Consider the following 243,793-nt stretch of genomic DNA (forward strand, 5'->3'; position numbering starts at 1 on the left):
GGAGAGCAGCTGAGGCATGCCACAGCACATACCCTTGGTGGAAACCTGCCTGTCAGCCATGGAGGGACCCAGCAGGGACCTCCTCAGGAGCCCTGCGGACACAGGCCTCCATCATCCCTCCTCAATTTACCTCAGAAAAGCACTGGCAACGTTCCTACCTGCACAGCCAGGGCTTTGACTCGTAGCCTCCCAGGGTGGGCTGGGCTGCTCATTCCTTACACCTGTGAGCCCTCACCTTTACCCCTCATTAATTATCCCATTTTCATTACAGTAACATCTAAGAACCTCACCTGTAGCAGGGTCTGCGGAAAGAGGCACCTCAGGCAGCACACACAAGACATCTGCCTCAGACAGCACCCACTGTACTACTGGGCCAGGGTGCAGCCACCATTTTAAGGCGAATTACCTCAGCACCAGCCGGTGGTGAGCAGCGCAGCAGCGACCCAGCAACCTGGAGGACAGGTGGCACGGCAGGCAATGTTTCTGCCTGGCACCACGCCGCCCTGATTTCAGACAGCCCTCCATGCTAGTTAACAACAGGCACAAAGGTTTTTTTACATCTTCCTCTATTCCAGATTGCCTTGCAAAACACAAGCAGGTTTCACCTCACAGCTCTTATCTCAGTACCAGATGACTGAAAAAACTGAAGGGAAATCTGAGTGGGGGAAGCATTTCTTCATGTTTTTGTGTGCCGCTTGTTGCTAGGAAAAATATTTCCTTAGTATCTCTCTGGCCTCTGCAAGTCAGCATCAGTGAAGCTCTGCTGGTTGCCAGAGAGTATAAAACAGCAAATGTCAGGAAAAAAATAGGAAGAAGTAGTAAAGCTTTAAAAATGTGTCCCATAATGAACGCCTGTCCCCTCAGTACTGTCCCTCACACAGTCAGTGGAAACATACGCACATGTACCTTCTTTCTTTGCTGGAACAAATCTCGGGAGCTTCTTCCCAAAGGTACTTTGTCCAAGCTGTATTATTTTTCTACCTGGGGTTTGGGGTTTTTTTCTTCTTTGGAAGCTTGAAAGCAGTTATTTCTGTCAGGGTGGCACACAGCAGAGAAGAACCCTCATTTACCTGCTGCCGAGCAAAGGAGCCTGCACTTGCAATCAGCAGAAGAAAAAAGGCGGGAACACACTGAAAATGGCAGAGGGGCAGAGCAGCCTGTCCTCCACGCAGCAGGGCCCAAGTCTCCACCTCACTGCCCTGGTGTTACCAGTGGCGCTTCTAGTCATAAATGGTCCCAGAGGCCCAGGAGAGGAAAAATGAAAGACCTCTGGTCTGGATACCCCATGTAGCTCTGAAGCCTGCCTGCCATTTCAACTGGATATGGAGGCCTTTTGCACAGCCACACATCTGAGGCTGGTGACAGCATCACTGTGTTTCAACCTTTTTAGCAGCCAAGGGACAAGTCATTTCCTAGGCCAGTTATTCAGCTGTCTTTTTGCTAACAGCTGGGGCCAATGACGGTGATGAGGGGCTGGGGGGTAGAGAGTTTGAAGCCAGTTATCACTAAATTTTCTTCATACCAGACACAGAGCAACAATTCAGTGTATCTGCTTGAGCTGGATATTTAACCCCCATTAAACAATTTCCAGTCCCTACTGATCATCCTCCAAATTGTCCTGTGGCTGCTGCCATTGCTGACTGCTGTTTAACTTCACATGGTGCTTTTTGAATTTTCAGTTTTTCACAATGAAGGGGTCTTCCTCAGTCTCCTTGCATTGTTTTATAGGCCATTTGTTTTTAAGCAAGGCTCTTTCCCACAAGAAGAGCAAGATTTTGTCTGAATACAAATCCCATGCCCAACAGTGTGCTGACATTTGTGCACGGAGTTGTGCTTTCCAGTTTATTCTATTGTGCTTTACTTTTTTTTTCTCTTTTTTTTCTTTTTTTTTTAATAGTTCAGTGGAAACTTTGGATGATTCCAGGCTTCATTTTTTTTTTTTTAACGTAAATGTCTTTATGTTTTTATGGCTGATAAGCAGAGATTAAATTCAGGTGCAGCACCAGCAGCTGTACTTTTATCCACCTGGGTATATTAATGCAAGTACAGGATTTCTGCTGGCTGTCACCTGCCTTTTTAGAGCCCACCGTTGCGGTGAGCCAGTGGCTCCTGTTGCAGCAGGTACTGGTGTCCACTGAGGACTGTAGCCCCATTTGTGGTGGTACGATTCCAGCTATGGGTCCTTGCTGATACCCAGGAGAGGCTAGGCGCTCAGGAGGATTTAAGAATCTGAACAATTCCGTTGACTTAGACTTCAGTTCCTACAGATGAATTTATTACCAAGTCATTACCTGACCAAACTGGGTTTGCCCCAGTGCATCCCCAGATAAAAGGCTGAGGCATTAATCTACGGCGCCATCTAGCTCCCACGAAAGAAATAGTTTCAATAGCTCTTTTCCCACGTTATTATGACTCAAACCTTATCTAGTATTTCGCACAGAACATGGTAACAACGAGGAAAAATCAATGCTACTGGTCTCGCTTCTTGTCCTCCTGGGGGACAAGAGAACTGGAGCATGGCAACTCACCTCACAGTCCCTCCTGTACCTCTTGATGGATCTTCTTTTCTCACTCCTGGAACAGCAAGTGGCTTGATCAAATGTGGGTAGAAAACCATTTTAGGTACAAAAGCTCCCCCCGCACTGTCTTCCCCAAGTACCTTTCACCTCTCTGTGTCCACAGCCTATGTTCCAGCTCCAGGACACTGTTGTGTGAAGGACAGCAGCTGGCACCAGCTGTTTCAGAGGAATGCACAAGAAGGTTGACACTATGAAAACAAAGACAAAAATCATTGCAACAGAGCTTTGATTTCCACTAATTACATGTAACATATGCAGCATATATAATCGGATTTTTTTTTTAGTGATATCCACCATGGTTAAGCTAAGCATTTCTCATCTAAAATACTAAAAATGATTGACAGCTTTCAGACACATGAGAATTCAGAATCATTTCATATAAGGAAACAAAATCTGAAGGCTGCCTATTTCTTCTGTCTGAATATCCTTCACTCACCAGGCTCTCACCCTTTGAGCCTGTTTCCTGACCTCCGTGCCTTTCACTAAAAAGACATGGGGATCTGCTTGTAGCCCCAAAGCAGAGAGAAGCAGGATGAAATCACACAAGCCAGGAAATGTTTGCAAGCAGTGAGACGATAACTATATAATCACAGGTAACATGCAGGGAAAAGACCAAATTTAAAACTCCAGCTCAAGCCTGCAGGACATTTGCCAACCTGCAAGCTAGGCTCCAGTGATGTATGGAATATATTTGCTCTGAGTCTATGCTCTGGCGTATGCCAGAAGCTTTTAAACCATCTTTACAAATATGTTCCCATCTTTTGCCAAGTGAATATACAGTCTTTTCCCCTCACGTTGGTATCTACAGTTGTTCGTACTAACTTCATGATTTCTGAGGCTGTAATTACTCTTGAATAATGTCAAATGTTTTTCTGATGTCCACCAAAATTAATTGCTTTCTTATTCTAACTAAACAAGTAGTATTTGCATATGCTTTACAAAAAGACCAACAGAATTGCTAAAAAATGCTTCAGCGTTCAGGGGTATATTAGCTCTGCAAATTGGCAGACTATTCTGCTTTACTGCATTTCTCTGCAATTAGTTGTTTCTCTGCTCTTCTTTGCCTCTACTTCAGGTCCAGTGTGATCCCCTTCTCCTCCCACACAGCTGCCGCGCTTTGTCTGTGTCTGCAACAGCAGTGACTTTCATAAGCCTGGTCTGTTCTTTCTGCTGTAACCCTCTTAATGTTATACATCACTCCTTTACGTTTTCCTAGGTCTGGCAAGATGTATCTTTTTCTGCAACCCTCTCTTGCAGACACAGACTTCCCTAGCTGTGGCTGTTCCTCCGGGTTTCAGTTCTATACCCAAAATGCAAATGTTCGTGCACTCAAGCCAGACCTCCTCAATCCCTGCCACTCCAGGCAACGCCTAGACCACAAGGCAAGTGCGTGCTGCACGGCAGCTCCTACCGTCCAGGAGGAAAGGTGGCATTAGGCCACAATAACCTGATGACATGGGCCAGGGCATGCGATCAACTTGAATCGGCAATGTCTGGATAAAGAGAGCAACTCTGTCAGCAGTATATAACCCTAATGTTCTTTTTGGTCTTCTTCCATGCCCATACCTCGTTACTCCTCACCCTTTACATTACAAACAATGGGGCAGGGTGAAATGCAAGCCCTCCTCTCAGGATTTAAGTAACAATATTGGATAGCACAGTTGAGTCCTTCTCTCTAAAGGAGATGAAGCAAGACCACGTGTTGCTCAACTGCAGGATGTTGATCCCATGTAAAATCCCACATCCAAGAAGAATGGATAGGAAGGTCCCTGCAACTACTTGTGTTTATCGTATTTAGGGCAGTGAAGTACTGCCCTGGTGTTTGTTAACATTTAGACTCAAGTGCTTGTCAAATATGAATACAGAGGATTCCTCCTTTTCCAGGGGTTGCAGCTGTGCACAAAGTAAAAAATAAAATTAAAACCAATGACTTTTGCTAAGGAATGCAGGAAATGTTGTATTTTCATTGCAACCATTTGAAAGCAGAATTGCTGTGGAAATAAAATAACTCCAAATACACTGAACTTGCTGACTCAGTTGATCCAGAAGAAAACCTACAAGTCAGCAATTCCAAGCAACAGCAGTACCAAATGTATTCTATCTGCAATACTGACGTAATGTGCATTGCGACATCATACTTCCCCGAATACTGCACCGATGAGTTTGATGAGCCACAGCTTTTAGATGAAACTTAGGACTTGCTGCAAGTCACATAAAGGAGTTTGCCTTTATAGCTTAGACTGTTAGATGTTGGACACACCCAGCTCCTTAAAGAACAGGACATTTAAAGGGAGAAATTTCCTCCAACTTCCTTGTTACCCTAATCCGAGGCACCTATCAAATTTAAAATGAGTGCAGATCTAGCCAATTCTCCTAATGTAACCAGAATTAGCAGCATTACAGCAATTTCTATTCAAAACAGCTTATGCAATTAATTTTCTGTTGCCATATGCAAATGATTAAAGCACTTTTTCTATCTGGTAATTTTTCAAACAACTTCCTAATTTTTATGAGCACCTAATAAGTAAATAAGTAAGATAAAAGTGGGCACATCTTCACTTTAAATTTTCCATTTAATGTTCTACTTTAAAAGTCTCCATAAGAAATTATTAGCAGCTGTTAAAAGCCTCTTAACAACAAAAGGATATATTCTAATAGGGAAAACCACTTAAGTTTTTTTTACAAATTTTTACAATTACAGTTTTAAAGTAATTCATTGGAGTCTATATACCTATGTTAGGTGAGAGAGTGCAGAATGACACGTAGGGGGAACAGGTTATGAATCAAACAGAGATGAGTTAGGGATTCTTTGTCCCAGCTGCTCTCACTTCAGAAAAACACAGGAAATAGCAAAGATTGTCATTTTTAAATGGTGGAAGTTGAGAGCAGAGAGTGGATTCAGGAATCTTAGTTAATGTAAAAAGTATCCAGCATGTAGAACTGTCTCCATAAGGAGTATCAGAAAACCAAGGTGGCAGATAAAAATGAATTACCTTCTAAAAGACGAGAAAAAGACCTAAACAGTAAGTGGACAAATTCAAACTGAATATAAACAGAAAACATAAATAAGCAAAAGCTTCTCCTATCTCTTGTTTATATGCCTCTTCTTTTCTTTTTAGCTGTTTCTACTCATTTTATCTATTTATTTCACAGAAAGATCATGTGATATGATAAACTTCTCTGGTCTATGGAAGAACCATACAAGAAAAAGCTACAAGAGAATTGTGGAATAATAGGGCCTACTTTAGTATTATAGTACGTTTCTGCATTTCCTGAAGCTGCACACACTACTATTTGGAAATTTAATGATCAGGAAGCATGGCAGTATATAATAAATTTATGCCAAATATTAGTATGAGCTATTTTAAAGGAAGGTAGTTTTGTTTAAAATGTGAGTTGTAAGGCTCATTTTCTCTTTTGCAGACTACTATTTGGCAACTGTGAAATATAAAGTATCCAGAAATGAAATACAGAAACCCATTTGGATGGTTTCTTTCCCCTTTGTTTCATCCTTCTGAAGTTCATACCTTGCTGCTTCTGCTGATGAAAATCATGGAAAAGGACTTTATTCACCACTGTCAAAATCCCAAGCTTCAAGATTTTTTGTGGTCTGGTGAAGTTGGCCACTCTTGAAAAGTCTGGCTTTACTTTCTACTGTTCTTTTCTCTAACTTATCTGCATATATCCCATTGTTTGTTTGGAGGACTCTGATTTTCTCTATGATAGCAATTGATTGTGTTAATTTATCCCCCAGCATGGTCATCACATGTTATACACCCTTTCCTCCTTCCCAGTTTCCCCACTCTTTTGGTCACTGGGATACACACAAGTGGAACTGAGAGCTAGATTATGCACAGACAAATATTTCTCCATAATGTCAGAAAACCTTAATGTTGATCTGCTACAAGAATAAGGCAAGAAGTAGCAATGTACTTTGAAAAAAGAAAAGAGCACCTAGAATACTACCAGGATTAAAAGAATGCTACAAAATATTAGAGGCCACTTCTTAGAAAAGCTCTACTTATGCTAGAATAGTGCCTCTAGCTTTTGTTTTCCAGGAAAATTGCCATGACCATATAACCAGTAGAATGCAATAGCTTGCTTATTCTCATAGAAAGTGAGCTTTAATAATGGTGCTTATTCTCCCTGAAGAATATTTCTGGATACTAGACACTAATATTTTGCTTTTCTACTTATATTTCAAAACCGTGCCAGGAGAGCCATGATTCTAACCAACAAAACTGCACACTGAGTTGTTGCAATATATCACTCATGAGCAGTTGACAGACCAAGTATTATGCGTGGAGGCTATGTGGCTATGCAATTGGACTCAGGACGGCTGTGGTCTCTACAAAGGGAAAGGAATGTTCATCAGAAAAATAAGATGAAAATCAGCAGCAGCATTACAGCTGAGGAGTTCTCCAGCTCCAGCTATGATTTACATGCAGTTCTTTATATGGCTTGGCTAGTTGCTCTCCTCCACTTTTGGTGAAGAATACATCACTGAGCAAGTGGTTTTATGTAATAATAATGGCTATTAGTACTAATATAGTTATTTTATTTCATAAGGTCAAGAGTAATTGTGTTCAAACTTGTTTCTCTTAAAATACTGAAAGCAAACTCGAAACGCCCCATACTTCTAATTCTTTGCATGATTGTGACCTTGTCTTCAAGCCCTGAAATACAAGGTAATTTAAGCTAGAAGCAGCTCCAACAGAAAAATAAAGACTTAAACAAGAATACATTAATTCAAGTGACATATAGGTCAGTACAATCTTTGGTTCACTCTGAAGAAACCAATTCAAAGTCCAAGAAAGCAATAAACCTGAGTGGCAAAAGGCAGCTCCAAGCTAGCACTGTGAAAGGAAAGAGACAAATCATTGTGCTAGAATCTTTTGTTTCTTCTTATTTCAAGTAACAGATGGAGAACAGAGAAGCTTGCAAAAGTATTATTATTTATTTTCCACACAATACATACCTTAATCTGGTGTTGCAGCATGGACCCTTAGCATGTTTTTTAACACTTGTTTTTGTCCTTATGTGGCCCAAGTGGAGCTGTCTTCTGATAGTGAGGTGTTACATTTAATTTACATAAATCAGAACCTCGGGTCTGAAGCTCATTTTCATAGGCAAAAATCAGAAACCTGTCAACTTGCATTTTGTTTTATTTCTCCACAGGTTATTTGCTTAGTGGAGACTGCTTCCCCATCCTGATACAGTACCTGGATGAATGGAAAGTAACGAAAGAATTCCTGTGGTCTAGGTCAGTAAATAAAACAGAAAGTCTTTCTGATGATTGTGGTTTCTGCACTTAACAATGTGCTGTCCCATCCTTGCTATTGCAACTCTTGGTTATGTCTTATATAAACTAAACCCTATTTCTCAAAGGTATACATAAACACTTTCACATAGATGGCTGTGAAGTCAGTAGAATTCGCAAAACATTTTGGCATGCAACCAATACATGTGGCAATATGGCTACAGCAGATCTAGCCAGGCACTGTAACTAGATCATGGATTTGGAGCTGCCACACAGAATTATTTCTGGCCATGCTTTTGTACAGTATGTACAGCTGTAACTTTCTGACTCTTACATGGGTGGAAACATGCAGGAGCTCCTTCAAGCATGAGTTGTTCCTGAGAGTTCTTCCACTTAGAGGACAGCAGAAGAATATGGGCATCAGTGTGAAACAGCGTTACAAATATTTGCATGTTGAATTCCTGGAACTGAACCTGTATCACTGTGCAAAGTCTACTTGTATTATTTTTACTGGTTGTTTCTTAAGAATGACTGGGCAATTTGATTTTCACTCCAGCTAATCATTCCCAGATCCTTAAGATTTTACTCAAAATGGTAGCTAAACATACTAGCCTGTACTCCTGATTTTTGTTGCACTATCAGCCAACATTCAAAGAAGATGCTGCAAATCTAATCAAAAAGGGCATGTGAAATTCAAGCTTTGCAAAAATCCTCTTACTATAATGAAGAAAACTGTCTTCTCAGTTTTCTTTGTGTACAAACTATAAATCAAGGAAGACACCACCTTATTGAAAAAAATGTCTATGCAAGCTAATTTTTCAAAAATAGGCATGAACTATTTGAAGAAAGTGAGAACAAGAAAACAAAGGGATTCTCAGGCAAATTTTAAATGCAACAGCAGAGGTTATATACATTGCTTTGGGAATGGATATTTGTACCTCTATGGTCCTTCATGCAAGCAGGCTCAAGTGGAAAATACAGCTGCTTGAAGGCGTTCTGTGTCTAGAGGTACCATTGGAAAGAGAAACATGAATAATGGAATTCTTATGCACTTTTAGAATCCAGGAGATCTTCAGCAAGCTATCAAACATTACAAAACTTCAGTGTTCGCAGAAGAGACTGACTCTAATATCCATATGCTTAAGGCATAATAGCAGCCGTAATGCCCACAGCTTCATTTTATCAAGGACAATGACATTAAAGTTGGTTCAAAGGAATAAAACACCACCATTTTCAATCTTGAAGTTTAGATTTAGCCTCTTTAATCCATCTTTAAGCACCTAAAAAGCAATAACCTACTTTTTAAACTTCTGAGACCCTGCATCTCCCACTGACTCAGGCAGGATTTGGAGGAGCTAGACACTTTGAAAGTGGATTTGATGAGGGTGCTCAGATGTTGATCTAATTCTGGAAATGTTTACAAAATTCCTACTCGTTGATCTTTAGGTAACTGAACCAATGTAAAGAGAGGAAATCCAGATTCCACTGAGACAAGGCTTGTATTTCACTATTGCAGTCACCAAGTATCCTTTGAATGAATTAATAGTTAATATGCTCCAGATTATCATTCACTGAAAACTTTGTACAGACAAACATTTTATTCTTTGGAAAAGAAGTGATGAAAAATGAAACTACCTTTCTTAGCACAGAAAAGAAAAAAATCACCTACATCAAAAATGTTGAAAGCAAATCAAACAAAGGATGCACTATGCTAAGGGACATGAATCCATGTACATTCTGCAAAAATGCTTAGATAATAGACAAATCCAACAATTGAGCCTTTGTTTTCAAAGCAAGAAAAATCAACCTGGATTTACATTTTTGAATGGGTTGGTTTGATGAGAGTGCAGGGGTAATGACAGTCACTCAGAATACGAGACCTTTAATATTAGCCAACAGGTTTTAGTCATAGGTAAGATTTCTAAGCAAGAGTAGAGCATAAATAATAAAATTATAATACAAAATAATCTGCAAAATGCAAATGTATATCCTCAAATAAAAGGATATGTGTAGCTTTGCTTAAACACTTTGCTAGGTTAAATCTTATTTCAAATGTAGAAGAGAAAGACTAAAAAACAGAAAATACAAAGTGTTTCTCAAAGACAATATTTCATAATTCATCTTCTCAATAAAGCCGTAATGATAGTATTCAAGAGACTTAATTTATTGCAGTGGTTTCCAGGTGCTGCCATCTGTACTAGCTCTAGCTACTCAGTTTTACTACTGCACTTCCATGCTTTCCTTACCTTTTGGAAAGATGAATCCTTAAGCATCACACCCACCTCTTTGCTTCAAATCGAGCAGAAACACCATAAGGAGTGGCTGCCTGTTTCAATTCTCATTAAAATATACACAACAGAACTGGAGGCAATCAGACAGTGCAAAATCTAAGGCCCAAAATCAGGAAGACATTTAAACTAATGGTGTCTTTAAGCATGCTAAGATTAAGAGCATGCAGAATTACAATACACAAACACATTTCATGAACAGCAATACAATTAGACAAGCACTCTTCTAACTGAGATTAGAGTCTGTTAAATGCTGACTATATCTCTTGCTCATTTACTATACAACCCTTATTCAGCTACCGTTGTCAGAAAAAGCCCAAAAAGCTGGGAGAAAAAAAATAGAAAAGAAAGTTATTCTTCACACAGTAGTTATACAGAAAGTCCTATAACTCCTGAATCATCTTCTGGTTTTAGCTGTCTATGACCTAAATAATACCTAACTTCACTGACTTCAGTGTGACCTTAAAAGATCTGTCTTATGAATTCATGCTTATTATGTTAGGGATCAGCAAATCTCAGAAGTTTCAGAATTCAGAATTCAAAATTCAGTATTTCTGATCAGATCAGATTTGGGTAGAAATTCAAACTATGTGACAATGAATCATGGCAAGCCTCTAAATAATAAACATGGAATTTCACCCTGTTAACTGTTCACAGGACCTGAAGAGATAAGTCTCCAGCTTGTACGAATCTAAGGTGGTAGGTACAAAATCAAAGAGCAGATTCCCATCTATTCTAGTGAGAGACTGTATTGTTAACAAGCAAAGGTTTGTACCATATGTGGCTTTTGGGCTTTGCTCTTTTAGTTCCTTGAGTAATAAGCAGCTGTGAGCAGAAATCTGTGGCACACTAATACAAATCTGGCTGCACGCAGAACACAGAAACGAGCACTCCATGCTGGCTGGAACTTTGCATCTGCTCCATTGCTCATGTGAGCGAAAACATGGGTAACTTTAAAACACGGTGATGTGGTGCTTAGGGACATGGTTTAGTGGTGGACTTGGCAGTCCTGGCTTAACAGTTGGGCTTGATGATCTTAAAGGTCTTTTCCGACCTAAATGGATCTATGATTCTATTCATTGTGTTTGACCTTATGCTTACAGACACCTGCATCAGCCCTCCAGAGAACTCAGGCCCGCAACACAGTAAGGCAGCAGCCCTAGCCCTGCCCTGTTCACTTGTATGTCCAAGAAGTGACCACACCTCCATTAACACTGTGTGGCTTTGCGAGGAGTTCCACCACAGAAGGCCTAGAGCAAAAATGCAGAGAGAGTCAGCTGTGTCATTCACAGGCGGTGTCCTTGTGACAAAGGGGGAACACTGGGCAGGCTGGGAAACCTTGCAGGCTAGTGCAGCTGAAGTGGGCTGGACAGTTTGGTTCCATAGGGCTGATCCGATCACTTTTAGGAATTTTATCTTTGCAGAAAAAACACCACCAAAACACACCATACAGCTATAAGTTGTAGTCAGCATTTAAAGGTTTGGCCAGCATAGCAGCTTTGGTGAGGGGATGTGACTTTGGCAGCTGTAACTGCAACAATAAAACTCTTATGTGCCTCAGGCACTGAAACCTTGTTGCTGTTATACAGTGTTATCTGGTCCAAGTGCTTTTCCTTAAGACACAATTTTGCTTCCCAGTCTTGCTGGTTTACAGAAACTCTGGTAAACTTCAAAGACTCAATCTATTCTGAGGCAAAACACTTTCTGCTTAGAAAAAAAGATTATATAAAAACATACTTGAGGTGTTCTTGCACAGACCTATACACTTTGGTCTTTCCTGGAACTGAAGAAAGGAAAATTATCTACTTGTTCTTAAGCTAAATTTTTCCCCTCCTCTTTGTCCCAACCTTTTTCTGGAACTTCTGCAGCTCACTGAAAAGAAGCTGCAGAGGCAACAGGCGAACAACATTTGTTTACTGTGGCTCTCCCTTTGAAGAGTGATTACAACATCATCATTCTGCATATCTGGAGGGTGGATTTCTTATCTCGCTGAAGGAGAAGGAGAACAATCACATATTTGATAAGTTCAAACAAAAGCGCACACAATTATAGGAAGTGAAATGTTTGCTAGGAGAGGGCGGTTTATACAAACCCCATTTTAATAACCTCATGTATATACTTATTTCTCGACAGCTCTCAGGAGCAATGCTTTGTAACTGTGCAGTATCTCTGTTTCGTGGTGGCACGTGAAATATTTTCCATTTGAAAATTGACACTGAAGGGGAAATACTATGCAGAAAACTGTCATTGCAATAACGTTGCTCAGTGGCTACTTTCACCTCCACCAGCCTCACTCTCCAAGGCAACGAGGTGTAGGTAAATCCATACAGGCTGCCTTTCCACTGCAGGAACAGTGGAGAGAAGTGTGTGGGCAGGAGAGGCACTCGCTTCCACATTAGCTCTGGCAGAGACCTGCTGTTCCAGGCCCTCTGCTCCACCCCAAAGCAGCAAGGGTGCCCAGGAATAGAAGTTACAGGCTGGTGTAGAGGCTGCACACTCCTGACAAGACGGGCCAGGGTTGCTTGGCTGCAGGTACAGAAGCAGCACTGCTGACAAATGTGATCACATACACAAAGCATCATATTCCAAAGGCAGAGTCCTTTATCAAAGTCATCCACCTCTAAAAAGGTATTCACAGACGTAGATCAGTTGGATTATGAGAGAGAGAGGAATTTCTTCCTGATGCAAGAAATAAGAAGAGAGGAAGATTTTGATTCTGTCCTTGGCGGTTTCTAAAAAACCTCATAAGAACTCTGTATTTTAGAAAGACTTTTTGTCTGTGTCTGTTTCATTTCAGCAAAAATGTATTACCTTATAGTAAGAATTAAGACAACCTGTAGTCTAACAAAAAATATTTTCCATTTTATTGTGCTGGGGGTCTTTTAAACCAATTTTGGAACATCTTACTAGAAACATCCCTCTCTTTTTCTACAGAAACCTCAAAACCCGTTACTAATCTGATCAAAATCTATCAGAATTTTCTCCAGATCATAATCTGTAAAATTAGACCAATACCTCTCACATGAGATAGTGACACTCAGCATATGCTTTATTATAAACTGTAAAGCTTTTCGATACCCTTAGAAATAAGGCAGCACAGCAGTGAAAGATGCGATCAGTCATTCATATACATACATGTTGCATATCAGGAAGATGTGAAGCAAGCAGTTACAGTGGGTGCAGAGCACTATCAGTGAAGAATAAGAGCTTGTATTTTCCTTGAAAACCAGACATAAAGTGCAGGTCAACAGCAAAGCAGACTGTGAGCAGATGCTTCATCAGTTTGCATCATCACCCAAACTGTCAAACATCAGAAAAAAGACCAAAATGGAAGTCTCAGGATACTATGTTTTCAGATGAGATTGTTGTTTCCTACCATCTCTGAACAGGTCAGAGAAGAAAGAGAGTCTCTATGAAAACATCTGAAAATGCTAAATTGAGTTTGCTTTGGATATAGGGTAAAAACAAGCAGGCAAACACGCAAAAGTTTCTTCTTATGTATTCAGAGTTTTCCTCTTATGCTTCTACTACCTTTCCCATAATGAACTATTGTCACTTCTGTATTTTTCTTGTCACATTAGATGCAGTCTGAGAGAGGCTGCAAACTGTCCTCTTGCTGGATTTGGTGAGAGCTTGATGTGCAAGGACTAAGAGTCATTAACGAATAACTAGGTAAGGTTACGTCCTCTTATTTTTTAAGGGTGATTAATTTAGACCAGAGCAGAAGCACTTTGGTAGGGTTGAATAATGAAGCTCCACGTTGTTCCTGCTCTGTATAGGAGACATCCTCACAATTCACAGATCAGTCCCCAAAGACAGCATTCGGCTATCACAATAAAAGAATCAGTGTAAGAGGTACAATATAAGATTACAAATTTGACATGAGTGAACTCAATAGATATTTGTGTAAGTACAGTAGCTTAAAACTAAATCAATGAAAGGCATATCCCTGTATACTGTTCTATAGGCAGCACTAAGAGGCGACAATTGTTATCAGGTTCACTGGGAAATACAGAATAAAGCTGTGACACACTTTGTCTACACCATTCAAGAAACCAATAAAGATATTATATAGTTTCCATATAATTTTTCTGTTGGAAAACTTCATAAAACATATGATATACTAATTGAAATATGATGAAAGAGGCTTTAAAGCCTTTTGAATCCATTACACCTCTTGCAAGGGTCAGCCTTTTTGCTGGCACATATGAACTAAAAACTAAATGAGACTGTTAATTCTGTTATCTAAGTGCAAGGAAAAAAAATAATCTGTAAGTATTCCAAATGTGAAAAAAAAAACACCAAAACACAAAAACCAACCCCCTAAAAAACCCACACCAGAAAGAAAGAAAAAACCCACAAACATTTAAACATTTCCTACAGGGATTGACTCAGAAAGACTTCCTCTGTATTACCTGTAGCTTTTTTTTAAGGCAATCCTCTAGCCTGAAAATCCAGATTCCAGTGGGAGTGAGAAAGGTTTTCAGGATCAGGCTGTAGCGTTTAAATACAAAAGAAAGCTCATAAAGTTAGAGAGACAGGCATAACACAGTGCATCTCACTACAGTGTATTTATACCACTGTTGTTGTAGTATAAAGATTCTTTAGGCATGTATAGATAAGTCTAGGCAAAAGGTAACATACGTTAGACAGGGCTTATTTGGATCTGTAGAAATTCAGATCTGCATTAATGCCATACCTGTGTTTAGGACTTTGAAAAGAAAAAAGGTTGATGGCAGCAGTTGTTCAGTGACCACAAAAAGACTGTACGCCACAGACTCTGTTCAACCTTCACTGCCGCTACTCCTTTATTACTTACAAGGACTGCAGCCCTTTCAGACTGAACAACAATCCTGTGTCCTGCCTGCACATAATCATTAAGACCTGATGCGCATAGTTTGCACAGGAGATGGGGAAGTTAACCTAAGGATCCTGGCCAGATGCTCTATTGGGAAATAGCTATGTAATGCTGCCCGGAGAAGTGCTCCCCACATCTGACATCTTATTGTGTAAAGGTAGTCTTCCACATACAAGTCTTTCAGATCATTTAGTGTGAAAGACTTACGCAATTGTATAAAACCATGTATGTGCACTATTATCAATATTATACTGCTTGAAATGAAAAGTTAGAGAAAAGTTCTGTACATAAAAAACTCTTATAAAGACAATGGCAAAATCAGTATACATTTAGATTAAGGCTTTCAATCCTGTAAACATTACTATCTTAAAACACACCTACACGTAGGTTTACAGTAGTAAATATGTGCTTATTTTTCTGCATGCACAAGAGGGTTTAAAAGTTTGCCAATGAATGTTTCTGCAAATAGGAATTACCACCTCCATTCATCACAATTAGCGTGTACCATTCACAGCATATGAAAAAAGATTTCAAGTGCTCTTTTCCTGGACCCTAAAGATTTGTGTGCACATGAAAAATGGCGATACATCTTCACAGAATGAAGACCAAAAAAGAGATTAGTTTAGGCACAAATATTTCTTCTGCTGGAAAACCCATTTTTCTTTTTGATGTAATGCACAAGTAACCACTATGGAAATGTAATGCTGGAGTTCAATCCTGACCCTACTGAAATAAAAGGCAAAACAGTCTTTGACTTCTAGACATGGAAGTTATTTTTCTGAACTCATTGGAAGATACAAAAAGTCAAGACATTTTAAGGCAAGTATATCCATTTTCTTCAGTCATGTGCAACTACCTGAAACAGAGACACCTTTCTTTACTAATTTATTCAGGGTAACTGGGAAAATAGTGCACAGAAAAATACCTTCCTGCCTACATACTTATACTGATTCTTGTCCCTCAGCCTATATAGACCCAAAGAGTATTTTCACTTCCAAGTTTTTTAAGTTAATGATTTACTTTTGGTTTCCTGTAAATATGAAGGATATTACTGTATTTCCCAGAAAGAATAAGGAATTATCTTCAGTTGCCTTTTGCTATGCAACATTCTGCAATCCTAACATTGACTTCTGTAAGGTATAATTGCACAGAATGTGGAAGAGAACACAATCCAGTAAACTCACCCAGAGATTTGCTCATTTTTTCCTTCCTTAGACAAGGCTTCTCAACGGGAGCTTTGGCATTCGAGAAGCTGTTAGAATAAATTAAGGGACAGAAGTGTCATCTGGTTAACACTCTAAATAAAAGCAAAAGCAGAGTCACAGACATGAAAAAGATCACAGATATCCTAGTATTTATGATGTGATTGTAAAGTGTAAAGTGTGCTACAGTTTAAGGCAATACATAATTACCCTCAGCAGATCTCTGCCGCTATAAAAGCGATTGCTAAGATTTTTTCTGTATTGCTGATAACTATATCTATCACAGCTTGATTTTTTGTTTTAAATTGCATTCTTATAAGCAACAGGAACTCTCAACAATATAACTCTACAGAAATAATTTCTTTTTGGAACACATCCAATAGGCCCTTAGCACTGTTCATCAAAAGACCACAGCAATCTTGCTGGGGCAAAAGTCCATAAATGCACGCATTTGGTTTGACTCCGTGCTACCAGCATGGAAATTTTTTTCCTCTAAGCCTCCAGGAGAGCGAGAAAAAGCCTATAGTCCATCATTAAGAGCACTCTAAGCCTATAAAATATATAGAGACAAAAATTCACAGGTATGGCTTTGCTATGTATAAGCAAGCTCCCAGCTGCAGTGGCGAGGTGCATATAGATGGCTACATACCTACAAGAGTGGGGATAATCGCTTAAAGAGAGCCTATATTCCTGACAGGCAGAGATTGATGCTGGACCCCAGATGTGCTTACTTACACAGTCTCCAGAATTAGTAAATTACCCCAAAGCATATCCTATTCTACATGTCCTTAAGAGTAGGTCAAAACTCCTCCCATCCCTGCAGGAGATCTAGTTTGGGAAAGGTTAGAGTCAGTTTGGCTCAGGTACAAAAGAATAAAGATTTGTTTCCTAATATAACAAACATCCAAATATTTGCAAAAAAAACAACCAACCCCCCCCCCCAAAAAAAAACCAAAAAAAGAAAAAACAAACCCAACCAAAACCAAAAAAACCCAAACTACAAAACCCCAAATAAAATATTCTTATCATATTTTTCATAAAGCACTAGAAAAACTGAGTTGATAGGTATCACTTATGCAAATAAAGAATGGGTCAGGAAGAATGAAAAGTGAGGCTGTGAAAACAAGAGTTGTTTAGAAAGTAAAATGAACTATTAGTTTTAAAGAAAAAACTTACTTTTAATTGTTACCTATTAGTTAGCAAGTCTGCCAGTGACTCACACCCACCACCTACCAAGTAATCCTACAGCTAAAATGAATTGCCTTTCTGTGATTGCTGGGCTTGGGCAAAGTATTCTGTGAATATTCTGGATAATCTGTGAGAGAGACCCTTTTTCCAAGAACTGATCGGCGCGACCTCATCGTATTCTACTTGCACGCATTTCAGAAGGACAGAAGTAATAACAGAAACGGGATTCTGAAATATCTCGCCCCACTCTCACCCCCAAAAAGCAGGTGTTGACATTGAGCTCATTGATACATCCTAGACCTAGCCAAAATGTGGCACAGAAGAAGTTATAATATATTTAATACTTCTCCTAAGAGAAAGCACATGAACTTTAATTATATTACAGGCAGGAATGCCACTGAATTATTCTGAGTTTAAGACTGCACAGCAAGATCCAGTAAAGTACAGAACTATTTGATGGAAAAGGAGCAGATACTAAAATATTTTTGTCAGACAGAGCCACGTAAATTTAAAAGTAATACAGAACAAATCTCTGCAATATCTGCTGAAGTAAGATGAGTTCGTGACGGCTCAGATGGTTCTGAGAATATTTAGGTGACCCAGTTTCAAAGAAAACAGTTTATGAGAATAAAGCAAATACTACCTATTTCCAGCACTGTCAGACAGAGACCCACATCCGAGAGGCAGGACTCCCCAAACCTTTCCCTCCAGTTCTGCCACACAAGCAGTTCAGCTGACCAGAAAAGGACATTGCATTCTTCTTTGCACATGCAGTTAAATTGTATGAAGCTAAGGAAAGCATGTTGCATTTAAACAATGAAGTCAGCCAATAAATCTTACAGTTGTCTAGTTCTAGGACTGCAGCCTCAGCCCATGCGTCTAAATACGTGAGGATGTTCAATGTGAACTCCTGAGATCAGAGCCAACAGTAGTCCTTCTACAGAGCGACTCTGCTGATTTTAGTCATGTTACTTCTAGCTTACTCTGCCGTGAATGCAATACCCATCCCCTAGGCTACATCTAACCATCGATGTGAACGGCAATCTGCTTATGGACTTTCGAACATGTGCTGGCCCCTGGCCACAACCACAAGAAACAAGAATTTCAGAAGTAATCACAGCTCCTCCTTGTCTGTCAGTGCACATTGGAAGCAAATCGCTTTTAACACATGTACTTAGTTTCATTAATTAGTTCTCCTATGACATTCGCTTTAGTTCTTGTTACTCCCTTTTAGAAGCGGATTGGCTGTAACTAAATGGCCCTGTACTTTTCCTGTGCGTTAGTAGCTGAGCCACTCAATATGGGGCTGCAGCACCTCCAGAATTCCTCAGAAAACTATGAGTCATCACATCATAACTCATCAGAGGGAGGACTGTACGGCTGGGTATTACTGCCACCTAGTTTTCAATTTTTAATATTATTACCTAAAGTTGCACTCTCCATTGTTAAAAAGTATATGCATAAAACCTGAAAATTTTCATTCTAGTCAACTATTAAATACATCACAGGATATGTATAAATAGTGCAAAACTGTGCAATGATAAACTCTTACTGAACAAACCTACATGCATCTAGATGCGATCTTGAAAAGCATATTAGGATCAATAATTGCCAACCCCAAATATAAACATGCTGCGAAAATCCAAGTCAAGTTCACTATGCAGGGTCAGCACAAGAGCAGAGTTTGCAGCATCATAGAAGTTTGTAGATCTACAGCTCATCATTGCCAGCTGACACTGAATCTAATAACTTTTATTATGGACCTTTTTCCATTGCAAATGACAAATAAAACTTACCCACTTAATATAGGTGCTGTACCAAAATCTTGCAGAAAGGCCTTACAAAATAAGACTCCTCAATGAGATACCATTTATTTTTCATTTTGAGATGTACGAAGAGAACATTTATAGTGGGAGAGTCTTTTTTAGACCAAGACATGAACTAAAAACTTAGCAATAAAACACAGAGAAACATGGAGAACAATTAAAACAACTTCTGAAACCTCATAAAAATTCCATTTTGAGGTCTGAGAAAGGAACTGTCAAGATTCTCCATTCTGGCGACCTTTCTGCTTTTATGCTGGTTCTGTGGTTTCTGACTCTGACTAGGAGCGCCTGTGGGAACCCATGAAAGTTGGAGGTTAAATTCAGAACCCAGCTGAGCAACCTTTCACAAGACGTGAAATAATAAATACATTGCCACAGGCAGGTTCCAGTTTAAAAAGAAATTTTTAAAAACACCCATAACTGAAATATCTTACAACTGTTAGAGCTGGGGCTTGGTTATGCTGAGACAGTGTTAACACATTTTATAATTTATCCAGAGCAATTCTGCTAAACTAGATGAGGAAAAAGTCTGTTCTTTGCTGCAACTGAGTTTTGTCCATTCTTTTAACAAATAGTATGGCAGAAATTTGGCCATTGTGTTGTGTTTGTGTGCAGTAATCACACCCAAAAGCTGGTCAATAAATCTCATAAAGGAGCCTTGAATTCTCCTTCATGGAAACGAAAGATCTGTGTGACTATTTTTTTGTGGCAGCAAGAGCAAGTACTGATGTTGTTAGTCTTTATTTTTACCAAAGGAGCAGTAATGTCTGAAAGTAAAACAAGATGTTTGTGAATTGCAGGCATGATGCAACCCCAGGAATTTTGCATGCTGGATGGGTTGACAAGGCACGATTCTGAAGCAGGCTTTTAAAGACAAAACTAAGACATCTATATTAGCACAGGTTGAGAGGCCACAGATGTCCCCAAACACTCTCCCCCCCCCCCCCCCCCCCTTTTTTTTTTTTTTTTTAAATTGTTATTGAAAGACGAAATTCTATTTGAACTCCGATCCTAGGCCCCTGGGCTTGAAAACTATATTGTGCACCCCCCACCGTGCTCAGGTTAAGTTCATTCAAACCATTTTATGCAGCTACAGTATGGATCACACTCAGTTTTTCTTTTTTCCCCTAACAGGTTTGTTTCTGGTCATAAATTCTCAATCAGTGGGCAAGCCACATTGTACAATTTAGTAAATAGTGTAGTTAAAACATGTTTAAAGTCAAAAGAAAAAGGTTCTGACAATGGAGCATTGTCCCCTTTTGCAGAACTGAAGTGTACCTTCTTTGATTCAGTAACCTTGCTGCACTTTGGTATGAAATTGCCCCTTTTTCCATCAAAGTCGCATTGAAAGTGCCTCATTAGCATGTCTCACCGGATCAGTAATGATTCTGCTAACCCAACACTCATTTCAGTCAAGCCACCATGGTTTTTCTATCTGTTTAACATCTAAAACTCCTTGACAAAGTTCCTTTTAAAATTTACTCCTTTTGTTTCTCCTTGGGTTTTCTGCAAAGATCTTTAAACTTCGATGTACTCCGAGATGACTCCTGAACAAAAATCATGTCTAGCCCAGCTAGTAAATCTAGCCTCCATTCAATGGGATTAAATAAGTGCTTCACGGCTATTGTAGAAGCCTCTAAAAAGGATCTTGCATCTTTAAGAGTTTCCTACAATAAATTAAACACATCTCACCCGTTGTGAAAGGAGGAAAAAAAGAAAAAAAAAAAAAAAAAGAGACTTGATCCAGCACAGGGGAGCCACTGTAGACCCAGAGTGTTGCCACACTTCTAGTACCCCAACACCTACAAATAACCGCCTAAATTAATGGCAACAGGCAACGGAAGCAGAATTTTATTTCTTTCAGAATTCAGCCTTGGACTTCAGTAAAACATGGCCAGTAAAATAAAATAAATACATAACGGATTAAAAATCTGTAATTGTATGTGTTATTAAAAAGGAATGTGGTAGGATTTTAGCTTCAATTTACAGTACCTCAGCCAGGAAATTCCCATTTCTTTTCTAATACGCAAGATCTCTGGCCCAACGTTCAGATTCATTGTAGCATCTGAGCCCTGTTTAAATCCAGGCACGTGAGTAACCCTACTGCTATCACTGAGGCTGCTGCCCTGCTTGAAGTTAAGCTTGTGTTTAAACTCAGAACCAATACACTCATCCAAACCTCTAGATCTTTCTGCTCATTTCTGAACTGAAATGGAGAAATCTTAAGCTCTTTTAACCGTAAGGGTGATTGAAAAAAATTTATGCAAAAAACTCCACCCAAGAAATATGGGCAGAGAATTATCTTTAAAAGTGTATCTACATTTATCATAAGGTCCTGTAAGCTTATAAGAGGCTACAAACCACTGCATCTTCCGCGTGCCTGACCTAAATTAACAGTTGCTCCCTTCAGCGGCCACTGAATCAACTATCTGAAAATCATTTCCACTTCATGAGTGTTGAATGGCCTACCTGAAGTGAACCAGCATTTCAAAGATGTGTTCAGAACACAGGGAAAAAAAACCTGCCAGCTTAAATAGTCACTAGTTTAGCAAATTTTTCTATAGCAAAGATATGTATTCAATAAACCTTGGAATATCTTTTAATTCTTATATGAAGACCAAGGCCTTAGCTGTATTCATTTTAATAATTTGTACTGCCATTGTCCGCATTGCTGAAGTTCTACAAGCTTTATGGCAATTGTGTTTAACCTCCCGGGTACCTATAAGGATAGAAGAAAAAGGAAAAATTAAACCTGCTTGCTTGTTTCTTTGCTTCCTTTAAAAACTTGGTCATTTGGTCTGTGCTATCAAAGTGGACACCCACAATAAGAATCTTGCTTTCCCTGTTTATGTCACACAAATCAAGCTGTAACAACCAGCATCCAAATGGGACCTTCACGAATACTTACTGACTGGCAGCTGCACATCAAGAGAAAGGCAGCCTAGGGGGCAACTCCATTATTTCTAAAGCTTGTAGAAAAACTTTGTCAAGCCTATTATTCAAGCACTGATTTTCTTTAAACGCCCAGTACAAGCCTCAAAATATTTGAAAATTTCAAACTATCAACTCACAGAAAGCAGCACAATATTTTATTAAAAGTACTTAGGTTTTTTGGATTGAAATTATTTTAATTATTTTGTTCTCCTTATCATTATTATGGACAGATGAATACTAATACTGCTGGTACTATTGTTGCTATTACTAGATGTAATACAGGGTAGGAAATACCAGAAAGGCCATGCCTCTGTGATAGCACAGCCCCAGCAAGCCAAACCAGCTGTTAGTGCCACTGGGGGGATGAATGTGTGAGCCAGCAGCAGCTGGTGGAAGGCTGCTTCATCCCAACAGCATCCATCACTGTCCCTCTCTTTCCCTTACCCTGCTAACAAGGGAGGCACGGCTGACACTTCAGTTTTATCCACACTGCCGGGAAGCCATGAGACAACCATATACAAAAGCCTGGCAAGCATAGCTTTCTTGTAGGGATGGCTGGTGTATAAAAATAACATTATCTTTCCAAAGCAGACAGCACAAAGTTCACCATTCATTGTAGGCATCTCAGTCTGTATTTTCAGGCGCCCAGAGAAGGGCCGAGGGGTCTGGAGTTTTCTGCTGCTCAGTTTCTAGGATGAAAAAGAGCAGCCATAAGACTACACTTCTTTAGGCAGTCAGTCACTCCCCAGGTCAGATCTCCTGCCTCCAGAGGGAAGAGATGTAACCCAACAAGTTCAAGTGTTTCCTTAACAGCACCGAGCTAATCAACCGTGGAATATTAGCTGGATGCTCTGTATCCTGAGCGTAAATGCAGTGTAAGCACTGGAAGAATAGAGAGCAATTTCCTCATTAGCAGCGATTAAATAAGACTGAAACACAGTGCCTTGAGTTCACGTGCCAAGAAAATGGGGAAGCACAAAAGGAAGTGCTTCTTGTATAAACCAGGCAGGAGAGAAGATTGCTATCTCCTCTCCCCACTCCCTCTTGCTTTAATGCCCCACAATTTACCGGTATCATTATCCAAGCATTAAGGTAAACTTATTTTGCTTCGTGCTTTCCTGGTGTATGTGCTGTGATCGTGTTGTCCCTGTTGTCCCTGAAGTCTGTCAACATTCCAGCTAAGCTGAAAGCAGAATCAGTCACATTCAGTCACTTTGCCTGTCCCTCAAGCAGGGCAGTTTGCAGAGATGGCAATGATGGCACAAGTTTGTCACCCTTTCCCAGACAGTCACTCTTGTAAGCCTAGTCAGCCGAGTGTCCCCCTCCCAAGGATCCTGCTTCTGCAGAAGTCATTCAGAACTGTAACTGGTATCAATTTTCACAGCTTTATTGGACATTATTGGTATTTTCTGATAGTTCTGATAGCAGTCTTTTGTCGTAAAATAACTACCCCTCACAAGTTTCAAAGCTCGATAAAAGTTCAAACCCAGACAACTAACTGATTCACAACATACGCTTGCTATTTCTAAGCCAGTCACATCCCTTCTGAAGGTCTAACTCCCAGGTTTTGAACCGCTTGCGTTTACAACATTCAACAAGTAAAATAGACCCAGTTCACAGATGGTAAGCCATTTCCTTAAACCAAAAGCACCTACACAAGTCAATATTTTTATAGTATTAGATGATAAATATTAAATCTTGATATATAATGTGCAATATTTGGTATCAATATTAGTTATTCCTAACTTCCAGTAGTAACAGTCATACATTACAAATCTGCAGTTCAGAAAAATTCACTGAGTGTGGGAATTTCTGGTGAAATAGGGTTCCCAGCTAATTCCCAAGGTTCAAGTACAATTTAAGGAAAGCAGTGGCCATGAGATGCCTCACATAATTCTATTTTAACAATCCTATTAAAAAAAAACCCTCCATAAATATAATATTAATTTAATGATAGATGGGTAAACAGTTTTTTCCTAGCACCTGAAAGCATTACTTATTCTAAGATTAAAAAGCTACCTTGCACTCCAGGATGAACAAGCCAATACCTTCTAGAAGCAGGACAGGACTTTCAAATTAAAAGTCAGCCAGCAGAAACCCCTCATGAACACCCTGACAGACATCTGAGGGGTTGTCATCAGCCCTGCAACAGGGTTAGACAGATAGTCAAATAATCCCTGGATTCATAAAGCCTTCAAATGTCCAAATACAAGACCAACGCGGCTAGCTATGAGATCCCCAGAAGAGAGAAAATAGGTGGGAATTTCATCAATTCATCTTACAAGAAATTATCCTCTGTTCTGCATCAGCTTGTAGTCATCCACTGGCCAGGCTGCATCCACTAACAATCTCATACTCTGCTGGAAGTTCTTTAAAGCAGGAACCATGGTTTTGCTCTGTGTTTTAGGGCAGTTAACACAAAGCAATCCCCTCCATGCCTATGATCCAAATTCCTGCAATGCTATATCAAAATTCCTAAGAATAGAGCAAGCATTACTGTGTGTAGTAACCAAGCATTTTACTCGCAGCTAAATGTCAGTACTCGACATTGCACAGAGTGGGGAAAAGGGGGAGAATGAAATGTGTCTGACCAAGTTTTAAATACTCTATACCTTAGCCAAAAAGCTCAGACCCACCAGGTAGGTATTCTGTACAGACAATGAAGGGAAGAAGTGTTTCTAAAGGATGATCCCTTTATCCAACAATAAACATCTGAGGTATTTGCAAGTTGCTGCATTATTACTGACCCTTTAACAGTGATTCTGTCACTTCTTCCCCACTCAGAGCGACACACGGTATTAGACAACTAGTCCAGACCAAAAGCTTTAAATTGCAAATCTCTAAATTGTGAAACAGTACTACAAGCTACAGAGAGCCTCTTTTGAACCCATTGGGCTACTCTTCACCCTGCTGTTCTCTCTTGGTTGCTGTACTCATCCACTTTCGACACAGACCTTGCATCCCCTCCTGCAGTTAACCCTGCTCACAAGGTTAGCCGTCAGAGTTGCATCCGTTCCATCTCACCCTGCAGGAAACAAGAACTGTATTTTCTTTAGTGTGGCAGGACACCGCAGTTTACCATCCTGACCTGAAGACAGACACTGTTCCTTTTGGCAACCTCCTACAGCAATTACCAACAGAACAAAGTAATAGGAAATTGTTTGCCTTTTTTTTTTTTTTTTTTTTTTTTTAATTCCACTGGGTATGTCAAGGACAAGTTTTCCTGCTCTTGCCTTTTTATAGTTGATAACTTATATGGCCACAAATTCTAAAAAAGAGAAGGAAATGCAAAGCTGTTTGCCAAAAGACAGCGAGCATGAATTAAAAAAAAAAAAAGAAGAGAAAATAATAAAATGGAAAGATGGAAAGGAACTTGATGCCTTGTAATAACAGAAGGCTGAAGACACTGCAAAATTAAGAAACCTTTCATTGCCTATCTTATGCTGGCATTACGGGTCAAATAATGTGCACCATAGTAAATCAGTGACTTCAGAGACAAATTACCACAAGTTACAGTTGGAACAAGGGAGAAAAGTATTAAAGCATGGGCAGTTGCTTTTGGTTCCAAAACCAAACAAGTTGAATCAAATCTCAGTTACATTTCTTCTGAATTTTTAAGTTTGATTTCTTCCAATCTCAGCCAGAAAAGATTTCAAAGCACCTGTCACAAAATTATGGTAGCCACTTTGAGAAGCTGATCATTCAAAAAAGCATCACTTTCATATTTTAACATGACAGAGTGGCAGTCTATCATGAGGGACCTTGAAAAAAAATCAGACCAACTGCAAGTTGAAAGAAATGAGTCAGTCTCCAATTGTAACTTTTCTTTCTCTTTTCTGTGTTCAGGTTGTGATAATAACAAACGATAGTACCTTATTCCTGTCACAGCCTTTGTACCACAGGGGAACACATTTTCACCAAGGAAGGGTCTTTAACACAGGTAACACAGGTGTAACTTTCTGAAACTCACAGAAAATACTCATTAGTTCAGTCAAACATCTAAAAGACAGGCACGTACAAAGCCAATTTGATAAATTAGGGCTCTATTGTTTTTCTACTTTTTCATTTTTGTTGCCTAAAAAACCCACAACCTTCTTCTTACTTCAATCATTATTTCCACAACGCCCACAAGAGTTGTTGAGCAATAATAATTATTGCTGCAAAAAACTTTCTGTTGGGGTCAAATTTCCAAATGGGTCAAAGGAAATAATTGCTACAGAGTATTTCATCTCTGTGCTTTCCATACTAGTTTTTGATTCATTCCACTTGCTACATTACTTTTAAAAAATGATGAAAAGTCCTTTGGGCAGAGAAAAAGGCTTTGTATTGTTTCCATAGAGCACTTGTAATCATGTATATACTGTAGAACAACAACAAAAAAAGGCAATTGTATTTCTCTTATTTCAAGCCCACTGTGGAAATCATACATGAGAAAGAACAGGAAATCCTGTTCCTGAAATGCAGATGTCACAGCGGTAGAATACAGCTCTTATAAACACAGGACACTGAGCAACATTTTAGGACAAAAGTAAAGATAAGAACAATCAAGTAAAATATACAGGAGGATTAATCTGTTATAAGAATCATTAATGCAGCTGAAATTCTGTGACACACCAACTCCTGAGGAAAGATTGATCAGCAATACAGGTACCAAACACAAAATGTGTGTCTGACCATAAACAGAAAAACAAATGACTTTTTAATAGGAAATGCAAAGCGCACAAAAAATGAAGTTCTCTTCCACTTTTAAATTTGCCAGTTAATTACAACTTCAATTAATAAAGCTAGAGGTAGAATCTCTTTGTAATGAAATAGTAATTTTGGTCCATATTATGCTTGATGACACCCTAATTCCACACCAGGTATGTGCTCAATAAAAAAAGTTCAGTTACGTGTAGGTGAGAATTCTGTAGAAAGCTCATTAAAACTATAGCCAAACATACCTGAAGTTACACAAGTGTGATTTCATGACCTACCAAAAAAAAATATGTTGTAGCCTGAACTGTCTGCCCTGAAGAAGCAGGTTCATCAGGCAACACCATCTTCCAGTTTGGAGTCATGGATTTGAAGCAGCCTGCAGCAGATTGCTAGTGACCAAATGTTCCCAACTGACAGTCCTTCACTGATCTACTTGAAAAAAGTGGAAAGCCTCAGTTTTCTTCCTAATGGACAGGTGTTGCCCTGACACAAAAACCCAACCCATCGTTACACTTGGTTGCTAACTGGAATCCTTATGGGTAGCCTAAAAGGAAGACAATGGAAGTGACCATGGAAAGTTAATGACTTTCAGCCCCACAGATGGTCACTCTAACTCATAAGTCTGGGAAATTGTCTAAAACTCTGTTATTCAATTAGAACCAAAAACCTAGAAAATCTCCCTATGAACAGCAATTTAGACATGAGTTTGCCATGCGATAAAATGTAGAAAAAAGGACAAAGACTTTTTGATACTTACCCAGGCAGGAAGAAGGCATTTTATCACCCTACAGAGCAGGGATTTTACAGCCACCACAGGGCTGTCATATAGTAACATCTGAATTTTGTATTCACCTTTCATACATTTCACCACCAAGAAAATCTTGTCTCACTGGAAATTGTTCACAGCCGTGCAACAAAAATCATAACTAAGCCAGTTTGATATGAGAGGTCTCAATTACTAAATTTACATACTTAGATTCAATAAATTCCTTATTATTTAGATATTTATATTATTTTCATATCTTTTAAAACAATCAGCAATGTAACCACATCTCCTTATATTCAAAGGGTAAAAGCACCAAGGATAAATAATGCAATATACTGAACACAGATAGATGAATAGCATTCATGCATCAAACACTGACATGACAATGAAATCTTTGAAACAGTGCTGATACCTCCCTCGGGAAGAGGACACAGAAAATTTTAAGAATTTAAGTTGATTTAAATGATTAAACAGCTCAATCTCATATTCAAGGGAGACTAAAGAGCCCAGAATCATATTTTAAAAAGATTTTGCAACACTCAGTACTTAGCTGCCATTGATTTTAGTGTGTTAAAACCTACCAGTTCAATTTCTATAGGTATTTGGATATCTGAAGTTATCAAGAGAGTCCTAAATCCTATTATTTTGAGTGGGATCTAAGCACCTAACTTGTTTAGATACTTCTGAAAATGCTGGTAAATGCCCAACAAGCATTTCTGAAGTATTTCCTAATATCGGTACAGGCTTGTATAGACCAGAAGACCAACCATTTTGTGACCATTTCTAACACCTTTTATTCTGTATGACCAAGAGACATATAAAGAGGCAATTAATTTTTACTGCTGCCAAGTTATCTCTTAAAAATAGAACAGAGAGACTTGGTGAACTTGAAAGAAAAAAGTAGTGAATCAGACACAGAATTATTTCTATATGAAGGATGTGAGCTGAAGAAAAATCAGGTTTCGTTCATCCATTTTTCAGAAAAAAGGATTTAACTCACTTTTCCCGGTGGATTTAAAAGATAACCCTGTTCATTACACTTCAGCCATTCCTCTGAGGCGTGTTTCCATCTTTGTTGCTGAAGCCCGCTTCCTGAGAGAGACAGACTTAAATTTAAACTCAATACGCTGGACACCCTTTTTATTTTCCATGGTGTCATTGTTTTTGTTCTGCACTTTAAGCTGCCTGACCTGAAATTAGCAATTTATCATACTGCCCAGTTAAGAAAAAAGAGTGACTGTACAATGGAAAATGTTGCTGAGGGTCTGCTGCTGCTGCCAAGCTGTATCTAAAATCATTCCTTGATCAAGGTCCAGCCCATTTTATTTTTATCTCTTTCATAACAAAAGAGAAACAACTTGGCAGAAGTCTGAAAACTATTGGTGGAAAGACAGAATAGCTACTGGGTAGCAGAGTATCTGGCAAGCCCTACAAGTGTTCCCAGACATAACTATCATAAGCACGTAAATAAAAACATAACTTACCTATAGCGCTGCCACAGCCCGAGTGCTTTTTAAAACCATCTCTGAAACTGCGTCCATTTCTGCTCAGCTCAGCTGCGGACAAACAAGAAGCAAAGAACATTGTTCATCACCAGCAGAACACAGAATGGCAAATCCCTCTATTCGCAAGTTGCAGCAAGCATCACAACCAGAAAGTGCAGAAGGAAGTTCTGAGTCATGGGAACTCGGTAAACGACAAAATGCATCATCTTCTCTAAAGAAGTAATATCCCAAAAGCAAAATTAAGAACATTTCTCTCACTACTCATGAGGCCCAGATTTTTCCAGAGACTGAATAAGCACACAAAATGGCAACCAGTGTTCTACATCCAGGACCAGCCTGTTAGTTGTGACTTTACATCATCATAGATTGAAGGTTTCCAGACATTGGTCAAAAACGCACCAGAATTTTTCCTTCCCAAATCCAGTTTTGATTGAATTCCTACACTATGGTGAGATACTCCTCATAACTATCAGAACTGTGTTCTAGATCCCTGTCAACATCCTTCTGTGCCCATTTGTTCATTATGAACACAAATTAGTAAAACCGGAATAGTTTCCCAATAGAGCTCTGCTTGTGTGTGTGTTTAAAAATAAACAACAAAAAAACAGCCCCAACTGGCAAGAAAGCACCTGGCAGTATTATTCAACTAAGATCTCGGAAGTTAAAGTGTTCTGAACAGTGAAGTTGAGTCAGTACTCCATAAATAGTGCCATCTTGCAAATTTGCTCACGCCCAGTGTCCCACTAGTGCAAGAGCTACCTTGGTAAGTGCTGTCTGCAGGGTATTTCCACCACATTCCAGAAGAAAAACTGACAGGTGTCTCTTTGGACTGTCTTGAAGTGAAAGCAAGGAGGTTCAATACAATGTGAGAGGTGCGAGGAAGAGCTCAAAATCACATTTAATCCCAAACGTTCAGCACATTTGATGAAATATGTGAGTTTCGCTAAAAGATAATTTGTCATATTGAACAAATACTGTGATGAACAGACTGTACCTCTTCCTACTTTTCTATAACAGGCAAATCAAGTTTGTATTTAACTCCATCAGTTGCCATTATTTCACGGGAACGAATATCTGACCTCTATGTCAGTATGCCTAAAACCCAGCATGAAAACTAGTCTTAAATGAACCCTTTCAATGAAACCCAAACAAGCAGTTACCTGCATTAAACAGATAATTCCCAAATATAGAAAACTCATTCCAGGTTACAAGTATTCCGCATAGGTAGACATACTGGCTTTTTCACCCAACACAAAGAGATCACAGTCAGACAAGGAAGTATTTAATTCCTGTTGATTCAATCTATTAATTAAACAAATATTTTAAGTCCCAGTCAATTCACCTATTTTTGGCCTAGAAATGAGTAATTATCTTGTTTGTGCCTAATCTCAGGAGGAAATTTATGAGGGGCAAGGGCCACTTCGGAAACACGGGGTCTAATGTGAGTACCCAAGACTGTAGTAGAGGCATTTTTCTGCTTGCAAAGAGTAATTTATGATTATTACCATTTTCCAACTAAAAAGGAATGAAACGAGCGCAGGCCTCTCAAATTATATCTGACTTTGCTTCTAAACCTAAACAGCCTCCAGATGATTTCATGTCTTCCCCTATTCTCTGTCACAATTTAATAATCATTTCACACACACAGATTCACAATTCATGTGTGCACTGCGTCAGCTTCAACATCGGGAGAAACCAAGAGGCATTTTTTCCTCTCTGTTCTCATCAAGGTCCTGGCACTATTGTGATTCAAGAAAACGCTGTATTTTAAGCCTGCCATCACATACACCGTTAGGTGCTTTGTGTACTCGGCGGAGACAAAGGCTCAAGACCAATTCAATCTACAGGAACAAAAGGAGGGAGGTTCAGTTACCTACACTAAGTGAGATCAGTCTTTCCACGACACAAGTTCAGGCTGGTAACTTTACAGTGCATATTAACCAAATAGTTTCCAAAGACATGAATTTCATGAAGCTTTCCAAGGATTCTGGGGCTGGAAAAATAAGTTCCGTTTTGGAGTATATTCTGTCTGTGCCACAGTGCCTGCAGTACAGATACTTTTTGTACATCTAGTTCAAAGCATTCATCTCCAAGGAGTGTGACCATTGACATCAACAAAGGTGTTCCACGTTGCTCCAAAAGAGGTGTCTGAACATTTTCCATAGGTATTTGAACAGAGTAAACTATGATCTCATACAAAAATAGTATTAAGAAAAAGGTAAGCCACGACCATACAGCAAAGCAGAACATTTAACTCAGAAAAAAAACCTCCCTTCAACCAAGGCAACTCCTCTTTCGGTATTACCTACAGGGTTGGCCTCAGGAAGTTGCAAAAGTACGGAGACATACAATAGCCAGAATTTTGCAAGCTTTTTCTGGAAAGTAGAGTAGCGCACCTGGCAGGTTCACGTGTCAGACGTTCCCTGTTTGCACTGTCTGTGATCTTGATAGCTTTGATTCATGTATCACCAGACTTGTACAAAATCCAGCTGTTGGAACCGTAATGAAATTTAAACGTTAAACCTATTCTGCATGTTAAAACTGTTCTCCAAAAAGGTTATGGCAGCCCAGAAAAACGGACTGGCAGGAATCTGCCAACTGTGTGTTCTACTGAATTTTAGGTCTTTGTATAAACGTGTGATGTGTCATAAAGCCCACCAAAGTCAACACACCTGCAGTCAGGATAATATTCCCCTGTGCACTCTGTCCTTGTTAGATACAGTTATAATAGCTAACAATAAGCATACTCTGGATTTATCAAATGTATTAAGTCTTTACCCACAATGCTTGGCAGGGATCAGAGCACGATACCCGTTTATTATTATTATCATGAATTATCCAAGGGTGTTAGGCAAATAAAAACATTTGAGATGAAATCCCAATTCTCTTAAAAGACCAGGATTGTTTCCACTGGTTTTGACAGAGCTTTCAGTCCTTATCCTTGTCTTAAAAAAAATCATTAAAAAAACCCCAAAATAAACAATAGACAGCACAATACTGGGAGGTTGAGAGGAGTTGATAGCAAATCCAGAGACAGAACACTACATGGTTATGCAAACTTGTTATGAAACATCACCATGCTTTTTCAAAGCAAATAAAATAATAACCCAAAATAGAAGTGGAATAAAGTGTTAGCAACTGTATTATCCCATTTCACAAAAGGGAACCAAAGATTCACAGAGGTTTGCATCAATGCCTTGGTTTTATGAAAACCAGATTACTTTGCAGCTGAAGGAATTTAAGAAGGAAATTTAGAAGTTGATTTCCTGAGAAGGAATTTAAGAAGGGTTAGGTAAGGATTTTGAAAATACAAGCTTTACTAACTTTTGCCCAAGGTCAGTTAGCAGAACCATTTAGCACAAGACGGTTTGGATTTTGAACTCTGCAGTTCTGACTCCCAGCCCCATGTTCAAAAGAGCAGATTTCAAACTACTACAGACTCTCTAGATGTTTTAAAGATAGTCTACCTGGCCCAGTGGTGTCCTCGCGTAGAATGGAGGAAACTGACTTCTGCAGATTACTAATATATTTTTTTCCAAAGCAGAAAAGGAGAGGGAAGAACACAAAGGGGCTTGGTGAGCATCACCAAACTCCAACACAGAATTGTTCATCAAGGTCTGAGTTTCCCTATTGTGGTTGTGCCAAGATTTATTAAAGCACAGCATGTGTTCACTTATTTCTATCCAAAATGAACTGAAAAGGCACTTTGCATCTGCTCTCGGGGAAAAAAGTTTGCTTATTTGGCAAACTTTGTTTAAAAATCTGTTTCTTCCAAGATTTGTCTCTTTAGTTCTTTTTGTTTGTTTGACTGGGGTTTGGGGGGCTTTTTTGGTTCCGTACATGGGTGTGTAGCTTTCTTCCCCTCCTGTACCTCTCTTCCTCCATCTGTTGACCTCACTTCAGCACATAGTTTCCCACTTAGTTTGCCAAAAATGTATAAAACTTGGGGCGTCTGCTCCGATGTCATTGTGACTTGTAACTGTATAATTAAACTAACATTTGCTCTGTTATAAAGAAGTCCCTGTAACTTTAATTAGGCTCTTCTGCTCCATTTGCTCTTGTGCAGTTGCAAGTGTGAAGTAATGCTTCCACATGGAAATGATAGGGAATGGTCTTTATTACAAACACGCCATGTGAAAAGCCAGAAACCTCTGTACTGAGTTTCTCACAGTACCTAGTACTATACTTTCTACATAAAGGATGCTTCCCTGCGCTAAAATGTCTTTTCCTTACCTTGTATTTCCACCAAGGCCCACTTCTCTCCCTCTACCACCCCTAAATTCAGCTCTTCTGTGGATAAGCCTGTTCCAAATCCTCTCAGAGGCCCAGGAAAAAAGGCCATTCCTCGAGAATTCAGTTTTCCAACCATGCATATGGGTCACACAGCAGCTCACTAGTCCCCTCATTTTCACAGTTAAGTCTGTGGTCTCTAATGTGTTTCTGCATATCAAAAGTCAAATTAATACCTTGAAAAAGAAAGATTTAATCAGCTAGAATTCTCCTGCATCAGCAGCACTAATACAGATAGGCAATCAAAACACTTACATATGAAGCAATGCTACACAACTAGTTTGGGAACAAGTTTCCCTAAAGTGGGAAAAAAAAAAGTTACTGAAATAAAGAAATGTCACTAGTATCAGAATTTGCAGTCATTTTTCCTTTTTACAATGATTCTTCACTAAATATAGTATGTACAGGTAGACCCAGAAGATATATTTTCTACCACTGCAAGTAACCTCATGTTAATCCAGCAGTTGCACACCAGAGATCACGCAGCATTGCAGGGAACATGCTTTGAAATCAGGTCTAGTTATTTTTGTTGATTTATATATATCCCAGTTAATGTACCTCCTTTGAGAAAGGACGTTTACACGCTAGACAGTTTGGCATAAGAATATGATGTTGGTTTATCTTTTACATGGAATGAGGACAGTGGTGTTTCCACTCCTGCCCTGTGCTCCCTTCTCATCACAACATCACTTCTTATTCACATATGTGCAATTCAGCAGGTGCTATTGCTGTCCTGTACTAAAGCTATAATTATTCCAAGGTGCTCCCTTCCATTGCCATATACTTAATGAATATTTTCATGACACACATAATTCAAAAAATAGGAGCCAAATCTCCCAATTCCTACTATCCCACTCAATTTCTTAAATGCAGTATCAATCCAGAGGCACGTTCTCTGAAGAGGTCATACACTGAAAGAACAAAAGACAGCAGAAGCGAGAGATCCATACGAAAATATGTTGGACAGGCAATGACTGACCACCCAGCAATCCTGGGAAAGCACATTTCATCAGAAAATTCCCAGGAGGCTTGAACAAAGGAGAAAACATACCTGTGGCAAAACCAGAAAAACTGCAAAATCATGACTCTAAATACATCGCTGCTTGAACAGAGAATCTCAAATCTTTGTTTCTTAGAGTAAAACATACCTCAGCAGCGAGGTACCTAGAGACCACTCTGAAGTAGCCATTGCTCTAAAAGTATAGCCCCATTGATACAGAGATCAAGATGCATCAAAAGCAGACGAAAACCAAGCACATGACATTTCCCCCGCAAGGCTAGCACTGATCTATCTGTGCTAGATCTCACAGAGAGCTACGTTCTGCAGATTTCCTCCTCCGCTGTGTTCAGAAGCATTTAATCATCATACAAACTGTAAACTCAGATATAGTTTCACGGTCCTGGACAGAGTGAGGCTTCTACAACCAGGTGGCCTTGGAGGTCATCCCCAACCAGGCTCCCTCCCGACTCCAGGCACTCCAAAGGCAACCCTGGGAGTGTCCAGCTCTGCGAGCGGGGAGAAAAACAGCAAGCACTGAGGGCAAAGAGACACACTATCATGCCAGAAGATTTCTTATGGACCCTGCAAAGGTTCTAGTAGACATCTTTGCCACTGCAAAATTCACAGAATGTAAGACAACCACGACACCTCAAAATGACTGAGCAAACAGGAATGAAATTAATTTACTTTGCTCATTATTCAGTTGTGAGTGTGGGTGAAAAGGTATCTCCAGTTATCTCTTGCTTCCTCCATAGAAACAGACGTTACTTCGGAGAAATGAATAGGTGTTGCTTTTGCACAGACAATCACATGTGGCTGTTTTTTCAATAAAAATATAATGTCTTTAAATGAGCATGAAAAGTATATTTTATCAATATATATATAAAGTTCATGTATATGAACTTCCCTCTAAAGTCCTCACACACAAAAAAGAGAAAGACACAATAGGCTAATTTCTAAACAAAGAGTTGTGCGTTTTCCCATATTAAACTGTTTATAAAACCTAAAATCCAGTCAAACTATACTGAGAGTGAGAAACAAGGGCTTTCATTTCATCCATGCTTCTTCCTTCAAGCGTGCCTTTCACCATCTAAGAAAATCCCAAACAATAACAACAAACTAAAAAGCCTAAACTTTTGGCTAAGTTTCCAGTTGCTAATTTTGTCTGTCATGAGCTGCTATTGTCAGTCTGAGGGAGGGATTGTTCCCAACTTTAACAAAAAAAAAAGAAAAAAAGAAAAAGTAGAAGATGCAAAATATACTCAAAGTAACATCTGTGTTTTCTGATTTTATTAAAGCATTTTGTCTTTGTTATACAGAAATAACAAAACACTGAACCCTTCCCATCAGTATTCATGACGTCTGCCTTTTCATACAAAACCCTCTGAAAGAAAATTCCCCCTGGAAAAAAAAAAATACTTTCCTTATAAAAAAACAGATTGTGGGACAGATGATTGCATTGTTTAATCAAATTTCCATCTGAAAACTCTTTTCCTAGTTTCAGATTTAGCTCACCCAGTAAGGCACAGGCACTAGGAAGCACGTGGAAGTATAAAGTAGCAGCTCCTCCATTTTATTATCTCCCTTGAGCTTTGCAATTGGCAAATGAAAAAGAAAATGAGGAACAAAAGTAGTGGACATAAATTAAGCCCTGCTTTCTAAAGTTCAAACTGAATTTTCTTTATTTTTCTACAGCTGTCAGATAAGCAGGGTAAAACCACTAATGCATGTTTAATATATAAAAACTCATAATGTTCAGTAGTACGACCTCCATTGGAGACATTAGTTCAGGCCAGTGAACTTGGAGCAAGCCAAGTGTGGAAATGTGGAACTGGGCCAGTGACCCCCACCAGTGCCTGTCATATCTGCTGAAAGCAAACTTGTCAAATATAGAAGGGGCAGCAGGAGGACAAGAGTATCCTTAAACCAGGGAGCAGCAACAAAGCAAAGATGCCCATCATCTATTCACAGTTGTCTGTTGTTCAGTAATGGCTCTGGCCGTCTCAGGAACAAAAAGTCTGGTTATAGCCTCAACCTTTCAACCTTGGCCAGTCTGGGGGCCTTTCAATTCACAGGCTCCCCAAAGCTGATGAGTGATCATAAAGCTATGATACGCTCCTCGCTGTTATCTCTTCAAACGTACTCCGTACCAAGCAGAAGAGGAATAGAATATTCCCAGGACTGCTAGCCTGCCATAATAGAAGGGCCACTGTTCTTCCCCTTCGGCTACAAAAACAGTCTTTAAAAATAATTGATCAGTTGTATTAACAGCAGTTCCTGAGGATCTTTTTTTGTTTTAATAAAAAAAATAATTTTAATTTTCTGCCTTACACCCCAGCACTGGTTTTAACTTACTCATTGTATTCCTTTACCAGAGCTTTGGCTGCGGCCTGCTTTCTTTCTCTCCCCTCCGTTCCATTCACTCACTTCTATTCCAGAGCAAAACAAGATGCAAATGCCAGGGAAAATCCACCATGAGCATTTGATTTCACAGACAAGGAACCAGCTAAACCCCCCTCATTGCCAACAAAGGACAGAGAACCTGCACTGACATTGTAAAAAACCCACGAAACATGGAGGCCACGTTCAGGTCTCCTATCAGCTAGCCTTGATGACCTCGCTAGTGATTTACACCGATGTTACTACTTAGCAGTGCCTGAAGGTGTTTGGTGAGCAGTGGTAGGGGAAGCACATTTTGGTGCCTCAGAGCTGACAACACGCTCTGTGGGTGCTTAATGTTCCCACGACAAGTCCTGAACTACCAGAGTCCCGGGCTCATCTCCCAGGTCTTGGCCTTCTACTTCCCCTGCAGAAAGCAGCAGCCTCAGCGCGGGTGGCAGTACCTGCCTCTGCTAGGTATAGAGGGCTCCAGCTTTCCACAAGCTCAAAGCTCCTGCGCTTTTTCCTGGGATCAGGTGCTGCCATCACTGAACGACATTGCACTGTAGCACCTTGTCCCGTCACTAGAAAAGTCTCGGGAAGCACAACAGGACTCCAGCTTGCCCATATCCTTCTCACCTTTCCCTAACTGTCTGAGCATCCCATCCATACATTCCTGCAAGATTATTCTACCGTGTTTATTTCCCATTTTCAGTGTAGTGCTTTCACCACTATTCTGTATTTCCAATTCTCCTTTTGAAAGAATGCATTGCAAGCAGAACGTTGCAAGTTAGTTACCAGATTCTCTCTTCAAAAGGGATCAGCGGTGCCTATTCTGTGAAAGCAAATCTCTGGGGGCTGTTTTCACCTACGACTCCTGATGGTTACCCATCCTACCGATTGAGCCACACATCACTATTTTCAGACATGAATGAGCCTTACTTACTGGGGAATACCTTAGTTTGCCCTTTTAACACAAGAAATCTACTGAAGCTTACCATTGCCAGCTCACAAACGTCAAAAAACGTCTTCTATTTTGGAGGGTGTATGCAAGAGAAAGTAAGTTTTATTGTAAAAGAGAAAACCTGATTTTATCCTTTTCAGTATTAATTCCTGCAGATCAGATGAGAAGCCTGATGTTTCTTGCTATACAAACCCCTCCTTGAATCTGTCCCCAGTATCTTACACCATACCGTGCAGGCTGCTTACATGTTTGGTTTTGATCATGTTTGCTTATCTTAAAGGTAAGGTTATACTGTGACGATTTTCAGACTTCTTGTGTCACGTTGCCAAAAGAGAACCATCACTTCCAGGCTAGGTATTTTTAAGATGAAGATTAGAGATTTTAATTTCATAATTTTTTTTATTATTCTATTGCCTGAGAACTTGAGATAAGCAAACCTTGACCAAAACACATACCTACTGCTGCAAACACAGCGTGAACAAAATACATACTATCATACATATAACTTCTGGCTTCAGTGCCAGAGAGGTAGGTGAGGCAAAAATTATCAGGGTAATGTACCTAAGAATAGATTATCAATGCAGACGTAAGTAAAGTATTTTTATGCGGTGCCTGGGGACACGGTTCAGTGATGGACTTGGCACAGTTAGGTTTATGGTTGGGCACGATGATCTCAAAGGTCTTTTCCAATGTAAATGATTCTAAACTACAAAAATGGAGAGAATTGATTTCATACGTGCACAAGTGATTTATTCCTTATATGCTATGGTATTTCCCCACAGTAACCAAGTCTACTAAATGACAAAGAGGGAGTCACAGGTGAGCTCATCCAATGAACATAATCTATATTTTTAGGAAAATTCTGGGAATGTAATTAAAAAAAAATCACCTTTAAATGGAATCACTTAAAGTAAATAGTGTCATCCTTCTACCTCATCACTGCTTCCTACTTTAAAATAAGAAGTTGTAATTATTACTATCAAAATAGTCATAGTTTCACAAGTCCTGGGGATGATTAAAGTGCACCCAAACTGGTGAGACTGACCTTAATCTGCCACTAAACATATGCTTTCAAGTGGGTCTGGTAACATGATTATGAAGCTGATTTATTTTTTATTATTATGTATATTATTTATTATGCTTATTATGTAGGTTACAGACAGTACAGAGAACATCGAGAGGATCCTGAAATGGAAGGAACCGGTTGGAGAAGGGGACTATGACTGGCAATTGCAGCTGGAGAGCAGACTGAGCCAGACATGGCCCTCAGCCCGAACACAGTACCTGCAGCTACCTGTGCACATGGATTTCTTGGATGTTAACACACCAGAGACACAAACTGGGAGCATAAGCAGACACGCTGAGACTGAGCTATCATATGGGTATAGGACTCAGGCTAAGGAGACTCCCCTAAAACACATATCTAGGGTCATAAGCAAGAGTTGAGATCTGACAGAACTGGAACAGCTTTGAGAACATGAGTCAGAAGAGAAGCTGCAAGATGGACAAGTGGCAAAGTGGCCGAAGATGGCAATAGTGCAGCAGCAACCAGAGCCAAGCTTGGATCCTGCCTACTGTTAAAATACCTGCAAATATGTTCCCTGTGCGCACACTTTTCAAAGCACACTAGAATTTGCTGTTTTGACCAAAATATATATAGATATAGATACATAGTTTGGTTTTTTAAGGGTAGGAAGTTACGAACTTATGGAAACTTCTAAACACAGAGACGTAAAAAGGATGGCAAGATCAAATTCCCAACATTCAGATAGCCCGAGAAGTCAGAATTAAGGTTGGCTACACAACCTTAATCGAACTCTCTGTACAAAAAAAAAAAAATATCACCTATCCCATTGGTAAGCCTCCAGCCCCCTCATTTCTTACTCATCTTCCAGCTGCTCAGGCTGCAGCCCCGAGCCCTCAGGGCTCAGCTCCAGCTCATTCCCGAGCAGGTCTGTCGCATCATCTGACCGGATCTGGGGCCCTGTAGGAAACCCGTGCACGGTCACACCATTAAAGACCACATCCTATTACATCCACACAAGTGGAGCCAGTCCAACAGGCAGCCCAGCTCAAGCCTGGCATTTCTTAAAGCTTGCATTTGGCATTTTATACTAACACAGTTTTGTGTGCGTAGCAGCATCAATGCATATTCCACAGCTCTGCCAAGCTGCAAGAGGCCCCCATTTGGAGGGAGGGGATTCTCTGACCACACAAGCTCCTGTCACACAGCTGGGGTAGTGGGGAGAACTTGGCTCAATTTCACTGACCATACATGCGTGTGCCCTTGTTTCCCTTGGTACTTTCGGCTTTGCCATCCAAAGGGTCAGAGTGCATTACTGAACCTGATGAAAACCTCCCCACATCTGGGCAGAAATCTCTTCCCTTTTACTGCTTGTAAAGACAATAAGAAATAATAAGATAGATAAGAAAAAGAGTTTTACCTCGTTTAAAGGTCACAATGCAAGTGAGCGGCACACCCAGAGATGAGACTCCCTTTGCCTCACCTAAGAATTATAGGTAGTGCTATCTGGAAGGTTTAGTGACATTCTTTTAGCAGATCGTACTCGCATACACCCTTCTCTAGTCCCCCTTAGCTTAGTTTTCAGTTTGCTTTTCTGCTCGTTATTTTTGGGGAATGAGGTGGAAAGTGCTTGTTTGTTTATGCAGTGTTTGGCTAGGCTGGTTGCATCCTCGAGTCACTTCCCATTACACTGATATTAAACATTCCTATAAACCCTAACACCTTTTCCTATTCTGTTCCTAGCTCATCGACTCCAGGTTTTACTCTAGAAACTACTTCCTCTCTGTGCTACCTGTTTGTCCTGACTGAAGACCCTGTAGATAAGCATTTAGGATACAGGACTAAATATGGTAAATTCCCAGGGTTTCAACAGAAGAGTTAAAATTCAAAAGGCTTCTCACAGAGGTATTTTATGAGGGCTCGTATCTCAAAAGGGCTGCAATACCTGATTTAGCTTTGTCCCTAGCAAAAGCTACATCTTGTTTCCTGCAAAGTTGTCTTTTTTGATTACTTTTAGGGTTTGGTTCTATTTTTGACGCAATTGCAGTAATCCATATGTACTGCTATTTTTTTTTTAAAAAAGACACATTCACAGGCCCACTTCAGTACCAAATTTTCAAGACCTTTGCTTGCAAATGGGTTTATCTTTTATTTTATGGTATATACTGACAAGCAAAAGGTAATCAGACTTGTCAAATAAAGAACAATAACATTTATCTGCAGCACAAATGATTGTATATGGTCTGAACTCCTCTACGTGTTATGGCCACGTCTTTATTCTATCTCTTAACTTATCAGCACCACCTTACAGTGTTTGTTAAGGAAAAAAAACACCTTTCAGTGGAATCTTACAAATTGTCTGCCAACTTGAGATGAACAAGTATTGTTTGGATGAGACCTGCCTACCCCAGGCCTATCAAACAGCTCTGAAAACACTTCAGATCTCTGGTATGTCAGCAGTTTAAACCCTAAAGATGTAATTTTTTCTTTCGGAGTGCCATCTCCTCATTTTGTGTCTCTCTGGTCCTTCCCTGTACCACAAACATGTATCTCATTAGACTACATAACATCCATGTTTAATTATCCTCAGCAGACTAAAATTTGCCAGTTTCCATATGGCTGATCTGTTCAATCTGCCAGGTTTTTCATGATTTATTCAGAAAAAAAATGGCAATTTACAAAAACAAATTCTTTGTTTCCCCACAGAAAGACCAGTTTCTATTCTCTGAGCCAAAAAACTAGAACTAAACAATATGTACAACAGAAGCAGATGTAGCTATTATAGTGTGGCCTGGTGCTTTGAGAAAGGGGACAGCATGAGTAAAATTAATGCATTAATACATTCACTTCAAAGCATTTAACCTTTTCTACTTAACATCACTCACATTATTCTTTCAAGTGTAAGAAAATTTAAACATCTTCACCCCGGTTTGCTGGTCTGCAATGCCACCACCAGAACCTGCCACCGTGATGCGTAAAACAAGGAAAACGCCGAGCGCGCACATTTCTAAATATAGCGACTGGGAGCTTTCAGCTTGTAAGCAACAATCGCTGCTATTGTCAAATTCAGCATTAAACCAATGGATCCATTTTGTATCAATACACTTTAATTGGTTTTCTGGATGACATCTCCACAGAATAATGCCAGGATCAGTAGTGAGTACCAGGGCTGTATTAGCAGAGTAAACATTAAGTTATTATGTCCCTTTCAGAGAACACAAAAGTTACTCTAGCTTGAAGCCATATGGCCTAGAAGCATGTTGACATATCTCAGCAATAAAGGGTTATGTTACAGAAGGGACCAAGTCGAGGAGATCAGAAAAGCTGGATTGGCTACTTGACCAGTGTCACATCACTGAACCCGGCGTAAAGAGCCCGAACAAAATGACATGAACTCATCTGCGACCACTGTCTAGGAGCAGAGACCTTTAACAATGGCAGCACCTGCCAGATCGCCGTTCTCCTCCCCAATAAAGTCACCAACAGCCCCCTCACTGTTCTGTCATGTGCCTGGCACAAGGCCCCTATTGTTACCAGCCACTCTCACTCCAATAATTTCTCCTCTAAATGACACTGCACCACCACAGGTCATTTCAAGGGGACTGAAAAGAAAGATTTTGCATCTGTTTTGAGTTGTAGGCACCAAGGGGGAGGGGGCTCGAAACCCCTTGATAGCTGGCAAATGGTAATAGCAAAATGTCTCTATTGTTTGTGTCTGAACAAACAACCATACTACATGAGAGTTTTTATTGTCCTCAAGGCAATCTGCCACGAATGCTCCCCTTTGCCCATACTCTACAGAGAGAGAGGGGAGGGGAGGGGGGGAATCACCACAATAGTCACAGTTAGGAAACCTTAGTGAGAGTTTAATGACCAGCTACCAACTAATGGATGGTGAGTAACATATGGCAGAGCTTGGCCTCTTCACATATTGATTAAAAATAATTTAAAATTTAAAGCCAAGTTCGTTTGACAAGGTTCCAGCTTCTCAGCAGACACTTAATCTGAATAAATCTGAAGGGGAAAAGCTTAAATTCTAACCTAAGGCAAAGCAGAACAAATTCATTCTCACATTACATAATTGAATCTATTACATTCGCCCAAGACTAACAGCCAACACTTCACAATTTTCTCCCTCTACCTAAAATATTTGCTGATGTAAACAGCAAAGCAACTCTTTGTAATATTTGGTAACCTTTTTAGAGTGCCTTTATTAGACCCTCCTTATTAAACACAAACATTAATGGCCATAATCAAGACCTGTTAGTCACATTTTAACCACATATTATTTAATGCAGCAGAATAATTCTATTCTTATGTTCTCCAAGCACCACTTGAGTTAAAGGGTCATACTTTTATAAATATCTTTGTGTTCTTTTCTAGCGCGATGAATGTCAGGAGCTGAAGCACTTGAGATAATTGTTCCTACTGAATGAATTTAAATAAAGTCTAACTGGATTACTTTTTTATTTGCTTTCAAAACCAGCTAGACACACTAGAAAATAGATCAGATAACAGCATCGAAATTACAGTACCTGCCTCTATCAAGAATCAGATGCGGAGCTAAGAAGACTCCAAGTAAATGAAAGGAACAAAAAAAATGCTGGTACTGATTTTTAAACTGTGATTATTTGGGAAAGGAAAAAGGAAAATATCCCCACAGCCCAGCTATACACACAGTAAGGATCTGGATAAAGACTTTGGATATTTGGCAACTGACACAAACCGGTGGCTAAAGCACTTTGTTACTGTCAGGAAGGCCTGTAACCTGCTCCCGGCTCGGGCGCTGAACTGCTCCATAACCCTCGCCACGTCACCTTGTCTCTGGCTTCTCACTTAGTCTTTTTGCAGTGGCTGCTTCAAAACATTCTGGTCTTTGTCGAGGCTCTACCTGCTAATTCAACACAAGAGTCACCAGAAAGAGCTGACACTTGCACTCCTCTTCACTCCCACTACAAATTTTTCCCTTAGATGACTTGGCCTTTTGGAGAACGTTACACCCCAAGTACTACAGGGAATGCCACGGCCAACTTAAAGTACCGAGTATCCACAGGATTTCCACAGATCAGCTGAACTGGCATAAACTGCAGGATGTAGGGAGCACAAATACTGGCAGTAGCAAGGATCACCTGGTTCCTGCAAACCCTTGCCAGAAGGCACAGTGATACCCAGAAGCTGAACTGGATTTTTCTGGTGTGAAGAAACAGCAGGTAACGGAGGGAAGGTGTTAGAAAGCACAGTATTGACAACATGTATGTAAAAGGATAACAGCAGAAACGGTGGGAAAAGAAACTGTGTGTCCTTTTTCTGAGCAGTACTAGCAGTGCCATGGAAGTAGGAGGTGCGAGGTTGGAGATGCAGTTTGGCTCTTCACCAAGACATCAGCTGATTACATATTTTAGAAAAATGACTTGAAAATATTTTTATAAAGTTTAATTTGATTACACCTCTATTTCTCTTAATGGAATTACTAAGCCGCTCATTAAGAAATAAATTTATTTCTAGCGCTTTTCTATCACAGCAGCACATTACTCCAAGACAGAACTTTGAAAGATATTAAGCTACACACTGATGGAGACAGAAACAGAGCTCCTAAACTGCCACAGGACTTAAGACCTAACTTGTTTAAATCCTTTTAAAGGAACACCACCAAAACCACACTGGATACCAAAACACCAACTTCAAGTATCTATGCATGTGTCAAAACCTGATTAGCAACCATGCATTATTTATTAACTGCAGGGTGCTCCTCAGAGATAACAAACACCGATTGCAGCATTTCACTGATTGGAATTGGGAATGCAGCAAGAGAATTTTCCAAGGGCACAGGAAAATCTGTGTCAACACCAGGAATAGAAGCGAGATCATCTGGCTTCCAGCTCCATAAAATCACCCTTCCTCTCCAAAATAAAATTACTTTTCTTTTCTAATAATAAAAGCCACTACAGGAAGGAGTGGTCTTCTGTTTTTATCTTTTAATTTCAGAAATATGAGGAATGACCAGCTCTGGTCCGCCCTGCACTTGGACTTCCTAGATGGTTCCTGAACACAGCCAATGCACCCTGAATGCAGGAAAGAAGTTAACAGCTTCATTCTCATGTCATTGCTTCCCCTGTGATCTCCCAAACAGCAAGCAACATAAATTAGTATTTGAGTTAAAATAATCCACGGCGCACCCGCTGTTCTTTTAGATATCTTTGTGGAACCTGACCACATCCTGGTCTTTAGTGTATTTTTCAAATCTACAAGGCAGCAAGTACTGCTCTCCATCATGAGATGGGGAACAAAGGTATAGACTAGTAATCCTGCTAGAAATCAGACACAAAGGTAGGGTTCTGAAAGCAGTTTCCTAAATCAAGGCTAGCGCTTTGCCTGTTGGATCCACTTCCATCTCAAAAGACTGAAAGAGGTAACTGGGACTTGATGGAGATGCCAGGATCATCTTGTATTAACTCCTATCAGCCAAGCGTAAAACACCAAATGTATGCAAATCTGGGGCATTATCAATTGATTGTTGTATTTGTGGTTTATTCAATATAGAAAATGTTCTATATGTATGGTTGATTTTCATATTTATGATGTGTGCCACATTGGCATGAACACGCAAACAACTTCTGCAGGACTGCAGCTGCCATGTGAGCTTTCTAGCAGACCATGGGTATTGACTAAATGTCCACTGAAACTATTCTCTTCACACTGTCACACCAAAGATTTTATAAATCTGGGGTTTTTAAAACAGAATAAAACTGAAAAGCCTGCAGAACATACATAAACGTCTTCCACGGAAAATATGCTTGGAACATCAAGTGTACCATCATTTCCTCCCAGGCAATTGCATATTGCCCATAAACATCATTAGTGTTTATGTGCGCACAAATGATCTCTGAACTATTTGTCATTAAAGTTAATTAAAATCTCCTGCCTGAAGAGAAAAATAATAGGACCTGGGAGTGCATTTGGAAGCCATTAGGGACAGTCCTTGTGCTCTATGGTAGGGCACATGGCAGCTGAAACAGCCACGTGTTAGTGCAAGCGTGGAGGAGCAGAGAAACACATGGCACTGAAGGAGGACAAGGGAAAGCAGAGGAGGAGGGCTGCAGCCCTCGCATTTCCCAAGGACCTTGGGTCTTTCTGCCCAACATCGGGACACTAGAATTTTTGTCATGGCAAATATTCTCCAAGAGGCAAGAAAAGACTGCTTAAGGAATACTCAGTGAATAGGTGCAATCCTGCACCTTACTGAGCGCTGTGAAGATCATCTGCCTAGGAAGGAAAGGCAAGCACTCAGCACTTCCCAGGGAAAGTCCGGGAAGCACAGGCATTTGCATAACATTTGTAAAAACTGCTTCTGCCACAGATATTTTAGGCCCGTGGAGGACTTCCTCCTCCCTTCCTTACCCCCCTTCTCCCAGCAGGTCAAGAAAAAGTCTGCTGCCCTGAGCTATCTTTCTTAGCAATCTGATTAACATATGGACACACTCTGGCTTACTAAAAACAGGAAATCAATTTGAAAGGCAAGACAAATATTATTCGCTTTCTTCCCATCTGCTGTGATATGTGAACACGCCTGCTTTCAGCAGTGATACAGGGTTATTGATTTAGGATATTTATAGCGTATATGCCGTTATCAGGCCAGCTATCAAAGAGCTGTAGGAAAGGCTGTTTGACCCTACAGGCTATTTAAATATGTAGTCACTTAAAAAAAAGTAAGATTTTCTTATTCAAGTTGACAGCAATACTATTTCATGTCATGCCTAAAGATACCATTTCCTGCTTCGCCATCTACTTCTGTTTGATTGCAAGTCAAATTAAATGTAATTGTTAAAGGACTCTCCTGTCTGCATGGTGACCCCAATGCATTTCCAGGCTACTGCTTTGACCCTCTGGGTCTGCAGAAAGCTGGTTTTCACAGCACCGTTGCCTTTTTACCCATAATCAGGCCGAGTCACTTTGCTAGAGGGAGCACAGAAAGCCAAAGGACCCTTTACCATAAGCACAGGCTGTCTTTTAAACAGGCATTTTTAAAAAGTCTATATATAAATAACCAAACCAAATAATTCTGAAGTGGCCACAGATAACTATTTAAAAAGAGACAGCACTGTGTGCTCCCAGCAGTAGCCTGGGCCGAAACGTGAAATATTGGACTGGATCATTGCTGAGAATATATGTGCAGTATCTTTCATCGTACTATTGGGTTCCATCCATAAACACTTCTTCACACTGCTTAAGCCTTACTAAAAAACCCACAATCTGTCAGGAGGGCTTATTTAGCAATGTTAAGTGAATTAATGAGAGCCTGTGCTCATACAGAGCTCCATATAGCAACGTGAGGCTCTGCCAAGGGGCATGGTCTGCACACACATATCACAGTGTCTCCCACAACTGAAAGCCAAGATGTGCACTAACTTACACGAGGCTTATGCCCATCTGGTCAAGAAGCAAAAATATAATATTAAATAGTGGTCCCATAAAGACAGATCAGCTTTCAGAGACTCCATACTTAAAGGAAAAACCTCAAGACTGACCCATATTTTCCCAAACTTTTGCAAGCATGAATTCATGTCCAGGAAAATGAGATTTTCCTAATTTGCTGATCCTTTACGCCTCTCACATGGTTAATGGTTCATACCACACATTTACTGAGGTGCAGGTGGAACCCTCTATATTTCGCCTTTCTTAACTCTTTCCATGAGCTGTAAAGTGTTGGCATTTAACTTGCCTTCACCAACTCAGAATTCTTGTTCCAGACTCTTTGCAAACTCAGGCAGACTTCCACACCTTGGTTTTCTTCAGGTGGAAAACATCGTGCCTTTGACAATGCCACTGGAAAATTGTTCACTTGAAGGAAGTCTGGTGTCTGGAAAACTACTGAAGTACTACCATCACTTTTCCTGCGTAGTGGCATCTCCCAGGAGGTGTGGTACATGGTCCAAGTGCCCTTTAAAATCGGTGCCATTCTTGCCATTAGCCAGAATGGAGAGTAACTGGATTTGGAAGATTCCCTTACATTTGAGCCAGGCTTCACTCCCTGCTCTGCTGTTTTGCTGGGCACCCAGCCCATCACCTCATGGAAGACCCTCTAGCCCAGCAAGTATCCTTAGCAGAACAAACTCCTTTTAGGAACAGATTAGCATGACTGATGCTCCTGGAAGCACTGGGCTTCCAGTGGTCATCTTTCTAAGCAGAAAATACCTGGAGAAAGCTACAAGGTACTGGAATATAAACTACAAATGAATATACATTAGTTATTAAGTAAAGCATTCAATAACAATAATTTGTGAATCCGTAATTAGGGATGGAAATTAGATATAGAGCAAGTATTTCATGTGCCATGCAGATAAAGCACTGAGCTGAGGCACGGGAGACCTGTATGTAGTTCTTGCTTCTACCAAGGACTTCCTACAGCAGTTCAGTTTGTCTATTAGGGTTGATATCAGGTATAGGAGACTTTCTAAAAAAGCTCTTGGGCAAAAGAATAAACTCTGCCTTTTTTCTCTAACTAGTACAGCGTTTCTGCTATTGGCAGTCAGAGACCGATATTAAACACTTCTGTACAACTTTAAGGAACATTTAGGCTTCACTTCTTCCTTCTCTCATCTCCCTTCTTTCTTTCATTGTGGTTTAGATCCATGCTTTGCAAAACAAGAGAGCGTGATGCAAAAAAAGGAACGAAGTTAGAGAAATTGCTCTGTGAAAACTAGGCTGGTAGCTTTTGCCAAAGGGAAAAAGTCTGCAACACAAACACAAGGATCTCTAGCTGGCAAAAATGACCGGCAAGAAAACACGGTATTTGCCCCCTGATGGTTGAAACACAGGCCACTCTTCAGCCTTAGACCTATGCACTCCATGTACGTTGCCACTGGGTCCCAGATAACAGAGCTGGCACTGGAACAGTGACTGGACTCAGCCTGATGGAAGCCTGGATCCCTCAAAGGATCCAGAAAGGTCAAACTAAGGCAAAGCCCCTCTAGGAAATCCCCAAATCTGGAACAGGGGGGCAGGACCTGTCTGATCTCCCCTGCCATGAAGGATCTGCGGATCTGCGGCCTTCACACAACAATGAGCGGGAGCTGCTAAGAGAATGATGTCTCCAGGGATTCAGGAGGGACCAAGGCAGACTCATGGCAGCCACGTGCAGCAACGGAGAGAAGCACTGACTTTCAAAGCCACGTGGCTTAAGGTAACTTGAACAGAAACTGAAGTTCAGGGAGCAATTCCATGTCTAGAATCTGAAGAAGCTACAAGGTCATGACAACCTGACACCAGTCAACTCCCATCTGCAGCAGATAACTGGTTAGTAAACATCTGGCTCCAGTTTTAGGGAAGTCCAAGAAGAGGGAATGGAACTAGCAGCAGGGTATGAAATCAGCTGGGGTTATTCCATGTTATAATGCTACTCGGATGCAGCAGGGCCTGCTGGAAGTCACTGGCTGAGCAGCACCCTGGCAGGACAATTGCAATTCTGCGCACAGTGCATTTCTAAACGGCCAAGGGTTGTGCTGGGAGTTAACCACTGCACAGACCCTGCACTGGCCTCCCGCCTAGGAATTAATTCTGACTTCTTCCATATTTCGCTATTATTTTTTTTCTCAATCTTTCACCTACGTATCAAAGCATCTTGCTATCCCTTCATGCACAAGAGGGTGTGAAGGATTGAAGTCTTTTCTAATAATAAGCGTAATTTTCAACAAAAGTCACAGAATTGATTTTCAGGGTCGTGTAACCCTCATGTCTCAAAGGCTCTAACACATTATCACGGGAACCACTTCTCCTGACCGGAAGCAGCACATAATAGGAAATCCTGACATCTGGAATAGCACATCTGGCAACCATAATGTTTCCAAACTTGCTAAGAGTCCTTGTCAGCCTTTTACACCGAATTATTATTACTGTGTCATGTTCTTTCTTTACAAGGTGTGTCCATATCACTCATGTATACACTGTTGAGCAGCATCAATTATATAGCAATCACTTGTTTATCTGTGGCACGGTGAAACTTTTAAGATATTCCTGGTGCTGGTGAGAAGTCAAGAGGTTTACAGTGAGTTGCTTCTCAGTTGTTTAGAATTATATGGCTGTTGAAAATATCCAGTCCAAGCTAATAAAAAGAGCATAGGAAGGAATATAAAATCTTCTGATTCAGGCCTTAAGCCAATCTCTGCCTACAGTGGATAGGAAGAAGCCCTCATGTATATTCAGGTCTGCTTAACATGAGGTTTCTTGCAGTTTTCTCTGGAGCATTCTGGGATTGCTGCTGTCAAACACAACACAACATGTTGATAAAGGGATCTCTATGATACTTTTAAGCATGACAAGACCATCTTTCACACATGGTAGAATGAATTCACAGGAAAAAAAGGATGTTTCTAAACAATTACAGAGCCTATCAAAACAATGTGGCATTAAAAAAAGTTTCCGCAGCCCTTTTACCAATGCAAATTGCTTTCATCTTGAAAGGCACCTCATTTGCTAAGTTATTGTTCTTTTTGTCTGTTCAAGTCCTTTTCTGTGATCATTTCCACTTACCAAACCAAGCTTCTCCCCACCTGGCTCTACTTTTACCAATGGAACTCAGAGATTACCACCACATAATGGCATGGAGCTCTCTTTCATCCTGCCCTTCACTGCCTTCCAAACCCACCCTTTCATTCATCGCTGCTATACTTTGCCAGCATTTTGCAACTGCATCTGTACCTCTGGACTTGCTGAGAAACATCTGGCACAATGTTTGTTGGCAAATAGCTGATATACAAAATAACATGCAGTAATCATGTCTCCACTGTCTCCTGCACAGCCACAAAATACGCTGTTACTGCTCCAAATGTATATTAAAATGGACCAAACGGTAATGCTCTTTGCCATTTCTTTTTTTAAACTGTTACTTAATCAAGCTTTCTGTTAAGGCAAGAACAAGGCAGAACCTGAGCTTGGATGTCCTCATGCCTGGTCCAACAAAACCTACTTTTTCTAGATGGACTTAGTTGAAAGGAAAGGAGTCATATTTACAATATTCTGTGCATGTGTGGGAAGCTCACCTAAAATTACAATAACTATGTGATGCTGACTGTTGATTCACAGAGCCCCGAACAGACTAAGTGTTTGGTTTTCACTCTGCAACCCCGGATAATTATACTCACACATTACCTTCAAGTATCTGTGCCTTGACATCTCAAGAAATACCAGAGATACTTTCTCTAACTCAATGTGTGTTCCCTGTACAGACAGAGGGCATTTCACAGGAGTCAGTGGAACAGAAACATAAACAAACCCCTGTGCCCTGGTTAGGCCTCCGAACAGGAATGCCAAAACACCTCCCCCTGCTCTCTGTCACTGATACCTCCATCCCCATGGGTCACTGCTGGTGGCCACAGCTTTTAATCACATGCTGGGCCTCCAATGATTTATCACCCCTTAATAGTTTTTGTGTTGAAGATTCCCAGTTGGGAACTCGGCTCCCCTTCCCCCCGCCATGTAGCTTTACCCAAGAGCATCCAAACCAAAGCAGGAAAATATACTGTCCATGTGCAAGCAGAATTAATGCTGTTTAAGAAAACTATCTGTTACTGACAGGCACTTTTAGAAAATAATTAGTGACACATATAAGATTTTAGAATTAGGCAAAGTTTATAAAACTAAAGACTTCAAATCTAGCATAGTGTTTCCAACAGACTGCGTGGCGCTCTGTTGTTCTCTGCACAGTGCATTTAAAAACACAGCCTTGCTTTTGGTAAAATCTTGCTACAAGATTCACTTCAGTTTTCAGCTCCAAGCTGCTTCAGTGGAACTTCCTACCAACGTACCGTCAGCAGAAACACTATGCACAAGAAGAACACCAACATGTCATGTGGCATTTATGATCTCAGTACATAACCAAGATTTGCCTCATAGGAAACACTGACGCAGCAATTTTCATCCACAGGTCTCACAAGTTTCCTGCGCTTACCTCCATTTTAAAGCTGAGCTCACTTTCCAACTCAGTGTGGGATGCTGCCCGGACCAGGGTTAAAGCCAGACTTCCTTTGTCCCCAGCAAAGTCTATGTGACAGACCCAGACATCTCTCAGGAGCAGATAAAATTCTTCCACTTGTTCAGACTCATCAGGAAGTAACAGTTGTGATTCCACTTTGAACAAAGAATAAATCACTTGAGTCCATACGAAGTCCTCACGCCTATGTCTCCAATCCTGGCAGGAAGGGATTCTTCCCTCTCAGGTGGAAACAATCCCTGCAGGTGGTGGTGCTGGTAGTGATGAGGACAACATTGGTCCGTCTCCTCTGTTGGCATTTACCCGATGGATTCAAACAATCCATCTAGTTCATTTTTCTCTATAACAAAGAAGCAGACACCGTAGTTGTAGGGCTCTCAACACAGTTGGCCTCACAATTGTGTGCAAGAGCCACGTTATTTCAGCCACTGACTGGAAGAGTTTAACCACTTATTTTAGGATTTGTTCCTGTGGAACAGAAGTAGACCCTTTACACAAATGGGTCATATTTCACTCCTGCGTCTCCCTCCTGTCTCTCTAATACTACTCAGTAGTCTAATCAAAGCTACATGATGCTAGCAACAGAAAAATCAGGTTGAAAAACTAAGGAAAGTAATAAATTTCAGTGGCAAACTTACACTCAGAAAACCTGAAAATGAAGTCCAAAAGGCAAAGAAATCCATCTCATCAGTCAAGTACCTTAGAGGGAAATCATCTGGCATGCACGGGAGGTCTTCCATTGCCCAGGTAGGGGACACAGCTTCAGCACATCACTCCTTCCTTCCCATCCAGCTCTCATGCTCACAGAAAGCGGGGTGACAACAGGGAAAAGAGGGATGGAGAATTGTTCTGGTATCATCCCGGCATGGAGCTGTAATGCAGCCAGGGGATATACACTGGCATAAGAACTCAGAAATACATGCAGATGCCTCATTTTATGGGTAGCTTCAGCAACTGCCAACATTTTGGAGGTCCTTTACTTGTATAACATGCAAGAAGCAGCAGTTGTGTGTATGAGGTATGTTCCTGATACATTTAAACATAATCCCTAGGTTTCAATGATACTAAGCACTCGTAGCCATAACCAAAGCTATGTCATCCTTTGATGATAATCATAATCTTTAAAAATAAGACATTTTGTGTTATACTTAAAGTTATTACTTGTAAAACAATAACTCCGCATCTATCTAAAAATGTCTAACACCATGATGATTTAATTCATAAACCACAACCTGCAATGCTACCTTACAAATGAGGGTGCCCATATGCAACACAACTTACCCAGGAAAACAGGCAATTAATTCACTTCTAACACAGGATTACAACACAGGCTGCCCTCTCACACCCCAGCAGTGTAGATCACAGCATTTCTCATCACTGGTGGATCAATCTACAAAGGCAGGGAAGGTTAAAAACAAAACGTAAGACTGTTCAACTTATTTAGTCGCTTATACATGGTATATAAATAGTGTTTTTGCATTATGTCATAGAGCTACCATTGCCCTAAATGGCAACAGGACCTTAACAAACAGGTGTCTAAGAGAATGAGGGCAGACTAGAACCCTTACACATAAAGAAAAATGCTTATTATAGTTTTACCACTTGCCACAGACTGTGACAGAAGCGCTAAAATCTAAAGCTAATACACAGGAGGTTTGTTTATTGCGTTGGATGGACCAAAGAAAAATTTCCTGCATATGACACTGAAGGCAGAGTGCACAAAAATTCCTCTGAAGTCTGCAGAGAGCATTGAACAGACCCTCCTCTGTTTTAGCCTCTCTCTCACATATCTGTGTTTTGAATTTTAACACAGCTGTGAAAGAAAAAAAAAGCAACACCAATAAGCTTGCCAATTAGGCATTCAAATGTCAGAGACAAAGGAAAGTTTGGTAAGGAGATGAGTTTGCTGTGGGCAATGACTGTGTCAGACAGCCAATGACATCACTCCCTGTGCTGTCTCCATCACAATTTTCCAGAACAGGATTACAGTGATGACAGATTCCATTCCAAAACTCCCAGGCAGCTCTTTACATAGATGTTAGCAGAACAAAAGCATTACATGAGATTTCCTCTCTCCGTCAGGCAGCATTTGATGTTCTCTAATCCTCACCTTGGGAAAAGCATTCAAGAACCATATGGACTTGCTGAAATCACACAGGATGTCCTGTCTCGTAGCTAAAATACACGACTTAAGGAACCTCTGTGGGGCTGAGAGGGCAAAGAAAGTAGGTTCTGGTTTTTATTTCCAAGAGAACGGCAGTGATAGAACCCAAATCTGTGCACATCACTGTCAGGTGCAATTGCTACATATCCCATGAAGACTATTCTGGTAACTTAATGGGGCATAAATGGGGAGTAGAAAAAACAGAAAAAGCATCAACACTATCTGCTGTATTAGAGAATTCTTCGGTAACCAGAAATAAGTGACAAAAATTTAAAAATGTCTTCTGCTTTCATCTTTAAAGATTCAGTCCTCCACTTGTACTGAATTTTGACCATAGCTGGTTAACTACAGAGAAGTGAGAAGTCAGAGCACTTGACATTTGGATAAAAGCTTTCATTTAAAATAAGTAACCAGCATTTTCATGCATTTTAACCAAAACTGACCCAGTAAAGAATTTATGTGTTCAATTAATCTAGTTCCCTTTTCTCATTCAATTACCTATGACTTTTAGCACTGGCAGGAAGTTATTCAATTAATATTTTTATTTTGTATGGAAACTCAATCCTATTCATATCTATTGCCAATCAAATCATCTTAATTAACATAAATCGGCACCAATTGTCTGCAGTCTGCTGTGTCACCCGTGACCTGAGTAGAAATCTTTTCATCTCCTTCACAGAAAGATATTCAGTGAGTGAGCAAAGGAACAGTTTAAGTCACATTTTCAAAGTCTGATGCATGCCACGGTGCAGATAATGTATATCCCATTTTCGTGCTCTGGATATTAAAGGAATGATCAGAAGCTAAAAGCAAATAAAGATAATAGCACACATTCTTTTATAGTTACCTTTTCTTTTTTTTTTAAACTATGCTTAAAATGTTATAGCTCTCTTTCTCAGCCTCCCAGACTCATATACCTCTCCTCTGGAATTTAGTTAATGGAAAATCAAAGGAAGTTTAACAGGTGTTATTATAAAGAACCCTTTACACTTGAGACAACTGCTACATGGTCATTATCTAAGTATGTCTTACGGTTTGGAGCCACACTTGAAAGTTCAGGTTTCTTACATTATCCAGCGCTCCATTCCCTGCACCAGTTTCCATTTTATTAATGCCAGCAAAGACAAGCTGTATGTTTCCGAGATGAACTCGTGTGAAAGCGCCTCCTAATTCAGAGCTACCAACTGATTCAGGCCCATCCCTGCTTGGTGTGTAATTCTTTTGTCCCCTGTCATTCTGAGTGTATTCTGTTATATCTGCAGTGCGATGAATTTAGGTTAAGAGCACAGCTACTGGCATGCTGCCCGCCCCAAGTGACTCAGGCATCTTCTTGTTTCATTGCAGTGGCCTCCCAAGCCCACAGGATTTATCTGTGTAGACAACACAATCACAACTCATCAAAAAGTGCAAGGAATAAGCAGTGCATGAGAAAAGGGTTTTTTACTTTTAACTGCAAGGAAAGGGTTGTAATAAGCAAGTATTACATTGCCTGGCATTAACAGGCATGTCACTGCAAGCAAAAACAGTTTCACATTTTGGGTAGTTTGAGAAGCAGACAAATACCGTGACTGTCTTTTTCTTCTTGATGTCCTTGTATAATTGATCTTGAGCTAGGAACTTTGCATTCCAGCAGAAGCCTGGATTAAAAACCTAGACCAACAACAGTCAGCCATCAATCTTGATGCCATCTATCCTATCTGCAACCATTTGTATCGGCCATTAGCTATTTAGTGACTCTAAGTCTCAGGCAGAGAGATCATCTTTCAAAGAGAATAAACTCTCAGTGCATATCCCCATTCATTCCTCCTATTCTTTTGCTAATTCCCATCTATTACTCCCTCAGCACTTGCAGCGAAATCTCATGCTCATTGCTTCAGTCATATTTATATACCACATTACTAAGCATCAGAAAAATTGCTTTCTTTTTCCAGATACAATTTCCAACAAAAATTTAAGTGTGAACTTTCCAAAAATATGGCAGATCAGACTGCAATAACTCCTTCAGCATGTATCCATAAGTACTTGCTTCTCAGTTACATTGATTTCTCTTTACACCGTTCCTGAAGGGCAATGTAGCACCAGGGGCAGCGGCAGTAAATACATCTTCACTGTAAGGGTTCTTTCCCGCTGCCGAAGCAGTGTAAAGTGAGAGGTTTGTTGATATAAAGGAGACAAAAGGCCTTGTAATCAAAAAGGTACCTCTGCGTAAGATTCTCCTCTTCAAAAACTTTGAAGTTGTTTTTTCTGTGTCTGAAAACATCATCATTTTAAATACATACATTTTACTAAGAAAACACTCTGAATTTGCACTGAAATCCTCTCTGCCATACTCTAGGTTCTCAAAATATTCCATTCTGTGACCCCTTTGTCACCACAGACTACCTCACCCAACAAGACACTGTCCCTGTACACACACGTAAAATAAAAAAAATGGCAAAAAGCTCTTGGGCACCCAGCACTTCCAGCAAGACAGCCATACCTGTTCCATCTTCATCTGAGTAACAGTAGTCTCAAGTTCAGAAGGTCGCAGGATTTATTTACATACATATGACCATGCAAGTAGGTTTGCACCTGGCATAAATAGGTGCACCTGCTTCTGTGTTATTGCAGACATGCTTACTTACAGCAGAGGATAGGACAAATCAACGCTGCTTCGCAGCACAGGCAACGTTGCCTTTTGTGCCAAAGTACAGCAGGAGTTAGACACATAATCAAGCATTTTGCCCTCATCTTCCTGCCAACAAAGCTCGATTTCTCAAGCAAACGGCAGTGGGAGCACACCCTGCAGCCGTGGGACTGCTCTTGCTCCTTGGCAGCAGCAGCAATCCCTCACTCAGAACTGCATCACCGGCTGCAGGTTTCTGTCTCCAGCCCGGCATGGAAAGGTGTTGGGACATGCAAGAGAAATGCTGCAGGGAGCTCCAAACACTGCCAGCAGTAGTAGCAGGGAAGCACAGGACAGGTAAGCTTGGGGAAGCCTGTACCCTGCAGGCTCTGTGAGTGCAGAGAGTCCCAGGCTGCCCCAACCGGGCTGCTCACCTCTGCGGAGCTGCAGGGCAGGCAGGGCAAGTGCTGGAGCAAGGCACTGCCGAGAAAGGGCTCAGCCCCGGCAGGATGCTGTGCTCCTCTCGTACCCTTTCCTTTCTGCCAGTTATGCAGCCTTCATGCACAGATCAAGGACCAGGGAGAAGAGATGCCCATTGCTGGGGCTTTTCGCTGCCCCCCAGCCTCTGCCCAGGCAACTCCCTCCTTCAACCAACACCCCAAAGCAGCCCCGTCAGAGTTTCTGGCTGCGATCGAGCCAGAATTGCAAAGGCCAGCCTGGATTTCTGTTCCTCTGTACTAATGAAAGAAAGATACTATTACACTTGCCCTGCTGACACAGACTCCTTCGAATTAACTGGACAAGCGCATTAACCAATGCATGTGTCCAGGGCGTCAACATACAGCACACATGGCCCGCGGTACTTCCTAAATAGTTATATTACTCAAGCTAATTTTCTTAATTGTTTAGGTAACATTTTCCAATTGTTGGCACTCCTCTAGGGCTTTCCCATTGGGATTCTTGTTCCTAAAGAGCAACAATAGACTAAAGGAACTTTTATTACTTTGGGATTGGTCATTAGTGTTGTCATGCTGGTTTTTTTTCTTCTTTTGAGATAACAATTACAGGCTCTAGAATGTTATTTCTTTTTTAAAGTACATTACACTGAAGACCTGCACAACCACAACTGTCAGGGAACACACAACTTTTGACTAGCTTGTGATCTTTCCCTTAGTGCACCTTGTTGAACAGTACCAGGCTATCCCACACGCTACCTTGCCGCTCTGAATGCTCACAAGAGGAGAGATACCAAACTGCCCACCTCCTGGCAGGCACAGCATCCCTATCCTCATCCTGCAATTCAGTGAACTGAGACACAGACCAATAATAAATCAAAAAGTCTGAAGTTAATCACATCACATTCAGACCTCTAACTACATTTCTAAGGCATCAGGTTCACGATACTTTTTTCTGTTCTAGCTAACAAATTACTTCAAGAGGTGCTCTTTAACTTTTTATAAACTGAAATCAATTTCATCAAGCCCATGAGAGATGCAGTTTTCAAAGTCAAGGAAAATAATCAAGTGTCTAATCATGTCAAAAAAGTCAAAGTTCACAGATGCCTCTTAAAATTCCTAGTCTACACAGTCATATTCTTCACCAGAAACAGCAACACTGCAGTAAAAAGGCATGTTATCCGAAGTTTTTTCTAATATAATAAAGCAAATTAATTTATTGTTTTTAATTTAAGAAGCATTCATTTTCTGGCTAGTTTTACTTTAAAAGTATTTCATATGCACAATTAAGATATTAAGCATGGGCCTGACCATGTTTTTAGGAATTTAAGTGTGCCAGTACTGACAAATCATTGGCACTTAGCAGTTCTGCCTTTAAAATCATCATAATTTGACTTCAGAGCACTGCGAAAAGCTAAAAAAAGATTTTTAAGAGCTGGAAAATTACTTTTCTTTCCAGACTGTTCAGAGTACTGTACATTCATTGTACTTTTGAAAGCAATGTGACTTGTGAAACTGGCAACTTTCCCATCCATAGCGTCTTAGAGATGTTTATAGCACATGATATTTTAATTGCCTGATGACAAAATTATTTGGAAGTATATCAATTTCACAATGCATTTGCTTCATATTTTAAACAAAAACTATGAGGTTTGAATGACACTAAGGCCTGGATATAAGCCCAACAAAACAACACAAATGTTAAGGAAAGGTGTCCATAATCCATCAGCCTTAATGCATCCATGAACATGTATGCATAAATTTAGGTGTTGCTAGGGATTCAATCTGCCCAATAACTATCCAGGTGTTATAGACACGCGTCATAGGTGAAGTCCACAGTCACTCATTAGAGTCTGAAGTTAAGTCCAGGCCAGGTCTTCTTAAGGGTGGGCTTCTCAAGGGAGCAGCAGCTGTCCAAAACCAGCATTTCTTTTTTTTTCCCCTGAACAAAACCCTAGTAACTTCTAAACGATTACTGTTTGTTTTAAAAATAGGGAGCTACTGAAATAAGACAACAGTAACTCAAGAGATGTATTGAGTCATTTTACAGTCAAATGACAGTAATATGGCCACAGAACTTCGTCCAACAGGTAAGCTCATCTTTTGCATATATACGGAGGAACACTTGTTAAATAGAGCCTCTCTCTAAAGCTACAGGACACTGATTATATGTGAAAGGCGTGTCCACTGCCTTCTGAGCACAGTTTGCCATTTTTGTTTCAATGTGCAAAACCCTAACATGGCTTTGGATCCGCCTACTTGGAGGACTGACTTTCTATGTTGCATTCATAAACTTGGAGTCGTCTTCTTTACAGAAAAACTAACAGACATGACCGTGCAGACAAACTCGTGCTGTTGTGGAACTTATGCCTCACATATATGCACATACTTATAGATAATCCAACTTGCAACCCCCCCACCAACAGAACTGCTGTTAATAACCCCCCCCTTTTTAGCAGGTAGTCAGGGCAGTCGACTAACTTGGTGAGTACATGCAATGGGGGGGGGGGGGGGGGGGGGGGGAAGAGGAAATAATTTTAGTGATTACATTTTGTTGCAGCTGTCCTCAAGACATCCAAGCAAAGTCCTATAAACCACACTTGGCAACTTGTTTAGGTCCTGCTGAAATATGTGAAAGCAAATCCTCTTATTGGTACAAATGTGATTTACAGCAGCTGAAGATCTAACTTGTAGATGAGCCTCATAATTATTTGTATATAAGAAAAACACGGGCCCCACTCCTAAACTGGGATTTTACTGGAACGCTGTTGCAGAAAAGGAGCTACTTCAGTGCTCCTTATCATATTAGAGATCATTTTGTAAATGGGGAACTGACCCTTAACTGTACCAACACTAGTAGGTGTCACTAGAATTTATTGCCTCATGGGATTTCCTCTCTGTGACTTCCTTAGGTCTCTGCCCTTGTTTATCAGTTTAGTAGCATTTGTAACAAAACATGCACATATATTCTACAAAGTACGTCACATCCTTGCAAGGAGGGAGGGTAGCCAGACACCCTGAAATATGGAATGTGCATTAGCAAGCGTGGTCCATAAAATTTCAAAGGCTGAGATCTTTTCACAGCCTGACAGATTTTCCCATATAGCTTTCCACATTCCTAGTGTAACCCAATACAGGCGCTGCAGGCTGAATGATAAACAGAGACTCCTTCAGGAAACCTTGGGAAAGTGGAGCCTCAGAATATTACACTTTGCTCTAACTATTCCACAGGTGACTGTTAAGGCTGCATAGCCCATTTTTTTCAACTGCAGAAGACAGGCAGAAAAAGTGAGAATGGGACAAAACAAGTAACTAAAAAATGTCTGACAATGAACTATCACTACCCTTGAACACTATCTTTTACGGAAAATAAAAATAATTCAGTACTTTCCAATCCTGGAAAAAACAGAAGCAGTGTTTCAGCAGATACACGATTTTTTACATTTACACAGCTTTTGCATTAGGTGCACCGGTAAATGTTGCTGTAAAATATGGTTAGTAATACCTGCAAACCATGAGAAGTGTGAAAGCACATTTCTACTACTTGACTCACTTCTATTTACCAGCTGTGTGCTTGCCAGCTATAGCTTATGCATATATTCATTGCAGCCCCAGCTACAAGCAATGTGCATGCAACACGTACAAGCACTCAGAAAATGAGAGCCTTGCCACAGCCAGCATACACTCACCGAGCCAGGCTCTCAGCAGCATTCAAACTGCACAAAGAGAGCCCAGAGCAGAGCCAAGGCAGGTACACGCTACCAGGGCTCCCCAGCCCATGAGACCGGCTGTCCTTCTGGTCAAACTCTAGTGTAAAGCGGAGCATCTTCAGAGCCGTTCTGCTTTGCATCAGCTGTCAGTGACTTAGAGCTAGTGCAGTTTTCAGGCACTGTTGGGATGTTTTGACCACACTCCCTTCGTTATATCTTTGCGCCCTAGGTAGCATAGGGACTGTTACGGCAACAGAGTGACAGCAAAGGATTACCCTGCTCATAGACTGTCTTTCATGGTACAGTTCCAGTAGACCGGTGCAAATTAACTACAGCATGGCCAGGAACCAGGGCCAGGATGACTAATAACGACCTTCCAAGCAGCCACAGCACGTAGTAAGAGCACAATGTACTAAAGATTTTCAAACAACATAATATATAATATACCACAGTCCCTATATTACGCCCATATGAGCAGTGGGGTAATGTTTTCAATAGCTGTTGTGATCAAAAGAGAGAGTACATTGTTCCCCATCTTGCAAAACCTATCGTGCTCGTTACTCAAAATTATTTGTTAAAAAATACGTGCAACCATATTTCTGACCATGGATTTGGGCAAAACACTGAACCAGATCACCCTTTCGTCAGCTGTTATTCTGATTTATGACTGGACAGCAAACTCAGATAGTATTGCCTGTGCTCCCTCGTCACACGATTATGTGACACAAACAGGAAAGACTTCAAGATGGCTGAACAGTATTTCCAGGCTGGATCTTTAGGCAGCCACAATCTCCAGATTATTTTTAAGATTTCTGCTGCTTGTGGTGGTCAAAAAAATATTGGCAGGAAAGAGACTGAAATGCTGAGTGTCATTAAAAAAAACCCACCTGTCATGTCCTTTAGTATTCTCATATTAACTTGCATGCAGATGGGAAAACAGGTTCATTAATTATTAGATACGAAATACATTTCTTCACATACCCGTACCATTAAGGTCAAGATGTTAAATGGCTAACCCAAAATTCTGATATTTAGTACTAACCATAGGTATGTCAACATTCAATTTATCTGGGAAATTACACCCCCTATAAAAAAAATGAAAAAGAATAATAAAAAGAACTCTGAAGGAGGGCATTAACCACTCCAGCACCGTGAGGCACATCTGGCCTCTCTTATTTTGAGCTTAAGTTTTAGGTCAGAACCAAAAGAAATCTTCCCAAACAAAATTCTTTTATCAAAACCTATGCACCTTTTGAACCTGATACATTAGTATCTTCCTTTATGAAAGCCTTTGGCATCCAGAGACACAGTAACTCACATTTTCATGCATCCTTTCAAAAGGCAACGCAGCTCTCGCAGTCATTTACCTGTGGGTTCGATTTGTATAGACACAACTTGTACCCTGCCTGCACAGCTGCTGATCGTGGGCTGGGCTGCCACAGAACAACAAAGTTTCAAGGAAGGAAAGGCAAGCATTTCTTTATTCTCTCCCTCTCCTCTCTTGGTAACTACTCAGATGAGTTCTGTTATAGGCCACTGGAGAAGATAAAATTCATTAGCATAGAGCAGAGAAACACTGACTCCACTGTAGTACTCTTTGGAGGCCACAAACTTCAGTATCACAGTAGTTCATACGGCAGCATCTAAAATTTACAGAGTGTGAGGTACTACAACTAAAGAGTATTAAATGCATATTTTTTTCTTTCATATACCTATGCATGGCTCAGCGTAGAGGATCACTAGTCTGAATCATGTAGGCATTACGGGCACATAAATTGTCTTTGTATTTAGGACAGATCTCAGAGCTCCAGACACTATTCTTTGAAAAAATTTTAAATTAATGGAAAGAAATAGTATCACAGGCTGGCTAACTGATGCTACAGCCTGTAAATGGTAAATATGTTTGTACGTATAATTATATCAAAAGTTTGTACATTAGAGTCATTACAGAGTGCTGAACTTCTCTTCTTGTTGATAATATTACTAGGACTTACATGACAGAAACTGAATTAGTCACCAATACTCATGCACTATTTTGCACTGTAAGTAAATTTAGCAGGTTTTATGGTGAGCTACACTTTGAATAACTCTACATCTTTGGAATCCAGCCAGCCTGAAACCTCAAAACTTTTCCCAAATGAAACTATGTTAATAAAAATCTCAAACTGATCAGCACAGAAGTTACATGTACTCTTTAGCTAGAGAAAAACATTATGAGTAGAATTTGGGGAAGATTAATTCCCCCAAACACACCAGAAATGTGCTAAGCATCTTCATCTTCACGTTCAGTAAATCTTTTCCTGTCTTATCGAAAACAACAAACATTCTTATGCGATTGTAATAAACTTGAAATAGCATTTTTTGAAGTAATCCACTACTTGAACTTCCCTGAATTAATTCAGGAGCCACAAAAGTGCCTCACATAACATTAGAATTTTTAAATCTGTGGTCACAGAAGCTAACCAAACTAACATGTGTGCACACTATCTCCACCAGCAGTTGAACATCAAGCTGCAGAACAGGTGATGCCAGCATGTGTAGCCTTCCCTGCTAAACGAGGTCAACTGACAGGCATTATTCTCAACTAGGAGGACCAAATGGAAAGAAGAACTAAGGTTGGAGAGGAAGCTTTAGGAGGGTGAACAGCAGCATCATGGGCAAGCTCCTTTTGTGCTTGAAAACATAAAGAATTTGACATCTGGCCTCTCCTGGGAGAAACCCAAGCAACATCTCCAAAGTAGGCAGTGAAGCATGGAGCTGTGCTATACACACAACAAAGAACAGATAGACTAACACACTGGAAACACAGATAAACAGGTGCATCCCGGACGTCTTTGAGAAACCCTAAAAGATTCATGCTATGAAAAATGGTACCATATATACACATACCATGAAAAGTTCCAAAATGTCATGGACATTGCTCCTAAACCCTGAAATTTCACAGCTCTGTCTTGCATGATTTTATGATTTCTTGACTCAGTTCTTTGTAAGACTTAGCTACAAGACTGATTCTTATATCAAGCAACATTAATGCTCCCCTTCTCCTGTTTATCCAGGTGGGTACCATGTTCTGTTGTGCCCACTTGTGGCCAAACAGGCCATTTATATTTCAAAGAGCAGTTAAAGAACACTTTTCCCCCATTATTATGGCTGATAAAGGCCCCAGTTCAGAAGCAGAGGTGGAAGCATTCATTACAGCCACAGCCAGTGCAAGGAATGAATCTCAATAACATCAAGGTCAATCCAGAATGACTGTTCACTCTAAGTCCATTGCAAGGAACAGGTTTGTTTACTAACAGACAATTCCCTAACTAGCTATTATTCATTCAACAGATGTGTGCAGTAGGGAGCGCTTTGCTTGTGCTGAAATGGTTGCAGCCACATAGCTATAAGCTGCCTTCAAAGCAATTCATGTCCCATTTTAACCTTCATCCATTGAGTGCAACCTGAGCATCTTTAGCACCTCTGAAAACCAGCTTGGGTACCTGAATTCTAAAACAAACAATATTTAAACATCTGGATGCCTGCTCAAGTGAACTTACGAAGGCAATAAAATAATCCGAGCAGAATTGAGTTGCATCTAAGGTCCTCTCTTGATTTTGGACCAGAATCTCAGCCAACAGCTAACAATCAAACTGCATTGTCTAGGGCTCTGATGAATCACGCTTCCAAATGGAATGCTTTCGAAAGTGACTGGATTTCCTGCACCATTATTTTCACTAGTAGCTTCTTCTGTCAACTATACATGACTCAGGGGAAGGTGAAGGGAGAAGACCTAACAGACCTGAGCCTACTAACAGTGAATCTTGTTACACAGATTTTATTTTAAAGTTTCTCTTCATTGTGTTGTAAATGCTCACATGCCGCCGAGGAGAGGAAAGTAGGTTTTTTTGCTTTTTTCAAGTACAGTTGGCAGCAGATCTCACTCATGGTCAGTTGCTTGGCAACAAAACAAGTTTCTCTGGCTACAAAATAAATATTCCACATCTGAAATATTTGAGAAAACACTGTTTTTCCTAACTACATTCCATAGTACTTGGGCCACAGGGTTTCCCAGAATAGTCTAAAATGTTAACAGGGTTATACAAAGGACGACGTCCAATTAGATTATCACTCTAAGACAGATACAATACATCCCCCTACACAACACTGTTAACATATTTGAAAATAGTATGTTAAATCTACTCCGTGGTCTGGCGCTCATGTGAAGTAGTTTAACTGCCTAGGAACAAGTTAGCTAACTGGATCCTGCACCCTTTTAAATGTAGGCGTGGTGGGAGACATTTTGCAGGGACTGAAAATCTGGAAATCTCTATATTCGGTCTGAGATGCATGCCAAAGAAAGCATGTCTAAAGAAAGAGGCAGTGAGCGCAGACATAAAATCAGATATCTCATCAACTACCAGAGCCACAGAGTTACGCTACGGGAAATACCTGCTCTGGGATTGGTATAGAAAGTGTTTAATTAAAAAGTCACATGCTTTCAGGTAGTTCATAATTCTCACTGCCATCTTTCTCTTCATCCTTTTAGCATGACACTGCTTTGTTGAGGACACAGGCAGTAGAAGCCAGTTCTTCCAACCCTCTGCGAGCATTTGTCCCATTGACGAATTCTAATAAAACAGACAGATTCTTATTTTCTAGATGCAAACAGCGTGCGTCCTGGACCAGCAAAGAAAAACCCTTCAGAATCAGCTAACTTTGCATCGTTTCCCATCATGATCGACAGCGGATATCTAAGAGGCGGCTAAGAACAGGACAAGTATATAGTGATGCTTTTTTAATATTCTCTTCAGCTTTTGACACTGTAGCACAAGGATTTCCTGCATTTAATAGCCCTTGATGAATCTTTTTTCTATTAATTCGTCTTAATACAAAGACTAGGGAGGAGAAATATCTATTTCTAGATTTTATTATTCGTTAATAATTCCCAAAATATAGTAGTAATTATTTGGAGTTTTTTATTACCTGGTGACAAATTAAAAATTATTCTAAAACAACAAAAAGAGAGACTATCCACCTCAAGTATCAATTAGAAACTGATGAAAAGTTTTAAAGCTGCCAGTTCTCAAAGGGGAAGCAGTCAGGAAAACGGTCTCTTAAGTTATATAGGCCAGTCCTAAGTTCAAGCATTCCTTTAAATATAGGACTTGGGCTTCAAACTCACCTGAGCTTATACAAAAATAAAGTAATTCAGACATGCACGACTGATACGCAGTCTAGAGATCTAAGATCAGCCGGCAAACCTCCTATGCATACCTAAATACTACGGCTGTGTCTAATCTACATAAATTCCCCTTACATTTTTTTCTTTGGCATACACCCAGAGCACTTGCATCTCAGCGCTGGAAGCTCTGCTTATATTGCACAGTCAAGTGTGAACAGGATTTAGAAAATAAGACACACCTGGCCACTCCTCATTTGAGTAGCCTAATCTAGCGGACACGTTAAAAGCCCACTAGCAGTTTAGAGACAGGCAGCTATTGACTACTTCATGATACGTGAGGAGAAAAACTTATTATCTCTTCATTTTGTTATACTCATTTGCCCAGTAGATTACTTTCCCAAAGTATTCTGGTGCCATTTAGTGGACAGGATGGACAGCACCTGCTTGATGAGTTCTCATGTTTTCTTCATTATCAGTGCTTGGTCCTCTGTGCAAGAATAATTAATTTCCTCCTGAATGTCCTTTAATGTTTATGTGTTTTGCAGATGTGGATTAAAATTTTTGTTATATCCCCATTATACCGTTTTGCAATAAGAAACCAAGCTACATAAGAATTACTCTTTTTGCATCTACTTATTTTACATGTCTCACTCCAGATTCTCAGAATTTGCATTCTCTGTGTACCAGTTTATTTGTTAAACTAGTACTAGTTTATTCAATAAACTGATAATCTGCAGCTGCTAGTGCTTGACACATAAGCATATTAAACCCAGGATCTCCAGGTAAACAGCCAAAAAGCAAAGAAAACCTACCTGTAAGTGTTTTCACTTAGAACTCAATGAGAGGCAAAGACAGAATTTCTTCATCACTGCACTCAAAACTTTAGTCTTCCTAAAGCTCTGTCTTTCACACTCCATCTTTCCATTTCTGGAATATTCAAAGCACTGTTCCTGCAAGCTTCAGTCCCAGCCCATTTCATCCTGTGCAATAAGTAAGCAAAAGAACCTGTGGAAAAGTGCACTTCAGGACTGTATCATAATACTCAGGGAACAGAAAAAAATATTGCACATAAAGCCTTAAATCTATCACTATATTAATCTCGATGCTCAACTTTGTTACATCCTATGAATGCAGCCCTGTGGATGCTCAGCATACAATGCTACGCTGACACTTCTGTGCTTCATCAAGAGAACCAGAGCATGTACAGATCCAGAACACTTTATGCTGGAGGATAAGTGGTAAACTGGGACAAAGCAATTTTTGACAGTAGGTTTCACAGAAATTTGCTGATAGCCAAAACACTATGAAGTTTCAGTCCCAGGATTTATATCAATATTTTACAGGGAGAATGATCCAGCAAACATTTTATCCAGCGCTTATTCTTTTAACAGCTCCCTGGACTTCTTGTTCCAGGTCAAATCACTTGGTTCAATAAGTCTTAGCCTCCCAACTGCAGCCTTACCATAGATTTCAGACTCCACTTCTATCCTGTCTGCTAGCCCAAACTATTCTAATTTCATCCAGTCTGTCTCCTACCTCAGCCTGGTGCTCAGTCAACCACGCACACACTTGTATGTACGTTTTGCTTTCAGCCCCTATATCCAGCCACAGTGTCCATATACTCACTGGCTGTTCTTATTTCACTGTCATTCCCTGCTTCTTCCCAGCTCTCCCCGCTACACTGTTACTCCTTATCAGATCCGTACAAACAGCCTCCCTCATTCCTTCCTAGCATACTACCATTCCTCTGCCCCAGTCCCTCTGCCTGAACAGTCCTTGGTTCTCACCACTACTATGGCAGCTCTTGGCCACCCTCTTTACCTCTACTGCCCGTTCATAGTGCCAGTCCTCCTACACAGTGCGGTCCAGCTTGCCTTTCATCAATTACGCATTGTGCACTTTCCCTTTCTACCCAAAACATCATTACGTTTTTTCCCTGCCAATTTTCTTATCCTTGTTTCCCTATCACATTTGGTCTTATCCCCCTTGAATTAGAAGCGGGTAGTTCCGTAGTTTCTTTCATGTGAACAAGTTACATATCCCTGACGAGGCCGGGGCGGGAGGAAATCATCTCCCAGAATGGGACAATTAGGTCTTTTCACAGAAAAACATTGCCAATATTTTTTTAGCATGGGTAAAACAATGTATTTTTCTCTAGTCTTGTTCTTGGAAGACGTTAAACTGTTCTGGCTGAAACTTTCTGAAGAGAATTCAGCCCGAGGCAGACACCCAATGCAACATGGAAAAATTTAGTTTGAAAAGCTACTTTGACAAAGCTGTGAACAGCTGAAAATAGGCCTTCAGGACTGGAAGTGCCTAGCTGCCTTAGTAATAGACGCTGTTACTAGCCCTGCCTGTAGCGAGAGTCAAAGGGCCACCCTATAAGGTCACCCCCTTTGGTGACAAGCAAGCATAAACCAACTGCATTTTATTAAGTTACTCTGGCTTCCTGCTAGCACAGCCAAGACAAGACTTCTGCCATTTAATTGTCCAACAATTTGATGCCTACATGAATCCTGACAGAGACACCCTAACAATACTTTTCCGTTTCCTCGGGCTGTGCCACAGACTAGGAACACGGGTAGCAGCGCTGCTTACAAGATTTCCCCCGAGCCTCAGTTTATGATGTGGCAGTTCATTGTAAACAGTTGGCAGACAAGCCACTGGGCCTCCAGCTGTTCAGATTCCTTCTGCGAGAGCCAACGTAACTGTAGCCCTACTTGTGTCTTCAGCTCCTCCACTCTGGAGTTTGCTGAAATGGACCTACCTAAAGTAGTTAGACCACCTGTTGCATCGCCAGATCCATTTAAAGGAGTCCTTCTGCAGTTTGGTTTATGTGGTTTGACAGTAATTGTTTAAGTGGATGCCATTGTAATGGCACTGCAAAATAAAATTGCAGAGTTATTGCAATCAATAAATATAATTACATGCTCATCAGACCACGAGCTTATCTGCACTTAGTTCTCCATACCATAATGCAGTCCATAATGCTAACTTATGGCATGTTACAGAATGTTGGACAAATGACATTTGCAGATGACAAAATATTCACAATCAATTGAACTTTTACAGCTCAGAAAGATTTTGAGCCCTGGCAAAAAAAAATAATTAAAAAAAATTATCAGTTTTGGAACTTCAAAATTGCTATTTGGTTTGGGAACAAGTTTGATTATACCAGTATCATTGGTACCAGGAAAAGTCACAATAAATTAACACAGTCCTAACATATAGCAACGCAAATGGCATTTTGCAACTTCAGTTACATAAGCAGGTAAATCTGTAATTTTTCTTTCAGAGCTACACAAGATTGAGCAGCTTGAAGTGGGACATGCTGTTATCATGCAATATTCCAGTATTAACTTCCCTATATGAAAATATACATGCACATACGTGCTTATAGACCACATCTACACACATACCTGTATGTACTTACTGCCAAGTTCGTAAACTCGCTACAACTTCTATAAACTGACCCTAATATCACCTGCAAGGCAGACCTTTGTCGTAACACCGATCTTAAGTAGGAGGAAATTCAGACACGGAAGTTAGGATAACCTTTCTAAGGTACTCACCAAATGGGAAGCAGTACTTACAGACTGACTTCTATACTTGTGTTCAAATCACTGGCTACAACCAAAGCAAAGCATAACCCTATAAACATAAGAAACATGCAGTTACAATATCACAGTAACAGTTCTGCATCCATACATCGTACATTTCTATTTTTGTTTTACATGTATAAATGTAAACGTGTTTTTATATATATACTGGTAGATGAGCAAAAACATATACAGAAATAAGTTCACACAAAGAACTTCTTTTACAACTAACAGTGGAATATAAAACAGGTTTTTCTAAACTTCATTACAAGAGGCTTATAAGCTGCAATAATTACACTTGCTTCTAGTAGTGCCTCAACAGGTCAACATTAGTTGCTGGTTCCAATGGTACTGCAGTATCAAACACGGTATGAGACTAATCCGTAGTTATGCCCATCAGCAGAGTCACAAAAACTTGATTTTTCCACAAGTAAATCAGAACAGAATCTAACCCGATCTTAGAGGTTCTTTGTGAAAATGTCTTAAAGCAAAAAGTGGGGTTTGTTTCCAATAGATTACACAGTAATTTCAGTCACTGTACACAGCATGTTAATGATACAAATACATACACAATGTATTTATATGTAGTAGATTTTAATTTATGCATATAAAATAATTTTACATTAGTAAAGATTATATCATCATCACACTAGGTAACTATTATTTTTCTAATTCTTTATGTTTACCTTTGTTTCATGTCTTGAAAGGGTGCTCCACACTGCAATCTGCATTCACACTGTCCACAGCTCAAAACTGCCATTAAACACATGTTCATTTTTAAATACATCCTTAACCACAAACAAAATCAGTGGGCTGTAAGTATTTTCTTGATACCTAAATGAAACGGAATTAACTTTAAAAGACTCCAAAGTGATTTCCAGTCAAGCCCATTTGAATCCCATTGGAAATACAGGGATCGGCTTCAAGGCAGATCTTAAATAAACTACAACTACTTGACATGAAGTGGTTATCCTCCAAAATTTTTTCTTCTGTTGCACTCCATCCACTAAACAGAACTTAACTGGTAAGCACAGACACAATCTAACTTTTATGTTTTGGGGGAAAAAATAATTGCAATTTAAAATACTGTCTGTATAATATATTTTGCTGAAGAAAAAAAATACAGTTAAATCAGGATATAACAAGATAAACCCAATTCATCTGTGAGAAAATTTCTAATCAGCATAACAATACCATGAGCTTTCAGACACCAGGAGAGTTCTTTGAGGATACTTTAAAAAGCACAAAGCAGGGCCAACTGCACCATTTGTGGTGACAAATCACTTAGACCTTCATTGTGGCTATGCTTGGGACAGAAGGTAGGGCAGAAGATGTCTCCAGGTGAGCTCCCGCCAAAGCAACAGAACAACTCTGGTTTGAATTCTGACTCCTCACACCAACTGTTGGGAATAACAGGATGCTGCCTATCAGTGCCAGAGGCTCCCCACGCTCCAGATGAGATGGCCTCACCTTTCGGGGGGGGGGGGGGGCAGAAAGAAGCCCCCTCCAGCAGTTACAAAGGCTCAAGGAACACTCCCCAAGCCACCTCTGTTCTTTGCTATGTGAGAGTGTGGCCCAGGCACACAGCACGGACGTGGCTACTCAGTGTAGTGGCTCACGAGTACAACCTGTAGTGACTAGAGGACAATGCCAAGCAAAGCATGGCCGGCCCAGCTAGTTTATCACACAGCACAGTCCAGCAGAGACATGACTTTGGGGCCAAGCTTAGTCAAGACACATTAACACAGACCAGAGAAAATGGAGCCACATGTCTTTCAGCTCTAGAGCTAGCGTTCTCTCTCATCATAACGTACCGACTCTCAGAGGGCACAGATTTTTATTATCTCCATGAATAGAAAAAGGGCAAATGCCTATGGGAATAGAGGAAGATCCTCCTTTCCTTTAAACTTTGCACTCTTGAAAACGTGATTGCTCTAATTTTGTAATGACAGAATAAACAGGACTGCCTCCCATGTTCAAAAGGTCCTGCAACACTGGATAAAAGTGATATTAATCTACAGAACCAAGATGTTAATAAAATTACTTTGAATGCATAAGGAGTTGAGTAGGTAACAAGATCCCAATGAATTCTGCAGTCAAAATATGTATTTTTTTTTATTAAATGGGCCTCAAAAGTTTAATGTTCTAATAAAGTCAGAGTTCCAGCCAGTTTTACCTGTGTAAAACGTTGGCCAGACCATTCGTATAATTAGAGTGAAACTCACGTAACTCATGTAAGGTCCAAATTAAATTATTTAAATATACAAATACCAACAGAACCAGCCTACCAACAGACTGATCCCCACGTCTAGCCAGTGAGGAGTTTTGAGATAGGGGTTGTATCTAAGATAGATACCTACTATTCACTAAGCCTACCAATCAGTAAGTTCACCAAGTACCAGTTCTCTTTCCCCACAGTCAATGCGGGGAATGGTTACGACATCTCAGGCATGACAACGTTCCGATGATTCTTTCCTGACGGTGCCATGGAGGGCAACGAAAATTTGGCCTGCGTAGAAGGCCATAACAAGACCATGCTCTCTGATTTGGAAGACTTCAGATACTGCTCCGCAGACACAAAGGAATCAGAGCTGTGAATTCCATAGCAGTGTCAGTTCCCTGTATCACCAAGTGTTTAAGGCACTAACCCACAACTTCACCTGCATCATTTTTCATTACATCAACGTTTTTAAACTGTATGAATGTAACACCACCCGACACAATTTCAATATAATTGAAATAAAGGATTAGAAGGCTTGTTTCTTAAAGGCACTATCAATTCATCTACAAGCTTTGTTTAGCATATAACAGCTAAGAATAGCGATGATTAACTGAAGGAAGAAAAATGGATCACTGTGCCTATTTTCCCAGTTACTTATCAAAGTCAGGTCTGCACATCAAGTACATAACACTTCACTTACCCTTTGAGGTGTTGGTAAAAAAAAAAAAAAAAAAAAAAAAAAAAAAAAAAGACACACTCATCATTAACATTAAAAACCACAGAAATGGATAAGGCAGTTAGTTACATCTACATTTAATTTATTGTTTTCTGGCTACATTTCAAGTCAATAGCATGCATCTTCAGAGATTGCTGGCTGTTTAGTAAACTGGTCATCCATCATAAATAAAATCTGAAACTGAAATCAAATGACTTGACATTTACCCTTTTCCACACCATAAACACACCCCATCTCTCATGTCCCCATTTCAGGAGCCTTTAGAAGACAAAGTGATAAGGGCTGTTTAACTAAAGAGACAAGCCTGTAGGAGTGTGTGGGTTGTGAATGGGCCAGAAACTCTTTATTGGAATTGCCTAGGCTGAACTCTGATATTGTCGTGCAAGCTACCAAGAGATATAGAAGACAGTTTACTAAGTGGCAACCTTCGCTTTTATATGACTAAAATTATCAAAAGGACTATTTTTTTTTTTTAAAAAAGGGCCTAGGACACTGTCTTTCTCAGGCAATGCAATTTTCCTAGTTTTACTGTAGAAAAACTCATCTCTTAAAAGCATATGTTAAGTTGTATATGCAGTAAGATTTTTGGGTGTTTGACTTAGTATAACATCCATTTGAAAGCAGAGAGTTCACGCGGAACAGCTTGTTTCGTTTTTGCAAGACAAGTTAACCAAGAAATCCTAAGTTGCTATGGCCTTGAGGAAGTAGTCACATCCTTCAGTGTCCTACTAAGCTCCTTATTAAAGGCTAAATATGAAGATATTTTGCATGGCTTTGGAGTCAAAACTCACTGCATGCCATGCTGTTATGTGCCTCCCACCCCTTGTTGCATCTGAAACACAGCTAGAGTTCCATCTCTATAGCACAGATCTGTTTTTCATGGAACAGATTATTTCAGCAGTATCCAGCTCCTTCTGGTACTCAGATCTATCAGTTGTTAAGAAATGTGAAGATTTGGCCAGTTATAGTCAGTTTCAGCCAGTTTCAGATCCAACTGATCAGGAAAAATCACAAGGAATTTGGTAACAAATCAGACCATCCGGGAAAAATCCACTCCTGCGAGCCGACAGCACGGCACGTGGATACTGAGCGCAGCCAGCAATCTTCAGCTTCATTGGGGCGCTGTCAGTTGTGGCAGCTGACATCTTAACGTCCAGGCCAGCAGGCAGCAGGCCATCACATGTCATCTATCGAGGCTGGGCCACTGGCAGGCTTGGACTGCCCAGCAATAGGATTCCTTCCAGCTTGTCCTGATCATTTAACTGGCAAAAGTCTGCAAGTCTGCTCCCAAAAACACGAATTCATGCCCGAGCTCGATAGGAAGTCATTTGACTCAATCAGTTGGGGTTTTTTTTCCCCCTGTCAGCATGGGGCTTTCTGAAGAATCTTCACTTGGTTGCATTCTCAACAAGTCGTTTCTCTCTAATCGGATCCCAAGGTAAAATCTGCTCGAGCTCCATTTAACCTGATCCACTTCTCACCACTGTCGATTCAAATCTGCACAACTTTTTGAAGTCTTAGTGCTCCTTTCTTGTGTCAGGAAACCTTTGAGCCAGTTTATAATCTATATAAGCACTAAGACAGGACCACAAAATGAATCGTATTAATATAATTACCACCAGTAAAAACATCAAAAGGACTGATTCCATATTTAAACTAGAATAATGAGGTAATGCAAAAAAACAAAAAAATACTCTGGGAGATCTAATTATATAATGCAGTATTCAGTTCTGCACAGCCAGCCCAGCAATTTCTGTAACATTCCAATCAAAGTGATCTCACTAGCATGTGAGAGAAGAGTCCAGCTGACAGATTTGGGACATGTAACGTACTATTTAGTCAAGAGGCCCCATGTGCTATTCATAAAGAATTAACAACTCTTATATTGACAATGACAGTATTGTCAGAAGACCTTTGGAAGGGGGAAAAAACCTCCATAAACTCCGTCTCTGTGAAGTTGGACTTTTTTTTTTTTTTGCCCCTTTTTTCCAATGCTGATGTAATCTCCAAACATCTCCAGCAGCAGCTGCTCAGCGAAACCAGGCACCTTCTCCCTAGTCCCTTTCAGCAGCACACGCAGCACTTTCCAGCTCCCTCAAGACAATCAGGGCCTTTCTTTCACCAATTAGCTATCACTTCAAGAGCCCTGTGCTGTCCAACGAGCTCTTAAGAATGGTCTTTGCAGGAAACAACACTGGAGGAGCACTTTTTTTTTTTTCCCCTAGACAAATTAAAAGGGGAAGAAGGGAGGGAGGGGGGAAAAAAAAGCACAACAAAACAAATCAGAACACAGAAGCTGTCCAAAATGCATCACTCATTTAGTACATCGACAACTGCAGAAATGTCCTCAAGAGCCAATGCTAGCACAAGGCACACACAAGAAGTGCTCCCGCTTTCTTTAGGAGATAGTTTGTTTCATTAAATATGTTAAACAGGTTTCATAGAAACAAGAGCTCTTGTTACAGCAAGCCTCTGAGCTATATGAACTAAAAGGGAAAGAAACTCCTGTAAGATTATGTTCTATTTCCTTATTTGGCTCTCCAAATGTAAAGCAGCATTATTTGAAGTAGACATTATAGGAAAGAACTCTGTTTAGCTCACTTTAAATATAGATGGATTGATGAAATGAGTAATTACTGGAACTGCTAAGAATTTTTTGAACTTGCTCAACTAGCAAGCTCCTTTCCCCAGAAACCGCACTTTCCATCTAAAAAGAAATTAAAGCCTGATTCAGAGACATAAAGCTCTGTGAATTTGACATTCTTTTTCCTTTAAAATCAGGGCATAGGTACAGCAATACGCTGAGGTTCTTGTTGAGGCCAAGTCCCCATTAGAACAAGCACAAACTCCAGGAACCAGTTCAAGAAGAAAATAGGAACTATGATAGAAATAATACCTTGCATGGGCCTGGACTTCAGAATTGGACCTGGACAAACGAAGTTCCAAAGGCACAAATATGAAGGACCACTTAAATGACTTGGACAAGGTCCAAGCAATAGCACAGTGTCAGGACCGCTTCCCTGATTTTCAAAACTGCATTAAACCAAATGTCATACCCAAATACTGAACATCAGTATTCTCTTACAGGACCATTTTCTCATCAAATTTGTCCTGACTGGGGTAACCTCACAAGAGCAAGCACATCGCCTTCTACAAGGACAACACAAGCACATTTACATGTACTTATCATACACGTCCGATCCCTTTTATTGACTGTGTATCAGAAGCCAAGCTCCAGGTTTTGCAAACAGTTAAATGGTATGGCAAAGCAAATACTTTAAGGTATTTCAGGAGCTTGTTTGCACTAATGGGTGCTCTTAACTACTACAAGGATTTTTAAATGGAGTTGGAAAGTGTCAGAACTGATCAGACTGCTTAGAAAGAAAGAAAGTCTGATGTATTACCCTATGTGCATTTATGAAGGAATGCCAATCAACTCAAATTCCTCTGCACGGGAAGGCTCAACCAAAGGATGAGTACATACAATCAGGATTAAGGAGGAATCTTTGTGGAGGTACGTTGAACAATAAGTGTCTTTTTATACCTACAAACTTAAAAGATGCTCAGTTTTAAGGAGCTACTCCTTTCAACTAGCAAAGTTCTTGCTGAAAAAATGCAGCAGGGTGGAAAGGACAAATATACGTGCATATATATGTTACCAGGGCTGCCTCCAGTTATAGGAGAAAAGTATGAAAGGGACCCAAAAGGTCTATCCAGCTTGCCCTCAAGCAAATCAGCTACAACCTATTTTTTTAAGGGACCTACATCCACACAGATGAAAAGACAGGACATCTTCATCTTTCCGAAAGGGATTTTAAGGAGGAAAAACAGTTTGACAAAATGTTCAACAGCTTTATCTGCTACAATACAACCACTGTAAGCCCACAGCCAGGGGCTCTACATTACATATTCACTTGAGCAACTGGTTCATTTGGTAGCTGTAAAGTAATCTATTGGTTGAGGCAATGATACACAAGGTTTTCTGAAAAAGGGCACACCTGTATATCTGTCTCCTCCGGATGGATGTGACCGCTATACCTGAAAGCATCTCTTCTGTCACAACCATCTTCCTTCACCCTGCTGCAATCCTGCTGTCCATGCGCTAGCAGGATCACGGACAAGCACCAGCAGGATTTTACCAATTTGAGTGTTAGCTAACAGGGCTGTCATGTCATACAGCACATCCTATGCCTTGGCCACCAGCTCCAGTTCAGTCTGTTAGTGGTGAGAAGCCCAGTGGTTATTTAAGGGCACATGAGGAATGAATTGGTGGTTCATTCCAGTGCCAAGTGAACAGGTGCCTCCTCCCCGGGCTCACAACTGGTTCTCAGCTATGCCATCTCCAGCGTTGCCCAAGAGGTGTCAAAGCCAGAACAGACACCGCACGACCCTCGTGCCTGGCGCTGGGCTCTGCTTGGGACAGGCTGACAAAGCCGGGTAAGCTTCCATGACGGCTGCCTGGTCAATAGGAGTTCTATGGCTCCACATGCCACGGCTGTCAACTTGGCACTCCTCATGGGTACTGCATTTATTCACACAAATGAATACTGCGTTTCAGTTGCTGAAGATGGAAGGATAGTGCTTTCCTGCTTAGATTTCATTTCTTAGGACAGATTTGCTCCCACAGAAAATTAAAGACACAGCATAAACAAGGCGAATCTATGTGCCAGATGAAAACATTGTGTGGGTAGGCTTTAGAAAATGCAGTTTAATATGGATAGCTGTTCTTCCTTTGTTAAGTATTTTGAGACTGAGCAAGGAAAAGCACTATGTAAAACCTCTATATTGATAATTATTATTTGGATTTTCCCAAATACACTTTTTCACACAACAGATGTTCCTAATGCCTGGCACCATTTATAATACTTTGCCTTTTCAAAGAATGTATGCTGTATCACACACAAAAGCATCCTCTCTGTTCAGAGTTCATTTTGTTAAAATCATTTTTCAACTAATCATCTCTCTGGAGAACAATGGTATGATAGAACAGTATTTCTGATGGGTGATATTTTATTACTAACATATGTTTTCATCACATAACCAACCTAACTACCCTCTTCTGTTACAAATATTTATTTAAACCCTCTAATTTGAAACTTTCCAAGCCAAATTCCATATTTTGCTTTTAAATTGGCACATAGTTAATCGTCCTGGTAATCACTGCCCATTGACGGATAGTTTAGTAAAAGCAAAAAAAAGTATGTATTATACATCCTCGTTGACCTTTAAAATGTAAGGCAACAGATTTCACTTCTAATTCTCCAGTTCCAATTATAAAGCAGTCTATCTCCCAAAAGATCACTACATTCCTAAAAGTTTAAAATATCAAGTAAATTTACAAGCAACAAAGCAGACAATGCAACAATAATAAAGCATCCACTGTTATCATCAGTTTGAAATACATCACAAACATAAATAAATTAGAATTAAAAAATAGGATATTTGACTTACTGTGTTTACCACATTCAAAAGTCAGGACATCTACACAAGAAAACAGCAGTATTGCAGGTGTTGGCATGGCTAACAAGAAGTTCCCAGTTCATTGTTAAGAATATAAAAAAAATACAAGACTGACGCTTATCTCTCAGAATCACGTGCCTTCTATAGTTATCAAGAAGCAAAAAGGCACCTTGTTCCAATTTACATACGTGAAATCTCCTGAACAAGCATTCTACATCGCACTAAAAACCAAAATACCACTTCAAAAGAGCCAGATCAAGGTATTCATACCTTTAGAGGGCAAAATCTAACGTTCAAAGTCAATTCCTGCTTCAAATAACTTGTGATAATATGCACATATCAAGATCATTCAACATTGCATTGAGTCAAAGGAAATCAAACACCTGCCCCACTGGTTTTCTACTGGAAAATCCCCAGCAAACACACTCCTCCCACCAGCTAGTTTGATATGCCCATTTCCATGATCAAGAAACAAAAGGACAGAAACAAGATACTTCACTTCTTACATTTTTTTTCTCTTAAGAATAACTTCAGTGTCCATAAAATCAGAACCACTAGCTCATCCTCAAAGGCCTCACAGTCAAAAGTGAGATTTAAAAACAAAAACAAAAAAAAACCAGAGCACAGATCATAGGAAAACCAGTAATAAAAATGAGGAAAAAGGAGAAAATGAAAACAACTTATAAAGCAGTCTTAAAATTAATTACCTGAAGACTTCAGCATTTTAAAAAAAGACTGGGTGAGATCTTCACAGTTACGGAGCTATGACTCCATTATCACCTCCACATGCTGCTGTATGCTGCGATGCTCAGCAGTAGGTATCTTGGTTCCCTTTCATTTATAGGAATTTTGTACCAGGAGCATTATCAGAACATGTCCTAGAAGTAGCAGAATAGACCACATGTATGCCATGATATTTAATCACACCAACTAATTAAGAGTAGTAACATCCAAAATACTAACCTAATGGTAAACATATGTAAAAAACAAAAAATATTTAGTCACTTAAATGAAAAAAGCCTAGCATAAATATTTAGAATATACGTTACAAACTTCAGAATAATTTGTTACCAAAGCAATTCCCTACTTAGTGGTCAGAGACCCTACATAAGTTGCTAAGCCTCCACACATACATTTTTTTTGCTTGGAAAGAAACACTGAGGAAATTAAGGAATTATCACTGAATTCTGTTAAACATTATGGATCTAGCTCTAAACTATCCTTTCTCAGAGCTCTCCTTTCATCAGTGGATTTTTATTTTTTCTACTGAAGTCATAGAATTCACATCAATCTGGTAGAGAATTTTATTACAATTATTTTTGACAAAACAGTGTTTAACTGAAATACTGGTTTTTCAAAACCAGAAATCTGCTAAAGTATGCTCCAGCTTTGAGGAAGTGTTTGTCAAGAGCTGCTTTTCAGATCCATAAAAATTTAACATCAGAACAAGACAGAAGGACAGATTAAGCTCTTCAAAACATTATACAGCCAAGGCACTCGCACATGAAGCCACAGTTTGAGACTTCTGACAAGAGCTGTGTATCTCTTGGGCTATTCCTAAGTCTCTTGTGACTTAAAAGCCTTGCTTCTCACTGTGTACAAAACCAGACTGGGACCTTAGGAAGTGTCACAGGATGGAAAACCCAGTTTGCTCTTGTCTGTAACGACATGTCTTTGGCAGATTAAGTGCTTACAGAAGGGCTCTGCTACATGCTGCATTTCTTCCTCTAGTTTCCCTCACATGATGCTCCTCCTGCACTCTACCAAAAAGAGATCTGAGATCAAAATCTGCCTGGGGTTTACATTTAAATGTGGGTTTCCTAGTCCTCATTAGCTTTGACAGCATAAGCCAGTATTGATAAGTGACAATGACAACTGCAATTTACATACAAGGTCCAGCACATGACAAACTTACGTACTAAATAAGGGTTACAGTAAAGGATAAAGTTTCTAAAACCTACCATAGGCAAAACAGCTTTGGCAAACTACAGACCATGGAAATAACTCTGAGAATATCACACCATCCCTAAAACGCAATTGTTGGGAAAAAAAAAAAACTTTTATCCTTTATAAACAATGGAAAGTAAACATTTCACATGCTGCAGTAACACAGCTCTGAACCTTTTTGCCTATTTGAAAATGAAATAACATTATCCAAAAGGTATATTTGAAGTATTTCTTATAACTGTTCACTTGGAAATTAACAGGGTTTGGGAAACTTTGAAGATAGAGGACCAAGAATATGATTGCATTCAACAAGGTCCTTATTAAATACATGTGTAGCTAGAAAAAACTTCTTACATTTATTTCAAACCATGTGAGTAATAAAGAATTATCAGACCTATTATTCTCATGCTAAATTAAAAAAAAATACAATGGTGTGGGAGTGCATGACAGGCTTTATGCTTCAGCTCCATCTCCTTAAAGATTTGCTTTCTTAAGTCTCTTTTTCAACAGCCACACAACACTAGATTTACAATAAACACAGGATGATCTGACTGTATGATTTTGGAAGTTTCCATATTCTAGTTTGAACTTTTCATCAGAAGCTTTGTGGCCAGACCAGAGTCAGGCATTCAACAAACTATATTGTGCTTTGAACAAGATTTTCATTCTACTAACAGGTTATCCTGCTTATTTTTAAAGTCTCTTTGCACACAAAAAGAAGGGGAGCTGGGGCAAACTAGGAAAGAAAAGAGTCCATTTGAAAAAATTACACTGCTAGATTACAAGAGTTGAAAGCCGGTATGTAACTTTGCTCCGGGTGATCAAACTGCTAATCAGGAATGCTGTCGAGAACAGAATGGAATTCCAAATAAATTAGCCATGTCCAAGAAGCCAATACAACACAGGATTAAGGCTCACAAAGAAAACAAATTTATTCAGCCTACTTTATCGGAATTCCTAATAACGTGTACTAGTTTTTCTCATCACAGTCTAAGCTCTTCCACTGGAACAGCGTGGAGAAGGAAAAATGAGTCACACTTCATAAATCTCCTACTTGTACAGACACCTAAAAATGTTATATAGGGCAAGACACACAATACCATTATATATAAATACATATGCACATCACTGCTACAGTATAAATGTGTATAGTTATTTCTCAAAATTTATTTCCAAGGCACCTGACCAAAGAAAAGACACTACACACTCCTCTGAAAATCTACAAAGCTGAAGAAAAAGGTTAGAACCGCATTGATGTCCACACCAAAATAAGCTTCAATACCATAGTATATAAACCACTAAATTAAACAACCAACTATGGAAGGAAAATGTCTGTCCTGTATGACCATGCCATGCATCACTTTTTTTATCTAGTATATTAAAAAAAAAATTACGTCCACACACTGCAGTGAGGAATACTGTGGCTGAGGTACCGTCTGCAACTCAATTGCATAGTTTATTTTTGCCTCTGACAGTGTCACAGAGAAACTTTTCAGAAAAGTTTAAGCCAAAATCACAGGAGCATTAAAATAAGTGCTTAAGTTTTTGTGTTTTATTGAATTGGGATTTTAGTTTTTATCGGACTGTTTCTCTTCATCTATGAATCTGAGATGACAATAGGCTCTTATCCATACAGTCAACTGAAGACAGAATGAGGTTTTTGGAAGCATTTTTGAAAAAATAAAAAATAAAAAATAAAAAAGGAGATGAAGTACTCAAAAAAAGTACTTAATGCAGAATCTAGGCATGTATAGCAGAATTGTCCTGCGAGGGACGCGTACACATATCATCTTGGCTTCTGCAAAAAATAGATAAATCCAACATATTCTAACTTGAAGACATACACTATCTAATACATTTTTTTCATTTGAAAGTAAGAGATTGAATACGGCACCATTTGCATTTACATGACTCTGCCACATTACCTTGAGAACCCGTGCATGTGCATGCACTGATTTCCTGTAATAAAATACATCAAGCAAACCACAGGTTAAATGTGTATTAGGGATTTGTCCGGTGGCTCCCAGACATGGCACTGCCCTGCTTTCCAGATGACCAAACTGCACCAGCAGTTTGATACACACGGTTAGTGTGTTAGGTATTTTCTAAAGACGTTTTGTTCCGGATCAGGAGAACACCCTATAAGACACCATTTATGTAACCTCCCCTTCCCATAAGAAATAACATTTCATTTGTTTCATTATCATCACTGTATCTAGTATCTTATTCAAGCACACATTTCTACCAACTGTGACTTAGGGTCAGGGGTTTTTTTTTGTCAATTGTTTTTTCCTCCCTGTAAGAAGATATTTGCACGAACATGAAAAGAAAATCATGTATCTCCACACCACCTTCTCTGGAAATGCATCTCTGGAGGCCGAGGGTCAAACAACACAAGCCATTGCTGCACCATTGAGACACGTGACTGGAAAGGTTTGGTCTACACCCCAATATCTCCTCTAAAGGCCCATAAATAACCATTTGATTTAAATTAAATATTTCAATGGAAATATAAACTATATTGTTTTCTCAGGAAAACAGACCAAGAAAGCAACAAGCACAAACAAAACTTTTCACGAAGCCCAAGGAAATGTGTTGACTTGAATTTTTGAAAAGGTCTCTTTAAATAGAAAACAGATTTGTATTTATAACTACTGAAAGAAATGTTTTGATTCAGGGCACAGCGAAAGAGACATTTTTCCAGCTAAAACAATTTGCCAGAGCTCCGGTACACACTGATAAACAGCTTCAAATTGTTGGAGACATCTGTGGCAAATGAACTACTGGTCTAAAAAAAAAAAATAAAATGTTACCTTGTTCTACCTCCACCTGCCAAACAGAGCTGTATATACTCTATGTTAATGGATGTGCTCAAGCTAAGCACACGTGCAAGTGCTTGCAGAATCGGGGTGGATTTCTACATTTCCAGAATACAGAATACAGCGGATTTCTGAGTGAAGAAAGGAGAATGATAGCTGGCAATGAGCAGTGCCTCTCAACTGACTTGCTCTTGGCTGATCATAGACCAATGAGACATATTCTGGGTTGCCACATTAAATATTTGGCTTTTCAAAATACTGTCATAAATTATAGTTTGATCAGCAAGCGTGCTCCTCTTGTACCCAAATATGAGAATGCTTGAATTACATTTGAGATATTTTTTTCCCCTTCAAAAACACAGAAAATAAAGCAAGTAGGTGAAAGGTAACTGTATCACTTCACAGACACAAGCTACCCTCTGATTACAACTAATTAAGATATTCAGCAGCCTTAAAACAATACCTTTTTTTAATCAATGAACCCAGACGGCATTCACAGCTTTTTGCGATGACAAATGCCCTTTGAAAGAGTTAATAGGCAAAGGTTTGTACTGGCAATGAATAGGGCTACCTTTAATTGATCCAAGAGCCTTAGAGAGCCGTCTTATAGCACGATGATGTATTTGGGTTGCACATAGGCCAAAATAAGCATAAAGAAAATCTGTAAGACCATGAAACCTTTCATTTTTTCATTGCAGGGAGGGAAGGGGGGGGAACTGCTGGGGAAAGTGAGAGAACTATGATGGGGTTATCTTTGTACTCTGACACTTAAAATAGACAGAACGACAGAAAATTTGAAGAAAAGAGAGGAAGTGATCAGGCCATAATTCTGTGAATAAACGTCAGGATGCATGAAAATGTACAAAACAAGGCTTCTTCAGAAAAAAAAAATAAAAAAAGGAGGAGATGACCTAATAGTATAAAGAAAGATTGATTAAAGAAATACCCTGAGGGAGAAAGATATTCCATCAGCTTTAACAAACACTGCATGGCCCTGCATTCCCTTTCAACTTCCTAAGTGGGGCGGGGAGGAAGAGTCTGGAGAAGAGGCAGGTCACATGGGTCCACTTAAAAAAAAGCATGAGGGGAAAAATTGTGTCTTTTACATGGTTTTGTTCAAGATGTATGGGAAATCTGCACGCAAGAAGTGGCTCACAAAATTAAACACATTGGTTAGTAGTAAATATTCTTCCTTGAGCAGCAAAGAAGAAACACAAATTCATTTTTATAAGCAATAAAAAAAAAATACATCTATTTAGTCATATTTTTATAAGACTTATTATACACTAATATTACCTAGTAATTATGAAAAAAATAGTCTATCCACACTCAAACTAGCCTTTCATCATAAACTCAAATTTGGCAGAATCCCTTCCTCATTTAGCAAGGGCTAAACCGATTTCCTTGAACTTTCACAGGTGCAAAATTTATGCCAAGGTAGAATTTTTCTGGAAAGTCTGAGACAAATCAGACATCGAAATTCCTTGACTAAAAAACTATTTTATAATGGAATTACTGTGTAAGTATAGTATCAATAACTCAGGGGAAAAAAATCAAATAGAAAAGATGTTGAGATCTAAGATTTTCTTAAAAGACAGATATGGGAGGAACTAGGAAAAAAGTTGACATTGCTTCTTAAAAATAAAACAGCAGACAAATAAAATACCCTGCTCCAATATATGCCATCCAGATGCATTAGGAAAGTAAGTCAATTCCACTCAATTCAGAACAGAGAACAGATAAACTGTTCTCAAATTCTGCACATCCTGTTTATCTTACAGCCATGAACGTGTCCTCTTCTAGCATTAACTAACCCAAAACACCACGACACTAAGGCTTCATCACAGGTTTGGGTAAAAAAGAAGAAAGACTGAACTTACCTCTCTAAGCCAAGAGAGCCGAGATAGGATGCTTCGAACAGTACATTCCCATTAGGAATATTTGCCTCCTGTGAGCAGTTTTCCCCTGCAGTACAAAGTTCTGAGGAAAAGAACAAATAAAAAATGCCTGTCATAAATTCAAGACATTTTTCTAATAATTGATTATTATTTGACATTATCATTACGTAGACCCACATTACCAAGCCCCACCGAATTACAAACATACCAAGGTAAGCCCCAGCTGCATCCTTCAGAAAAACCTCCCTTCAAGGCACAATCATCAGTAGACAAGGAGGAGAACCAGGACATGTGGACAGTGCTAACGTAGTAAGTAAAGTACAGCTGGGCTGCGCACAGCCTTGCTTACTTCTGCGTAAAGAGAGTAAAAAGACTGCACTATGTTTTGAAGGTTTTTTCATTAAAAAAAAAAAATCATAATTTTGAGAAAGTCTTCTTGTTCTATTAATTCATACTGTTAGAATCTTCCTTTGTAATTCAAAGCTAAAGTGTTTCCTTCCACAGTGTCAGGTTATATGTAAATTCTAGCTACCATGAGTTTTCTAGAAGAATAAATAAAAAAATATTTAAAAAAAATATTAGGATGTTCAAGGATGCCTTTAAAAGGGCATCAAGTTCTTGAGACACACTTCAAAATCAACTGCTTTTTGTGCAGAGGATAGATTACCCTTCCCACTCCCCACAACCATGGAAACGCACCACTATTTGATAAAAGACAACCATATTACAAACTGTGTCCAGTAGCTTACTAGTTGTCAGAAAGAAAACTGGCCAGACTCTGCTATTACACTTCTAGCTGGTAGTGGTCAAGGAACACAGCCAGGATCTCCTCCAGAGGATACAGCCACCAGAGCTGCAGGCAAAGTAACCTCATCAAGGCTCACGTGACAGATAAGATTTGCAAGTACAGAGGAAGCATAGGTGGCTGACTGCCTAGGAGGTCTCCTTTCATTGCTTGTGCCAAGAGCGCCAAGATACAAAACACAGCCACCACACCTGTCCCACAGTAGCCATTGAGACAGCTAGGGGAAAAACGTCACTGAAGAACAACTAGTAAAACCCTGGAACATAAAGGAAGGAAGCATGAACAGTAACAGAAGAGAAAGTCAGACCAGGGACTAGAAAGGGTTAAGATGACAGGCCCTAGGCAAACAAGATATTGTAGTATCCTCTTGGTCTTACATTCCACCAAACCGACTCGGATCACAACAGCACCTCCAACAGCAAAGCTTCCTCCAACAAATGGAACAATCGGCCTGCTTGTGGGACACTCCATACTATTTCCATACTATTCCAGATCATATTTCTAACTGCAGCCCTTGGAGACAGCCTACAGAAAAAGGGCCAGAATTCAAATCCTGTTCATGCATGCTCGGTTTCACTGAAGAACACACTACAACAGAAGGGCACTTCTGTGGCAAACAGCAGCCAGATGTGAGCCTTTTTCCCAAATCAAGCCCACAGAGTGTTTATAGGTCTGTTCACACAGCAACAAAACCCATCCCACCTAGAAGCGTGTGTGGGAGCTGTTTACAAAGAGCACACCAGCAGAGCACTACCAGGATGGCCAGAAAGCCGGTCTGACTGCAGACTGCTGCAGATATGTGGGATGCTGATCTGTTCCCAAAGCTGCCAGACTCAAATCGTGAGCTCAGTAATTAAGCAGCACCACAGGTTACTGGACATACATGTGTAGATCAATCTAATGGCAATGTCCTTTTGTACATCAAGTTGACAGTCATCATTAAATTTACTGGGCACATCTCTTTACAGGCTCAACCTGATCACCGATGCCAAAATTGTAAGCATTTGATATACATGACCTTATCTTTCACCAAGCAAATAACGTACTGATAAGGAACTAAGGCACAGAAAGTCTGTATAGAAATTAACCCAGACTTTCCAAGCAGCATCTCTTTTTCAGCTGTCTCATAAAACCAACAGCAACATTTTTAAAGCCAGTTCATGTTTTACACTTAAAGGAATATTTCTATATTTGGTTATCTTCACCCCTGCATGCACATGTGCACACACACACCTGGAACGGCTGAAACAAAGACAAAGATGGGGGAAGCTGATGCAAAAAGAGAAATGGGGTTTCCAGTCCCAGAGGTGAACTCCGCTTTCAGAGATAAGATCAAAAATCATTACTTTTTGGTCCTCAGACCAATGCTCAGACAGAAGCTTCTCATGTTCCTTATAAACAGAGTAAACCCTCACTACCCTGAACAATGTATTTTTTTAAAGTAATCGCCAGCAACCTTTCCTTAAAAGCTAGCTGAGTCTCTCTGCAAAATGTGCTGTTTAACTGATCTTCAGTTGCACCGTCATCTACAACCCCAGGCCCAAACACAGCACGCAGGGAAATAAAACCCAGGACGTTTTGCCAAAGGAGGCAGGGGGAGTTTTCACACTGCAACATAAGTGGCAACAGGCACAGATAAAAGTTGTGCTTTCAGTTCCACAAGCATAAATCCTCTGCAACTCCCCACTGATGGAAACCTCACCCTAAAAGCTCCATGGGCTCTTCTCAACTCAGCTGGGATACTAAGAAAGCAAACTTTGATCCTTTCTTCTAAAAATCTGCTTCACAATTCAACATCTTTGATGTAAATCTTTTAAAAGACTGAGATGGCATCAAGTCAGGGACAGGACGGAGGGAAATGTGTTTCCGTCCATGGGAGGACCATTAGGAGGAAGGTTAATAGCCCTGGGCATGCGATCAAATTAAGGTTTGTGCCAGTTTCCCCAGGGTTTCCCTTGCCATCACCAGCTTCCCCAGGCTGGGCAGCTCACCCTCATCTTCCTACCAAAGCCAGCTCTTAAAGAGAAGCACAACAGCCTGCTGGCGAAAAACAGTAAAACAATCATGTAATTAACTTGTATGGATAAAGTATGAAATCGGCAGAGGGAGGGAGCCTTTGAGTATCTTCACCTTTGAGGCGATACAAAGTTGATGCACCTTCAGCTTAAAAGGTGGGGAAGGAGCTGGAATTTGGACCTTCCCAACATGTGGATTGCAGCACCGAGGCAGCACCCAGTCTAAACAAGGCTGGAGTTAGCATTCAGAGCACACAGCTCAGCAGAGTATGGGAAAGGGATAGAGCAGCCCAAAGAGCTGGCGCCACTAACTGACGAGCAGAGCGCAAGTGATAAAGATTTACTGCGAGAGAGGAGGAAACAGTCCACTGGCCCGATTAGAGCTGTGAATACCGAGTTGTTCAGGGAGGATTTTGCAGCTGACTGATCACAGGCTGTTGGAGCAGGCCTCGGACAACAGCTGCAAGGCTTGCTGGGCTGCAGAGACAAAGGGCGCCTAGCACAGTGCAAAGAAAGAGTTGACAGGTTGTTGTTAGCAGTGGCAAATGTGTGAGGTATGTCACTGTGTGTGAGACGGGGTGGGTTGGGTTGGTGGGGAAGAAGGAGGGCAAGAAGCACAGGCAGCACTCAGAAAAAGGAGGGGGGGGTGTGCTCAGCTCACGGGGGAGGGAGCAGAGACAGAGGCTTGGTCAAAGCATTTTCCTAAAATCAGGCCGGTGTTTGTAAGGAGGACAATCACAAGGTCTGTTTACTGCTGCCAAGATGAATTAGCCCATCGTCTCATTTATAGGACGAATCCGGTGGCACAGACTATAAGGTGCATGGCATTAAAGGGACTAATTAGACGATTCCGGCAAATCTGAATTAAGACCCTTTCTTTCTTTGAAAGCTGGAAAGCATTTCTCAGGACTCTAGTCAGATGGCTTAGGTTTTGTTGGGCTTTTTCTTTCTGTTCTGAGAAGGGATATCTTGTGCAATTCCCTAACTTACAAGGGTCTGCTCTAAATTCTGCTCTGAGCTTCAAGAACAGTTGTTAGGAAGCTGCTGGCATTTACATCATATCTAAAAAGGTCCAAACCAAAATCCCGGATTCTGCAGGAATTCAGCTCCCGGTCCAGGGACAAACTTTGCAGCTGGTCCCTCCTGTTATAGGAGGCTAAACCAGAAGCCCACATGTGAACATACCTGAGCTAAGAGCTCAGCTGAATTCTCACTCACACACACAAAACAATCTAGGTTTTTCAAAAGCTGGCTTCCAATCTGACACCCACCCTCCTCCTCCAAGCACAGCATCTGTAGCCAAATGCTTTTCCCAAGCAACTCCGTGCTTTCTGGAGCCATGGTTCACTAAGCTTGTGAGTGCTGGGTAGGAATGTATCAATGAAACTCCCGAGATGATCAAAGGCAGGAGCTGCAGAACAGGAGAACTTACTTTCAGCTCCCTGTTTGGCAAATTCAGGATTCAGTTCTTGAAATCTGGCAACATTTTACTTCGATTGTGACAAAACCAAAAGTGTTACAAACACCTCCGAAGCAATGGTGCATGCTGTTTGCACACAACCACTATATTACAGTGGTCACTATTAAAATGTTTTACAAGCGGTTAAGGTTACCATGGTATTCACAGTATACTAAGAGAAGGGAATACCATGAAAAATCACAGAAACATTCAGCACTGCAAGCTGCAAATATCACATGTTTCATAGTAATTAGTGACACTTTGTAAAGGATAGGCTTCTTGCTTTTTTACATATATGTCTATCACTAACCAACAAATAGAGACAGTAAGAAATTGCAGTGGCCTTTATAGTATCGGATCAATTATACAAACAAGCCCTATTTTGATTTTTCTCTTCTAAATGGTCTCCGGGACCCAGTTAGTCTAGTCCCCATGGACAGCACTTGATACACTGTAAAGGGAATTCAGAACAAGAGGCATTTCAAGGCTTCTAACACAGCTCCATTCTCCCAAAATATATTAAAAAAAAAAAATACCGGCGTGTAGAATACTCCATCTAGGGGCAGAAATGTAACCCAAAATTTCCTTAGCCTCTGGCTTTAACATGTGTTAACCTCATTCTACCGGGACTGAGCGCATGAGAAATAATCAGACATTTCACAGAGATTCCAAATAGTTCTTCCTCAGTATGAGTCCATAGATTTTTACTTTTCATTATTTTAAATACAGAGCTTCCAGCTTGAGTTTCCGCTTAAAAGTGATGAAGAACACAGGCACTACTTTAATACGTCTACTCGCAACTAGACTCTCTTTAAACTACAAATATTATCTAAGAAACAATTTATAAACCATCGTTTCCATATGCTCAAAGTTTTCAGCTGAATAAGGGTGGCCAATGAGCTCAACAGCAAAGAAAAATGGACTGCCTCAAGGACAATTTGGGTAACTATATTTCTGGATATAATCAGGCTTCCCCTGAAGTCAAAGCAAGGTCTGAATTCGACTTCAAGAGGAGCAGAAATGGTTTGTGGCAGAGGCATACTTCTGAATAAGAAATGCTCTCTCCAGCTGAAAAATTCAATATCACTTATGTTTAGTATTAGCACATAGGATTTGCTCACCAAATGTATTTGAGAGCAATATATACAGTAGACAGAAACAGTAAATTCACCAGCTCAGAAAAAAACTGAAAAGATATAATAATGCCCATTAACAGGTTTTTTTCCCTTTGGGGGGGGGGGGGGGGGGGGGGGGGGGGGGGGGGGGGCGGCGGGGAGAACAACAACCCAACAAGTATTATCAGGCCTTCCCCTGTAATTATGTTTTCTTTATACAAATCACTTTCAGCTGACAAGTCCGCACTAATTTTCCTTAGTAAGCAATGGGTTACAGCTTATCCATAACATTAGAGCTTTCCACTGCACTGTGCCTTGCTCTTTGTCTCCCCGGTACAGAGAGGCTACTTCTGAGGCTGGTATAACACTTTCATGAGTAATCAAATTACTTCCTACATTTGCTCTCCTTAAACACCTACATCTGATCACCTCCACTCTTCCTGTTCAGCCTCTCAGCTGCAAACTTCATAGTTCATAAATGAAAAGGTTAGAATTTTCTAGACACCACTTTAATTTTTCAAATAGCAATCCAATTACTGAGCAAATTGGCACATGTGCCTAGTTACATAGTGACTTGGCACTGCCTCCACTCGCTGCTGGCAGTGATGAATGTGTTCCCCCTTAGCCCTCCTCGTCTATCTGCTCCAGCCTCCGAGCCAACACCAGTGACCACATAAGGAGAGTGCCTGGCAGCTGCAAGCCTAAGGTGCCAAGAGGCAGATTGTGTTCTGTAGCAGCAGGATCTGGGTCTGTGACTGGCTTCCTGGCTAGTCTTTTGTAAGACCTTTTCCATGGCCTCTAGGTTGGCTCTAATGAAGCCTGTAGAAATGCCTGCAGGGAGCTGGTATAGAAGTGAGTTAAGTCAAAGGTTTTATTTAGTTTCGAAAGTGAAGTGAATGTATATTGGCCTTCTTTTTCCACCCTGCAATTATACTCCTGCCACATTTATGAGAAAATACAGTATTCAGTCAACAATAGGAGTGCATTCCTGGATATGTCTGCACTGCACATTGGGGCAAAGATCCCCAAGCCAGCCTCAATTAACTTAGCTGCAGAACCAGAAGCAATATAGCTGTGTTTGCTTGGTGTGACACCCGAGCTAATTAACTATGTATGGCAGTAACAGAGCTTTACTGTTTCTGGCACTGGAGCTAGCATCCCTGTGTGGTAATCCACTACAGACATGCCAGCTCACTTGGAGGTAACCTGAGGGCTCCCTAATCTGATGTTGCCTTGCACTGCAGAAATACGTTTAGGAATGCTCCAGGAACTGGCAGAAATTTGTTGACCTCTTTACATCATGTGGGAGTGCTGAGGCTACAGATGTGGCTACAGTCAATCTGAACTGTTCCTTTTCCATCCCGTTCACATTCTTTTATTACTCACAACATGATGGTTACAGAGCATCTTTAAGTAATGTGTTAAGCATCTTGAACAGCATCTGTCACATGTGCTGCTTTCTAAATTTCTCACTTCCTCTTCCAGGGGCAAAAAGCTGGACAAAGATATTTTAAAGTATTTCTCAAAATTGCATTTTTACTACTTTTTTTTTAAAAAAAGGAAATTTGGTTCTTGACCTGTAATTGGATTTCTTTGGACTATTTAGAAACCCATTTTCAATTATTTCAATGCAGTAGAGAACTTTCCCACAACAGGCTATTTTCTCCCCATCTGGATTTTTCATGATTTCCAAAAATTAACTTTAAGATAAATGAGTACAGGTACCAAAGACTAGAGATGCACTATGACCCCTGTAATACAAACAGGCTTTCATGAAGATAAAAACAAAACACAACAACCTGTCAGCTATTCCTCTTTTGGAATCCCACCTCAGGCATACCAAGAAGCTACTGGAGAGAATCAGGGTTATTTGTCCAGCAACCTTCTGATGCAGATGGTGGTGTGGAAAATATCTGGCTGGACTCTGAACTGCACACACTAGAATATTTTGCCCAGTTTGCCTGCTTGGACTTTACTTATGAGTACAGTTGTTTGCTACTAATGGAATTTTTCCTTTACCTTTTTATTTTTATTTTTTTCTAAACCAGGTGGGTTTGGTTGACAGAAGTACTTAATGAGATCTGAGCTGTGACAATTATATTTTATTTAATTAAATTCTCATTATTCATCATTTAAGAGTTTTACCAGCTGAGCTGCCTCTACCAATGTCCATTTTACTTGAAATCTGTAGGTAGACAGGAAGCCTAAGATCTTCTCTTGACTTTCTAAATAACAAAGCTGAGTTGAAATTCCAAGAGGCATTACCACCATAAGCACCTGAGAAGTTTCTTATCAAATCTAATCACCCCAGCTCTTGAGACTTACTTCTCACAAGGCAGTAAATACAACGATAAATTTTAACACATAATTCTCAAGCTATCCATCAGCACAAACACACACAACTGTGATGCAGCAATATGGATTTTAAGTGTGATACCCGAGCATGCCATTTTTCCACTATGCTCTCCTCCTTTGCCACAGTTTTGAATGGATTTCTTCAGAGTCAGACTGTACTGCTAAAATATTTTAAATAGTGATCTAAAATAATGGGGGCCTTTATGAACAGTCTCATATCTAGTAAACTTACTAATCAATCTGTAAGAATGGGTCTATCCATCAGACCCCATGAACTGCTCTGGTGACTGTAGTGGCTTACAGACGGACCTCTCCAGAAAACCACGCAATGTATTTTGATCTTTAGACTATGTTCAAGAGATCCCCAGGAATCCTTAGACTGATTCTAAGGCACCGGGAAAGGTAAAGTACACGCTGTATTGATAAACTTCATGACATTATTCACGGGTTTGTACCTCTGTTTAAGTGATGCTCAAATGAAGGGTAAAAACCTCAGATCTATAGATGATGTGCGGCCCTATTGTCATCTTCAATACCTTCTACAGGAGTGGGAAACTGAGGTGAAAACCGGACTCGTACTACTGGCTACAGGCCTGTTGGACACAAGAAAGAGTGAGTTATCCAGAAGTGCACATAAGCATGTGCTTCACACTAGGCATGTGAATGCCCCAAACGCATAAAAGCTCACACGCCAAAGTTAGCAACATTGCTGTAGCCAAGCTGTGCTGAGAGTTAAGCATGCACTTAAGAGCTTTGCTGGACTGCAGCCATTTACAGATGTGCAATCAGTACAGAGACATGTAGGCAGAGGCTTCCTTTAATGGGTCCGCTGATATCTCTTCTTGAAGATACATGCTTGGTTATTTCAATTAACACATTTATAAACCCAAACGCTCCTGATTAGATCTCAGACATAGCACATGAATCACTTTGCCTGGAGTCCTCCGTTTACCACACGTCTTAAAGATTCAGGGCCCGAAAAACAATTCAAAATCAAATGCAAAAAGCAGCTGGAATTTGGTAATACAGAACTCTCCCAGTTCCTGTTCACCTTTTGCTTTATCCTTGATTTGTTCACTTTGAAGACACTGATGGGTGCTTGCCTGCATGTAACGATGCCTACTAACAGCAGCTTGATGAACAAGAAAAGAGAAAGTAGAAAAAAAACCAATAGGAAAGGCATTAAGGGCACTAGGCTGTTCTCTCTAGGATGGGCATTAGACATATGCTCGCTGCTCCAGTCACAGTGCAATCAAAGCTGTCCTGTGCCACTGCCAAAAACTGTAACAGGTGCCAAAAGATTGTAAGCATTGGTAAAATCCACTCCTAAGGCACCAGCTCAGGGACTGATCCAAATCCTAGAAGCCAATGAACGTCTTTCCCCAGACATCAATTGTTTTCAAACACTTCCCCCCTTATTTCCAGCATGATGCTGGAGGGGGCATAAATAAATTCAGCTGCCAGGAGGCAATCCTCTGGTTTTGCCACTGCAAATCTGGACAGATGCCAAAGCCTCACACAGCCTCTCAAACACATTTGTAAGGTAATTAATATTTTATATTCACAACAATAAGAGATCTTCATTCACAAGGAACTATTAAGACAGTTTCTGGTTCCGTTCTCCCCAGCACATTACAATGACAACTCCATGCCAGCAGCAGCCACATGGCCTAAAGGTGCCAAGCTGGCAAGGATACTCTCTCTCAGCATTTGGCATCTAACCCCTTGGCAAACCCCTCAGCAGTTGTGCTTGGCTGCTTCTGGATCCGTCATGTGGTTAGGCTGCTGATAGCATAGGAGGGTGCTGCGTCCTCTGGGCACCATTTCACTTTAACACCTGTCTGATTCAGAGGAATGCGCGCACATGGAGAGCAAGATCCCTGCACAAATCCTCCCAGAGACCCAGAGCACATGCTCCATTTGTTACTGAAAGGGGTCGTTTCCTTAGACCCACAAATGCTTCCCCCTCCCCCTTCCCCTTCACATATCTGTGCACAGCCCTCAGAGGGTCCTACATCCTGCCATACATTCCACATGTGTTGGAGGTTTGCTCTGTGAACCAGGAATACAAAACATAGCCTTTTTGTATATAATGAAATCTCATATTTTACTGTGCTCATATAAAGCCATTTCTTTGTGAACGAGACTTTTTTATTTGTGACATTTAAATCATCTACAAATGCTTGGTATAGATGAAAGGAAATGATTATTTCCAGGTCACCTTGCAGTAATACTTTTTGATAGGCACCATAATTCCAATTAAATTGAGTAATAAGGGAGAGGGGAAACCCTTCCAACATTTAAAGTGCCACTGAAGCAGAAATATTTTAAAAGGAAAACATAAAAACAAACATACATCATTTACCACAAGCAACATCATGTCAGAGAGGAGCATAGATAAGAAAATTCAAAGCCCTTTTTCCACTGGGGACTGCCCAAAATAACATGGCTCTTACAACGTGCAAACTGTAGGAATATAACTCTGCCCCGCAAACACCATGCATTATTGATGCAACAAGTTTTTGTGTCACAGAGTTAGGTCTGACTTGAGCCACAAACTTAGTGAAATAATCCCAAGTGTGGTCCCTCAGAGGTATTTGACAATATCTCAAGCTTGGCAGAGGCAGCTCTCCAGGAGCGCTACGGCAGAGGTGCAGGAGGTGTGCAGAGAAGCGTGCTGAGACCTCGCGTAGCACCTCTCCAAATCTGTGCCTGTCGGAAAGCACTGTAAACCACCTCACGTTTGCATGAGCAATGGCCTGCACTGATTCAGCCAGTACATTCTGACACTTTTGAGCACGGTTATCTTTGGATCAGACACCCTCTAAAGCCTGTGAAATAAATGCAAGTCTTCGGTTGCTAAGCTCACGATCACAAAATAACTGCTATCGCTTGCTCTAGCGGGAAGGCTCAGTGTACCCATTTCACCCCAAGTGGAGTGTGCAAATAAAAGCCAGGACTCCTGTATGCTACTTCAAGCTATACTGTTTGCCCGTCACGTTGTTACCACAATTTTAGTTTCTATCAAGCTTCAGGCCCACAGACACCAGCCAAGGCCTCCCTGTGCCAGACTAGAACAGCACAGAACACAAACAGTGCTCACTGCACGTAACTTTGCATCTATCAGCATACCTATGTTTAGCCATCTAAATTATCTTTCTTTTTTTTTAAAAAAAAAAAACAACAAAAATAAAAAGCAAACAAAAAGAAGCTACTGTTTTGAGATCCTGATAATGAAAGTACAAGCCTAAACATGGCATCCCTATCAGAAGGTCATTGGGGCTGCTCACGTATAAAATAAAGTTATTTGAACAAAAGACAGGATAAAGCATTTATGAAGTGACTCTTCTCATGCCCTACTCTAGCAAAGCATCAGGTAAGCAATTTATTTTGAGAAAGCTGGCTTTGGTTTTGTTATCACCACACACACAGACAGCTCGTTCAGTTCTTTACAATAAGGAAAAAAAAAAAAGTTTTCTCCCCCACTCCTCAGAAACATATGCTTTCTTTCTCCAGAACACTGGGGTGCTGTATAGGATAGACACTGGGACCAGGACAAATTCAAGATCCAGCATCTTGGAGGCTTTCCTGGTCACAAGCCAAACATTGCTGGAATGAAGAAAAAATTTTAATGGGGTATTTTCAGTAAAAATTTCAGTATTTAACCCCTGGGAGGTAAGGAAACATCCCAACTTAAAATTTTTATTCAGTTACATATTAAAGTGTTAGTTTAGATATTTTTTAGGAGTTTCTGTAATTGTTTTACATTTCTTTTTCCCTGTGACCTGGGCAATTGATTTCATTGTGATTAAAGCACCTGGCTTTTGGAGCAAGGGAGATGAAAAATAAGTACCAAATAAACATATAAAGCTCTCTAGTAACATTCCTGAAATAGTTTTTCTGTGAAGTGCATGGCATGTTCAGAACACATGATTCTGTAGTACAAAGATTTTATTGGCTTAACTGCTCAGTGTGGTCATCTCAGATTCATGCCAAATAAACCTACCACACCATACAGTGATTCATTTTCCATCTCTGTGTACGCATCTAAAAGGCGAGTTCCCAATTCCTGTACAAATTCACAAGCAGAATGCGTGTTATGTTACCTACCTCTGAAAATCACAACCTAGGAACAGGATGCTGTACGTAACTCTCTGTAGCTAAAGTGGGAAGAAGTACGTACAGCATTTCGGAAGAGCCAACAAAAGAACAAGAGCCAGGGAGGTGGATTTGCCTCTAACAGGTTCCTTACACCTTTCCGCAGCAACCTGGTGTCCAGCACAAGGAGCAAGATTTGCTTTTGTATGAGTCTCGGGTGGACTGAGCTGTGGAATGAATGCACCACACAGCGTGGCTTGCATACATGTTATGTGGAAGACCAAGGAAAAAAAAAGAAAAAATTAAGTCCAAGTCAGAAAAGCCTCCAGTTTCAGTTAGACAGCCTAACACTTTCTACATTAATAGACCTTGCCAGATGTTTCCTTATCATAATACGCTTCCCCTTATTAACATGACTAAATAAATACAACTTACCCAAATCAAATCCTGACAATTTCCCCATTTTAAACTTAATGAATTTTCTCAGGTTTACACATTATTTCAGCACGCAACCTGAAGCCGAGAGCTTCTTCATGAGAACATGCCTGATTGGGAAATTTATGTTTTTTTCAACAGTTATTGTGCCATGACACAAGGCTAGAACACTGTTTTAAAGGGCTGCTGACTCTGGACAATTTATATGCTAATTTCAGAAATGATTCCTCCTACATTAAATAAGGAGCTAAGGAATGTTCCAAAGGTCTAGACAGACCACACCATTAACAGATTGGGTAAATCAACGCTAATACTGCCCACAGCATATTACACCGTGTGAACTTTCTTTACTGCACACACTTTACTAATTTTAGTTCCACGTGGTTCCTCAGCTGACTGGCCAAAATATAAACTGCACCAGCTCTCTAAAGCCTCCCTGTGCCCATCTTGACCTTGGACTCGCCTTTAATATTAAACTTGAGGAAAAAACTGGATGGTCACACTTTTTTATTCAAGGTACATTTATAAATGGTTTATAAAGGGTTAACAAATGATTAATAGATATGAAATTGTTAAAAAAGCCAAACATGAACAACTACAAAAAAATAAGGACAGCTGTTATACACCTAATACTGAACGATCAGCTATTTAAGGAAAGCACAACGCAGACCCATACCTTCTAACCCAAACTCCATCAGCGTAAAGGGTAAGTCTGGCAAACAATTCAAGTATCTTCAAACTTGTTTGAGCACTAACAAATCCTCCAGCATTTATTAGCAATGTTCTGAGACTATTTTTGTTTTAAAGGACAAGTCAAACCTGGCTCCAAATTTAGACTTTGTACAAACAAGCTGTTATAAACCCTTAGAATAACAGAAAGATTTCCAGTTTTTATTTTACTTCCAATAAAAATGATCTTTAAACAAATTCTCATATAACATATGTAATCCTAACATGGAACCGAACAACTCAAAATGAAACAAGCATCACTAAATCAAAATACAATGATCATAAAATACTAAGATCAATTGAATTTTTAAAATTCCTTCTGGTTTTATAACTTAACTTAGTAACTACACTGCTGAAACAAGGCATTGATGCAAAGCAAAGCACAATGTTAAGTCTAAGTGTTTAGCTGTCACAGAAAAGCAAAAGCCTCACTAGCGATGAAATTCCAGGTTTAGAAACTGACTTAATTCAGCATCCAAAGCATTTACAGTGCCTTGTGCATTAGCATGATGTGCCAGGTTCCTGCAACCTCACTTACTGGTGAACTCTAAGGTACTAAATACTATGAGGTACTTTCACATGACAAAAATCTGATTTCTTTTCAACTGAAGTAAGAGCTTCCGATAGACTTTGTTTTATTTCTCTCCTCTCCTCCTCCTCGCCCCATTAACTGTCTGAGGATTTTACCAAATGCAAGTAACTCACACAATCTCATAACACCTTTCTTACCAGATAGCATAGCATTTTGCGGACACAGAATTGCTCAAAAAAGCACTAGGCATGAGCCTCCTCTCATTGAATTGAATAGCTACACTTCCACTGAGTGCCAAGGAATTGGATTAGGTACTCTGTTTATAACGTGGGTGTCAGCAAACTCTTCCCCTCCAGTCACACACACTCCCCCAACTAATCAGTGCACTACAACTTAATTATATCACAGGAGCAATCTCTCAGCAAACTACAACCAGTTATAAAGGACAGCCTTCCAGAAACCAGCACGAGCAGGACCCCAAGACCTGAAACAGCTAATACATCACACACAGCCAAGAACATGCTTTGCTGTACATCAGACACTTCAGTTGAATGACTCCTGATAATGATCAATGATGGCAAACTGGCAGCTGGGGTAAGTGGAAAAATTCCAAACTTTACCTTCCAGCTACAGGAATGAGGAGGATATAAGTCAATGTGGTCTTTGGCAGGGAAAGGTACATTGTTTCACTGCTGTGGGAAAAACGCTTAATGCTCGAACATTTCATTAAAATAAGACTACAATGAAACATTAGAGGTAGCATTATTAATGAAAATCAACTTTCTGGGCTAAATGAAGAAATAACTCCAAATCCATCTCCAATGCGCAGGGGGGAAAAATAATAAATAATCTAGTGTTTCAAGCCCTCACTTTTTTCTGAGCACTTCAGCAGAGATGTTTACTGCAAAAAGAATGGGCCCCTGTGTGCTTTGTTTTTTGAAACTCAAGCAAGTTCCCAACTTACCTATTCTTCTTCCCCCTGTCAATGAACGAGGAGGACATAAATCAAAATTTTGGGGTTAGACTTTAACACTTCTGAGATACTGAAAACAAGAACCCTCACACCGCAAATTTATTTTGGAACGGTGAACCTTGTGCAGAAAGAAACAAGTCTTTGAGAAGACACACAAAATGCATACAGCTTTCAAAAGGATTTGGGGATCTCAGACACCAAAATTGTTGCTGAACTCCATGACATACAGAAGGACTGAGTCAGCTATATAACCTTTGTGTCAAAACCATCGCCACAAAATATTCTGCTGCCTTACACCAAGTCAGGACTTCCCCTCAGACCTCGAGATGTCCCAGCACTGACCATGCTGGAGTTGTACCGCTGCTGCCACTGGGACAGTATCTCACCGTGTGGCCACAACACAGAAAGCACTAAGGAGGCACTGTATGATAGAGGAAATCAGGTTCAAAGAAGTTTGTTTCTCAAATATTCTGTCTTTCATGCTTTTCCCAAGAGAAAAATAAAAACCTGGCACAATAACCATGTTGCAAAATATATATATACAGATATACTTAGTGAGAAACGACTAATAAAGCACATGCAGACAGATGGCTGCAATTGAGCACACACGCACACATACAAACAAATATGTATACATAACATAAAAACACACTGTGCTTCTCAACAGAAAGAAAATGGTCTTTAGTCAGAGATCACTCAGAGGCTCTGACTCAGCATTGTCCACCCAGTTTGGAGCTACCTTTCTCCCTTCCTTTCTGTTTTTTCACCTCAACTTCATTTCATTATCCTTTACCTCCTGCACAGGTTCAGCCCGGTTCTTCCCTTCACCAATCCACTTGGTTTCCCCCCAGAAGATACCTTATCTCAGAAAGAAAGACACCACTGAAATGAATCTTATTTTATCATTACTTCCCTGTATGTCCCTTTCCTCGTGCTACCTTTTTAGGTTACAGTTTCTTTAGGACAGGAATTATTACTGTCCTGTGTACTAATACAGCACAGCCCCAATCTCAACCAGCCTCTAGTCACTACCATAAGAATCAGAGAATGAAAACAAACTGCCTTTACTCTAGATAAACGCTCTCCAGAGTGATATCAATCCTTTATCCATCTTTGCAAAAGGAACCCCAGAAAGCACATAACAAACATGCCAAATATTACAGAACCTAAATCACTAAAATTCTTTGGAAAAAAAACATTTATTTCAAACAAATTATGCACCACAAAAATGTAACCACACTTTTTATTCTAGGCATCTCTGAACTATTAAATCACGGTGACAAATTTGTTTTTATTCAAGTCTTGCTCATTTATCTTTTCGGGGTACTTAGGAGCAAGTCATACCTGCTCACAATCACTCCTTTCTCTTCATTGAGCTGCCTGAATACAATAGGAAAACATTCAATTTGAAAAATTGTCCTATGAGACACTGTATTTGGATATAGAAGAATTTCAAAAGACTTTTAAAAACCATTTTAAAAACTGTTTCTGAACACATTGAGCATCTAAATAATTTTTACTGATAATTTTATAGTAACTATTTACTTCATTTTCTTAGTGGAAAAGCACTTGGAAAATATGAAAAGCTAGGCTATAGGTATGTTGCCCATCTGCTTTTAGGGTCCAAAAAAACCCCACAGTGACATTCCGTGCTATTTCCATAATCATGAATCAGGCATCACATGTCTGACCAAAGCCCACTGAAAGCAGTGGAAATCTTTCGGACTCTTCAGTGGACTTGGAGTCAAGAAATAATGCCGCCTTCTGCAGAACAGCTCAAAAAATTTGCTCAAAATTCTGCTGAACAGTAGACTAATTTCCACTACTCTCTTAAGAAATCAAGACCTCAGAATCCCGGCCTCCTAGTCAGAAAAAATGTGTTGGGATATTGCAAGGACTAACCCGTTTTGAGATACCAAAAGGATCTGTTTTCTCTTCCAGGAAATTCAAGTTTCCACCTTTGGCTACGTTTTCAGAATACAAAGTGCTGTTTGTAACCCAGCTCAGTAGGGCATGCAACAAAGAGTGGAAGAACTTCCCCGAGTGTGCACTGAACAGTCAAGCCTGCTGTAGAAAGCAACATCAGTTTCAGATCAAGACGGATCCTTGCAGCCACCTTACTTAATCATCTCCCTCGTGCAGACCAGAAACTATCAGGCAGATCTAAAAAAAGCCTAAAACTGCACATTCCAGACAGACATCCACTTGGCAGCTCTGAAAGAAAACAATAATGCTTCAAAAAGCTTGAAAAGGGTACATCGGAAGTTTTTGCTGTGAACACTACTCAGACATGGAGAGGACATACCTCCTAGCTTCGCATGGCACACAGCATACGTTATGCATTCAGAAAGCACAGAGTGTTTCAGATCGCAGGAACAGTTCTTTCAGAAGGGAGAGTCCGAGTAATTTATCCCTGAATTTAAACTAAATTCAGTAGGCAATAAATCCTTCACCCTCTGCTGGTGTATTGAAGGAGAACAAATGGACAAAATGATGGAAACATTGTTTTACGAATAATACATAATTACTAATTTCCTTATATATAAGGCCACATGACAAAGTTCTGTGGTACACTGGCAAGAATCGGCACAACCCCCTAATTTGTAATTGGGCCACCAATTCAGCACTGAACGAGGGTAATGGAGTCGGGACTTGAACAACATCATCCTAAACGCTGAAGAAAAAGTAGAGATGCTTCTTTGCACATCCATGACCAGAATTTATGAAATATCCTAGACCATATTACAGAAGAATTCAGAGCATTAACACAACTACATGGATTATTGACAGCTATTTACAACGTGCAGAGGTAACGGTACCACTACCTGTCAACACAAAAGCTCATACTCAGCGTAGATTCAAGCAAGTGTCTCTACAATTTTTACATCACTGTTTTTCTGGGAAGTCACCTCCACCACAAGAACAGTAAACATATTAGGACACCAAGGCACCTCATTAGTGCTCATATAGTCGCACGTATATTGCTTTCCTGCCTACAGAGCTTTCGAGTAACTGCATTTCAGCTCAATGTGTCCCAAAAATACATCAATGCTTTGATGACTTAGGTTGCCCTTCTTCAAGATGACAGTACTTACTTTCCTCTTTTCTCAAAAATTCCTGTAGAATCTTTTTCCTAATTACACAGCCTGAACCTTTCTAGCTAAAACTTCCATTAAAACAGGCATCAGCCTAAAAATCACTCTTTGAAACATGTGAGATTTGGATGCATTTGCTGAATACAAGACGGATCCAAGGGAACCCTCAAGAAATCCTGCTAGAGTTACTAGCAAAACTGACCATTGGTTGTGGTTACTCAGGCTATAAGGACTCTACGCACCAGTCAACGCTTATCTTACAGATCCTCATGCTGTTCTGTTAACACGCTGGTTTTGTGTCTCCTAGAGATTTGCCCTAAGATAGCATCCTTTGCAACAGCCTGCAGAGGTACGTAACCAATTATCAGCCTGCAAACTGCCCTTTTCCACCCATGGAAACGATCAAATCTCTTTGACACAGGGAAGTTAACTGGGAGGAAACGGTGGTTATCCTCTTGAAGTAACCCGTAGAAAAGACGAGAATGTCATTGCAAACTTGTGGGAAAAAGAAAGTTTTTCCATTGTCAGCACGTAAAATAGGCACAGGACAATAGGCACTGTGGGTTTTTTTCTGCAGTCATGACGACAAACCCCTGAATGTGAAGAAAATGAAAGCCAGAGGCAATTTATTTCAAAAAACTATTAATTAAGGGTTACAAAGTTGAGATTTAGAAAGCCGACTCCTCCAAGAGACAGAACCAGCACACATAGTCTCAAAAAGGATATAAAGCATCAGTACCAGAACAGTTAGAATGGATTTCTAATTAATAGCCTTTTCAGTTTTTCCAGTATCAGCCTCTTTCCTCAACCAGTGTCTTCATCAAAAAGTAAGAAAATTCTGCAATGTGTACTACAAACAAAAATTTGACAGCGCTCCCATCAGTCACCTTCATTTTCTACCACCAATTCTCTTAATCACCACAGGCAGACATAATCCCTAAGTGGCTTCAAATAAATTCTCTACAGATAAATAAGCACAGTGTTGTTTCTACCATCACATTCTCACCAATGACTGCATTCCTAGTATGCACATTAATGCCAAAGAGAGGTATCATTAAGAGCCTGTACCCTTGACCTTCAGTACTGTAACTCCTGTCCTTTCCAGTCTACACCTTAACGTTCTGCAAAAGTGAACACAAAGCATGGAAGCAAATAATGAAACACTGCATGAGGGGACATCTTCCCCCCTGTATAGGCAAATACAAATAAGCACAGAGCTATGCGGATGCAACAATTAATGAGGGAATTACTTAAACTAGTAAGAGAAAACGGCAGGGATGAACTGCATTCACTGTAGTTTAATCACTGCAGATAGAAAGAAGAAGATCATGCAGTGTTAATAACCTCATGGCATCTGGTCCAAATACAAGGAATGAGGTCTCACTGCCACCTTACCCATCACTGTCCTCTTTCCCCATTCTCTGTTTTGTGCCTTCCACGAGGCAGCTCCCTTAGCCGTACCACCTACCTCCTACTTGCTCCCTAAGTGACGTGGTAGCTTACATTTCTCACAGAAAGCATGTTACATCACTACTGAGAGATGTGCTCATATTCTGACCTACCAAATCAGTGCTGATGCCTCCAAGACTGCCCCCCCGCCCCCTGTGTTCAGCTGAGATCACCTAAAACATCTGTGCTTGAGCACACCCTGCCCTCTCAGCTTCCCAAACACAGGCACACAAACACACAGAGGTAGGGTTACATCGCAAAGGAGCAAGTCCAGGCACACTTGGCAAATACTGAGTTTGTGGAATTTCTTTCCTGCTTTGGGTTCTCTACAGTTCACCTCCATGCCATTTCTTCTTGCTTGGAATGAGTGAGTAAAATTAAAAAACACTATAACCAGACCTTCCTATAACTGAACAGGTTTCCTTTCACACATTGCTTCTTACCTAATTTTATAAGTTTTTCAGGGCAGGGGACATCTGATACTTTTGTCAACTGATGTGCTAACTTCTATTCTAATACCCATTTTCAGCAGTAATATGCTCAGCCAAAGTGGTAATATAGTTTTAGAGACTTCTTTCTTCAGAGTCCCCAACAGTACTAAAAACAGGGTGTAAAAATAGGCTTTATTAAGCTCTGCAGGAGCCAAAAGCCCTTATTCCTTGAAGAGGTCACATGACACCAGTAAACATGGGTTTAAGACTCCTAGGTAGCTGGGATCCAGGAACTGCTGCCCCTTACTGGAAAAAGATAATAGCTTTTGGAGGTGTAGGAGCAAGCACTGAATTCTGAGCTCAGTGAGAGCTTGAAAACAGGGCAGCTCTTCATCAGAGGCAATACCTTGTTTCTACAAGTTTTGGGTTTTAGCTTGAGCAGGGACTTCCAAATCCAGCAGAGTCCTGAAACTACACAGAAATGAGTGTTGTTCAGAAAAACTTGGCATTACCAAGGCAAGATCTTGAGTCCAGAAAGTACAGATTTGGTAGCTCACATTCAGCTCAGCTGTCAGCAGAAGCTATGAACCACAAGTCCCTTCCTATTGCAGAGGCAAATCTCAAGCCAGACTGTCCCTAATGCCTGTAGGAAGTCAGTGTGAGCAGCCTCTTCCTTCAAGTACCCTAAGTGTGGGCTTTTGTCCCCAAACTGCTTATCTTCAAGATAAAACATGGCTCTGTAGCATAGCATTACACACACTTCAGTTCAACCTATACTTGGAAGACTGCATCCAGCATGAATTGTTAGTGGCACCTTCCAAACAGCAGAAATTAAAACTTGATGGTGGAATAATTCCTTACAGTTGCCCATTTTTAACTTTCTTATTCCCAAGCAAAGTAGCAAAAGGAACATGTTACATTCCTTTCAATCACTGAGTTTCCATATTTGCGGGGACACTGTCCATAAAGTATTAGATGGATAGCATTCCCACGGTGGTGACAGCAGAACAGGCTATCACAGAACAGTTCAAAGGTAAGATCCTTACAGTAGCAGCAACTCAAACAACTCAGCACAAGCTAGCAAACAGAGTTGCAACGCCATAATGTGTAGGATGAAAAGGAAACACGTACATTTATGTATGCATGCTACAGTTTGCATTCTTCTTAAGGCCATACCACATTCCTTTAAGGTACATAGCATCACCCCTCTCCAGGTCTGATGTTAAAAGGAAAACGCAAAACAAATAAAAACAAATCCTCTGTCTCTTCACTGAGATGAACACACCCAAAATACACTGAGCTTCTAGTTCCAAAACCAGGACATTTTCAAAGTCCTTCGAGCACCATTCTCATAATCCAAAAAGACTCAATATTTACACTGTAGAAAAAATATGGAGAGGTTAACTCCTTCCAAAAAGGAAGACAAATACTAACTGACCTGCTTCTCATACTTCTGTTACAAAAAGCCAAACACAACCAATAAAAATTATCAGTTTTGCTGAAAGTGGGTATTGCTGGCCACATTCAGAGACCCACTCAATTCCTTCCAGCAGGAAAGTAATTTAGAACTATTACATGGCTTTATTCACACCGGCACTAAGCTATATATCTTTGGAACAAGCTTGATCTGTCAGGGATATGGGATCTAATTTGGGAGCTGGTAGTTGTAATAATCACGTTAAAGCTCCTCGCTACTCTACCAGAGCCAAAACCTGCAGATGCCACACAAAGACATAGGTTTAATGTGTATGTGTACACATGTATTTATACACAAATATTTAATTTTTATATATATACAGAGAGAGAGATGCAAACACACTTTTGGAGAGAAATCTCTTGTCTCAGACACACAGCACTCTCTCACCACAAATACCATTCTGAAATCTCATTTTCAGTTACCTATACCAAAATTATGCAGAACTACAGTTCCTTCTGCTTTTATTTTGTTGGGCTGCCATGGTAAGTGCTAAATGCTCTGCTGCCACCCAATGACTTCTCCTGGTATTGCCCATTCCCCAAGACCATTTCTGCCTACTCCATAATTAACCAGGTTTAAAAAAAAAAAAAAAAATCAAGTTAAATTAAAGGCAGCACTTAGAGCTGAAGCACTTCACATACCTGTGGTGCCTTGGCCTCTGCGGAACACGGGACATCACCGCCTCTCTTCACCTGTATGCAAATGGCCCCAGTTCTTTTTATCATTCTGCCAACAGAAGCAAAACTTTATCTGAATTCCTAGTCACAAAAACATCATTGTGCTCTGGCAGTTAATTTTTACTAGTTTACAATGTACTTTCCTTTACACAAGAGATAATGCCAGCTAACCACAGCAAACCTTTCACACAGCTGTTATGCTTTATAGTTGATCAAAGCATTGATTTCGCAGTATTATGTCAATGCCAGACACGCCGATTCCCCTCACTGTTTTCACTCAAGGACTGTTCAGTTCCTTTCTTTGGTCTCTTTACAAAGCACAACTTGTTTTAGTCGTTACTACTACATCTACATTAAGTTTCCAATGGTATATAAACACAAGTGGTAGCCCATCAGATTTAAGTGAAAAAGGGAAACGCTATTACTTGTATCTGGAGATTCACCTCACCTATAATTAAGTCTTCAAATGTTTCAACACTTCATCTTTCCTTGCAGTAAAAATATACATCTGTAGAATGCCCATCTAAAGAAATTCAAGAAACTAGCAAAGAAGCTTTTGTCAATATGTATTTGCACACAAGAACAAGCTGCTCAGTTGTGAAAAATCTGTCCAGATTGCTAGGGTAACAACATCTGCTCAAATTAGTATAATTTAACATTTTCAAGACCACTTTATACAATGAATTACTTGAAAATGTGGTTTACATTTTAAGCTATCAGCTTGAGATGGTATAAACCTCCCAACTGCTCAGTTGAGTGGATGAATGCTCAGTTGAGAGCTTATTGTCACAGAGGGACCACAATTATAGGTTTAAAGGAAACCTAGCAGTGCTTGATTTATTTTCACATATTTCACTATTACCCTTGTTTTGGCACAAAAGATGTAGCAGGATGCCCCTGCCACTAGAATATACAGGTCCTAGAATATACACTAAAAACTTGAAGAAATGTAGAATTAACTTCTTTCCCAAGAACCATCTACAAGAAAATTTGATCATTGTGTTAAAATTTAGAGGTTACTCTCAAAACATTATGCCCACTGCTGCTGTCTGGTGTTCTCAAAGATCAGAAATTGTTTTGAGACTCATTAGAAGTTAGTGGTATTTAACTATATTTCATTCAGACGGGACAATGAAAATTGATTTGGCAGCTTCTAAGAAGTTTCACTTTCTTACTCTTACATTTTCTTACTCCAATCACAATGCAAGGGTGCTCCAGGTACAGATTTGCATTACTGATAATTCGCTGCTTCAAAAGATACCTTCTTACATTTCGTCATAAAAAAACCCACCTGATTGTATCCTAACCCCTTGATTCAGGCCCCAACACTTAACTATGCTGAGAATGTTCCATTAAGTGCATCCAGAAGTGCTGCTCATACAGCCCAACCTGCACAGCCTAAAACGGGGTCTTGACCTCCCTCTGCTGGCTAACATCACAACTACAGAGTTAAAAAAAAATAATCCTGTCATGCCCCCCCCGCCCCAATTAAAAAAAAAAAAAAAAAAAAAAAAAAAAATTAGTATGCACAAAACTTTTTAAAATAAAGACAATCTTTACGTCTTCTTCAGGATTCAATTTTTTTTTTTCAGTTGTCCTGGTTTTAAACATCTTGTTTCTCCCTGCTTCCCCATTTTCTGTAATAGCATTGTAATTCATCTTACAAATACACACCAAGTACAAACTCACACAAGTAAACTTTAATTCCTCTAGACATCTCTGCTCTCCAACTCCTAACACCTCACACCTCCTTTCACACCCTCCCAAAAAGCACTCGCGCACCCCCACATTCATCCTATCATCTCCACCTCACAAGGAGATGCTGGACCCCTTCAGATGCTGCTTCCAGGGGAAAAGACTGTCCCAGGCTCCTGCCTCCTCTCCCTGGTCAGGGAAAAGAGGCAAGGCTGTCCCTCTGTGCAGCTCCACTTGGCCCTGGGATTTCCAGTATTCAGATGCACACGCACGAGCATCCTCCTGCCCAAAGCCTACCTACCTCAGCAAGCTGGCGTCTCAAAATGAGATTGCAGCATGTGAAAAGAAAACTCCTAATCTCCCTGTTCACTGCTCCCCTGAAGCACTGGTCTGTGACTGGGAAGCTGTGCAGATGAGCCCTGCACAATTTCCTTCTTAAACAGTGCCAACAGATCACAAACAGCATGGTATCTGTGATGAGACAACCAACCAATATAATGAGGACCTTTGCAGGAAAATGTGGGAGAATTGCTTACAAGAAATCCACCATCACAGCAGCAAATTAAGACATGCAAGCCAAAGGACCGAAGTTCCAACTTCATGTCAAATTTACCAAGAACAGTCTAGCAGAAGTGGCAAATGCAGGATTTGGGTTCAGTCCCCACTCCCGAGAGAAGTTCTTGTGCCCAAAGTCATTTTGCCTCAGTTCCATCATCTATTTTCACCACAAGAGATGGGATTTCTGCCCCAAGGAGCTTGCAGAGCAGACTTTGTGTGCCCCCCGTCCCCTTCCATGAGAGGTCACATCAATCAGCTTTTCAAAACTTATTCCAAAAGCACTTACAAGCACTGCGTCTGACCCACCACAATCTTCCACATGGGTAATCCATTTCTAAGTCACAATTAACCAGCTAAGATGATATAGTACAGTTAGAAAGATTGTGCAGTGCTGTGACCGTAATTCTGTAAAATGACTTGAAGCACATATGGCAAAGGAGAATTCAGTTAATTGTAGGGCTCCAGTCCCATTAACCCCACTGGTAAGCCCACCTCTGCAGTAAAGTACTTCCAAATTCAAATGGCAACATTTCACACATTATGATTTTTTTTTAATGTACTATTTTACTTACTTGACCCTGAACACCAACACAGGGTACAAGACAGACAATCAGATCTAATGATACAATAGTCACATCAAAGGTATTTACCTCAAACATAATGTAACTGTGGAGCTGTCACCCAAGGCCATAGAAAAGCAGTGTCAGGGAAGGTCATTGGGCACAGTAACATCTCCCGATAGTCACACGTAAAGGCACAGCCAGTGTACATTTGCTGGGGGAGAAAGCAACCGTAGCAATGAAATAGCAGATCTACAAATCCTGACAAATACTCCATCAAGAGTTTGTTCTGTAAAAGGACACAACACAAGTTTCTGTAAAACATGAGTTCTGTCTTCTGTTAGTCTGTTAGCACAGTAACACATTGGTTGCCACAGAAAAAGGAGCTGCAATGTAACATAGTTAACACAAATCTTGTGAAATTCCTTCTTATACAATGCAATTGCCTTCCTCTCAGTGGGATTCTTACATACATTGATGGGTCACAACCCTTTTTATCTGAAACACCATTTTTATCTATATGGGATTTAATTCAACCCTTTCTCATTTGGTAAATTAAATGTGGTCCTCCCCAAACACCTGTTCATGAGTGTCTGGTGAAAAGCCAGGTAACACTTCTCTGTGCAAATCAGAAGCCACATACATGAAACTTTGGGGCATAACTGAATATAAAGTGCTCCAGATTTAAACACACAGTGGCCACCTATACACTATAGGTGAGTTCTAGAAAATTTAAGCCTGAACCCGAACCTTCAGCCTCCACTTCACTTTCCAATATCTGCACAATTAGGAAGTACAGGAGCCTGCCTTACAGATCTGCAGAGGACTACAGCAGGGTCACTCAGGAGACAAGAAGAGAACCAAGGACTTTGGAAAATGTCAGAGGCAAAGGCTTAATAGTCACTGTGGAGGGTCTCAGTCAAGCAGATGTTTCAAACGTGTGCCTAATTGTCAAGTGCTGAGTTTGATGGCAGTAGATATTTGAGTGGGCACCAACCCAAGACAGAGTTAAGGAGGAAAGGCTAGTGGACATAACAGGAGGCAAAGCACAGCATGAAAAACATTTTTTCAAGTGCTCCATTAGCCTACGTAATCTACCCCTGAGAGGCCCCAGCAAGCATGTTAACTTCAGACCTCAATTACAACATGTGGGCAACTTTATTGCCCAACAAAAAGTACATTAGACATTTATGATCTCATTTCATTAAATTCTCCTACTAACAATGATCACTGGGTGCATTGGGTGCATGTTCATGCAAGGTTAATACAAAAATATATACCATATTTGTGTATTAACAAGACTAAAAGCTCACCTGCATGGCAGGTGTTGCTGTGGCCACATGCTTCAGTTATGGATTAACCAACTCCTATCAAAAACTGGGGTTTATCAACCAAATCTAAAGCAAGAAAGGCAGGTGCTTTTTTTGCTGATCTACCCGAGGGCTCTGATTGAATTACTTCAAGAAAGAATAACTTTGCTTTCTTCATGAAATCTGATTACAGAAAGAAAGAGGTAACACCTTACACAACGTGGTGAAGCTTAAAGGACAATCCTCCTACGGCCCCTTCTGCTGGCTACTTTGATCTAAGTTATATCGTCTTGATTTAACACCTTCACCTTTGATTTTACAGAAAAGGTATAGAAAAACCGTGTTTAAAGAACAAGTAATTGTTCAGGTCTTTTCAGAGTAACCACCAATTATCCGGGACACTGGAAACCAAACACTTGCAGTTTTGGAGAAATACAAGATTATTCTCACTGGTATCAAACAGGTAAGGAAAGACACATTAAAGACTCGAGTTTTACTTTCTAAGATCATTACTTACTAAAAAATAGCACTGGCAACAGCTCAGCACATTACGTGTGGAACCAATTCATTCCTAAACGCAAGGAGACCTAACATAATAAAATAATACAAACTAGACTGGCTTTCCAGCTCACCTCAGTAGGATGCTTGTTGTACAAGGTCATTGTTATGCTACCACTACCCAGTTCAATGCTATAGTGTTACAGTTTCATATCACACACAAAACGGTAATTCTTTTCTTTAAGCTAACAGAAACCAGTCTGATTTTACCCAGAATCCTATACAATAACTCTAAATAAAAATCACAATCCCTTCTGGTCTTACCTGGTGTGTCAGGCTGTGTAACATAATCCTTACAATTTGACTCAGTAATTTCTGCATCCAGCCCAGCAACCTGTAGCACTACTGGAGATTATATTTCACGTTACACAGACATACACCCGCTATACAATAGAACTTGGTCTTAAAGATGCACTCTATTTTGATATGAATTTCCATTCTCTCAAATGCTGATGATCCTTTGTCAGCAAAATCATGTAAGGCAATTAGCCTCTTGGACGCTTCCCCAAATTCAGTATGATGCTGGAAGCCCTCACCAGCTCTGACAAGTCAGACTCGTCGCTCACCGAAAAGAATAAAACACAAGCAGCACAAAGGAAGACGTGGCTAAAGGAAAACTCAAGCATACTTGAAGCCAGTTTCAGGTCTGACAAGTCAAAGTTGGAGCAGTCAAATAACTGCTGTATTTTTTCCCTGTATTTTTGTACAGTTACAGTAGTACCTTAATTACTGGAATCTAGCAGTTTACTTACATGTACTAAACTTCCGGCACATGTGCCAGCCTCAGATCATCCCTAAGAAGTATAAATCAGATGGCAAATCAGTAATAGACTTCCCTCCTTTTTTGATAAGGTGGGAAACCAGTAGAGTTAGAAGTTCAGAGGTTCCAGGATTTTTTCTCCTATTTTAAAACAAAGTAAACATAAAATTTACATGCAAGAATAGGCAGTAGCAAAACTATAAACCAATCGCTGTGGAAGTGTCAACAGCGTCTTATAAACATACAATTGAAGTTCACAGCTGTTGCGAAAAAAGAAAGCAGTATTGTCTGTGAGCAAAGGCAATGAGCAGGGACTGTGGGTTTTAATTCTTAACTCTCCCACGGATTTCAAGCTCGGCTGTGGGCAGATCACCAAATATCTCAGCTGATCATCTACACAATAAGGATAGTAATATTTTCCTATCCCAGCAGAAGGTTTTCAGGAAAGTACTTGGGAGGCACTCAAATAATGCAATGATGGGGGCCGTGAAAGTATCTGTACAGAACAAAGACAACACCTGCTCAGCTAGCTTAATGGAAAAAAGATGACAGACTGTTACAAGGAATTTCTAGCATTAAAGAAAAGGACAAGCTGCAATTGTCTTCAACTTACAGTTCAAAGATAAAGATAAAAAAAGAATCAGTAAACTATTTTTTATACAAATACTGTGGAAAAATTCCAAGTACAGGACTAGATAGGAAAACCAATGCAAATGAACTACATAAAAGGCTGGAACTCTAATCAGAGAAGGTAATTAAGTTTTCCCTTACAGTAGGTAACATGGGTAATTCATGACAAACCATGCTTTTGCTACCTTTGGCAAATGAGCGCATATATGATGGAGGTAACTGTATATCAGACTGTTTCTTCCAGAAAGCATCAGTTTTAGTTAACTAGGACACTTTCAAAAAACACACATACTTATTATGTGTTGTGACTATGTTATATACAGCCTTGAAGTTCTTTTCATATTCTTTATGGGAGATAATGATAGGTGCCTCCTCCAGTAGTTTGCTGTACACAACGCTATATACTTCATATTTGAATTAAGTCATCTAAGCCTTGAGGATTTATGCTGAACATTTTTTCTCACTTCATTGTGGGAAGACAGTAGGTCTACAAATATACAAAAAGATTTAAGTACAGAATGAAATATGAAGCTTATGATTAAAGAAGTCCGAGGATCTAGTGTTTATTCCTGAATAAGCAACAGATTTCCCATGACCCTAACTTTCTCATTTAGGTACTACATGACCTATTTAATCTTTAAAAAGAGTGATGGTATCAGGAATAAGGTATTGGAGATATTGAGAAGGCAGGAAAGCCCAGTTCACAGTTCTGCAACACATTAGCTCATACTTCTACAAATTCTCTAATGATACTGAGCATGCTTAAGTCTCCAGACCATTTCCTCTTCTCCCCATCAGAGTTTAGGTGCTCAGTTCTCATTGAAAGGCTTCAGATCCTAAGCCGCCTTAGATCCAGTGAAACATCAGACCAATTTCAGTTAACAACTCCCTTTTTTAAGATTTTTTTAGCTGCTTCTAGACATTACAAAGCATCAGTGACCTGGTAGTAACTTTAACATTCATTCACTAAACCAAGTTTGATATAAGAGCTAAAGTGTCAAAGATGTCACAAAACGTGTGACACACAACTGGTAGCAAGTAGAGCAGAGTGCCCAAATTAAGCATTCTCACCAAGGGAAAGATCAAGTTATCTGATCTGCTCGGCTTGCTTGCCAATGAGCAAACACTGATTCAGAGAAGGGCAGCACATTCCTCCTCTTGCCCCAAAAGGGATGTAGAAATGAGATTAAAGGGAACCCAGCAGAGAGAACTGCATGCAGAACTATGGGGAGATGGTTCAGGAACCACGGGATGTTCTTCACATATTAGCAATGAGCACATATAAACAGGAAGATGAGATTTAGTTGTAAAGGCAAGCTGAAGGAGCATTTTTGTTTTGCTATCCTTCCTTGTAATACTCACATGCTGTAAACATTTGTAAGCCATTAGCTAGAACCAACAGCACACGCTCTAACAACAAAAGCTAGGTTTGTTACAGCCATGGGAATTCTTTCCAGTGAAACCACAGAGAGGTAGGCGGGACAGGATCTTGGGGACCAGCTGAGGCATCATCAAGCAGGGGCAGGTTCACAACCATCCAGACAAAGCTATAGCAGGTGACTATCAAACTCGCACTCAAGCCAAGGAGCACCTGTGACCTCCCACATTACACTGCTCCATTAGGAAGCATCCCTCATATCTAGCAACTATTTTCACTGAAATCCAAACTACTTGTCCTACAATCAGCACACAGCAATTACACCACATCAAGAGTTTGCTCCTCACAACCACTGAAGATACTTTAGTAGCTTAAAAAACAAAACAGTTTCCTGTCTCTTGCTTGCCTGAACCAATTATTTCCTTCAAAGTTCTTCCCAACTCATACCTTCAAATTTTCTTAAGACCTCTGTTACTGCTCTATAATAAATGCCTCCTTCCACCAGTTTATTTTAAAATGCAGGGCTGAAAATGGGAACAGTGGGGCCTAAAAGGAAGTACTATTACAAATGACAGCAAAGCAATTTTCTGTTGATCCTTTTCAGATGCTGTTAGCTCATTCAATTTCTAGTACACTAAGCCCTATAATATTTGACTTCTAATACCTCTTACCCCCTGCTATGTACTTATACATTTTGTGCTTCAAAACTTTAACAGACCACATTCATCGCTTAAATTATATTTTTATTATTTTGGCCATTTCCTCTATTTTATTAAGGTCCTTTTGAAACAGTGTCCTATATAACAAAGTGCTTACAGTTTGAATAGAAACCAAGCCTTATCTCTCTACACCACCCCCTAAATTATTTCTGCCCAGATCTGACATAAGAAATGGCTGTTTATAAAGACTGCAGATGAAGCCAAAAGCATTTGATCCTGTCAGTTGAATGGGCTTTTAAATTAGACAAAAGTCTAGTGAAAGAAAAAAATAGGACACATAAAAAGCAGGCAGATAGCTATGTTTATTTTGTTTTCAATAAAAACCCACGAAACAGTACTGCAATGACTTAGGTGACTAAAGCACAATGTTCAACAACAGCAGAAGCCATAATAACACTATGTACTGCTTGTAATAAGCTAGCAGATAAGATAAACCATCTAACAAGATAAGGATATCTCTAAAATGCGAGGTTAAGTTAACTAATTTATACCCTACATCGGTTTCCTATAGGCCTCATTTTTTCTTACAGCTTCACATGTCCCTATATTTTTGTGCACATTAAAAGCATGGGAGGGATGAAAAAGCAACGTTCCCTAAAACATGTCAAGATGTACAAAACCACTGCAACAGAGGCCAAGAAAGCACGTCTCATGCACTTCATTCACATTAACCCTTGACACCCAAGACCGTATTTCTTCCTCCGTAATTTCTACAGTTACTAGGTTAATGTAGCTGCACTACTTGCAGCTCTGACCACTACAAGCTTTTTAAGTGTCATCATAGTTAAGTGTGCTTGTGAGGTTTATCAGTGCAGTTCTACTGAAAGAATCAAGAACACTTCAATTGCATCCATCCTCTCCCTCCACTCCTAAATCTTTAAGTGATACAAATTCATAGCAAAGCAGGAAGGAAAAAAATATATCTCTGAGGAATCTCAAATTAGCCAATAGTCTGGCAATTAAGGCCCTCCTTCAGGAGCAACAAAAACCTAAGCCTGATTTTAATAACACAAAATGATCTTCCATTTGCTTTGGCTTTCACATGCTACACAAGCATCCACAACACCCACTGTCAGAGACATCAGCAAACTCAAGCCTTTAGCTTGAACCAGAATTGATTTTGTCCTGTTCTTAAAGAAACAACATATTCTAAACCAGAACCTGTTTAAAAGAAAAGAATGCCATGGACTTGACCAAGTTATGCGCAAAGCCTGTCTGTGTTGAAATGCTAAGAGAATGCTTATTGCATGGATATTTTCAGGATAGGGCAGGGGGCAAAGAGATGAAGGACCACCTAGTTTGCAGATGCAAAGACTGAAAAGCAAATGGAAGTCAAGCTGCTTAATACAGTTGATGAAGTTCAATTCCAGTGATGTTTCACCTTAAGAACTAAGTATATCAACTACCTACAGATGGTGTTATGCACCTCTAGAACGAAGGAAAAACAGAGCAGCATTCTTTAGGTCTTGCACTTTGAAACTAGGTATGTCCCACTTGCACGTAACTTCTTCCATGGGCCCAGCCTTCAACTAGTAAAGATAATGGGAGCATAGATGCTGAGCACAACAGAAGTCACTAGCAAGGGGAAGGGCAAAACCACACAACAAGAATCATTTCAACACCTCAATTATTTTCATATTTTGAGAAGAAAGATCTTTTTTGAATAATGAAAACCTCCAATTTTAACCAGTTGCATACATTTATTTTCAAGATTTGTACAATTATTGCATAAGACTTATGGTCGTTTACATCTTCTAGTACAAGTGACATTAGGTACCACGATTTTGTATTAAGTTCCAGTTACGCTTCCAGTCAATTACACAAATGTGAAACAAGACTAAGACTACTGCCTTCAGAAAGCCTTCTCCACATTTATCCAGATCCCAAGATTGCATAACAGAGACATTTGTGATGCTTACAATGATCCCACACCAGTTTCTGTTGCTTTGGTAGATTGTAGTGGAACAAAATGGCAAAAAAGACCCAAAAACTCCAAGCAAACCACCTCACAAGAAAAAAAACCCAAATAATTAAACTTGCAGGCTGATAAGAACCGGCCACTTCCTTTTTGGCAAAACAAAAGTTACTTCTTCAAGTATTCAGAAAAGTGGAAAACAAAAATAAGTTGAGGGTTTTTTCTCCAGTAAAAAGCTAAAATAGATTTAACCTCTGTTAGTAAGTGCCAATAAACTGGTGGCAGTGATTACGTCATGCTAGAAGGAGCAGAAACTGTCCTGACATAGCCACACCGAAAAAACCAAATTCAAATCTAGTAGAACTGTGTGCTGATGCCTTTATATACTTGTCATGATGTGTGTTCTTAAGTGCATAACTGAAAAACAGCATAGTAATAGCACTGAAAACTGCGCAAGTTACTGGGTGGATTATTCTGAAACAGAGAACGCAGACAAGAGCATGGCATAAGAGGCAAGCAAAGAACGATTGCAGGAGCAGCTCAGATTCAGTTCAGATTTGTCCTACACATATAAGCTACAACACATGCTTTGTTCCACAGCACAAAGAAAACACAAGAGCAGAACGTAAAAAAAAACAGTCAAGAAACACTATGCAACTTCTGAACAGCAAGACAACCAGGCAGAAATATGCTTTTGAGCTCAAATGCACCATCATGCTAGACATTTTCCTCTCCCTGATGCAGGAAAGATGAATGACACAATAAAAAAATAAATTAAAAAAAAAAAAAAAGAGAGAAAAGGAAAAGCATCCAGAATGACTGCTGCTTGGCACTTTTGAAAAATGTTCAAATAACTTATAAATAGTAGCAGTACTATGGCCAATTAACTTCTGCAAGCCTTTGTCAATGCAGAGGTGATCACAATAATGTCTATTTTGGTGACAAGTGTGTCAACAATAAGGCAACACTCCAAAGGGTAGCTTCATATTTTCATATAAAAATATCAGTTGGGATTGATTGTATTCTTCATAGTGATTTAGTGATTTAGTATCACAGAGAAGTGATTCTTCATATGTGACAAAGACTCAAACAAAACCACTTTTTTAAAGGAATATCAAGTGATAATGAAAAGCACGTGGACATGGCTGACTTAATTATCCACTTCAGATAGGTCGGCAAAGTTATTTACCCAAAAAGTATTCCCCAGATGAAAGTTAGTGGTATACAGCATGTGGTCATTAGGCTATAAAAGGATGCAATCTTGCAATACTGGTGAGCACTTTCAATTCCCACAGACTCAAATGAAAACGTAAACTGCTACGCACTTCATTTATCCCATTCAACCTTTTTTTCTCCCCCACCTTCAAGTAGGACACTCATAGTGATCACAGTGCTACGTTTCGGCCAAAGTTCACTCCCCTCAGCTTTTTCATGGAATGTGATACAGTGTAGAACAAGACTTGGAAGAAAGTAAAAGGAAGAGGTTCACTAAAAAGCAACATGAGAATGTTTACTCTAAAGGAGAGCTCAATTTTACCACATTGAAAGCTGCAAGTGCAATTACTCCATTCAAAGTTTTAACTTTTCTCAAAGTTACCAGCATTAAGCAACCAGCACAAACCCTAGATCAAAAAGAAGATATGATGTGTGAAGTAGGCAGCCCCTGTTTCTAAGTTGAAATCGATTGTGTTCTGACATGATTAACTTCTGGAAATTTGTTAAGATATGCTGGTGTCACTTTTCAATAAAAATAGTGTTTCAACTCTCACTACAAAAAGATTAATGATTTTGTTGTGGTCCTACCTGATCTGTTCATGAATTGCAGGGCACAGCCCTTGCCCCACTCACCTACCAGAAAAAGCAGTTCCATTTTCTTGTGCTGAAAAAAGTAGCAGGCTTAGTGGTTACAAAGTTCATGTTTTAAAGTGCATTGTCATTTTAAACACATTTTCCCTTCGTAAAAAAGAAAATAAAACATTCTAATATTAACAGTTTATAAAAATAACAGCTGCAATATTCCTCTAAAATTGCAACTTAAAATCAAGTCAAATTAGCAAGATTCAAATCTTTTTCAAAACAAAGATATGAACCAAAATTTTAAAACCTATTTCTGCAAAGAATTGCCAAGCAGAACCTGACATACTGTCCCTACAAGCCTCTCTCCTAACAGCACGTCACACAAAATCCTTTCAGATTCTTCCAGCTGACAGCCTCAAGAAAACAGAGGTCTAAATACACCACAGTCCTTCCCACTAGTCACCTACATAAGTGCAGGTGTGGATGCTGGTGCAGTTTTTCCATCAGCTCTTCCTCTGTAGGCTCTTCCAAAACATCTCTACAAAGAAAAAGCATGACTTGTTAGGGACAGGAAAGGGAACTTCTCCGCATTTGTTTCTGCAATACACATCCTGAGATTTAACATGTACTTGTTTCAAGAATGAAACAAGGAATTAAAGTTACAATAAGTTGATGCTCCCTAAAGATGCATCTACTTCCAAGTGATCCATCCTTTACAGATGCGTCATGGAAACCAGCAGCTGTTTTCCCATAAGAAGCAGGGAAGCAATTTCCTGCACACAGTACAACACAACTGAAGGTCAGTAGATTTGTTTTCCTGAAAAAACTCCCAAATGAGAACATGTTCCCAATGCTACTATTGAATATCCAATGTGCACCAGAAGTTCCACTTGTGCGTGATCATCAAGTAACAACTCACCACCCACAATTTTGTTATAAGCCAAGAACGTGCATCACTTCTCTCATCTTCCCTTTTCTTCTCCCCCTCAGCACAGCCCCACCACCACCCCCAGCACCTCTTCTCCCATCATGCTATGGGCAGAACGCATACAGTTAGGCTACCAAGTCAGCTTAAAGCAAGCCCCACTAAAGCACATACTGAATTTTTCCAAATTAACAGATGAAACAGTTTGTTTCAGAGGGAGGAAACAGAAAACAACTCTTTTACCCTCTTGCAGCCAGCACACTTTCTTCAAAAGCCAACTAGATTGATTATCAAGCCCAGATCCAACTCACCTGAACATTAGTTCAACTGTCCTCTGGTATTCAATATCTGAAAGAGGTTCTCTATGACAGCGACGGTCCCACTTGTGAATAAAGTTCTGAAATGTAAGAGGAACAGGGGAAAAAAAAAGGCTACTTGTGATGACACCAGAAGAGAGGTTATATCACATCAATATGTTTGCAGGCAAGGTTTGGGAGAGGAGGTGAGGTTTGTTTTTAAAACAGAGTGTCAAAGCAGCGATTTATTTAGGCATCAGCATATTGATTGGCTGCAGGTCACTACTTTATCCAAGCCTGTTGTTCAGGAATGAAGTAACTTTCTCATCACACAGTGAGAGAACAGTAGAGCAGACGACAGCCCTGCTGCATTTTACTCCCAGCAAGGACTGTCTCTCTCCCCAAGATAACTGTGCTAATTATCCACAAGGGTTCACCTGCTTTGTACTTTTTCTTCTTTAAGAACCTGACAATATATAAACATAGTCCTAGTCCAGGCACCCCTACCTAAACTCAGCTTCTGTTTTTTTCCATGTTCCCATATCCCTTTTCATTCACTCTGACAAAACAATAGCTAGGGAGTAGGCAAAAATCTCGGGCCAGGGAGCAGAAGAGAGAAAAGTGATGACATTCTGTTCTCCTGCTACAGAATCCTGTATCTTGGCTCTTACAGCAAACTTTGAACACAGCCCTGCTGAAGCAAGCAGGTAGAAGACAATGCCATTGGCATCCAGCTGGAATAGAAAGGCTTTTCTGAAACTCTCACGCACAACACTGAAGCTCAACATAAGACTCACATCTAAGTTTCTGTCTCAAAGTTGACCATTCTGCCTACAGTAGTAAATTTTAGTTCTCAATGCAGTCAACAACAACAACAAGAGCATCTCCAAGAGAAATGTTCCTAAGTTTTAAGATGGGGTGAAGTGCCCTCTACAGGTACTCAGTTATTTCATTACTTGTAAGAGAGTCTACAATCATTAATCTGGAGGAGATGCCCGTGATTAACATTCCCTTCACCATAAAAAAAAAACCAAAAGGTGTTTGGATTTGCAGAGAACTATGCATACATGAAAAACAAGCAGAACTAAATGTTCTTCATTGGCATTGTTTAGGCACCTATATTTCCACAGCTTCTTTAAACTCCAGAAGTTGATCTCTTCAAAGTAAGTAAAGTTCCACTCCTCTAGTGTGGAACTGAAGGAGGGTAATAATTCAAATTGGGGTGGGAAGAAACACAGGACAACCAAAATAAAAAAACCATGTAAATTTTAAAGCGCTAACTTTGCTGACAAACCAAAATGCAAAAAGCCTGCGGCTTGAATAACTAATGCTGAAGTTAAATGCTAACAGACAAGAGAAACAATTTTATAATACTTAAAACATTTTTTGCTTTATAGGGAGTAAGCTATAACGATAAAAAGTGCACAATCAATGAAAAGCAGCCAGATTTGTAACCAAGTTGCAAAAAAAATATATCATCTAGGAAAAAGAAAGTGCTTCCTCAACATCTCTGGGGAAGGGTGACAAGGAGAAAAGATTAAAGCAAGCACAAAAACAACACATTTTCCGAAAAAGTTGCTTGGGTTGTTTTCATTTCCCACACGTATTAGAACCTGTCTTCAGAACCTAATACCAAATACTAAACACATTTCCTTACCTCTAGGAGTAAAGCTACGAAGAGGTTAACCCAGATGACAGAGGAGATCAACCACCAAGCTACAAAATAGATCTTTGCCCACCTGCAGATCAGATTAACAGACAAAAAGTAAAGTAGGCAGTAAATAACCTCAGCCTGAAAGTGACCAAAGAGTGCCATGAAATCACATTTTACCTTGAAATACCATACTACTACTTTCTTAATGTAAAAGGAGGTCTGGAACAAAAAATAAAATCATCTTCAGTCTTCCATTAAGTTAGCCAAACAGACTCACTCCCCCCATTTATCATACCTGATTGAACTATGAAGCGACAGAAAAACAGCCTAGTAGAAGTTGTACTGGATCACAGCAAAAGATCCATCCAGGCTAGTATCCCCTGAACTAAAGCAATTCACTAGTATCTCACTTCTGGGAGTTTGGCTCTACAGACACAGCCACCCACACAATATGTGTTGCAAGCCTGTTAATAATCCACTTAATCACTCTTTTTTGGAACAAGATTACTACCAAGCCAGTTTCCAACCCCTTCTAAATGTGACAAAAGATTTCATGGCATCCGCCAAGCACTAGACCAACCATCAAGTTACACAAGTTAAAGAAGAGCCATGACATACTAAGTTTATTTCCTCCATACCAGAATTGACCCAGAAGAAAGCTAAGCAGCATCCTTCTTAGCAGATAGTAGGAACTATCTATAATTATATAATTATATGTGTATAATTCTTGTTCGGTTATAAGCCAGATTTGTATGGGACTTCAGTTATATTACTGCTACTTACGGACTTGAATATCTTGAAAATGCTTCCAAAAAGACTTGCCAGTTGTTCACCACCATCACATCCCAGAGGGTCACCACCGCTGCCTAAACAACATGAGTAAAACAGAAGTTGAGTGGCTGTATCAACACACTGAAGCTGTATCACACACATGAAGAAAATCAGGGGAAGAGACAAGCAGAGAGGGAAAGAGGACAGATTCCATCAATGATCAGACTCACAGCAAAGTCATCAAAATTGTTTGGCCAATATTCCAGCTGTTCGTAGGTCCCACACTGCAGAGTGCCATTATTATACGTTGTATTGACAGCACTGTAAAGATAATTACAGGTTGATGTAAGCATTGCTTTCTATGTACTATACCTCAAAACCAAGATACTTCTGAGCACCTTGTAGAAAGTTAAGTCTCTCATATGGGCAGAAAACAAGGGAAATAGTTTAAAAAGTATGCAAGCTACAGCAGAGTAAAGTTTCAAGCCACCGGTAAGTGTTCCTGCAATATCAATATAGCAAGTAGAAACAGAAGGAGCAAGAAATGAAAAAAAGTCTGTGTGATTTAACAATAAAAGAAGGGTGGCTCCAAGAATAAGGCAAAAAACCCTAACCCAAACCCAACCACAAACAATTCAGAGGTAGCGTGTTGCAGACGCTTTTGAAAAAACATATTCTGTCTGAATACTGATATTTAGAATGTTACCTCATATTTCCCAAGGGAACAACAGCACCTTTAAATAGCATTATGCCAGTTATAGCAAATGCATAGAAAACCACCTGGAAAGAATATAAGCAAGTATTAGTTTTGGTTATTTTAGTCACTAAATAAGAAAACAATGCAATTAACATGGAATTCATATTAGTACCACAATAAAAAAATTTAATCAACAACAATGCCTGAAGCTTTTGAAATTAAAATACTTCTCCAAGTCTGTATTACTTAACTGTCTGCTCTTACTTTTTAATTTTGTATTTAATTTTCAGTTGTTAAAAATGCATTAAGTCATTTTACTTTATTACTATTTTACTTCTTTGTACCTCAGAATGCTGATATTTAACTATTAGCACTACAGAAAAGCCACTTACAAAACAAAACCCCAAAACATTACCTGTATTTACAAAGAATATTCTAAATACCTGGGAAGCTTTCTGCTAGATTCAGTGAAAATAAGATTTTACTAAACTTAACCAAAGGACAAAACCAAGTCAGCATTATATATTACACCAGCAACTTCTTTGAAGTATTACATTAGTCTGAAGATACAGTTTTCAATAACACAAAGGATTTTGGAACTTCTGTCTTTTACTTGTTAGAAATACACGCTTCCTTTTAAAGAAATACCTTTCACAGTCTTCAGCTGTCACCTAGGTGAGTTTGCCATTTTTATCCTAAACCAATTATTCCAGAAATAATCTACAATCTCACTCCTCTGGGGGAAGTACCATTCGTCCTAGGACAGCTTGAAACAAGCTGAATCTTCAAATGAAAAGTTGTTAGTAATATTTCTGTGTTTTTCTACAAAACAGATTGAAGAGGGAAGTCTGGGAAGAATAGAAGAGAAACTCCTGGTCAATGAACCACAGCACTTTGCACGCTACTGAAGTAAGTTGAAGCTGACATTCCACAGCCTGCCAGAAGATGGGGTATCTCACTTGGCGGTAATAAAGTTTATTTTATTCTTTGAAAAAAATATGTTTGAAATGCACACTACCTGAGAAATTAGCTAATGAGTTACACAACTTTACCAGCATCTGTTCCCAGCTAACATTAGGAAAGAGGCTTTATATCAGCTGGTAATGGAGTCAGACTTCACTACAGTAGAAGTTCAGTGAGTTTCCTTGTAGTCTCCAGTAAGAGCAAATTAAATTAATAGCAGCAGCAAACACTACAGCACCCTTGCCTCACAATCGTTGCAAAACTACATTTCACACTGCCAGCATTAAAGACAATCAGCAGCAGACCCTTAAACCATTTCACAGGCATTAAGTCTTACATATATGAGTAAGGACACTGTATTTGTAACGGTAATTTATAAAGCCTAAAAATAAAATCAAGTATATTACTCAGGCTCCTGGCATCTTAGCCATGTCTTTCAGGCATGAAAAGAGCTTCCAGCAGAATGCTACAGCCCAGGTACAGCCATGCCAGTAGGAGCACGGCTTTGGGGTCCTAGTGCAAAGCACAGAACAGCTCACCCCATAATGGCTCTCTCCCAGGGCTGTGACATATGGGTTCTGTCAGATCCAGCAGCGATGCCAGTCACTGCCTTCCCTGCCTGTCCACAATCTAACTGTACCAGTCTCTGACAGAAGTGACAAGCAAATGCGTGCTCCTTCAGCACAGTGTACATACTTAACCAAGAACTGGCAAAACTACCAAAACCGTAGTCAGCCTTTAGATGGCTTACTACATCAAGTAATCAAAAGTTTTTCATTAAACTAAATGTTCCTATCATATGCAAGATTTGCATTTAAGGTCTTAAGATGTGCTTTCACATGTAAAGGCAAACTTCTAAGTTTGTGCACCCCACAGTATTTCTGTTTTGAGAGTAGCTCCCAGTTGCAAGTGTGACTTGTACAGCACAACAAAGCTGTTATCAACTCAGCTTTGTCCGAACCAGTATCATTATTTCTAATTGCAACATAAACCTTTCCAGACTGCAGCTTAAAGCCCCTCCGTGCAAAAGCGGAGATTACTGATGACTAAAACAGATATTCTGAGTAAACTCATGCTAAGTATATAGACTAAAATAACTTTTTAAACAATGCCTAATACACAGCAAATCCTTGGTCTCTAACCATTATGTCAAAGTATCCTAAGAAGAAGGGGAAAAAAAACACCAGATAAAAAGACACCAAAAAAAATGCTAAACTACCCAGGTATTACTTTGCTTTACCAGAAAGACATCATTGCAAAGCCAGAAACTCAGAGTTGGAAAACGGAGAATTTATGTAGTGGATGCCACCCACTGTGATCCATCCTTTAATCACACGTTTACAGAGTATAAATTCTACACAGACACACCTATAAGAGGAAGTCAGAGGCTTTTAAAAGTCATGTCCAAACATGTCATCTCAAGACCTTCTCAACTGAAAGCAGTTATAACCTTGTTTTGCTATTTAACTTAAGCAAGATAGAGTAGGGAAAACTAGGCTACTTTTCCCATCTGATGAATTATTTGAAACTAGAGTATCCAGCCTGAGGCAAGCACTCTGAGGAAGTTTCAAACAGTCTTTTAAAGGCATTCCTGAAGGAAACTTGTGAACAGTGCACTGTCACTGTGCACAGCCCATAACAAGAGTAATTTGTTGCAGCTTTCCACGACATGCCCTGGAGAAGAACTGGCTGATTAAGGTGTAATGTTACTGCTCATGGTGGTTGTCAAAGAACGCTGTTTATTTTGTTGATGACATACCCTTATTATACTGCTAACTATGGGAAAGGAAATTACAGTCTTGCATCTCCACTTACCACAAGGATTCCTGCAAAGGCTCTTAAGTTTTTTACCAGGTCCAGCAATGTAGTAACGACCAAAGCCATGAACTAAAACAAAACAGAATTTTGTATGCATGACATTCATCCCACCTTCCAATCCATATAAAATTATTTTTACTAAAAGGACAAAAGAAATACCAACCAGGAAAGTGAACTATACTAAGTACAGGGCATTTTTTTTTATACAGAAATGTTTTCCATGAGGTACTTAAAATGAACAAACAATGCTGTAGTCCTTTTCATACACAGACAGTATGATAAGTTTCAGATATACACAGGAACTGACTCAAAGGGCTATTTGTCTACTGAGACTAGAACAGGAAAACAAAAAAGGAAAGTCACAATTGCCCCAAAACTCCAGAGTATCTGCTTCATATTTGATCTGTATAATTTCCTGTTTAAACTTTCTACTGACATTATGACCCCTGATTACATCTGGTAGATACTCATGGCTTATTGAACTAAGATACAAGTCCTGCACCTGACACTAATTCAGGCTTAGCTTTCAAGTAAGTCTCAATACAGAACTGTAACAAGCAATCAAACAACTCAAAGTGATTTCAGATTCAAGTACATGTATTCTGGTGAAAATACCCATACTGGGAAACTGTAAAGAGGGATCCATCCCAAATAACCCTCTAGGTGACCAAAAGGTCTGGTATTATCTAGAGAGAGCAAGTCTACCACCTCCTGAGTACAAAATTCTTCAAGGTTATCATACCCACTCAACCAATTAAGATGAAGCACTACACAAGTTGCACAAGTGTTTCTGGATGCGCTTGCCCACTTTAGAATGCCAGTATCAATTGCACTGACATCAACAGAACTTCGCTGCCAACTCAGAGTCAACCAGCTAGAGAGACACTGAGTTTGTGAGGTGCTGTGCCATAGTCCGGTCAGACCTGAGTTCTCCCACTCGGGTGAAACAGAAATGCAAACTACATGTTATTCAGAAAGGCTTTAACAAAATTTGTAATTTGACCAACACTGAAATCTTAAGTGTGGGGGGATAAAGAGATACCTTCATATTAGGAATAATCCGCAGGAACCTGAACACAATTAACATGTTCACCAATCGCACCATATCCCACAGGGATAATAAACCCATGAACTCTGGTCTCCTAGAAAAGATGGAAGAAAGTAACCAGTGAGAGAAACAGCCCATGACAGGAGGACACCATTAAATCTACTGGGCTGCAGGTAACTAAATTCCCCACAACTTTTGGTTAACATCCATGGCGCATTAAAATATTTGAGAAGGGAAAAAAAAAAAAGGGGGGGAAGAGAGAAAAAGAAAAAAAAAAAAGATTTCCTCACATAAACGGTATTTATAACCTATGACTGACTAAACACTGCATCCAGTAGTTTTGAAATTCCCAATAAAGGGACAAACTCCAGCAGGATCAGCAGAGGGCCAGTAAGATGATCAGGGGCTGATGCACCTACTCTACAAATAAAAGCTACAGGAATTGTGCTTGTTCGGCCTGGAGAACACTGCTTCAGGAGAATGTGGCAACAGCCAGAAGTGGTCCTCAAGAAGACAAAAGCAAGGCTGTTCAGTGGTGCATAGTAGGAGAGCCAGGGACAGTAGGTGTCAACTGAAACAATGGAGGCTCACACTAGACATAAGGAAGAACTTAAGAACTTGTCAACCATGAGGACAGCAAGACAGGCACAGGTTACCCAGAGAGGTCATGAAAGTCTCCATCACTGGAAGTTTTCAAGACCCAACTGGATAGAGCTTTGAGTAACTTGGTCGACACTTGCTTTGAGCGGGTCCCTTCCAGCCTGAACTATCCTATATAGAAATCTATGATCTGAAAAAGGAAGTACAATTGTTGGCTCAGCAGGAATTTCAGCTACAGTAAATTCTACTAACTGATGAAGGAAGCAATTAATTTACCCTGGGCTCTTCAATATGCATACAGAGCTCTTGAAAATCCCTGTTTGTACTGAAGTACCTGGGTAAGCACCCTTCCTTCTGCTGGAGGGGAAGGCACCAAAGAGGGTCCTTTCAGAAAACAAAGCAAAACAAAAATACTGCTATAGCTAGATACTTCAGGAACTTACACAAAGATGTGCATGAATCCTTCAGGGTATGCTCAACTGAAGTTAGGCTTCAAAACAAGCACTAAGCTAACAGACTGTCTTGCCAACCTTCTTCCTTACACGTGTATTCCACGGGTGATACGATACACTTCAGATCTCAGTCTGAGCTTTACATGACTTACATCAGCATGCTGGATGCTGCTTTGCTGGAAAGGTGGGCAGGTGGTGGGGTTAAGAGTAGTTAATGAAAAATGCCCTTGGTAACACAGATGCTAAATCATGACCTGCATCACCAATACATTCAACTCTAATAATAAAAGAAATAATTTAAGACACCACTGCATAGAACATATATCCCAGAGTAACAGTCAGGTCTTTGTCCTGTCCTGAAGATGTTACATCTACAGACCAGGCAGTTACCAGCTGCACACACTGTAAGCAGCACGAGGACTCCGAATGATTCATCTGGTTTGCAATCTGCTTGCAGTGACTGATAAAGAGATCTAATAAGGATTACTAGTGCTTCAAGATACTATTGTAGAGCAATCTGTCATCTACATTGAAGAATCAAAGGGCAAAACCAAACCCACATATAATCAATTACAAGTAAGATCAATAGTTAATGCCATTAGACTGTTAGCAATTACTACCCTTATGACAACCATCACTTCTGAGCAACAGGAATGCAAGTAGTGTTCAAAAATAAATCCATTTAAAGCCATAAGGTCTACCAGGTCTTTTCATAGACACTATTGTAAATTAAGACAGAACTTCTCGATGGCAACATAACAAATCATCCTGAAAGAATTAAGGAGAGCCAATGTCTTAAGAGTAAGTTTGTATAAAGAAACGAAGTATCTGAACCTGAAACTAGAATTTGTGAAATCTTCCAGGAGTCCTTTATTTTCGTCTTTTGTTGCTGTGGCAGATTTCAAGAGGCAGAACAATGATTTTTATGTTTTTGATAAGAAAAAAAGAATCTCAGGATAGTTACCCAAGAACTGTTTGAACTTAACAAAATCAAACTACAAGTTCTTGCTATTCTGGTATAGATCAATAGTTTAAGTCCATGGGAATTTCTTTTTACTAAGTTCTACATTACGAAACAAAACTTAGTCTTCACTCTACATACAAGGTTGCATGCCAGCTGTTTAGGAATTCATATCATTAGGCTTATGGACAATCAGATGCTGAAACATATTAGGTTAGTAGCTGGTTATGTATGTTGTACTAAATTCCTATTCCTGCACCTTGAGTAAGTGTAGGTCTGCTAAGATATTATTTTTCATTAGATAGCAAGTAATACAAATGCACCCTTCTCAGAACAGCTAAAGAGAACTCTAAATTTATGAAAAACGTTAGTAATTTTCCTTCACTTACACATATTGTATGGCCTCTAGTTACTACAAGGGTGAGAAATTATACTAGGTTTGGTCAATTACAGACTGGGCTGACAATCATAGTGTAATGACATAAGTGTGTATATATTCCCCTGACCTACCCCAGACACGGCGCAAAGTGCAACAGTTCAGACAGATTACATACCAACCAGGATGAGGAAATCCATACACAGCAAAAGTTGCAATCTCCAAAACCTTCAGTCAGGGGAGAAAAGAAAAAAAAAAATTAAAAAAAAATCTTACTTTGTGATTCTGAGTTTCAAAAATTAGGTACATTTCTTGATAGGAAATATTTTTTTAAGAGCTTTAAACCACTAATCTGACTCACATTCAAGCTCTGAAATTGTCCTATTTGACTAGGTACTCCCTGTATTAATCCAATATACACACATCATCCAACAGTGACGTAAAAGGATATACAGTCAATTACACTGACCATGAATTTGGCCTCATCTGCCGTAAGTGTTTCAGGCTTTTACCAAATAATGGTAACAATCCTCTGGCACCTTTTCTTTTTTTTTCTTCAAAAAGCTAAGTGATTTTTAGCGACGTAACAGAATTCCTTACAGAATTACTCCAAGAGCTGGATGTTTCCAAATAACATTAAAGAGGCTGCTTATAAGAAAGCTCACCTTTTCAACAAATTTAAGAAAGCCTACCTCCAAAAAAGAGACCCTAAGAGGTCCATGTGCCACCAAAATGTTGAAGCCACTGAAAACCACAACACTGGTTCATGCTCTTTAACTCTGCATAACAGTGTTAAATGAAAAGTAATTCCACTAGCTCTTGCAGTTCCTGATCATCCTAGTCAGCGAATCCAGGGATACAGAAGTTAACAGAAAGCGTACCAGCAGAATTACAGTCAGAAGTCCATCAAATCTATTGCTTGGGTATGACAAGTATCTTTTCAAGCCCATCGCTAAGATTTTCAGCATCATTTCCAGCAGATAGTACAGGATGAAGAAGCAGTTGATAGCCTTCAGCCCCAAAACAAAAATAATTATTAGAATAACCAACATCTCAGGCAAGAGCAGTAACTGTAGGAATACTGTTGCATCTCACCCCCAGGAAGAAGTCGTCTCTTTCAGATGGCTGCTTATCTGCATCCATCACCAAAACCACCTTAAACAAGAAGAAATATTCTATGAGTCCACTGCTGCATAAAACAGATGTTTAAGCACAAGAACAGGCTTTTATGCTTTGCACAGGCCTTTCCAAGCAGCTCAGAATATACTTTTTAAGTGCAGGTATTCTCACCTAAGGCTGCATGACTAAAGCATGCCACATATGGACGTCTGCTACAAAAAGTGGTTATCAGAACAGAGACTAAAGAGCAAAAACAGAAGTGAAGTTTGTAATGGGGTGGGGTGAACCACACAAAACCCCCTTTTACTTACACAGATAGAAACAATGTTTGCAAGGGCGACAACATTCCCCAAGTAGCCAAAGTAGGGATGGCCAAAGGCAAACTGCATTTTCTGCATAAAATGGGATTGGTACTCTGGACTGGGAGGATGCTGAAATGAACACATATGATTTGTTTAGACACAAAGCATAAGCATTTTAATAATAATGCAAAAAAAACCCACAGCTAATCTCAGATTTAAGAAACAGACACTTTCAAAACAAAACTTCACGGCCACAGGCTAATTTTGACATTTCAGTAGGAAGGTGTTTTCAAGCTCTGGCTATTAGCAACAAAAAATCATTTCCAATTAGCAAATGGGTTGATAATTATGGCACAGCACAAGATAATGGCAAAGAAGGGAGGTAATTCAACCTTCCTCTAATGCCTCAAAGCAGATAAACTAAACAGCAAGCTATTAATAGTATACACTCCTTCCCCATTTCCAAATATTTGATCTCCCTTAAAAGATTCAAAAGTCTAAGTTATATGCAAACATAGAAAAGAACATTTCCTAACCCTTTGAAAGTGTTACTTTTAACTTTTTTTAAATTGTCTTTCTCCACATGGAGAAGACTGCTTTCTGCCCATCTTCATCTGAACGCTTAGAGAATCTACATTTCATTCTTCATTCAGGGACTGGAGGAAAGACTTTGCTTGAGTATATTTATGTGTTACCCTGCAAAGACTAATACATAGCAAAGAAACGCATTACTTCAATATAGGACTGCCACGATAAGACAAATCCCTCGCCTTACATCAAAAACAATTTACTACAGAGGTACTTATTTCTCCCCATCACTTGTCAGAAAATCTATGTTATAAGTCTAACTCATATTTCTTGTAATGAATCTTCTTATTAAACAAAATACACACACAGAGCTCTCATCTCTTTTGTCTGGCCCAGTCACTTCAAAAAGCTGACAGAATTAACAAACATGCCTTTGGTATACTTAACGCTACCAGGCAATCCCAAAGTAACGCTGTAAAAGCTCCCAAAGAAACGTTCTTTATAAGAGCAATCCACGAACAACTTAAAAATCAAATGACATCTGATCATACCTAGCGTTCAACAAGTTGTGAAGTTTCTTTATCTGCTTTATAGCAGAATACTATCACTTATTTCTGCACAAGACCACACTCAACTTATGACGTTCTATAAATGACTGTCACATACATACTTGCTTAATAGCATCTTTGTCTAGTTCTTCAAAGAGCTTCTGAAACTGGGCAGCTGACAGCTGATCACAGGAGCATGTTTTGAGTGACTTCACATGAAAGAGAAACATTCAGATCAACACTTGCAGTAGGTGCATCTTCAAAGACTGCCAACACCTTCAGACTTTCTCTGAACTCCAAAAATCATGGCATGAACTGCAACATTAAGTCTTTAGCTAAGCAAAAACTAGTCTTCCTGTAGACTGACATAAGTATGAGTAGGAAGCAGCACAGCTAAAAACCAACAAAAAACCCCAGACATTTTCATACCATAGAAAAAAGCTGCTATAAGATAGCAGCTCTAGACCACAGTGAGAAATGCTTTGCTTTCAGAGTGAAAGTAAACAAATGAAAAGGTTAGCTCTGCAAAACAAGAGTTTTCGTTCCTCTGCACCTCTGTGCAGCTGAATGCATTCCTCATAGCACCAACAAAAGCAGCAGCAACCTTAAGGTGAAATGGCTGAGCTGAAAGCTACTATTCCTAGATCAATGGTGTGATTAAAGAAATATCAGTTTCCACAGCTGTCCCACAAGTCAAGTACATAAAGACTAAGAAAATCCAGGTCTTACTCTCATGATGGCTTGCTGGCAGCGAGAATCCATTTCAACTTTCTGCAGCACTTGTAGTAAGGCTCCAACACTGACACACGACCTATTCAAAAGAAAACAGGATGGACCCTGAAACTGATCACTGTCTGGACTGCAAAAATAGAGGAAGAATACCCTTGGAACATCCATTTTTTGAAAAGCAGACAGAATTAAAAGTAAAAAGGAAACAGACCCTGTAAGAGTCCCAGTGTATTATAAACATCCACTTAAAGAAAAAAAAAAAAAAATATTTAGAAGAGAGGAGCAAACAACTGCCATTTTTCAGGAAGGGACCTCAGTAAACATACTAAACAAAACAAGATGACAAAAAATCTGCTCTTTTCTCCTAGATAATTTACTGTTTCAACTTTCTCCACTTACTGTTGTGCATTACCAGGAGTCTCTTTCAGGGAAGACAGCACTTCAAACGCAGCCCGAATTCCCAGTCGCCTCCTGAAGAGGGAAGACTGAACCGATTTCTGGACAGTAAAGATACCACAGAGGAGACAATTTACTTACACTTGTTTAAAGGAAGTTCAACTAGATGATACAAATAAGATCTGCAAATTATTTGCCCCGCCCTTAGAGAGCACCTACTACTACTACTAAAATAATTTTTCAGGAAGGGAAGATATTGTTTTCCTTCTCCCACTGCCGAAGTCCCCATCATTAGCCACTAGTTCTAGTTGTCCATATACTGGGCCCAGACAGACAGACACTCCAGTTTACAAGGAATACCATGAGTCATACACTGAAATCAGTGAAGCCCATTTCTACCACAAGGACTTGGGAAGATCAGGGCTACTGAGCTGCTCATGCAGTACTACGCCCTATGGCCAGATAATACACCGATTCTCTGGCACACAGCCCTGATTTGTGTTTATAGATCGTAACAGGAGACTTCCCTAGGCCTCGCTTCATTCAAGAACTCCACATCGGAGGAAGGAAGCGAACAAACAAGTCTCTGGAGTTCAAGTAAACATCCACGTTATGGTTTATTTTTAATCCTGGATTGCACAGCCACATGCCTGTTCCAGAGACAACGACAACAGTAAAGCTCAAATATTCACATACTACTGTGGAAAGAGCAGAGTTAAACAGCTTGTCCAACTCTAGCTTCTTACCAAAAAGAAGAAAACCAGTGCCATAGTTTTTCGTGCTTCATTTTTTTTTTTCATAGTAATCACTTTCAAACTCGGCTCCATTATTGGGAGTCAGAGTATGACATGCTCTCAAAGGGAAAGAGGAAAACTGAGAAAGAAGGGAAGAACACAGCAGGAGGGAAGGATTACGAGAATTCCTCTTTGCACATACTAGGTTTAAACACTCCTCTCCTACAAGAGAGTGGGGGCCATTCCTTCTGTGTGACATTGCCTCGGGCTTCCTAGTCAACAAAATTTACCTTCTCTGTGGAGTTCTACTAGAGCAGCTATTATTTCACTTTTCCCCCAAAGCCCTCAACCCCACTCCTCTGAAGGACCAAATGAACTATATGAGTACATAAATAAGGGGAAGGAACTATACGACTAGATGTAAGTGAAGGAGGAAATAATAACTAAGGAACTACAAGATCATATGCAAATAAGGAGAAAAAAAAAAATCATATGCCCAAAGTCACTGGGTTTCCCCTACCACTAAACCTGAAGCAAACTATAGACACATAAGACCAATCAGCTGGAATGTACGTGGTTGGGAACACTGTTCCTTCCAAGCTACAGAGGCCATCGCTGTACTGGCACAAAGGGGAAAAAAATTTAACCTACAACCCAGAGGTTTAGCCATCGTACTCAAATGCTTTTGCATAGCACTATCCTGACTGAGCTTTATCAAAAACATTGCTGTTGAGCTGTGAAGATTTATAGAATATGCAAGAAAGTAAGTAACACTGGTGGAACTGAAATTGTTGAAGAACTAACTCGAGAGAAAAATTTCACCACGGAAGTTATAGAGCACTCAAAAGAAAAATCTCAAACAGCTCAAAGACGGCACCTCAGCAAGATCAAGACTCAGCCTGCTCTGAGGAACAACAGACTGACCCTTCCCCTTTTGACTGATGACTGCCTGATCAAAGATTCACTTGTGTGGCATCAGTGTGATAACCATTAATGCTTAGCCTAACACTGTAATTTTCTACTAACCTACTACATGTGTTAACTGCTGAGTAGCTGTGGTGCACCTTGGATGTTCTGTATTCATTGCTGGATATAAACCCAGTCCCAGCCATCTCCAGCTGCACCCACACAGCCTCTTCCTTCCATCACCTACCCAGTCAGTTACTTCTTTTTGGAATAGAAATAGGAAAGTCACAAGGTTAAGCTCTTAGATGAAGTACATTTTATTGGAAGTAACTGAGACCATCTTTCATTTGACTGACTTAGTCTCTGCTTTCTAAAATACTCTTACCTCAGGTGATTAAAATTCCTCCCAGATTGTGTAGTTGAACAATTTCATACAGAAAACAAAAGCACTTACACTGTTTCCTGCTATGGAAATTCAGACTACACTCACAGTACACAACTAGCATACATAATGCAACAAAGCACATCACACATCTTGTTAATAAAAGACAAAGAACTTGTAGTGATGAGTTTAATTGTCATCATAGATTGCACACTCCTTGAACAACATGCAAAAGTACACTTACTTTGTCAGCTTTTACTTCTCTAATATAGACACCTGAGTCAAAAAGAGGTCATTATACTGTACATCAGATTCGTATTCCACAAAATTAAGAGAATCACATATGATCAGGCATCTTCCAGAAGCACGTTAAAGTATTACATGGATGACTGACATTGCATGGAGAGTAAGCACACTTTCCTTTTAGTTGAGACTCAATACTACCAAGATTAACCACTATACCTGCTGGTATTTGCCTCTTCTTCTGGTACAAGACAATCACAAGGCTCAAGCCCATCTTCCAGAGGCAGCAGACTGCCCTAATCATTCTATCATCACACCCGCCCACCATGGTAAGGACAAAGCAAAAAATACCAAATGTGAAGGTGTTTTAGTCAGCAATTTTTCTTTTTTTAATCGAAGGTTTCTAATCCTGTACTACTCAGAGAAATTAAGTGCTACGATTTGTAACAATTTAAATAGTACAGCAAGTTTTCTTCACAGAGACCAAGTTTAAGTTACTTGTTCAGTTTTATAATAGTCAAATTTGCAGATCCACAGCACACATGGAAGTATACAACCACGTAATTTTTTCATTTAAGGGGATCAAGCTACAACAGCATAAGGGGAAAAGTAGCTACATCAAAGAGCCGTTATATCTTAAAACTACGTCTACAACCAGGATGGGCATACTCCTTTAATATACAGTTGAAACATCTAATACTCAGGGCTTCACAGATTCATAGTTACGGCAGAACACAGAAATTGGGAATGCTTTACTCACCAGAAGATATCCTCGAAACTGGTTGTATATTATTGCTGTAAGCAAGTTCATCAGAAACAAGTTGCCTGTTGGAGAAAAAGGGGTAGTAATAATTATTGAAATACTTAATCTATTTCTCAGAGAAGTTCCAATGCATATAATAAGTCAGATGCAGAATTTTGAAAGGATTTTTCTTCTTGTGTTTGATTTCAAAAAATGTTTGTAAAGTTTGAAAATACTGCAGTGTATTTATTCCCCTATAATATGTCACTGAAAAAAAATCCAAACCGTAAGTACCATCCATGAATATTATCTTACAAGATATACAGTAATTGGAAGAAACACAAAAAAAGGAGAAATTTATGACTAAAATTTCCTAGGAGAAAAAAAAAACCAAAACCCGAACCACTCTGTTGCTGTTACGCAAATGTCAAAGTTAAAGTGCATTTACAGTACTGAAGACAAGAGGTAACTTACCTAATACAGTGAAGAGTATGAAGAAGATTGAATACGCTCGATTCTTAGAATATGCCGGAATCATTACTGTGTCAGATTTAACAAAAAAAAAAAGGAAAGAACTTAATGCTTACAATGAAAACTGGAGACCTCTATCAACTTTTTGGCAATTGGTAAAAGCTCTTACATAGCTCCCCTTTAGAGTTGTATACATAATTACACCAAAGAAAAGGCAAGAATCAAGTTACTAAAGGCTTGAAAATTTTTTATATAACCTCCCTCTGGCTGTACTAAGAGCTACTAGCTTAAAGAATGGTTCTAGTAGTCTGAAGTTAATCTTACTCTATTATTCTTTGAAAAGAGAGACAAGAATTATTTGTGAAAGATTGCTCACCATCAGGATTATTTGCAGTAGTTAGTAGGACCAGCAATGTCGTCAGTGAATCTGGCAGATTCCGGAAATACACCACCCACTCCTTATCCTGCTGGCCATCCTAGTCAAAGGTATGTTCATGGTTAGAGAAACACCACAAAAATCACTAAGACCATCTTAGGAGGGGACACACAAGGGGAGACCAAAAAAAAAAAAAAAAGGGGGGGGGGGGACGGGGACAATAATCAACTCCTTCCAGACACAACCAAATCTACCCACCAAGAAAAGCACGAGACAAGCACAAAAATTAGGACGTGTAGGAATACAGTGCAGTCACTCCACTTACTAACAGCCGTTAAAAAACATAAGGAGGAAGAGCAAGCTAAGAGACACACGAAGCTCAATATAGAAATTACGTCAGGCTAGCACCTCAGATCCAGGAAGAACAATAAAGTCACAGACAATATAGGAATGTGAAGTCACCCTTGACTGATATAAAAAGCATCACCTCTTAGCCTGCAAGAGATACTAGTGTATTGGAGATAAAGACTCCCAAAATATGAATTTTGTTAAAAAAATAAAATAAAATCACAGACTAATAATACATCTTCAGTCTCAACTCGCATTATAAAAATTAGTGTAGACTAGAAGCTGCTTGCTTTGATATTCCAACTACAGCGTACCTCAGCATAGATGGAAACCTAGTCACCCTGAGCTGTATACACTAGGACTACACTCCAGGACTTGTCCAAAAGTGTAACACAAATTGGGGATGATATTAAAATACATTTTGGCTATACTGAAGAACAGAAAGGAAACATATCTATAACTAGCATTAGTGCACATTATAGGAGTTGCTGAGCAGGTAAAAAGCAGGCAACTGTTCTGTTTTGAAAAGTATGAAGATTCATAATGCTAGGTACAGTATCAAGGAAAACATCACATAGAGCTTAAACATCTTGTAGGAAAAAAAAAAGTATTCAAAAAGTCAGTGCTACAGCACCCAAAAAATACTTGGAAATACTCTGGCAACTAAGGTCATCACAATTGTTTTGTGGCTCAGTGGAAGCATCAGATGCCCTGCTAAAGCTCAGATGGCGTAAGAATTTTCATTAAAACCACGCTGAGAGGTTAATCTTGGATCATCTGCATGCTTTTTTTTTTTTCCCCAAGTTGAAGTAGAGACAGCTAAAAAAGATACAGAGTGCAAACAATACAAACATGATTCATGCAGCACAGAACAAACAGCCTTTGAATCTGCTGCAAAGTCTGGAAGAACACATACTTCTAGAGGACATTAGACAAGACAAAGCAAAAAAATCTAGAGGCATAAATTTCATTACTAAAGGTAGCTTTAGAACTTGCTTTCAGTATTTTGCCATGTTAGATACAATTAGTTTGTATGAGTATTAGTCTAGCAAATCAAAAAAGAAAAGGAAGTCTGCCCTCTGATTTGTTATTTTTCACCTAAACGTATACAAAATTGACTGGTTAGGTATACAAGTTACATTCCCATCTGCTGGGAAAGCTTGTAACTGAAATGAGATGCAACATACAGAGATAATACAAAGATCCAGCATGCAGCTAAACAAAGGGGGGGAAAGGTAGAGCTCTGCTTCTAATCTTAGAAATTCTATAACATAGGAATTCAAGGAATTTGCCGACCATAAAGACGACTAAAGGCAGGCTCAAGTGCAAATTGCACTGGGAACGAAGGTGCAAAACCGAGATTAAAGAGAAGTAAAATTATGGGATAAGTGCACAAGAAATATTTGTGCTAATAGGAACACATTTATGGAAGACCATAAAAAGTAAGGACAAAAAAAATAATATAAAATCTGAGTAAGATACATGAAGATACAAGAAGTTTAGGAGAAAGGGAACATACCCAGAGCACTGGAACACAAAAGTGCTTTTAACTACAAAATTTCAAATGTGTTTTTTGGAAGCAGGAAAAGAAAAAACTGAGGAAAAACCCAAAGAGATCAGAAACCAAAACATCAGAGTAATGCAGGCAAAAACAGGCAAAAACCTACCAAGGCATAGCCAGGGAAACCAGTATTGGAAGATAAGAAAACAGAGAGGAAATTAAGCTTAGCAAAAAGCTAGATAAGAGAAAAGAAATGCGTGATAATATAAACAAAAAGAGACAAAATGAAGAGCCTTGAAACAGAACAGCATAAAAGGTTTCAACAAAAGCAGATAAAGTAACTCAATTTGGAGAGCTGTATAAGGAAATCTCTTGTATAAACACACTGTCAATTTCTCACCTGTGGTAATAGCATCAATACCAGCAATATGCAGCATCATAAACAAATAAAGACATCAAACACATTTTGGAATGGAACCATCAGACTTCGCTCTGCGCAGCAGAACTAAAAATAATGTGTCACACCTTACAGCAAGACTGAAGGATTTCAGTTGTGGAGTAGGAAGGATTGTTATCACATAAGCAGCAAAGCAGCGTCTAGAAAAAATTCTTCACTGAAGGATGAATATATTCTAACGGGCCTTCTAATGCACACTTACAGAAATAGCACTATACATGGATACTATGCACATGGTAAATCTCTCTGAACAGACTTTACACTGATGCCAGGAAGTTTGACAAAGTAACATGACTTTTTTGGGGGAAACAAGTTTCACTAGTTTGATTATAAAACTAGATAGGCAGCAGCTACGCGAGTAAAGAAAAAAAACAAAAAAAGCACACAGAGATCTACCAAAGCATAAATATAATCAGTTACCTTTGTTCGAGCAAACAGCAGCATGGCAAACATGGTAAAGAGAGAGAGATGAACAGCTAGTAGTAGAACAACACTGTTGGAAAGAAAACATATCACATGCATTAATACCAACTTTATATTATTTTAATATCTTTTTTTAAAAATGCAAAAGGATGCCATATAAAGAAAACTAGCGATATTGTCAAGAAGCTGTATGGAGATAACAGAAGATGATCTAAGTTTTGACTCTAAGTAAGAATTACACTTGTTCAGATCATTCCAGCATGAGCTTAGACAATTGTGTGGTCAATGAGATTCAAACACTTGTTTTGCTGAAGTTAGGGTCACATTTATACCTTCCTACCAAAATACAACATGTTGGATTACGTACAGCTTTGATTCTCCTGGGACTTGTTGGTTAAAAACAAGTTAAAACAGGCAAGGACAATAAGTTCTTTAAGACACATGCTTACGGTGGTATGGGTTGTGTATCTGAACTCCTTCAAAAAATCATCATGCTGTCTGGCTACAATTTCTCCAGTGGGATATCCAATTCAACATGACTGTAACATTTAACACTTATACTGCTAAAACAATTTAGAAATGAAAAAGCTGAAGCACTCTGAAGATGTCAAGAAAGGTTTATCTTCTTGTGTGGCACTCAGGAGTGAAAGACAAATGCATGTATGTCTACCCACACTTCTGAGAAGCTGCCTTGGAGAAACACAGCAGAGACCTTTGCCTACATGATGCCCCAGTTCTTCCCTTACAACAGGGCTCTATGTGACACGTACAGAATTAAAAAACCCCACTCGACTAGCATCAAAAACCTTATCTGCCACATACAGAGTCACATTATAAGCATTCTAGAGAAATTTTACAGACTAAAGGAATCAAAAAGTTAACACAACCTCCATCCACTGCTACCTGATCTCACCCACCACTCAGCTGGAGACCATCAAGAAGAAAGTTACTCAGATCTCACACACGAGAATACTAATGGTAACTATACACTTTCTGTGAAAGTGTGTTTTCTATGCTATTGCCTACCTTGCCATTTCAGGCAATGTGCTGTTGATGCTTTTTAATGTTTTTTTCATCATAGAAGAATTCTGAAGGAGAAAGAAAGGACGAAGAATTCTTCTTATCCTCACATCCTGCAAAAACAAACAGATCAGATATCAAGTTCCCGTAAGACTAGCGCCACAAGTATTTTCAATACAAGTTTGTCAAAAAAAAGCTGATACACATCAACAAAGTCAACAGTTTAACGTAAAAAAGCTGTGCTCAGAAGCTAAATCTGTCCCCCCTGCAGTCACAAAATATGCAAAAGATCTCATAGTTATGGGTGCCTTGTTAAAAGAATGATAAATTGCTTTAAAAATGTGCTATGACATTTCAATAGCCTGATCAGGCCACTAATTATAAAAAAAAAATCTAACTTCACTGCTCAGTAGACATAAGAAGCAGGCCAAGAGATGGCGTTTCCATATTTTCTGCCAAGTTCCATTTCAAAAAGGGAATTAATAGTGAGCTTCTTTAAGTAAAAACACATGCACATTTTGAAAACAAGTGCTCGATTTCAATTTGTGGCGGTTTTCTTTATAATTAAAGGGCCCACTTATTACTCAGCAATTTCTGCCTCTGACAGGACTCAAACAGCTGACAGCCTTTATTTTCCTTAACATACACTAAAGCAGGGGGCCTCAAACTACGGCCCACGGGCCGGATACGGCCCCCCAGGCTCCTCAATCCAGCCCCCGGTATTTAGAGAAACCCCCCGCGCACCAGGGGTTGGGGGGGGGAAACCAAGCAGCTGCAGATGACTGCCTGCCACTTAATCCGCGCGCCGGCCCCCTGTTTAAAAAGTTTGAGGACCCCTGCACTAAAGCATTTAAGCTGTTTGATTCTTGCATTCAAGATGTTTGCCAGCCTTCAAATTATTTCTGTGACTTATCAGCTACTTAAAGTATTTCAGCATCCTGTGTTTTAGGATCGGTCTTCTCAAGGCCACACGGAACAGGAAAAATGTCAAAAATAATTCTTTTCCTCAATATTCCCTTGTTCATACATCCCAGCAGTCAAACTGCTCCTTCTACCACTGCTTTGCATGGGAGGCACCTGTTCAAACTCCTTGTCCGCTACCACACCTAAAGATTTTACAACTAATTCTTTTCAAGCATATTCCCATACTGTAAGCACAATCTTCATCCTAGATAATTAACTTCTTTCAGCCACATTATATTTATTCAGCTTGAATATGAAAAGGACATACATATTTTGGTTATAGTTGTATGCTTATAAGCTGAAGTGACATGTTCTTCCAACATTTTGAGATCACCTCTTTGATACTACCATCACATCCTAGTCAGCAGTGACCAGTGGTCACGATGTAGACTCTGCCATTGAATTAAGACAAGAACATAATTCTCCAACTGTATGACAAAATTGGCGCTATGCAACCAGAGTTTTCTCTATGCTTTTTGATTGTTGACAGACTATAGCATTAAAGCTCTAATTCTATCAATGAACTCACATCTTGTATTAATCAAACAGAATGTCCTGAGAAGCTACATTACACCAAACATTTTCTGTGTTTCATTGTATTATCCAGCTACCCAAGACCAAAAGATCAAAATTGAACCATCGCATCCTCCTCCCTTAATTTTCCAATATACCGCATCCGCCCTGCTAACTATCCCTTTGCAGGTTCTTCTCCTTGCCACTCTCCACAACTAAGCTGCTGTTGGTTTCTGCAGAAATCAGTTCTTACCTCTGTGCAGAAAAAGCTTAGCGATACAATCCAATCAGCAAGAGAAACAATTAATGTCAGTATGTAAGCCATTAGCCATTTATTTTTCCAAAATTCTTCCCATCCAATTAAGTAACTCTGGGGAAGAAAAAACAACAACCAAAGGATTTTAAAAATAAATTCCAATACACTAATAAGTCAGCATCAATTGTTTTCCAAGTATTTGTCATTTTAAATAAGTGCTCATAAAGAGCTCCCTTAAATCCAAACAAAAATACACCAATTGGAGAATTTTTCTACAAAAACTAAATAAAGGGCAGTAAAACTGAGGGGTGCACAGAGGCCATGTGAGGCGAATCCTTGGAATGCAAGAAAAATGGCTACTTAATATGGATAAAAAGAGGTTTTCCAGAAACAAGTATCCAAAGAAAAGTTCAGATTCTGATTATTATTAATTTTGTTTAAATGAACTGGCATATATTTGACTATTACGTACCCTGAATTTTATAGCCTAATAAAAGCAGCTAATCCAATATCATTGTATTCTTAGCAAAATTTATTTCACTTTTTCTACAGAAACAGGAGTTTATATTTCTTAGGTTAAAAAAAAAAATCATTCAGAAAATATGCATTTACTAATTTCTCCTTAAAGTAAGGCTTTATTAAAAACAAAGCAATCTCATCACGCAAATCCAAGATTTGAGTAACAGTTCCAAGACATTTTCCAAAACATGAAAACAGAGACAAGCCACACTGACTATATCTACTGAGCTGCCCAACACACCAAGTATTTCATTCGATACCAGATGAATGCAATGCTTACCTTCACGGATACATCAACCACGAACACCAGAAAGCAAATCAGCTCAATGCTTTCTGTTAGGCCACACGGAGGATTCCACGCAGGAAGGCGGTATCGTACATCTGACGTGATAGTAAGCGAAGAAGGCTTTTCAATAAAAGCCAATGCCAGGATTACAGTAATGGTTAAACTCAAAATCCTGTTAGGATAGAGAAGAAATTAAAAAAAAAAAAACAAAACAAAAAAACAACTAACAACCCACAAAACAACCCCAAAACACACCAAACCCAAAAATGAGTGAATAACAACAAAACACTTACTGCAAATCAATTTTCTTAGAAGTAAACCAAGTTTATAGTATCATATTTATCACAAACGGGTTAGACCACAACACAGCACTTGATTAGCATGCTGTTGCCTGCATTAGCATAATATAACTGCTGACCACTAAATAATCTTCAGTAGTATTCTTCTGAAACTAACGGCAGCAGACAACCTTGCTACTATTTAACACATTTAGAAACAGCCACTTGAGAAAAGTCCTAACACACAGTGCTATAAAACAGGTCCGCAATGGTCCTATGGCTGTTCTAAAGAGCCAATCTACATGACCATACTTTCATATAACTTGTTGCTTTCCATTTCTATCCTGTTCATGTGTAGTCAAATGACTTGCTACCTACAGTAAGTTCTAAAAAGGATAAAAGCACAATTATCTATTTAGCAAAAAGAAAAATGAAGAATAAATTTTTATAAAGACTTACTCCTAAATGAAAAAGCAAAAAAGAAAACCAAGTTCTTACCACTGGCAAGTTCTTGAATAGTACCATCGATAAAGCCACAGGGATTTGGAGTCCACACGGTGATTTATAGATCGATACTGAAGGCAGAAAGCAAAAAGGATAAATCAAGCGTTGCATTCAGTCTGTCTCAAAGGCAAAGATTAAGTTAGCAAAATAAACCAAGTTCAAATCAACAAAGCTCAGGTCTTGAGACAATTCCAGTTTCACAATAAAGAAATTAGTGTACACATTATTAATCAGCCACCAATGATCATAGCTGTAGTCCCATGCGTGTAATGGGAAAGGTTTTACCGAAGTCTCCCTAATCTGAAAATCACACATTGCTCAGATGACCAAACTGGGTGGCAGTTATCAAAAGCAAACATTATCATCATTACAGTTCCTGTTCCATGTACTCATCAAAATGGTCCACCCATTTAGTTCACCCTTCTAGCATAAATACTATTCATGCATCTTCTTTCGCTTTTCTATTCCAAAAAGCAATAAGATGCAAACATATTAGTTCTGAATATAGGAGACCTCAACATACTTCTTTAAACAAAAGATGTTTAACAGTCACAGAAGGACCTGTGATTCATCAGAACAAGCTTGCTTTTGCTGAAATCTGCTCAGACCCTCCTCTGCTGCTGTTACTCTGCCTCTGCTGAGAAGTATCTGTTCCAGAAAGGTGTTTGCACCTAAAATATGTCTGATTCTGTGTGCACACATACACACAGACACCCCGCCCTGAAACCTCCCAACCAAAAGCTATCCGAATGCAGCAAGAGAGCTCAAGAATTGCCCTCCAGCATTCCCACTGCCTGCAAGTAATAACTGGGAGATAACAGGATCTAGGAATCTGCAGAAAAGGAGAGACAAAGAAAGAATGAAGACTGGCAAAAGCAAGATGTTCAGCTGAAGCAAGAGTCCCAGCTCCTCACTTGAAGCTAACCTTAAACTCCACCAGCTCTTAAGCTATGCAAGCAGTCAGATTTAAAGGCAAATTACAGGGTATACTCAGTTTCTTTCAGCAGTAAGGCCAGTCACTCTTACAAAAAAACCACCACCACAAAAAAAACCAACAACCCTAAACCAAACACCACCCCATAAACCAACTCTTTTGACAAGCTTGAAGAGAAGACACCATCTATTTCATTGTGTAGAAAACATGTTTCTCCTAGGCAGAAGCTCATTGAAACTTTCATACCACAGGAATCTGGAAGTCTGATTTTGCTTTGTGAATCAAGACAATGTTACAAGGAGATTGCCTGAACGCACAGAAACTTAAAAACTACCAGAATATACAACAAATATCCAGCACGAGAAGCATAACAGCTAACAAATGACTTTTATTTACCTGTATTGCATCTTCAATAAATACTACAGCTTGGTTTATATAAAGGTCATTATCAGCTCCAGTACCTATGAAGTTAAAAAGAAATAAGAATCACTCACTGTATTTTAGTTAAGGGTACAGCTTGCATATTAGTTAAGAGAAGCACCACAACCATGGTTCTCATGACAAAGGGCACTACACACATGCAAAAAGTAAGGAGACAGCTCCTGCCATGTTTGCTCTGTCAGCAGCACCATGCATTAAATTAAATTAATAATAGCAGTAGTCTCAAACATATCATGCACTTTTCTGTATTTTGTGAAAAGGTTCTCTCTTACATTCACCTTAAGAAGCTAGATTACACTATTAGTTAACGAGCTATCACAAGACTGGAATATTTCTATACAAAGCTAAGTCTTCAGTAACACATCTTAACAGAGCTTCCATCAAATCATTCTTTCAAAAACTGTACAGTCAACTAAAGCTGGAAAAATCAGACACTAGAGTTGTAGGCGTTTTTACTGTTGTTTCATGAAGGTACTGAGACTTAGACTGATCTCATTCTCTCCAAAACCAGTAGAAATCTCCAGCCAGGTAAGAACAACATTAAGTCCTTTTTTAATTTGCCCTGGGAGTCATTATTACCATATCAAATAGATCAGAGTTTAAGACACAGAAAGGGGTGAAGTACAAAGGGGGGGGAGGGGGGAAATCACCAAATCAGTTACTATGCAACATTTCAAAACCCATTACTAAGCCTATATGAATATACATACATAGTAAAAGGCAATCACCTGCGTTCACTTGAGTTAGGACCTTCGAGTAGCTAAACTGGCAATTAAGCCAACAAGAGAGACTAAGGCAGTTAAGGCCAAAATGAGAAATAAAGAGGAAGAAAGCAAGCTGAGGGGGCTAGAGATACACAAAATAAGTGCTAGTGTAACCTTGCCTCAGAGGGGAAGTGTCCCAAGCAGCACTGCATACTGCCTCCTCACAGGAGACAGCGATCTCAGCACCAGATACAGCGAGAAAGAGTCAGTCCCAGTGCTAGCACATTCTCCAGATGCCAAGCAGTGCCAGAAACGCCACTGATCCAAGTCCCGGATGATTTTACATCCGACATGATTCAGCGGCATTTATTTTCTACAAAGACCACAAACAGCTTTTACATGTCACCATTTATCTGAGCATAAGCAACAACACAGTTTTATACTTACTAAGTCTTACATGAACCACTGCGCAAAAGAGGCTGAGCGTAAACAGGAGATAAGCTATGTCCAAGCCACAAAGATCTTATCTTTTTCAAGACAGGACACAACAGCGATATAAAAATAAAGTTGTTTAAAGGTACAGTATTAGTTAAAAGGATAAACAGGGACAAGCGAAAGCCTTAGGTTCTTGGAGCACAAGCCAGCCTAGTGCTGATCCCAAAGATTTTGAAAGGGCGATATCTAAGCAACTGTTGCTAATACAAAACTAAAACAGGGAAGTTACCAAGAAATATTTAACAATTCCAGTTTTTTTTAAAAAAAGAACCAAACCAACTACACATTCTCCATACACGCTACCACAGACACACAATGTATTCTGCAACTCTTAGTCACAGCAAGTGACACTTAGTCACAAGTGAGGATGGAAGCGCTGCTCGGTTTGGGGGTGCAGGACCCCTCACGGCCCCCTGTGCTTCGGGCACCGAGTAAACAGGCAACAAAAAGAGAAGGTTCACTTCAGTGATGATACCCTGGAAACAGAGAACTTGAGATCTCCAAAGGAGTTTTTCCTGGGGAAATTGAGAAGCCAGACCTCTGACGTTCGCCAAGTTACAGAAAAAAAACTTGCCAGCACGTTAAAAAAATAAATAAATAATTGGGGGACATGATCAAGTCTCACGCTGCAGCAGGGCAAGGCTTGTACCGAAGGTCTGCGATAGCGGCTCAGCCAGCCCGGGCGGCCGCGGCGGATCCCTCAGCGCCGGCCCAGGCGGAGCTGCCGCCGAAAACCGACGGGGCGGCGACCCCCGCCGAGACTCGGCCCCGCCGCAGGCCGGGGGCTTCGCTCCTCCATGGCCCGGCCCGGCCGCTGCCCGGAGAGCGGCAGCGCGGGGAAAAAGACAAGAGGCGCGCCGGCCTCCTCACCGCCTCAGGCACCGGCCACCTCAGCGCCGCCCGCCCGGCCCGCGGTGCCGGGCCCCGGGCACGCCGCCCCCGCCCGCCCCACCGCACTCACCGCCCTCCGCGGCGGAGCGGGCACCGCCACCGGCCCGCCGCAGCCCCCGGCCGGCTCGCCAGCTGCGCGGGGGCAACAGCGGCTCCGCCTCAGCGCCGGCACCCACTTCCATCGGCAGCAAGCAGCGAGCTCCCGCCGTGCCGCCGCCGCCGGGGTGCGAGGGGATGGGACGGGAGCGGGGGCGGGACGGGAGGGCTGCGCCCGCCCGGCGGCCCCGCCCGCTGCACGTGACCGCTGCCGGGGCAGGGCGGGAGCGCGGCTCCTCCCGCCGCCCCGGGCTGCCGCCGCAGGTCGGGCCCGCCCTCCGCCTCAGGGGTCTCCCTCGAAAGAAGTAGGGGTTCTTCACCGGAATTAACGAGAGCAGATCCCAGGAGTCGTTAAAGATTAAAAAAAAAAAAAAAATTGCACAAAAGTTGCAGCTTTTTTACCTCACGGCAGCTGTAAACTCAGTACCTCTAGTCAGTGGCTGCCTCGGGGAGCCGCGGAACACTGAAACCGCACGGGCCTGGGGGCAGGATTCACGGAGAGAATAACTGTGAGGAGAACATTACATTCACATGCTTCGGTAATCATCTACATCCCTAGTCGCAGAAAGTATTTAATTTTTATTTTGTCACCTAGGCATCGCAGAAGCAAGTATGAATGTAGCTTAGGCTACTTCGGCTGCTAGGACACGCTTCTTCCCTTCTGCTACTCTCCCCCTTTCCCCACGGTCCTCTCATACACACTTGCACTGTTGCATTTCATAAAGCTGCTCTAAAGAGTAGATGTCGGCATATTTTGGAGCTACACACACTTTCCTCCCAGGTACTGGGAGCTATGGCAGCATAAGGATAAACACGAAAGCGCATCAATTCAATACTCTAACCAGAGCCGTAAAATAAGTCCATCCTATACTTTTTAGTGAGCAGTGGGGTAGTTTTTGCTTTCAGTTGCACAACCGATGGGTAAAAATTAAAAATTAGAGCTTTATGCTGATTTCTAAATAAGTTAGGGTAAGAACGAGCCTTTTTGGGGAGATAAAGATAAAAAGGAAAACTCTGTGACATTAGAGTAACAGTCATCACTAGTAAAAAGTGAATGTCAGCAACTACAGGTTACAGTTCTTTCCCATTCTCAGTAGACAACAAAGCACGGATAAACTTGGAGTTTCTGTTGATAGAAGTTTAACTAGAGGTATCAGACAGAACACGTACAGGGAAAATTTCAGGATAGTAAAAGGAAAGTAGGGTGGGCTGATGCAATCTGTATTCAGCACTAGCTGATGAGAAACAAAATGCAATTTGCACACACGCTGCAAGTGCTGCTGCTGAGGAACACAAGTGTCCTTTCACTAAGTATCTGAAATATTCAGGGTAACCACAGTAACAGAATGCACATATAAACATTGTATAATTTTTGGTATTATTTTTTATTTAAATGAAAGCAAATGTTTCCTTCTTTCCTCTTCTGTGATTGTCAGGAAGGAGAATCAGTAACTTCTGGAAGAAAAACACAAATAAGCAGCTTTCAAGTATACAACAGATTTCTGAACTTCTGTTCAAAATTCATCTGCTCTCACTGGCTGGAAGGGGAAGTGGAAGGGCCCAACTGATTGTGCAGGAAGGCAAATCTCACCTGGGGTTGTCTGTCAGACAAACATATACATTCTTAGTACCAGCAACATCCACTAAGGTAAGTTAGCTATGTATTTAAATGAATAACATATAATAAACCCACCAAGAACAATGCAGCATCTTTAACACCAAGTAAATCAACTTTGCCTTTCTGGTTTGCGGAAAAATGTGGAGAACATGCCCTTGAGCATTTTCCATTAGCACAATGTACAACCATTTTAACAAAAGTCTTGCTTGGTCTAAGCTCCCCTGCTGTCACAGTTCCAGCATTGTTTGCCCCCCAGAACCTCAGAAATGCATTTCTAGTTTCCCCTATTAAAAGCCCACCTTTCAAATCAAATTAAAAAAACCAAACCAAACCAAACAAATAAAACCAACAGAAATAGCCAAACATTAAATGAACAAGCAGAAAAGGGACTCAAGTGAAGGAACAAGCCTATCTTTATACCTTCTCTTACTGCTCCAAGCACTGGACAAATTTAAGATCAGCAAAGTCATGAAGTTAAAATAACTTTCTGAAAACAGTAGGTGAAAGGTGGGTAACACAAACTCAAAGGCTTTATACTTCATTCTGCAATATTCACACCATTTCCAGATGTTTTACACCCAGCAAGACTGATTCCAACAGTAAAGGGATCATGTGGGCAAGTCCAGCTGCTCATGGTCAGTAGTAACAGATCACAGCTCATGGACAGGTAGCAGAAGAGCACAGAGTAATGACAACAATGGCATGGATACCAAACGTGTGTCCTCTCTATTCAAGACACCATGCACCAGAAGACATTTCTTATTTCAGGTACACCAAGTTCCCTTTATACATCAAAAATGCCAGGAGGGAAAAGACACCATGCCAACTTTATTCAGAACCCTTAAAATACAGATGAGGATCTTGGAGAGCAATAACTATTAAATATCCTGATGAAGTAGGTATTACTCCTCTCTGAGAAAACTAAGAAAGAGATTTTAAACTTAATTGTCACAAGTTACACAGCAAGCAGACATAAAACAAGAAGCTGAACTCTAATTTGAATCCCGCTAACAAGGAGATTACCTATCTGCTTCAAGTTAGACATGCTTCCAATATCTTGCTGAATTAGACCCTATGTGGCCATTCAAAACACTGGACCAGTCTACATAGCCAATGCTAGAAAAATAAAAAAACATGTAAAATAAGGACTGAGTCAATTAGTATTATAGAATCACAAGTTTATTGCAAAATAAAACGAGTTTTTCCCTCAACAGCACATGCCAGAACTGTTAAAATCTTATACTTTCAGCTGAGTGTTACTCAAAATTCATATCCCAATTATTAGAACCAAACTTAATATGTGTATTCACTTTCACAAAAGACTACCTGCATTTATTTATGATTTATGGGCTTATCCAAATATTTTCAACTAAAGGCAATTAACTCAAGTAGTTGAAGAAAAGACTTAAGAAATTATTCCTTAGCCAAACTATGGTTTAAGTATATTTGGAACAAAACAGGGAGCCAATTAAAAAAATAGGCAAATAAGAAACATCAAGCAAAACAAAAAAACCCAGGACTTGATGACAACTACCGTTTACAATGGTCATCTCAACAATTGTTTCGGTCACCTCTGCTCTTCATCACAGTATACTCCAGTTTCGAACATTTGGTTGAGCAAATTAATTACCACAGTTAAACAAGATAGCAAATCAGTCCACGTCTTCGACTAGAGAAATTCCTTCCTTTTTTTCTAGCTTAGACACCTGGAAGTTAAAAGGAAACTGATTCAGTAGTAAAAATTAATTTGTATTTAAAGTCTCCCACCTTCTCAGACTTCCATCGCAAAACAGTATAGAGCCCAGATTTACCAGCAGCTGGCTGCACGATATGCTCTAGGGGACAACTGAGCCAAACAAGGTGTTAGTTGCAGTCAAAAGAGAAGGTCAAACTTTCTTCCCACCTGCCCCCTTTAACCTCCCCCCAGCTCCATGCTCCCATCACTTCCTAGTTTTTTGTCAGTTTGGTGACTTCAGTTGGCTGACCAAGGAGTGAGAGAAGCACCAAAGCCATCTCAGAAGCCAGGAGAGACAGGAAGGCAAGACTGCCCCTTTCAGTGCCAGCTGTCAGATCAGATCAGATCAGGCTGTAACTTGGAACCCTGCCCGTAACTGAGAACCTAGAATAATTAAAATGAACACAGGAAAGAAATGCTTTTCATGCACATATACACAATTTCATGAAACCGACCTTCACTGTTCTTAAAATGTAAGAAAAGCAATTACCTTATATTAAGCTAAGCTGTTATTAAGATTCTACAAACTCTTGGGAGGGTAGACCCAAAAGCACAAACTAAACACAATGTTCTGCACGTTATCTCTAACTCTAGAAAATTCAGTTCTACATGCCTCAAATCTATGGGGATATATAGGGAAGGTCTTATTATAAATTCCCTGTTCTTGTGTTCTTTCTTCAGCATCTGCTACTGTTCACAAGAGACACACAATGATACTCAGGTTGATAAATCTTTTGGTTTGACCAAATGCAGCTGATCTTGTGGTATGACCAGTAAGCACTGGACAAAGCAGAGGACAGACTGCAGATACCTAATCCTTGCGGATAGGTGTGCCAGCTTTCTTCTGAGCTGTGTCACAGTTCCTTCAAATTATGCCAGCTATTAAAATCCCAATGAACATTTTGGCACCTAGAAACGGTTGAAGCACATGCTCTGACCACACGCCCTTTACCTTAACACACATACTTTGACCACACATCCTTAACTCAAAGGCAGAAGCTAGACAGTGCTACTGGAGTTCCTAGGTTGCTCTAAACCACTAGAAATTTTATCACCCAGGTGGAACCTTCAGCTAGAGCCAAATGACATTAAGACTCCAAGGGCAAATCCAGCAATTCCCAGCAAGCACTATGATCTCAACTTCCTCTTACTCCTGTTCCTTCTGCAGCACATACAGAAGGAGTTTTGCACTTAAAACAGCGAATAACTACATTGGCTTGACTACACTACAAACATCTGAAGTAGAAAAGTCCTTTCCACAAATCCAACAGATTTCTCCACCATTAGCACTTCAAACCATTCCCCTTCAGAAACGAGCTCAGGCTGTAACATGACTCTCCTACAGGAAAACCTGGCATTACCTAACTAAAGGTGGGGTTTATGTCATTTAGAGTTTATGCCTTATTTTCACAGTCCTGTTCCTATGCCAGAAAAACCTTAAGTGCCATTCAAGTCCCAGGAGCATAATTATCAGTGAGACGTTGTCCTAGAGAGTGATTGTCTTCAGAATTACAATTGTGCTGAACACGCACAGTACACGGAAACCCTTACAGTACTCCCTTTCTTGAATAGGGCAGTCTCTACTTGCAAGTCATTATTTTCCAGTCCTGCAAAAAGCTATCCATAACAATAGGTTATCAGTTCAGGTTACTGCTGAACTTAATCAGTTCAGGTTATTGTTGCCTACATAAAAGATTCTTCCCCAAAGTCGACTCCCAGCTTTCCAAAGTAAATTGCAATGGCTAGTACCCCTGCATAGCACAACTGCCATTACAAACAAATCTACTTAAAGAGTACAACAATATCCTGGATCATTAGAAGATCTTAATCGCATTTACTGTAAGCATAAAATAATTACATTTTGGTCCAGACCCTACAAAAATATTTTAACCAACACTGAAGCCAAAAGAACTTTTGTCCTGGACTTCAGAGGGAAAAAGTCCAAAATGATGGAAAAAAACCCACCATGCAGACCTACAAAAAAGCACTGCACGTGGTAGCTTTTATCCTAAGTTTCAAGGTAGTAAAACACTATTACAGCATGTCTGGCATTTCTGAGACGAGGGAATTAATATTTTATTACATATATAAACATATTCTTAAAAGCAACTGAGGTGTAAAGTCTCTGGCACAGAAAACTTCAAGGTGCTAAAATTCTTAAGCCCAGCACTTAATATCATAAAAAAAATGCATTAAAATAACGTCAAAAGGTGTGACTAAAAACTACAAAATGTTAAGCATGGTTCCAATAGTTGCTTGAGCCCCTCCACACCTCACAGTGCTCAAACTAAGCACTGTACCATTAATGTTGCTGTATTTGAGCAAACACATATTTGTGAGTCAACTGACTTGAGGTTCAAAAAAGGAACTGTTGCAGATGTAGGTGGGAGAAGCATTCACAATGAACTGCTGCCGCTTACTGGCTTTTCCCACGCAGATGTAGGTCAAGCCTTAATCCTGCAATTAAACAGATCCCTTCAGACAAGTCCTGAAATGAAACCGAAACACGTAAGCTTGTTCTCCGCATTAGCACAAGACTTCATGAATATGGGTATACTTACTAGTTTCTGGCTTCAGTACATATATTTTCTTTTTTGTTTTTTTTCTTACTTTCACAACAATATGACAAGTTGTATTTAACAATGAAAAAAAAACCAAGCCAGCCTACACTGAAACCTGAGAACTCTTAGCCTCACAGTTATGTGAAAAAAATGATCACAAGTTATTTCTGTAATAATTATCATCCTATATGGTAATTTGTCTTCTGCTGGAGACTCACTGGAACTAGAGTCCCATTGCAAGGACTCTAAATGTAAAACCAATCATGAAGTAGAGGACAATTACCTGTTCATCTATGCACCTGAATTGCCAGGACCATGTAGTATTATAAAGGAAAGGCCTGAGGTCAAATCGGTTGTCATCTGGACTGTAGTTTTCAGCGTGGTAGGAAGGAGTCAGAGTGGTCATTTTATGTCTGTTAACAGAATACATCCTGAAGAAATGCTTAACCTTTGATGCCACCTGGTGTACAAAGAATATAGCTTTTAATAAGATGAAGTTCCTTAGTATTTAAAAATTTAGAGGAGAACAGTATTTTGGAGACTGTGTTCTAGCTTTACACATCCACATTAACATTTATAGAAAGTATCGACCACTACTAGTATGAATCACCATGGATGACCCCACTTGTGGGAGGCATTTAAGACCATTTTCAGACACTACCTCAGTCTCTATTATTTACCAGTGAAGAAGTGCCTTGTAAGAAATCTAACAGTAAGCACTGGCCTCTGCAATTCAGGTAACAATCTGAACTTTTTCCTTTACGCACTTCTTATGCAAGAAGGCAAGAACTGCGTAACAGCAAAGCTGATACCTCTTCAGCATACATATTCTTTCAAAGCAAGAGCCATTTTCTGTCTCAGAATACATAACCAAAGGCTTCAAGAGTAGTTAGCCATGTATATTTCAGAGAATAATTTTCCCCTGAAGGTATAGTTCTGAAGTAATTGTTTTCAAATTACCCAATTACTGTTCTAACAGTTTGCAACACAGACAACAAGCTCCTTTAATTTTAGAGATGCATACCAGTTTTTCCAGCATATTCTGCTACAGTTGTAGAATAATCTCTAAACACAGAATAATTCACTGTCCCCTTCAGTTAAAGGGAACTCTACTCAACTTTTCTTCAGACATACTCTATTTTGGTGAAGACATTACATGATTTGATTTTTTTTTTGTATAATACCTCTCTTGGAGAACAGATTTCCTTCCACATATTAATCAGCTTACAGAACATACTGTATGGTCCAGCCTTTGCAACTTTTCTTAATTTGCCATAGACTGAGAGCTCTGCGTATGTCATCCCCATATCTGCCTGAAATCAAACACACGGAAAGTCACTGAAAATATTAACTACACAAATTTTAATTACTGGTTTCATGGAGCAATTACAATAACCCAGTCTAATCAAAGAAACACCAAAATTAAATTGCCAATGATAAAAAAGACAAAGAGAGAGTAATTATGAGTAGGGGGCGGGGGGGAATTTAATCTCTCTGAAATGAGATTTGAAATTCTTCTGCGTATGTATTTGATTTGGCCAGTGAAAACATTTCTTTCCTGAGAAATACTTGTTCACTTTCCCTTAAATGTAGTGTGTATCAGTAAGGTAAGGCCAAATGAAAAAAACCCCAACAAACATTAATTCTAGTTCAGCAACCCTTTGCTTTATCATAAAGAGTTTTACAACACCCTACAGTTAAACATCCAACAGCCCTTAGAGGTTTAGGCTTACCAGTCCTCTCTTATCCAGGTGGCTAGCAAAGAGACAGGCACAGGGACAAGAGGAAGGGCTTTGCCACCAGTCATTTCAATAGCAGTAAGGCCCTGACTGACCCCCTTTTGATATTAAGAAATAAGAAACTTTAAAAAACAAAGGGAATTTCAGAACACCCATCCTTCTAAGTGCTCAAAACATAAAATAATTCAAAAGAAGTTAATCTGGTGTTTTGGAAACTGTTTTCAACATGGATAAGGCTGGTGTGGGATACTAGTGCCTTGTTAGCAGCTTTAAGATCATGTATAACATGCTTGTCAGCAAGCATGGATATATACAAGAGCAAACAGTAGTTACTGGACAGAAACCAAACTTTGGGATAAAGCTTACCAGAGCATTTTAAAGTCACTGCCCATTACCTCATCAGTTTGAGTCACTTGTCCATCCACCAGAGGCTCTAACTCCGCAGTGGGTGGAGCTGACATGATACTGTAAAAAAAAAAAAACCAAAACATTAATTCTATCCAGCCTCATGAGTACTAGTCAACAGTCTGGTATGATAAAAATTAAGTGCTTTATTCAAAACTCTAAAGGGCTAAAAAACTCTAAAGAAATCATACTTTCAACTTGTTCCAGGTTTAAAAAGCGACACTTTATAACAAAAAAAATAAAGCATCCAGTTCAAACAGTTCCTTCAGTGGAATTAACACCACAAACGCTTGTATGCAGTAACTTCTGAGACTGGCGGCATTTTCAGCACCCAGCAATTTACATTGCGTAAGCCTACACAATCTTTTAAAAACAGAGGGATGTGCAGAATACTTTTCTTTATTAACATTTGCAATATTACTGCAGCTCAGCTCTGTTAGCTGAGAAACCCAAACTATGAAGTCTACAATATGCTGCATACAAATACAGTCACCAAATACTACTGCTTCACTACTCACCTTCTGAGGGCAGTGAGCTGAAAATTTTCAATACAATATTGTATGAAGTTCCTCAAATCAGTCTTGCTGATTCCGCCAATGGGATTGATATCAGCACTTGAGCAATCATATTTTGTCAAGTAACCTCGGAGACTAAGCAAGAGAGAATTTTATATAGTAACAGTAAAGAATAATGTAACGTTAGTATAATATATAATCCTTTATACTATAGACAATATATCTGTGGTATAAAGACATGAAGAAACAGACTGCATATTGTTAATATATTTATACACAAGGGACAAACATATTCAGCTGCAATGGGGCTACCCTAAAGCCATGAATTTGCCAGGAGAAGGAAGACTGTTTTTTAAGAAATTATGAAGCACTGCAGAACTGCCCATGTTAAGGTAACACATCTGATGCAAAACAATTAAAGTATTGTCCTGACCGATTAAAAAAACAAATGCCCAAACACTCCACAGAATCAGCACACGCTACTTTCACAGCTTGAGAGATTAATCCCATAATCTTATGGGGATTGCTTTAATCTTCAAATAGTTGGCTCTAATAACAGTACTCTGGATTTTTAAAACCTGTTTTTCAACTCAAATTTCACAACTTCATTCCTAATACAGTAATTGAAAACACAGCAAACAACAGACTGGAAGGTTAAGCTCATAATTGTACAGGCGAGCTCTACTGTAAACATTTATGGGACAGCATTTTATTGGAGAACCAAAGACAATACTTTTGTTAAACTTCTGAAAAATACACAATTTTCCATTCAGGCAGATTCAACTGTTTTCATTAATTCTACGGCTATTGGTATATTCTTAGCTTGTTACCTCTTCTGAGTAATGATCTACACTGGGATTTGGTAGAGTTGCAAGGAAATTCAGTGACCTGTTCCCAGTTCACCTGGTTTTACATTCCTAACTTTCACCAACCTTTCATCCACATTGGCTGACCCTAGCACTAGGAGTCCCCCTGGCATCCCACGAGTCCAAAGTGTCAGCTGAGCAAACAGGTAGGCAAGGACCATTCTTATTCTAGCCTGCAAAGCGAAATAATAAAAAAAAGCAAATTTACAGAGCACAGTTAATTTCTCCCCAGTTGCTTTTATTAATCAGTTCTGTAAATAAACCCATAAAGAACATAATGCGAGAGGGAAAGTGTTACTGTGAGAAGTATGGTCTTGTGGAGAAGATGCCAAACGCACATAGGAAAGCTAGGTTTACTACCTGCCACTCCCACAGACTTACATGACTGAGCAAGTTTATTCTACTCTGAATTGCAGGATGGGGAGTAGTTGCCATTTTCTACCTTCTACAAGCACTAATATGGATCCACGAAGTATGCAGATAAACCATCTGTCTACCACACACTTTTATGGAATATTAGACTAAAGGCATTTATTTACATAAAATTTGTAAAAAGTTCTCTATGCTTTTGTCCCCACTCCAAAACTCAACTTTTTCTAAGGATGGTAACAATACCAAACAGACCTGAGATTTAGCCTCCAGCTCTACCCACAACTGCATGTGGCGTTAAGCAAATCGCCACACTTCTCTGTGACTAATGCCTATCCCATCGCCAAAAAGCTGACCAAGGATTCAGTGTTTGCTTCCAGAGGAGACAGCTGGATTTCTCCAATAACAGCAGGGGAAAAAAGATCAAGTCCTCAGCTAACAAAAACTATCAAACACAACAATCAACATTTAGCCAGAATTAAAATAGAGTTTCTTATTGGGTTGGAAGCTTTTAAGAACAGGCCAAGAAGAAAGCTACCAAGATAACGAAAGGTACAACTGGAGCCAGGGACTAGAAGTCACTAGGGACCTAAGTTTTCTGTGACTCTATAGGATATGTACACCAGCACTACTCAGGCACAGCACCAATCTGTTCTGACACAATGAAAATGCATAACCAGAAATGTCTATTTAAGCTGCATTTTATAAGCCTATTGAAGGTTAAATACCTCCTCATGTAAGAAAAAAAAAAATCCACATTCTAAAACTGAGAAAATCAAGGAGTTCGAATGGGTAAGCTTGACATCTCACACAGAGCCTTTTAAAGGCTGTGAACATTCACCAGAGGAAAGTCTAGTACACTATCAGCAATATTTTTGAGTCCTGACATGCCACAATCTTACTGGAATCACACTTGTCTATTAGAATACTTTGCAACTCATTTTCCTGACCTGGCACCTTGCTGCTGGGATGCTTTTCTAAACAGCATCTAGACCAATGCTATTGATGGAATACAGGTGTGTACTATTTCTTTATGACCATCCTATAAAAGTCACAAACAATAATTATCTCGGTATTCTGAGTAAATGGGATTGTAGACTCCTGATGCAGACAACTATTTACTGGAAGCCCATGTTGTGGACATACCACAAGTTCAGGTTTTCACAGCAATACAAATGAAAGGCCCCCTTGCTACTTTATCATTTTCTATTCTTTCAAAATAATCCAAGAAACAAATGGGTCTGACCTCATTCAGCCTACATGAAACATACCTGCACATTCTGGAGTGCCGTGTTTTCCCTGCTGCTCCCTCCATAGACAGAAAAACAGGGAGTTCGACCTGTCACCATGCTGAAAATTCCCAAAAGAGCTTTCACAGCTGCATCTATGTTCAGATTGATGTGATAACTGAGAAGAATTCAAACAGAAGTGACTCAGCTAGCACAATCTGGCTATATAAAATTGCATTAAAAAAAGCAACACCAACACCAAATGACATTTTAAGGCTGCTAGCAGCTCAGATCTGGTATGAACAAATGTAGGAAAGAATACACTTTCCAGAGCCTGTTTCCAAATTTCCATGTCCTTCACCAAATGCTTCTAAGCTTGCCTCACATTTATACACTTCAATAATAATGTCTGTAATACTCCTATTAACACACCTACTATTCCTCTCCTATTTTTTCCCATTTAAAAGTCCAAAAGTTTTCTATGAAAGTCTTTGCCAGAACATGATGTTTTTTCCCAGCACTTCTCGACTTGTACCTGCCTATTTGCTCAGCCAGAAGTTTAGCCCTGTTGCAAGTATCCTGGCAGGAGTTCTCACTAGCCATATAGCAAGTGGTAAAGACCCGCTTGCAAAATTCTCGAGGATCCTCAGGGACATAGGTCTCATCATTCACAATCCTGCGCGCATCAGCCAGCACATCTGCATCTGAGGACAAAGCAAAAGAAACAAACAAGAGCAGAAATTGTTGCATGCCTGCTACCCAGGATATGCAAATATATTGTACATTTCTTGTAGTTCAATTTAGCTTTACCCTGCCCCTCACAAATGACTCCATCATCTAACTCCCCAAAGATATTTTCATGTATCAAATAAAAGAATTACTGATCTTGCTCCTAATATTGAGCAGAAATATTAAACTCTTTTGTTCTAAAACTTAAAGAAACCTCATAGAAAATATGATCCAGTATGTACAAAGGCTTACCTAAATGAATATAGTCTACTTAAAGCCAGTTTAAGAGCTTGAACCATGCCTAACCATGCTTTGTAGTGCTGAATTTAACGGGAGAAAATTCTCATGATAAACTCAAACCTCAAAACTACACCAGCCAAGATTATGAATAATATTCTAGGCAGAAAGTAGTTTTGTGTTCCACACCCGATTCTTAAACCCAAAATGAAAACTATCAAGCCAATTCAAATAACCTGAAACCTGGACACACATTTTTCTTGAAATTTCTGAAGAGATACAAAGGATTCCATGAGAACAACTAGGCAAGAGTCTACCATTAACAACCTCTTGCATCTATTGCATCCAGCTAATACTAACCTGTCCATAACCATTAGTGAGCATGGCTCGCTAGACATGTGTATCTACTTACTTCCATTCTTGACTGCCAGGCAAACCTGGCGACACATAGAGTACACTATGCAAGCTGTAGCAGAGCTGTCAATTCCACCACTAAGAGGTAGGAGAAATCCTGCCTTGAAAATAGAGCAAGGAAGATGTTCCAAATAGCAAAATTAGAAAAAAACCATATTGTACCATTCAGAAACATACTCTCATAAAAGAATTACATATGCATTGTTCAAGCCTGCTTATGTTCTGCTCGGCAAAACCAAACAAAAAAACCAAGCCTAACAAACCCTCTTAAACTCTCATCGACTGGATAATGAAATAAGTAGTCAGTATAAACCCCTTGGCTAAAAAAACCTTCGGTATGTCTACACTCTACAGTAAGACAGAAGAGCTCATAAAAAGGATAAAATTTTTCATACCTATTTCACTATTAAATTAGTAGTTCATGTCACTCTGCTTCATTTTAATGGCATACTGGAGATGTTTAAATTTTCTCCTTACTGAAAAAAAAGCGTTTCAAGGAAAAAGAAATTCCCTTTATGAAGTAACCTTGAATGTTGCTTTCAAAGAAAGCATGATTCCCAGGGTAAAGGTCTGAAGAGCATACTGAAGTCACATTCTGCATACAGGTTTTAAGCCTGAATGAGCTACCAAGTGAAAAACTCAAAACTTTACACCTTGGACTAACATCTCTTCACATTAACAGCAGCACATCACAATGTGTACTGTCCCTATGGCACAGAAGATGATGTGTATGCCAAGGCAAAGAACAAAACCAGTTTTTCTTACCTGTTTGCTGCGCCTTAAATAGTCCCAAAGCCAACATGCAGGACCAAGGCTGAAATTACAGAATACGCTTATTCCAGGAGGGTTATGGAATAAGACCTAAGCATGTCAATGTATTTACTGTGGCCTTCTGACAAGATACTTTCTTTACTTAAATATAAATAGAATCTTATCTCTTTTTTTTTTTTTTTTTTGAGGTTTTGCAGTCTAATTCAAAATAACTTTCAAGCAACAGATTCAGTATGTGCTTACCTGATCTCCTCCTCAGGACTATGATGTCTCCACTGGATTGGCATACAAGTAGGTACAGCTACATCATCAGAACCCGACAGAGCAAAGTTCACTTTTACTCTGGGATAAGGATTCACTTTACTTGCCTAAGCAACAGTACAGAAGAATTGGGAAGACATTAATTTTAATGTAACATATATCTATACAACATCAGATCTGTAGAATACTGTGAAAATCAAAAAATGCAAATAGTTTTTAAATTCAATAACTAGTCAAATTTGGCAAGGGTTTACAAACATAACCTCTGTAAAGAATTCTTACCGCTAAGTTACGAGATGAAATCTCTGCTCTGTAACTTCGAACATCCTCCAAGTCCAGAGTAGCAACCAGCACCTCCTATGGAAAGGCTTTCAATATTAGATTTGATTCTACACAAACAGATAAACAATGTTTGACAGACCTGGACTAGGACAAACGTTGAGGAGGAAGAATGCACGTCACTTTTCAATACAGACTTTTATACTCACTTTCCAAGTTATTTCTGACTCAGTAAAATCATTTACAATACAAAGCGAGAACAACTGATTCACTTTGCTGAATGCACAGGGACACTCATAAACCACAGCAAATCTACAGCACTTGTCAGACGGCTGAACAAAAGGTTCAACATCAGTTGTGGCAAAGGACAAGAGGACAAGGCAAGAGGCATACTGGGGAAAGATGAATGTGCATAATGTGAGGAAACCTACAGCTCTGATGACAAATCTACTGAGAAAGGGCTTTTTGAAGTAAAGCTTAAGCTATCAAATCTTTTGTCTGCCAAACCAGGTCATAATTAGAACACTGCAATCTTTGCCCTTTTGTTCTTAGATAAGGGAATATAAGTTAACAGGGTCTCTTCTAAACGTAGTGATCGCATACACAAACTTTTTCATTAAATTCCTCCACTGTGACAGCTCTTCCTTGCTTGCAAAAGCAGGAGAGGGTACTGTAGCTCAGGTCTGGACAATCTGATTAGGAAAAACCTTGAATATAGTTTAATAGTGTAGTAAAAATACATCTTTTTTAGTCTAGAGACACGGACCTAGGATCTGGAATGTCTGATAAATGTTGAGCTTAAGTGTAGCCATACTAATTTCAGGAGTAACTAAGCAGCTATAGTTGAATATATTACCACATCATTGAGTGAAAACTGAGATCCTTGTGCAACTGTTTCCCCATTCATTGCAATCATGGCACAGCCATCGTAATACAGACGATCACCATCACAGCCTTTCTGGTTAGCTAAAATGTATATTCCACCATTCTATGAGGAAAACAAACATGCAGTCAAAAAAAATGCTTTTCAGAATATAGCACCTGACAAAATATTAAGATAAAATGTTATTTTTCTGTTCCTGTCCTTCTCATAATCTTCTTCTGTCTTTACATCGTGAATGATTTATGGCTGGGACTCTCTCTTGTCATATGAAAAAGTATTTTGCATGTGATACACAGGACAGAAACATGTAATTACTTAAGTAAATGCAGTAAGTGAGCTCTATCCCTTTCACACTATCGGAAGGCAGGAGTCATGTGTTACTAGCAAGAGTCATGCCCTTAGCCCAAATAGGGAGGGCTACACTTCTCAACTGAAATGCTAAATTTAAATTAAGATTGACAAAAGCAGGAAGATGATGACAGAAGTTGTGTTTTGATATCTGAGGACAGAGCAGATAATGTTAAATACAACCAAAGCATGTTAAAATACAATGACAAAGAAGCTGTACAAATCAAACATTTTTCATAGTACATTCCTTACTTCATTTTTGTTCCATCACTATTAGACGGGATTATAGTCTAAATAAATGTCTTCACTTCTTTAAAATAAACAGAGCTTTCAAAGTAGAAAGATAGAATATATTTTAAGCAAGAAGCTAACAGGGGAAAAAATAATGAAACTTGAGTTTAAACACGGATTTCTATTTCCCCTTCCCAGTATAGTTACCAGCATTTCCCCAAAGATTGGGAAAGAAATTGTTATTTTAAGTAAACAGAAGAGTTTTGGATGGTTCTGTCTGTGCCAGGAAAATACCCCCCTCTGCTGACGGAACTACCAAGTGGCAACGAGCTGCCAATTCCGTACATAACTGCATAAGGGGGCGACTTCAAGCACAAATAACTACAGGGAGAAACCACAGCCCTTGGTTGTTTGCCCTTTATGCAGAATGCGTATTCAACAACACCCTTTCAGCTGATTATCCTCCGCATGCAATGGATTCAACACTTCATGCCTCCAATTACTGAATGCCCGTTACTCTGATTAACTATTTTCTATCCATTATACAAGCACAGTATTTTTTTCTTCAACTTTTAATGGAATTAACATGGAGGACATCAGATAAATCCTTCAGAGCTGGGAGTTACCAAACTGTTTTAAGGTATTCTGACTCGTTTATAGATGTGCATGAAAGACAGATGATGTAGTTGGCATGCCAGTGCAGAACTACCTGCTCCCATGTGAAGTTTCTTCTGGCAGCTCGCCCCACACACACAGGTAGGTTTGTATCTCCCCTATTCCCGTACAAATACCAAATGGCCTCTCTTTAGTTCACTGTTCCACAGACCAGACAGAGCTGACCAGCAAACAGCATTTAGGCTCAGAGGTGGAAACAGTGCGAAGCACTGCATGGCATATAGCAGGGTGCCCCAGAGAGGTACAGTCCCACAGCCAGAGAGGTCTTCCCCTATAGTTGATTCAATCAGGGAAAGCATTTATAGGTAAGAAAGCAAGAAACTAACAAGGACTGTCAAGGCCCCACACTCACTATCTGTCCTGTCAGAGGAGAGGAGATAGTTTTGAAAAAAAATTTAAAAAAAAATGACGTGCATAACAAAATAAATACATATTTTTAAAATCGTATACCTTTGCTGTGGCAGAATTCACCAAATCCACCCGGGTGTGAGCCTTCCGCAACACATGGTGACTCCCTGAAGAGTTAGTGAAAATTTCCACACCATCAAGTCCCATTTCAATATGAGGGCTGTCAAAGCAAAAGGCAGAAAAAAATTCAGCTGGCACTACTATGCTGTGAATACTGCAGGTATCATTTAAAACCAAGGACAAATAAAACCATCTACGTCATTGTCAGCTTTCTGCATGTCTTAGCTCAAATAAGGCCAGCACTCTACATCTGTTTCCTCTCATTGCCTGACTCTTCTGTCAAAGACCAGTAATGGCCACAGCAGGCAGAAGGGCTTTTGCTCATTGTGTTCTAAATGAAGTGCCTTCTGCTTTATAGAAGCCTGGGTCTCAAAGAAAGAGAGAGCAAGACAAATTTGGTCTGAAAAGGCAACGTGGAGATACTCTTGTGAGATCAGTCATCCCACCTTCCTTCTCTATTAGTAAATCCAAAAGCATAAGCAAACAGAACCACAACAAAGAGAAGGCTTCTGTTGTTTTTTTCTTTTCCAATGTCAAAAGAATTACTAAAAAAAAAAGAAAATCACATCTTTGTCTGTAACATACCCCACCTTCCACAGTTACAAAGAGATGAAATTCTGTAACAGAGATTTGTAAAAACATCGGGAACATTTTGTTTATTTTCTGTTAACTGCAACAGCTTTCATGCAACTATACCTCCACCCCCACACCACACTAGACCTTTGTGAATGGGATCTTACTTGTCTTTGGGAAGAACTTTAAATTGTAAGAGGAACTGGAATAGTAACAAGAAATATTACTTAAGGGCACTAGGCTTTGCTTTCCTTTTGTGACCTTTTGTAGTTTCCTTCCACATTGTCTTTATGCATTGTCTGATGCTTGTTAAAAAATCAAGCAAAAGGATTAAGGTAACAGCTAAACAAAAAAAAAGTTAAGTATGCATCTCAAAGAGGCTGCCTAGAAACCTACACTCTAGCCTGTCAAATATAAGGGAGCTCAATTTGCCTGTGAAGTGGAATGCTTTGGAGAAGTTGGTCAAAGCCAAAGATAAAAAGAATAAAATAAAACAAAAAGGCCTACTAGTAGTCTCAAATTTTTGAGACTAGGTACAGTAACTGGCAATAATAGGGGAATATTATTACCAGACTGAATCAATACTACAAACTGATACAAAATAACTTTGTTGCTTTGATCCTAGATCAAATTATAGAGGTGGATCCAGAGAGGAAAATTCAACCTCGGGTTGAACTAAAGCTGAACAGTACCTGGAATACAAGCACCCGTTATCTGTCATTTGTTTCCTCAGGCCAACTTCTGCATTCTGCTTCTTTTCTGTATTTTTCTGCTACCTTCTGTTTCAAATGAATTTAGCTTAACCACTTAAAACGTCTTTTGCCACGCTGCACCTAGCCTACTGAAATCTTTCCGGTGATGTACTTACTGCTCCTAATGATATTTTAGCTTACTGGCACTTCCTGGAAGATATACTACATAGAAGAATAAGCAGATTTTCCCAAACATTTATTTCATAGGTCCAGGGTATGTTTTAGTTTACTTTTCATTTCTTCTTCTCCTTTACCTGTTTGGTGCCCAGAGTTCTTCACATATTTCTGCTCCTACGCAGGTATCTTTGGTTGCTAGCACTGCATCCCCAAAAGGAACAGTTTCCTGAGAAAAAACAAGAACATCCTTACACATACATAATAGAAGAGTCTATTCAATTCAAAAAGTTAACTAAAAATAAAAAAAAATACAAAAATTGGATACTCACTAATGTGAAATCAATGAGTCAGTATCAATCACATTACGCCTTCCTTCATTTTATACAATGTTTAAGTTTAAAAAAAAAACAACAAAAACACTCCGTAAATGCAAATTTCTGGATCATACTAAAATTTTGTGTTGAAATTTCAGTAGTACGCAGATCCAATGCTCTGCTTCAGGACAGGGCAGGACAACTGCTTTTGAATTAAACAATCTACAAAACAGAGATTCTCTTTTGCTAGCACACTCATGCTTTAGCAGGAAATAACCTACATTTTAGACCCTTCTGAATCAAGGAGATTAAATTTTGTATTTTATTTTTTTACCTCAAAACACATATTCATTTCTAGTCTCAAGCACACATAAACTCAGTACCAGAATTGTGCAAAATAAGACAATCAAGGTCCTGTATATACAAATAACTGGGGCAATTTTAAAATATACTTGCTTTGCTGCCAAATAATAACATAAACAATATTAAATTATGCTCCCATTTAATGTAACAGAAAACTATCACTGAAACCTATGAATCTGCAACATGAAAAACAGCAGAATTTGGTGTACTACAGTTTTATGCCACAGATTCTATTAATTTGCTAAATCTGGAAGATGCTGAAGTTAAAAAGGAAAGAAAAAAATGCTTTCAAAACGTACCTGTCCAGTCACTTCCTGAATTATCCTGGGTAGAAAATATTCCTCCACATGCCTAAAGCAGGTTTATAGGTTGTGAATACATAGTTATGTAAATCACAGCATAAAAACTGATTCTTATCTCCACATTCTCTCACCTTCTAACAATGACTAAAGAAATTGTACTGCATTTGTACAGGGCTGTGTATGTTCAAAAAAATTTTTAAAAATTTGAAATGAATTAGAAATGTTAAGATTATAAGCTAGCAACATCCCACTTAGCTTTGGAAGCGCATGGTAAACCTAGTAAACTCCATCCTAGTGATAAACTAGACTTAACAAAGAACACAACATGCAAGTCAAATACCAAACAAAAGTTTCTCCTTTTGCAGTATTACTACGTGAGTAACTCAGAACTCATCCAGAACTGAGTGGGGTTAAGACGACAAATGTGCAGGGGCGCTCTCAGAAGTACTTTACCGAGACCATCAAATTACAACCATTCCCTGACTACAGGATGAGCACATGGCCTCAGAGATGAGCATCAAGTGTATTTTGCAGGATCATTAAAATTCTGACAGAGTTCATCCATTTCACATTTTTTTACAGTTCAATATTGAGCAGGATGCAGCAAATGAGCACATAAACACAGGCTCTTCCAGCCCTGAGCTGCATACAGTTAGAAAGCAGACACAAAGAAAATAACACTACTACACTGGTGGCAGGATCGTTCAGCCAGTTTTCCTTCCAGCTCCGCGATTCAGAGTTTGACTGTACCTAATAAGCTTTCTAACAGAGCTTCAATCACCTAGCTGAGCTGACTCTGTCTTGCTGCTAACCCTCTAGCAGCACTGTAGCATCGCTGTAGAGATTTCAGTCCTCCTGCTGTAGCTGCAAACAGCAAGTTGTGGTTTTAAAAACAGTTTTAATGGTAGTCAGCCTACCTTGCTTTGTTCCACGGGGTAAACCATCTAAGTTCCCTGTAGTTTCCTGTATTTGCCAATGATATTTTCGGTCTGATCAGAAGAATTTTTCTTAAAACACAGAAAACAAGGGGCAAGTCAAGGCCTGATGTACAGCCAAACGAGACTAAATAAGAACACTGATTAATACCACATCTTTTTCTCTATCATGATGTACATTAAAAAACTACTAAATACTATAATTTTAAAGTTGCTATTTGCAAACTTAAGGGTTTTTTTCTGGGGTCTTTCAGAAAGAGGTGGAAATTTATTTTCTACAAATTCAGAAAGAAAAAAGACATTCATTGTCTCTCCAAAATCTAGCAGATAGGAAGACAACTCCATTGCACTACACAGCCCTGAAGAATCTTTCTTGAAGGCCCAACAGGTCTCACAAAGGATATGCCAATGTATTATCTCATAAAACGCCATGAAGAACTACTCACTTATTTAAAAAGATCACTCGACAGTTGTAGCGAGCGTTTCTGTGCAGAACAGGCCTGTGAAAATAAGAAGCAAAGGTAGTAGTGGCTAAGCTCATTAAATGAAATAGAAGAGCGCTACAGAATCGACTTTACTGCACAAAAGCTATTTCAAGACAACATTTTTACATCGTATCACTAAAGAGAATTAAAACAATACATCATTCTAATTTTTTATTTCAAATAGTTGTTTGCAAAAATCAGAGTTACTGACCATTCCATCAGTCTCAGATATATCAACTACTACCAGATTGCTGACGTGCCTTAGAAACAGAAGAATCCCCCTGGCTGGGCTAACTCCATCAAACCTAACATCCTACGATGCTACCAGGCTAATTCAAAATAAAGCTAGCTTTACACATTTATATCAATACTAACAAGTAGGTGTACATGGTAATTCTGCAGTTATAATTTATCACTCTTCCCTGTCAGCACATGACTTACAATGGCTACAGTGATTTTGGCATGCACGTATATTGCTTAAAGATGTCTGCTAATCAAAGCAAGTTACATCACCCCTGATATCCTGAGAGAGAGTCGATTTATAAAGCCCTTTGCTTTATACAAAAACCTATATGAAACTTTATACAAATTTTGCTTTGCATATAATACAATGTCCTACCCATGGCAATAGGGCCCAGCCATCAAGGCTCCCAATAAATAACTGCAATTTTCCTATTTCTCTCTTCAAGGACTCAACCACCAGAACTCTGTGAAAAGATTACCCTTCCAGAAAGTGTTTTGCATGCCGCAGTCCTAGTCATGGTAATCCAAAGGCAAAGCAGCGCAGCTCCCAACATGTGTTTAAAAGTTTGGTGCAGAGCCATCACTCCCCAGAAGCACAGCAGAGGTAGCAGTCCCCAAAGCCCTACCCCTCTGTCACATGTACACAAAAATACTTACATTCCCACATCACAGATAATATCTTGAGTAGCTGGAGACTCCAAAAGCTTTGCCAGAACTTGAAAGGAATGCAAGAGCGTGTCAGACTCATAATAGTGATCTGAGCAGCCGTAACCACTGCACACAAAAACATCAGAAATACAAAATTCAGCTGAATTGGCACCAGAACTACTTCGGGCAAGGCCCCCCTCGTCCGCACAGGCAATTTACACAGAGCATGAAGCAGCAGCGCCACCAACACCCCCCACCACCACCACCGACAGCATTTAAAAAACCCGGTGGCACCGCCGGGGTCCTCCTTCCCAGGGCAGCAGCCTGGGCCTGGGAGAAACGAGTTTCTGCGAAGGAAGACTCGCTGAAACAGGTCCAGAATTACGGGCGGACCTCTCACGTTTCCAAGGTAAGAGAAACGAGCCGGGGCTCGCAGCTGCCCCGCTTCCAAAGCGCCGCCAGCCACCAGTACGGCCCGGCGCTGCAGTGCCGCGGGGCTGATGCTGCTGCGCGCCCGGGAACGCGCCCGCACGCACCGCACGCGGAACCAGCGAACCGATCTTACCAGATTTCGAGCTCTGGCCCCAGCCGATACCGGGCTCCTTTGCTCTTTGCGATGCCGATACCTGGAAAAACACCGAATTAACGACCGTGCCGTGCCGCGTCGTGCCGTGCAGCCCCCGCCCGCGGCGCCGGGCCCCGAGGAGCCGGCACGGCTTCGCCCGCCGCCCGGGGGCTGCCAGCCCGATCCTGCCGCCGCCCCACTCACTTCGGGAGATCCGCTCCAGGTTGCCTTCAAAATCCAGAGCCCACTGGTTGAGGGCGCAGGTGGCCACGGTCACCGTTCGGCCCATGGCGGCCCTGCCGCCGCCTCCCCGCCGATGTCCCCGCCGCTTCCGGGGCGGTGCCGGGACTCGGCAGTACGTCCCGCACCCGTCCGGCCGCGGGGCGCACTGGCAGCGTAGCAAACGCCGGTTTCGTTGCGAGCGGCCGCCGAGCCCCCGGCGTGGCTCCTCCTCGGCGGCATTGCCTTGCCCGCTGCCGCGCATCCCCCAGGCATCGGAGGAGCCCCTCGGAACGAGCTCAGCGTGCAGGCACCGCAGGTACCAGGGGCAGCGCCCGGCACCGCGCGTTGTCACGCCCCGGCACCACCCGGGCGGCTTTCAGGGCGCAAAGTCCGCAGCAGCGCGGAGTGCCGCCCCGCCTGGCGTCCCTCCCGTGACACCCGCGAACGGGCTTCCCGGTTCATTCCGCTGCCTCCTTGGGCAGCAGCTCCTTCTTCCAAGACCTCTGCCGCCACCTTTCCCGCGCGGTGGCTGAATCAAGCCTTCTGGCCACCCGTTACCGTGCGGGTGTTCTCACGGCACCGGCCCTGAGCTACACCCTCCCGCTGCGGACAAACCGCTCCGCGCAAAACGCGCGGCCCCGCTTGCGGGTCCCGCCGCTCCCCCGCCCCGCGAGCACTCAGCCGGCTGCCGGCGCCGCGCCCCGCCCGCTCCGGCCCCTCAGCCCATGGGTTGAGCGCGCTCCGCCAATGCGGCGGCGCGGCGGAGCGCGGGGCGCGGCGGGGATTGGTCAGCGCGGGGAGGCGCGGAGGGGCGGGGCGCGAGACGCGGCGGGGATTGGTCAGCGCGGGGAGGCACCGCCCTGAGGAGGGCGGGGCCGCCGCGGGCACCGGCCGGGGGGTGCTGGGCGCGCCGCTCCGTTCCGCACCTGAGGAGCACCGCACCGGCCGGGCGACACCGCCAGCCGGGCGACACCGCCAGCCGGACGACACCGCCAGCCGCGCCTCGTAAGTGGTCCTTGACCGCCGGGTTAGCGGGGGGCTGCCCCACCGGCGGGCCCCTCCGAGCGCGGGGGGCGGGTGCGCGGGTGGGCGCTTCGCTGAGAGCCGTGTTGGGCCCTGGCGAGGAGCGGGCTGGCGCCGGGGCGAAGCGGGGTGGGAGGGGAGCGTTTGCGGTCCTGTCGGCTCGATGCGGGCTCCCAGAGCCCCGAGGTTGGCTTGCATTTCCCAGTGCTGCCCCCGCCGTGCCTCGCAGGGGCGGCTGGCGTGGGGGGGTGCTGCCCGTGCCTCAGCCCCTCTCCTGGGTGAAACGCCGGGCTCCACACGTTAGCTAGGGGTTTTCCTTTACAATACATGTGAACGGACAGCAGTCTGCCTTATCTTTGTAGGACAAAATCTAAAAGTAGGTTGTTTGCCTCATTTCCACATGTTTGAGGTTCTCTTCGATAAGTCCAGAGCATGCTGATGAAAAGCATCACCCATGTGTATTATTGTTGCTTGAAAGGACTTTACGCAAACTTTACTCTGTGATGGGTGGCTCAGGCACCACATGGGGAGAGCTCCCAAATGACTGTGTGGTTGTCATGGTTATTCTTTTAACGCAGTGTGAGCAGTAACACCGTACTGCATCGTTAAGCCCTGAAGTTTGGACTCAAGGAAGAGTGAGTCTCAGGAGTTCACCGTGCAGGTGATAGTTGACTTGTGAATTTTGCTTCAGGATCTTGTTAAGAAGCAGACTAAGTGTGTTGGGTTTCACGGTAAGGTTTTTGTTAGCAGGGGGACTACAGGGGTGATTTCTGTGAGAAGCTTCCAGGAGCTGTCCCCGTGTCTGACAGAGCCGATGCCAGCCAGCTCAGAGATGGACCGGCTGCTGGCCAAGGCTGAGCCCATCGGCAGTGGTGGTAGCACCTCTGGGATAGTGTATTTAAAAGAGGGGTGAGGGGAAACCCAGTACAACTGCAGCTGGGAGGTAGGAGTGAGAATACCTGGGAGCCACAGCTCTGCAGACACCAGGGTCAGTGAGGAAGGAGGCAGGAGGGGCTCCAGGTGCAGGAGCAGAGGGCCCCACACCAGAGCACGGCAGTGCCTGAAGGAGCAGCCTTGTGGGCAGCCCACAATGGAGCAGGCTCCTGGCAGGGCCTATGGCCCTCTAGAGAGAGGAGCCTGGGCTGGGGCAGGGCTGCTGGCAGGACATGTGACCCCGCAGGGACCCATGCTGGAGCAGGCTGGGCCTGTGGAAGGGACATATGCCGGAGCATGTAAAAGAACTGAAGCCTCTGGGAAGGAGCCACGTTGGAGAAGTTTGTGGAGAACTGTCTCCCATGGGAGGGACCCATGCTAGGGCAGAGGAAGAGTGTAAGGAGCAAGGAGTGACTGAGACACCGTGTGATGGACTGACCACAGCCCCCATTCCTCATCTCTCTGCACTGCCCCAGGGGAGCGGGTAGAGAAATTGGGAGTGACGTTGTGCACAGGAGGAAGGGCAAGGGGTTGTGGGAAGGTGGTTTAAGATTTAGCTTTTACTTCTCATTATCCTATTCTGATTTGATTGGTAATAAAATAAGGTCATTTCCCTGAGTCAAGCCAGTTTTGCCTGTGACTAATTGCTGGGTGATCTCTCCCTGTCCTTACCTCGACCCATGAGCCTTTTATTGTATTTTCTCTCCCCTGGCCAGTTGAGGAGGGGAGTGATGGAGCGGTTTTGGTGGGCACCTGGCCTCCAGCCATGATCAACCCGTTACACTAAGGGTTTAGGAAAGCAATATTTGGGGCGTGTTTAGTGGGGTAACAGAAAGCCTGCATTTATAGAAGTTAGTAGGAGTATAATTTCAATGAGAATCTTGATCTAGAAATGTTAGCATCTGTTAAGTGATGTGGGAATAGTTCTGAACGTTGAGAATTTGTTACTGCCAGAGTAGCCGTCTGTCAGACTGGGATGTATTTGTTTAGGGGAGTAGTCCTAAGCAGGCACTTGTTGCTCAAATTACTCTGTAGAAGGGCAAAACTTGGTGGCAATTATTAGCCTTTAAATAGGAGGAAAACATGGATCCCATATGTAACCTATTGAATTCCAGCCTTTCACATCTAGCCAGTTCCCAGTTTTACTAATTGGATGATTGTCTTGTTTCTGCGCTGTCTGGTAGGATTAATGATGAACTCTGTGTGTATCTTGCACAAACCCCCAGGTGCTGCCAGCTGCATGCAGGCTTTTTATGAGTGCTCAGCAGAGGGAGCAGAGTTTTGAGATCTACTATGCTGAGCACTGCAAGTTGCTGGGCTATTTGACTGCTTAAGAATCCAAAACAAAATTAAAATTAAACGCTGTGAAAATGTTCAACCTAAGTTTTCTGTTCTGGGTCTCAAAGAGGCCCAGTGTTTCAGTAGGACTGACAAATCATGTAGAATCCTTGGAAATACTGAAAATTTAACTGGGCAAGGCACTGAGTGACCTGTTTTAAGTTGTCCTTGCTCTCAGGAAGGGCAAGGTTGGACTAAATGTTGTCAAAGGCTTCATGTGACCTAAATAGTTCCAATTCTGATGATTCCTGAATCATCTTCTATCTTGGTAAAATTCTTAAAGTGTTATAACTGTTCCTTGTAAGAATTTCCACTACTGTTGTAAAGTAAAACCAACACAAACAGCTGGAGTAGGCTCCCACACTCCATAACCCTGATACCGTGCATCTCCTGTCCTGCCTTTCTTCTTCTTGTATGTGATCAATAATCTCCTCTTGAGGTTGTTTCATTACTTGCTTTAGAAACCTTGTTGTGAAAGTATTGATACCTGGAAAGATGTAGACCTCTGGATCAAATCTAAGTTGGAAGTCTGACCATATTCTTCAATGTTTCCGCTGGAAGATAGGGTGATAGTTAGCTCTTATGGTACTGGAAATAGTAAATAACATGAGCTTCCTGCTACCCATATATCTTCTTGCATTCTTTGCTTAGGATTTCTACCTAACCAGGTTGGCAAAGGGGAGTGATAAGACTTCTTTGCGGATTACTTCTGAAAATAAGCGGTGTTTTTGAAGTGTGGAGACTTCTGCAGAGTAGCATACTACATATTTGGAATCTGAGGGTGACGTGTTATCCCTGTGGCTGGGTTGATGGTGTTTGAGATCTGCCTAGGTGCCAGAATAAGGACCTTCCTTTCTCTGAGCGTGTCGGGGAGCAGTGAGTGCCTGCTGCTCGCGAAGGGGCCGGGAGCAGGGAGCTCAGGGGGGATAGCACGGCTGCAGGCAGGGGCTTGCCTGTCAGTCCCGTAGTACCTCCATGAGGTGAGCAGGGCAGGCGCAGAGATTACGGCCAGGTTCAACCAAGTCCACGTGATCAGTGAAGTTCATGGTGACGAGGCAGGTCAAGCCAGGCAGTCAGTGCGAAGGTCAGGGCCAGGTCCCCTGAAAGCCAGGCAGGGCTGTGGTGACAGGGCCAGCAAGGCTGAGGCCATCAGCTCACACGTGGGGGTCAGGGGAAGCCCTGGGCCAGGCCTGGCAGGGACAGGAAGGCCCGTTGGTGTCCTCAGGCCCCTGACTGTGTGTTTTATGGTCATTTATGTTTCAGTGGAAATAACTGCTAGTTTCTGGTTTCAGTTAAAACATCAAAGCCTGAAAAAGTACCATCAAAGCCTGAAAAAGTACAAAACTAACAATTTTTAGGAAATTCCCCCCTGAATGATTAGCTACAGTACTCCACATCTTTTATAGTCTATCGTCCCATGAGATAAAGTTCAGGAAAAATACCTTTCCTTTTTTCTTACTTTTTTTTTTTTTTTGAAGTGGGATTACCGAATGTTCAGGTTATGGGATTATGGTCTTGAACAAAAATAGTATTTGTGCAAAAGCAGAAGAAAACTATAAAGCATATTCCACAGAGAGAATTAGGTGTTGCCTTGTACATCATTCTCCATTCCCACTGATTTCTGATTTAGATGGGATTAAAAACTGTTGCCTTGTTTTCTTTGATGTAGCTAACACATAATGGAGCAAGCGGTCTGGGGAAAAGTGCACAATTTGCCAAGGTTCAGTACAGGTACTAACAGTAGCAATTTCTCTTATTAAGAAAGGCAGTTAGTTACAACACTTTATTTTCAGAGGTTTAAAAGAGTGGGGCAAAACAGGGTTTCCCCCTTGCATCTCACATGTAAGTAATAAGCGATATATTATACAATGTATATTAAAAGACATTAACAGCAAGAAGTATCACGGATTACTTAAACATCAGTGTTGTAATTGTTTTGCTGATACAAGATCATAAGGAATTGGGAAGCAATTTTACCTTCCTACCCTCCTCCCACAAATTTCTTGCAATCAGAACGCTGTACAATAATTTTTAATAACTTCTGTTTGTGTTTTTCTTCTGTAGAGCTATAAGAATTACTGAGAACCAGCTGAAGTAACACCGTCAATATTTTCTTTCATACAGGACAACATGGCAGCCCATCAGGAGAAAAAGCCTTCTGAAGAAAGAAAACACAAGAGTACCCAAAATGGTACTCAAACATCTCAAGTCCAGTGGGGAAGAGCATGGTGAGAGAAGCTGATGACCTTGATTAGTCATTGTATTTCAAATTGGTTCATACTTGGACTTACAGATGCTACATTCCTTTTAAACTTCACTCTGTTAGTAACAGATTGTTGCATTGCCCTTCTCTTGAAAGCTCATGGATAATGAGCTGTAGTGACAGATGCCAAAGAAGAGTTCTTCAAGATTTTTAAGATAGAGAGCTTGCCAGATGGCTTGGGTTAAAACACAATCCTCCTTGCAGAAAAAGGAAAGTGAATCATAAAAATCAGCAAAAACTGTAGTTCTATCAAAGGCCAAACAAAGTGTTTCCTGAGATTTGGAAAACAGGCATCCATCTGTGGTATTGCTATCTGACGTCTCCTGCTGTAGCAAGATTTACGACTCGTATCTGTGTTCTCAAAGAGTTGTGCAAGTATTAATATTGTATTGCAGCTGGAAACAGCCATGGGTGTTTACATGGCTTGCCACTACAGGCAGTGTGTGGTAGAGCCAGTTCAACTAACGCCTGCCCAAGATCTGTCTTTTCTGTGTTTCCACACTTCACATAATATTTTTATGATCCTGTTACCACTTCCAGCTGAATACCAGTTATACCCGTGACTGCCACCAAAAACATGAAGGTTGTAATAAGCCTGCTTTTTGGAGGAGAGGTATTATCTGGTCTGTTGCTCTGATCAGCTAGCATAGTTTTGTAACAGCTTGTGGTAAAGTATGTAACGTGCTAAGTTTTTTATAGCGATTCGACCCAAAGAAATGTGCGTGCCCTGAAAACATTTTCAGTTTTCATCTGGTTAGACTAGCAGGTCCACCAAAATGATTGCCTGACTTAATTAAACCACTTCCCTAGCTGAAAGCTCCGGGAAAAAATGCTCTGTTTTGAATTACAGGGAAGTGGACTGGTTTTCCTTGGCAAGCATCCTTTTCCTGCTCATGTTTGCACCACTTATCACATATTACTTCATAATGTCCTGTGACCAGTACCAGTGCTCTCTGATTGACCCACTCGTTGACTTGCTCACGGGGAATAAACATCTGTCTGACATCTGGAACAAGACTCCTGGACTGACCTATAGGGCTGCTGGCATCTATACCCTTTGGGTCGCTTTCCAGGTATAGTATTGAGTTATGATCTAGATAAAGTGGTTGGTTTTTCAAATAGCTGTCTGATGAATCCTTTTACGTGAAGGATAATGGAATGTCTCACTGGCATTTACTCTTTGGTGTTCCTCACTTTCCATGGCTCTTTGGAATCCAAAGGAAGCTTATGCACTTGAAAAATAAATGTCAGGAACATACACAAATATTCCTTGTGTGACATATTTCTTGATGTGTTTTTTAAGAAAAAGCAACTATGTAACAGCAATACCCATTTGTTTTCAATTAACACACAATAAATATGTCATAAACTAACACTGGGGAGGAGTGGTATTTTCAACAGGCAGACATTAAAAGAGGACTTGATGGATGAAATAAAACTTACATGACTAAAATATCTTTAGCCTTACCAAACTACTCCAATTTTTTTCCAAATTGGAAAGCAACTTACATATAACACAGATAAACTTGAAAATAAAAGGATAAGGACCTGATCTGAGTTACCAGCTGTCCTGCTTCCCCACCAAAAAAGGATGACAAACATACCTGAAGTACATATTTTGAATTGTTTAACAGCTTGGATACGTTAGTAGTCTAAAATCACTGCAGCTAAATCTTGCTGTGTTTGCTTATCTAGTACTTAATTGAAACTGCCTTGTGTTATATTTAGTATGCATATGAAAGGGATAGTGGTTTTGGGGGTTCTGTCTTGTGTGGTTTTGCTGTTAATAGATTCTCTTTCTTCTAGGTGGTTTTGTATGTGTTCCTTCCTGATTTCTGCCATAAACTTCTTCCTGGATATGTAGGAGGTGTACAAGAAGGTGCTGTCACCCCTGCTGGTAAGTTCTTCCTTAGAATATATGCACACCGTACAATCTTTTAAAATTAAAGCATTTCTGTACTTAGAGTCTCTAAATAGCCCATAAATAGCTGGAGGAGGAGTGGACATAAATGCTTTCATCTTCCTCATATGTTTACTTCAAACAAAAATAAAAAACAAAGTCATCTTTTAGAATAAATCCTAGAATTTCTACCTCTTAGTAAAACTATTGATACAGCAGGTACCACACCAGCAATGGAAAAATATGGACTGATAATTTTGATGCTTAAAATCAGCAGTGGGCTGTTGTTAGTGTTTGACAATGTCGTTGCACCTGCTGAAGCTAAGGTACTTGTTACTTAGTCAGCTTTAGGAGAGATACCAAATTCACTGTTTTGTGAAGTCAGAGTGAAGAGAAAAACTCAGCCTAACAAAGCCTGATGTTTACAGCAGCGTGTAATGAAACTTTCAGAAGAGTGCCACAAGATATTTAATTGGGAGGGTGAGGAGAATGAGGCCATTTCATGGGCACTTGATTAAGCCTCTCTATATTTGATGCATATCCATATTAATAAAAAGCTGTATTAGTGACATGGCACTCACATTCAAATCTTTCGTCATATTATAGGTGTAGTGAATAAGTATGAAATCAATGGACTTCAGGCTTGGATCATTACCCACGTGCTTTGGTTTGCAAATGCCTATTACTTCCACTGCTTCTCGCCTACCATCATTTTTGACAACTGGATTCCTCTCCTGTGGTGTGCCAATATCCTGGGATATGCAGTTTCCACGTTTGCAATGATTAAAGGCTACTTTTTCCCTACCAATGCCAAAGACTGGTATGTGATTTTTAATAATGAGAGAAGGCTAGGTGATTGGACATATGAAGTGAATGCTGCACAGAATCATAATGAGAGAATTTATTTTATTGGCACAAATAAATAGGCCAATATATGAGTGTGGTTCTTTGCTTTATTAGCATCATCCTCTGTGTTTCATGCTATATGTCATGTGACTGGCAGCCCTAGTGTCACAGATAAATCCATCCTGTTTGTGATAAGTAAGTAAGGTTATAGACAGTTCAAAAGTGTTACCAAGAATAAACTAGGGTACTTCTGAAGCTAAAATTTATCTCTACTACTGTAATGTTTCGGTTGGGTCAATTTGTGTTATCTTGCACAATATTATATGGATTTATTTTTATTATCATTACAACAAGTGAATCTGAAATGTATAGTCAGAATAGTAATGAACTGTATTTGTGTATAACTATGTACATTTCTAATTTTTTGTGCTTTCTAGCAAATTCACTAGCAACTTCTTTTACGACTACATGATGGGGATTGAATTTAACCCTCGAATAGGAAAGTGGTTTGATTTCAAGCTGTTCTTCAACGGCCGCCCTGGTATTGTAGCCTGGACTCTAATTAACCTTTCCTATGCTGCTAAACAACAGGAGCTGTATGGTCAAGTAACTAACTCCATGATCCTTGTCAATGTCCTTCAGGTAAAATCAGAGGAAGAAAGTAAGAAACCGATTTGGAAATAAACTAGTGTTAAAGAAGAAAAAACTCCTTGCATTGAAATGGAACTTAAACATTTTTTTGTGGCCTGAATAACCTCTTTTAGTGATGATGCACTGGGACTTGCTTCTTTGGGAACTTGTATTTATTCAGGGTGCCGCTGTAAATACTCCACTGTACTCATTCAGAGTGCCAGCAGTGGTATGGTCATGTCTGCACCAGCAGATTTCAGTGTAAACCTAAATTAAGAAATGCTTTTCTGAGCCTATGTTCTGGAAACAGCCATAGCCTGATATTGAATCTAAAACCAATGACAAATTCCATGGCTTTCATTGGAGCAAGATTGGGCAGGGTTTTTTGAGGGCAGCACTGCAGTGAACTTTTCTTTGTGTGGGAGAATGCCTAAAATAAATAATGCCATGCCTAAAAACAGCCAGTCAGGTGCTGTTCTTTCTACTGAAGAGACCCTGAAGTAAGAAGTACAGATACTAGTTTGGATTTATTCATTGATAGAAGCCTGCTCGACAGAAGTTCTATTCTCCCTCTCTGTAAGCATAAGACTCTTTAAGCTGAAGAGAGGGAGGGGTGGTCAAATACGAGTACACTTCTGAAGTATATGTCCTTCAGCAGCACACTTGCCTTAGTCATCTTGGTTAATTCTGCTTTGCATTACTTACCGCTTTATCTATCTAGATGGAGTGTATTTGTGTGATACATTCCTGTTAATACCCTGGTTTTGAGGTGTTAGTGGAAAAATGCGAATCAGTTTGAGATCATGAGACAGCACAGAAGGATTAGGTTGATGCTATTAAGCAGGGTAACTGGTGGGAGTCTTCTGTTTTTAATGTGAAACCATTCTGTTTCAGGGTATTTATGTTTTGGACTTCTTTTGGAATGAAGCCTGGTATTTGAAAACCATTGATATCTGCCATGATCATTTTGGATGGTATTTGGGCTGGGGAGACTGTGTTTGGTTGCCTTACCTCTATACTTTGCAGGTAAAAATGTGGTACAATATGTGTTTAGGCTAAAAGGAAAAAAACTTTTCAGAAAACAATTCTCCCCCACAGTTTGATTTGTGTCTTAAATTGTTTCTAAACAGTTTGAATGTTGAGTAAGCATTACATCTTCCACAATTATTCACTTGTAGGAAGGCTTACTGTCCCTGCACAGAACTGACATCTTGTCCTCTACTCCCCTTCTTTTGTGCCCTTTTCTGTCACTATCTCTTTTGTCTGTATGTTTTTTTAAATCCTTTAAGTCCCTTTTTGTACTCCTGCACGCTAAGGATGGTTAGGTTTGGTGTGGGTTTGGTTTGGTTTTGTTTCTGGTTTTTTTCCTTCTGTCCTGGTTTGTTTGCATCCTTGCAACTTCTGTCGTCTTGTTCTACCTAAGAAATGCAATTTTGGGGAGAGAGAGAAATTAAATGTAGGATGCAGCTTTCTGAAAAATTTCCACGGTTTTACTAGTAGGGTGGGTTTCCTTGCTTCTGCTCCTCTGTTCTGGGTCACTGTAGGTCAAGGAATTAATCTGGCATCCTGAGCATGTATTTGAAGTAAATCACTGATTGTCTCTCTTTCTGCTCCCCAGGGTTTGTACTTGGTTTACCACCCTGTCCAGCTGTGCACAGCTAATGCCGTAGGGATCTTGTTGTTGGGCTTGGCTGGCTATTACATCTTCAGAATGACCAACCACCAGAAGGACCTCTTCCGTCGTACGAACGGCAACTGCAAGATATGGGGGAAGAAACCAGAGTATATTGAGTGCTCGTACATGTCTGTGGATGGGACCAAGTACTACAGCAAACTGCTGACCTCGGGATTCTGGGGGTGGGCACGCCATTTTAACTACACGGGAGATTTGATGGGCTCCCTGGCCTATTGCCTGGCTTGTGGGTTTGAACACATCTTGCCTTACTTTTACATTGTTTATATGGCTATTCTGTTAACCCACCGCTGCATTAGGGATGAACACCGTTGTTACAGCAAATATGGGAAGGACTGGAAGCGCTACACTGCTACAGTGCCTTACCGGCTCATACCAGGAATATTTTAAGGCTAACACAGGATTTGGGGGAAAGAAAAAAGAAACTTTTTTTTGGAGGTGAAGAGAGTTTATCCACATAGTTAAACTAACAACACTTTGTAAAGGACAGTCGTGCTATTCTGAAGGAGAAGAGGTAGCTGGAGAGTAATCCTTGTACTAAATGAACGTGAAGGCAGACTGTATTTAAAGTAAAAGAAATGACGCACTGAAGTGTCCTGGTTTTTTAGACGACTCTTTTACTTGGAACTTTTTTCCTCTCTCAAAATTAACTTGGAATTGAAGAAAAGTTGCATGTATTGAGACTCCTGAAATCTCCTGAAGCTGGCAGGGTGGCCTTACCCTGCAGAGTAGCAGGGTTCTGCAGCCAGTTTCCAGTGATTTAGGAGAGGAAGAAAATAGTTCTGTGATCTCTTCATGAAAGAAGTTGTATTATGTGGTTGCTTGTGACACTCGTAACCTATAGTTAGTAACTTCCCAAAGGCTTTATATTGTTTATTGCTTTTTCAAGAGGTTAGCTGAGGAAACACTGAACTGGGGAACTTGATCCTAAACTGGGTGGGGGCGGGGGGGTGTGTGTGGGAGAAGATTGTTGTAATCCAATACAAGTGTTTGTGAAAGTTGGTACAAATCGGTATAGCTCAAAAATGAAGTTTGTTTATGGTGTCTCAGAATACAGTGCATGACCAACTGATTCGTTACTTTGATACTGAAACCAAACTTGCTTTGTGAGGATACTGAGCTGTGCAGGTGTTGGCTGGGATAGAGTTAATTTTCTTCATAGTAGCTGGTATGGGGCAATGTCTTCACTTTGTGCTGGAAACAATGTTAATTATACAGAATTTTTTTTCTTGGTTGTTATTGCTGAGCAGTGCTTACAGGGAATCGAGCCCTTTTCTGTTTCTCACCCCACCCCACCAACGAGCAGGCTGGGGTGCACGAGAAGTTGGGAGGGGATGTAGCCGGGACAGCTGAACCCAACTGATCAAAGCTATACTCCATACCATATGACATCGTACTCAGCATATAAAGCTGGGGGAAGAAGGAAGGAAGGAAGGAGGGGGGAGATGTTTGGGGCAGTGGCATTTGTCTTCCCAAGTCACTGTTACACATAACAGAGCCCTGCTTTCCTGGAGATGGATGAGCACCTGCCTGCCCGTGGGAAGTGGTGAATGAATTCCTTGTTATGCTTTGCTTTGCTTTGCTTTGCTTTGCAGCAGTTTTTCTTTACTTATTAATCTGATTTTATCTCAACCCACGAGTTCTTTCACTATTACCGTTCCAATTCTCTCTCCCATCCCATCAGAGGAGAGTGAGCAAGCGGCTGCGTGGGGCTTAGTTGCCAGCCAGAGTTAAACCACGAAAACCTCTTAACTGTTTTGTCACTGTTTTGCAGATAACAATTTCAATACATTACAGCATTGTTACAGAGGAGGAGTGATGGCCATAATAATAGCACACTCACTGGCAACAGATGTATTGCTGTGGTAGAACATTTGAACTTTGCACTCCTATGAATGAAGAGGACTCCCAATGCAAATACTGAAATGGGGTGGGAAATCCAGGCTGATGGCTTCTGCTGAAAATACATTGCCCAACACCTCAACAGTTCACTAAGGGGCAATGCTTACAAAATGGTTGATTTGAGAGAACTCAGTTCACAGGAAAGAAAACCCAAAGTGTGGGCTTCTAGGGCTGCTGGACCCCATCAGTCCCTGGCAATGCTTTGCTTTATGCTGCCCTTGACTTTGCTGGAGTAATTGGACAGTTTCTTTTCTCAGCTTCCCTAAGGCCCCGTCCTTGCAGCCTTTTCTTATGTAGCCTTGGAAATTGCACTGACAGCTTGCTGTTAATGCCAAGGTTATTTAAATACTTCTAGATAGTCAGAACTCTAAATCATGGTAGCCTTGCATGGCACAGCATGCTCCCTTCTTTTCACTGATAAATCCTGGATGATTAGTGGAAGAAATTGTCTGTTGAAGACCAATAAAATATCAGCACTTTAAAATTGGGGACATTTGAAGCGAAAGGGCAGTATTGTGAGTAACAAGAGCATTATGCATTCAAATGCTTCTTTTAGGCGATTTCTGTTACATCTAATATTGCTCAAAGGATTTTCTGTATTGTCTGACATTGGAGCATGGAAACGCTTTTATCTGTGGCTTTGATGCAGACTGCTGCTCCTGCTGAGAATACTTTACCCTGCAGATAGGCTAGCTGCCTCAAGTGAGAACTCTTCATCAGCCAGACTGTTCAACTCCTGGTAGGAAGCAATTAGTCCCATGGTTTTTCAAGCAAGGGGCTGTCACTGGGCTAAACTCACATCCTATCTGTTGTAAGGATGACGAATTCTGCTTCTTCAGGCTTGTTTGCTGCCCATACAGATCTTTTTTCTTCCATCTGTGTGGTATACAGACTGAGTAAGTATATAGCATATGGTACAGGGGTCTGCATCTGGCTGGAAAAGAAAGTGCTCATTCCATTCAGCTTTGTATTTGTTATAAATTATTTTTAGAGAAACTTGAAAAACATTTTTTATCTGTTCTGCAAGCTTCATGCTAACGTAAGCAATGTGTAAGCAGTACTCTAAGCAGCATCCAACTAATGTCACCCTTTAAAAGTGAATCATTTGAATGACTTATCAGCTTGCTCATCTTCAGATAGGGTGATGCCTGTGTCACATGTTGTTGCATGCAGGGCACTGCTGTTAATTTGTTTCCTCCAGAATGAAAAAAAATATTTTTTTTTCTTTGAAGGATTTGTGTGTGTGTTAGATTAACTTTTGTCCTTATATTTCGTATTTATTGATACTTTGCTGTCAGTATCAGCTATCAAGTTTTTAGAGTATATGTCTCTGTATTATGCCAGGAATTTCAAATACAGAATTGTCAGTATTTGTAAAGTAGTACTTATTTAACTTGGGTTATAACTAATGGGAAAATACAGCAAAAGTTTCTGGTAATTAATCAGAACAGTAACTAAGTAGTTTGGTGAGATTATTGTAGGAAGAAAAGCAGCAAATGCCCATTTGGGGAGGGCATAACAGGCTGAGCAAGCTCCAGATTGCCTAATCTATGTAAGGAAAAAAATAAAACAAAATTGGAGTCTTCCAGTGTATGACCATTACAGATAGTCAGTATTCAATGGACAGATGGAGGGAAGCACAGAGAGGGGAACTTCCAATACCTGTAGGGAGGGAGGATGCCTTCCCATTAAGCCCCTGTCACTGGGTGGCATCACGATACGATAGCATTTCTGAGAGCTGGGCTCCACCTGCCCCCATGAGGACGGTTAATGATTTATAACTCTTGATGCAAAGCTGCAGTTCTGTGTATTCCCGTCCAGCCTGCAAGAACGCTGACACGATTCCATGGTTGACTATGGCATACATAATGCATTTCGGCTTTAAATATGTTGATAAGTATGTAAACCTGCTTTTTAAAATCTGTATCTCTGAGCAACTCGGTGACTAGTCCAGAGAGCTGTGCTTAGCATGTAATGAAATGGGATTGCTCAGGTCCAGGTGTATTCAGGCAGCATGAATGACAACAAGTACATGCTGCTGCTCATGTTAGCAGCCGCAAAATATTTTCTGCTCTAAATGATCAGCCTGAAGTTGTGATCGCGTCCTAAACCTAACCTAGAGCTGTGCTCTGTTGTTTGATTATTTTAAATAATGCACCATCTTCACTGAAGGGTAAAAGTGATGTGCAGTTGGAGATAAAATGGTAATAGCGTATTGTTCTGCCTCAATCCATACAGAAAAAAAAGCAGCTTAAATGTGTGTGTCAAATCAAAAGGGGGAAAAAAACATTTTTAACCTTTTTTTTATATATATTACAGACATGAATCTACTTTACAGTAACCAGACAGGTAATGAAACTAATTTTAAATTTTTTTAGTTATGCTATTCAAACCATTTTTAATCTTGTCCCTTTATTATGTAACAAGTTCACAATTCAAGGTATTTTTAAATATATATTCTATCATCTTAACATAGTATAAATGAAAAACAAGACCAAACTCTAATAAATATGTGTTGCAACAGCCACATCTCTATAAAGAATTTTATAGAAGGGTCAGAGAATGTTTACAAGAATAAACCCTAGGGAAGCTCTTCTGAGTAGAGGAAGTGAAAACTGGAAAGAGGTTAGTTCACAAGGGAAAAATATAGAAAGGAAAATACCCACCATGCTTTTGCAAAAATAGAAACTAACAAACGAAGTATCTTTTGTGTGATTACAGCGTGGAGCTCGTAGCTACTAGAAATCAAGAATTTTATTTTTTAATTGTAAGTATTTATCTGGACTATCCAGATAAATACGATTTATAACCCAGGTTATGAACTAATAACAAAAGACTTGCACAAGTAACTAAAATTAATCAAGCTAAAGATTTTGACAGAGTGTAAACAATTTTTTTTGTCAGTTCAAAAGAGGTCTGGAAGAGTTCATTAATTTGTAGTTGGCTACTACAGGTGTCAGCTTTGGAAGCCTATTTTGTTTAAGCAGGATATTGAACTAAGTAGACCTCTCATGATTCAGTTTGGTAATTCCTAGATTAAAATAAATAAATAAATAAATACTGTGCAAAACTTAAGTCAAGCTACAATAACATCTTATATGTATTACTGGAAAATTGAACAGTTGTTTTAATCTCTGCCCTGCCTTTCTTTTTAATGCCTTACAGATGTGTGTCTTGAAATATGAAAGGTTTAAGTTAGCAGCCAAACCTGTCAAATGTGACCACGAAAATGTTCAGTGCCCTTTTTTGTTGGGAGTTGGGAGTGCCTGAGGAAACGTTTAAGGCAGGAGCAGTGGCTAGGGAGGAGTGGTTCTGCTCTTTCTGCCTCTGTTACAGTGGAGCGAGATAACTGCCTTCAGGACAACCACCTGAGAGCTTCCTTTACACCAGCGCTCTTAAACTTGCCTTTTGCATTATTGGCCATCAAGTCTAAATTATAAGAGATTGACTATATGAAATGGATTCGTGTTACTGTGATTACAATGAATGTAAAACCCTAGGATATAGTTTTCACATTGATATGAACTAGAATTCGTGACTGCTGAATTTTTTCTTATGCCATATGGTAACATTATTAACAAAATTTCTCAAGTATGAAAAGGGCTTCACTTCTCTAACTATTGAAATACTGAAAGTATCAAACCAAAATAATTTTTTCCTCCATGACTCATCTTAAGCTTTGTTACTTAGATTAGCTAATATTTCTGTTAATAATTTCCTTTGGGCAGGTGATGTTTTAAGGACTGTAAGTGCAAAGTATTTACAGCCTGGTAATGAGAATGAACTAGTGTAATTACATTTGTTGAGCCTGAGTCTGTCCTTTGACCTACAGGCAAACTTAATATGCCGGGAAGCAGGACGGAAACAATCCAAGAGGACAAGGAAATATTTTTGCATGCTATGCAAGTGTTGGAATAGAGAACAACTAATTTATATGACATGATTTTTGTGGTGTGATAGGCTTCATGCTGCAGTGGTACTTGCCCCAGTTCAGTAGTGTCTATAAGCATATAGCCACGTTCATCTGTCCTCACTGAAATTGATAGGAAGCTCTCTTATTCAGTGTACTTGGAATCAGGCTCTTGAAGAGGTGACTCAAGTATATATTAAGCAGTTTGTTAATTCAAGTCAGAGTTTATCACTTTTATTATGTGTGTAAAACCAATGCTGACAGGAAAGATGTACTGCTGGAGGGGGAACACATTTAACTGTTGCGGGTGCTGCTACAAGACCGATTACTTGTTAGGAAAAATGGGCTGTTGTTGCCAGAATTACAGTTCTGCTGAAAAATGAATATATATCAAGCAAATGGCTGTCATAAACTCCCAAAATATCTCAACAAGTGCCCATACTTTTTTCTTACAGTGGTAACAAGTAACCATCTCGGTGTCTGGAAAGTATGTTTCATTGCAGTGTTTGTTTTTCCAGCTGGCATGTTGTAGTTACTCTTGAGGATGGCTCAGTGATGGCTTTTTTCAATAACGCTGCCAGTCATGTATCAAAGAGCTTTTCCCCCATTAAGTCAAATATACGCCAGGCTGTGATTTGGTCAGTGAGGGTACCAGGCAGTCCTGAGCCCAGGGGTGGGAGGCAGCTGTGGTGGCTAAGGAGAAGTGGTTTGCAACTCTGGTGCAATTATGTGTAGATGGAGAGAAAGACACAGGAAATGGATCCTCTAGCATCGAGGGTGATTATCAGATGTTGAAATGTCACTTCCTTCTGACATACTTAATTTCCTAATATTTTCTTTATACATTATTGGAGTGATGCCTCTTCTTGTGAGTTCCTAAAGTATTTGCTTATGAGAAAGTTTTCTGAGCATTTCTATGTATGTATTAGCCTGAAGGGTTTGTAGGTCTTAGTGTGTAAAATCCCAGCTGACAAAAAAAAGACACGTCAGGGATAGGAAGACACCAAAACGGAGATGGCAAATGTGAGAAACTCTTGCACGGTTGTAGCTGAAAGGTTCGTACTACCACAAACTAGGTAGTAAAAATCTCAGCTTTTGTCAGTGAAGAGGGATGTTCCTTCTTTGCCCTTTTTCCTGCAGCTAAAACAAGTGTCAGCTTTTGTGTGTATCATACATTCTTGACACTGCCTTCTCTTGAAGAGAAGAAAGCCACAAAATTCATATGTAGAATGCACCTGAAAAGAAGACAGCTCATGGCAATTCAGTAAAATAAAGCATGAATATGAGACAAATTAATTCTGATGATGTTAACATTCAAAATGTTGCACAGTTTAATACAAATTACCAGGAGCAGTACATTGACATTCACAATTCCTAGTTAAAACTGCCTTCCAGCTTGTATCATACATGCCGCAAAGGTGGTACTCGGCTTGCTGTTTTCTTGCACTAATTTTGCTTATGTTTTAAGATAAGACCAGTAAATACTTTTCTTCCCCCTCCCGGAGTTGCTTCTGTTTAGCAGAGCTCTCTTATCTCAGCTCTTCAGCTCTGCCAGTGCTTCCAGCAGAGCTGGGTAGCCTAAGGGCCTGGCATTTCAACATTTATGTCTATCCCCTACAGTTAAACTGATGTGACAGATACAAATTCTGTCCTCGGTTATACTATGCAGTTCCTTATTTTAGATTAGCAAAGTTTCTCTCCGACCAAAAACTATGAGGTATGTGTTCTGTTGTTTAATATCATTTGTTGTGTAACTTCAGTGGAGTTTCACATGGCTGAGTTGACCGATTGCTTCTACACCGGTTCTGTAATTAGTATAGCCAGTGAATGGTAAACGAAGTGGCTCACTGTGGTGATGCGATCAAGTCCTACAATTCGAACGTAAGCCACAGCTCTAGGAAATGCAAGCTATGCACATGCTCTAAAGGTTTCTCCTGTTAAGATCCAGTGTGGTCAGCCAGAAGGAAGTGAGGCTGCTCTGAAGTACAACTTGTGCATTCTCAGATAACTGTTCCGGCCTCACGCCAGCAGTTCTGCATTTGGGGAAAAAAAAAAAAAAAAAAAAAGATAATCAAGTACCTAAAGGATTGTGTTCCTAACACAACTTAAGTCTTGAGAACCTAAACATATAAAGTGGAGTAAAGAAGCCTATTCCAGCATCTGTTCCAGTTGTGCCATTTGGCAATGCGTGGACATCAGCCTGATGGTTCTGGGATGATCCAAGCCTCTTTAGGTGACATTTTCTCCATTTGTTATCTGCCGAGAACATAGGAAAGAAATTGCTCTGTCCCACGGAGCTCTCTTGCTTTCTAGCACAAAACACTTGTTGGACCAGGACTCTCTTAACGGTACAAATGTCAGTTCTCCTGGTTTTATTAGTTAAAACTCAGTGAGCACTGTGGTATGTGTTTAGATTTGTTTATGAAACACTGGGAAAGCTGTACACACAGGCCAGTACTCAACACATCTGGTTTTCTCAAGTGCTTTTACTATTTGTGTGTCTTTTCCTCACTTCTTGAGAGCCACTGAGTGAGTGTGCTGGTTTTTAACTGTCTTACAGACAACAGCTCACTAAAAATTAGTATTGTTGTTTGGCATTCTTGTTTACATTAGGTGAAGAGACAGTTACACACTAAACATCTTGAGAATAAAATAACATTATTTCAATTTCATGCATCAGCATCTCTAAATTGTACTTTTCCTGGGTATACGGCATTCTCTTTTTGCCAGCCTGGCCCTGAACACTGCCAGGGACGCAGCACCCGCAACTCCTCTGGGCAACTTGTACCAGTGTGTTCATGGACTTTGAGAAGTTCCTTTGAGAACTTGCAAACTGGAGAACATCATCTGTTGTCTTATACCTCAATGTCTCTGTACCAGCTCTGGCTGTGAGTGGCTACGCATAAATAATACAGAAAAGGAATCTGAATCATTCTGAGGATATGCAATCCACCTGATTCAAATTCCACAGACACAGTTGATGGCTTTATTTTCGGGGTGTAAACAGAGGTATAATTACAAGGATCCTTCTGTTGGCAGACTGTGATGTTATTTCTGTGGTTCCATAAAAACTCCTTGTACAGCAAAATTGGAGAAAGATTTTTGTTGTTTTATTTTTAGGTGAGATAAGGAAATAGCTTCTAGAAGTAAACCCAATGCTCTCTGTGCCCTTTTATGTGCAAAATCTTATTACTTATACTGCTTAGTAAAACAGCATTAAAAGCAATAAGGGGAAAATGTAAAATGCATAATGTGATGTTTTGACAAAATAAAAACAATTATACTATTTAAATTGCAATTTTCATATAGTTTAATCTGATTTAATGGCATTGTTTTATACTTGCTTCTCTCTAATTTATCCAGTGAAGTGAATGCAAAATGCTATTAAAAAGCTGCTAAACACCTAAGGAGCTCTTTACCATCATCTAATCAAAATGACATTGATGACAGGCAGAGTCACTTGCAAAAGGCTGTTTGGGAGGGAGAATGATTGCTTTAGGACTTTGGAAGACAATACACTTAATCCAAGCCTTCTTACTCGTGCAAACGCTTAAGTACTTGAAGCACATTAATTCACCAAGTATAAATAAATGAGATGTGTTAACAGCACAGCAAAGTGCAGGAAAAAAAAAAGTAAAGCTATTCAGTTGTGCCTCAATGTATTGTCCACAAATAGTTCAGCAAAGACTTGGTCTAAGCTTAGTTTGTCACTGTATGCCATAAAAGTGGCTGATTATTAATTTTTTTAAAGAACTAATTAAATCAGTAACCACTATCTGTTACCACAAATTAAAAAAAGGTAGTATGTAGTTTAAAATGGAAATTCGCCCATCTGCTCTTTGAGGACCAAATCTTGCCCTCTGCTAGAAGCTTTGCTCTAGATTTCAGCAAGATCAAATAGGGCTGCTTTTGTAAAGACAGCTGTAGATGTAGTAGAAGGAAAGCCTTAATTTTCCTACACCTGGAAAGATTGTGGATTTGTTTTTTAGAATATAAAAAAATATGCTGGAGGTGAGATCCACAGGTAACAGAGATAAAAAGAGACCAAGCTGAAAACTGCCCACGTACTACTCTAATCCATGCTCCCCACTGTCACGCTATACTATATAAACAAGTAATTTAAGGTTGGAGAATAATCTCAGGTAGTGCAGAAAATCTCTATCAAACTAACTTCTACTTTAACAAATCCTAACTTCTTGTGTGCCAGATTCCTAAATTGGGAAATGCTACCTCTTTTTCTTTTTTTCTTCAGTTTTCTTTTTGCACTTCTGTAGTTTTTTGGGATCTATTACATGCACAAGCAGCAAAATGCTACCACATCTTTCCATGGTATTTTATAATTAACACAAGAGGTTTCTTCCTCAGCTTCCCCAACATGATTTCTGCATTCAAATCACATAAAACATTTTGTGATATTGAACCAAATTAAAGCTCTCAATATTTTATCAGCCTGAGCTGCTTTAATATCTATTTACATATCAGTTCTGCATATGGAAGGAAAATCTGTATTAACCCGTCAACTGGAATTTGATTTTGCATTTGTTCTGTGGCGTGTTGATCGCTAGCCAAACTTGCAGACTATCAGTAACCACATTTGTTCTTCACAACAATGCTTGGGAAAGCAAGTGATAGTCTATTTGGAACAAAGCAATTTTTCCTGATGTATTGTGAGCAGCCTCCAGCAGCCATGTTCAGAATTATTTTTTTTCTGGTTTCATTCCAAATGCCCTTGTGAAGGAACTCTTTTGTATTTGTTTGCATCTGGTTTCTATTATTCACCCACTTTTTGGTAACCACAGAGGACAGCAGATGCCCACAGTATTCACAACTGCCTCCACAAGGTACTAGCTTTAACTGAAAAATTTCCAACATTTACAGTTTCAGCTGATTTAATAACAAGTAACAATTGTTATTTCTTTGCCGATTTGAACATGTTCCACGGCAGATTTTTTTTTAATCCTTTTTTATTTTTTAAACACCCTAAAATTAACAAGAATTTATAAACAAAAAGACTTAAAAATCATCTAGCCAACTTTTCTCTGGTAGTGGAAAACCCACTTATTTTTATTTCATCAGTCAACTTGGGGCCTGAACTACACAGTTTGGGATATTCCAGCTCTAAATGAATAGGAGGAGCTCAACTTGCACCTTCGTAGGGTTGCAGCAGGAAACTGAGGGCAGTGCAGGTGTGGGTGCATGACCTGCAAGAGCGAGCAAAGCACAGGGAAGAAAAATAATCTTGTGGTAAATGATGAAAAGAGCTTAATGGGGAAAAGCTTACCATACTGAGATTTAGTGTGCTCATGAGTCGTCGGAATATGGTTTCCTGAGCCCTTTTTTCAGCAGTTGTTGTGGACCCCAGCATAACTGTCTCTTTCCTTCCAGACAACAAATGAGGATGCGAGGGGAACTGGAACGGGGGGGGGGGGGGGGGGGGGGGGGGAGGGGGGGGGGGGAAAGGAGAAGGGTAGAAGGACAAAGCCCAAGCAACAGTAAGATCAGACAGTAAGATCAGGAAAAGCAAATAAAACCCAGGAAAAGCAAATAAAACCCAAATATTAAGAGGGTGCTCTGAGCAATGTTTACCTACCTCATAAACAGCTTACTCATGCATTTAAAATGATTGAAAATCTCAGTTGAAGTTTATATAAAATACAAGGTGTTATCAGCAGTCATAAAAAAACCCGAAGCACCTTTCATGACTGTGAAGAATTTTGATAGCCCCTGTCTCTGACGTACCAGCATTCTCCACTTCATGGTGTTCTGGTGATTTTTGGGAATCCCTGCTACTGTCACTGTTTCCAGCCCGAGATCTGACAAGCCTGAGGGCTGTTGGGTGGGGAAGAATTTCTTTTTATTTCTTGCAACCAACCAACCAAAACATTTGAATTTTTTTGCTGAAATTTTCCACCTTTTCATTCAGGTTCAGACACCTCAGAGAAACTGTGGTAGCCGGCGAACTTTCCTAACAGGTTATGAGCTTCATAATGAAGATGACGAGCCATCCCTTCTCCAGGGCAGCACCACTGAGCTGAAAATACACGTGATGTGCCAGGCCAGGCTTCTCTTTCCAGATCAGAAATCCCAGCACACAGCCCCCAGCCCCGCTCAGGTCTCCATCGGCTGGAGCAGATTTTTCAGGGATCCAAGAGCGGGTCAGGCAAGAACATGGGCTTCTTACAGCTGACACCAGCCCGCAGCGCTCACCCATGGGTGTCTTGCGTTCTCTCAGGATGGCTGTAGCAGCCAACTCCAGCGGTTTGCTGCCTACCGGGGGTGGGGTTTATGGCTGAAATGGTAGGTACGATTTAATGATAGATAAGTCTTGCTATGGCTGTACAAAAAGTACTTTTTGCCCCCCTTCAAAACAGTTGCAGGAGACAACATACAGACATACCAACCGACCGCTCCTAAGGTTGCGCCACCGGAGCCGGGGCTGCAGGCGAAGGGGTTTAGGGCCGCCGGGTTTCTCATTCTGGCCGCTCTTCACACGCCCCGCGTTCAGCCCCGGCTCCTCTCCCGCCGCTTCACCCGCGCAGAGGGGTGGCAGGGCGCTGCCGCGGCCGCTGTTCCCCCCGTGAGGCGGCTCACGGCCCTGCCGAGGATCACAGCGCCGCAGGCTCCGCAGCGACCGCGAACTGCCGCTGTAACGCGGCCCGGCGGCCCCCGAGCTCCTGCCGCCGGGCCAGGCCGGAACGCAGCTGCCGCCCCGCGAGGCCCAGCCGGGGGCCTCCGCGCAGCACGGCCCGAAGGGCAGCGCTGAAGAAAAAGCGGTGGGAGCCGCTGATCCGCCTGCGGGCGCTGCGGCGGCTTGTCCGGCCCGTGTGTGCGCAGGGCCCGGCCCCGCCCCGCCGCTCCCGGCCCGTAACCAGGAAGCGGGAGCGGGAAGCTGCGGCGGGCCGGGAGGATGGCGGGCGGCGGCGGGCCGGCGGTGAGCGGCGGGCAGGGGCGGCTGTCGCGGGGGGATTGGGGCTGCAGGAGGGGGTGCTGAGCGGGAAGGGGGGCGCTGAGGAATGGGGCTGCTCGGCGGAAGGGGGCGGTGAGTGGAAGGGGGGGCTGAGCGGGAGGAGGCGCGCTGAGGAAGGGGGGGCCTGAGCGGGGGGGTCGCGCTGAGTAGGGGGGGCTGAGGGAGGGAGGGCACTGAGGAGTGGGGGGGCTGAGTGCGAGGGGGGCGCTGAGGGGGGGGGCTAAGCGGGAGGGGGGGGCGCTGAGGGAGGGGTGAGGCAGCGGGGTGCTGGGTGGGTGCTGGTGCACTGGTGCAGCGGGGCTGAGGAGGGGGGTGCTGGGGGGCGGTGTGTGCGAGGGGTGCTGGGGGGCGGCCCAGGTGCCCAGGACCACCCTGCCGTGCCGGTGCTGCGGCAGCGGGGCCCAGTGAGGTGGCGGCCGGCCTGGGGCTGGGTCAGAGCCGGGGTCTCAAACCTCCCGGGGGACACAGGCTGCCGCATCCCGGTGGGCGCTGCGGGCAGGGCTGTGGTGCCGGCAACGAGCCCGGCAGGGCGCTTACAGGGGGCCTTTGGCCCCTGGCCCCCTCCGCACCCCCCGGCCATCCCCTGGCTGGGCAGCAGCTCTTCCATCAGGTGCTTGTAGCTGTGCTTCAAACGAGCACCTTTGCCTGTAGTAACACTACTGGACAAGTCTAGCCAGCGTGCCCGGTGACGCCGAGGTGGTGGTGTATGAATAATTGATGGATATTTTGTTAACCAACAGTGTAAAAACCACTGCCACGGGCCCCATCGGCCTCCCATGCATGCCTGCCACAGCGCCCATGGGGACGAGGGTCTGCCGGTGGTGCCGGGGCCGTATCCCGTTGTCGAAGACCCCAGCACCTGCGACATTGTCAAGGCTACGCAGTAAGTACATGTTCTGTGCCTGCAGAATGTTGAAACAGATGGGAGTGTCCTCAGGCGTGAGCCAGGGTGCATGTTTTTATAAAGGGAAGTTTTACAGTTCCATTTTCTGCCCCTAGTGAAGGAAGAAAAATCACATAAAGGCCCTGTTGCAAATGTTTTGATCATAAACAATAGTATCTCAACCAGGTTTGTTAGGTAGAAATTTCCACTCATCAAGGCTCCACCCAATTCATTTTGCAAGACTTCTGTTGAATGCAAGGTGGAATTTGCTCAAGTAGGAGCTGCTGGTTGATGCTTACTGGGATTTACTTGTTCTTTTGTATGTGGCTGTCTCTGACCTTAATTTGACATTAACAAATGGATGGTCAGTAAATATGGTTGGGGTTGTTTTTCTCATTTAAGGTATGGGATATTAGAGCGATGCAAAGAACTGGTCGAAGCAGGATATGACGTTCGACAACCAGACAAAGAAAATGTGACTCTTCTTCACTGGGCAGCAATAAACAACAGACAGGAGCTGGTTAAGTAAGTTCTGGAATCCTCATGAAAGTAACACGGGTGTTCTGCCACTGTTATTTATAATCACTTTGTTGCTATTACACTTCAAAACAAAGGAACATGCTGCTTGAGAAGAAAAGCAGAAAATTCAAATTTTAACCCAATTACTTTTGTGCAAATGTCACTGAAATGTAACATTACCATGGTTTCTTTATATGTGAAATCATGTAGTACATGAAATAGTTAGATTTTCCTGGTGGTTTTTTTTGTTTTGTTTAACAAAGATTAAAGCTGATTTTATAAGTGCCTTGCTAATTAATACATTTTTTTCTTACACGTTTTCTCAGAACAGCATCCTTTACTGTGAAAACTCTTGTCCATTTGCTTCTCCAGTGAATTTTTTGTAATTATGAGGTATTTACTGGTAGAACTATGTTGTTATTAGTATTATGTTTTAATGTTTTATTATGTCTATTCTTAATCTTATTGTGTTGCTGTTACACAGGTATTATATTTCCAAAGGTGCAATAGTGGATCAGCTAGGTGGAGATTTGAATTCAACTCCTCTTCACTGGGCCATTAGGTACGCTGCTTGCAACTACTAGTTGTAAATCTGTTAGTATTAACAGTTATAATAGCATTCTGTGTGGTGCAGCAGTGATCGTCTTAAACAAAATTCTGCGGTATGTTTATTTTATTGAGATAAAAGGAATTTCATGGCACGTCCATAATAATGCTGAAATCTGTTTTGTGATCCCTGACAACTTTGCAGGGCACAGCAAATGTTATGTTATGCATAACATTTATTATTTGTGTTATTTGTGTTATGCATATATCTGTGTTTTAGTCACCGGGACTCCAGTTTCCCTAGGGCTGAAACAGAACTGTTCAGACATGGCTTCCTCAGTTTTGCTTTACCAGGCGAAGGAGGCTTGGCTGCACTGGGGCACTGACGTTAGCGGTTGATGCTAATTAGGGCACAGTTTAAGTCTGAAAAATTTGGGGTCGCTGTTCCCCTCAGGTTGCAGCCTGCCTAGCTGATAGGCCTTCAGTTGTTTTAGCTTCTGCACTAGATTGCCTTGGTGTGCTCTTGTAAGGCACAATCACGTAGCAGTAGGACCAGTGTAAGGTGTCTTGTTCGGAGGCATGCAGAGAGGTCTTTGGCCTTCATCTCCCAGTGACGTTAGCTTTTCCTGTTGGGCTCCTTGTAGCTGCCACCACAAACATGCAGTGTGTCCTCCAGGGTGGTGATACCTATTGGTGCTCGCGCATGTTTCATGCCTCTTTGGATCTGCTCTATGTAATCTGCATCTGCTCTAGATTACATCTGTACAACCTGATGCAGTTTGAAATTGTACAGCTTTGGCTTCTAAGACAGGACTTGAGTAAAATGATCAAAAGAACAAGGCACTGCTCATCTGGGAAAAACATAACCTTAAGTAATTATTCTGGGATAATGTCTCTTGAGCGCAGATTCTCACACTGGAAGATCAGTGCTTTTTTCGGGGCCATCTTAGCTTTCTGCCAAACAAAGTTAGATACTTCTGAGAAAGGCTGCTCACAGGATAAAGTACTGTAGAATAACTATTGTATTCTAAATTAACAGTTTGTCTTAGGCTGATTTATTAAGGTATATATTCAATATAATTTTATAATATAAACTTTTAAAATAACGAAGTAATTTCCTGGAAAAAACCCACAGGAATCTGAAAGGACTTTTTTTTTTTTTAGGTTATCTATGACAATTATTTAGGCAATGCTTTCATTAAAATTTCCATATCTTTTTTTTTTTTTTGTCATCTCTATAGTTTCATTTCATATATCGTTACAGACAAGGTCACCTGCCTATGGTCATCTTATTGATGAAATATGGAGCAGATCCCAGCCTTATTGATGGGGAAGGATTCAGTAGCATTCATTTAGCAGTGCTGTTCCAACACATGCCCATTGTAGCTTACCTTCTGTCAAAAGGCCAGGTATGTTGTTGATGTCCCAAGTATTGTTTTCTACTTATGACCAGCTGCCTGCATGTACAATGCATTTTAGAATTAACTGGTTTGTTTTCTAGTTGATGAGCAGGTTTTTGACAACTATTTCCCTGAGCCATAAATTCACAGAAGCTTTGGTTTATTATATATATATATATGTTTATATTTGTGTTGGATTTTTTTAATACTGTCCCCTGCTTTTGTGTTCCCCACACATAGACATTGACATACAGATGAGAGTGTTTAAGAGAGTTTTTTTAAGCTATGCAAACTTATGGTACTTTATAAATTACAACTGGTTTTTATACTTGAGAACAAAAAGCAGTATATGAAGTATATAATCATGAAGGATTAACTATTTTATTAGAATTTTGTAACTAGTAATGTGTTCCATTGTTCTTCAGTTGAAGCGTGCAGAATAGATTATCAGACTAGGTCTGCTTTTTTTTATTACAAATTTCTGGTTTATTGTATCCACTTCAGGTGATATCTACTTAGCTTACACCTGAAGTAATCAGAATTCATGACAAGTGTAACAATTTGCTAATGAAAATGAGAGGAGAGTTCTTACATGTTTTAGACTGTTTCTTTGAAACACGGAGTATTAAGATTTAAAGATTCGGTGAGTTTATTTTCTTTCTTAGAGAGCTCTCTTCAGTAGACTAATTGACTTCTGGAATGTGGGTATACATGGTAAATATCACAAACTTAAGGAAGTTATTAGCACATCTGTCTTATACTAAAAAATCCAAGTGATTAAACATTTCTTTTAAGTAAATCTGTTCTAATGTAAAGATGGGTGGAGGTGGGGAAGAAGGAAACCTTTGTTGTAAAGAAGGAAGAAAATTAGATAATGCAAGTTAGATGTTTAAATAATTATATCTTGAGGTACATAATCAGTCCTTTTTTGTTGTTTTAATGAACCAGTTTTATGTACTTGGACATTCTGTTATGTACCTCTGTTTATACAAGGAAGATGGTTAGCATTGCTTTACAAGGAACATTTTATTTTTAGTATTTTTGCATGAAAGGGGAGGAGAAATATGGTTAACATGGTTCTCTTTAAAATATCCTTACTGGAGACTCAGCATAGTCTGAAACGAATGACTTGCAAGGCTCATAGAATATCTGGCGTAGGAAGAGATTCATGAGGATCATGGAGTGCAACTCCCTGCTCCTTGCAAGACTAAAACTCGGTGTTAAATGATTCGCCTTCTCTTTCTCTATATGTGGCTTTTTTTTCTCTCTTTGAAATGGGAATGAGAGGAAAAAAAGGTAAAAAAAGAACCTGTGATTAGATATCTTTCTCCATTTTTTCTAAAACCTTTCTCAGTCATATCCCAGTTCTCAATGGCATCTGTATCTGGTCCCTTGATTTCAGTGTGTCTGATGCAGAAGAAAATGGAGCAGAGGAGCCGTCATTGTTAATAAGTCCCATCAGTATGGGGAACAAAATGTTTAAATGTGTTGGCTGCTTGGCTGGTATAATTTTGTTTCTTTCCATTAGTGAAGCTCAGCCTGTTGTAGAGTTCCGAATGTGACCATCTAACTCTGTTTGCTGAAATCACTGGTAATCACTTGCTTGTTATCTTTTTCTTATACTTAGAACATCGACACGACAGACTTAAATGGCCAAACACCTTTAATGTTAGCAGCACAAAAAGTGCTTGGGTAAGTAGCGAATAACTGAAGAAAAATCTATTTTATTGTACCCAAGAAGCAGTGAGGTGATTTTTTTCTTATGAAATGTTTTGTTAAACTGACATTCCTTTCCCATTTTTGGTTGTAGTAAAATGTGCAGTATTTCTGAGGTAGCTAATTGGGTATAGCAAAGAAAGTCAAAAGAATTTCTAAAAGAAGTTTAGGTTTGTGGCTGAACTGCCTGCAGCATTATTGTGCTTTCTCAGAAATGAAAGTAAATGGAGATGGATGCAGTAAAATGCATTTTAAAAAAAGTGCGGAGATGTAGGCTTATGCACAGTGTCGAAGAAAGATACAATCTGTCTATATATCTCATAGCTGTTAAAATGGTAAGATAACATAGTCTGGAGAAAGACCCTCTGGGCAGGTCCTGAGTTGTAAACTTGGATCTGCCATTGATGAGCTTGTTGTGCAGCTGTTATTTCACAGAGGGGAGCAGTGGTTTTTATAAGGTGTTCAAATTTCATCTCCAGTATAGGTTATCTTCTGTTTGTTAACTTTTATGCTTTATTTTCATCTAGACCAGAACCCACGAGGTTTCTCTTAAAGTTTAACCCCTCCTTCAATGCTGTAGACAATGTTCAAAAGAATACTGCACTGCATTGGGCAATAACAGCAGGAAATACTGGTGCAGTGGATCTGTTGCTGGAAGCTGGTGCTAGCCTGGACATAAAAAATGTCAAGGTACAATTTATTCCATGATATTTCATTCCATGTGGCATGAACCTGTAAAATTAATGTAAAGAAAAATCTGAGTCCTCTCCGCTTTGGACATCCTTTGCAAGGGGTGGTTGACCAAGAGCTGGCATCCTTAGTCTTTCCTAAAAGGAATTAGCACCTTGCCTGTGATGTGGCTCTAAGTATGAACGTAGAGATTCTTTGCAACGTTCGTTTAGTGAACAGCCAAGCCTTGGTCACTCTGAACATAATTGTGTCTTCTGCAGAGTCTCCTTCCCTCCCTTTGTTCTTTTCTTTTTTCTTTAAGTTGGCAGTTTTCTCTTCAAAACATTGTCATGAGGAGTGATGACTTTGGCCAGATTTTAGAAACAACAGTGTCTTGGCCTCTAGTGAGACTCTTAATAAAGACTTTGAAAAGAAGTGTATGTCATCCTGTGAAAACCAGTGTCTGACGATGCCTGCTTGTACATCCAAAAGGGCTAGCCACATGTGAAAGTCTTTGTCATAATATTTGTAAAAACTGATAATGGGAAGTATAAACGTTGAAAGTATTGATTGCTATGACTATATAGATACGTTTGTGCGGTGTAGTTGTTCCAAATTTGTGTATTAAGCTGTACAGCTTTACTATCTGCTGCTTCTTTCAATTCATAGATGTGACTTAGGATATTGCTGTTTGGTTTTAAAAAGTGAATGTGAACGAGAGACCTTCCCTCTCAGTAAGCCTGTAATAGTCTAGCGGACAGTTTAGCGTTTCAGGTTATTGATGACAATCCAATAGTTAACATCTGGTTGCACGTATCAGTTTTTATAACTACGAAGCATTGGATTAAACATGTTAAAACTCAGGGTGGCGAGGGTGGGCTAAAACTCTACTTTTAGCTATATTTATTTCTTGCTTCTGTTAGGAAGGAAAGCATTTATGTGTTAGTGCACGAATAACTAACAATTTCTGTTGTTAAAGGGAGAGACACCACTTGACCTTGCTTATCAAAGTCTGAATCGCTTAATGGTTTATATGGTAAAAGAGGAAGAAGGAAGGAGAAGCAGAAGAAATAACAGGTTACTGAAAATAGTAGAGAAATATGAGGTAATTTCCTGAGTGATAACTAATGGAAATAAGGCTAACACCATTCCATGTTTAGAATAACATGCCACTTAACTATTTTCTAATGAGAGGATATTCTAAGGTTTCTGACACTGGATGCCCCAAAATAAAATAACTTCAAAGCACGTAGCAATGGTTTGGGTGGGGGTTTAGTTTTGTTCCTTCCCCGGTGTATTTCTGTGTCACCTCGTCTTACCCACCTTGAGTCTTTCATCATTTGTTACTGCATTAACTACATACTTTTGAAGCAAGTCCTGCTTTAATATTTTGTCATATTTTAACAATAATCAATTTAATAGCTCTTCTTGCTGTTGGCATCTTCCTTGACATTGCTGTGGGCCATAGGATACATCATGAACTTAAGTTCTGATTCGTGGCTTTTGAAAGGAGGTCTGCTTCTTTTCCTGCTCTTTGGGACGGCTCTGTCTGTGAGGTTTGTGGATTTTTCTCTCTGTATGTGTTTTTGATTGTTACAGACACCATGTAAGGTATTTAATGTGGTGTTGTTTTCAGAGTTTAGTTTCGCTGAGCTTAAAAGATACCTCCTGAGAAATGGTTGCAGAGCATGTGAAGAATTTAAATGTATATAGTTTTTAGAATGACCATAGAAGTTGAATGTATCTAGCTGTGCAAAATAATAGTTTTACCTCACTGAAATATTTCAAAAAATTACAGAAGTGAGCAGTCTGTTAGCTGATTTTAATGATAAAGAGTGTTATTGAAGGTTTGCATCTGGTAGACACTGAGATATCCATGCACAATGCTTAGAAATGTGCTTTATCTCAATTCTTCCTTCTGTATTTGTGACACACAACGAATTTTGAATCAGTCCCTCCCCTCCTGGTCCCTAGGCATCCCAGTGTTATCCTAAGCTGTTTCACAGGTTTGCATCTTTCTTCAGTGGTGCCTGCAACAGTCGGCATTCATTGACATGGCAATGCTACCAGTGTGCATTTCGTACTTTTCACCTGGTGCTGCGGCACTTCTGATATATAATATAATATTGGGGTCAAACAGTGCTCTTCATTTTCTGCATTGTTAAGCCCCTATGCATCTGGCTAAAGAATGCTTTTGAATGACAATTCTTGATTACTTTGAGAGACTTGAAGTGTGCTATGTGTGTGAAGTTTTTAAAATAACAAAACAGATGATTTATACTCTGTGGAGTTATATTTTAAATGTATCTTTTACAATATTTTTTTTTCTTGTAATATTCTTTCAGGCAACTTGTGGGGCTCAGGAATCTAAGGTATCTTCCCACAGCATTTCTACTAAGTTCAGTTTTTTGGATGTCTGTGACCTGTTTTTTCTGGTTCCTGCCTGATATCCTTTATATTCAAGAAATGCAATAGAACTCTTGTTACAGTTCCTAATAAATCTAAGCCTAGTCACGAAAATATTAATGAGCAGTCCCAGATAATTCCGTGTGACTGTGAATGTCTGATATTGGGCAGGGGTGAAATAACTTTGAGTTCAGTTTGAAGTTACATACGAACTAAAAATCTGTACCTTATTTTATCTTTGGCAGATATTTGTGTGCCATTCTAAACTGTTTCCTATGTTAATGGAATATCAAAATGAAGACGTCTTTATTATAAAGCTAATTGTTAGCATCTCTGTGTGACCCTCTAATCTTCGTCATTGAGACGCTCATACAGTAATGTATTTTCACATGTGTTATAACCAGATAACACATATGTTGATAATAATTTTTGAAGCATCTCTTCTTTCTAAAATGACAAGGATTTGACCGTTAGGGGTATTTGTGCTTCTGCTTTTAAAAACAACACTGCCCCCCCCCCCCCGCCCCCGCAAAAAAACCAAGGATCAAATTTCTTCATGTCCCTTCAAAACAGTCTCCGGTCTTTTTTCACAGGTTATGCCACATCCTTGGTGTACAGTGGATTAATCACTATTTTTTGTTTACTTTCTTTGAAGAGGCTTTGTACTGATGAATACAAAAATGTTTCAGTAGCTCACACTCGGTTTTCAGTGCCCTGCTCTTCTGTTACACAGGGGGTATCTATTTATTTATTGATTGAGTTTCATGAAAAGGCCTTTAGGGAGATACTTAGAACCGTAAATAATTTTGTACATATTAGCTATAATATATTGCTACACAATTTTGATTATCTGTTACTTCGTCCTTTAAGTAGCATTTTCTTTTGTACTGTTCCCAGTTAAGATGTCTTGAATCAAATTATCAGGATAAACTTTGATGAGCTGACCAAGTGTATTCCCGCTGGGGATACATGCATACACTTGTCTAAATGAAAATCATGTTATTCAGTGTTGCATTGTGAAGTTGTAAGGTTTTCTTGGTGTCATCTAAATGAAAAGAAAAAAATCCCCGCGATGGGGGTTTGCGTCAGACGCTTTGCTGAAGATAGTGAGAACAGCGATTTTTCTTGAAGGTTTAATCATAGCTTGCTGAGATGGGCAAGTGGGTAGTTTTCTATTTCACTGTCCAACCTTTGTTCTCACGGATGTGTTTTCGTTCTGGAACTGGCCACAGGATCTGAGTGTCATAAGTGTTCAGTATTTTAGTTACCTGTATTTATGTCTGTCAAACTGGTCCTCTAGACTGAATGGAAATCCAGTTGTCCTACTTCAGGACTTTTCTCAGCTCCAGAAAAGCGGTAGAAGTGCAAACAGACCAGCAGTATCCACGAGAAATGCACCATCACTTTGACTTCTGTAAGTGCACCCTGCAACTGTGTTGTAACAAACACAGCTATAAGTCTAGTAACATACAGTGCTGGTATTTTGTAATTTACCATCTTGATTTTTAATTAGACCTGTTTGCAGTGTTATTAGTTCATAAGACAAAACTACCTTGAGGCTGCAGTACTTGATTTTTAAGAGATATTCACCCTCTGTGGTTTACATAGTGACTGAGCAGTTCCTGCAGATGAGATCCAGGCTTGGGCTCCATGAGTGCTCCTTGGTGGCGTCATGGACTGCTCTTTAGCAGCCCAAGCTCTCAAGTTTGATGCTTGAATTTAATTGGTATGAAACTTGTCCCCTTCAACATGCCTCTGTTGCTGTATAGAGACAGTTAATCTTGACATGTTCTTCTCCCCCTTTCACCTGATATACACATATTTTTAGTCTGTAGTGTAAAAATTGCATTCCTAATGACTGTGTTTCCTCCCTCATGTATAATAATAATTTGTCTGCTAGAGAACTTGCAGCAAGTAACTATATATATAAAGTACCGAATTTAAGTCTACTTCTCTGGAGTTTGTGAAAGATGAATTCTGTCCGCATACTGTAATTGAAACAGACAACTGCTGGGTAAAAGCCAACAGTATGCAAGAAGAAAAATGTCCAATTAGACCAGAAATTTGTCATTTCATCGTCATGGATTTTATAGAGTATTTGTGAGGGAAGAAGAGTTCCCAGTAGCTGTCCCGTTACATTCAGAAGTGTTTAGCAGTGTGTGCTAGTTTTTTTGAATGACAAAGATAGTTCCAGGATTATTTTTGTTTATGTTTTTCTGTCTGACTCTGGTTGGTTGTTCTAGCTGAAACAAACAAGAGAGGGCAAGACTTGAGGAAACAGTCTGAAGAAGAGGCTGTTCAATGACTTGGAGGTGTGTGCAGCAGTCAGACAAACCTCTCAGCTGCTGGAGGCTTAGTAACTTTGTGTGTCTGACTGGTATGGTTTGAATAAAATAGAAGAACTTCAGAGGAAAGAAATAAATGGAATTAATTTTCTATCTGTTAAATATTCAAAGGCAAAAGTCTGCACTCTGCTAGTGAGGGTGACAGAAACCTATATTGTGATGCAAGTTGGTACAGTTGTAAAAGGCTTCTCCAGTGCTCAAACTGGACAGAATATTCAACTTCTCTGATGTGATGGCCTCTGAAGAACAGAGGGGATCTTTCTATAAAAGTGCAAGTCATTCTTCCACTTCTTGAATATTGCTTGTACAATAACAAACTAATTTTAGAATGTTTTATTTGTTTGACAAAGAGTGATGGTATGCAGGATAAGAATATATTCCTTAACCTGAATATTACATGTAACAGATAGAATATTTGAAATTACTGTCATGTTAAGCACGGTGGGTCTTCTTTACTCTTTCTATAAAACTTGGAGAACTGATCCTGGATATATTAAGACTTCAGAAAAAGAAAGAAAAGAGGTAGGTGATTTCATAAAAAAAAAAATGGAAGGGCTAACCTGGTGCAACACATACGTACTTCTGACTGATTTGTTTGTTATCATGTGCAGCTTTGTTAAACTTGAAAGCATTGAATACTCTTCATTCTTTTAAGACTTTTCTGCAATGTCATAGGCAACAGAGATTGTAGATAATTTCTCCTCCTACTGCTCGTCTCCTTATCTTCTTCATCCTGCCGTAATTTCCTCGCTTCCATCTTCTAATTGAAATGTGAGCTTTGCCCAAACATTGCACAGACCCACTGATGTTGTATGAAATAGATTTACATAGAACTTCAAAATACAAATTTTGTATGGTTTCCACTCCAATTGTCTAAGGTTAGAAAGAGATATTCACTGTGCTTTCCTACAATTCTCCGTGCTCATAAAACATACCAAAGGCTAGAAATGACTTAAATTTTGTCATGTGCTTGAAGATGTGTATAATGGTTTCACTTTTGTGCTAAAGCATCATGTAAATGACAGGCTGTTTCCTAGTTGTAGTTTAGAAAGGCGAAAAGAAATCATGGCCGATCAGTCTGTAGAGAATTTAATATTTGGTCTCCCCAACCTGTGGATAAAGGAAGGCATTTTGTTTGTGATCTCATTGCTCCCTGTGAGGTTGGATGTCTTCAGATTGTCAGGGAGAATAAACTGCAACTTTAACTGGTTGCCACAGGACTAGTAAACTTTGTCTGTCTAGTACTCGTAAAGGAACAGTAAATACAGCAGCTCTCCTCGTCTCTGAAGTCTGGCTGACTATATGAGAGGTACCTTGTATCTCAGTACCATTTCTTTTTAAAGTATATTTCATCCACATTATTTATTAATTTTGGCAACGTAGGGATACTTTTCAGAATAATCCTGCATGGGTGAAGTTGCGTTAGGCTTTGCTGTTTTGTGTTTTTCATGAAGATTTTAAAAAACAAGTACTTATTCCTAGTAGTGCCTGGCACTCAAAATGCTTATGAACTGCAGAGGGCCTAATGTAAAAATCTTCATAGATCCTCCTGAAAATGCAAAACCACCAAATGCAAGTGCAAACTGCTTTGTCTTTCAGAACATTGTAGCTCTTGCAGAAGCAGGTTGCTTGGACTTCAGAACGTTTTGCACATCGTGTCTTGTAAGTGAGGCTTGGGTATTTGTTTTCTGTTTGAACCTGGCTTTTACTCGATACTGTTGTAAATAAAATAATTCTTCCTTGTTTGTCACGCAAGTTTTACATATGTGGTTTGTTCTATATTACTTAGGTTTTGGTTCTGATTTTGTGTTATGGTGATAAGAGATGCTTTGAGATCCTTGGGCTCTAATATTAATAAAATAATAACAGTCTCTGTCTCTTTTTTTTTTTCTTTCCTAAATTGTGTGATTCTCATCTATGTTCTGTGTTATGAGGTCTGTTATATAGTAATTGTGCAAAATATGACGGTACCCATGAGATGATGTTCTAAACTTTGAGCAAAACAGATGCTTTTGCTGTGACTGTATATTTTCCCTTCATTTTCAACTAGGTAAGGAAGCCTTTGAGATCTGTGCATTGCCTTGCTTGTGATTCCTGTGTAGCCAGATACGATCAGCATTCTCCCTGGATTGGACGATGCATAGGTGAGAGTGTTTGTTTTGTCAAATTTGAAAATATCACATATTTAAAAAGTTGTAGAAATAAAATTTATCACCTTAGAGAGAGAGCACATCTGTTACAAGAATACACAGTTGATAGTGAAGGGCTTATTGATAGGTGCCAGAGGGAAATTAGTTAGATGGCAGAGAGAAAGGCCACTAAAACTATTAAAGGGGTGGAGTGCTCACCCTAAGAGTGGAGACCAACCAGGCTGGAACTTGTTCTTCTGAAGGAAGAAAGAACAGAGGATATGATTGAGGCTTTTTTTTTCTTAAAAAAGGCAATGAACGTGGTGGCTAAAGTGAATGCAGAACTGTTATTTGCCAAGCCCGTCATACTAGAACTGGGGAAGGCTTAGTGAGGGTAGCATTTGGCTTTAAAATCAGTAAAGAAAAAATGTCTTTACGTGGCCATTAGTGAAATTTTGGATTTTGCTGCAGTAAGGGATTGCAGATACAGGCAGTATCAGAAGGTTCAGAAAGGGATTAGACAAATTTCTGCACAATGTGTCCAAAAGGAGATACTAAAAGAACTAGACAAGTATGCACACTGACATTTTGATGCAGTAGCTGTGGATGAGGAGAAGGAACTCTAGAAAGTGACCAGGCTCATGTGTCCTCCTGAGCTCATGTTGCCTGTTGTTGCTATTAGAGATGGTGCAGCGGAGCAGCTGGGTCACCGAGATAACCCCCTAGGGTGTTTTTTATGTTCTTGTGTTCTTTGAGAAATTCTTTCTTCCATGCTGTCTCATTACTGGTGATGCTCAAGATAGAAAAATTAGAGCTTTACCTCTGTAACAATATATTTTTAGCATATTCTTTTGCCAGTAGTTTTTATGTCATGTTAAATACTTGGAAATGTTTTTACAGTGTTTACTATTTACAAGGTAGTGAAACATCCTTATGATTGTTTCAAAGCCTTAAGCAATACTGTTTGTAATTAAAAGAAGTGTAACTGTATATTTTCATATAAGAGTTTATCTAACAGAAGTCTGGTTTGGTTTTATGTGTATGTTGGCAATTTTGGAGCACACAAAGGTCAAGCAATTACACTGACTAGCTAAGATTTTTCAGTCATATGAAACAATTGTACTGTGTGTGAGGAGAACTATGGCTGAGTAATTCATCCTCATATAGCTAAAACAGCAGAAGGCATGCTCTGGAGAAGAGGCAAATCCTGGCTGACTTAATCAGAATTAATTCTGATCTATAAATTGGGATGGTTTACAGGAGAAAGTTGAGAAAGAGATCAGCCTTGTCAAACTCTTGAGGATAGCAGAGGTAATAATAAGTAGTTTTGATTCATTTTATTCCTTTAAACTTAAGGGGACATGCAAATGCTGCTTAATTTTAAAATGGCAATTTTTTTTCCCCTTGCTGCAAATTCAGGAATTGGGAACCATCGTTACTACATATTGTTCCTGTCTTTCCTGTCCATGACCTGTGTCTGGCAGCTTTATGGAACTCTTCTGTGTATGTATCCATAAATTAACTTCAATTTACCTTTAAGGGATGTGTGTCTATAGACTATTTTTCAGCATTTCATTTCCAGCAAGTTAATTATACCTGCACAAATGTTAACATATTTCAGCAGTGATGTTATCTTGTAATTCTGTCTTAAAGTGAAAATGCATCATATCTGAGTCTTTGGTGAGATACCTGATTACATTTATGTTGAGTAAGAACTAAGATACAGCTCTACTGGGATGGCCATTGGAAAACACAGTATTGGAAAGCATTTTTTTGAGAGAAGAAATAGGGAAACCATGTGGAGGAAGGTCAGGTTACAGGTTCTGGTCTGGATACCCTTTACTGTAATAAAAAATACATCTGTAAATACATTATTGCAAAGGCTTTATTGATCCTGATATTTTGAAATATCTATATTGAACACTTGTGGAAGTTTCTTTTTTTTTTAATGTAGTGATAACTTGGAAAAGAAGAGAACTTTGTCTCGTTAACAAGTCCAAACTGTTACTCTGAAAATCAAGAAATTTCTTGGAAGAGAGAGTAGAGCTCTCACAATGTAGTTCCTGCATATGAATTGGCATAACACTAACCGTTTAAATAAAAAGTAGAGGGAGTTAATTTCATTTTATTTTATATTACCTCACATTATGTTGAAATGAGTCAATACTCTACGTAGACTGAAGTGAACCTGCTATGGCAGTGGAGGGCACAGGACACCCATGTAAACATGAGTTGCTTTCCTGTGATTTGTGGTGGTCTTATATATGCAAAAAGCATATTATTTCCTCCATTTCCCTTGTGTGAAGGAAAACCTCTGTTGTTCCACTGACACAGAAGGAAAAAAAATTGCTGTGCTTTTAGTTTGGCTTAATATTTTTTTTATAGGTTAAGTACATATGTGGTAGGCTTTTAAGAAATGTACAAAAGTTGGACATTCTAGTTTATGTCTGTTTAATAGTAGTAAATTACTGCTTTCTTGGCTTTGTCACCATCATGTCGTCTTTTGTTGATGATGGTGTTTATGACAAATGATACCTTCTTGTCCTAAAATTACAAATAAACATGAAGCAAAATTTCAGAAGTTTTGACAATGAGAGATGATGAGTCTTCAGTATCATACAAAAACTACATACTCAGTGCCTTGAATGTTCCTTCTGTGGATTATGAATGCATAATGTAAAGATTAGGCAGCCAGAATAGCAAGCAGTCACATATCTACATGGGTGCTTTTAAGTGGGAACATGATATATTAAACATGGTGTTTCTAGATCATATTGCTGTGTAATATTCATTCCACATAAATAATCTTTGTTCAGTTCTTAAAGTGGCCTAAAAACATAATTAGAGGATTATGTATCTTGACAGATTGGTCAAACCATTGTGCAACAAGTTACCATCAAGATGGAGCATGGACATACTTCACACAGATAGTATATTGCTCTCCATGGATTTCTTACATCTTCACGATAGCCTGTTTCCATACTGTATGGGCCTCACTGTGGCTAACTGTTCAGCTTTATCAGGTATTACTTTGCTTCAGTTTATGCTCTTCGCTTAAATAGTCATCCCATTAAAACTTTTCCCTAGATGATTTGCTCCCTAAAAACTTTGTGCCTGCTTTCCTTGACTAATTAGTGTCACTTTTTAGGTGCTTTTCTTAAATCTCAGTGCAGTCCTTTTAAGTTTCACAGGTACTTGTACACTCAGCGTTCCCATATTAAAAGTAGGATCACGGTTTGCAAATCATTCCTATAACTGAATTCATGATTTACTACTCATCAAAGATTCCAAGCCTACGAAAAGATGTGGTTAATGGCAAGAAACTTACTTGACTAATAGAACTAGTATTACTGCCCTAAAAATGGCACAAAAGCTCAATAGCACAATTAGTCCTGAATTTAAAATTCTATGGCAGAGCTCAGCAGTGTGTCATTAGACCGTATAAAATCCCTTTGCCACGCTAATAAATATATGACCTGGATTTTACCCTGATGAGGACTGTCAAATTTCTTGTTTATGTTTTTCTTGGAGAGAGCTTGGCTATGCAAACGATATTGAGCAGAGCTGTCTTAAAACATCTAGGAAACAGCTTGTTTAGCAGCTTTTAGGAAAGCTGTCATTTGAATATGTGTTAAGCATACTGAGCTAAAGACGTGTTAGGAATCTTGTTTAAAAAAGTCAAAAATCCAAAACTTTAAATGTGTACTGGTAGTTTTCTGTGATGTTCAAGACACTGAGATGATGTGCTGCGGAAGAACAACCAGAGATCTAAGTGGGATATTTACAGTTAACTCCTTTGTTTTGTACACAGGCATTTGTAAATGCACCACTTTGTGATATTTAGCATGTCATTCAGTGAAGTACCCTTGCAGCCATTTATAAGGGCTTTTAAGATTTTTGTTGATTAAAAAAAAAAAAAAAAGATAATGGAAAAAGGAATAAGTAAGCAGAAATGCAGAAAAACCCCCACAAATTTAATTGTGAAACACAGTGAAAGAAGGTGTGGAATCAAGAAAATGGAAAAGTTATTTTTGAGTCTTTGACATATACTTCATCTTTTTTCTAAGGTGCTTTGTCTTCTACAGAGGATCATTTTCTACCAATTTGTGTGGTACAATATAGACGAAATCTGAGCAGATAGATGCTTAACTGCTATAGATCTTAAACTTCTGCAGATCTGTTTTTGGGGGGGTGAGGTTGGGGGTGTTTTTTATAGATTTTACTATCTGTAAAACTACAGTCTTTACAGTTATCCCAATTAAGCTCAGTGGAAGCGCTCATGTTACAGCTTGCTGGGTTCTGCTTTAGTGCAAGTGACATTTAAAAACATACTTTTCAGTTATTTATTATGGCAGTAGTTACTTATTGGCTGTACCTAACAAATCTCTGCCCCTCCCTCCTTTTTCAATAGTTTCTTTTGGTATTGCCAGAATTTTCATTTGTGATTATCACATCTTAACCGCTAGTTATGTTTTTCTTTTGGCAAGATTGCATTCTTGGGGTTGACCTCACATGAAAGAATGAACCTGGTGATACAGAGAAAATGTTCTAAGCATCCTGTTTCTCTCAGGAGAACTCCATACAAGTGAGTATTAATGAATAGTGCATTTAAGTGTGTATTTTTTCAGTACTGATTTGCTGCACTGCTTTGTAACTGAAAAAAAGTGGTAATCTCTGGATGTGCTGTAACGAGTTGCGCTAAGAGGAGGAAACGAACCTTATTTTCCTTGCTGAGAACTTCATTTGCTCTGGGACCTAAACAGGCAGCCTAACAACTACTGGGGTTTTTCCTGCATGGCTCAGTGTACAGGGAAAATATGTGCCAAAATCTGACCGTGGCATTAATCGGTAGACACCATCTTGAGGAGGAGGGGTTGTTGTCCTTTAATTTGTTCATCAGTCTGGGTCTGTTCTTTAGGTTCAACAAGAGAATTAAGGTATGAACTGGCCCCTTTCCGACTAGTCTTGCAATGTTTAGCTCAATAGACAAAATTAGTACCAAGTTTTCGCTGTTATGTTAGGAGTTTGTGTTTCCTCTTATGTGTTAACAGATGAGACCTTACTAAGTTTTAAATATTTGAGTTGAACTTAATCTGCTCTCATTGTTTAACGTAATACAGGTTGTGAAAGTTCAAGAAAGGAATAGTGCTCAATAGAGAAGTGTTCTTACGTTTCTTCTCCCAGAGCTGTCTTCATTGACAGCCTTACGTTTAAATACTGTCTCATGGTGTATGTGTGTTTTTGAAGTTTGCAGTCCTCTTTTGTTTGGTTTATTAATGGATATTTCTCTTGTTTTCAGTCTTGGATGCTTCCAGAATGTTGCAGACTTTTTTCAATGCAGTTGCTTTGGTATGTTCAAACCCAACATAGTTGACTGGACCAAGCAATACAATCTTTTTCATCTGGCAAAGGAGAAGAATGTTCATTCTGTGTGAAGTTCTACTTTATTTCTAAAACTGTTGAGCTGAAAGCTAAATAAAACTGCATATTTTGTTAATTTTTACAAATTCTTCTGAAGTTTCTTGGTTTTATTTTTAGTATTGTTTGAAACATTAAACCTGTCTTGCATAAGCTCAGCAAGTTTGTATATGGAATGATCACTATATGTGTGTATATATAGTTTGAGCTGAAACTGAAAATTTATGTGATGAGATGACACTAAGAATGTATTTTTTAAAGGTAAGTTTTGTTAGGGCAGAATTTCAAAACCACGTTGGTACCCTTTGCTTTGTTTGGCAGACGATAAAAGAAAATTACATTTGAAAATTAAGGGGAATGTTTGTAGTGAAAAAATTAATGTTAAAATTACCCTGTCATTTTATTGCTTATGTTGTGAAAAGCTCTAGTAAGTCTTTTTGTTTGAGGGGTTTACATGTAATAAAATAGAGCTTTCATGCTTCTAACTATATCTTTACAGACTGAAATAGATTCAAGGGATATGTGACCAGTGAGGTATTTAAGAACAGGTAGGCACAAAACTAAGAGAAAGTCTGACTCTTTGACTTATATTTTGTCATGTATATACGCCCTGTTAGTGTATGAAAATGGGTAAGCTGATGATGGAAAATAGCAATGTATAGAAAAAGTGGGAATTGTTCTCAGCTACGTGCATAGATCTTTAATAGCTAGATATCAGCCATGTTCCCGAGAAAAGGCTTCAGTGTCGGTCTGGAGTAGCCACCTGGTTGGTGTGGTTTGGAATAGAGGTCAAAGTAGGTAATAACAGAAACCAGCAGGGAAACGGATCAAGATCAGAAAATTCAAGTTAAATAGCATCTAGAACTGATAACGTAAGAGTAAAGCAGTGTAATGCAGTGCAATTCTTGTAGTTAAGAAATAGGGAATGTAATTCGTCTCTGTGAAGTGCATTTATCTGCAACACCGTGGAACATAAAAATCACAAGCAAATTGAAGTAAAAATAATGTGAAGCAATATCAGTACTTTATTGTAGCTTGAAATCATACAATAACAAAACTTAAAAGTATTCTAAGAAAATGTTGTTTTTCTTCAGAAATATCTCCCTTTGAAAGAATTCCAAATCCTTTTTAATTGTCTCAAAGCGAATAACATCTACTTTGCCATAACACAAAATGTCAACATGTTCAAAATGCCGCTAGGAGATTGGTAGAAATACAGACAGCATAACGTTCTGAACAAAGGAAAGTAACAGCCTAACTTGGAACACTTTGACCCTCGCGCTCCATAAGGTATCTCTAACTAAATGGGACAGTATGCTGAGTCTTTAAAATTCCAGTCTGAAGTGTGGTAAATACTAGTTTAAGAAGCAATAATGTTCCATGAGAGCTTTTTGTCTTTTTTTTCTGTAGAACAAACATGAATCTTGTTTTATCACTGTACCTTTTAAAGCTATTCTAAGAATTTTTTAAGATACAAGCTCACAAGTTTTTCCTGCAAGGTGGAAAATATTAAATGCCCTAGGTCCTTAGCAATATGTGATCTTTAATGTTTTACTTGACAACTATCACTTGGTGGCATTAGCAGCAGTTGGAGTCTGTTGCATCCATTTCTTCTCATTCGCACTCCTTCTTTTCCACTTGGGTGAGGCCACCAAACCCAATTCCTTTGGGACCGAAATTTTTTGCATAGCAAACTGCAAAAGAAGGAGGGAGGTAAATGGTATTCTGAATGTTTGCATATAGAGGTAAATGACTTTTGGTTTTAGTACTACTACCAAATTTAAGGTAATGAAGGAAATCTGAAATAATGTCTTTCCCAGAAGTGTCAACGGGTTCTAATACTGAAACTATTAAACAGCAGTCACATCTGATGTTCTCATAAAAAAAAATAAATTAAGAAACTGTATGTATTTAAGATCTAAGTAAAATTTTCATCAAAGCTACTTTCCTGTCTGAAAACACTCAGTAAAACTTGGTCTGTATGAGTAATACAGACTGAGTAATCAGTCCAAGATTTTCAGAGGTGGTTAAAAGAAGTAGAGCGTAGACTACAAACTGTTGATGGTAGTTTTTAACCATTCCATTTTAACTCTGTGTTCCTAAGTGTGTGCATAGTTACTTATCACTGCTCTGGTAAGGAAGTCGTCGTGGTCAGCGTATTTCTCCAAATATGCTAATGTAATTAGCAAATATGCTAATCTGATCTGCAGTTGTCAGGCTGTAACGGAAGTCACAGAACTTAAGTATTCCACTTTAGGGTTCTCTATAAAGTTAGCCTAGGATATAAAAACTTTGCATATTTTTCCCCTTAAGCAATATCTAAGAGTCGAGTGAAGTCTGTGAACTCTTTTGATCTGAGAACATCTGGATGTATAATTTGGCATTAATGCGCTACCGTCTGCACTTCCAATGTAGTAAAGTGTTTTTTACTTTTACTGTCAAGAATTCAAATTAGGACCATGACCTTTGCAGATCTGTGTCTTTGTGGGGTTTTAATCATTTTTTTTCTTTACTGAGTGAGCTTGTGCAGGTACAAGAGTCTGCCCAGCAGGTATGGCCAGTGTCCGTGTTAAAAGGTCTGAGGACAGGTCTGAGAGGATGTCATATTTGTAGAAAAATGACAACTTAAAAATTTATATGTCAATAGTAGAAGATGCGATGTTAGCTTAGCTCTTTACTTTGCTTTTGGGAAGTTTTTAAAAAAAGATAAAATGAGTTTTCATTAAGTTGTTAAGCATGCCACAAGGTAAATCATGGTGGCAATACTAATTCTAGATGGACTCAGGCGGTTCAGCTCATTACGGTTCTTACCTTTACAATAGAGCTCTCCATCTTTGTCTGTAACGTTCGTGGATTCTAAGCTCTTTCCACAGATAGCACAGCGGAAGCACGTCTTATGCCAGGGCTGAGTAAAATTAAGACAATTTGTTGTATATTACAGAAAGCGTGCAGCTAGCAGGTACAAGAATCAATTGCTTTTTATGGCGTGAAAAGGTTTAGGCTGTTTTGTTGGTTTTACAGCTTTTATTTTTAGTCATTCTAGGTTAGTCTTTTTGGTTACTTTATGATCAAAAATCAAGACCTTACCTAGTGACTTTGTTATTGACGGAGGTGTAGTAAAAAGTGGGAGCTATAGATGTTACTCTTGTTTTGGCCACTTCTTTGATACGCAGAGGTAATATTCTAGTAAGAGTTCCTAGAGCAGAGAGCTAGCACGTCATGTGAGAAAAGCTCTAGTCATGGGATCTCTGTAATATAGCTGCAATTGCCACTACAAATAAATGTTTAAATTATTCTACTACCATCTCTGGGAATATTTATAACAGTGGTAGAAGAGCCAGGCTGTACAGTAGCCAGGTGTTGTTCTTCAGACATCAACAAGACACAAAAAGTTGATGGTGGTTTATAAAAAACACATGGTTTTAAACCTGAAAGTATATTGGACTCTAGCAATTTGCTAATTCTTCCTCATGTTTTCTTCCTTGAGACTAGGAGTAAAAATTGAAAAGATCAAGGACTTATTAGCTATAGTTTATCAGCATTTTGAAAGTGTGTTTTGTTTCTAGATGCCGTAGTAACTACTTACCTTTCCTCCTCCCATGATCTTCTCTGCAGCATACACTGATTTGCCACAGCGGGGACATTTATCCACATCTACCATCTTTTTGGCAAACTTTGAAGGATTACTTTGTGTAGAAGGATGAGCAGACTTTGGTGACCCCCTAAAACAGAAGTTTCCAGCGTTTTACAATAGAGCTTAAAATGTTATCTTCATTTTAGAAATACAATTCCATCATTTTTTGGTAAGGGATAAAGAATATTTAATTTATTGGTCTTAGACATGCAAAAGGAGGGGTGGTGGTGGCAAGAGGTGATGCAAGTTTTCTGTTGAATGCTGTGTTGTGTCATTGAAAAGCTGATACTGTAACCGCCGATGTTACCTGGTTTGGGCTGAGAAAATGGAGCTGACAGCAGCCACATGCAGAAAAGATGATACTTAATGAAAAGTGAAAGTAAAAAAGAATTTTATTAAGAGGCAAGAGGGGAAATAAAAGCAAAAGACCTCTCTGTTCTTTGTAACTGGCTATCTGCTGGCATTCGGTGAGTGGAAAATAAAAGTTAGATTTTGCATGCAGGTTTTTTGTTAGTCACAGTAATGTTTGGACCAGGAACTGGGGTTCTTCACTGGCCTGGGCTCCAAAGCACATCAGAAAAGTAGCTTTGCTTTGTGTTTCTGGACTTTTTGCTTTATGTCTTTGTGTTAGCTTTTCACAGAATGACTGCTGAATTACCAGATTGTTGAACTGCAACAGGTAATTAAATCTACGGGACATGACAATTCTTGATGCAGAACTCAGCCTGTAATGGATTCATATCTTACAAGGAGCTACAGTTAAATACATTATTTAAGCTTTTCTTTCCTGCACAGCACATTGGTTAATTGGTTTCCTTATAGTTATACCAGAAGAAAGTGTTGTTGATTTGGAAATGTGCAGCTTTGAGAATCATAGAAAAATACTATAAAAACGTACTGTCAGAGATAATTATGTGCTTTTGGAAGATGGTATCCCATTAGAATTCCTTTGTTCAAACATCTTGGTGTGTTTGTAAGTGTTACTTGAGCCACAGGGAGGATTTAGAAATGTTATTTCCCATATTGAGAGGAGAGTTAACAGTGTGTGGTAGTGTGATTATTTCTCTAATAGTAAAACCTAACTGTGTTTTAGTCTCTTGGAGGAAAAAAAAATACTGTCACGTTCTATGGTGAATGTGACTTCGCAGTGCCACTAATGGCAAATTACAATTGCAGTGAATATTTATGTCTGTGGTGGCATATAAAGGCTGCTTCTGCAGAATAATTGCCCATTGAAGGAGGAGATAATTTATAAAGAAGGCTTGAAGAGCGTGAACATCATTAAGAAATGGTAAATTACTGTGTCCACTGAAGGAAAGGTTGTAGGAAAGCCTGCAGTGCTGCTTATGCTGGATGTTGTTATGGAAACAGAGTAAAATACCTAGAATACCCTGCTAAGTGACAAGTAGTACCAGAAAAAAGTGCCATCAGTGGGATTGAACTCACTGTTGCAGATTCAGGCCCAGATGGTCACCGGTATCAGTGCTGAGACATCCTGCCCCTTGTCCAAAGCCGATACCTTTGGGACCGTATTTTCTCCCATAACAAGTTTTGCAGTAGATTTCGGATTCGTGAGCTGCTACTGTGGTACTGTCCAGAGCTTTTCTGCAAGCCACTGAAAACAGGAAGAGAAAGGCACGTATCAACATTGGCGTTTTCGAATTTGAATTTACATGGCTGAGAATAATTACAATTAGTGTTTATTTTTTGTTTATCTTCACAGGAAAAAAAAGGTGTTAGCCTGTAGTCAGTATAAAACTTCACTGTGCTGTTGCTAGAGTAGTTGTGAATGCACACACTACACACTGTTTTTGCCGTGGGCAATTACGGGCTTGTCAAGACAATTTGTCTAGATCTGCAAAGCTTAAGATGGATTTGAGATCATCATTCTAAACTCACAAACCTTAAAATAAGAAAAGAAAAGGAAAAAAAAAAGAAAAAAAAAAAGGAGGTTGCGGGGGTGATCGTATTGTGCATCTGCACCTTTCAAAATAGTCACTCTGAGTCTGTGGTGGCTTTCTCATGCCAGCCCATGCTATTTTAATGCATGTTTCCAAAAAGGGATGTAACATCCATACCATGTCCAGGCAGAGTCAAGCAGGACATGGGTTTTGTTATGTGTTTGTTTACGCTGTGGTGCAAGGTGAAGCTGTGATCCCCATCAGCTGGTAGTTTCAGCTCTGTTAGACTTCCTCCAGAATATGGCAAGAATATGACTATAGCCGTACCAAAAATGGATGCCTCTTCCTAGTTGTGTTCGTTATGGAGAAATACTGCTTGGCTCAGCTCACTAAGCAAGGTCTTGGAGACGTGTGGACAGAAGATGCTGTAGGAATACCCGACATGAATAATGGAATACGAGTTAAGATTCTCTACAGCACTGCTTTAAACCAAGCCTCAACTTGGAAGGACCAAAAGCTGATGAGTGCTCACAGCTGCTGCTTTGGGGAACTCAGTAAGCACGTATCCATGTTTTGAGAAACACAAGCCGTGCCTAGAGCTAACCAGCATTGCTGAGACCTGTCTCATGCATGGTTATTCTTATCTAGTGGCCATGGAAGCGAAACTGCGGCCTCCCCAGTTCTTCACTCATCTAAAACCTGGTCAGCGTTTAGAGGCTGAACTCCGTTACCGGTCCAGTGGATCTCTTTGCTGCTTATGCGTGGAAATTGGACGTTAATGAATGGGGAGAAAAAAACAATAGCTATAGTTCTCATCTGCTTGGTGACTGTGTATGCTGCAGCGTTTTGGGAACTCGGTGTGCAATAGCCCCCACCCCACCGAGGGAAGACGGAGCTTTAGTTTGGAGTGCCTAGAGAAAACCAGGGGCTTGCAGTATGCTTAAAAAATAAAATTTCAATACTTCTGACAAATTGTTCACTGTTTCAACAGTGGTTGATAGAGAAAAAGAAAATGGCAAAAAGTTTCTCTCCAGTTTCCTTTGAAGAAGTGCGTGTCCCACAGCAGGCATTCCAGTCATGGATGGGCTGTTGGTAGCTTGGACAATAAAGTTGCTTAGCTCACGTAAGCAGCAGAAACCCGTGAAATACAGAACTATTGAAAGCCGCTGGAAGTTCAAGCCGTAGAATAGCTGACTGACTGTTTGGTTGGTCCCTTTCCCCCCATGTTTAACTGTCCTGCTGTGACTCTAAAATTCATCCACATCAGGAAATTTAAGATGATACTGGAACCTCCGCAGCTTCAATGCTGCCACTGTGCTGCATAGAGGGAAAATAATTCACAAGGACCTTTATGGTTAATAGAAATAAAACACGGGGCTTCTGTGAACGTGTGAACCTGATCTCCCAGTGCTACCGTCTCTTCTGCTTTGAGATGATAATTATGTTTGCTAAGGGAGTTAAGGGATGATGGAAACTCTAGCAGTAGCTAAAGTGCTTCTATTTCTGGCACCTTAGGGATAGAGTATCAATTCACCGCAACAGATGGAGCAAAAGCCCTTGAAGTGCTATTGTTGAAATAACTTTGAGACCCGTCATCTGCCAACAGATACTGCTCGCCAGCCGGTACTAAGAAGTTTCAGGTCGATGGCGTGAGATCCTGCCAAATGTCCGTCACAGCTGTGGTTTAAGTAAGAGCTGACGGGGGAACAAGGTAGGTAAAAACAGCAGTCTGCGTGGGAAGGAGGGCTTGTTGGGAAGGAGTTTCTTTCCCATGTTTGTAGGGAAGAACTGTGGATTGGAGCGTGTGTGATTTATAGTGTAGCTTGTCTGATCCTTACTGTGTAAACAGGTTGGTTTGAATTGGTTAGAATTTGGCCAAATTGAACTTTTTGGTCTCAAGATACTGGTGTGTTCTGTCTGTCTGGTCAAATATAATGTAAAATATAAAACATATTTTGAATATATTTAATACCAAGATACATAAAAGCTCAGCTAAATAGGTTAACTCTTTCTGTACCTGAGATGAGGTTGAGGAGCATTGGTTTTCTTCTGCTAAGAAACTGAATCCTATAATTGGTTCATTGAAAAGCCCATGAACATGATACTGAGTTGCCCAGAGCTGCTGATGAGTGTGTGTGAATCATGGGAAAACTAAAGCCATTTAACACGCCTCATATGCCAACCGGGCTTAGATGCATCATTAGTTTTTGACCTTAAACATACTTCTGCTGGGAATACTTTTTTTAGTATCTAACTTATTAATAATTCAATTCAGACTTAGGACTCTGAGGAGCAAATAAAATAAAATAAACCAAACCCCACTCCACCCCCACCCCCCCCAAACCCCAACCTACTGACGAAAATCAAACAAACAAAAAATCCAAACCACAAAAACCCGAAACAGTTGGCAAAGTTAATGGATGGACGTTGGTTATCACGAATGGCTTAAAATAAAAAATCAGTTACGCTATGAATGGAGCTTAAACTTGTTCAGGTATTAGGTAGGAGAGAAACATTATTAACTATGCCTTATTAGGACAGCTGTTTATTTTTGTTAGTCGCTGGAGAGTCTACTAATTTGTCATCTTCTGCTGTTTAATTTTCTAGCATTTGATAAAGCACAAGTGTCAGTGAAAGCTTTTCTCAGTTACCATGTTCGTGCCCCTCTCCCTGTAGCTCTCTGACACTTAGTATTAACTGTTATAGGCAGCACAAAGAAGCAATAACAAGTCTGTGGTTTTCACAAAACTGAGATTTTTATCGTTCTTGAAGAATTGGCTGAAGGTTGTCCATTACATTTTTTGTGGGAATTCTTCCTTACTCAGTCTGTTAGACATCGCTTGCAGGGCCCTGGGAGAAAGGCAAAGACGACTCAAGGAAGTTATTTGGACTGATTCAGCTTAGTAGTGTGCCGTGTCATCAAAACATGTAGTATCAGTCTCATGCCTCCAAACAAGCATTCTTTGTCCGTCCAGGAGAGGAGGAGGAAAAATTGCATTCAGTGGCTTCTAAGCTGTCATGTTGGAATTCATACTGCAAAGGTACTAAATCTCAAGTGTTGTCTGCAAAATAAACTATTTAGCTATGTTTAGTTCTTATCAAATTGTTTACTCTCTCCACAGAAGGTGAACAGAGCTGAACTGATACCTCCTCTCTAATTTTTCAAATGTTGGCTCATCTGCAGGGAGAGCAAAATTCCTGGACGCTGTCTGCCAAACACTGCAGAGGTGGTGGGGTGAAAAAGGGAAATGGGACTGTATGAAATATGAGGAAGGAGGAGACGCAGGTGTTTGTAGGGTGTTGGCAGGAGATTTTGATGACACCAGGGTAATGTCTTTCGGCTTTCCTGTGTGAAATGAATTAATGTGGGGATTCACCATAAAAGTAATCATCTCCTATAATATCCCATATTATCTCATATACTTCTGTCCTGTCAGTGCCGTTTGTTTAGTTCTTCTAGACTTTCTAACCTGAACCAAACCTATAGCATGCTCTGCTGTGGACAGAAGGTAGTATTTTTTGGAGATATGTGATACTGCAGCACTCTAGTGTCCCTGACAAAAAAATCATCCAAGGCACGTTTGGAAAAAGAAAAGTCAGGAGCCTGAGAGGCAGACTGCTAGAAAGGGCTGGAAAACTCGGCTTGATTATTAAGGGCCGCTATCGAGCACCACAGTGGCATTTCAGAAAACTGGTGGCTGCTCTGAAAACAGATGCCATCATTTTCCATCCTTCCATTGCTAAGAGGATGGGAAATAGGTTTCATCTTTATGTTACTAGAGAGTGCCAGACCAGAATGCGTTTCGCTGTGCTGTACTTCAAGTAGGATGATCAACATGTGATGCCCTCTATTCAAACTTCCCCACAAGTAAGAGGCATAAGCTTTAACAAAACTTCTCCTTTGCAAAATTCAGTCTGATGCTTGTTGCTTCTACCATGCTGGATGTTGCTTAGGGTGTTTAAAAACCTGCTGTAGGCGTCCCATGAGCAAACGTGATGAACTGGGGCAATGGAAGCGCCTTTATTGCATGCAGAGTAATGCAAAAGTGAATTTACTAGCTTTGATGGAAAACGTATACAGAGCTATTGGAATTCTTTGAAGTTAAAAGAGTGTAGCCCAGCTTACTGCAGAGGAAGCACGTCTTGTGGAAACTCCTTCCATTGCACTGGATTTCCTCAGCGTGGTACACGGTCTTTTCACAGGCACCACATTTGGCTCCACCTCCCCAGTTTGGCATCCTTATATCTGAAGGACAACCTGGCAAATCAGATTATAAAAATAAATACAACAGCAGAAGTGAGTTATTTTAAACAGAACAACTTGATTTTTATTTTCTTTTAAATTATTGGGTTTTCCCCATCTCCAGTCAACTGCTATTGCATCCCTGCAATATACTAAGTACCTGTGCGGTAGCAGGAACATACGCGACCCATGGGTGAGGGTGCTAGCCTGGTGCTTCAGGGAGCAGGGGCAGTCTAAATCCTATGTTGTGCAACCCTCCTTTATAAATAAGGATGTTCCCTAGCTTATGATGGTAAACACATGAAATGACTGTGAGGTGTTTCAGTGAAAAGGTGCCAGGATCACTGAAACCTCTTCTGGAGAAGTGGATCTAGGATTTATTTTCTGACAAATGGTAATTTTCTTTCAATCCTGCCCTCCCCTGTATTCCACCGTAGCCTTTGCCCCTCAGCTTTTGCTTTATGTGTATTGGTCTGGTTTTGGTGAGGCGGTTTTTAATGGAGACTAACAAACACTTTGAAGCTTTACTGGACTTTAAGCAAAAGCGTGGACAGTATTTGGCATTAAGTTTTCTACAGGACAGTATTCTACCTAGACCCTCTGTTAAGAGACAGCATGTACTGCTATCCGTACCTCTCCAAAGCAACTGCTAGGTCATCCACTGCCACATGAGCTTGTATAAAGGCAATTTTCTGCGGCAGTATGATATTATTTTATACAACTCATACTTGCTTAATTCCACCTTGAAGCTTAACACATAAAATGTTATTTCAGAGGACACTTTAATAGAAGCAAGTTGTTTGTTGCTTTTCTGAATTCCTTATAAAAGAGCTGCAAGTTCACTGTGCTGCACAGCTGTTACAAAGTAGTAATAGATAGCTTCCTAAGCTGCTTGAGGTGTGTTTTAGTTTGTCAGTTGCTTTTAAAATCTAAACATCAGAGAAAAAAGAGTAGTGGTTACTGTTCTAGTTCTTGCTATTCCAGTGAATGTTGAGGTGACTTGCCCAAGGTCACACAGGAGGGCAGTGTCGGAGCCAGGAGCCCAGCTTCGGTCGCCTGACGGCAGGCTGGGTAAGTGCTTTTCCTGATGATTGTGCTATCATGCATCTGAAACAACCCCAACCTATGGTTTGCCCTTCTGTTTTCTTGTTTGAGTCATCGTTTCTGGAAAGACTGGGACGTCATCTTGTCATCTGCACACTGTATTATCAGGTTGTTCCAAGCTCCTGGCACCAGCCTTCCTTCTCCTTCTTGGAAAACCAGTCACCTTCTTATTATAGTTCTTTCAAAGCCTGGTTGTGCTATTTGTGTTTGATTAAATTCACAATAAGATATTCTTAACTAAGAAAAGAATTTTGAAGGCTCAATCAGGCCCGCTACTGGAGAATTTTCTTCTGAGGTTGAGAGGCAGAGGGGAGTTTCCACAGCAGTGATGGAATGTAGCTGGTCTTTGCAATGGCTTGTATTTTAGACTAACATTTTACTATGTCTGTAGTAAACGTCCTGTGTTTATCATCATCTCAGTGATGTTTGTATCGATACTCTATCTTCCAAATTTCAGAATGAAATGAACAATTTCTACATGCCAGCTCTGTAGGCTGAACCTGAAGCTGGAGGGAATTCTTTCCGGCAGCTAACACTAAAAATCATGCAGTGGTGTAAGAGATGTGTGTGTTCAGCAAAAGGAAGGTAGTGTAGGAGTCTGTGCACACACTGAAGCCATAGCACTGAAGACGTAGCAACATGGGCACGTTTTACAATCAGTGTTTGGTAACGATGCAGATACCAGCATATCCAAACATCTCCGCTTTAGTACTGCAGTTACTAGTATATCCTTAACCATGTATAATGGTTATATGTAAGTCACTGTTGTGACTGTTAACTGTGGTAGACAGCATACCCATTACCCTCATGCGAGATCCAGTCTCCCCTTCTCTCTGTGAGGCTGATTTATGTTCAGCTGAACAACCTTCCCAGCTCAGGCAGCCTCGTCCTCTGCTGTCGTACAGCAACAGCATCATTTATCTCTTTCACACCCTATCAGTTCTCTTGGGAGGCTGTTCACGAGCCGAACTGCTCTGACAGTTAGAGAACAGTAATGATGCAACAATGAAAAGAAAATTCAGCTTGCCTCTAGCTCTGTTTATCTGTTATGTAATGAGTAAAAAGCATAAATCTGATGTTGCTGAAATAAACAAAAATAATTGCACACAGGGAACATACTATGAATTTGGCCCCTTCTTACTTAGTGAAGGTGTTACTGAACAGCACTGTTAAAGAAAAGAAATTAAAAAACTTTTTTCCCTTTCTTTTGAATGGAAGATAAAGGAACAGAGAGAAATGTTTCACATGGGTAAAATCTAATGGTCTCATTGCACCATTCTATATTTTCTCCTATTTTTAATGTACTTTTGTATTGGTGCCTTTTTTTTCTCTTATAAAAATAGTTCAAGTAAAGCTTCAAACATTTTAAGAGAAGGAATAGCAGTGGGAGATAAAAATTGGTTTTGTGACAGTTCCTTGAAAATGAAAATGAGTTTTTTGTGTTCATAGTGTTCCCTTTCAAATCAAGTTTCCAGTCAAACCCATTCCCAGCGGGAGCAGCGCTGATGGCTGCCTGGGAGGAGAGTGGTTTGGAGCTGCAGTCTATGTAAAACTGCCTCTGCTGGTTTAGTTCCCCTCAAAGGCACACCAAGCATCTCCGTCTGTGGCGACAGGATGCTTGTTGGAAAGTAGCTGTAATTACATCAGTAGCTGAAGGGGAAAAAAATAATCTCTGAAAAAGTCTGATAATGCGTGATAGTAAACCTTGTGCTGTTGCGGGCTGTGGTTAGAGCTCTTAAAAGAACCATTGCTCCTGAGGCTAATTATAGTAACGTGACTGGGCATGCATACACATTTTCCATGTTTTTTTGGCATCACCTGATGGGAAGCTGTCACAGTATAAACATTCCCATAAGGACAGCGGTGTAAGAAGGGCAGCGTATGCTGCGGTGTGTGCACTGGCTGGCTGAACAGCTGGGTGAGGTACCAGGGCAAGCCTCGCTCTTCGTGTCCTTGCTTTGTTCATCTCTCGGAGCACGCACCTGCAGCCATCCCTGAGGGTGCTGCCTGTGCAGCAGGTGTAGCTGTGACCAAGTGAATTCCACAGGGTATATGGATTCATAGTTTTCTACTCATCTAAATGATAAGGGTGGGTAAAGCTCCATCCTTACAATGTGCAAATAGAACTTGGTCTGCTATTTGTCATAAGAAAACAAATACACCCAAAGCCTTCATTTCACTTAATTTCATTGGGTGTCAGTGTCTCAATCCCCCTGAAATTTCCTGAACTTTGTCATCTGAATCTGGTTCACTTGCAGTGACTGCTAACCACATGGTATGTGTTACATGTTGGTGATCTAGTGGGAAGTCGAGTGGGCTCATTCTAAACGTATTGAACATGTGACAGAGAAACTTCTGAGGGTGAGTGCTGCGGCACGTTGGCAGGCGCCGCCAGTACTGTTAAGCCGGAGGAGTGTTCTTGGACTTGCTCTGACGGCATTTAGCAGCTTGTATCGTTCCACTTCAAAATGCAGCTACTATATGGAGTAGAATTGATACACGTGAGATGTGCAGCCAAGGATACGTGCTTCTCGTTATTTGGAGCTTGTAGCACTACTATGTAGGCTAGCCTGGCACCAGGGAAGCCTTTGAAGTGTTTCTCTGCCCTGCACAGGCATGAAAAAATGTGAGCTGTCTTTTGCTGGGCTGTTAGTCATACTGCACAAATCTGGATGTCACATAACTGCTGCGGTGCGTGTCTTGCTCTGATCGGAGTGCTATTGATAAGAATATAATCCAAAAATGCATTTAGATCCATCGATCTGAGTGGGAAGTGGATGCAGTGCTGGCCCGATGAAGCTGTGCAGAGGAGTGCAAGGCAGCGTGGCGCAGGTGAGAAAGGTGTTGAAAGTAATTCTGGTGCTTCCCTGTTAAACACGAGGGTTTGCCTTCTAAATGCTTAGACATTTGTTAGTCCAGACCTTGGGTCATACCTGAGCGGACTGCAGAAGTCGTGTATGGTGTGGCTGGGAGGATTGTCTCAGGGTGCCGCATGTGCTATAGGATGTCTCTGAAGGGCATAAGTGGGATTGGAAGTGTCGGCCTTCGTGACCACTGGTGGTAAAAATGCTGAATCAGGACTGATGGATAGGACGTGCCTTGCTTCTCTCTCTTTTTTTCAGTCCCAGCTAGCTGTTTGGTCTAGGCTCGGTTAAAAGTATAAGAATACAGATTCCTTACCTAACAAATAAATGCTAATAATATGAAGTTAAATCACTGTCTACGTTGAAATGCAAGTATCAAGGCTACAGTTGAAATTCCTTTCCCAGCTGAAGTCTGTGGGAAATGCCAACGCAGCCAGGACTTCATTCCAGTATCTAATCACAGCTCCGCTGCTGACCTGTCCTGTGACCACCAGTGACTCATTTGACTGTCCTTAGTGTTACCCACCTCACCAGCACTGTGGTGGTAACAATAGAGAGCTTTCTTTATAAAAGTTGCAATAAACCACTGCTATATTTTTTCCTCTTTCTCTGCAAACTAATGCTCGAGACGGTTAGATTATATCTCGCTGTGTCTGCGGGGTAAAGCAGAATTTGTGCCCCTGGGTCTCAAAATGCCTGAAGGTGTGTTTGTCAAAATCCAACTTGCTGCAGAAAGCGTTCTCTCTCGGCAGAATAGTCTCACACAGAGAAAACGTTTTTGTTTGAAGATGGGGCTCATTTAATGAAGGTGCAATATTGTTACATATTTATAATCGTATTTCTTATGTTCCGATGCATTCAATAGACTATTGATGTGGGTAAATTTAAAGCTTATTAGTTAGCATCATACATTTAGCCCCCGCCACCATCTCATAATGATTAGCGTTTTCCCTTTCTTTCTGCAGTAAACCGACACAGATCAAGGATGGGAATTTCCACACTGACATGGGGAAGTAAATACTGATTTTTCATTGACAGTGGTCATGCTAAGTTACACAAGCCCACTTGAAACAAAAGATTTTAAGTGACTTGATATGATGTGCAAAGGCGATCGAAAACCCCAGAGCCCTGTGTCCGAGTCCTTGGCTTTTTTCTCTGTCCTTCCAAATTATCTATTATTCCCTAGTATAGTAATGCCACAATTCTTTTAAAACTTCCTTGGCGCACCCTTTTGCAGAAATTTAAGATCGCACCTCCAAAAGATGTGATATCCTGATGCTAGAACAAGGTACTTAGTTCTGACTTAACAAAACCAGGACCCCCCCGCTACTTGCACACACTCCCTCAGTGTTCAGTTCGATTCTTGTGGCTGTGGGGAACTGCACCCTGCTGTACAGATGACCTGTTACTTTTTCCAGACCTAATCCTGAGCTATCAACTTTAACTTTTCCTTCCATAAGGTCCTTCTCTAAATCCTTATCTGTGCACTAAGTCTTTTAAGTGCTGAGCAAAACTGTGATTTGCTGTGAAATGGTGCTGTGACTGAGATCAGACACAGAATTATTTAGTCTATGTACCAGGTTTTATTCTTTGAAATAACTTTGCCTTTAGGTAGAAAACTTTTCAAAGTAAATATATATTTACTTTTTTTTTAGTTATTGGGCCTTTTCTGGAAACTTGACCAATGGTGCTGTCTTGTAATGATGGAGTGATAGACGTGTGAATTCTTTCATCCTGCATTGTTGTCTAGCCATTTTCTGTCAAGTCTGCATAGAACTTTTTTTTCATTCGATATAAAACCAGTTGGTTGCTGACATTAAATATTTTGAGGATTTGGAGGGGGTTGCTTTTTTGGATTTTTTAATTTTATTTCTAGAATACTATCATCTGAGAAAGTATAAAAGCCCATAAATTCATATGCTTAGAAATTTGTGTGTAAAAAGACAGACGTTTTGTGGACAATATAATTCTGTAGCTTTGTAACAAAATTTTTTAAAAGACTTTGAAACTTTTGTTATCCAGTCTTGTATGTAGTCAAAATGTATATCATTACCAAGGAACCCCACAACCCTGATCTGGTCACCCTGGTATCTACTCAACAGGCTGAGAAGCCCAGAAGAATCTCTTTTATCAGTTGGCTACTCCAAACCTAAAATATTGCTCTTAGCTCAGTTTGACTTGCATTGCTACACTATAGCTATACATTTTAATTTGTCAAGCAACAAGCTTTTACAAGTTTCTACCACCTGTTGGGAGAAAAAAAAAAAAAAAAATAGGCAAACATTTATATCGGACAGTCCTGGCAGAACCCGGTGCACGCTACTTACCGGAGTCGCTTGATGCTTCCCCCTGCCTCCTTGGGCCTGAAGGGCTGCACCGTGAGGGATTCCTGCGCTCTTTAAATGCAGCGGCCACCACCGTCGGCCCTATAAGCTGGGAGGGGAGGGGAATGAGGGAGAGTTTCAGGGATCTGAGCAATGCCACTGCTATCGCCAAGCTGAAAATAGCCTCTGACAAAAGCCTGGCATTTTGTTCCCTTATGTCCACTTGTAAGTAGGTGGACAACAATGCAGCCCCTCGGTTATACCTCGGGGCGTTCTGAACGGCAGCCCAACAGATCCCGAATAAAGACTGAAGTTTTATAGTTGCTACTGCATTGTTTAAATGTGAAGGCGTAAAATAATGGCTCCTGAAATGAGGATTTAGCCATAAATGGCCATATTGTCACAAGGAATTTACAAAAATAATTATTAAAAAAAAAAAAAATACAAACCTGTTTGTAGGAACCTTTGGAACTCAACAGTTTTAAATCAGAATTTCATTCTGTAGTTCATGATTTGATAGATAGAACTGGTTTTTCTTTTAGGGTACAGAGAATTACGCTTTTCACTCTAATCTTTTAGTTTTTTCCTGGTTTAGGCATTAAGATGGCTGATTAATATGGCTAATGTTCAGCATTTCTAGTCATCGTGGTTATATTTGCCATGCCCAGCTGAGCCCCTTGGAAATGGATGCTGCTGCAGAGATGTTAGATGTGTGGACAATAAGGTATGAAGCACTTAAAGTTCACTTTTTACAGGGTTTTATTTTAAGTGCTTTAAAGATTTAGAAGCTAATTCTCATTTTCTAAAGGGATGCCTGAATTTAGCAACTCTGTTCAGTATCGTGGGCTTTGCTGTGTGTGAGAGGGCCAGGCCCTTGCAGTTTGGGGGTTAAACACCAGAAGCTGAGTGTCTCAACTCTGGGACTTTCACAGGCGCGTAAGGAAATTGGAGCCAAATCCATGTCAGATTTTAGGATTTCAGGGGTCCGTTTGCTGAGGGTACTTTGAAAATCCTTAGGGGCCCACAGATCCCTTGGCTGTTGAGTCCAGCCAAGATTTTATAATGCAGAGATGGGTCCTTGATGCAAAGTTGAAGTACTATTTTTAATTTTTTTCCTGAGTGGCATAGCTGGGCTCCACCTCTTCTTGGCCATTCTCCCTGGATAGTTAATGCAGCTCTACTGCCTGTGTCACATCGGGGTCAAGGCAGAGGTGATGGGGCAATGTGCCTGGTTAATGCAGAGGTGACAGAGCAATGTACATGGTATGAACGTTTCTTGTAAGGTGCAAGCAGGGAGGGGCTGGGGCAGGCCTGAGCTCGCTGCTGGAGTACGCGGAAAGCACCAAGAAGCTTGGAACCACTTGGTGTTTGTGCCCTTGGTGATTTATGTTAGGGCCCTTGACACTGGAGAGAGCTGAATCTTCTTTAATCTTCACTCATGTCACGTAGATCATGTACTTGCATGGATTTGCACTACAACCCACTGCAGGGAAATCTGTGGAGAAAGATTTTTGCCCCAAAATGCCAGTGTTTTCCTTCTGAGTTTGTCAAAGAATTTAAGGGGAAAAGGCAAGGAACGAGCTTCAGTTTCCTGGCATTGGTGCTGCCTCCTTCCTGTGCTTCTGTGCGATCCTGGGTGCTGCGTGCCCCTGGAAGGACGCAAGTCCTGGTGAGAGGCTCTTTACAGTGCGAAGGAGCAGTCGGACCCGTAAGGGTTAGCTGGCATTTCATATAATCCCCAGTCCACCGTGCTTCTTGGGAGCAGAGATGGGAAGAACAGACTTGAAATATGCAACTGCAGCGTACTGGAGCATAGACATGCGTGAATTATTATATTCCTGGTGGAGTGAGTGTGTAGTGTTTTCTGTAAATCAGTCGTAGGGATTAAAAAACACTGCTGAGAGAGCTGGAACACAGCATATCAAAAGCAGAGTGAGCCTGAGGATCAGAGGGACTTTGCTGGAGCTTGGCAATGGAGCGCGTTGGTACTCGGGTCACGTTTGTGGGTAGCTGGGGAGAGCAGCGAGCTCAGAGAGAAATGCGGGTCTTAAGGGGAATAGGGTACTGTGGGCAGAGAAGCGGCAGCTTTGCAGCCTGCAAAACGAACAAGAAGAAAGTGATGTGCTGCCTGTTAGAGAGTCTGTGTGAAAAAGCCACTGTATTTTGACAGGAGCCGAGGGCCACCAGGCAGTAAGTCAGAACGTATGTTCTGCTTTTCAGAATGGAGCCCAACTGGCGAGAAGGCCGTTTCCCCAAGCCTAATTACTATAGTTTCTTATTCTGTCAAGTGTGCTGTCCAAAAAAGGAAAGGTTTGTGATTTGTTTGCTTTGAGCATGGCAAATTTCTATAAACCTTTGCCTTTATACTTCTCACATGAAACTGATAGTAGGTGTAAGATCAATCAACTACCACTTTGGAGGAGAAAATGAAAGTATCTACTCCCTGCTGCAGTGAGAATTCCTCCATTTCCCAGCTTTTATTCTTCTCTCCCACTCATGCAGGAGTATTTCAATAGTGATCCCATTCTGTCAGGTGTATTTTGTATTATAATTTTGCATTATTAAAGAGCAAGCCTGTTAGTTTTACTGTGCTGGCTGTTTTAAGTATGTTTGTGTTAGGTTTTTTTTATCCATTCCAAGACTGATTCTTGGGCTTCGCTAGCATTTCTCCTGCCCTAATTTGGACAGCCGGGCACATTTCACCTGGCAAGGCAGACAGACTCAGTTTCCTTTGTTAGTTGTTCCGTTACCCAGGCATGAGCTGCATGAGGCAGCGTCATCTTCCTTCAGCAAAGCGACTCTGCTGTGTGATTTAAAATTCAGTTGGTTTAACTTCAGCTGTTTGATATGAAAGTGCAAGAGGGGAGAAACAACAGCTGGAAGGTGACGTTGGCCTTAGCCAGAAAGCAGGAACGAGTAGTACAGCCCCTGTATGGTGTGGGTACGCCCGAGACATGGGGCTCCCTCCTCCTAGAAGCCAGACCTTGTGGTGTTTGTGAGTGAAGAGTGAGTGCTTCAGTAACTGCACCTGTGATTTCTGCCACAACCCTTTTTAGATGGTTACTGAACCTTAGGTCAAATGTTTTGAGAACTTTGGCTTGAAGCCTGTCCAGTATCAAAGAACCTGTAGTGCGTGTACAGCGTAGCACACAGCTGCCTCAGACTGAGTTTAACAGAACAGGGGCAAGGTAAGGAGTGTTCATCTTGAAATCTGTTAGGATTTAGTCTGTTTAACAATTAACTTCTCAGGTGACATTGGGACAGCACTTTGCAGAATGCTCCAGGGTGATAAAGAGACTCTGAATTCCTAACTTTGTAACTATACTTTCCTCTATTTGTTGTTATTAGGAGATGTAATCTCTAGGTCAGAAGAAAATGAGTTACTTAAATCCCTTACTGATGAAATGCGATTTTCCTTTTCTTCAGAACACAGAGATATCCCATCTGACACAAAAAAGAACAAAGAGATGCCAGGGGATGTACAGTGTATTACTTGACTCAGGTAATTAATTTGATCAAACAAAAAAGTCAAAATTTGAGTTTAATGTTAAGTTTAATCTGAACAAATTGATTTAAAAATACAGTATAAATAATTCTTAACTTATATAAAACTTGATTAAGAATTAATTTTTTGGTTTTTGGTTTTTTTTTTAACTAACTTTACAAAAGAGCATTACTGAACATGGAAGCAAGACATTTTAACTGTGGCCTTTTTGTTAAGACATAAAATATGTACACACTCACAGTACTTTTCTTTGTGCAAAACACGTACTGACAGACTGTACCTTTCTGTACAAAGACAATTTCAGCTTACTTTGCATAGTATAAAAGCAACGCAAAAAACCACTGGATACATAACTTTGTTGCTACAATACTTCAGGTAAACCTTTTGTAAAAATTATTAGACATAAAATTTCTCCTTAAGAGCCAGTTTTAATTCTAAAGCAATTAATTAAGGATATTCCAGTATAGAGGTCTTGCCAATAATGTCCAGAGCACACACTGTTCATCATACAATCCAAGATGTGTGCAGTGTGATATCAGTAATTATGGCTGCTGACAACATTCAGCAATTTGTTATTCCCAAATTAGTCTTCTGACACTTCAAGTTTTCTTTGAGGAATATACAGAGTTCCTTGAGAGATTTGATTGGCGCCATCTGAATTTGCAGATGGTGAAGACACTGTGTTTGGCCCTCCTGGTGTGCGGAAAAAGTTCTCTGTAACTCTTTGGGGCTCTTGGGATTCCTTTGGAATAGAGGGCTAGAGAGAAGAGAGAAAATCACTTTCATTTAAGGGGAAGGAAAAAAAAAAAAGTGAATTCTAGTTCTAGGTTTCTCCAGGACATTAACAAACACTTTTTCCTGAAATTTAAAAATGGAAAAAACTTTTTATCAATAAGAATACACCTGTATTCCTAGATATATCTATAAACATATATAGATATAAATAATTAAATAAAAATATTTTTTAGGTCCCTCCTAACTCATTTTTTAATACAAAGAGATCTTGGGCAATAAAGTATTACACAAAATACACAGAGAAAGTTCCTGTGGAAAAAAATATTCTTTCAAAATCCTCTACAATCCTATTAAAAAACCCTAACATTAAATGCAAGAACTTGGGCAGATTAGGAACGAAAAATCAAGTAACACATGGATAATTTGTTAATAAGTGTCATCTCAGATCTATGCCAAATCCTCCCTCAAACAGTTGTCTCTTGGTATCTTGTAGTCTTCCAGCTGGCTCCACTTCCACCAAAAGCCACTTGTTCTTCCTTTCTAACCTCCCAGTTATATTGTACTAGTGCCTGGCCTTCACCACCAGCTCTTTTTGGGCAGTGCTCATTTATAGAGATTAAAAAAAAAAGATTCTTTGAAAATTTTACCTGCTGTAAAGGAATTACTGCACTATACTTCCCACTCATTCCACCGTGGTCAAGAAGTTGCAATTTATTTTTATTTACCTCTTCTTCCTGCAAGTTTGTGTTTTCTGAGCCATGGCTAACACTTTTTGGTTGTGAAGAGACTGGCACGTGCTGAAGAACAGGATTTGCAGGAACTTGCACACCAGCAGGTATTAGTCCTACATGCTGCAGCGTGAAGTTCAGAACTGACGAACTTGGACTTTGGGCAGGGCAGGTATTACTCGAATTGAGACAGGAGTTGCTCAGTACAGGTGCAGCAGCTATAGAAGTTGGTGACAGCATTATATTCAAGGGTGTTACGTGAAAAGCAGGAATGTTAACTGCTTTCAGTTCAGACGCTGGCACTGGAATGACACCTGAAACAGAAAAGTCAAGGGTCGAAGCGGTTAAAGAAACTGAGGCTCAAGGCATTGCACTGTAATATCATGAGCTCGGTCGGATGAATCTGGCCCGTGACCCCTGAAGCCAGACAACCGTATGCCTGTTCTACGTAATACTCACTGGTAATGGGTGAGCTGTAGGTAGTGTGCTGCATTGAGCATATCCCAGCTTTCTCTTTGTTAAGAAAGCCTGCCTTGTTGCCCTGGGTGCACTGAGTAAGAGGAATAAGATAACCAGATGGAAAAAAAGTCTGAAAAAGAAAAAGACACTACAACTTTACCCCAAACATGTAATAAAGAAAAAAAAAATAATAAAAAAATCAAGGTTTTCTCCAAAGTTGCACCCCCCCTTGCCTGCCTTGTTCTTATTCCATGCCTGTACTACTGTCTGTCTGAAATTAGACCCAAGTGACTCAAGGACACACTCTTGATAGTAATACTGCCCTACTGCACTGAAATCAGTTGGCTCCACTTCCAACTGATATCCTCAGTGAAGAACTGGAAGTCTATCTGGGATTAACACAGTGCAATTAGAGTAGACTAAAGAGAAATCCTGATACTGAATACTCTTCCCCCCGTGTGTCGTGTCCCCCCACCCCCCACCCCCCCCCCCCCCCCCGGAAGAAACATCTGGACCCAGTCATCATCATGTCACCTCATTCTTAGATGGTGTTTTTTGTAAAACAAATACTTGAAGGCAATCCTTTTGCATTTACAAGTTCTGGGTTTTTGTCAACAGAACTATTCTTCATTCAGGTTCTCTATAGTAATAAGTTTTCACTGCAAAATGCCGAATTTTATTGATGAAGAGTTTCATGTGATTCTGTTTCAAAGTATTTGAAAGTAAATAAACACAACGGATGGACAGGTAAGGGATCTCAACATGGCCTTATTCTACTTAGTCTTAGTTGTAATCATCCCAATTGAAACCTGAAAGCCACTTTCTGTCCTCTTATTTCTGTATTTAATGCAGAAACAGAAGTCTTACATTCCTACAAAATAAGGTTTTAAAAGTGCATTAAAAATAATCCAACTAAAGACAATCTATGTATCTGTACTTCATTATAGTTTTGTTTCTTTTGCAAAGACTGTAACTGATGTTTTCCCAGGTAATGGCAAGATGTGCTTTAGAGTCTGACAAAGCTTACCTCGTGAGCAGGAATGGCAAGTGTTACAGGTATGTCTTGTTTAGTTTGGATTTTGTCCTCTCCTTCCAGAATATCTTCTCTTTTATACTGGTCATAGCAACTTGCCATGTTTTGATCTAATGTTTCAGTTTGGTTCTGTCTCTCTTCCTGGACATTGTCCATTTTGTAATTAGTTTGTGAGCTACTGGAAGGTGGTCTTTCATTTTTCATGGATACTCCCTTTAAAAAAAGTACATATAAAAACAAAGGCAGTCATTGTAAGACTTAACATTCTCAATTACAGGTCTACAATGATATTTATACATTTTAAAAATTCGGAAAGCAAGCTTTCTCATTGATCCTGATTCCCAAGTTTGTGTTATAAAAACTTCAATAAGACAACCTGTTCCAGGTTATCCCCTCTCGCTCCTTTACAGCTAGTGGATGTTTGACACCACGTTGTCACAACATGCTGACAACATTTCACAACTGTTTTGGCAAGGACAATTTAAACCAGCCTAATAATTTAAAGAGACGTAACGCATTCAACAACCGAGGAGTAGGAAGCGATCCAGACCCAGTTTCTCCATACGCATCAAGTGTATCTGAAAGCCTTATCATCTTCATGTGCTATATTATTGTACACCAATCCAACATTAACAGTCTGCAACTGTTAGAAATACTTAGAAGGCATCAGGATTTTGGCATGTTTCCTGTTCAGCGACTTTTATGTGTCCACTTTCCCTCCTGACACCTCTAAAGCAAAGTATGAACGCCAGCAAGACTATCAACCGGAACTGCTCCGGAATCACTGTATAAATAGGTGAGTCTTGACACAATGTTCTGGGAGTTGTTTTATTTCGACTAACGTGTACGTTTTGACATGTCTTCTTGGAAATAAATATATGAAAGAAAGATAAGGGAACAAGAAGAAAAGTACAGCCTGATCCTAGGTTGGCATTTCAAAGGTATGTTATATTGCATGCTATATATTCTGCCTGATGTTTTCAAATACCAGTGAGATTATGTGAAATTTGAGATATAGGTAGATATATGTGTGTAAATGAACAAAAAAGAACCTCCCGAACATCAGCAAGAGCAACAAATGAACATCATCCCTTCAAGCATGATGTTATTTAAAACACCTACATGCAGTGGTAGACTCCTCAATCCCTTCAAAAATGAGTAGGTGGCCACATTATTAAGCTAAAAAATGGCATTTTAAAAATAATTTAACTTACCAGAGAAGTATCAAGACTTTCCTCATCGCTTCTATATCTCTTAATTAAATTATTCTCTGGTAATGCTTGTGATCTTTTAAGGCACCGCTGTGAAGAAGTTTGTGATTTTGTACTTGGTCTTTCTTTAGCTGTCAAGGACTTTGTTGGATCACGTGCAGCTATCTGATTGTCCCTTCCCTCAGTGGTTATTTGATGTAGTACCTCTGAATTAATTCCAGTTACATTAGCACACGGTAGAGGCTGCAACATGATACTGGGGCTGTACGTTGTCACAGTGTGGGCTTGGGAAGGGTGCAGATATATTGCATATGAAACACCAGAAGGAGCGTGAGGTAGTATTACTGGTGAGACAGAGCTGTGGCTTGGAGGACAGACACCGAGCAGCTGCGTGAGAGCTGGCTGCTGAGAGGGGGCTGCCATGCAAGGAGGTTCGTGGCTGGGGGCTACCGCAGGTGAGGACAGACTACATTCCAAAGCTGATGTTGACAATTTCATCTCTGTTGCTTTCCTAAAGAAAAACAAAACAAAAACACACACACCAAAACAAACAAACAAAAAAGCCCAAACATCTTTTAATACTTTCCTGCAGAAATTAATGCCTCAACAAAGTATTTGCTGCAATACAAAGCCTTAACACAAACTTGTACTTCTCAATCCACTAAAAAGAATATAAGTGGAGGAAAAAAAAATAGCCTGCAGTATCGGGGATTACCAGTGTTTGCAGACTGTGCCCAGCTCAAGCTGTGAGCATAGCTTTTATTTAATGGCCAGTGACAAAACTAAGCTTCCCACCTTAACGCTTGCGCAAACTTACTTTGATTGTCCTTCCAGCTGATGTTTAGCGACTGCTGGAAGCTGAGCCATTTTACTTGGGAAGGCTGATAAATTTTGATCCGTACCTGGTTGGCGGGGGAAAACAAAACAAAACTGTTAGTACATCAAAAGTAGAAGTTAAATTTTGTCTTGCAGAGACTATGCTGTTTAATGTGGCATACATAATTAATGAGAAGACACTAAGACTCCATGTTATCTGCAAATAGCAGCCCAGACTTGATTTGATCAATTGGATGGTAGTTTACATGAAACTAATTTTAAAGCCTCTGCTCCATTTTTTTTTTTCCCCTCCGAAGAGAATACCTGAGAACAACATCAACATCGATAGGTAATTTTCTGGCAGTTTTATAGCACGCAGAACTGCTTAGATAGTAAGACCTACAGCACCGTTTTCACAACAAACCAAGGTTGAGGCAGTTCATAAAGATACAATAGCCAGAGAATCAGCTATGTTACACAAACAGAAGGTTTGTAGCCAATGAACCATCACATGAAGTCAAAATAGATATGTAAAAAAGGATTTAATGTTCTTCTTAAATCCAAATCAGTAATATGCCACTCCTCGTGTCTTTGCTGTGAAAGAGGAGGCTAGAGTCTCCTACCTCATGCAGAATGTAGTCCAGATCTCATGGGATCTATTTCTTTTGCTGCAACTGTACAAGCTGTGACTAGATTTGGTTCCCCAAACTGGAAAGAGCTTCGACTAATCGCAGAGCTTATGCACTGAACACAGATCAATTTAGCTTTGTTTTCACTATGGATCCTGTGAGGCCATAGGATGTACTGGCAAAACATATTTTCCCCTGTCCTGTCTACTTTGAACAAGACAGGTTTCTTGCCAGCAGGCATACTCATGCATCCGTATCTCCTATGAGAAGATGGCAAGCCTGAACATTTAAAGCAAGACTACTTCCAAGTTAAAAACAAACTTAAAAAAAGATACATACTTGGGCTTATTTTAACTGGACTGGTCGGAGCGGACTGGATCTTTCTTCTGTCATTTTCTATACTTTTAACTAACTTTATTAGAGATGGATGTCGAGTGAAGTTTTGCTTTCCTTTTGAAGGAAAGAGGTTTTTTGAACACTGCTCTTTGGAAGGGATGGATTCTGAAATAGGTGGGGTCGTAGAAACTGGTTCAAGTTTTGTATCTGAAAAGCAGAAAAAAAACCCTAAAAGTAAGTACATCTCATATGCAGTCAGTAATTAAAAGCAGTTATTTGAGCCTGGCTTATTATTGAAGTCCTAGCAACAGCAAAAACAGGAACACGAGAGTCTCAGTATGAGTTCATCTGCTACCTGGAAACAAATGCAGGTGTGCTACACTGCCAAGGAGCGACGGCAGTGATGTGAGTGGCAAAGACTTTCTGCTTAGTTTACTCTGTCTTTTGGTCAAAAAAATTCTAACAGAGAAAACAAACAAACAAATCAAAATTATCATCAGAAAAAAAGTGACCCATACACCTACCCTGAATATTTGGCAAGATCTCAGGTCCTGTCCACTTGAATGCTGGTTTTCTTCCTCTCTCCTCTGTAACATGAACTTTCTTGATAAGCTCAAGGCTACTGAGAACATTTGCTATGTCATAAAGTCTCCTAATTTTGGCTGAAATAAAATAAACAAATGTAAAGTATAGCAATTCTGATGAATAAGTTAACGTATATCAGATTTAAAATGTTGTGATGCCCTTTTAGCAGCTCCAAAGAAAAACCTCTATCTTTTCTTTATAACAACAATTTTGTGGGACAGATATATGAAATAACATACCTTATCACAATATAAAGTTTATGTGTAAAATACTATGACAGACACAAATCTGGAAAAGAAAATACTGCTAAGCATATTATACTAAATATAGGGGAAAAAATATTTTCAAAACAAGTTAAGTTCTGTGCAGTGACCAAACCTATACAAATTCTGAGTGGAAATAAGTAGCTTAAAAAGGAGGTATGGACATGCAACGGCGAACATGGGCAACAGGGGAATAAACACACTAAAATCCATCAGGATAAATACCCTGCATGTTCTTAACTGGTTCGAGATCAAGCTGTTAGGGGAAAGGTTTAGGCAGCAGTCAAATTACAAGTGAATTCTGGACTGCAAAGTGAACATGCTTAGGCCAAAGCTGCTGCTACAGAAAATTTAAATTAAACACTTTGGTGTTCCTAAAGGGAACTTCGGACTGCGCTTGTTAGTTAAGAAGGTGGTAAAACATGCGATACCTGAAGTACAGACATAGGGATGGAATGCCCTGAAAATGCTTGTATTGCGATACAGACATGGAGGAAGAAGAAAGAATGAAAACGAACAAACCCCCCAGCTGACTACCCACCCACCCTCTCTATGTTGCCATGATGCAGTGGGAAGGAAATTATGAACTGAAACCAGCGAGGATCAGTTTTTCTTTTGCATAGATATGGTTCCACAAAAAAAAAAAAAAAAAAAATCTAAGGAGTCTATCTGAGAATCAAGGAAGGGTGTAATTTTCAATGAAACCCACAATTAATTCTTGATCCCTCAAGAGCGAGCACACTTCTGGTTATTACAGATGTACAGGGCTAGACCTAGAAGCGCCTTTTCATTTGAATGGAGAGGACGAGGAGGAAGTGTGCAGGGAACTGAGAGCAGGGTAAAAATGAAGAAATAATGGGCAGTTGCAGTACTGGGTTTCACTTCTTCTCACGTCTAAGTTATTAACAGGGCTTTTACAGAATTTTTTTAGATTTCCAACAAGTAAATTATATGACTAGAGCACAGATTTGCATGATTCTGGGGCATCTTTGAGGAGATGACGCCGAAATCTTTGAAAGACTGCTTGAGGAAAGAGAAATTGTTACTAATAAGCAGCCGTGTGACATCATTTCAGGAGAGAGGATTTAGTGGACTTTTTCCTCTTATGTGGTCATTTTGTCATTATGTAGCAATGACTACGCACAAGTGGGTCCCTGTTAAAAACCATGCAAGGCGTTCAGTGAGTTTTTGGAGGCTCAAATGTATTTATGGCAGGAAGATGATGGTATTTTACACCGTATGAACTAGTAGTAACATAGCTCATTTAGCTTATGCTTGATAGTTTACTTACTTTTAAACTTGCTTTTATCTAAGTCTTCTAACTGGTCTTCTCCAATCAAGATTTTAGCGGCAACTTCAAGGCTTACTATTTTAGGAGTCGATACAAGAAACAGCATCACAAATTTCTGACTCATCACTCGTAAAGACTTGTCTTTCCTGCTGTTCACTGATGCTGCAGCAGACAGGAGAAAGGATTAAAGCATAAAGTGACTTGGCAGCTACAAATGTTTTTAAAACACTTCCTTTAAAAAAGAAATTTGTCAGTAATAATTATAAGAACAAACAACACAACAACTAGGCAGGGCTGACGTGGGCTGAAGTAATTTTTCTACATGGCAAGAATCAGGTAATTAGATAGATACCAAGTCGAACTACAAAGAAGAGGGTGATGTTTCCCCCTGTGTACGTTTCCTGTTGCCTGACAAGTTGTACTCTTAAAGATGCCTAACTGCAGGTTACACAACGTATTTAACAACCATTAATTAACATTTCTTCCATGAATCAAAGCTAAATTAATAAATAAATGAATAAATTTATGCTTTTGGCTTCTGTAACATTCAATGGTGACAAATGCTGCAACTGGATTTATGTTGGGTATGTTTTGATAGTTTCACCTGATGCCCCCTTGTTCGTGCACTGTAAAACCAAAATCCATGTGAGAGAATTGAACGAATTAGAGAAGAGGAAAAGTGCTGTGCACTTTTTCTCACCACAACCAGTTGCGGTGTCTTTCAGGCTGTACCATTTCAGGAAAAAAAAAAAAGTCCAATAAATATCTATGAACTTGGAAAAAATGGTTATCGTTATAAGCACATATTGTTCTTGGCATTATAGAGAATTATTACCAGCACGAAATTCCATTCCTGGGAGCTCAACAAAAGACATTTCTGAGTGGTCATTTGAGCCAAACGATCTTGCCATTTCTTCGTTTCTTTCACCGTTGAGATCAAATTCATGCTCATACTCTCTTTTCTTGATCATCTGTATTTGCTGTGTGTATTTGTTCTCTTCTCCAACTCTTTTCAATGCCTGCAGGGTTTTGGAGAGATTATGTCTCCCGTGCCAAGCGTATTTGTTTTTGGCGAGGCGGCTCACCATGTGTAGGCTCTCTAGCACGTTCACGATATCATATATGCGTCGACGTTCGACATCTGAAAAAGATTAAATTGACCATGACATCTCTACTACATAAAATGTGTTATGTCACACGTTTACCTGAAACGTGGTTTGCCCAGAGAAGGGATCCATTTCCTGTACTCCCCCTCCTCTTAATATACTTGTAAGCCATTTTCGCCAATTCCTCATTACAAAGGTCTCTGAAAACAGCCCTCACAGATCTCACCAGCAAGGAAAAGAAAACCTTCTGGCTTTAAAAACAGAAGAGCTTGCTTGTCCAGTTATACTTGGTTTACAGCATTCCTTCAGAAAAAGAACTTACTGTTGCCAGAAGAGCCATTAGATGAGTTTCAATACAGCTTTTAAAAAACCCAAAGCATTTTAATTATTCATTGCATCAATTTTAGATTGCCTCATTAAGTAACCTTGGAAACTCCTGGTAGCAACTGTTTGTAACGTGTTTTTATATGTTATTGTATTAACATGCTGTCCTTTTTCTTTTGTTGAATTCTTGGTTTTGACTAGGCATTTTCTAGAAGTTGTTACCTTGTACAAAGTCTAAGTAGAATAGACGTTTTTTTAATTTGCAAGTCATCCCTCTTCTGTGTGCCCCAACATATTCTGAAGATATGACACCAAAAATTTTATAGCAGGATTATTTATAACTGTTGTCAGTGCCATAATCTGTAGAATACTGTTATGTCATAGTTGTCATTAAAAAAACCTTCAGCTTAATGTTAGCAACTTAAAACTCCTGGTAGATCGTTGGTGCACTATAAAAATAGTGATATAAAATGAGAAAGTTACATTTTAGAGAGCAGAAAATAGTTTCTTGCTTTGATGTCACGACTGGACAGGAAGCTGTGGGTTCAGCTTGAGAAACGCTAGGTCCTGCCACAAAAACCCAACCACTAATCTTAGCCACCACCTCTAGATCCAAAAAAGTGCATCTAGTTATTTGTAGTACTGGCAATAATTGAGATGTTAAATCATAAACAAAATTCAGAGTTTCTCAATTCAGCTCACTGAAGAAACGTTAGCTTTTTAAAATAATTGCTCTAAGAATGAAAAGCTTAAAGCTGGGTTTAAGTGAGTTTGACAGCACTAAGTAAACATTCAGCATTTCAGGGAGCAAAAAAAGTACTAACACAAGTGGTAGGTTATTGGCACATTTGTATGAAGAAATATATAATAGCATATCCGCCAACTTACTAAGCTCTTCAGCTACTTCATCAAGGCAAATGAAATTATCTGCTGCAGCACTGGGGCGATCAGTATATCGAGCTAAGAATTTATGACACAGTAATCCTAGGCTTTTCTCTTTGCGACTCGGTTGAGATTTTTCATATTCATCTCCTGATAAGTGCTCCTACATGGGAATAAGAAAAAAGACAATTTGAAATCTTCAACAGTATGTAAAGGTAGATATTTAACAGCTTGATTGTGAGCCACTGTCCAAGGTCCAGGGTCCTCCCTTTGTCCTTCACACCTGTGAAATAAAAGCAGCAAAACGCTACCTGTATGTAACTAGAAGATATCCTTAGTTATACTTGCTAAACCCTCCAAAATCAAAACTTAAAAAAAACCCAGTTGCAGTCTGTTAACGTATAACTTTTTCTAGAGAATAGACAGCCTTCAGCCAACTTTCAAAAAGAAGAAGTAAACAACGATGACACCTTTACAGCGTACCTGCAAACAGTGTTTTGCCTGTAGAATCTGCCTTGCGGTGTTTGACAGCTCCCTCCGCTGCTCCCTGCTCCTGATCTCAGGGCTAGCCGCGCTGATCAGCATTTTCAAGTTGGCAGTGGGCGTCCATGGCTCGGCGGGCAGGAGTTCTTGGGGTTTCGGGGGGGTGGCGAGTGGCTGACAGCCGGGCTGTATCTCTGCCAGCACCGAAGGCGAGGCAGCTCCTTGCTTCAGCGGCGTTCGCAAGGCGCTTCTGCACAGCTCAGGAGGGTGGTTTTCCTGCACCGAGGAAAAGGAAAGGGAGATGTTGGAAAGGAGTAGGGTTGCGGTGCACCGCGGCGGGACAGGGACAGCGGGCTGCGGGCAGGGGGACAGGGACAGCGGGCCGGGGATTGGGGACCAGGGCAGTGGGACAGGGGCAGCGCGCCGGGAGCAGGGGGACAGGGACAGCGGGATGGGAGCAGGGGTCTGGGGGTAGCGGTGACTCTTGGGTGGCTGAAGTCAAAGGCCACAGTATTAGCCTGAACTGACGGATCGGTCCCTGGGACCTTTAGCTTAATTCACCTTTTCGTATTTTATTTTTTTTCGTCTCTGGGGAGGGCGCAGAGCGCACGTTAATGTCTGGCAGAAAGCTATAAAGGCCGATGGGAAGGTGGGAATAGTTTTGTTAATAAAACAGAAGAGGCGCGGTGGGAGAAAAGCGGGCTGCTGCGTGGCCGGGCACGGCGCGGGGGCCGCGCACGACGAGGGGGAGCCGGGAACGGCGTGGGGCTCGGCCGCTCGGTTACCGCCACCCCACGCTTTCACACGCGTCCTCCCGCACCGAGCCCCGCCGCCGGGCCCCGCGGGCTGTCAGCGGCCGCGGAGCGGAGGGATTACCTTGTCGCCGGTGCCCATCTCCCCGCCCGCCTGCTGCATCCTCCCGCCGCCGCGAAGCCTCAGGAGCCGCCGGTCGCCGGTCCTTCCGCGGCGCTCCGCATCGCACGGCCCACCGGTTCTGCGGGACCGGGGCAGCCAGCGGCGCGTTAGCGGGGACCCCGGTGCCGGGCGGGTGGCGCCACCCCGGCCGCTTCCCGCCGCGCTCCTCCCGCCTCCCGCCTCTCGGCCCGCGCGCGCCCACCGCCCAACGGCCCGGCCCCGCCCCGCCCATTGGCCGCCGGCGGCGGCGGCGGTGGGCGGGGCCCTTCCGGGATCCCGTTTAAACATTTGGCGCCACCGTCGCGCCCCGCGAGCTGTCGCGCCGCGCCCGGCCGTGTCTCGCCCCGCCACCTATCCCACCCCGCCGCCCCGCAACGGCGAAAGCCGTCACCCACCGGCTGCCCCGCGCGCCCGCCCTGCGCCGCCGCTCCCGGGGCCGGTTTGAATTCGACCCGCTGCGCCGCCGGCGGGGGGGAGGGCGGCCCAGCCAATCAGCTCGCGGCACTCCGCCCAGCGCAGCCAATCGGAGCGCGGCGTTGCCCAGCCGTTCCCTCCTCTCCCTCCCGCCGCTGCCGGCGGGGCTCGCGCCGGGGCCTTTGGCGGGTTCGCGGCGCAGGAGACGGGGCGCGCGCCGCCTCCTTCCCTCCTTCCCCCCCTGCCCCAACGGCCGCCGCCGTGAGGGGAGCGGGCGGCAGGAGCCGGGCCGCGGTTGCTAATTGGATTAGCGCGGTTAATTATCGAATTATCTGCCGCAGGCCGAGCAGATCGGTCGTCCCTCGCGGCCGCTGCGTCCCGCGGCTTCTCCTCTCCTTTAAAGCATCGAAATAACAGCGCCGTATCCCGTCCCGCGGACGGCGGGGCGGGGGATGGCAGCCCGCCCTCACCTGAGGTGGGCGCAGCTTCCTGGGAACACACTGAAGTCACTGGTGTGCTCCGAGCTGTGAGCAAAGCCCTTATCAAGCGGGGGGGCGGGGGAAGGACCTGGCCGGCCGCATGGCTCGGTGCGCGGTGGGCGCCCCGGGTGCTCGCTGCCTAGCCGAGGGGCACTGGGGCCCCCGGAGATAAAATCCAGCAGCTGCCTGAGATGCTTATCGCAGGTGTTACGACACGGCTGGTTTGCAGGTACACGTTTGGGACTGAGGATCAGTTGACTCCGGCGTTCATTATGCTAGACTTGGGGTGGCACCACGGCTAAACCTCTTGATGTAACTGTAGAATCTTCCGAAAGAAAGTCTTTGAAAGCACGGACATTCAAATCGAGAAGTTGCCCAAGTAACTTTCACTCTGGTAGGCTAGCCGCAGGGCAGCTGAAGCGTGTTCCCTTGCAGAACACATATACCTCGCCCTAAAAAGTGATGTTTAGCTTTGGGTTGACATTGGCTCTTTCCCCTTGTTTGTGCTTCAATGCAATTTACCGTGCTTTGGCTTCTTGTAGAGGGTGCGCTAGAAGGTGTAATTGTGTGTTCTGGGAACTTGGAATTGGTGCATCGCTCACAAGAAATTAAATCATGAATACTGAAAAACGGTGGTGGGTTTTTCCCCCAGGGATGAACACATGTGATACCATTTTCGCTGGAATCTGAGTTGTTTAAATGAGGAGCAAATACATTTGTGTGTTTCAGAAACCAAACTGGGGGAAAAATAATTGGGCTTTTATATTCGAGCTGTTGTTTGATTATTTTTTTTTCCTTCATGCAAAGCTTTGAGAATTACCTTTATCCCCTAATCAAGAAGCCGTTATCTCTGTTCAAACACACTGTAATATCCCTCGTGCCCTTTGCTCAGGGGTGATCTTTCCTAGTCTCAAAGTTAGTCTTAAATCTGTCCTGACAGTATCAGATATTTTAAAGCAAAGGTTAAAAGAATTGCTGACATTATTGCAGTTACTGAGATAATTGTTCTGTTAGCAACTTGTGTGCCTCTTCTGTGGTCTTCCTCACTATGCTACTGCCTTCACCTTTCTGAGATGATGGAAAGACATGGAGCAGCCCATCACTGTGCTCCTTTGCAGCCATCTATTTAAGCTGTGTTGCCTTCTGCTCTTGCTTGTGTTTCTCTCTGTAGCACTAGGGATTAGAAGCAGTGCTTATGTTCCCTGCCAGGTACCTTTTTAAAGAGAAAAGCATAAGGATTAAAAATTGTATGGCCCTGATGTGGGAACCAGAGGCACCAGTACCAAGATCAGAATAGCTCTTAATGCATAACCTTGAAGCCTTTTGCCTGATGATTGTGTGCTGTTTGCTAGTTTCAAGTGCTGAATCAAGATACCACCTGATGCCAGAAATCAATGTTCTGTGTGATACGTCATTTTATCTATGCTAGTTCAACTAGAGAGTTTCTTAAAGCATAGTAATGTGGATTAAAGAGTATGTGTGTAAGTATCCTAGTGGTTTTGCCAAATCTAATGAATGGTAAA

General features: G+C 40.4%; 6 protein-coding genes and 1 long non-coding RNA gene across 20 annotated transcripts; 2 read left to right on the forward strand and 5 right to left on the reverse strand.

Moving 5' to 3' along the window:
* Positions 1-112,563: 112,563 nt before the first annotated feature.
* On the reverse strand, positions 112,564-149,008 carry TPCN2 (two pore segment channel 2). Of its 2 annotated transcripts, XM_080405150.1 has the most exons (26): positions 146,693-149,008; positions 144,488-144,552; positions 143,152-143,228; positions 142,370-142,547; positions 141,568-141,684; positions 139,845-139,951; positions 138,816-138,888; positions 136,090-136,189; positions 135,717-135,782; positions 135,261-135,325; positions 132,239-132,336; positions 131,840-131,921; positions 131,233-131,319; positions 130,044-130,163; positions 129,709-129,768; positions 129,495-129,623; positions 128,792-128,841; positions 126,219-126,318; positions 125,174-125,245; positions 122,405-122,478; positions 121,929-122,019; positions 121,711-121,793; positions 120,931-121,012; positions 119,289-119,374; positions 118,520-118,590; positions 112,564-112,730 (listed from the first exon to the last, which is right to left on the reverse strand). In XM_080405150.1, exons 1-26 carry the CDS (start codon positions 146,802-146,804, stop codon positions 112,666-112,668), a joined length of 2,310 nt encoding a protein of 769 aa, XP_080261276.1. In that variant the 5' UTR covers positions 146,805-149,008; the 3' UTR covers positions 112,564-112,665. The 2 variants fall into 2 exon arrangements, with proteins under 2 accessions (XP_080261276.1, XP_080261277.1); XM_080405151.1 differs by lacking the exon at positions 112,564-112,730 and having other exon boundaries at positions 117,745-118,590.
* A 136-nt stretch (positions 149,009-149,144) lies between these two features.
* NADSYN1 (NAD synthetase 1) lies at positions 149,145-168,832 on the reverse strand (the record flags this gene model as incomplete). Of its 7 annotated transcripts, none has more annotated exons than XR_013930813.1 (22): positions 149,145-149,452; positions 149,871-150,042; positions 152,916-153,092; positions 153,817-153,945; positions 154,767-154,836; positions 155,295-155,426; positions 156,224-156,330; positions 157,798-157,933; positions 158,291-158,459; positions 159,134-159,236; positions 159,901-159,949; positions 160,150-160,274; positions 160,450-160,524; positions 161,303-161,434; positions 163,034-163,151; positions 164,631-164,719; positions 165,470-165,521; positions 166,390-166,479; positions 166,854-166,907; positions 167,793-167,909; positions 168,349-168,409; positions 168,553-168,832. XR_013930813.1 is itself a non-coding variant. In XM_080405147.1 (21 exons), the coding sequence occupies 21 exons, from the start codon at positions 168,830-168,832 to the stop codon at positions 149,989-149,991; spliced, it is 2,319 nt and encodes a 772-aa protein (XP_080261273.1). In that variant the 3' UTR covers positions 149,498-149,988. The 7 variants fall into 7 exon arrangements, 4 of the variants coding, with proteins under 4 accessions (XP_080261273.1, XP_080261274.1, XP_080261272.1 ...); XR_013930814.1 differs by having other exon boundaries at positions 149,871-152,559; XM_080405147.1 differs by lacking the exon at positions 149,145-149,452 and having other exon boundaries at positions 149,498-150,042.
* On the forward strand, positions 168,760-180,427 carry DHCR7 (7-dehydrocholesterol reductase). 2 transcript variants are annotated; one of them, XM_080405158.1, is made up of 8 exons: positions 168,760-168,886; positions 173,989-174,092; positions 174,978-175,200; positions 175,934-176,024; positions 176,634-176,847; positions 177,311-177,515; positions 178,398-178,529; positions 179,122-180,427. In XM_080405158.1, exons 2-8 carry the CDS (start codon positions 173,995-173,997, stop codon positions 179,584-179,586), a joined length of 1,428 nt encoding a protein of 475 aa, XP_080261284.1. In that variant the 5' UTR covers positions 168,760-168,886; positions 173,989-173,994; the 3' UTR covers positions 179,587-180,427. The 2 variants fall into 2 exon arrangements, with proteins under 2 accessions (XP_080261284.1, XP_080261283.1); XM_080405157.1 differs by lacking the exon at positions 168,760-168,886 and adding an exon at positions 168,925-169,575.
* Positions 180,428-186,315: 5,888 nt separating this feature from the next.
* LOC308070727 lies at positions 186,316-190,722 on the reverse strand. Its single transcript, XR_013930829.1, has 2 exons — positions 190,599-190,722; positions 186,316-190,386 (listed from the first exon to the last, which is right to left on the reverse strand). It is a non-coding gene; the product is annotated as an uncharacterized lncRNA (long non-coding RNA).
* A 1,089-nt stretch (positions 190,723-191,811) lies between these two features.
* On the forward strand, positions 191,812-210,095 carry ZDHHC13 (zDHHC palmitoyltransferase 13). Its single transcript, XM_080405156.1, has 17 exons — positions 191,812-191,939; positions 192,716-192,858; positions 193,261-193,383; positions 193,862-193,939; positions 195,188-195,332; positions 196,951-197,015; positions 197,567-197,729; positions 198,688-198,813; positions 199,131-199,264; positions 200,054-200,154; positions 202,857-202,981; positions 204,059-204,121; positions 204,510-204,603; positions 206,008-206,091; positions 207,454-207,611; positions 209,076-209,173; positions 209,888-210,095. The coding sequence occupies exons 1-17, from the start codon at positions 191,916-191,918 to the stop codon at positions 210,021-210,023; spliced, it is 1,860 nt and encodes a 619-aa protein (XP_080261282.1). The 5' UTR covers positions 191,812-191,915; the 3' UTR covers positions 210,024-210,095.
* Positions 210,096-211,013: 918 nt separating this feature from the next.
* On the reverse strand, positions 211,014-229,511 carry CSRP3 (cysteine and glycine rich protein 3). Of its 3 annotated transcripts, XM_080405180.1 has the most exons (6): positions 226,080-229,511; positions 219,668-219,799; positions 215,087-215,255; positions 213,593-213,728; positions 212,818-212,911; positions 211,014-211,700 (listed from the first exon to the last, which is right to left on the reverse strand). In XM_080405180.1, the coding sequence occupies exons 2-6, from the start codon at positions 219,777-219,779 to the stop codon at positions 211,621-211,623; spliced, it is 591 nt and encodes a 196-aa protein (XP_080261306.1). In that variant the 5' UTR covers positions 219,780-219,799; positions 226,080-229,511; the 3' UTR covers positions 211,014-211,620. The 3 variants fall into 3 exon arrangements, with proteins under 3 accessions (XP_080261306.1, XP_080261304.1, XP_080261305.1); XM_080405178.1 differs by lacking the exon at positions 211,014-211,700 and having other exon boundaries at positions 212,284-212,911; XM_080405179.1 differs by lacking the exon at positions 211,014-211,700 and having other exon boundaries at positions 212,284-212,911; positions 219,668-229,511.
* An 87-nt stretch (positions 229,512-229,598) lies between these two features.
* E2F8 (E2F transcription factor 8) lies at positions 229,599-242,330 on the reverse strand. 4 transcript variants are annotated; one of them, XM_080405145.1, is made up of 14 exons: positions 241,773-242,330; positions 241,339-241,456; positions 240,463-240,738; positions 239,986-240,142; positions 238,503-238,808; positions 237,668-237,829; positions 236,053-236,190; positions 235,532-235,735; positions 234,565-234,649; positions 233,751-234,258; positions 232,531-232,749; positions 231,504-231,633; positions 230,964-231,358; positions 229,599-230,338 (listed from the first exon to the last, which is right to left on the reverse strand). In XM_080405145.1, exons 2-14 carry the CDS (start codon positions 241,375-241,377, stop codon positions 230,165-230,167), a joined length of 2,793 nt encoding a protein of 930 aa, XP_080261271.1. In that variant the 5' UTR covers positions 241,378-241,456; positions 241,773-242,330; the 3' UTR covers positions 229,599-230,164. The 4 variants fall into 4 exon arrangements, with proteins under 4 accessions (XP_080261271.1, XP_080261269.1, XP_080261268.1 ...); XM_080405143.1 differs by lacking the exon at positions 241,773-242,330 and having other exon boundaries at positions 233,751-234,158; positions 234,189-234,258; positions 241,339-241,727; XM_080405142.1 differs by lacking the exon at positions 241,773-242,330 and having other exon boundaries at positions 241,339-241,727.
* Positions 242,331-243,793: the final 1,463 nt, after the last annotated feature.

Source organism: Falco punctatus (genome assembly GCF_963210335.1).
Source record: "Falco punctatus genome assembly, chromosome: 10".
Classification (NCBI taxonomy): Eukaryota; Metazoa; Chordata; class Aves; order Falconiformes; family Falconidae; genus Falco; species Falco punctatus.

Excerpts from the sequence above, each read along its gene's own strand:
- CSRP3 (XM_080405178.1), bottom strand. The coding sequence starts at position 219,779 with ATGCCAAACTGGGGAGGTGGAGCCAAATGTGGTGCCTGTGAAAAGACC. Across the intron at positions 215,256-219,667 it reads CAAGACGTGCTTCCTCTGCA|TGGCTTGCAGAAAAGCTCTG; the intron begins GTAAGCTGGGCT and ends TCCTGTTTTCAG. Across the intron at positions 213,729-215,086 it reads CTGGGCCTGAATCTGCAACA|GGGGTCACCAAAGTCTGCTC; the intron begins GTGAGTTCAATC and ends CTTCTGTTTTAG.
- TPCN2 (XM_080405150.1), bottom strand. The coding sequence starts at position 146,804 with ATGGAAGTGGGTGCCGGCGCTGAGGCGGAGCCGCTGTTGCCCCCGCGC. Across the intron at positions 132,337-135,260 it reads AGTTTCGAGGATATCTTCTG|AAATCGGTTCAGTCTTCCCT; the intron begins GTGAGTAAAGCA and ends TTTACTGTCCAG. Across the intron at positions 129,769-130,043 it reads CAAACATTGTTTCTATCTGT|GTGGTTTTGGTGATGGATGC; the intron begins GTAAGTAAAAGG and ends TTCTTGTTTAAG.
- ZDHHC13 (XM_080405156.1), top strand. The coding sequence starts at position 191,916 with ATGGCGGGCGGCGGCGGGCCGGCG. Across the intron at positions 197,730-198,687 it reads TGGACATAAAAAATGTCAAG|GGAGAGACACCACTTGACCT; the intron begins GTACAATTTATT and ends CTGTTGTTAAAG. Across the intron at positions 204,604-206,007 it reads CTGGATTGGACGATGCATAG|GAATTGGGAACCATCGTTAC; the intron begins GTGAGAGTGTTT and ends CTGCAAATTCAG.
- E2F8 (XM_080405142.1), bottom strand. The coding sequence starts at position 241,665 with ATGTTTAAACGGGATCCCGGAAGGGCCCCGCCCACCGCCGCCGCCGCC. Across the intron at positions 240,739-241,338 it reads AGATGGGCACCGGCGACAAG|GAAAACCACCCTCCTGAGCT; the intron begins GTAATCCCTCCG and ends TCCTCGGTGCAG. Across the intron at positions 231,359-231,503 it reads CTACAGCTCACCCATTACCA|GTGTCATTCCAGTGCCAGCG; the intron begins GTGAGTATTACG and ends TTTCTGTTTCAG.
- DHCR7 (XM_080405158.1), top strand. The coding sequence starts at position 173,995 with ATGGCAGCCCATCAGGAGAAAAAGCCTTCTGAAGAAAGAAAACACAAG. Across the intron at positions 174,093-174,977 it reads GTCCAGTGGGGAAGAGCATG|GGAAGTGGACTGGTTTTCCT; the intron begins GTGAGAGAAGCT and ends TTTGAATTACAG. Across the intron at positions 176,848-177,310 it reads CCTACCAATGCCAAAGACTG|CAAATTCACTAGCAACTTCT; the intron begins GTATGTGATTTT and ends TGTGCTTTCTAG.